This window comes from Xenopus laevis, chromosome 1L, assembly GCF_017654675.1.
Source record: "Xenopus laevis strain J_2021 chromosome 1L, Xenopus_laevis_v10.1, whole genome shotgun sequence".
Lineage (NCBI taxonomy): Eukaryota > Metazoa > Chordata > Amphibia > Anura > Pipidae > Xenopus > Xenopus laevis.
The window spans coordinates 224,448,409-224,671,136 of NC_054371.1; the positions used below are offsets into that span (position 1 = coordinate 224,448,409).

A 222,728-nucleotide genomic window follows, 5' to 3' on the forward strand; every position below is an offset into this window, starting at 1 on the left:
CAGTCCCTAAGTTTGCTCATAGTCTGTACAGAGAGATCCCATAAAACTATACAGCATAGGTATTCCCTGTACTAAGCACAATTCAGCAGGAACAGTCCCTATGTTTGCTCATAGTCTGTACAGGGATCCCATAAAACTGTCAGTATAGTTATTCCCAAGCACATAGTTGTACAGTATAATTGAGGGATACAGTGGGTATTTTACAATTGCTTTACATTTTTGTTAATTACGTTTCTGAATAATAACATGTGCTGAGTACACTGATTACTAATAATTAGATATCTCTAGTATTGACATCAGAATTGTGCCCAGAGGCCTAGTGGACTGTGAGTGGGGTCAGGGGTCGCTCTAGTCTCTGCGGATTCAGCTGATCCAGAGAAGCGACAAGTAAATAAGTATTGGGAGCTCCCAGCTAAGCGGCCCATGTCAGGACTGATCCAGTGCGGGTATTTGAGCTTGTGTCACGTGATCATTCAGTGCCAATAGGAGTTATTATAAACCAGATCTTATTTCTCAGCCTGAGCTGTTGATGTGAAATCTCTCACAGACAAAGTGACAGAATCTCAGCAGGTCGAATAAAAGGAAACGTGCCAGGAATTCACAGCTTCTCTCCTCATTCTCCAATTCTTTAGACTTCTGTTCCCACCCCGTGACCCACCGTGACCCACCGTGACCCAAGCCTTCCTCCCGCCCCAAATCCTCTCACCCCATTGCTTCCCCCCCTCTCTTGTATGGTTTGGTCTCTCCCGCAGCCACTCCTCTCCCCTTCCCCGCTTTCCTTTTCCAGCCAGTACCACTGATTCAAAATAAAAGGGAAAACAAATTGCAGCAGGTCAAGACGTGATGCCTTGAGCCCAACTTCATTACGACATACTCTCTTCCCCCGCCCCCTGTACCGCCCCTCCATCCCAGCACCGCCCCCTCCTCGGCAACCTGCACTGTACGGAGCGTCCCTGGCAACTGTCTGTAGCGAAAGTGCGACTCACGCGTCTCATCTACTTAATTGAGCCCAGACCCCCCGCGTCTGACTGACATTTGTCTTCTATCCTGAGAGTCTGGCACGTAATGAAGTGAGTATTGATACCAACCTCAATGCAGTGGCTGCAATGACTACAGTGGGTGCTGATATATCTAATCTCAGAGTACAGTGGGTGCTGATATCTAACCTCAAAGTACAGTGGGTGCTGATATCTAATCTCAGAGTACAGTGGGTGCTGATATCTAACCTCAGAGTACAGTGGGTGCTGATATCTAACCTCAGAGTACAGTGGGTGCTGATATCTAATCTCAGAGTACAGTGGGTGCTGATATCTAACCTCAAAGTACAGTGGGTGCTGATATCTAACCTCAAAGTACAGTGGGTGCTGATATCTAACCTCAGAGTACAGTGGGTGCTGATATCTAACCTCAAAGTACAGTGGGTGCTGATATCTAATCTCAGAGTACAGTGGGTGCTGATATATCTAATCTCAGAGTACAGTGGGTGCTGATATCTAACCTCAGAGTACAGTGGGTGCTGATATCTAATCTCAGAGTACAGTGGGTGCTGATATCTAATCTCACAGTGCAGTGGGTGCTGATATGTAATCACTAATTGCATGAGGCACTGATACCTCCCATGTTTTTTTGTTTTGTTTTTGAGAAACTCTTGTTCATGCAGATGTTACTGACGGGCCCCTGTTCACAGCTGGCAGGGTATTTACTTATTTGAAACAAAACAATGGTCCAATTTGTCTCGATCCTCTCCTCAGTTGGACTGAGCAGATATCTCAATTTGTTCTTAGAAAGTGTCTGGGAGAGAAGGTTCCTGGGAGTGAAGAGGAGGAAAGGGTTAAGCCAAGCGGCACAGACAAAGGCATTGTAGGCTCCATTGTCTGTATGGAGCACCCAGGAGAAAACTAGTCTCTAAGGATTTAAGCAGTGGCTGATGATAAACACACCCTGTGTATAGTGAGCAGAAAGAGACAAAACTTTTGAACGGCACTGTTGGTTCTGCAAACGGAATAATTGTACCTACAACTGTGTATTAGATTCAGTATTCAGTACTGTATCATTTCTATATATTTCACCCATAAATGAGCAGTAGTTTAGAAGCTTATTTCAGCCATACAAGGCAGCAAAGTCCCATTTACAGACTCTGTTGTTGGCCAGGGGGAGCAGTTTAATCATATTTACGTCATGCTGAATTATTTGGATGTATCATTATCTGGCTGATTGCACCAGTATCACTTTCTGCCTCACTTTCTGCTGTTAAGTGGAGGGATTTTGTGCTGAACTTGGGGCTGCAGATGTTGGAGGTAGAATGTAGACTTTATACTTAGTCCGTCCATTGGCCACCTGTCCTGGTGGTGCCGGTGTATTACCTACAGTATAAAGGAAAAGAGTGATACTATGAATAAAACATGTATCTATTCATTCACCTACTGCACACATACATCATCCAGCCATTAGCAATGAACTGCACTTACCCACCAGCAGGACCGCTATCAAAAATCGCAGGGCCCCATACGACAAAATTTCCTGGGCCCCCTGGGCTGCGCCCACCGCAAGCCCCACCTACAGGTCCACCCCCCCCCACCACATGGTAAAAAAACAAAAAAATATTGGTGGCTAGGGTTCCCACATGTTAATAAAAAATAAAAAGATATTGGTGGTCAGGGCCCCCCATAAAAAAACATTTGTGGCCAGGGGCCCCCCCATTAAAAAATATTGGTGGCTAGGACCACACATGAGAAAAAAATTGGTGGCCAATCTTGGTGGCCAGCCCCCCCCCCACACACACATTATAAGAAAATTGGTGGCCAGAGCCCCTTAAACGTCCATGCCTTCCCGAAGTCAGCAGCTCTCAGAAAGATGGGGGGCCCGGCTAATCAAGTAAGTGTGGCGTGGCTGGGCCCCCCTTACCCTCGGGGCTCCCTACAACTCTCCCCGCTGTCCCCCCCTGATGGCTGCCCTGCCCACCAACATGCTGCTTACAAGGGACTCACCGCTTTATGTTCTACAAAACCCATATAATACATCACTGGGGCCACACACTGGGGCCCTTCTATGATCATTGAGGGTTATGTAATAAAAGGCACAACGTTTGCCCAGGAGCAGCAACACATAGCAACCAATCAGCAGGTAGAATTTACTGGTCACCTGTTTAAAAGCAAGTGAGTAGTGGTTGCTACGGGTTACTGCTCCTGGGCAAACTTAGTGCCTTTTATTACATATGGGGGATTATGTCTCAGAAAGCTAAATACACTTATTGGAGTCTCAGTGGGAATAATACCAGTTAGTGTTATACTGATACATTGTGGGTTGCTGCTTTGTATGTTCTGCCCTGTATATATTCATTGCTGATAAAAGTTTCTGTTTAAAGGAGAACTAAATCTTAACTAAAGAAGTAGGCAAGAGATTGTGTATATCATGTTTTTGGCTTCTGTACCAGCCCAAGGCAACCACAGCCCTTTAGCAGTAAAGATCTGTGTCTCCAAAGATGCCCCAGTAGCTCCCCATCTTCTTTTCTGCTGATTCACTGCACATGCTCTGTGCTGCTGTCACTTACTGAGCTTAGGGACCCACTCACAATATACAGTACACATAGAATAGAAATGTCACAATATAAGGCTGATTAGTAATTAATACACATAATTACTACATGGCAGCACAGAAACCAGTGCAATTAGCATCAGAATTTAATAATCAGCAAACCTGTAGCATCAGCTTATATTACAGCCAGGGAAGCTCATTTTCTGCTGGATAATTAGTGACGAGCCCTAAGCTTAGCTTCTCAACAGCCAATCAGAGCCCACTGAGCATGTGAGTGTCACAGACACTTTCCAAGATGGTGACCCCCTGTGACAAGTTTGAAGTCCTGGATCATTGCTGCTATTGACAAACTGTAGCCTCGTGCAATAAGTTCACTGAATAAAAAAGGACATTTTTAGCCATATCAATTATAGGATTTAGTTCTCCTTTAAAGGGGTGGTTCACCTTTAAATTATCTTTTAGTATGATGTAGAGAGTGATATTCTGAGACAATTTGCATGTGGGTTTTCATTTTTTTTTATTTGTGGTTTTTCAGTGATTTTTATTCAGCAGCTCTCCAGTTTGCAATTTCAGCCATCGGGTTGCTAGGGTCCAAATTCCCCTAGCAACCATGCATTGATTTGTATAAGAGACTGGGATATGAATAGGAGAGGCCTAAATAGAAAGATGAGTAATAAAAAGTAACAATAGCAATACGTTTGTAGCCTTACAGAGAATTTGTTTTTTAGATGGTCAGTGAACCCAATTTGAAAGCTCGAAAGTCAGAAGAAGAAGGCAGATAACTAAAAAGCTATAAAAAAAAAAGGACCATTTGAAAAGTTTCTTAGAATTAGCCATTCTATAACATACTAAAAGTTATCTTTAAAGGTGAACCATCCATTTACGGTAACTTGAGACCCTGCCATAAAGCAAAGCTGAACTGCTGCTTTTTTCCAGGAAGGTTACTAGGGTCCAAACTTACCTAGCAACCATGCATTGATTTGAATGCGAGACTGAAATATGAATAGGAACCGAATAAAAAATGAGTAATACAAAGAAACAATAACAATATATTTGTAGCCTTACCGAGCATTTGTTTTTTAAATGGGGTCAGTGACCCCCATTTGAAAGCTGAAAGGAGTCAGAAGAAAAAGGCAAATAATTCAAAAACTTTAAAACAAAGGCCAATTGAAAAGTTGCTTAGAATTAGACATTCTATAACATACTAAAAATTAACATAAAGTGAACCACCCCTTTAATAGAGCTTTAAAGGGCAGATTTATCAAGGGTCGAATTTGGAATAGATGGGGTTATTTTAAATTCCCATCAACTCGAAATTCAAATAAAAAGAGACCAACCGAAATTTAAAAAAAATGTTTTTTTTTCTTCGAGTGAATGGGCTGTATTCGATCATAATCGAAGTCCACCAAATGACTCCAAATAGGTTCTAGGAGCCCCCATAGGCTAAAACAGCAATTTGGCAGGTTTTAGATGGTCGAATAGTCAAAGTCACATTTTTAAAGAGACAGTACATGATAAATTTCGAGTTTGAATTTGGATTATTTCCTAGTCGAAGTACACTGAGGGGCACATTTACTTAGCTCGAGTGAAGGATTAGAATGAAAAATATTTAGAATTTGGAAGTATTTTTTTGGCTACTTCGTCCATCAGATTGGCTACTTCGACCTTCGACTACGACTTCGACTTCGAATCGAATGATTCGAACTAAAAATCGTTCGACTATTCGACCATTCGATAGTCGAAGTACTGTCTCTTAAACTTCGACTACCTACTTCGCGACCTAAAACCTACCGAGCACCAATGTTAGCCTATGGGGAAGGTCTCCATAGGCTTTCTAAGTAATTTCTGATCGAAGGAAAATCGTTCGATCGATGGATTAAAATCCTTCAAATCATTCGATTCGAAGGATTTAATCGGTCGATCTTACGATTTTTCCTTTGAACGAATTGCGGTAAATCCTTCGACTTTGATATTCGAAGTTGAAGGATTTAACTTCGATGGTCGAATATCGAGGGCTAATTAACCCTCGATATTCGACCTATAGTAAATGTGCCCCTAAAATTAGCTCAAAATTTGAATTTAAAAATTAGATTATTCAATTCGACCGTTACAGTTACATACTGAGTATTTTAAAGTTCTCATGAATGTTTCAGAGATCTCCTGGAAAACTTTAAATAAAAATGAAATTCAACAAAGTATTCATGGAACCTTGTAAAGTTATGTGAATTTCTACCTCTATTGAGGTACTGTGGGATATTCTATGCCCATTCTTCCCAAATCATGAGGCTGGCATGAGAAGGGCAGGAGGTGGGTCACAGTAGAGATACCCAGAAGGAAACTGAGCATAGGACATCACAGCAGCATCTGTCCGGATGTTCAAGTTCTCTGCACTACTGGTTCTGATTCCTGACACAATGTAGCAGATGTAGAATTGATCTCTGCTGATGTGTTGTACCTGGTCACAGAGTGTGAATGCATTTAGCTTTGTGTTACTATGAAGGAATGTATTGTGAATGGCAGTAGTCAGGGTTAGAGAAAGAATCTCACACAAGGTTGGCCCAGAGCACAACAAATAAGGGTCACTGTGGCAACAGGTGATGTTTGGGAGCAGCACATTTCACAGCCGGAGAGAATGAAAACTCTGGGCTTGAGGCTTATGCGTAAGATCTATACCATGTCCAAACTGTGGCCCGCGGGCCAATTGAGGCCAGTTTTTAATTTTAGACTGGCCCGCAGCCTTAAACTAGGATTGGCCCATTCAAGGGCAGACCCGGATAAAAATTGGCAAGCAGCTGTCCAGCCCGAGTCAAGAGTCGGTCGATAAGCAGTGCCGTCTATCTTCTTGCCGTGCCGGCTGCATGCAGTGACGTAATTGCACATTAGCGCATGCACGTGACATCACTGGATTCACTGGATTAGGCGCTAGTTCTCGCCGGAGGCTGTGATTCCACTCATGTGCCTTCAAATTTTTCTTGCAAATACATGGTCACCGACTCATCCCCCCAGTTAAAATGTTTATATAATATGCTTCAACATATCAACTAGAATATATAATCCTTTGTGAATTCATAAAATTCCAATTTCGAGCTATTGTGTACTTCGACTAGGGAATAGTCCAAATCCGATCCGATTTTGAAAAAAATTTGAATATTCAAAATTTATCATGTACTGTCTCTTTAAAAATTCGTCTTCGACCATTCGCCATCTAAAACCTGCCGAATTGCTGTTTAAGCCTTTGAGGGACCTCCTAGAACCTATTTGGAGTCCATCCCAAGTTTTTTTGGGGAAAAACTTTGATTTGAATTTGACCTATTCGGCCAAAATAAAATTAAATTTGGTTGGTCTTTTTGAATTCAAATTTTGACGTTTTTCAAAATCGAAATTCAACCCTTGATAAATATGCCCCTGGGTCTCACCGAGTATCATTCTAAGGTCAGAAAAATAGAATATTAAAATATAGCCTAAATGAGAAAACAATAAAAGTTTTTAACATGTAAATAGAAGAAAAAAACTGAAAAGGAGGAAAAAAAGATGAAAAGGGAAAAAAGAAGAAATGGAAAAAATGGAAAAAAAAAGAAGAGGGGCAAGAAAATGATTTTATAGAGCGGCAAGTTCACTTCACATGACAACATATATGTGCGATCAACGTGCTTAATTTACATTCAGAATACAGGCATGGGACCTGCTATAAAGGATCCTCTGTGACAGGGGGTTTCCAGATAAGGGATCTTTCTGTAAATTGAATCTTCATACCCAATGGTTCAAAGAATGTCAGGCTGAATGTTCGGCCCCCACACATTTTTACCTCACCAAATCTGCAAAAAGTTTGGACATCCCTGATCTATACAGTGCGTTGTGCAAACGGGGAGGCACATTTATCAAGGGTCGAATTTCGAATTCATGTGAATTTTTTAAAACACCCATAAACTCCCATGAACTCGAAGTTTGACCAATCAAAATTTATTATAAAAATCAAATTTTTCAATTCGATTCGAATTTTAAAAACTCGATTTGAGTTTTTTTGTCCAAAAACATTTTCAGATTATTGCACGAAACCCAGCGCAGATCAAAACATTTTTGGAACTTCTCCCATTGACTTATATGCAACCTCGGCAGGTCTGAGATGCCGGATTCTGACTTTTTCCATCCCTGGGGTATAATAAATCCCTAAAAATTTGTTTTGTGTTTTTTTTCACAAAAAATTCAGCTTTTATACTAAAAAATAGGGATGCACTGAATCTAGGATTGGGTTCAGGATTCTGCCAGGATTCTGCCTTTTTCAGCAGGATTCGGATTAGGCCGAATACTTCTGCCCGGATGAACCAAATCCTAATTTGCATATGCAAATTAGGGGCGGGGTAGGGAAATCGCCTGACTTTTTGTCACAAAACAAGGAAGTAAAAACTGCTTTCCACCCCTAATTAGGATTCGGATTCGGTTCGGTATTTGGCCGAATCTTTCACGAAGGATGCAGGGTTCCGCTGAATCCAAAATAGTGGATTTGTTGCGTCCCTACTAAAAAAACAAGAATTTTTTGGTGTTTTGGCATTCGGAGTTTAGTAAATAACCCCCCAATCACAGATATCTCTAAGAACCAGTGTATATAGCATATTTACATTTATTGATTCCTGTGGGAGCTGCTATAGTGCATAATTTGTTTATTTGAACAACAGCGGTGGGCTCCTGATTGGGCATCTCTGTGATATAGAGCTAGTGTGTAACAATATGTATGGCACATTTATGTATATATTGTTACGAGGATGAGTAGTATAGCAGTGCTTTATTAGCAGGTTCATGCAGCCATTACACATCCGCAGTAACTTCAACTCTAATACTTTTAAGCAGTATAGAAATTACTATGTACACAGTATAAGTCTTGTGCACAGTGACACCTACAGGCCATTTGTATAAACACCACATAAATAGTAATGAAATGTGTTATTTATCAGGATACGTCTGAACTCTCACTGACGCAGAAGTACAATGCCTTCCCAGATGCAGTATTACAACTCGTCCCCGTCAGTCACGGGCATCCTCCAGCCTATCACTGCACCCGGTTCTTTTGGGCAGATGAGACCAAGGGACGCCTATCCCAGTACCACTGCCCCCCGGATCCGACCAGTCACTGGTAAGTGCCACATAAAAACCAATCTCTGTCTGTGGGTACCCAGCCAGGTCAATGGGACATATTAAATGCCTATAATTGTATTGACAGTAGTGATGAGCGAATTTGTCCCGTTTTGCTTCGGCAAAAAATTTGCGAAACTCAACGGGCATTTTTACGTGCGACAATTTTTACATGCGCCATAATTTTTCTCGCTCCAAGTACATTAAAGTCAATGGGCGTTTTTTCTTATGGACACTTTTTTTTCTCCAAATACATTAAAGTCAATTGTAATTCTTTCGTATGGCGACTTTTTTTCTCCAAATGCATTAAAGTTAATGGGCGTTTTTTCTTATGGCTACTTTTTTTGTCCTACTGCATTAGGGTAATGGCACACGCTAAGATTTGGGGAGATTTAGTTGACCGGCGACAAATCGCCTCTTCTTCGGGCAACTAATCTCCCTAAAAAAAGCCTTCCCACCTGCTAGAATCTAAATCGCCGGCGGGGTGGCACTCGGATCACTTAGTTTTCCGAAGTCGCCCGAAGTTTCCTTGTGAGGCAACTTAAAAAAAACTAAGTGAGAGTTTTCCACAGTGAATTTTCACAGTTTCGTAGAAATATTCGCACATGGCAAAACTTGGAATTTCGCAGCAAATCCATGGCTGGCGAATAAATTCGCTCATCACAAATTGACAGTGTTTCCCTCCAGCCCAGCAAAGTTTTTTAGGCCTTTTCAGGGACTGAGCAGGTAAATTGTAGCTCACCAATACATAGAATCCTACTGATTTCCCAGACATCACAGATCAATTCTTTCTCATTTAGGGTTTCAGTTCCGAGATGTCTCTCCTCCCCGCGGGAAGCCCGTGTGGAATGATGGATACAAGTCAGAGGGCTGGAAAAACTCCTTGCGCAGATATAAAGTCAGCCTGAACCATAGGCCCGTGGAGTCTGTGCTCAGCAAGCGTGCTCCGTATGCAGGTAGGAATCCTCAGAACCTCTGCCATCTATATGTATTGCACTGCGTTATTGGCAAGAAGAAAAACTGCCATGTACACTTAGGGACAGATTTAAAAAGGTTGAGGTGAATTTTTGAATTAAGAAACTTTGAATTTTGATCTATTTTTTGTGTACTTCGACTAGGGATTAGTACTGTCTCTTTAAAAATTAGACTTCGACCATTCACCATCTAAAACCTGCCGAATTGCAGTTTTAGCCTATGGGGACCTCCTAGAACCTATTTGGAGTCAATTCGTGGACTTTGAAAAATCAAAGTTTTTTTTGGGAAAAACTTCACATCGAATTCGATTGAATGCGCTGTTACTTCGATACTTATGATTCAAATTCGGCCGTATATGGACCTATTCGCTCGAAAACTGACATATTCGACCAAAAAAAAAAACTTAATTTGACTAAATTTGGGTTGTTCTTTTTTAATTCGAAATTCGACATTTTTTTCAATTTGAAATTTGACCCTTGAAAGGGGGTTCACCTTTAAAGGAACAGTTCCGTGTAAAAACTGGGTAAATAGATAGACTGTGCAAAATAAAAAATGTATCTAATATAGTTAGTTAGCCAAAAATGTAATGTATAAAGGCTGGAGTGACTGGATGTGTAACATAATAGCCAGAACACTACTTCCTGCTTTTCGGCTCTCTAACTCTGAGTTAGTCAGTGACTATAAGGGGGGCCACATGGGACATAACTGTTCAGTGAGTTTGGAATTGATCCTCAGCATTCAGCTCAGATTCAAAAGCAACAGTTATGTCCCATGTGACCTCCCCTCAAGTCACTGATTGGTTACTGTCTGGTAACCAATCAGTGGAAAGCAAGAGAGAGTTGAAAAGCAGGAAGTAGTGTTCTGGCTATTATGTTAGACATCCAGTCATTCCAGCCTTTATACATTACATTTTTGGCTAACTAACTATATTAGAAACACTTTTTTTATTTTGCACAGCTTATCTATTTACCCAGTATTTATTTTTACACTGAACAATTCCATTAAGTTATCTTTTAGTATGTTATAGAATTGCCACTGCTAAGCAGCTTTTAATTTCATGTTCATTATTTATTTTGTATAGTTTTTGAATTATTTGCCTTCTTCTTCTGACTCTGTTTTCAATTGGGGGTCACTGACCCCATCTAAAAAACAAAAGCTCTGTAAGGCTACAAATGTATTGTTATTGCTAATTTTTATGACTCAATTTTCTATTCAGGCCTCTCCTATTCATATTCCAGTCTCTTATTCAAATCAATGCATGGTTGCTAGGGTCATCTAGACCCTAGCAACCAGATGGCTGACATTGCCAACTGGAGAGCCGTGGAATAAAAATCCCAACTCAAAAAATGAAAACCAATCGCAAATTGTATCAGAATATCTCTCTCTACATCATACTAAAAGTTAATTCAAAGGTGAACAACCTCTTTAATGAGGTCACATCAGTCAGTTAGTTAGACTGTGGGATAGGAGCCGTCAACACAAAAAGTTGCATAGAGCTAGTGATATACATTTTATATTCCTACATTCCATTCAGAAGGAGATATGACTGCAGCAGGTCCCATGGGCACAACTAATTCAATAGTCAACTACAAGAGTCCTCTGCACTCAACCCATTATCAATATATTTAAGACAGAGACATTTTGTGCATACTGCTACTAAAAAATGCCTTACCCTTTAAACAACACAGGGATTGTTTGTCCATATATTGCAATATATTTAAGCTGAACAACTACGTCACAGTCATCCCATATCTGGCCAGTCCTACGCTTAATTTTCATCTGATTCATTAAGAATTCAATTGCTTAATTATACATTTTACAAAGGGACTAAGTTTTACCTGCAACTTGTTTGTCACAACTAATTCAATCAAACTGGTGGTCATATGGGGCATAGATTATTGGGGCAACCAGTGGCATAACTATTGGGGTACAGAGCATGTGAATGAGCCAGGGCCATAAGTCCCTACTTACAATATTTGCAGAGGTCCCTAGTTATGCCATTGCTTCATTCATTGGCAGAGCCCTCTCTTTTCTAAAAACAAATTTGCACCTGGCAACCAATCAAAAATTTCTTTCATTGCTCAATGTGCAGGTGGCTGAAAAAAGCCTCTCATTGATTGGTTGCTATGGGTGACTGTCAAGGTGCAAATTTGCACCTTTAGGGCAGAGACACACGTGGAGATTCGGGGAGATTAGTCGCCCAGCAGCAAATTGCCTCTTCTTCGATCGACTAATCTCCCTGAACTGCCTTTACGCCGGCTAGAATCTAAACCACCAGCAGGATTTCTTCGTGAGGCAACTTCGGGCTACTTCCGAAAACAAAGCGATCCGAGTGGCATCCTGGCGATTTAGATGCTAGGCAGTTCAGGGAGATTTGTCGCCCGAAGAAGAGCGACTAATCTCCCTGAATCTCCAGGTGTGTGTCTGCCCTTATAAATGAGCCTCGCTGTGCCTTCTACTCCGTAAGAAACAATGCAATCCCATACTGTGTACTGTGGCAAACAGAACAGAACCTTCTTTGGATACAGAATGTGAAGCGTCCCACACTCCAAGATCAAACCCTGCTGAGAGATTGATATATCTTTGTCACTTTTATTTAGGAAGAACACTAAGTGCCAACAGTGGTGGGTATCAGTACAGAAACGGGAACACGGACACTTTGCCAACGTATAACTCTATGAACGACCCTCATTTATATGATTTCTATGCCAAGAAGTTTGGATTGCAGGTGAACCCACAGCCACCCTCCATGGTAAGCAGCTACCTTTTCCTAATGCTCTGTGAGCGGTATTTATATATATATATATATATATATATATATATATATATATATATATATATATATATATATATATATATATATTCCAAGGCTACTGCACACACTTGTAGTTCAGCCACATACCCTGGTGCTCCAAGAAGTTCCAAAATATAGATAATTTGATGCTGGTGCACACAGGGATTTTTTCTTCAGAGTCTGTTTTTATGTAATCAACGTTTTGATCCACCTCTGGGACCTTTATCAAGATGATCTTGATAAAGGTCCCAGAGGTGGATCGAAACGTCAATTAAATAAAAACGGACTATGTGCACCAGCATTTTCTTATCTCTCTCTCTCTCTCTCTCTCTCTCTCTCTCTCTCTCTCTCTCTCTCTCTCTCTCTCTCTCTCTCTCTCTCTCTCTCTCTCTCTCTCTCTCTCTCTCTCTCTCTCTCTCTCTCTCTCTCTCTCTCAGTTCCTTTCATCATTTCAAAACACATCAGTTAATAGTGCTACTCCAGCAAAGTTCTGCACTGAAATCCATTTCTCAAAAGAGCAAACGGATTTTTTTATGTTCAATTTTGAAATCTGACATGGGGCTAGACATTTTGGCAATTTCCCAGCTGCCCCCAGTCATGTGACTTGTGCCTGCACTTTAGGAGAGAAATGCTTTCTGGCAGGCTGCTGTTTTTCCTTCTCAATGTAACTGAATGTGTCTCAGTGGGACATGGGATTTTACTATCGAGTGCTGTTCTTAGATCTACCAGGCAGCTGTTATCTTGTGTTAGGGAGCTGCTATCTGGTTACCTTCCCATTGTGCGTTTGTTTGGCTGCTGGGGGGGGGGGGGTGATACTCCAACTTGCAGTACAGCAGTAAAGAGTGATTGAAGTTTATCAGAGCACAAGTCACATGACTTGGGGCAGCTGGGAAATTGACAATATGTCTAGCCCCATGTCAGATTTCAAAATTGAATATAAAAAAATCTGTTTGCTCTTTTGAGAAATGGATTTCAGGGCAGAATTCTGCTGGAGCAGCACTATTAACTGATTCATTTTGAAAAAAATTTTTTTCCCATGACAGTATCCCTTTAACTGTACCTTCCATTTATTTTTGGGGCAAAGTGGCGAAGCACCTTGTGTTACAAGCCCTGAATAATACTGTATATGTGTTCCATGGTATAACTGAATCAGTGAAGACAAAACCCACTGAAATACAAAATAACAGTTTTTAAAAAAAATTTTATTAAAAGAAACGGACCAAGAGTGCCCCAACCAGGAGATCTGTGCTCCGCTCTGGTTCTCTCTCAGGGAAAAAAGTTCTCTACAAGGTCGTGGTGAAGACTGGAGACAAGAAGCAGGCCGGAACTAATGCCAGAGTAAGTAGGATTTTCCTAGTGACTGTGTAATTCTGTACATTAAAGGGGTGGTTTACCTTTAACCTAACTTTTAGTAGATTGGCTCATTCTAAGCAACTTTTTTATTGGTCAATCTCCAGTGTCACTGCCACAGGACACAGTTAAAAGGTCATAACGGATGGAACTGGAGTCCTGGACTCCTCCGGTTTTCTTCCAGGAATTTAGAAGGGGTCACTGAAATGGAATACTTCTTAAAGTGGTTGATCACCATTGAGTTCATTTTTTTTAATTATGTAGCTTTTTATTCAGAAGCTCTCCAATTTCAGCTATCTGTTGCTAGGATCAAATGACCCCAGAAACCATGCATTGATTTGAATAAGAGACTGGAATATGAATAGGAGAGGCCTGAATAGAATGATCAGTAACCAAAAGTAGCAATAATAATAAATGTGTAGCCTTACGGAGCCATTTGTTTTTTAGATGGGGTCAGTGACCCTGTATTTGAAAGCTGGTAAGATGGCAAATTATAAAAACTATAAAAAAAATAAATAATGAAGACCAATTGAAATGTTGCTTAGAGTTGGCTAGAATGGATCTTATTCTCACTTCCTACGTTATGTTTACTCTCCCCTGACTTCTTCTTAGTTAAACAATGTATTTATACGTGTATCATATCAAGAATGGAAAAGATATAACATGCAAGAAAACTATATCTATATATATAATTATTTATATAAGTAATTTGCTGAAAATTTCTCTTATCTGTAATCTTTTTGAAAAAAAAATAAAGTTGAATTTAGAAAAAAGTTTTGGTTGGTCTTCATTCTTTCTCTTTTATAGTTTTTGCGTTATTTGCCTTCTGACTCTTTCCAGCTTTCACACAGGGGTCACTGACCCCATCAAAAAAACAAAATGAAAATGGTCAGTAAGGCTACAAACGTATTGTTATTGATACTTTTTATTACTCATCTTTCTATTTAGGTCTCGCCTATTCATATTCCAGTCTCTTATTCAAATCAGTGAATAGTTGCTAGGGGAATTTGGACCCTAGTAACCGATTGCAGAAATTTCAAACTGGAGAGCTGCGGAATAAAAAGCTAAATAACTCAAAAACCACAAATAATAAAAAATGAAAACCAACTGCAAATTGTCATAGAATATCACTCTCTACATCATATTAACATTTTATTTATAGATGAACAACTCCTTTAAATTTCCTTATAAGAATGTAAGAACATGTAATGCTCATGAACCATAAAGCAAGTCAGTGTTGATGTTTTTAATCACATCAGTACCAGAGAAATTAATTATAAATTTCACAAAACAAATCTGATTTTTAACCAGACCCTGTTTTATCCAAAATTGCACTAATAAAGCTTTTTCATTTGTTGCCATATCCTGCCCTCTGCAACTACTGATAATGGGATTTTTCTTTTTTAGGTATTTACTTACTTTAAAATATTTTATTTGATTTTCACATTAAACAAATGAAATCAGGATGACAGCAAATGTTATGCAGATGAAGAAAATATGTTGCATTCAATACAATGTCATGATGCTATCAAAACTGTATTGTGATTTTTCTTTTAGGTATTTCTCCAGATGAAGGGATCTAAAGGAAAACTCAGTAAGACCCAACTGTATAAAGCATCCGGAATGGACTCGTCAGACAAATCAGAAGCATTTTCATTCAAAAAGGGCTCTACCCAATCATTCAAAGTGTACGGCCCCGAAATTGGAGACATCAAAACTATCACAATTGAGGTAACTGGACCTATAAAAGGATTATGAATGGGGACTTTTTCTTGGAACTTTGCCTCCTTTGCCTTTATGCTTATGACTTGAAGCTGCCATATTACTTAGCATGATATTTTGTCTATCAACACTATGGCAAGTTCTACTTCCTGTTTGGTATTAGGCTCAGTTCTTCCTGTTGGAATTAATCCCAGTTCTACTTCCTGTCTGGTATTGGGCTCAGTTGTCCTTCCTGTTGGGGACTAAGGCCAGTTCTACTTCCTGTCTGGTATTGGGCTCAGTTGTCCTTCCTGTTGGGGACTAAGCCCAGTTCTACTTCCTGTCTGGTATTGGGCTCAGTTGTCCTTCCTGTTGGGGACTAAGGCCAGTTCTACTTCCTGTCTGTTATTGGGCTCGGTTGTCCTTCCTGTTGGGGACTAAGGCCAGTTCTACCTCCTGTCTGTTATTGGGCTCAGTTGTCCTTCCTGTTGGGGACTAAGGCCGGTTCTACTTCCTGTCTGGTAATTGGGCTCAGTTGTCCTTCCTGTTGGGGACTAAGGCCAGTTCTACTTCCTGTCTGGTATTGGGCTCAGTTGTCCTTCCTGTTGGGGACTAAGGCCGGTTCTACTTATTGTTTGATATTGTGCTCAGTTGTTCTTTCTGACTGGGATTATGCTCATTTCTACTTCCTATTGAGTATTATACTTAATTTTGCTTCTTGTTGGGAATTAAGGCCAGTTCTACTTCCTGTTTGATATTGTGCTCTGTTGTTCTTCCTGTTGGGAATTAAAGGGAGGTTCACCTTTCAGTTAACTTTTAGTATGTTATAGAACGGCCAATTCTAAGCAACTTTTCTATTAGTCTTTATTATTTTTTTTTTTAATTATTTGCATTCTTCTGACTCTTTCCAGATTTTGAATGGGGTCACTGACCCCATCTTAAAACAAATGCTCTGTAAGGCTACACATGTATTGTTATTGCTACTTTTTATTACTCATCTTTCTATTCAGGCCTCTCCTATTCATATTCCAGTCTCTTATTCAAATCAATGCATGGTTGCTAGGGGAATTTGGACTCTAACAACCAGATGGCTGAAATTGCAAACTGTAGAGCTGCTAAATAAAAAGCTAAATAACTAAAAAACCACAAAAAATTAAAACCAATAGCAAATTGTCTCAGTATATCACTCTCTATTTCATACTAAAAGTTAATTTAAAGGCGAACAACCCCTTTGAGACCAATTCTACTTATTGTTTGGTATTGGACTTAATTGTTCTTTGTGTCGGGACATTTCTACTTCCTGTTGAATATTATACTTAGTTCTACTTCTTGTTGGGAATTAAGACCAATTCTACGTATTGTTTTAAATTTGGCTTGATTGTTCTTCCTGTTTGGGGATTATGCAAATCCAGGATTCAGTTCAGGATTCAGTTCAGGATTCAACCTTTTTCAGCAGGATTCTGACAAATTCACGCACCTGGCTGAGCAAATGTGAATCCTTTAAAAAATGTTTACTCTTCGTCACACAAACAAGGAAGTAAAACATTTTTAACCACGTGCTGTATGCGCGGCTCTTTGGTCCTTTATAGGCCTAATTTGGATATTCAAATTAAGGGTCCATTTTTAAGGAAGGATTCGGGATTTGGCGGAATCCCAAAATAGTGGATTCAGTGCATTCTTACTCAATTCTACTTCCTGTTGGAATTATACACAGTTCTACTTCCTGTTGTGGATTAAGACCAGTTTTACTTATTGGTTGGTATTGTGCTCAGTTCTTTTCCTGTTGGGAATTAAACTCATTGTTACTGTTTACTTGGCAGCATGATGGCCTGGAGCAGCAGCACGCATGGTTCTTGGAAGAAGTGTTTGTGACCAATACCAATAGGGACAAATCCTGGTACTTCCCATGCCGCAGATGGTTTTCCCTGTACCACACAGACTGTCAGCTGAGCCGCACTTTGTCCCCCGAGATTAAACCCGTATCTCATGAACTCGATGGCAAAAAAGGGGACCACACTGGTAAGTAAATATATACAATTTCTGCTGCTGACCTTCTGACCATGCAGCTACTAATCCCCCAGAACAACATAATACCCCCAAGGTCTACTTCTAGTAATGCTCTTAATCTTAAAGGGGTTGTTCACCTTTGAGCTAACATTTAGTATTATGTAGAGAGTGATATTCTGAGACAATTTGCAATTGGTTTTAATTTTTTTTTATTATTTGTAGTTTTTGAGTTATTTATCTTTTTATTCAGCAGCTCTCCAATTAACAATATCAGAGATCTGGCTGCTAGGGTCCAAATTACCCTAGCAACCATGCCTTGATTTGGATATAAGACTGGAATATGAATAGGAAAGGTCCTGAATACATAGTAACATAGTCAGTTAGATTGAAAAAAGACACACTTCCATCAAGTTCAACCTTAAAGTGATACTGACACTAAAACATTTCTTTTAAAAATATTAATCTACATTAAAAGTTACCTATAGGTCATGTTGATCGTTTTTCACTGGTAGTTCTGCTTATGTAAGTAATTGTCACTTGAAGTTCCTAAACCTGACTGTTTTGCCGACCTGACTGTCCCTTTTAACCTGTCAATTAGAGTTTCTAATGCTAACGGACTCCTGCTGCACAAATATGGCAGCCCCCGCATAGAGGAACAGGGTATTAAGAAAGGTAATATAAAAGCATCAGACAAATACTTTTATGGCAAAATTATAAATAGCTTTCAAAGACAATTTTATGATAGATAATAAAAAAGGTTATTTTCTGATGTCAGTATCTTTATATACATATAATATAATATATATATATATATATATATATATATATATATATATATATATATATATATATATATATATATATATATATATAGCCTGCCTAACTGCCAGTTGATCCAGAGGAAGGCAAACAACCCATTTGAAGCCTCTTCAATTTGCCTCAGAGGGGGAAAAATTCTTCCTGGATCAGTCCCTGGATCAACTTGTACTATGAGCTATCTCCCATATCCCTGTATTCCCTCACTTGCTAAACACCATCCAACCCCTTCTTATACCTATCTAATGTATCAGCCTGTACCACTGATTCAGGGAGACAATTCCACATCTTCACAGCTCTCACTGTAACAAACCCCTTCCCAATATTTAGCCGGAAACTCTTTTCTTCTAATCGGAATGGGTGATCTTGTGTCAGCTGGAAAGACCTACTGGTAAATAAATCATTAGAGAGATTATTATATGATCCCCTTATATATTTATACATAGTTATCATATCACCCCTTAAGCCTCTTCTCCAGCGTGAACATCCCCAATTTGGCCAGTCTTTCCTCATAGCTAAGATTTTCCCTTTACCAGCTTAGTTGCCCTTCTCTGTACCCTCTCTAATACAATAATGTCCTGTTTGAGTGATGGAGACCAAAACTGTACGGCATATTCTAGATGGGGCCTTACCAGTGCTCTATACAGTGGGACCCCCTCCTCCCGTGACACTCTGCCCCTTTTAATACAACTCAAGACCTTATTTGCCCTTGATGCTGCTGACTGGCATTGCTTGCTACGGACAAGTTTATCATCTACAAGGACTACAAGATCCTTTTCCATAATGGATTTGCCTAGTGCAGTCCCATTAAGGTATAAGTGGATATTGTTACATCCCAGGTCTATGGCTTTACATTTATCAACATTGAATCTCATTTGCCACTTAGCTGCCCAGATTGCCAGTTTGTCAAGATCATGTTGCAAGTGCCACATCCTGGATGGAATTAATTGGGCTGAATAGTTTTGTGTCATCTGCAAACACTGATACATTACTTACAATACCCTCCCCTAAGTCATTAATGAACAAGTTAAATAAAAGTGGACCCAATACTGAGCCCTGGGGGACCCCACTAAGAACCTTACTCCAAGTAGAGAATGTCCCATTAACAACCACCCTCTGTACCCGATCCTGTAGCCAGTTTCCTATCCATGTGCAAACGACTTCATTAAAGGAGAAGGAAACCCTTCAAATTTGATTGCTTTTTATGACGAGGTAAGTAAGATGCTGGACAGTGGGGGGGCAGTAGATGTGATCTATTTGGATTTTGCCAAAGCGTTTGATACCGTGCCACACAAACGACTGCTTCATAAACAAAGGTCTGTTGGGCTTAAAGGAGAAGGAAACCCAGTCGGCGCAAAAACCCTCCCCCCCTCCCCTGTGTTGCTTCCCCTCCCTCCTCCCCCCTGGCCTACCCGTCCCGCTGGGCAAATGCCCCTAACTTGTTACTTACACTTCTGCGCAGGTCCAGTCCACGGAGTTCACAGGCACCATCTTCTTCCACGTAATCTTCTTCCTCCAGGAGAGAGGGGAAGCAACACAGGGGAGGGGGGGGAGGGTTTTTGCGCCGACTGGGTTTCCTTCTCCTTTAAGCCCAACAGACCTTTGTTTATGAAGCAGTCGTTTGTGTGGCACGGTATCAAACGCTTTGGCAAAATCCAAATAGATCACATCTACTGCCCCCCCACTGTCCAGCATCTTACTTACCTCGTCATAAAAAGCAATCAAATTAGTCTGACATGACCTGTCCTTCATAAAGCCATGCTGATTGCTGCTCGTAATGCCATTCACTAGGACAACATTTTGAATGTGATCCCTTAACAAGCCTTCAAATAATTTGCCCACCACAGATGTCAAACTTACTGGCCTATAATTGCCAGGCTGAGATCGTAATCCCTTTTTAAATATTTTGAATGACATTTCTCCAATCCATAGGTACCATACCAGATGAAAGTGAATCTGACAAAATCAGAAATAGGAGCCGGTCTAAAACTGAACAAAGCTCTCTTAGAACCCTGGGGGTGTATGCCATCTGGCCCTGGCGCCTTGTTTACATAGAATAGAAAGATGAGTAATAAAAAGTAGCAATAAATGTGTAGTCTTAAAGAGCATTTGCATTTAGATGGGGTCAGTGACCCCCTATTTTAAAGTTGGAAAAAGTCAGAAGAAGAAGGCAAATAATTCAAAAACAATACAAAATAAATAATGAAGCCCAATTGAGAAATTGTTTAGAATTAGCATTCTATAACACACTAAAAGTTAACTTAAAGGACAAGGAAAGTTAAACTAAAGAAGTAGGCAAGAAATGTGGTACATTATGTTTTGAGCTTCTGTACCAGCCCAAGGCAACCACAGCCTTTTAGCAGTAAAGATCTGTGTCTCCAAAGATGCCCCAGTAGCTCCCCATCTTTTTTCTGCTGATTCACTGCACATGCTCTGTGCTGCTGTCACTTACTGAGCTTAGGGACCCACTCACTAAATACAGCACACATAGAATAGAAATGTCACAATATAAGGCTGATTAGTAATTAATACAGATAATTACTACATGGCAGCACAGAAACCAGTGCAATTAGCATCAGAATTTAATAATCAGCAAACCTGTAGCATCAGCTTATATTACAGCCAGGGAAGCTCATTTTCTGCTGGATAATTAGTGACGAGCCCTAAGCTTAGCTTCTCAACAGCCAATCAGAGCCCACTGAGCATGTGAGTGTCACAGACACTTTCCAAGATGGTGACCCCCTGTGACAAGTTTGAAGTTCTGGATCATTGCTGCTATTGACAAGCTCAAACTTTAGCCTCGTGCAATAAGTTCACTATATAAATTATGCCATTTTTAGCCACATTCATTTTAAGGGTTTAGTTCTCCTTTAAAGATTAACTACACCTTGAAGTCATGGGAAACATGGGTTTGGAGCAGAATTGGTATATATGGGCTGGGTCAGCACTGACACAATGTTAAGCATATTTAAATACATTTAGGGTAATTAAGAACCTGTTTTATTTGTTGCTGTTCTTCTTCCATTAAATGTTGAGGAATTAGTTATATCAAAGGAGAAAGTTCAGTGTAAGTAAAGTATGGAGCCAGGTGACTAATAGCGACGATTATCTCCCCGTGTTTTTGGTGTGTATTCTGTGTCGTAGCTAAACGCCACTGTAATCTTAGGAAAGATGAGGAGAGACTGGCTGCTGAACTGTTTTCCGGGATTCTTTTCTATACTGAGATAAGAAACAGCAGAGCAGTGGCTGCTTTAAGGCCCTGAAGCATCAATGTCTCACTGGGAGTCGTAACTGCTCAGCTACTAAACCTCCCCTGTTTAATTTTAATTTAACTTTTGGTATCTTATAGTATGTCTAATACTGAGCAACTTTTCAAATGGTCCTCATTATTTAAGTTTTTAATTATTTTCCTTCTTCTCCTGACTCTTTCCAGCTTTCAAATGGGGGTCACTGACCCCATCTAAAAAACAAATGCTCTGTAAGGCTACACATGTATTGTTATTGTTACTTTTTATTCCTCATCTTTCTATTCAGGCCTCTCCTATTCATATTCCAGTCTCAATCAATGCATGGTTGCTAGGGACATGTGGGCCCTAGCAACCAGACCGCTGAAATTGCAAACTGGAAAGCTGCTGAATAAGAAGATAAATAACTCAAAAACCACAAATAATAAAAAATGAAAACTAATTGCAAATTGTCTCAGAATATCACTCTCTACATCATACTGAAATTGAACTCAAAGGTGAACAACCCCTTTAAATTAACAGGCAGAGTTATGGGGGGTATCCTGCATTTCTTTGACTTTCTTTCACAAATCTTCATTTCATTCCTCTGTTTGTTTCACTGTTGGTCCTGCACATCACTAAGATATTAATGTATTAAAGGCAATTAGCAGCCTATTGTCAGCGGCCAGGCTCCAGTTTCAGCATTTTTCATTCTGACTTGAAATGAATAGACCCCCTATGTAAAAGTGAGATCATCTTTGGGGGTGGGGTCAGCTTCTTAAAGGCTTTGGGACCTCCTGATTTCTAAATGATTAATAGATAAACCTAGTTCGTTTGCCTGACGAAGGGGAAAGTTATATAAAGTAACTACTCAGGACAGGGCACATGCAAAATTAATTAGGGCATCTGATGACAATGCTAATGGGTGGTACGATCTGTGCCACGCTATTGTACCGCTTGTGATTTACTGATGCACCCGCCTGATAATGCAACTCTTTTCCCATTATCCTCTTCTCTTTTTTTTTAAGCTTATTACATATAGGGTGGGGTGGGGATTCCACTCCATGACATGGAGGCACCTGCAGAATGAGTCCGTTTAGGTTTCCTGCAGTTTGGTTGTTGCTTTACTGTAAATGTCAATAAAGATGCCTACGAATTCTGTTCAGTTTAGGGATTCACCAAACCCACTATTTGGGATTCAGCCGAATCCCCGAATCCTTCATGGAAGATTCGGCCGAACACCGGACAGAATCCGAAGGGGTACAGAAGAAAAAAGGGGGGGGAGGGGTGTGCAATATACATAGCAGTTAGCACAAGATTCATACATCTCTAAATATGCAGTGAATATAAGAGTATAAGATATATAGATAATTAGTGAGGATATCCTGACGCATTCTTGTAAAATATCTTAATATCTAACCTTAATATCTTAATATAACCAACGTACCCATGTGTTCCTAAAATTGGTGTGTTGCTTTTCTGTAGATGAGGAAAGTTCTTCAAATTTTGCTATCTCGTTTACTTTTTCTACCCAATCTTTTAATTTGGGAGCCGTAGGGGACTTCCACATTCTCGGGATAAGTATTTTGGCCGCATTAATTAAGTGCCTTTCTAGAGTCAAGTCTAGAGTCAAGTCGGAGACCTCCTCCATAGGGGCTCTATCCCAGAACAAAAGAACCCGCTCTGGAGTCTTGGGTATCATTCGACCTAATGTCTGCGAGCTGAGCTGGAGAACTCTTGATCAATAGGAATTAAATATTTTTACTTCATTGTTTTGTGACAAAAAGTTATGTGATTTCCCTTCCTGCCCATAATTTGCATATGGAAATGAAGATTCGGTTCGGCCAGGCACAAGGATTCGGCCTTATCCCAATCCTGCTGAAAAAGGAATCCTGTATTCGGGCATCCCTAGTTCAGTTACCTCCAGTTAGGGATGCACCGAATCCACTTTTTTGGATTCGGCCGAACCCCCGAATCCTTCGTGAAAGATTCGGCTGAATACCGAACCGAATCCGAACCCTAATTTGCATATGCAAATTAGGGGCGGGAAGGGGAAAACCTTTTTAATTCCTTGTTTTCTGACAAAAAGTCACGCAATTTCCCTCCCCGCCCCTAATTTGCATTACAAATTAGGATTCGGATTCGGTTCGGCCGGGTAGAAGGATTCGGCCGAATCCTGCTGAAAAAGGCCGAATACTGGCCGAATCCTGAACCGAATCCTGGATTCGGTGCATCCCTACCTCCAGTACCCGTATATAGCAAACACACACATAAATATATACAGATTCGAAATTGAGAATTTACCTTTTTTAAAATGTGTTTAATTCAATATTTACATCCTTTATTGCTATAGCACCAGCATATAGTGCAGCGTTGCCAACAGATGAAACATTATTGGCTGTTTCAGTAGAGCTTACAATCACACACAGGCACATCATTGTATACCTCCCAACTGTCCCGTTTTTCACGGGACAGTCCAGATTTTGACAGCTCAGTCCGCAGTTTGTTACTAAAATGTCCCGACTTTCTTTTTGATATCCTGAACAGCCAGAAAAAGTAAAACATTTTCTAAAACTTAATTAAATAAGATGATTTTTGCCAGAGAGCCAAGAAAGGATAAGTAAACCTTAAAAATAAGTGAATGTAAAATGAATGAGGGTGCTATTCTAAGCACTTTTGCGATGTTCATTTATTAATTATTGTTTTATTTATTCCAAGATATTAAGGGATACATGTACTGTTAATATGAATGAATTTTGTTACAACAGCACCACCTGCTGGTCAGTTTCCCACCAGTCTGACCACCAAGTAGTCAAGGAAGTTGTCAGGAGAAAGAAAGAGGCTGCTCTGATGTTCTTCTGCTTAGGAAACATGTGAGAAAGATTTCTAATTGTTTTCCTAAGAAGAACATCAGAGCAGGCTCTTTCTTACATTCAGTTATTTTTAAGTTTTACTTATATAGAATACCCAGCGCCTGCACTTAGATACATTTGTAACTATTTACGATTAACAGGTCTCTTGGGAGAACTGAGACTTACAGCTTAAAAGGCAATTCACCTTCATTAGCAAAACTGTAATAACACATATAACATGCCCTTAAAACCCCCAGAAATGTATTCAGACATTCAATAACCTGCAAAATTTTGTAAAATGCAAGTGGTATGTAGGGGGTGTGGCCACAAAATGGGTGTGGTTAAAAATGCAGACGTTTTTGTCCCTCTTTCCTGTTTTCAAATGTTGGGTGGTGTGCCAACTGTCAAATTAATTAGAAGCCGGTTAACTTGCTTGAATGTATTTGAGGTGTGGGGTACCCAGAGGAACCTCAAACAGGGAAATGGAGGTCACTGACTTTTACAATAACTTTAATATGATGTAGATGGTGAAATTCTGGGATGGGTGATGATGATGAAGGGGCGGGGCAGTGACATAAGGGACAGAGCCATGGGGTAAAGGGGACAGTTTGGGCAGTGATTTGGTGAGTAGGGCAAGGTTATAGAGGTGCTGGAGGGATAGAGGGAGTAGGGTTGCCACCTTTTCGCCCGATGCAAACCGGGCATGGGGCGGGGCAATGACGTGACAGGGGCAGGACAGTGACATCAGAGGTGGGGCGACCAGCGATTGGCAGGTCGCCACTTCAATCATAGGAAATCCTTCCCGGTTTTCCTAATTTGGAAAACTGGGCAGGCAGTTTTGACCCGGACAGCACGGCTTTTTGAAGGGCAGCCTGGGTCAAAACCGGGCAGGTGTCAACCCTAAGAGGGAGAGCTGGGGGAGGGAACTGGACATAAAAAGACTGGCTCCAATTCCAATGAATATTTAATGTTTAAATCATTTTTTAGTAGACCTAAGGTATGATGAGCCCTGGCTTCTCGTTCTACCACGGGGCAATAAGACGGCATTAGTCATGGGTGATTTTCTCCCGTTTTGCTTCGCTGAAAAATTAGCGAATTTTCAGCGAAATTTGCGAAACGGCGGAAAAAAAATCTTGAAACGAGAATTTTGACCCCGCGTCAATTTGCTGCAATTTTGACGCTCACATCAATGGGCATCTGAATAATGTTGACGCGCAATGGTTTTGACGCGAGCGACTTTTCCAATGTGCATCCAAAATGTTTTGATGCAGGCGAATTTTCCCGACAGTTTCCCAAATTTATTAGACGGCAGCGAAACGCAGAAATTCGCCGTGAATTCATGCTAGACGGCATTAGAGAAAACAGGAGCCTTCTTTCTGTTCTCCAAAGTAGCAGATGTCAGGGCCTCCTCTGATTGCTCAGCTCTCCCAGAAAGAAGACTCCTGCTGCCTATCAAACCTGATCACAACCAGCAAGCATGACAGGAAGTCCCGCCCACTGACACTCCGGAGAACAGAAAATAGGCAGAAGTGTTAGATCTGTATCCAGCAAGCATAAAATTAGGGAAATGAGTATATCAATATACGCATCACTTGTCATTATACTCAGTATGAATAACAGGGCTTTGTCTGTGCTATTTAAAGGGGAAATCCACCCAAAAGCTTTTATTTTTTTGAATAATTAAAATGTCATTTTAAGCAACTTTTCAATACACATTAATTAAACATCATCAATAGTTTTAAGGCCATTAATAAATGTAATTGCTACGGTAAGCTGCATCTGTCTATCTGTCTCTGACTCCTAAAACAATGTAGCAGGTAACAGACAGAGCATTAGGCAACAGGAGTCTTCATGTTCCGAATGGACACGATGTGGGGAAACTGATACGGAGACTACAGTTTTGTAGTCGATTCAGAGATAAAGGAACTGTCAGAATCTCGGTTACACTTGTCCTTATTTATTCTCCTTGGCATGTGGTGATCCCCCCCGGTTCTTCCTCGCGCTCTTTGCTTCCTTGTGAGCTTCATATTTTTTTAAAGAAGCCGTTGAACCTGAGAAGGTGCTCAATTAGCGAGCGTCGGCATGAAAACGACCTTCCTTGGCGCCTTGCTGGACCTGCCCCTGCTTATCTGACTCTCATTGGGGCAAGATATATAACGGGCATGGGTAATATATATATATTGGACCCCCTTACTGTTTCTGATACATGAGCACAGGCAGAGTCACCCGCAATGTGGCTGAAAAAGAGACGCCAAAACCCAACAACCGGTAAGCGCCAACTCCTTTCTTATAATAGAGAATGCGTGTTCCTTTATTTATGTAGCTGTACATATGTCCAGTGGGGGTGGGGTAATAGTTTGGGCCGGCTTAATACTCTGATATTTATAATAATTTTTATTTATTGATACGACTTAGTGGATCAGTTATAAAGCCAAAACATGGCTCTACTCATTTACAGAATTATTAAAGGGGAGCTATTGCGAAAATGAAAATGTTATATAAGCTTCATCACACTGAAATAAGATGTTTTCTAAATATAATCCATTAAAAATTATGGACCGTTTCTGAAATAATCAAGTTTATCTTCACGATTCCTCTCTCAGCATCTGTTTCTCTTCATTCTCTCTTCATGCAGCAGTTGGGTGTCAGATATTCACTGACAGTTAGATCCAATATATCTTATAGGGGGGCTCCTTTTGCCTAGAAGATGTATTAGAGCTCACTCTATTAAACTCACCAGACATCATGTCTCTCTACATGCAGGATTTGTGCAAAAGGCAGTTATTTTGTTAGATTCTGTTTGTACTGGAATCTGAGTGAGCTCTAATACATCTGCTAGGAAAGGAGCCCCCCTATAAGATATATTGGATCATTCATCTGACACCCAACTGCAGCATGAAGAGAGAATGAAGAGAAACAGATGCTGGGAGAGGAATAGTGAAGATAAACTTGATTATTTCAGAAACGATGCAGAATATTTATTTGAACAGGTATGGGACCTATTATCCAGAATGATTGGGACCTGGTGTTTTCCGGATAACAGTAATTTGGATCTTCATACGTTAGGGCTAATAGAAAATCATGTAAACATTAAATAAACACCAATAGGCTGGTTTTGCCTTCAATAAGGATAAATTATATCTTAGTTGGGATCAAGTACAAGCTACTGTTTTATTATTACAGGGAAAAAGGAAACCATTTGGATTATTTGGTTATAATGGAGTCTATGGTAGACAGCCTTTCCATAGTTCAGAGCTTTCTGGATAACAGGTTTCTGGATAACGGATCCCATACCTGTATTGTTCTGGTAATACAGTGGGGGGAGGGCGTCAAAGGTGGCAATAGACCTGTATTTAGAAAGTTTCTTATTTCAGTATGCTGAAGCTTATATTAAATTTTCATTTTTGTGATAGTTCCCCTTTAAATTGTCCAATTTCTCAGTGTTTTTCTCAAAGAATGCAGTTATATCTTCAGACTTTAGCAATAATCGCACTCACTGGGCAAAATTGTAAACATAAAAACTGGGGTTTGAACTGGGCACTGACCATGAGACAATTTAGGGACAGCCTATCAACAGATGAAGGGGGATTTATGATTTATTTCAGACCCAAATCGCCAGGATGCAGTGGTTTCCCCCACAATTCCTGTACCCTTGCAGACATGCACAGAGAATTGCATCTGCGATGCATTAAAACGTGTCAATGTGCATTTTGATGCTCAGAATTGTCAGGGTTGTGTCAGCTCCGAGTCCAAATGACATTTGCACAATATTCTTTAGGTGCCAGTGTGCTGTGCTTATTCATGCAGCCTGCAGTGGGGAGCCTGGAATTACTACCATACAGCGCTGCTTGAAAGTTTGTGAACCCTTTTCTACATTTTTATATGAATGTGATCTGATTTTCAAACAAGTCTTAAAAGTAGATGAAGAAAACTGAGTTAAACAAATAAAACTCAAATTATTATATATATAATAGATACAAAAAGCCGCACTCCTAGGTCTTATTTAGTGAAAAAAAAAAAAAAAAAAAAAAAAATATATATATATATATATATATATATATATCAGTATTCACTTACTTTTCCTCAGTATTTGGTGTGACCCCCTTGTGTAACTGTAGATCAGTCCTGCACAACGGAGGCCATTTAGCCCATTCCTACATACAGAACAGCTTCAGCTCTTGGATGTTGGATTTCTACATATGAACCGCTCGCTTTAGGTCTTTCCACAACATTTCAATTAGCTTAAGGTCATGACTGTGACTTGGCCATTCCAGAACGTTCACTTTATCCTTATTTGACCATTCTTTGGTAGAAAGACTTGTTGTTGTTTAGGCTCGTTGTCTTGCTGCAGGACCCACTGTCTCTTGACATTCAGTTCATGACATCTTCCCTTAGTATTCTCCGGTATAGTTCAGAATTCATTGTTCCCTCAATGATGACAAACCATCCAGGCCGAGATGCAGCAAATAGGCCCAAACCAGAAGACTCAAACATGTTTCACAGAACTGTGTTTTTCTTTCTCCAGATTTAACGCCCCTCATTTAAAGGGGGAGTAAAGTCTAAAATAGAATAATGCTGTATTTTGTATACTAAACATAAACATGAACTTACTGCACCACAAGTCTAATCAAACAAATGATTTATGCTTTAAATGTTGGCCACAGGGGGTCACCATCTTGTAACTCTGTTAAACATCTTTGCAAGACCAAGACTGTGCACATGCTCAGTGTGGTCTGGGCTTCAGTTGGGAGTTTAAACTTAGGGATCGTCATAAATGATCAAAACAGCACAAGTCAAATAATATCTGCCAGAAGCGATACAGCAAGACTGATTAATAATCAGAATATACAGACTGCACTGGATACTGTGTTGTCATGTAATCTTATGTGGATTTTATAGTTTTTGTATTGTTTAATACAAACTTTCTCCAACTCTCGCGAACCAGTGGTTGCAGCAAAATAATCCTCCAAATAGAATCCCAGTTTATCTGTTTAAATCTGGCTCCATGATCTTTGTCCCTGCAGCTGGAGTTGGAAACAGTAAACGGGATGTAAAGGCAAAAATGAAATCCAATAAAAAATCTCTACACAGTCATCCACTGCTCTACAGGGAAACAAACAAAGCCGCTTGAGTTCTACATGGCTGGGAAGTAAGGCGGGGGCTCCTCCTACTGTTCATAATTACGATTGTTTCCCTGCAGTTAGGGACCGTCTGACAATTCCTAACCACAGCAGTAAATGAAGGCAGAATGTCACTGCATACAGTCAGTTTTCTTATAAAAACAGTATATATTTTTTAGTTAAAGTATATTGGAGATGGGTTTCTTTTTCATTAAAGAAAGTAAAAATTGGATTTTATTTTTTGCCTTTACATGCCCTTTAAGCCGAAAAACTGTAGATGGTCATCAATATTTTTTGGAGAGTTCTATTGATGATCTGATGAACATCAACATTCACCAGTGTAAGTCACGCCTTCAGTTGCTTAGAATTTATCCTGGGTTTCTATGTAACCTCTCAGACTATTAGATTCTTTGATGGCCAACCACTTAGGGTTGCCACGTTTCCCCCATTGGGAACTCTGGGCTGGGGACGGCCAATGATGTCATGGGGGAGGGACAGTGATGTTGCGGGCGGGGTGGTGATGTCGAGCAGATGGGTCGGTGGGTGGAGCAATGATGTGACAATTGGCCAATCGCCACGTCAATCTTAGGGAAACCTGACCAGTTTTCCAAATAAGGAAAACCGGGCAGGCAGTTTTGACCTGGACAGCGCTCCATAAAACCAGGCTGTCCGGGTAGAAACCAGACAGGTAGCAACCCTACAAGCACTCCCTACAATCTGTTGATTGTTGGAGTCCAAACTCTTGTCTAGTGATGGGCGAATTTGCGCCGTTTTTTCGACGCCGGCGCCCGTTTTTGACGCCGGCGAATTTTTGCCTCGAATTTTCGCGGGCGTTTTGCGAATTTATTCGCTGGTGGCGAATCACGCAAATTTGCCGCAAATTCGTGCCTGGCGAATAAATTCGCCCATCACTACTCTTGTCTTGTAACCTTTTCCAACTTTATGGGCATCAACTTCACTTTCCTTTGCCACACACAGATATGATATTGGATCATATATATAAATAACCAAATATAATCATTTTTGTTTCATTTTTAAATTAGGTTTTCTTCATCTAATTTTAGGACTTGTTGGAAAATCAGACAATGTTTTAGGTCACATTAATTTCAAAATATAGAAAATTTTAAAGGGTTCACAAATGTTCACGCACTACTGTATTTAGTTTGCTGCTATCTCCATATTTAGGTGCACATACCCAAGGTAGGGTGTCAATATGTACAATGGTTGTGTCCATTTTTGTGCAATTATGGTTGCATAAAAGCGCCAAAAAACATAATAGGGCTCATTTACAAGTGCAGCCAAATGCATCATAGTGGCTTCTAGTAGATTCTATTTGATAGATTTTATTTGATGCCCACTATAAGCAGCAGTCCTGCCCTGCTTTATGGCAGCTGAGATTCTAGCTATCTGTATAACAGAACATTCTGTCCCAGTGACTGCACAGATCCTATCTGATCCCCATTGTAAGCAGCAGTCCTGTCCTGCTTTATGGCAGCTAAGATTCTAGCTATCTGTATAACAGAGCATTCTGTCCCAGTGGCTGCACAGATCCTATCTGATCCCCATTGTAAGCAGCAGTCCTGTCCTGCTTTATAGCAGCTGAGATTCTAGCTATCTGTATAACAGAACATTCTGTCCCAGTATCTGCACAGATCCTATCTGATCCCCATTGTAAGCAGCAGTCCTGTCCTGCTTTATGGCAGCTGAGATTCTAGCTATCTGTATAACAGAACATTCTGTCCCAGTATCTGCACAGATCCTAACTGATCCCCATTGTAAGCAGCAGCCCTGCCCTGCTTTATGGCTGATATTGTTATTATCTGTATAGGATACATAGTTTTACTATGGAATATACGTAATTTAAAAGAAGAGCTCAGACTGGTATTTGCTGTCATGTGTATTTGGTTGAAGCGGAAATTGATTCCAGCTGCCACCTGCAGGTAACATGTGGCTCTGCAATAAAAGATAGCTAATAAAGAAATTATATAAGACAGGGAAGAGCCTTGAGAATAACATCTGAATTATAATGTAACATTGAGTATATACTAAGTGCATCAGAGTTATTAAGGCCATTCAGTCAAGATGCTTACAATGAAACACTGATTTTATATGATAAAGTAACAGTGTATACTGGGCATTGTAAAGACTGTGTTGAGATATAATTAATTACTTTCCCCTCTTTGCCACATTACATTATATTAACACTGTACTGTACGTGCTTTATCTATTTTTAAAGCTGCTCAGATATTTATATACAGAAACATACACATATATATCTGGCAGTGAGACACCTGCATTTCTATCAGTGAGTAAATGACCCCATAGGTCTGTACTTGGCCAAGTTAAGAAATTACGTTTTTCCATTTAAAGGAGAACTAAAGCCTAACTAAAGAAGTAGCTAGAAATGTTGTACATGATGTTTTGGGTTTCTGCACCAGCCCAAGGCAACCACAGCCCTTTATTAGTAAAGATCTGTGTCTCCAAAGATGCCCCAGTAGCTCTCCATCTTCTTTCCCGCCGATTCACTGCACATGTTCTGTTAGGGTTGCCACCTTTTCCCCTGGTGGAGACCGGGCAGGGCAGTGACATCAAGGGGGTGGTCCATGATGCAGAGGGGCGTGTCCATGATGTGATGATCGGTGATTGGGCGATCACTGTGTAAATCATGGGGAATACTGCCTGGTTTTCCTTATTTGGAAAACCGGGCAGGAAGTTTTGACCCGGGCAGCCCTTCAAAATACCGGGCTGTTCGGCTTTCAAACCGTACAGGTGGCAACCCTATGCTCTGTGCTGCTGTCACTTACTGAGCTTAGGGAGCCACTCACAATATACAGTACACATAGAATAGAAATGTCACAATATAAGGCTGATTAGTAATTAATACACATAATTACTACATGGCAGCACAGAAACCAGTGCAATTAGCATCAGAATTGAATAATCAGCAAACCTGTAGCATCAGCTTATATTACAGGGAAGCTCATTTTCTGCTGGATAATTAGTGATTAGGGAATTAGTATTCTCAACAGCCAATCAGAGCCCACTGAGCATGTGAGTGTCACAGACACTTTCCAAGATGGTGACCCCCTGTGACAAGTTTGAAGTCCTGGATCATTGCTGCTATTACATAGTTACATAATTAAATTGGGTTGAAAAAAGACAAAGTCCATCAAGTTCAACCCCTCCAAATGAAAATCCAGCATCCATACATACACCCCTCCCTACACTCACATAAATTCTATATACCCATACATATACTAACTATAGAGTTTAGTATCACAATAGCCTTTGATATTATGTCTGTCCAAGAAATCATCCAAGTCCCTCTTATAGTCATTAACTGAATCAGCATCACAACATCACCCGGCAGTGCATTCCCCAACCTCACTGTCCTGACTGTGAAGAACCCCCTACGTTGCTTCAAATGAAAGTTCTTTTCTTCTAGTCTGAAGGGGAGGCCTCTGGTACGTGATCCACTTTATGGGTAAAAAGGTCCCCTGCCATTTGTCTATAATGTCCTCTAATGTACTTGTAAAGTCTAATCATGTCCCCTCGCAAGCGCCTTTTTTCCAGAGAAAACAACGCCAAGCTTGACAGTCTCAATAATTTAACTCTTCCCTCCCTCTAACCAGTTTAGTTGCACTTTAGTCTCTGCACTCTCTCCAGCTCATTTATATCCCTCTTAAGGACTGGAGTCCAAAACTGCTATTGACAAGCTGAAACTTTAGCCTCGTGCAATAAGTTCACTATATAAAATGTGACATTTTTAGCCACATTCATTTTTAGGGTTTCATTCTTCTTTAAAACGCAGGCAGGTTCAGTAAAAATTAAATAATAGAATTCAACTAAGACATGTTAAGAAAGAAGCAGTTTTAACAAGAAGAGCTTACAATCTATGAGGAAGTGTCGATCTATGAAGCAGTATCTGCCTGACCCTTTCTGCACTGCTTTTTGACTCTTGAACAATGTAGCAGAAGGCAGCTCCCCCCTTGTATTATTTAAAAATTAATGTATAATGGAAATCTGTTTAGAATGATTATAGCAAAAATATTTGTGGGCAAAGTTCCTGTTAAAAAAATTTTAAGTAGAAGCAGCCCCCCCCCTTTTCATAGCATTGAGTGTATCCCCCCCAACAGAATACCTGCCTGATGATAGCCCTGTGTTTAGTCCTAACAAGATCCTCAATCCTTTACAGTAAGAGGGGCTGATATACTAAATAAATGGAAACCTCTTCTCCAAAGGAAACCCAGATCCAGAGGTCCTTGTACAGAGGTGAATTGCATTTTGTATGTTGTTATGTGTAATTTCTAGAAGTTTCTTGTGAAGTGGGAGGTACAAAGGTCAAATGAAAGGGTAAAAAGGGAAAAACATTCCATTCCGTTTACAAAACTATCCCTAGTACAAAGAATGAATATCTCTCATGGTACATGAGTATTTGTGACCATAGACACAGTTAAAAAAAATACAAAAGAGAACAAAATCTGGTTTGTGCACAAAAGGATGTCATTATTTTACAAACTCCATTCTGTACATTTTAACAAGCAATTAACAAATTGCTTGTTAAAATGTACAGAATGGGTTTAGTAATATAATGGTATCCCTTTGTTCATACTGTTTGTTAAAGGGCAATAAGCTTTGTTCTTATTCGTTCAGTAATGTTCACAGAATGGATATTTTATCTGTTTTGTGAAACTGAGCTTTCATTTTGTTGATAGAATGAATCCTGTACTATAAAATCTTTCTTTCTGTCACAAGCATCTATTTTGTCATTAAATCTATCTTGGCATGCACTAGTTAGTTACACCATATAAATGAAAATTATGTAAATTTCTTTACATAATTTATTCTGTAAATTACTTTATACATAATTGTGTATGTTACATGGATGTTATACATTTGTGAGACAGATTGATTGTTAAAATGTATAGAATAGAGTTTGTGATATAATGATATTCTTTTGTTCATCTCGTTTGATACAAGGGCAATAAGCTTTGTTCTTATTGGCTCAGTAATGTGACTAACAGTATTGCTTCACAGAATGGGTTTTTTATCTGTTTTGTGAAACTGAGCTTTCATTTTGTTGATAGAATGAATCCTGTACTATAAAATCTTTCTTTCTGTCACAAGCATCTATTTTGTCATTAAAATCTAGCTTGGCATGCACTAGTTAGTTACACCATTAAATATGCTGTCTAAGTATTTTTCTTTACATAATTTATTCTGTAAATGACTGAGTTTTCATTTTGTTCATAGAATGAATCCTGTACACTTGAATCTTGCTTTCTGTCACAAATATCTATTTTGTCATTAAAATCTAGCTTGCACTAGTAAGTTATACCATTATATATTCTGTCCAATTTCTTTTTTACTTAATTCATTCTGTAAGTAAGCAGCTACAATAGGTGTTATTGTGGGCAGCAGGGCAGAAAATCGTGTAAATGTTAAATAAACCCAATAGGCTGGTTTTGCTTCCAATAAGGATTCATTATATCTTAGTTGGGATCAAGTACAAGGTACTGTTTAAATATTACAGGGAAAAAAAGAAAATAATTTAAAATTTTTTAGATTATATTAATAAAAGGGGGTCTAATGGGAGAAAGTCAGATCTTTCTGTAATTTGGAGCTTTCTGGATAATGGGTTTCCGGATAACAGGTCCCATTGTACTACTACAATGCAAGGCCAGTAACAAGCCCTTTTATTGTGCAGTGTCTTGGTATTAACTCCTTTGTACTGTTACTTTTTACTGTTACTAACTGTGTGTTTGCTTCAGAGGATATTATATATAAATATAATGCTGTGCAACCATGGGGGCCGGCAGGTTAAAACAGGGCAGTAGGGCACCGGTGTACATAGCAGATAAGCTCCGTATAATACAAAGGTTTTAATAGTTAACCAGGGAGCTTAACAGGACTCAAATGGCATTCTTGGATTTCTACAGACCTATAGAACAAAAAAATCTGATGGAAAATAGGACAATTGTTGCCATGCAATTGTTTACTTGGTTGGACAGATACAGTATTTAAATGTACGATTTAATATTTGCTCTTTAAGGTGTTGCTTGAAGTTTCCTTCCTGAACACTAGTGTCTTTGTTGACCAAGTAGACGTGTGCTCTAAATAACATCTATAACATGGGAACAGACATGTACAGACATGTACCAGTGGAACAAGTAGAGTAGCGAAAGGTGAGATCTGTATTGTTTTTGTAAAAAAGGTTCATGTTTTATCACTTGAGAAATAGTTCACTCTCTGCAGAGCAAGTGCAGTGTAACAAATGAAATGGCCACTAGGGGGCTCCCTAGAATTACAAGTGAGTAAAAGGCAGTTTTCCCACTTCCAAGGTTTGTTTCAGCGCTGGGTAATGGGAATAGAGATTGCATGACGTTCTTGGAACTCAATCCATGCTCACGGCAGGTTCATACAGGGGATAAACACTCATTTTTTTTAAAATCCTGTAGTGGTTGTTATTTCTTTACAGTGCATTTGGGTAATTGGATGTAGTCAGAATCTAATCAATACATCATTATAGCAAATGCTTTCATTATTGTATTACCAACAGGTCTGCAAGGTGCAGTCACTCATTGGGAATTCAGGTTTCTTTTAGAGCTGCCCTGTCATTTAATGAGAGCTAAGCTGGGCCAGTAGGTCAGGTCTGCTGGGTTTTTAATAATCTGATACAGTTATATGTGTAAAACTGATGGTATAGCCAGGAACTGATACAGAGCGGTATAGCCAGGAACTGATATAAAGAGGTATACACAGGAACTGATATAAAGAGGTATAGCCAAGAACTGATATAGAAAGGTATAGCCAGGAACTGATATAGAGAGGTATAGCCAGGAACTGATATAAAGAGGTATAGCCAGGAACTGATATAGAGAGGTATAGTCAGGAACTGATATAAAGAGGTATAGCCAGGAACTGATATAGAGAGGTATAGCCAGGAACTGATATAGAGAGGTATAGCCAGGAACTGATATAAAGAGGTATAGCCAGGAACTGATATAGAGAGGTATAGCCAGGAACTGATATAGAGAGGTATAGCCAGGAACTGATATAGAGAGGTATAGCCAGGAACTGATATAGAGAGGTATAGCCAGGAACTGATATAAAGAGGTATAGCCAGGAACTGATATAGAGAGGTATAGCCAGGAACTGATATAGAGAGGTATAGCCAGGAACTGATATAGAGAGGTATAGCCAGGAACTGATATAGAGAGGTATAGCCAGGAACTGATATAAAGAGGTATAGCCAGGAACTGATATAGAGAGGTATAGCCAGGAACTGATATAGAGAGGTATAGCCAGGAACTGATATAGAGAGGTATAGCCAGGAACTGATATAGAGAGGTATAGCCAGGAACTGATATATAGAGAGGTATAGCCAGGAACAGGCCACTGCTGGGTCTGATCTACTCATGGATTTGGCGCTAGTATTTTTGCGCGTGCTCATCATTTTGGCTTGCTGCGTGATGTCATTGTGCTTGTGCACGAAATTTAAATATTTAAAGGCGCCATGTTCTAATTCGCATCGCCCAAAGTATGTCTATTGTGAGATACAGTAGTTCCTGGGTGAGCTTATTGTCTGGTTTCCTGTTCTTGACCCTCACATGTCCCTGACCTCTGCTGATTCGCTGCCTGTTATTGACTTCCGGATCCTGACTTTGAACTGCATTTATTTGATCCCGGCCCATGTCATTGACGACCCTTCTGGTTCCTGATTCTGGACTGCACCAGCTGACCCTGGCCTGTTCTACGACTACGCTTTGCTCTAACCACGTTCCTCCTGTTCTACGTTATGGTTCTCTTGTCTGCCCAGAATGATCACCTTGGTTCTCTCACTGTAAGACCTAGCAGCATCCTAATTGTGGTAGGTCCTCTTGAACTGAAAGGCTACTATTATAGGTGGAATTGTGAGCCGTGACCAAAACCTTGGTGTCTGTTCTGGGTTTTGGGAAACCATACATGGCATTGCATTTGTGTGTATAGAATTCATGAAAACACATCACAGATCAAGCGCATATGGAAATGCCCACATGAACACAGATTTATAAAGGCACATGTGCAAGAATCCTGTGGGTTAGGTACATTGTTATGGGAGGGCGGATCATGAAAATCAAAATATGCCCTGGCATATCAATACAATTATGTTATGTCTCTTTAAAAAAGCAACAGAGTAATTAGATGTAATTTGATGTATGGGCACAGCTGGGCTCTGCGGATCATACCAGTAACATATTGATATGAGATGCGGCCCAGTTTGAAGTCATGTGGGAACCATCCAGCAGTTATCATTGATAACAAGATCGGCAGCTAAATTGCAGCTGTCAGCCTTTACAGCTCTCAGTGGTGTCTTGGTCGTTTTCCCAGTGTTGCTTTATGCACTGATACCTTCTATTGTTATGGCACCATCTGTCATTAAAGTGAATCTCTTCCTTCCAAACACGTTATTTTCCCTTTCGCTTCACCCACAGACTTGTCACATCTGTTCAACTATAGGCAGTGATTGGCTGCCGGCAGAAGTTTCTTTTGATGGTAAAATAGGCGATGTTTGTAAGCAGAGTTCATCTTTTGCTCTTCAGGTGTATTCCACAGGTGGATGTGTTCGTTGTAAATCCAACTATGATTTGGATAGGGATAACAGCAACTTGAGCCAATTAGAGCATTTCAGTTTTAACAGGGTTAGATCAGCCCCTAGCCTAAAAGAACACTTACCAGGCCTAGACCAACCTGTAGCCTACAAGACCACCTGAATGTTGACAGGTCTAGACCAACCTGTAGCCTAAAAAACCACTTGATCGTTCTCAGGGTTAGACCAACCTGTAACACATCAATAACCTCGCTTCTATGCGCTGATCCAATACAGGGGAGACGTTGGTAATATCAAAACTGGCTTCTTTATTTAACCACACATAATCAGATTACAGCAGTGGGGGGCAAACTAACGCGTTTCGTGCCTGTAACTCGGCACTTCCTCAGAGTGCCTGAGTTACAGGCACAAAAGGAAGTGCCGAGTTACAAGCACGAAACGCTTAAGTTTGCACCCCAATGCTGTAATCTGATTATGTGTGGTTAAATAAAGAAGCCAGTTTTGATATTACCAACGTCTCCTCTGTATTGGATCAGCGCATAGAAGCGAGGTTATTGATGTGTTGCAGAAGCCGGTAAGGAAGAGACCGGGATCTCGCGATAGCAGCGACCACAGGGGATACGGCGTTTGGGTGAGCTCCGCCAATACCACGCTAAGATTTTTGTGGTGTTAGACCAACCTGTAGCCTATAAGACCACCTGAATGTTCTCAGGACTTAAACAACCTGTAGCCTTTAAGACCACTTGGATTGTCTCAGGGCTAGGCCAACCTGTAGCCTACAAGACCACTTGAATGTTCTCAGTTCTAAATCAACCTGTAGCCTACACAACCACTCGAATGTTCTCAGTGTTAGACCAGCCTGTAGCCTACAAGAGCACTGGAATGTTCTCAGGGCTTGAACAACCTGTAGCTTACAAGACCACCTGAATTTTGACAGGACTAGACCAACCTGTAGCCTGAATGACCACTTGAATGTTCTCAGGGCTAGACCAACCTGTAACGTACATGACCACTCGAATGTTCTCAGGGCTAAGCCAACCTGAAGCCTGCAGTCTACAAGAGCACTTGTATATTCACAGAGCTAGTACCAGGCTGTAGGCAATGAGAGTTAACAATGCTAGACCAACATGTACAAACTGCATAGAGCTAGACCTGCTTGCAGCCAGAAAAATCATTCAGTGTTCACATGGGTAGACCTCGTTTTTATTCAAATCTAATATCATATTCCAGATATTCTGGTGATCACCTCAAACAGCCATAAAATGTAACGATAAAACACCTTAAGGGAAGAACCCCTTAGATTATGGCTACATCACCCTAAATACCTGCTTTCTGCTGCCTCTCAATGTACCCTTATCTGTCAACATTCCAAGTTCAAGCTTTGGGTGGTCATTCATGCAACTGCACCTATGTTTATTGTAGCCCAGGTCCTATTTCAAGGCTAAAACAGAAATGAGGGGATCAGATTAATGGATGTTGTCTACAGTGGAGTAAAACTCATTAGCCCAACTTTTCCTCTACGTAAAGCCTTAATCAGGGGTGTAACTATAGAGGAAGCAGACCCTGCGGCTGCAGGGGGGCCCAGGAGGTATAGGGGCCCCACGAGGCCCTAATTCATATACAATTTCAATAAATATTGGAGAAACAAGTCAACCTCTAAACATTTTGGGGGTCTGAAAAATAATTTGCTGTGGGGCCCAGTAATATCTTAGTCCCTTTATGATTATGCCATATAGAAAGAAGTTATTTTTACACTTTGTTGTTGATGAGTAGTGGGTTTAGAGCTTGAAAAGGAAGTGACAGAAAATGGGCCATTCGTAGAATAAATCACCTTTTTTAAGCAGTTAAGCATATAATTTTTTGTAAACTTACCATGTTCTCCCCCCCCCATCACTTGCAGTAACCTCCCAGTCACCCACTCCCTGTAATTTTTACTCAAATTAAGGTTAATTACCCTCCATTGAAAACAGTGAAATGCCCCAGAAAATCCTCAGAAACAAGCAGCATCAAGACATTGCAGTCGATCAGGGGTGTGGTTGGGGCATAATGGAGGATGGTCAAGATACATCTGCAATATAGGTTGGCATCTCTGTAGATTAATTTTTTATAGTTTAACCCAACTGGTCTATACTTCCATCATACCAATGTTACTCGCTTACAGATATTTTCAACTAAAAATCTTCCCTCAGCAACCATGCTATTCTGGGATGATTACCCCCTGCATCTGTTGCTAGAATGCCGTAGACTGGCCTCTAGAGCTCACATTTCATAGCCAGTAACTGAAGAGCTATGCAGTTGGGAGGAATTGGGTCAGATGTCTGTCATAGTTCCTGCACACCTATACGGTGACATTTGGCTAAAAAAAATGCTGTTTAGAAATTTATGATTGTTCAGTTAGTCTCAATTAAGTAAATATACAGTATTTCCCAAAAGACTAGGGTTGCCATCTTCTGTAATGGGTAGTACAAGCCAAGGTATAAAACTATATGGTCATTGGGCAGATCACTATGTGGAAGTGCAGGCCCATATCCATCTGGCTCAGCTTCATGTATGTGGGATTATTTTTGGAATTTGTCCAGTTATATAGGTGGATACAGAAGATCTCCAGTGGCCAAAGTGGTTTAAGGAGGACCCCAATCATTTATCTTTGAAACCATCATTAGGTATGGTTTCCCAGCATATGTGTTCTTCCACAGTTTTCAGTTAATGAAAAATAAACAGGCATCACTCAGAAATTAGAGACCTTTTCTCAAATTAAACGGGGTTTCGAAAATGACTTGTTTTTTCTTTGCTCATCGTTTTGTTGGATAAGTAAGAAAAAAACTTCAGCTAAAACGAAGGCATCTCTTATCTGTAAAGCGATCCTGACAGTATGAATAATGGATAGGAAATGTAGGCCGGCGAGATAAGATAGCCTGGCAGATCTCTTTTTTCATTTTGCTTTCTCTCCCAGTCACATGACACACCTAACATTAAGTAATTTTTCATGAGGTAACTGACAGTCGTTGGAAGTAACAGAGACGGATAGATTTTCAAACTGGGAGAGACAAGATCAAAGTTTATCCATGTGCCCTATCTAGCTCTGTTTAATTAAAGTACCTGGGCTCGACTAGATGATGTTTTGATATCACGGGGTCATATCATTACCTGACTCTTCTCCAAGGGGAGTTACATTTTAAAAAAAGCAACTATTTCAATGAATAAGTAATGGCTCCGAAAAAGAAGAAAACCCGGAGCCAAGCCGAAACAGAAGATGGAGAAGAAGAAGAAGAAGTAGAAGATAGACCGATTAAAGAGAAGAGTAAAAAGAAATCAAACAGGCATACTGTGGGACAGGATGAAGACGAAGATGACTTGATAGACCTTCAAAAGGAAAAGCAACATCACAAACCAAAGAAAAAGGGAAAAGAGAAAGAAAAGGAGAACAAAGCCAAAGGAAAAAAAAAGCCAACAATATATGAAGAACCTGAGCTGACTTATGATGAAGTGGACTATGATGAGGGCTTAGTTGAAGAAGAAGAAGATTGTTACACTCCAACCTGGGAGGAATGTCAGCTGGCAAAAAAGCAAAACGACAAAGCTAAGAAGAAAGAAAAGGAAAAAAAAAGGGACAAAGCTACATCAAAAAGCAAAAAAATCAGATATGAAGAGCCTGAGGTGATCTATGATGAAGATGACGATGAAGAAGGCTTTGTAGATGATTCTTTTATTGAAATACATGAGGAGCCAGAAGTGGTAGAAAAGAAGCACCGCAAATCTAAAAAAAAAAAGAGTAAGGAAACAGAAAAGGTGACTAATGGTATACTGAAAAACAAGCATACAAAATACGAAGAGCCTGTGTTGATTGATGACGAAGAGGACTATGAAGAAGACTTTATAGAAGACTACGCAGAGGATGACCTTGAAGAAATAGAGGAGGAAAATAACAATGACATGAAACAAAAGAAGAAAAAGAAGAGAGATGCTGAGGAGGAGGAGGAGGAAGATGAAGAGGAGGAAGAAGAGCTTGAGGAGCCCGAGGTGGTAGACAAGAAAAAGAAGAAGTCCAAGAAGTCAAAAGAGTCAGCTGATGATGGAGATGGGAAAAAGAAGAAGAAGAAAAAGAAGAAAGAGGAGGAGGAAGAAGAAAACTCAGAAGAGGAGGAAGAGAGGAGTTCCAAAAAGAAGAAATCCAAAAGGTCTTCCAAGGAGTCTGCTGATAAAACAGACAAAAAGAAGGGAAAAAATGAAAAAGGGAAGAAACCTAAAAAGCTTAGCTACGTGGAGCAGTATGAGCAAGAGTTGCTTCAGTATCACTCAGAATCATCTAATGAAGAAGAAGATGAATATAACAAGAAAAAAGGTAAGGTTGATTCTGGGCCTCTTGGGTTGTTCTGCTCTTCAGTGCTTTACTGTATTGTATCTAGCTGGATCTTTTTTTCCAATGCATTGCATTTCTACTTTGTTTTCTGAAATACCCTACACCAGGGCTGTCCAACTGGCGGCCCGTGACCCCCCTCGTGTGCCCCCCACATGAAAGTCTGCCTGCTGTGTCTGCTTACCATGTGAAAACTTTAAAAGGTATCAATGCAGAGATTAACTGACCTCTGCATTGTTTAAATCTCAGTCAGACTGCAAACCCCTGTATTGTTCTCACACGTAATTCCCCTGGATTGTTCGCACTTGTAACCTGTGACACCTATTGTTCTCGCCCCAAAGCCCTGTACTGTTCACACCTTTGACCCAGTAGAGTGATCCTTATGGGTTTCCCTGTCGCATGCTCTGTTCTGCCTTCTCTATGCTCCCTGTGTGTGTCATACTTTGCCTGCCCTATGCTCCCTGTGTGTGCCATACTCTGTCTGTCCTTTGCTCCCTGTGTGTGCCATACTCTACCTGTCCTATGCTCCCTGTGTGTGCCATACTCTGCCTGCCCTATGCTCCCTGTGTGTGCCATACTCTACCTGTCCTATGCTCCCTGTGTGTGCCATACTCTGCCTGTCCTATACTCCCTGTGTGTGCCATACTCTGCCTTCCCTATGCTCCCTGTGTGTGCCATACTCTGCCTTCCCTATGCTCCCTGTGTGTGCCATACTCTGCCTGTCCTATGCTCCCTGTGTGTGCCATACTCTGTCTGCCCTATGCTCCCTGTGCGTGTCATAGTTTGCCTGCTCTATGCTCTGTGTGTGTGCCTTGGGTGTGTCATACTTTTCCAGTGTCTGCTGTACTCTGCCTTCCTTGTGCTCCCTGTGTGTGCCCTGCTCTGCCTGTGAAACATAAGCCTAGTATTTGTTCTGGGGGTTTTTTAGCATTTGAAAATTATTGTTAGTGGCCCCTAAGGTGTTTAATCATGTACTGGGGGTGCTGTGTTATCCATAGCGGAGCGGAGGTATATGGATTTAAGGGTATGTCTTAATATGACTTAACTTTTTTCACATTTGAGTGATATCCCTGCAGTGAGCACCAACCATTTGGTTTTTTGGTGTGTTATCAATGTGGACATGTGGTAACATAGATGTGGTTTTAAGTGGGTGTGGACTAAAACAGGAAGTGGCTAACATTGTCTTCCATTATCGGCCCTACACCATGTAGACCAGAAAAATTCTGCCCATAGCTACCAAACTACTTCCTGCTTTTCAGCTCTCTAACTCTGAGTTAGAGAATTGATCCTCAGCATTCAGCTCAGATTCAAAAGCAACAGTTATGACCCATGTGCCCCCCCTCAAGTCACTGATTGGTTACTGCCTGGTAACCAATCAGTGGAAACCAAGAGAGCTGAAAAGCAGGAAGTAGTGTTCTGGCTATTATGTTACACATCTAGTCACTCCAGCCTTTATACATTACATTTTTGCCTAACTAACTATTTTAGATACATTTTTTATTTTGTACAGACTATTTACCCAGTTTTTATTTTTACACTGAACAATTCTTTTAAGGTCCCTCTCCCCGCTGTCTGCACCCCCTCCCCCCACTTTTTACCTGTTACCTGTTGCTGTGATCGTGAAAAGGGAGCGTGGGAGCATTTACAGTGTCCAAGGGAATCGGTTTGGGATGGTGGGGCCCATAAGGTCCAGACATCCCTGTCTGACCCTGGAAGAACATACACGCTACTTGCAGATAGTGTAATTATTATTAGTAGGGCTCATTTATGTCTAATAATTCAGTTATCTTTAGTGTATACATCTGCTGTGTCCAACCTGTCCCCCTCCAGATTTAGTTATACTGCAACTTCCAGCATCCTACCCATGGCCGTCTCTTGGGGGCATTCTAGCAGTGTCAGGACCATACCACTTCCATTGCTGAAGTCTGCCAGTTGAAACTATAACATTGGTCTAAGGGTCTGCATGGAATGCAGACCCTTAAAATTGATTTAAAGGGCAATGGTACAATCCAATGAAATACTGTATGTAATTTGCATATCCTTAACCGCAGGGTTCAAAGATAAGGGTCATTAGCAGTTGATACACCCCAGGAGTAAACAAATTCACTAAGCGCCGAAGCGCCTAACGCTAGCGTGAATTCGCTATCGTTGGACATTTTCGTTACTTCGCCGATTCACTAAGGAACGCTGGCGTAAATTCGCTAGTGTTACTTCGCTTCTTCGGTAGTAACACTCCTGAATTGGAGATCAATAGAATTCTACATTGTTAAACTCCCTTGCAAGGGTTCAGTATATGAGTGGGAGGGAAACCCCCAGCTATTACCATGTGATACAGATTAATTAACACCTATTTGCCTGTAGCAAAGGCTCACTGTATTTATAGGGCTGAGAAAGAGTCCTTTGTTGATGAATCGGCTAAAAGGAAAACCGATCTCACTTATAATATCATCATCATGTCGGGATGTACTGCACTAATGCACAAGGGGCTGATATGATTAGCTGAAATGCTAATTCCCAAGCCCTTTCTCTTTATATAGAATTTATCTCTGTACTTGGTCATTCCTTTTGTACTGTACATGGTTATTGGCAGGTTTATAAGTGACACTTCTTAGAATTCTTCTTATGAAATATCAATGCAGCATACATTCTGGTATCATTGTATAGATTGTGTATAGATTGTGTATAGATTGTGTATAGATTGTATACAGATTGTATATAGATTGTATAGCACCAGCTCAGGGGCCACACATATAATAAATAAGTATTTACATTACTGTCTATGTGTTTACTTGTGTCCCCTGCCCTAACTGCGTATATTCTTGGCACAAAGGAACAACAAGGGAGTGAAAAGAATGGGGTGATTCTGTATGAATAATACAAAGAGCGGCACATTTTGTTCAACTAGAAAATGCATAAAATATTATCCTGATTGCTAGACATGGTTACTGGCTGTGCCCCTGTATCTTTTGTACAGAGCACCTACAAACATCAGAGTACTCACATCAATTCACTTACCCCACTTTATTTTTTTTGCGATGTTTTCTGAATGAAGGGCAGGATATACTAAGGCAGGAGAAATGGTTCCAAAAACGACATAGACCCAACTTAGTCATAAGGTTTATGTTTCAAAGCATTAATCTTAAATGAGAACTAAACCCTAAAAATGAATGTGGCTAAAAATAGCATATTTCATATAGTGAACTTATTGCACGAGGCTAAAGTTTGAGCTTGTCAATAGCAGCAATGATCCAGGACTTCAAACTTGTCACAGGGGGTCACCATCTTGGAAAGTGTCTGTGACACTCACATGCTCAGTGGGCTCTGATTGGCTGTTGAGAAGCTAAGCTTAGGGCTCGTCACTAATTATCCAGCAGAAAATGAGCTTCCCTGGCTGTAATATAAGCTGATGCTACAGGTTTGCTGATTATTAAATTCTGATGCTAATTGCACTGGTTTCTGTGCTGCCATGTAGTAATTATGTGTATTAATTACTAATCAGCCTTATATTGTGACATTTCTATTCTATGTGTACTGTATATTGTGAGTGGCTCCCTAAGCTCAGTAAGTGACAGCAGCACAGAGCATGTGCAGTGAATCAGCAGAAAAGAAGATGGGGAGCTACTGGGGCATCTTTGGAGACACAGATCTTTACTACTAAAGGGCTGTGGTTGCCTTGGGCTGGTACAGAAGCACAAAACATAGTGTACAACATTTCTAGCTACTTCTTTAGTTAGGCTTTAGTTCTCCTTTAAAAGGGCCGGTAAAATATGATGGCATTGCTTACACATTTATCCTGCTTATAAGAAATGTGCATATTTCTTTAAAGGGGTTGTTCACCATTGAGTTTACATTTAGTACGATGTAGAGAGTGATATTCTGAGACAATTTGCAATTGTTTTTCATTTATTATTTGTGGTTTTTGAGGTATTTAGCTTTTTATTCAGCCGCTCTCCAGTTTGCAATTTCAGCAATTGGGTTGCTAGGGTCCAAATTACCATAGCAACCATGCATTGATTTTGAATAAGAGACTGGAATATGAATAGGAGAGGCCTGAATAGAAAGATGAGTAATGAAAAAAATCAAGAACAGGGGCAGATTTATTAAGGGTCGTATTGTAAATTCAAACTCAAAGTTTCGAGTTGGATTTTTGGTCAAAACTCAAAAATTTGAGTTGGGAATAATCCAAACTCAAATTCAAGATTTATCATACCTGGATCCAAAGTTTCAAAGGAAAACCAGTGCTCACAGCACGAGGTCAGATCCACGGAAAAAAGAGAAAGAGAATAAAAGAAAAGAGAGAGATTTCCGCCAATATGGTGTAGTATTTTCCAAATGTGTACACACACCTTTATGTGATTAGCATATACAATAAATAAATAAATAAGTAAAAGTGTCCTTTGTATCCACTCCAGCGTATTATCCTAGACTTTATCTCATACGGATTTGTATAGAGGGGGACTCACGAACGTTTAAGGGATACTGCGCAGTAAAGAGGCGTAGATATCAGCAGCGGATTTTACATGCGGCTCCAAAGCTTCATCCCACTATGGAAATTCACTGACATAATGTAAAACTGTAAACATCTTTAATGAACAATTATTAAAAAAATGCACTCACAATATTCCAGTAATAAAATCGCATAAAATATTTTGTCTCCCACAGTCACCGCTTCACCGTCCCCAAACTGTTGGTATAAGGTGCGAAAAGTCACCGGCGTCTTTTCCCACCACGTGTAGACCTCAGGCGCTTAGCGATGGTGTATTAGTCTTGACGCGTTTCGTCCTTCGACTTTCTCAAAATGCTTTAAATTGTAATTTGCGCATGTATTTTCGCACCTAATACCAACAGTTTGCAGACTCTTGGGGACGCTGAAGCGGTGACTGTGGGTAGGGTTGCCACCTTTTATAAAAAAATTTACCGGCTGCTGGGGGCGGGGCCTCAAAAGGGGCGTGGTGTGACGTCAACAGGGGCGGGCGTGACACAAAGGGGGCGGGGCCACTCGACAGAGACCCGCGGACGCTAGAAGAGGAAAAAAAAAGGTAAGTTGCAGGGGATTGGGGACAGGCCGAGGGCTCCTTTTGATCGTATTACAAATTTACCGGCAGCTACATTGCTGGTAAATTTGTAATACCGGCCCCGGCCTTGGCAGGTATTTTACCGGCTAGGTCGGTAAAATACCGGCCGGGTGGCAACCCTAACTGTGGGAGACAAAATATTTTATACGATTTTATTACTGGAATATTGTGAGTGCATTTTTTAATAATTGTTCATTAAAGATGTTTACAGTTTTACATTATGTCAGTGAATTTCCATAGTGGGATGAAGCTTTGGAGCCGCATGTAAAATCCGCTGTTGATATCTACGCCTCTTTACTGCGCAGTATCCCTTAAACGTTCGTGAGTCCCCCTCTATACAAATCTGTATGTGATAAAGTCTAGGATAATACGCTGGAGTGGATACAAGGGACACTTTTATTTATTTATTTATTAATTTATTGTATATGCTAATCACATAAAGGTGTGTGCACACATTTGGAAAATACTACACCATATTGGTGGAAATCTCTCTCTTTTCTTTTATTCTCTTTTTTCCGTGGATCTGACCTCGTGCTGTGAGCGCTGGTTTTCCTTTGAAACTTTGGATCCTTGCTTTAAGTCTGAGGGAGAACAGACAGACGATATACCGGCAGAGGAAGCGGACAACCAGAACCCTTGATATCCTTTTTACTTTTACTGTTTATCATACCTGGACCCTAGAAACAATTCGATTTCAACTATTCGCCACCTAAAACCTGCCGAGTTCATGTACAAGTCAATGGGAGAGGTCCAGTGACCCATTTGAAGCTGTTCATGGCCTTCCTGACATTCAAGTTTTTTTGGGTGAAAAAACTCTATTCGAGTTTAGCCGAATTTGAATCAAATTCTAAATGAGTTTTCGGGTCGGTAATATTCGTTCGAGTTTTTGAAGTTTGAGTTTTTCCTTAAATAACCTCTCCCATTCGAGCTGTGTGTGTATATTCAGTTTATTACAGTAAAAAAAAAAAAATTCACATAAACTCGACCTTTGATGAATCTGCCCCTAAATGTGTAGCTTTAGGGTAAGGCCACACTGGGCGTTTTGGGGAGATTTGGTTGCCTGGCGACTAATCGCCTCCTTTTTGCGGCGACCAATCTCCCCAAACACCTTCCCTCACTGCGCCGGCTAAAATGAAAAAAAAAAAACGCCAGCGCTAATCACACGCGGCGATTCATTTCCGAAGTCGCCCAGAGTTTCCGAGGCAACTTCGGAAAACAAACTGCCGCGTGTGATTAGCGCCGGCGTTTTTTCATTTTAACCAGCGCAGAGTGAGGGAAGGTGTTTGGGGAGATTGGTCGCCGCAAAGACGAGGCGATTAGTCGCCAGGCGACCAAATCTCCCCAAAACGCCCAGTGTGGCCTTACCCTTACAGAGCATTTGATTTTTAGATGGGGTCAGTGACCCAGCATTTGAAAGCTGTAAAGTGTCCCCCCCTGTAGATTTGCACCCTAACCATAGAAAGTTGCTCCAATATTTATTGGTACACTTGGGTAGCCGTACCCACTGACATTATCCCTACAGCACCATAAATGCCACGTAATATAGAAAAACATTCTTTTCCTTTTGAAAAATGAGATTAAGTGTTTTTGGCCACTAACAAATTGGCACCTCTAGTATTTTTTTTATTTCTTTTGCTTTCCTTGTCCTTTAAAGGGCAAGTCAACCCCGACATAAAAATGTGCCTAATGGGAAAAAACTCATATTTCTAAGTAACTTTCTAATATAGATTTAGTTCAGTGCTTTTAAATGTATTTGTAAAAACATCGACAGTGGAATGACCAGTGCAGAGAATAGAAAGAGACAAACACTGCTTGTAATAGCAATGAATACACAAATAACTGAAAGGGGTTGTTCTCCTTCAAACAACTAGTTGTTTTCAGACAGATCACCAGAAATAATTACTTTTTTCAATGACTTTCTATTTTCTATGTGTCACCATTTTCTAATATTGAAGTGTAAAGTGTCATTTTTCACCTTCTAAAGCAGCTCTAGGAGGTGGGGGTCGCCGACCCTGTAAACTGTTCTAAACTGATACATTTAGTTGATACATTTGTTATCTTTGTCCCTGCTGAGCAGAATCTCTGGGTTTCATTACAGGCAGCTGTTAGAATTGAAACAATAGTTGCTAATACTCCAGAGAGGCTGCTGAGAAATGGATCAACTAAGGGGCATATTTATCAAGGGTCAAATTTCGAATTTAAAAAACTTCGAAATTCGAATTCAAAAAGACCAAACCGAAATTAAGTCAAAGTTTTTTTTGGCCGAATAGGTCAGTTTTCGATCAAATATGTCTGTAGTAGGCTGAATTTGAATTGTACGAATCGAATTAATAGCGCATTCAATCAAATAGAAGTTTTTCCCCCCAAAAAAACTTAGATTTTTCAAAGTTCACCAATTGACTCCAAATGGGTTCTAGGAGGTCCCCCATAGGCTAAAACAGCAATTCGGCAGGTTTTAGATGGAGAATGGTTGAAGTCGAATTTTTAAAGAGACAGTACATGATACACCTCTACACCTTTGATAAATCAAGGTTGCAAAATGTTGCAAAATTTCTGCAAAACAGTTCTGCACCTGGATTACTGAGCTGCCAGACTCAAACACCAGAGACACAAACATTCAACTTTAAACTTAGATTTTGGAAAAACAGTAAAAAAAATAAAAATAATGGAAAGTAATTGAAAAAAGTCTTTATTTCTGGGGAACAATCTGAAAACAACTGAACTGAAAAAAGTGTTTGCAAGGTGAACAACCCCTTTAAGATAATAGAAAATATGTAATGAATAGGGATGCACTGAATCCACTATTTGGGATTCAGCTGAATCCTTGGTGAAAGATTCTGCTGAATACCGAACCGAATCCGAATCCTAATTTGCATATGCAAATTAGGGGCAGAAAAGGAAAAAGTGGAAAAAAATCTTCTTTTGTGACAAAAGTCACGGGATTTCCCTACCCACCACTAATTTACATATGCAAATTAGGATTCAGATTCGGTTCGGCCAGGCACAAGGATTCGGCCAAATCCAAATCCTGCTGAAAAAGTCTGAATCCTGAACCGAATCCTGGATTCCTGGTGCATCCCTAGTAATGAATGTATATTGCAAAATTGCTTCGAACTATGTTTTCTTTAACTACAGTTTACAGTAGCTGCAACTTCCCCTTTAATCTGCCTGTTTAGCAATTCATGGGTCTCTAAATGGATCAAGTTAAAGGCAGCCGCAAGAATAACACTGTCATATTCCCTCTCTGCCAGTATACGAGGTTGTCACGGTTACAGGAGACGTGCGGGGGGCCGGCACCGACGCCAATGTCTTTGTCACTCTTTTCGGAGAATTCGGGATCACTCCCAAGATTCACCTCACCAGCAAGTAAGTTTCCCAAGCAAGTCGTTTCGCTCTTATGTAACAATGAAGTTTTATTGAGGGAAAATTGGACTTATTTTATTTAGACACTGTCGCAGAGATAGAAGTGCCCTTTAATTAAGAGAATGTTGTACAGAAAGTCTATAGAATTAATCTATTCATGGCTTTATTCTTTATATACTGTAAGCAATGGAGATTTTCCTTTGCACACTTCACTTCCTGTTCCCAAGTAGAAAGAGCTGCAGGGAATGCAATACAATCTCAATTCCTTTTTAGCAATATCTATGAAGAATTTCTCTACCAAAGTAGCAGCTTCCAGCACTTAGTATCAGGACCTGTTATCCAGAATGCTCGGGACCTGGGGCTTTCCAGATAAGGGATATTTCCATAATCTGGATCACCCTACCTCATCTGCTTAAAATCATGTAAAGGGGCAGTACACCTTTAAGTTAGCTTTTAGCATGTTATAGAATGCTAAGCATATTTTCAATTGGTCTTCATTATTTATTTTTTATAGCTGTTTAATTATTTGCGTTCTTTCCAGCTTTCAAATTACCCCATCTAAAAACCAAATGTTCTGTAAGGCTACAAATTTATTGTTATTGTTACTTTTTATCTCTTCTTTCTATTCAGTCCTCTCCTATTCATATTTCAGTCTCTTATTCAAATCAATGCATGGTTGCTAGGGGGATTTGGACCCTAGCAACCAGATTGCTAAAATTCCAAAATGGAGAGCTGCTGAATAAAAAGCTAAATAGCTCAAAAAACACAAGTAATATAAAACCAATTGCAAATTGTTTCAGAATATCACTCAAAAAGTGAACAACCCCTTTAAACATTAAGGGGCATATCGATCAAGGGACAGATTTCGAAGTAATGGGAGTTTTTGTTTTTAACTCCCATAAATTCGAAATTCGAAGAAAAAAAGACCAATTGAAATTTATTTTAAAAAAGTTTTTTTTCTGCGGGTGATCAGGCTGTATTCGAATTGTTCAAATCGAAGTAAGATTTTATTCGATCTACTTCGATTCGAAGTTTAAAAAAAAAAAAAAAAAAAGCATATATTTTTTAAAGTCCACCAATTGACTCCAAATAGGTTCTAGGAGGTCTCCCATAGGCTAAAACAGCAATTCAGCAAGTTTTAGATGGCGAATGGTTGAAGTCGAAGTTTTAAAGAGACAGTACATGATAAATTTTGATATTTGACTATTTTTTTTCAAATTCTTATCAAATTTTTGCCTATTCAATTCAATAGTTGAAGTAAACAAAAACAGCTCGAAATTCGTTTTTTTTTTACTTCGACCCTTGATAATTCGGCCCGAAATAAACCCAATACCCAATTGGGGATTAATTATATCTTAGTTGGGATCAGGTACAAGGCACTGTTTTATTATTATTGAGAAAAAGAAAATACTTTTTTAAAATGAATGTTATTTTGGATAAAATGGAATCCATGGGAGACGGCCTTTCCATAATTCTGAGCTTTCTGGATTACAGGTTTCTGGATAACAGATCTCACACCTATACAGGTATGGGATCTGGGGTTTTCTGTATAAGAGATCTTTCCATAATTTGGATCTTCATGCCTTAATTCTACTAGAAAAGCATAATAACAATAGCTCCGCTGGGCTCCCCCACCATTGTGTTACTGCCTTACATTTTATACAATATATATTACTATGTGAATAGAGAGCAGTGTGTGTGTCTATGAATAATGCAAGCGAGTGTGTGTACATTGTTACCTGCTGCCATTGTGCCCAACATGACTTCATTCTTATCCTCGTTACAGCACAGACAAGAGGTACCAGCACTGTTATATGTGTTCAGAGCAGTGACGCTCCCCCTTACGCTCTGTACAGACTGATTTGGGACTGGTAAAGAAAATACATGGGATTTCACACACCTTTTTGCCATACGCTTATTAGTCAGTTCTTACGGTCAGTTTCACTGATGCTCGAGGGGCGTCGGCTGGTTTTGGGTTTGGACAAACAATGGCTTTGGTGGATACAAGTAGCATATGTCTTAAAGGAGAAGGAAAGGCTACGACTAATTAATCTTTATCAGAAAGGTCTATATAAATACAGCAGTAAAGCCTCAAAGTAATGCTGCTCTGAGTCCCGAGTCAAAAGAAAAACTGTATTTCTTTCCTTATATTGTGTACTCATGGGCTTCTGTATCAGACTTCCTGTTTTCATCTAAACCTCCAAGGCTTGGACTTGAGCATGCTCAGTTTGCTCCTCTCCCCCTCCCTCCTCCCCTCCTTGCTGTAATCTGAGCTCAGAGCTATGAGTGAGCAGGGAGATATTCAGGCAGAAAGTGATGTCATAGCAAGCTAATATGGCAGCTGCTATCCTAAACAAACAAAGACAGTGTCTAGAGGTGTTTACTTATGTATGGAAAAGCATTCTAAAGAATAAACATTACGTTCTAGAATGCACTGTTGTGGCTAATCTATTGGCAACAAACTGCCTTGGTAGCTTTCCTTCTCCTTTAACTGCAGTCGTTCAACAATGGGTCGAGGGATTTAATTTCCCCTCCCTTTCCGATGGGGGCCCCAGCCAGCATAGCCAGGAGCCTCTCTTATTGTCGGCCCTAATGGGTACGTGACAAAACTTTGTGCCTGTGTTTTACTGAATGACCTTACCGTGTGATGGAAATTGCCTTACTACTAATATATATTTACCATAAATATCCTGTAAAACATAGGTTAATAAACCGTGCTTAGGGATGTCATCATCACTTATAATAAATGCTCAGTGGCACATGATGCACTGAAACGTATGTCTTTATATGATCACAGAACAACCCCTCAGTGACTTCTAATATCCTTATCATTTACAGTAGGGGGTACATTATCCCTTATAATACATGAGTGATACTCAGAGTTCTCTGTATAACTCAGCCTGCAGCCTTGTGCCTTTATATGGTCACAGAACAACCCCTCAGTGACTTCTAATATCCTTATCATTTACAGTAGGGGGTACATTATCCCTTATAATACATGAGTGATACTCAGAGTTCCCTGTATAACACAGCCTGCAGCCTTGTGCCTTTATATGGTCACAGAACAACCCCTCAGTGACTTCTAATATCCTTATAATTTACAGTAGGGGGTACATTATCCCTTATAATACATGAGTGATACTCAGAGTTCCCTGTATAACACAGCCTGCAGCCTTGTGCCTTTATATGGTCACAGAACAACCCCTCAGTGACTTCTAATATCCTTATCATTTACAGTAGGGGGTACATTTTCCCTTATAATACATGAGTGATACTCAGAGTTCTCTGTATAACTCAGCCTGCAGCCTTGTGCCTTTATATGGTCACAGAACAACCCCTCAGTGACTTCTAATATCCTTATCATTTACAGTAGGGGGTACATTATCCCTTATAATACATGAGTGATACTCAGAGTTCCCTGTATAACTCAGCCTGCAGCCTTGTGCCTTTATATGGTCACAGAACAACCCCTCAGTGACTTCTAATATCCTTATCATTTACAGTAGGGGGTACATTATCCCTTATAATACATGAGTGATACTCAGAGTTCCTTGTATAACTCAGCCTGCAGCCTTGTGCCTTTATATGGTCACAGAACAACCCCTCAGTGACTTCTAATATCCTTATCATTTACAGTAGGGGGTACATTATCCCTTATAATACATGAGTGATACTCAGAGTTCCTTGTATAACTCAGCCTGCAGCCTTGTGCCTTTATATGGTCACAGAACAACCCCTCAGTGACTTCTAATATCTTTATCATTTACAGTAGGGGGTACATTATCCCTTATAATACATGAGTGATACTCAGAGTTCCCTGTATAACTCAGCCTGCAGCCTTGTGCCTTTATATAGTCACAGAACACCTACTCTATAATACAACAGTTTAATATATTAGGGAGTAGAAAGGGCAAGATTTCCGATGCAGGATAAATACTCTCACCATTCAGTGCTATACAGGAACAAGACACACACTGGGTTTATCATTTGCAGCGAATGGCAAAAAGATGGAAGGACATGTATTTTCTCATTGCTGATACCGTGTACTTGGGTGAATCAAGCTCAGCTGCATGCTCATTTACTTTATGTACAAACAGACTGCAATGTACTGTACTCCACTGTGCACCCTATATTGCGCCCCCAGACTACCACAAACTGTACTACCAAACGTAATGTTGCTATTACCCTTCCAGCACACATTCTATTTTAGGGACCTCCAGCTTTTTGGTCTTTTACCAGGGATATTTTGGTCCCCTATATATATTGTAGAAGAAACAGTCTGTATTGAGGCATCTGGTTCACATAGCCACACCCCCTCCCCATGTGCCAGTTGCATCAATAGAGTCTGCTCCATGTGCCGTTCAATAACAGCAGGAGCGACCAGTAGTTGGATATCCCCCTTTTTCTAGCTGCATGCCCCCCAACAAACACATCTCAGAGATGCCGTTCGTTTGTTGGATTCTGTGGTAGTCAGATACATGATATTTTCTGCTTGTCAATGTGTGACATACGGGAAAAAATGTGCAAGGGGTTAAATATCATGTATTTTATATTTCAAGTGTTTGCAGGGTTACAACAGTTTGTTTTTCTTTTTACTTTGCCATAACATACTGGTGGCTTTTTTACAGACAAAGTGGATCATAAGAAGAACTAATCCCTGAGATGGTTTTGGTAGATCTGAAACAGAACGGTGTATTTGCAAACTGTGATTTTAGCTATTATTACTGAATTTTCACTTTTTTAACAATAATTAGCTACTGCATTATAATGAGCTGCCCATGAGGTGTTCTTATCAGACCACTCCTCTGGTCAGTAATTTCATGCCTTACCCCATGAAAGCCGCCATCACATTATTCTAGTCTAGCCCACTGCTTGAGTGACAGATTCCCTGGCTGCCCACCCCTGTAAGCCACCATAACATTATTGTAGTCCAGCCCACTGCTTGAGACACAGATTCCCTGACCCACCCCTATAAGCCACCATGAAAGAGTTGTAGTCCAGCCCTACTGGGTTTCAGCCTCCATGGCCCTCCCTCTGTAGGCTGCCATCAGAGTGCTTAAGTCCTGCCCATTGCTTGAGTTACAGTCTCTTTGTCCCGCCCCCTCTAGGCTGCCATCAGAGATCTTTAGTTCCACCCATTTCTTGAGTTAGTCTCCTTGTCACTTCCCCTGTAGGCTTCAGTCAGAGTGCTTTATTCCCACCCATTGCTTGAGTTAGTCTCCTTGTCCCTCCCCTTGTTGGCTGCCATCATAGTTTTTTAGTCCCACGACCTATTTCTTGAGTTACAGTCTCCTTGTCCCTCCCCCTCTAGGCTCCCATCAGAGTGATTTAGTCCCACCCATTTTTTTGAGTTAGTTTCCTTGTCCCTACCCTTGTAGGCTTCAATCAGAGTGCTTTATTCCCACCCATTGCTTGAGTTTCAGTCTCCTTGTCCCTCCCCCTGTAGGCTGCCATCAGAGTGCTTTAGTCCCACTCATTGCTTGAGTTACAGTCTACCGGTCCCTTCCCCCTGTAGGCTGCCATCAGAGTGCTTTAGTCCCACCCATTTTTTTGTTAGTCTCCTTGTCCCTTCCCCTGTAGGCTTTAATCAGAGTGTTTTAGTCCCACCCATTGCTTGAGTTACAGTCTACCGGTCCCTTCCCCTGTAGGCTTCCATCAGAGTGCTTTAGTCCCACTCATTTCCTGAGTTAGTTTTCTTGTCCCTCCTCCTGTTGGCTGCGATGATAGTGTTTTAGTCCCACCTATTGCTGGAGTTACAGTCTCCTTGTCCCTCCCCCTGGAGACAGCCATATTTTCTTGTCCCTCCCCCTGTTGGCTGCCATCATAGTGTTTTAGTCCCACCCGTTACTTGAGTTACTTACTTGAGTCTCCTTGTCCCTTCCCCTCTAGGCTTCCATCAGAGTGCTTTAGTTCCACCCATTTTTTTGAGTTAGTTTCCTTGTCCCTCCCCCTGTAGGCTTCAATCAGAGTGCTTTAGTCCCACCCATTGTTTGAGTTACAGTCTCCTTGTCCCTCTTCCTGTAGGCTGCCACATAGGGATGCACCGTGACCGAATCCAGGATTCAGTTCGGGATTCGCCCAGGATTCCGCCTTTTTCAGCAGGATTTGGATTCGGCCGAATTCTTCTGCCCGGCCAAACCAAATCCGAATCCATATGCAAACTAGGGGCGGGAGGGAAATCGCATGACTTTTTGTCACAAAACAAGGAAGTAAAAGATGTTTTCCCCTTTTGCATATGCAAATTAGGATTCAGATTTGGTTCGGTATTCAGCTGAATTTCGCAAAGGATTCTGGGGTTCGGCCGAATCCAATATAATGGATTCAGTGCATCCCTACTGTCATCATAGTGTTTTAGTCCCACCCATTGCTTGAATTACAGTCTCCTTGTCCCTCCCCCTGTAGGCTTCCATGAGAGTTTCTAGTTCTGAAGACTGTGTCCCACCCCCTGTAAGCTGCCATCAGAATGTTTTAATTCCGCCCACTGCTTGTATGTTTCTTTCATTAATTCAATTATTTGTAGATAATTAAATATGTTTGTTCTCTTGTTTCTCTTTTTTGAATTCTGAATGTTCAATCTATCTATCTATCATCTATCTATCCCTCTTTTTTCTGCTTGCATGCACTTGCCAGTCATATTTATGTTTGCCATTTGCTGCCCTATTACTGAGACACACCGTATGCAGTACATTTCAGTTATTAAGTATAATTGTTTGTTTAGCAGGCCTGCGAATTTGGAGGTTCTTACATGAAAACAAAAGCTAAAACCATTGCTGTGTGCTTCCTTTAGTGATTCATGTTGTTATCCCTCCTATCCTCCTACTCTATAGTACAGTAAATATTCTGTACATGCACTTGCCCACAGGCCAGGGGATATCTGAAAGCTGAAAGATCCAATAAATATGAGGCATGGAGCAATTAAGTACCCTAGGCCAGTGACTGGGAGGTCAGCAACTAGAATCACTAGAGGGCGCCTCTACAGCAATTTTATGAAACCTACAACCCTAGGCCCCCTCCAAAGGCCTCCCTGTACATTCCCAAACTGCACCACCTGGGAGTCGCAGGACTGCTTCTGTCTATGAACCTGGCTAAAATTAGATTAGGTGACTGGTACCTGTCAACCCCTGATTTTTAGAGCCAACCAGCTCTTAGGCCTCGTCTGTGTGAGATCATGTGCACTTGAAGCTGACCAAGACCTGATTACAACTGCACATTAGTGATGACAGGTTGACAAAAAGTTGACCAGCACCCAACCCTAACCTGCAACCTGCGGCCAACCCAACTCGGCAAGGCATCTGTATTTATAGACCCACTCTTGACCTGCCCCCTCTCTGGCATTACAATGGGGGCTTCCAGAGGCAGGTTGAGGGAGGGTGGAAAGGAGTGCTCAGCCCAAACTCACCTTGTGCAAATGTCAGCCTGAAACCACCCAACCTACGGGTTTGCCCCCAGGTTTCATGTTGGTCTGCACATCTCTACTGCACATGCTCCATGTCAGCGATAATTCAGACGAGGATCCAAAGAGGTAATAGAGAGCCTGGCAATCTCGTTGTTTTACGCAGGGTACATAGATATATGTAGTTCTGCGACTAGTTGGTTTAGGAGGGTGGAGGAGAGGCCAGTGTGGGGACCTAGGATTGTAGGTAGATTAATATTCTCCTTCACTTCATGCATTCTTCAGTACAGTCTACTCCCATATGCACCATCATCTACTGTGCCATCTACTGTGCCATCTACTGTGCATTCGCTGAATAAACAGGCAACACAAAAAAAAAATACTGTTCAGTGGAATTTTTGAAAGATTTTTAGTTCTTTTATGATCCATTAAACCAGTTGGTTTTGGCAAATCCATAGACACAAATGTATTAATAACATGCAAATGTAGAATAACATGCTATATTTCTAATATATCTGTAATGTTATGATAATTACGTATCGTGGATATTTTTTTTACCTGTTACAGAATGTAACATAGTAGCTAAGGTTGAAAAATGATTGGCAAAATGAGCCCAGGAAAACCCCAACCAACCGGCAGCAGATCTAAGAAGCTTAGCACTTGTTATGTATAGACTGCCAGATACAGGGCTGGAGATCTGCAGGTTTTTAATGTAACAAAGTGAATGGGATGTAAACCGAATAATATAATTTCCTCTAATGAAAGAATATATTATTCTAAGCAGCGTTCCAATAAACATTTGTTAAAAATATTGGTTATAAAGTTATTTGTAACTGTATTTTCATTTAAAAAGCAGCCCTGGTGGTTCCAACTTTTGAAATAATGTAGCAGAAGTGATCAGCACAAAAGACTGACTTCTGCTATATTATTTCAAGAGTCGGAACCAGAGAACCAGAGAACCAGAGAAGCAGAAAGGGGCAGGAAGATACTGCTGTTAATAGCAATTACATATGCAAATAACCCCAGTGAAAATGTGCAATGGATGTGTATTGGGAAGTTGCTCACAATTAGGTTTTCTATGATTAGAGAATGTTTGGTTTTTATCAGTTTACATCAGCTGCAAACTTTGACATGGTTAGAAAAGTTGTCTCCAAAATTTTCACTGTTAAAGTGGCCATACACCATAAGATCCGCTCATTTGGCAAGGATGAGATTTGCATAAACTAGCTGATGCGGTCTTCGATCACCAAAGAAAATCAAACTTGCCCAATCGATATCTGCCCGATTTTTGGCCTGATATCAATCTGGAAGACCCATCGGAAAGCCTCTTACAGGAGCAGATAAGCTGCTGCTGATATCCGTGTATGGCCACCTTTAGAGTTGTCTTTAGTGGCCTTTCAGTGGCTGTTGAATAACTGTGCAGAACTCCACAACATGCAGTTGTACTTCAGAAACAACTGAAAGAGCTACAGTCATCAACTTGCCATACTGTCTACATCTTGCTCTACTGTCTCTGTGTTGTCTACTGGCGCTATCTTAACATACCATTTCCATATTGTCCTACTGTCTCTATTTTGTCCTCCTGTCTCTATCTTGCCCTACTGTCTCCATCTTGTCCTGCTGTCTCCATCTTGTCCAGCAGTCTCCATCTTGTCCTACTGTCTATATCTTGCCCTACTGTCTCTATCTTGCACTACTGTCTTCAAATTGTCCTACTGTCTCTATGTTGTCCCCCTGTCTCTATTTCATCCTACTATTTTCCCTTGCCCTAATGTCTGCATCTTACCCTACTGCCTCTATCTTGTCTGCCTTGTACTGTCTTGCCTTGTTGTGTCCCTCTTGTCTTATATTTTCCTACTGTCTCCATCTTGTCCTACTGTCTCTATCTACCCTTCTATCTCCATCTTATCCTACTGTATGCATCTTACCCTACTTACCCTATACTTTCATGGTTACACTGTCTTGCCTTGCTTTATCTCCCTATGTTGTCCTTCTTGTACTATCCGACTCTATGTTGTCCTACTGGTTGTATCTTGTCCTGATTGTTCTGTCTTGTCCTACTGCTTCCATCTTACTCTACTTTCTGCATCTTGTACTACTGTCTTCATCTTGTCCTGCTTGTACTTTCTTGCCCTCTGTCTCCATCTTGCACTACTTGTCCTATCTTGGCCTACTGTCTCCATCTTGCCCTACTGTCTCCATCTGTCATATTATCTTTATCTTCTCCTACTTGTTTTACTTCTGCTATCTTGCCCTTCTGTCTTCATCTTGTCCTACTTTATCTATCTTGCCCTATTCCCTTACTTTCACCATCTACCCTAATAGTACTACCTTACTGTACCCCTGTATCATATCCTACTGTCTCCATCTTGCCCTACTGTCTCCATCTTGCCTTACTGTCTCTATCTTGTCCTACTGTCTCCATCTTGCCTTACTGTTTCCATCTTGCCTTACTGTTTCCATCTTGCCTTATTGTTTCCCTCTTGCCTTACTATTTCCATATTGCCTTACTGTTTCTATCTGGCCTTATTGTTTACATCTTGCCCTACTGTCTCCATCTTGCCTTACTGTTTCTACCTTGCCTTACTGTTTCTACCTTGCCTTACCGTTTCCATCTTGCCTTACTGTTTCTATTTTACTGTTTTTGTACAAATTGTACCTTACTCCCTTCCTACCAGCAACTGCTCGGCCCACAGCAGTCTTTCTGGTTTGTTCCAAACTCTAAAGACAACTTTGTTTTATGTTAAAGAAACTCATTTGAAAGCAACCCATTAAAGCGCCACATATTTTCCTTTGAATTTCACCACCTCTTGGTTTTTATAAAATCTACAACAAAGATTCTTGTATGAAAGCCATTTCTTGCCGGACAAAATTGGCACTTATGGATGCATTTGTAGCATAACATAAATTCATGCTTAGAATGTTTCTGCTGGAAGTAGAATTCCTGACCCTGGCACTTAAACTGGCAATGCATGTGTATTGTAGGAGTAGGACGGCTTTCGAAAGGTCCAAGACTGATGTGTTCCGAATCAAAACCAATAACGTTGGACCACTCAAGAAGATCAGGTAGGTATAGTCTGACACTTGCCAGTCACCCTCTACCATGTGATGGTTCTTTATTGACCAGCTGCACTTTGTATTGCAGAATTGAACACGATAACACAGGACTGAACGCAGGATGGTATCTGGATCGGGTCATCATAACGGATATGAACAGGCCCCATCTTCGCTTCTACTTCCCGTGCAACAACTGGCTGAGCAAAGAAGAAGGAGATGGACTTTATGTCAGGGATCTGCTAGGCAGTCTCAATCCTATGGATGTGCCCAAAAGTAAGCCAGCAGGGGTAACCCAAACACTGTATTCCACTCACCAAAATGGATTGAGGGAGCAAGCGCATCATCAAGAGACCAAATGGATACACAAAATCTACTCCAGGCCAGACTTATGAAAACGTATGAGCCCTTCGTTATTTACACTTAGCTTCTGCTGAGAAGAGCTTGAAACTCATGCTCTTAGTCTGGTGTGGAGTAGGCAATTGAGTGTCCAACTTAAAATACATGTCCACTACGATTGAAGTCTTCATTTACTACCTAATCCCAATGTGGACAAAGTTCTCATGATCATGGAAAAAGCCCAGACTTGGATGCAGCTGATGGTTGTAATCATGGCTTTCCCACTATACTGATCCATATGGGCAATGTAGAAAAATTTAGTAACCCTATGTACCAGATTACCATCAACCTGGTTTACACTGCCAATAAATATCAGTGCGATGGGACTGGCCAACATTCCATGTTGTGACAATGTTTTTGTTATTGTTAATTTTTAAGATTATTTTGTTCAGGCCCTTTGTTATTCATCTTCCAGTCTTTCATTCAAACCACAACCTGGCTGCAAATGTAAATTGGTCCAGTCAGTGGTTTGAATGAGAGAGTTGAGAGAGAGAATTGCTGAACAAAAAGCTAAATAATTAAAAAAAAACACAGCAAATGAATGCCTTAACAAAATGAAAAAAAAGTCTTCCCAGACTACTGCTGAACTGCCCCTTTAAAGTAGTGGTTTACCTTTAAGTTAACTTTTAATTCTTGCAATAGAATGGCCAATTCTAACCAACTTTTTTTATTGTCCTTCATTTTTTTCATTTATTTAATTATTTGCCTTCTTCTTCTCACTCTTTTCAGCTTTCAAATGGGGGTCACTGACCCCATCTAAAAACAAATTCTCTGGTAGGCTACAAATATATAGTTATTGCTACTTTTTTCTTTCGTCAGGACTCTCCTATTCATATTCCAGTCTCTTATTCAAATCGGTGCGTGGTTGCTAGGGGAATTTGGTCCCTAGCAACAAGATTGCTGAAATTACAAACAGGAGAACTAAATCAGTCAAAAACAACAAATAATAAAAAATGAAAACCAATTGCAAATTGTCTCAGAATATCACCCTCTACTAAAAGTTAATTTAAAGGTGAACAACCCCTTATAATCCCAGGGCACGTGTGTATTTTGAGTCATTCAATATTTTGGGGAGAATTCAGGGAGATCCAATCAGCCACAACTTCATTCAAGGTGACTTCTAATTGACTGATATTTAGATTACCAATGTCTCTGGTCTCTCATTGAAGGCCTTTACATGTGTTTGCCGTGTAACTTGGCTGCGGTCAGCTCTTTGTGAGCCAATAACCCACTGCTGCCATCCATCTGCCGGCTTGGCTGTGAATAGCCCCATGCTGATCAGCGTCATACGCTTGGGGATATAAATGTTTCTTTCACATAACAATTGATTTCAGGATTGCGGATTCTGTTGGCGGCCCATGCTACGGGCACAAATTCAGTTCTCAATAAGGACATGAATCAGAAATAAGATTATTCATCCATCTGTATAGAAAATCAGCATAGAAATATCCGTCCTTTCATATTCTTCAAAACAATTTACATATGTTAGAAAAGCTGACAACCACCGTACAATGTAACAGCTTTTCAGTTGGTCTTCATCTTTTTAATACTTTTTTTTTTAAATTGCCTACCCTTTCTGCCTCTTTCTAGCTATTGAATGCCTGCAGCTAGTGATGCACGGGTTGAATATTTTTTGAGCTGTGCCCAACCCGAGCCCACCTGATTGGGCATCACTACCTGCAGCCAAAAATCTCTCTATAGTTCCAGGGGCCATCAGGCTGGACCCCCTAAGATCATAAAAACAAGTATGTTGCTGTGTAATGTCATATTGTGTTAATTATGCCGTTTTCAGGACAAGGGGTCCCTGTTGGGGGCCCTATCTGCCCTGTTCTGAAACTGCCCTTTATTACTCCTTGCCCTGGTGAGGCATTTGCATTGGTTGGACATACAGTCAAAATAGATAGGCCCCTGTTAGAGTGAGGGCTGGCAGTGCCATTAAAGTGGTGGTTCACCTTTAAATTAACTATTAGTATGATGCAGAGAGTGATATTCTGAGACAATTTGCAATTGGTTTTCTTTTTTTATTATTTGTGGTTTTTGAGTTGTTTAGCTTTTTATTCAGCAGCTCTCCAGTTTGCAGTTTCAGCCATCTGGTTGCTTAGTGTCCAAATTCCCCTAGCAACCTTGCACTGATTTGAATAAGAGACTGGAATATGAATAGAAGAGGCCTGAATAGAAAGATGAGTAATAAAAAGTAGCAATAACAATACATTTGTAGCCTTACAGAGTATTTGTTTTTTGATGGGGTCACTGACCCCCATTTGAAAGCTGGAAAGAGTCAGAAGAAGGCGGCACATAATTAAAAAACTATAACAAATAAATAATGAAGACCAATTGAAAAGTTACTTAGAATAAGACATTCTATAACATACTAAAAATTAACTTGAAGGTGAACCACCCCTTTAAGTCTATTTTAGTACATGGCCTGTTTTAAGCAACTTTTCATTTGGCCTTAATTTTTTTCTTTTTATTTATTTATTTGTCTTGGTCTGACTCTTTACAGCGTTCAAATGGGGGGGGGGGGGGTCACTGACCCCATCTAAAAAACGAATTCTCTCTAAGGCTACAAATGAATTGTTATTGCTACTTTTTATTACTCCTCTTTCTATTCAGGCCTCTCCTATTCATATTCCAGTCTCTTATTCAAATCAATGCATGGTTGCTAGGGGAATTTGTAAACTACCAACCAATTTGCTGATTGCAAACTGGAGAGCTGCTGAATAAAAATTTAAAGGTGAACAACCCCTTTAAATACTGTGGGGCAAGAAATCAAATGTAACCACTCACTTCTATTCCGGCCTCTCCTATTCATATTCCAGTCTTGTATTCAAATCAATGCATGGTTGCTAGGGGAATTTGGGCTCTAGCAACCAGATGGCTGAAATTACAAACTGGAGAGCTGTTGAGTAAAAAGCCAAGTAACTCAAAAACCACAAATAATAAAAAATGAAAACCAATTGCAAATTGTCTCAGAATATCACTCTCTACATCAAACTAAACTTTAATTTAAAGGTGAACAACCCCTTTAAGTTTTTAAAGAGGGTACATCACAGCTGAGAGATCCTCTTGTACTCTGATAGGCCAGTCTGAACAATGTAACAACTTGCAGCCTATGTTGCCCTATGTACTAAAGCATTTGTCGTATATAAGCTTTCATTTTGTCTGCAGAATGTTTCCGCAGGTCTGAGATGCCAAAATCAATTATAATTTTTGGACGCAGTCTTTCGTGTGACTGAAAATATTGATACATTCATCATGTGATGCAGTCGCAGACTTTAATAAAGGCTCCGAAACACTCTTTGCTCTTAAACCATGGTTTAGCGCCACCTAGTGCCTTGTTCATTGACATGATAATTTTTTAGGGGCCAGTTTATGCTGGAGAAAAAGCTCAAAAATCTCCATAAAATTAATTTGGTATTTAATCCTTCAATCATAAGTTACATATATAAAACCCCTAGCTATGTCAGGGCCTATAAAGTCTACATCAATATTGATATTTCTGTTAATTGCAAAAGGATTACCACGCTGTAGCAAACACTGCTCATGAATTATTGCCATTGGCCACTTTATAACTTATAAGGACTAAATCATTTTTTATTTTGCTTTGCAGTGAACAAATATGTTGCAAGAGTCTTTACGGGAGCATCCAATGGCAGTGGGACGGATGCAGATGTTTTCCTTAATATTTTTGGGGAGAATGGAGACACGGGTAAAGTTTATTAAAATTCTCTGTATTACAGCTCTGCTCTTGTATGTTAAATTTCTGCTTTAAATTAATGTTCTTTTGAGACATTAACTTATCTGTGGCAAAATACTAGCTGCCAGCTACTGTTTCTTACAATGGGGATCAGATAGGAATTTTTTATTTACATAGATTATAAAAACCCTTTTACAAAATAATGCACACCTTCAAATTACTAGCATAAGGCAAACACTAATTAATGAGAGCCCATTTGTGGCAGCTCATGTAGTATGTGACACCAAACACCCAATCCACCCTCCAGAGGATAGTCAGATTCCATTGTCCAATCTCTGTCCATACTGACATCATCCCCTCCCTATAAGAAAGGACATTCATATTCAAGTCCAGAGTCTGCTTGAAATGTCCTCATAACACACTCCCTCCACCCTAACCCCATTCCCCACCCAAAACAAAGGACCCCCAAGGACAAAACAAAGCAGGCAGTAATTTTCCTCCAAGGTGTACATGTAAAATAATAAACATTGAACAAAACATCAGGCTCAAACTAAACATTAGAATACGAAATCCCTCCATGAAGAAATATTGGATGAGGATTTTGATCTTTCAATCTATCTTTTAAAACATAACTCTCTGAGTATAAAGGACACTATCCTCTCTGCACTCATATCCATCCCAAAAGTGTATTTGCAACGACCCTGCCAAAGATGATATTTGTAGGCAGTAATAATGAGGCACACTGTCTCGGTTTGATATGAATGGTCTCTTGCCAAAACACCATATGCAAGTTCAGCATAGTTAAGGGAACTTAAAGATGGGGCACATATGGCCTGGGAAACTTGATAAAGGACTTTGCTTGCCAATGGACACTGTAAAAGAAAATGCTCCCGGGTCTCCTCCACACCACACCCCCAGGGACAATTTTTATCTACTGCAGACAGGTATTTCACATTCCCCCTAACAAAGAGCCTTCCCTGAAGAGAGAGCCATGCCAGATCAAAAAACTTTGGGGGTAATCTCTTACTGTTTTGGTAACGCAGGCTCTCCACAAGAGTTCCCCCTACACAGTCCTTCAAGGCCATTGGAACAGAAAAATAGACACTCAACACCCTCTTATAAAGATCACGTCTGGAGGCTGTGCCAAGTTCGCCTATCCTTATGTCCCAAACTCTTAAAAGCTTCAGTGCGGCAACAAAGTGCAGTGGGAGTTGACCATGTCGCACCCGCACCAACTTCACCCTATCGCCTTGTAACCATTGCCCTATAAAAGGGGATGCCCAGGCCCTGACACTGTTTTCCCATGGAACATCAGTTCTTTGGCCCAGATTTCCAAAATTAAATTTCAAGAAAATTGTGCCAAAGAAGGCCACAGGACATAACATGCCCAGCCCACCCTCTTTAGTCCGCAGGTAAGTGATCCCTCTTTTGACATGATTCAGCTTGTTCCCCCAAAGGAGCTGAAAGAACAAGCTGTGGATCCTTACATAGAAAGCTTTTGGCAAGGGGTAAACATAAGACACATACAGGAGGATAGGAACCAGGTAAGCTTTGATGAGCTTAACTCTTTCTCTATAGGACAGCTTCCAGTTTTTCCACTGCTGTATCCTTAAGTTGACAGCATCCAGTTTTGACTCCCAATTTAACCTGGCATTATCACCCCTCCCGAATTTGACCCCTAGAATCTTTATCTCACTGGAGGCATGCTGGAAATCAGGGAGCGGAAAATCCGGCTCACCATCCAAGGTCCAGAAAACTTCCGACTTATCAGCGTTGACCAGAGAGCCTGAGGCCTCTGAGTAACTTACGATAACCCCGGCCAACATCCCAACTTCTTCAGGACGGGAGATGACAACCGAGACATCGTCCGCGTAGGCTACCAACTTCAGGGGCAGGTAACAGGGGACCTGGAAGCCCTCTAAATCCAAAGCCTGAACTCCACGAAGAAATGGGTCAATCGCAAAGACATATAGCAGTGGACTAAGAGGGCAACCCTGGCGTACCCCAGCCTCAACCCCGAAGGTTTCACCACACCACCCATTGACAAGTGGGAAGCTTTCCCCCTCCTTATACAAAACAGAAAGCCAATCAACAAATTGGTCCGGGATGCCATACTTACGCAAGGTCGCCCACAGATAATCGTGATCCTCCCTATCAAAAGCCTTAGCTTGGTCAAGACCTACCACATACTTCCCCTTATTTTGGGCTTTACATGTTTCAAGCACTTCTCGTACAGACAAGACTGCTCCAAACATGCTCCGCCCTTTCACCATGCAGAACTGCTCACGGGACAATAATGTGCCTGAAAATAAAACAAGCCTAGAAAAAAAAAACTTTGCCAAAAGCTTCCTATCTGTGTTCAAGAGGGCAATTGGCCTCCAGTTCTTGACATCTGTAGGATCCCTGCCCTTGGATAATAACACCAAAGAGGAGATTCTCATGGAGGGAGGCAAAATGCCTCTTCCCAGGCAGTCTTTAAAGACCTCCACAAGAATTGGGGTCAAAAGGTTCTTAAAAGTTCTATAGAATTCGGCTGTTAGGCCATCTGGACCTGGGGCTTTCTTTAATTTTAGCTGCTCAATTGCCTTTTTGACCTCTTCCTCTGTGATGTCCTCAATCAAGGGTGAAAAATCCACATTTTTCAGGTCTGGACGTGGGGTTCCCTCCAGAAAAGCTTTCATCCTTCCCCTATCCAAAACCTTGCTTCCGAGCAAACTAGCATAGTAGGTTTGAACAACTCGCAGGATCCCACCCTTAGATTTCTGAACTATACCCTGAGAGTCCTTCAAGCCAACAATCAACTTCCTCGTCACAGCTTCCCTGCAATTCCGAAAGGGATCCGAGCAATGGAATCCCCCATAAGCCCTCTCCAGAACTAAGGACCTGTAATGACTATACTGATGCCGTTTGATCTGAAGCTTTAGTCTGGAAACTTTCTCCCCAACCACCCTGTCTGAAATTAAGGATTCATGCTCGTAGGGCAAGGTACTTTTTATACTTGTTTCCCTCCCTTATAACAGATAGTCTGCAGAAGAAGGTGCGGAATGACTTCTTGTCCTCCTCCCACCACTGCGACATTGAGTAGAAAAACACAATCTTTGTCAACTCACACTGAAGGAGTGCCTCAAAGGAGTGCTGCACTGACTCACTCTCCAGGGTATCTGAACTCAAACTCCATAACCCCCTACCTTTTGTTGGAACCGAGGAGACACCCAGCAAAAAAGATAAGGCAAGGTGGTCAGAGTAATCAACCAAGATTTCCTCAGTCTGTGTAAAGATCTCCTCCCTCCGAACAAAAGCCATGTCAATCCTGCTGCTTCGACCTGCACAATGGAAAGTATGCTTTGACATCCGACCACCATGGGTAAAGACATCAACCAAGTCTGCTTGCTCAAGTATGTTTTTAAGAAAATTACTTTCATATTTGTCAAAGGAAAGCCTTGATCTATCTTCTGCTCTAAGGACCTGGTTGAAGTCACCAGCCATGATGACTGAAGTGGAGGTATGGAGATATGGCTGAATTTCCCTCAAAAGGTTTTTTCTCCCATGCCCAGACTGAGGCCCATAAACATTAATAAGTCTCAGTCTGCATCCTGCAACAGAGACGTCTAATAGAAGACACCTGCCTACTTCCACCTCTATAAGGCGGTGCACAAATATTCCAGAAAAGCCTTTAAACAAAATACCAACACCGCCCCCAGGTTCTGCAGCAATTGAAAAAAAAGATGGACCCCAAAGCCAATCTTTTGATGCTTTCTTGATATCTGCAGTGTTGGTCAGTCTGGTCTCTTGCAAGAAGATGATGTCAGCTGAGGTATGGCTTAAGGCTTCAAAGGCTTGATATCTTGTACTGGCCACTTTAATGCTTGCAACATTTGTTGAAATAAACCTGAGGGGGCAAGAAGCCATAGTTAACTGTTATTAATTTTCTTGTGCCTCCTCCTCCTTCTACTCCTTCTCTCATCCTGACTATCATCTTGATCACCAAATCGTTTAATCTGTGTACCAGATGGGATTGGATCATCATCTCCTAACGATATCATCTCACTTGCATCATCAGATAAAGCCTTATCACCTTCCCTGAATTCAACTGAGACAATTTTCCTGCGGACTTGCAATTTGTTACATTCCATTTCAGACCCTAAAACAACTTCCTCCTTTCCCTTACTGTCAGTATCGCCTTCAGCACCACTATCTGTACCCACATAAGCCTGACCATGACACTGTTTCACACTTTGTTTGTCTTCCATATCTATCCTTTCCAATTCATCTTGCTCTTCCATAGCATCTGCCCAAGATTTTTTCTCTTGCCATAGCTGACTGATCTTTTACAGTATCATGAGGCTGAGAAGGGGGAATGACCGATGGTTGTGAATCAGATTGGAAATAATCCATCTCATCCCTTATCTCTTCCAACATATCCTTTGCCATCTCTTCCTCTAACTGAGGGCAACTCTCCATTATGTTATGAAGAGCCTCTGGACAAGCCCTATGTGAGTGGCCATAGCTTCCACACAAGTTACACTTTACATCATTGCAATCTTTCCCGGTGTGTCCTACATCACCACATAGTGAACACCTGACCACTGCACAAGCATTTGCCCAATGACGGTAAGAACCACATTTGAAACAGACCCTTGGCTGACCCGGATAAAAAACCACCCCACGCTCACTACCAATGAAAACAGAGTTTGGAAGATGCTGCGGAACATTATACCTCATGTACAATTCCACATTAGTACACCACCCACCTGCCCAATATCCATTATTATCAATGTCCATCTTCAAAGGGGTAAGCACCTTACAATGACGTCTAAGCCATATTAGAATATCCTCGGATGGGACACAATCATTCTTAAACAAAATGGTGACTTTCTTTGTCTCAGGCTTAGTTATTGAGATGACTCTAAAGCTTTCCCACAGGCCTGAATGTTTAAAGCTGTCATAATCCTGCCAAAAGAATTCCAGGGCTTGTGATGTTTTGAACACAATGTCATATTCGGTGTCAGAAAACTTTATATAAGCCCTGACGCCTGCAGGTGTTAAAGTACTTTGCTTAAGCAGCATCTCCTTGGCTATCTCATCTCTAGAAGGCATTTGTTCCTTATCATCCTGCCACCTGAATCTAATCACATTCTTCTGCTTGAAAACCGGCCCAGTGATATTGTTTTGCACCCCAGGCACCCTCACCCTATTCAGTGGCCTATTCCAAGCGTTTGGTGGAGGTGGTGGAGCACATTTCTGCTGCCTGCACTTTCTGAAGGAATTGACTGCTGACCATTTGGTCTCCTTACAGAGGAAGAAACAGGTGCAAAGACAGAACTTGGCTGTGCGGAGGGCACTGTAGGCAGAGGATTCTGAGAAACAGCTGGAGTAGTTAAAGGGGAAGTTTTTATTGGAGAAACTGTAAGGGCTGGGGAAAAGGTTGAGGCCATAGAAGAAGTGGTTAGTACAGCAGAAGAAGATGAAATAGAAATTAAAGGGGCAGTACTTGAAGGGATGGTACAAGGAACAGGTTGTATCACATTGGCCAAAGAATTAGCATCTTTGTTGACTTCATTAACATTACCAAGCACAGATTCCACACACTGCCTTGCAACACTTTCACTGATGTCTCCACCTCCACACTCCATAACATCACTTGCATTCACACAGTCTGCTCCAGCCTCCACTCCATCCACTCCATCCTTCCCAGACTCTCCTACACCAGCAGCTGCCGTCAATTCCTGCTCACTCAGCTTCCCATGCCCCAGTGCCAAGGACATTGGGGCACTCTGCACAACTGCAGAAGTCTCTGTATTATTGGCTGATGGTTGAGTGAAGGTCTCGTTGGATGCTGAGGGTTGATGGACACAGTCAATCTGGGAAGTAGATGGAAGGGAGGGAAAATCCTGTTCTGAGAAAACAAAGCTTTCCTCTTCCTTATGGCAGATTGGCTTCTCTTTCCCATTTTATCTTCTATATTATTTGCCTCATCCAAGCTGAAGATAAAATTGGGTGCATGTATCTGAGCAACAACTGATTTCTTTGGTTTCAGTTGGCCAATCCTTCTAGTCTCCTTGTCACTATCAGAAGTAGATGAAGCAGATGCAATTTGCCTCATGGACCTGTATTTAGCCGGCTGTTTAAGAGCATGCCGAGAGTCCTCAAACCTTCTCCTGTTTGTATAGACTTCAGAAAGGGGACCAATTTTTTTTATAATTCTGCAAAATCTGTTTTTCTAAGGTTCTGAACTCATTTATTCTGTTGATTTTTGCTAAATAAAAGTCTTGCTTTTTCACATCAGCAGTTGAATAGTTATAAAATGCTTTTTTGCAACTCAACTTTAAATTTTTTCCGTTGCATCTCCTGTTCATTTGCCAGTTTTATTAATTCAACCAGTTCATTAGTGGTAGGTGTTTGATCCTGGTTGTGATTTGAATCAGCATATTGTCCCTTTAAGAGGCTTTCTGCTTGAGGTTGTTCATTTACATCAGAACAATAGTTTCACTCTGATGTGAGAGTACCAAGATGGCTGTTCCCTGTGAGACTCTTATACATCTCTACAGAGGGAGTAGCAATATGGCATCTGGAGTTTGTTCCCACTGCCTCCCCTGACTCCACACACCACCTGCACATGAGGCAGTTTTTGTTACCAGAGCATGGGGTGCTTGATGCCTCTCAGGGGAAGTTTTAGAAGCAGCCATTCCTCCCCCACAATCAGCCACTGGAGACTGCATGTCGGCCGCATGGTGCAAAGCAGCTGCTGCATATTCAACCCCTGATTGTTTGCTGGGTTTGCTCTGTGCTGCCTCTCCACCCGCAAACTCACAGTCTTCCCCTGACACAGATTTCATAGAGGCAAAGAGATCAGGAGAAATCAAATGCTGACTGGTTTCCATTTTATCTTTATGTTTAACAACACATGTCTCAGAGCTGTTACTCTGCACACAACCCTCCATATTTGCAACAGATACAGTTTCTGCTTTACTTTCCATTTGTCTTTCTTTTCCAACAATCTCCTTCCTTCCCTCCCTCATCACACACTTTACTTCCCTGTCAGGCGTTTTCACAGCGCTGGCAGCTGCCTTTTCCAAATCCTCCATGTCTGTGGAAGAAATCCTTCCCAAGGAAACCGATCTCGACCTTCTTGCTGCTCCTTTCCTTTCACTCCCTGCTGCTTTACTCCTTGTCTGCACCGTCCTGGTGGATCTCACACCATCTAGTGTAGGCCCCAAGGCCTGGGCCTCACGCTGGGGGTTTGCCCGCCCAGGCCTTGCATGGCCTGGGCTGACACTCTCCATTCCTCTGGTTCTCTAAGAGCTCACTGATGTACCTCTGCTTTCACTGGGGATCAGATAGGATCTGTGCAGCCACTGGGACAGAACGCTCTGTTATACAGATCACTAGAATCTCAGCTGCCATAAAGCAGGGCAGGACTGCTGCTTACAATGGGGATCAGATAGGAATTTTTTTATTTACATAGATTATAAAAACCTTTTTACAAAATAATGCACACCTTCAAATTACTAGCATGATGCAAACTCTAATTAATGAGAGTCCATTTGTGGCAGTTCATGTAGTATGTGACACCAAACCACCCAATCCACCCTCCAGAGGATAGTCAGAATCCATTGTCCAAACTCTGTCCATACTGACATCCTCCCCTCCCTATAATAAAGGACATTCATATTCAAGTCCAGAGTCTGCTTGAAATGTCCACGTAACACACTCCCTCCACCCTAACCCCGTCCCCCACCCAAAACAAAGGACCCCCAAGGACAAAACAAAGCAGGCAGTAATTCTCCTCCAAGGTGTACATAATAAAATAATAAACATTGAACAAAACGGCAGGTTTAAACTAAACATTAGAATATGAAATCCCTCCATGAAGAAATATTGGATGAGGATTTCGATCTTTCCATCTGTCTTATAAAACATAACTCTCTGAGTATAAAGGACACTATCCTCTCTGCACTCATATCCATCCCAAAAGTGTATTTGCAACGACCCTGCCAAAGGTGATATTTGTAGGCAGTAATAATGAGGTACACTGTCTCCCTTTGATATGAAAGGTCTCTTGCCAAAACACCATATGCAAGTTCAGCATAGTTAAGGGAACTTAAAGATGGGGCAGATATGGCCTGGGAAACTTGATGAAGGACGTTGCTTGCCATGGGACACTGCAAAAGAAAATGCTCCTGGGTCTCCTCCACACCACACCCCCAGGGACAATTTTTATCTACTGCAGACAGGTATTTCACATTCCCCCTAACAAAGAGCCTTCCTTGAAGAGAGAGCCATGCCAGATCAAAAAACTTTGGGGGTAATCTCTTACTGTTTAGGTAACGCAGGCTCTCCACAAGAGTTCCCCCTACACAGTCCTTTAAGGCCATTGGAACAGCAAAATAGACACTCAACACCCTCTTATAAAGATCACGTCTGGAGGCTGTGCCAAGTTCGCCTATCCTAATGTCCCAAACTCTTAAAAGCTTCAGTGCGGCAACAAAGTGCAGTGGGAGTTGACCATGTCGCACCCGCACCAACTTCACCCTATCGCCTTGTAACCATTGCCCTATAAAAGGGGATGCCCAGGCCCTGACACTGTTTTCCCACGGAACATCAGTTCTTTGGCCCAGATTCCCAAAATTAAATTTCAAGAAAATTGTGCCAAAGAAGGCCACAGGACATAACATGCCCAGCCCACCCTCTTTAGTCCGCAGGTAAGTGATCCCTCTTTTGACATGATTCAGCTTGTTCCCCCAAAGGAGCCGAAAGAACAAGCTGTGGATCCTTACATAGAAAGCTTTTGGCAAGGGGTAAACATAAGACACATACAGGAGGATAGGAACCAGGTAAGCTTTGATGAGCTTCACTCTTTCTCTATAGGACAGCTTCCAGTTTTTCCATCGCTGTATCCTTAAGTCGACAGCATCCAGTTTTGACTCCCAATTTAACCTGGCATTATCACCCCTCCCGAATTTGACCCCTAGAATCTTTATTTCACCGGAGGCATGCTGGAAATCAGGGAGCGGAAAATCCGGCTCACCATCCAAGGTCCAGAAAGCTTCCGACTTATCAGCGTTGACCAGAGAGCCTGAGGCCTCTGAGTAACTTTCGATAACCCCGGCCAACATCCCAACTTCTTCAGGACGGGAGATGACAACCGAGACATCGTCCGCGTAGGCTACCGACTTCAGGGGCAGGTAACAGGGGACCTGGAAGCCCTCCAAATCCAAAGCCTGAACTCCACGAAGAAATGGGTCAATCGCAAAGACATATAGCAGTGGACTAAGAGGGCAACCCTGGCGTACCCCAGCCTCAACCCCGAAGGTTTCACCACACCACCCATTGACAAGTGGGAAGCTTTCCCCCTCCTTATACAAAACAGAAAGCCAATCAACAAATTGGTCCGGGATGCCATACTTACGCAAGGTCGCCCACAGATAATCATGATCCACCCTATCAAAAGCCTTAGCTTGGTCAAGACCTACCACATACTTCCCCTTATTTTGGGCTTTACATGTTTCGAGCACTTCTCGTACAGACAAGACTGCCCCAAAGATGTTCCGCCCTTTCACCGTGCAGAACTGCTCACGGGACAATAAGGTGCCTGAAAATAAAACAAGCCTAGAAAAAAAAACCTTTGCCAAAAGCTTCCTATCGGTGTTCAAGAGGGCAATTGGCCTCCAGTTCTTGACATCTGTAGGATCCTTGCCCTTGGATAATAACACCAAAGAGGAGATTCTCATGGAGGGAGGCAAAATGCCTCTTCCCAGGCAGTCTTTAAAGACCTCCACAAGAATCGGGGTCAAAAGGTTCTTAAAAGTTCTATAGAATTCAGCTGTTAGGCCATCTGGACCTGGGGCTTTCTTTAATTTTAGCTGCTCAATTGCCTTTTTGACCTCTTCCTCTGTGATGTCCTCAATCAAGGGTGAAAAGTCCAAATTTTTCAGGTCTGGACCTGGGGTTCCCTCCAGAAAAGCTTTCATCCTTCCCCTATCCAAAACCTTACTTCCGAACAAACTAGCATAGTAGGTTTGAACAACTCGCAGGATCCCACCCTTAGATTTCTGAACTATACCCCGAGAGTCCTTCAAACCAACAATCAACTTCCTCGTCACAGCTTCCCTGCAATTCCGAAAGGGATCCGGGCAATGAAATCCCCCATAATCCCTCTCCAGAACCAAGGACCTGTAACGACTATACTGATGCCGTTTGATCTGAAGCTTTAGTCTGGAAACTTTCTCCCCAACCACCCTGTCCGAAATTAAGGATTCAAGCTTTCTTCGTAGGGCAAGGTACTTTTTATACTTGTTTCCCTCCCTTATAACAGATAGTCTGCGGAAGAAGGTGCGGAATGACTTCTTGTCCTCCTCCCACCACTGCGACATTGAGTCGAAAAACACAATCTTTGTTAACTCACACTGAAGGAGTGCCTCAAAGGAGTGCTGCACTGACTCGCTCTCCAGGGTATCTGAACTCAATCTCCATAACCCCCTACCTTTGGTTGGAACTGAGGAGACACCCAGCAAAAAAGATAAGGCAAGGTGGTCAGAGTAATCAACCAAGATTTCCTCAGTCTGAGTAAAGATCTCCTCCTTTCGAACAAAAGCCATGTCAATCCTGCTGCTTCGACCTGCACAATGGTAAGTATGCTTTGACATCCGGCCACCATGGGTAAAGACATCAACCAAGTCTGCTTGCTCAAGTATGTTTTTAAGAAAATTACTTTCATATTTGTCAAAGGAAAGCCTTGATCTATCTTCTGCTCTAAGGACCTGGTTGAAGTCACCAGCCATGATGACTGAAGTGGAGGTATGGAGATATGGCTGAATTTCCCTCAAAAGGTTTTTTCTCCCATGCCCAGACTGAGGCCCATAAACATTAATAAGTCTCAGTCTGCGTCCTGCAACAGAGACGTCTAATAGAAGACACCTGCCTACTTCCACCTCTATAAGGCGGTGCACAAATATTCCAGAAAAGCCTTTAAACAAAATACCAACACCACCCCCAGGTTCTGCAGCAATTGAAAAAAAAGCTGGACCCCAAAGCCAATCTTTTGATGCTTTCTTGATATCTGCAGTGGTGGTCAGTCTGGTCTCTTGCAAGAAGATGATGTCAGCTGAGGTGTGGCTTAAGGCTTCAAAGGCTTGATATCTTGTACTGGCCACTTTAATGCTTGCAACATTTGTTGAAATAAACCTGAGGGGGCAAGAAGCCATAGTTAAGTGTTATTAATTTTTTGTGCCTCCTCCTCCTTCTACTCCTTCTCTCATCCTGACTATCATCTTGATCACCAAATCTTTTAATCTGTGTACCAGATGGGATTGGATCATCATCTCCTAACGATATCATCTCACTTGCATCATCAGATAAAGCCTTATCATCTTCCCTGAACTCAACCGAGACAATTTTCCTGCAGACTTGCAATTTGTCACATTCCATTTCAGACCCTGAAACAACTTCCTCCTTTCCCTTACTGTCAGTATCGCCTTCAGCACCACTATCTGTACCCACATCAGCCTGACCATGACACTGTTTCACACTTTGTTTGTCTTCCATATCTATCCTTTCCAGTTCATCTTGCTCTTCCATAGCATCTGCCCAAGATTTTTTCTCTGCCAAAAGCTCAAATTTGTTTTCTAGGCTGATTTGCATAGGTGGAATGTATTTTGGAGGGGACTGCTTTCCTGAAAGGTCTTTGTTCTTTATTACTGTCCAATCTTGTGAGAAAGGGGACTTACTTAGTCTTACTGGTGGAATTGCCTTATCTGCTGGTTCACTATTTCCCTTTCCAGACTGTGCAAGAGGTTTCTGCCTCTGGGGAAGAGGCTGTATTCCCAAAGGCTGAATGATGGGGGCCTCTGTTATAGAAACTGGCAACTCATTTTTTGCTCCCTGAGACAAAGAGGAAACAGTCAGGGGAACAGAATCTCCTGCATCTCTTGCCACAGCTGACTGATCTTTTACCGTATCATGAGGCTGAGAAGGGGGAATGACCGATGGTTGTGAATCAGACTGGAAATAATCCATCTCATCCCTTATCTCTTCCAACAAATCCTTTGCCATCTCTTCCTCTAACTGAGGGCAACTCTCCATTATGTTATGAAGAGCCTCTGGACAAGCCCTATGTGAGTGGCCATAGCTTCCACACAAGTTACATTTCACATCATTGCAATCTTTCCCGGTGTGTCCTACATCACCACATAGTGAACACTTGACCACTGCACAGGCACTTGCCCGATGTCGGTAAGAACCACATTTGAAACAGGCCCTTGGCTGACCCGGATAAAAAAAATCACCCCTCGCTCACTACCAATGAAGACAGAGTTTGGAAGATGCTGCGGCACATTATACCTCATGTACAATTCCACATTAGTACACCACCCACCTGACCAATATCCATTATTATCAATGTCTTTCTTCAAAGGGGTAAGCACCTTACAATGACGTCTAAGCCATATTAGAATATCCTCAGGTGGGACACAATCATTCTTAAACAAAATGGTGACTTTCTTTGTCTCAGGTTTAGTGATTGAGATGACTCTAAAGCTTTCCCACAGGCCTGAATGTTTAAAGCTGTCATAATCCTGCCAAAAAAATTCCAGGGCTTGTGATGTTTTGAACACAATGTCATATTCGGTGTCAGAAAACTTTATATAAGCCCTGACGCCTACAGGTGTTAAAGTACTTTGCTTAAGCAGCATCTCCTTGGCTATCACATCTCTAGAAGGCATTTGTTCCTTATCACCCTGCCACCTGAGTCTAATCACATTCTTCTGCTTGAAAACCGGCCCAGTGATATTGTTTTGCACCCCAAGTGGTGAGTACAGCAGAAGAAGATGAAATAGAAATTAAAGCGGCAGTACTTAAAGGGGTGGTACAAGGAACAGGTTGTATCACATCGGCCAATGAATTAGCATCTTTGTTTACTTTATTAACATCACTCAGCACAGATTCCACACACTGCCTTGCAACACTTTCACTGATGTCTCCACCTCCACACTCCATAACATCACTTGCATTCACACAGTCTGCTCCAGCCTCCACTCCATCCACTCCATCCACTCCATCCTTCCCAGACTCTCCCAAACCAGCAGCTGCCGTCAATTCCTGCTCACTCAGCTTCCCATGCCCCAGTGCCAAGGACATTGGGGCACTCTGCACAACTGCAGAAGTCTCTGTATTATTGGCTGATGGTTGAGTGAAGGTCTCGTTGGATGCTGAGGGTTGATGGGCACAGTCATTCTGGGAAGTAGAGGGAAGGGAGGGAAAATCCTGTTCTGAGAAAACAAAGCTTTCCTCTTCCTTATGAGCAGATTGGCTTCTCTTTCCCATTTTATCTTCTATATTATTTGCCTCATCCAAGCTGAAGATAAAATTGGGTGCATGTATCTGAGCAACAACTGATTTCTTTGGTTTCAGTTGGCCAATCCTTCTAGTCTCCTTGTCACTATCAGAAGTAGATGAAGCAGATGCAATTTGCCTCATGGACCTGTATTTAGCCGGCTGTTTAAGAGCTTGCCGAGAGTCCTCAAACCTTCTCCTGTTTGTATAGACTTCAGAAAGGGGACCAATTTTTTTATAATTCTGCAAAATCTGTTTTTCCAAGGTTCTGAACTCTTCATTTATTTTGTTGACTTTTGCTAAATAAAAGTCTTGCTTCTCCACTTCAGCAGTGGAATAGTTATAAAATGCTTTTTGCAACTCAACTTTAAATTTTTTTCGCTGCAGCTCCTGCTCATTTGCCAGTTTTATTAATTCAACCAGTTCATCAGTGGTAGGTGTTTGATCCTGGTTGTGACTTGAACCAGCATACTGTCCCTTTAAGAGGCTTTCTGCTTGGGGTTGTTCATTTATATCAGAACAATTGTTTCCCTCTGATGTGGGAGTACCAAGATGGCTGTTCCCTGTGAGACTCTTATACATCTCTACAGAGGGAGTAGCAATATGGCTGCTGGAGTTTGTTCCTACTGCCTCCCCTGACTCCACACCAGCTCCAGACACCACCCGCACCCCCGCACATGAGGCAGTTTTTGTTACCAGAGCATGGGGTGCTTGATGCCTCTCAGGGGAAGTTTTAGAAGCAGCCATTCCTCCCCCACAATCAGCCACTGGAGACTGCATGTCGGCCGCATGGTGCAAAGCAGCTGCTGCATATTCAGCCCCTGATTGTTTGCTGGGTTTGCTCTGTGCTGCCTCTCCACCCGCAAACTCACAGTCTTCCCCTGACACAGATTTCATAGAGGCAAAGAGATCAGGAGAAATAAAATGCTGACTGGTTTCCATTTTATGTTTTAAGACACAAATATCAGAACTGACATTTTGCACACAACCCTCCATGTTTGTCACAGATACAATTTCTGCTTTACTTTCCATTTGTCTTTCTTTACCAACAATCTCCTTCCTTCCCTCCCTCTCCCTCATCACACACTTTACTTCCCTGTCAGGCGTTTTCACAGCGCTGGCAGCTGCCTTTCCCAAATCCTCCATGTCTGTGGAAGAAATCCTTCCCAAGGAAACCGATCTCGACCTTCTTGCTGCTCCTTTCCTTTCACTCCCTGCTGCTTTACTCCTTGTCTGCACCGTCCTGGTGGATCTCACACCTTCCAGTGTAGGCCCCAAGGCCTGGGCCTCACGCTGGGGGTTTGCCCGCCCAGGCCTTGCATGGCCTGGGCTGACACTCTCCATTCCTCTGGTTCTCTGAGAGCTCTCTGATGCACGACTGCTTTCACTGGGGATCAGAGAGGATCTGTGCAGCCACTGGGACAGAACGCTCTGTTATACAGATCACTAGAATCTCAGCTGCCATAAAGCAGGACAGGACTGCTGCTTACAATGGGGATCAGATAGGATCTGTGCAGCCACTGGGACAGAATGCTCTGTTATACAGATAGCTAGAATCTCAGCTGCCATAAAGCAGGACAGGACTGCTGCTTACAATGGGGATCCGATAGGATCTGTGCTATGATGTTCATACACCCAAACTAATCTTTTGCCTCCTTAATTAGGGGAACGGAGACTTGACAATGATAAAAACAACTTTGAGAAGGGCACAGAAGACAAATTTACTATCGATGCACCAAATCTGGGGAAAATAAGGAAAATCACTATTGGTCACAATAACAAAGGAGGCTCGGCTGGCTGGTTTCTGGAGAAGGTTTGTGAAAAGGGTGGAGGATTTGGGGATTATTTAATCAGTACTTGTATCAAGCGTCTAATTGAACCCTTCACCTCCAGAGCTACATGTGTATTAGTATTCATGGTGGGGCTCATGGGTTCAGTTAGGAAGAGGAGTGCAGCTGAAATTGCTGGAGCTGGGCCCATCTGTAGTCGTACCATGTGCCGCCCTATAGTGGAGAGCAGGTGTATTCCATAATGATGTGAAAAGTTTCCTTAAGAGAACAGATTTATAAAAAGTAGGAAAAGTCCTGCAGCTTCCAGAATATAGCCTGGAAGCTGGCCTTCAGGCTGGGCCCCCTTAGCTCATAACAAGGTTACAGATATATAGAAACATTGGGGTAACAGTCACCCTGCTATAGTTCCAGGGGTACCCAGGGCACAAATAAGCACTCACAGCCTTCAGGGTGGGCCTCCATCCACAGCTTTGGAGCAACACATGGGGGCAGCCGTGATTTTTGGGAACCTCTGTCCTATCTGTTCTGAATGGTAAAGATCTACCTTTTATTGGGGTCCCTTGGCACCCACAGCTACACACAGAGCCCAACCCTCGCAGGACCAGCTTGAAGTGCTTCGTTTATGTGGCTCTAAGCACTAATATATAACTTTTATAAATTACCTTTAAGTTCCCCATAATTAACAGCCTTTAGCTTATTTGTGCAAAGAGAAAATAGTGACTTTTTTGAAGACCCTAATATCTCATGTTTGTAACGTTTCTATATAATGATATATATTTTATGATTTAATTACATATGCAGTGGGTGTTGCTCATCAGAGTAGCTGCCTTTAGTGCCTGTTACTGAATATATCTTGCTTAGTTTCCAGGCATGGGATATATAATAATGTACATGAGGTTACGGGTTCAGCATTTAATTGTGTGCTCCGCAGTCACAGGTCAGCGTCATTTGCAAGTCAATGAAGGGAACGTATTTCTGCTTTTTCAGGTTATTATTGAAGATCTCGGAAACAAAACAGTGTATGACTTCCCTTGCTCTCGCTGGTTCGCTATAGATGAAGATGATGGAAAGATTCAGCGAGATCTGCTCGTGGGAGGGAGTGAAGCAACAGGTAGTCATCATTCTGTGTCTTTTGGAGGGGGGTCGGTGCACAACTGTCTCCCTTGGGTGTCCAAACTCAAAGTAAAGTGTTACCCAATCCTTAGAGCAAGATGGCAGTAGTAGAGCAAGTTCAACAACAAATTAAGGACAATAAATTGGGCCACCCTAATTGTAGCAAAAGAGGAACCCCACAAAGTCCAGCACCAGTTAAGCTATTATGATAGCCCAGATGGGGCTGTGGATATGTTTCCCAGCTGCAGATGTTATACAGTATATTATAGGCCATACATCTTCTCAGTACCTACCACTGCATCTTCTCAGTGCCTACCACTGCATCTTCTCAGTATCTACCTCTGCTTCTTCTCAGTACCTACCACTGCATCTTGTTTGTACCTACGTCTGCTTCTTCTCAGGACCTACCACTGGATCTTCTCAGTGCCTACCATTGCTTCTTGTCAGTATCTACCACTGCATCTTCTCAGTACCTGCCACTGCATCTTCTCAGTACCTACCTCTGCATCTTCTCAGTACCTACCTCTGCTTCTTCTCAGTACCTACCACTGGATATTCTCGGTACCTACCATTGCTTCTTTTCATTACCTACCATTGCTTCTTCTCAGTACCTACCTCTGCTTCTTCTCGGTACCTACCACTGCATCTTCTCAGTACCGACCTCTGCTTCTTCTCAGTACCTACCACTGGATCTTCTCGGTACCTACTGTTGCTTCTTCTCAGTACCTACCACTGCATCTTCTCAGTACCTACCACTGCATCTTCTCAGTACCTACCTCTACTTCTTTTCAGTACCTACCACTGCATCTTCTCAGTACCTACCACTGCATCTTCTCAGTACCTACCTCTGCTTCTCAGTACCTACCACTGCATCTTGCTTGTGCCTACCTCTGCTTCTTCTCAGGACCTACCACTGGATCCTCTCAGTACCTACAATAGCTTCTTCTCAGTACCTACCATTGCTTCTTCTTAGTGGCCTACCATTGCTTCTTGTCAGTATCTACCACTGCATCTTCTCAGTACCTGCCACTGCATCTTCTCAGTACCTACCTCTGCATCTTCTCAGTACCTACCTCTGCTTCTTCTCAGTACCTACCACTGGATCTTCTCACTGCCTACCATTGCTTCTTCTCAGTACTTACCACTGCATCTTCTCAGTACCTACCACTGCATCTTCTCAGTACCTACCTCTGCTTCTTCTCAGTACCTACCACTGGATATTCTCGGTACCTACCATTGCTTCTTTTCATTACCTACCATTGCTTCTTCTCAGTACCTACCACTGCATCTTCTCAGTACCTACCTCTGCTTCTTCTCGGTACCTACCACTGCATCTTCTCAGTACCGACCTCTGCTTCTTCTCAGTACCTACCACTGGATCTTCTCGGTACCTACTGTTGCTTCTTCTCAGTACCTACCACTGCATCTTCTCAGTACCTACCTCTACTTCTTTTCAGTACCTACCACTGCATCTTCTCAGTACCTACCACTGCATCTTCTCAGTACCTACCTCTGCTTCTTCTCAGTACCTACCACTGCATCTTGCTTGTGCCTACCTCTGCTTCTTCTCAGGACCTACCACTGGATCCTCTCAGTACCTACAATAGCTTCTTCTCAGTACCTACCATTGCTTCTTCTCAGTGCCTACCATTGCTCCTTCTCAGTACCTACCACTGCATCTTCTCAGCATCTACCACTGCATCTTCTCAGAACCTACCACTGCTTCTTCTCAGTATCTACTACTGCATCTTCTCAGTATATACCACTGCATCTTCTCAGTACCTACCTCTACTTCTTTTCAGTACCTACCACTATATCTTCTCAGTACCTACCTCTGCTTCGTTTCAGTACCTACCACTGGATCTTCTCAGAACCTACCACTGCATCTTCTCAGTATCTACTACTGCATCTTCTCAGTATATACCACTGCATCTTCTCAGTACCTACCTCTACTTCTTTTCAGTACCTACCACTATATCTTCTCAGTACCTACCTCTGCTTCGTTTCAGTACCTACCACTGGATCCTCTCAGTACCTACCACTGCATCTTCTCAGTACCTACCACTGCATCTTCTCAGTATCTACCACTGCATCTTCTCATTATCTACCACTGCATCTTCTCATTATCTACCACTGCATCTTCTCATTATCTACCACTGCATCTTCTCATTACCTACTACTGGATCTTCTCAGTACCTTCCAACATCCACAACCTGTGCATTTATTTATTTTTAGATACAGTTGCTTTCAGTTCTCTAGTTGTTTCTAACCTACTGCAAACAGTAGGGCAAGATAGCGATAGTACAGCAAGATGGTCACAAAGGGGCAGATGGAGACTGTAAGTCAAGATGGGGGCAGTAAACCAAGATAGAGACAGTAGGAAAATACGTGTATAATAGAGCAAGATGGAGATAACAGGGCAAGATGTTGACAGTAGCACTTTATATCCAACCGTGGCCCTTGAGTTGCTGTTAGTGGATGGTAGGAGTACTACTGCTGAAGCCCCCAGTCTGGTTCTGCTTTATATAAAGAAGTGACCCTGCTAGTTTTTGTCCCAGGCCAGGGAAAAACTAAAGACAGCTCTGCTTCATTCCCTAGGCATTGTGTACAATGTTGCAATTATGACTGGAGATATCCGAGGTGCCGGAACAGACTCCAAGATCCACATCATCCTACATGGAGAGAAAGGTATGAAGAACAGCGGCAAGATCTTCTTGGAAGGAGGGGAGTTCGAGAGAGGCAGGATAGACATTTTCAACATTGAAATCGCAGCCTTACTGAGCCCGCTTAGCAGAGTGACAATTGGGCACGATGGACATGGCGTGGGGGCTGGATGGTACTGTGAGAAGGTAAAGGGGGTCTTTTCATTAAAACAAAAAGATAATGCAATTCATGCTTATGAGAAGGTCACCATAAAATAACCTGGTAGTATAATGTGGACATCTTCATTAATGCGAATGTTGAGACCAGTATTAAATATGTGGTATATTATTTAGTCAAACGTATTAAATATATGTTATATTTAGTCAAACCCTTTGTTATGCCCTTGGCTTACCAAGTTACCCATCTTATTTAGGCCAGTCCACACCAGCTTTCATCTATCAAGTTATGCCCTGTTCCGCCCTTTTCCCTAACTTCTTCATGTCATCTTTCCCCCCCTTGCCTCACCACTGATATTATATAGAGATAGGGTGGCATCCCTTGCTGCCCATAACTTCAGCTCCATTGCTATTTTACAGGTTATAGTTTACTGCCCATTCACTGGCATTGAGCAGACGTTTCCATGTGGCTACTGGTTGGACGAAGATGAAGGAGATGGCCTAATAGAGAGAGAACTCTATGAAATGTTGTCCTTGCGCCAGAAGAGGCAGAAGAGTAAGTATGAATGGAGCAGACTCATAAGATTTGCGAATGACAGGGAATACAGCATAGTATCAGGATGTAAACATGGTGACTATAAGGCAAGATGGTACCAGTAGGGTTCAAGTACCATTCCAAGTTTAATGGATTCTGGCTTTCCAGAATTTGCGTGTCCTTTCTGCACATATTTCCCATGGCCCAACATGCCATAGGCTTGGGGAGAAAAAAAACACTACTAGAACTTTGTATCTCCATGCAGAACATCCGTGGTCACTTTGGATATGGACAAGTGATATTAAAAATGCCGGAACCGATGCCAACATCCTTCTTCAGGTCTATGGAGAGAAAGGAAAGTCTGATGAAATGAAGCTGGACAATAACTCTGACAACTTTGAAGCCGGACAGGTTGACAGGTTCATGGTAAGACTGAACAGCCTTGTTTCTGATTGGTCGACATGCCCAAGGCAAACGTTTAACAGTTATGTCACATTATCAAAATATAGACTTTTTGTTTCATGGAAATTTGTGGCCAATTGACCCCATACTTGAAGCATACTTGAACTGAAATAAATGTGTGGAGATTAGGGAGTGTGTGAGTGTAACTGGGCTTGGCCTGGAAAGATCTACTGTATCTAAAATGTCCCAGTTTTGGGGTTTTAAAGTTGGGGATGGGCACTGGTATGATTGGAGGTAGGATTTATGGTTTGTTCACCTTTAATATAATTTTTGGTATGATGTAGAGATTGATATTCTGAGACAATTTGCAATTAGTTTTCATGTTTTTATTATTTGTGGTTTTTGAGTTATTTCGTTTTTTATTCAGCAGCTTTCTGCCAATCTGTTTGCTAGGGTCCAAATTACCCCTATTTGAAAGCCAGAAACAGACAGAAGAAGAAGAAGGCAAATAATTAAAAAACCGTAACAAATTAAAAATGAAGGCCAGTTGAAAAGTTACTTCGAACTAGCCATTCTATAACATATTAAGAGTTAACTGAAAGGTGAACCACCCCTTTACCCACTAATATCTCTGTTAATGGTCAGGCCTGAATCATCGATGTAGATAAATATTGTTGTAGATATTTTGCCATTAAAACACCTTTTCTGCTGTTATTTTAGATTGAACTTCCTGATCTGGGAGCTCTGTACAAAATCCGAATTTGGCATGAGAAGAGAACGGCCTTTTCTGGCTGGCATTTAAATAAGGTAGGGGCAGAGACGTGCATTTGGCTATTAACCCGGCAGTCTACCCTTTATTTAATTTCAAACGCCGCTTAGGCATCTTCTGCATGTTATCTGCCCAATATGGCTCCAATGGAAAAGAAAAGGAGAACTCCACCAAATGATGAAAAAAAGAAAGAAGGTGAAAGAAAATGCCAGTGGTTTGTTTTACTCCCATGCCATAAGCTCTCTGCTTCTCTACTACTGTATTTACAGCTACTGTACATTTCAATCAAAAAACTGTCTTTATAAATATCTTTATCTACGAACTTGGTGCTGCATTTTTTAACTATGTTGTGAATTCTTAAAGGTAACCCTGCTGAAAACACTCACCAAAGAGAAATATACCTTTAAATGTGGGCGCTGGTTGGACCTGAATGAAGACGATCGTGAAATTGTAAGAGAGCTTGCAGCAGAGGGGCCGCTCGTAGACTCTGTCCTGCCCGGTGAGACCCCCAAAGTTGGGATTATTTGAGTAATTTATCACTGAGATGGGATAGTCACTTTAGTTAATACATTTGGCCCAATTAGTTGACTTGAATTTAAATTTTGAATTTAAAGACTTGTATGTGGAAAGTTTACCTTCCTGTGTCTGCCTTTCACTCTGTACAACTCTGTGCTGCCAGAGAAAGTTGATATCAGCATGAATTATCTATGGGAGGCCCACAAGCTGTTCTGTCTGAATATTGGATTCTCAGGGACATGAGGGGAGAACCTTGGAGAGTGCACAGATAAACCTAAAGGAGTTCAGGGCCCCTGAATGATTTTAATTACAATTGTTTTGCCTCCCCAGTGGTAAAGTATCGTGTGACGGTTTACACTGGTACAGTGAGCGGCAGTGGCACTGATGCCAATGTATTTATCTGCCTCTTCGGTGATTTTGGCGACACAGGAGAGCGTTTTCTCATTGACTGCAAAAACAACATGAATAAGTTTGAGAAAGGCAATGTGAGTATATTCCTTCCACCAGAAGTGCACTGACCAGTTAATTCATCCGGGTACAACGTATAACCAGGGAAGACTGACCTACCTAAATGGTGCCTATAGTAACAGTGGGATAATAGTCTCTGGGAAGGGAGTGTGACTGTGGGATAGCAGGTATAGTAGGGAGAGATGGTGCCTATAGTAACAGTGGGATAATAGTCTCTGGGAAGGGAGTGTGACTGTGGGATAGCAGGTATAGTAGGGAGAGATGGTGTCTATAGTAACAGTGGGATAATAGTCTCTGGGAAGGGAGTGTGACTGTGGGATAGCAGGTATCGTAGGGAGAGATGGTGCCTATAGTAACAGTGGGATAATAGTCTCTGGGAAGGGAATGTGACTGTGGGATAGCAGGTATAGTAGGGAGAGATGGTGTCTATAGTAACAGTGTATAATAGTCTCTGGGAAGGGAATGTGACTGTGGGATAGCAGGTATAGTAGGGAGAGATGGTGCCTATAGTAACAGTGTATAATAGTCTCTGGGAAGGGAGTGAGACTGTGGGATAGCAGGTATAGTAGGGAGAGATGGTGCCTATAGTAACAGTGGATAATAGTCTCTGGGAAGGGAGTGTGACTGTGAGATAGCAGGTATCGTAGGGAGAGATGGTGTCTATAGTAACAGTGGATAATAGTCTCTGGGAAGGGAGTGTGACTGTGGGATAGTAGGGAGAGATGGTGCCTATAGTAACAGTGGATAATAGTCTCTGGGAAGGAAGTGTGACTGTGGGATAGCAGGTATAGTAGGGAGAGATGTTGCCTATAGTAACAGTGGGATAATAGTCTCTGGGAAGGGAGTGTGGCTGTGGGATAGCAGGTATAGTAGGGAGAGATGGTGCCTATAGTAACAGTGAATAATAGTCTCTGGGAAGGGAGTGTGGCTGTGGGATAGCAGGTATAGTAGGGAGAGATGGTGCCTATAGTAACAGTGGATAATAGTCTCTGGGAAGGGTGTGTGACTGTGGGATAGCAGGTATAGTAGGGAGAGATGGTGCCTATAGTAACAGTGAATAATAGTCTCTGGGAAGGGAGTGTGGCTGTGGGATAGCAGGTATAGTAGGGAGAGATGGTGCCTATAGTAACAGTGGATAATAGTCTCTGGGAAGGGAGTGTGACTGTGGGATAGCAGGTATAGTAGGGAGAGATGGTGTCTATAGTAACAGTGGGATAATAGTCTCTGGGAAGGGAGTGTGACTGTGGGATAGCAGGTATAGTAGGGAGAGATGGTGCCTATAGTAACAGTGGATAATAGTCTCTGGGAAGGGAGTGAGACTGTGGGATAGCAGGTATAGTAGGGAGAGATGGTGCCTATAGTAACAGTGGGATAATAGTCTCTGGGAAGGGACTGTGGCGGTAGAGGTATGCATATTTCAAGGGGCTTATTATCATTTTATAATGATTGCAGGCTGATGACTTCATTATTGAGGCGGTGACTCTGAAGCAGGTGAAAAGAGTGCGGATCGGACATGATGGGAAAGGAGGAGGCTGTGGGTGGTATTTGGACAAAGTTGTAGTGAGAGAAGATGGGAAACCAGAGACGGACGCTGTCGAATTTCCATGCAACAGGTACAGGAACCAGGACATTATTCTGCTAATTGTTAATGGGTTGTTCAGTAAATCCATGCACTGTACCTGTTCTGAAACATATTTAAAGAATTAAAGACCATTGTCTTTGTTTTCTATAAAGGTGGTTTGACAGAAACGAGGATGATGGGCACATCATTAGGGAGTTGGTTCCTGCTGGAGACTCACAGAATCTGAGGAGTAAGTTGTGTCTGAAATCCTTTGTGTCATTATTGGCTTCAGTCTCTGCCTTGATATACTGATATAATGTTACACTGGAGATGGTAGCACTGTGCTTAGATCCAGACAAACTGTATGAGTAGCGAAATCAGTATCTTAAAGAACTAACCCTAAAAATGAATGTGGCTAAAAATGGCATATTTTATATAGTGAACTTATTGCACGAGGCTAAAGTTTGAGCTTGTCAATAGCAGCAATGATCCAGGACTTCAAACTTGTCACAGGGGGTCACCATCTTGGAAAGTGTCTGTGACACTCACATGCTCAGTGGGCTCTGATTGGCTGTTGAGAAGCTAAGCTTAGGGCTCGTCACTAATTATCCAGCAGAAAATGAGCTTCCCTGGCTGTAATATAAGCTGATGCTACAGGTTTGCTGATTATTAAATTCTGATGCTAATTGCACTGGTTTCTGTGCTGCCATGTAGTAATTATCTGTATTAATTACTAATCAGCCTTATATTGTGACATTTCTATTCTATGTGTACTGTATATTGTGAGTGGCTCCCTAAGCTCAGTAAGTGACAGCAGCACAGAGCATGTGCAGTGAATCAGCAGAAAAGAAGATGGGGAGCTACTGGGGCATCTTTGGAGACACAGATCTTTACTGCTGAAGGGCTGGGGTTGCCTTGGGCTGGTACAGAAGCACAAAACATAATGTACAACATTTCTAGCTACTTCTTTAGTTAAGCTTTAGTTCTCCTTTTAGGACCATAGTCTCCAGTTTTTACTTAATGCCCTACCAACGTTCCCTTGATGTGCAGACAGTGCCCCCTCCCTGTGGTCCACTGAGACTGGAGGAGAGAAGATTTCACCATAAGCATGGGAAGGGGTTCTTTACTGTACAATAACTCCCACTTTAGCAGTCCAACTATGCTCCCTTTATTTCTCCCCACAACTCTCCAAAATGCCATTATTTAATGGGGATCCAAAGGGGATGACTATAAATGGTGCCATGCCAGTGGTTTTGTACCCAAACAATGCCCATCTCTTTTCCCTTTCTCCCTGCAGGTATCAGCTATCACTTTCAGATTAAAACAGGCGACGTCAGTGGGGCCAGCTCGGATTCCCGGGTCTTTGTCAAACTGTACGGAGAGAAGGGGGACACCAACAAACAGTTCCTTCTGGTTTCTGATAACAACTTGGGGGATAACTTTGAAAGGGGCCGAGTGGATAATTTCACCATAAATACCATTGATATAGGCAAGGTGAGAAAAAGATGGGTAACTCCACTAACCTGTTCTGTTTAATGATACATGCACGCACAAATACACTTCTACCGGTGCATTTCATTGTATATAATGGGACAACATATCGAAGCCTTGTGGTCAGTTGGTATTTAGTTATGTCTATGTGTTTTTTTTGACAGATCAATAAGCTGTTGATTGGGCACGACAATGTGGGGATTCGAGCGGGTTGGTTCTTGGCCAATGTGGTGGTTCAGGTCCCCTCCCATGGGAAGCAGTACATGTTTCCTGTGAACCGCTGGCTGTGCAAGGACGAGTGTGACGGGAAGGTGGAGGTGGAAGTGTACGCTAGCGAGGTGAAAATGATAGAGAAATGTAAGTATAATGAGCAAAGTAGTTCCCTATTGTTTCCCCTTCCCATTATCCCCTGTATTCCATGTCATGAAAACCAAGTTATTTCACCCTCTTTTGTTTTGCCCTAGTGGTAAATTATGAAGTTATAATAACCACCGGCAATGTGCGGGGAGCTGGAACCAACGCCAACGTCTTCATGCAACTCTATGGGGAACAGGGGAAGACTGAAGAGATGTTTTTGAGGAGTCGTTCTAATGACTTTGAAAGAGGAGCTGTCGAAATATTTAAGGTTAGTGGTCCTAAGATGGTTGTTAGATGGGTGTTCTGGGTAACAGCATGTTCATAATTCTTCTCAATACCATTTCCTTAGATTGAGGCCGTGGAAGTGGGGAAGATCCGCAAGCTCAGGATTGGCCACGATGGCAAGGGGTTTGGAGACGGCTGGTATTTGGAGAGTGTTGAGATCAAGCGAGTTGGAATGCAAATGATGTCTGGGGAGAAGACGGACAAGAAGAAGAAAACCAACAAGAAGAAGAAATCCAGTAAAGAGGATGAGGAGGAGCTTCAGCCTCAAGAAGTGGTGGAGTCCTACAAGTTTGAGTGCCAGCGCTGGTTGGCCAGAGGGGAAGAAGATGGAGAGCTGGTGGTGGAGCTTCTGCCTCTGGAAACTTCAGAACTAGAAGGTACAGTCTCACCAGGAGAGGGGCAGACTCTGAGCCTTTTGCATACAGTCATTTTAAAAAGTTTGGGAACCCCTCTTAATATTTTGGAGTTTTTGGAGTTTTTCTTAATATCATTGGCTGAGCTTTCAAAGTAGCAACTTCCTTTTAATATATATAACATGCCTTATGGAAACAGTAGTATTTCAGCAGTGACATAAAGTTTATTGGATTAACAGAAAATATACAATATGCATCATGACAAAATTAGACAGGTGCATAAATTTGGGCACCCCAACTGAGATATTATATCAATACTTAGTTGAGCCTACTTTTGCAAATGTAACAGCCTCTAGATGCCTCCTATAGCCTTTGATGAGTGTCTGGATGGCCGAATTTTTGACGATTCATCCATACAAAATCTCTCCAGTTCAGTTAAATTTGATGGCTACCGAGCATGGACAGCCTGCTTTAAATTATCCCATAAATTTTTGATGGTATTCAAGTCGGGGGACTGTGTCGACTATTTCAGGATATTGTACTTCTTCCTCTGCATAGATGCCTTTGTGTGTTTAGGGCCTCAAAAACTCCACAGGCTGACAGCACTTCTGGATAAGTTTATTGGAAAAAACTGCTGTAAACCCGCTAACGCGTTTCGGGATTGTATCCCTTAATCATAGGCATAGGTTTAGGGCCATTGTCTTCTTGGAATATCCAACCCATGCAGCGTAACTTCAACTTTGTGACTGATGCTTGAACATTATCCTGAAGAATATGTTGATATTGGGTTGAATTCATCCGACCCTCAACTTTAACAAGGGCCCCAATCCCTGAACTAGCCACACAGCCCCACAGCATGATGGGACCAGTAGGTAGCAGGTGTGTTCTTCTTCCGCCATGCATATCGCTTTTTCTTATGATCGAAAAACACAATTTTTGTCTTATCAGTCCAAAGCATTTTGTTCCAAAAATGTTTGCGAGTGCAGAAAGGGCTTCTTTCTCATCCCCCTGCCATACACATGTTCTTTGTGCAAATTGCACTGAATTGTAGAACGATGTACAGATACACCATCTGCAGCAAGATGTTCTTGCAGGTCTTTGGAGATGATCTTTGGGTTGTCTGTAACCATTCTCACAATCCTCCACATATGCCGGTCCTGTATTTTTCTTGACCTGCCAGACCTGGGTCTTACAGCAACTGTGCCTGTGGCCTTCCATTTCCTGATTACATTCCTTACAGTTGAAACTGACAGTTTAAACCTCTGAGAAGCTTTTTGTGGCCTTCCCCTAAACCCTGATACTGAACAATCTTTGTTTTCAGATCTTTTGAGAGTTGCTTTGAGGATCCCATACTGTCACTCTTCAGATGAAAGTCAAACAGAAGCACAACTTGCAATTGGTCACCTTAAATACCTTTTCTCATGATTGGACACACCTGCCTATGAAGTTCAAGGCTTAACGAGCTAATCCAACAATTTGGTGTTGCCAGTAATCAGTATTGAGCAGTTACATGCATTCAAATTAGCAAAATTACAAGGGTTTGATTTAATTTCATACAACTGAATACTGCTTCACTAAAAATCACTAAAAAAACACCCTAGTACTCCGATGTTCCTGGGAAATGAAAGACATACCACTGTTATCTTTTGTGTTGAAAGTGGAGTAAATTATAATGCAGGCTGAGAGGGGTTCCCAAACTTTTTCATTTGACTGTATGTCATTGTGCTATCTGGGTCCCTCCCCTTTAAGCATAATTGGCTGATTGGTTAGCCTACGTTCCTCTTTCTATTTCCTTCAGAGAACAGCTATGAGATCCATGTATTTACTGGCACCGTTTGGGGAGCCGGAACAGATGCAAATGTTTATGTCACCATGTACGGAGAATTAGGAGACACGGGAGAACGTCAGTTAAAGAAAGCCAACCATCTGAACAAATTTGAGAGAGGACAGGTATGCCCAGCTTCATAAATGATCTTTTTCATTACTGTTTTTATTTACTTTTATACTAAATTTAATATTTTGTTATTGAGCTTCCTTAACCTGCCTTTTTCCCCTGCTCCAAATGGCTCATTGAAAGTGTGAGTTCCAGATGTATTGGTTGTACTTGGGGAGTATTGTTAGGCTAAGAGGGCTCATTGGTGAGACATTGGTCATAGTGCAAAAACCATCGTGTATTGTGCACCCTGCCCCACTTATAGCACCCTAAACGCAGGTCTTTGAGGATTCATATATGACTGCAAATACAACCATGTTTTCTAGCCATAATGCAGTGTTTTCCCTATAATTCCATCTGCACAGGGAGTTGTGCCCCCTGCAGTTTCATCTACTGTATGTGTATGGCATCAGATGCAAGTTGTGACCAACATTATCAGGAGTCTTTAAGGTGCTCGGTATTAACATGACATTTAGGCATGATTTTTTTTTGCACATATCTGCTTTGCCTATTGATGCTGCCCACAGTGCCCAGTAGGCACACTTGTGCACGATTTAGTATTAGAGGCAGGCAGACACAACAGTACTTAGTCCAGTTATACGGAAGTGGAAGGAGCTTTTAATGAACGGAGTAAGTGCAACCTTTACTTTGATTTGAGCGAGACTGCAATCAGTGGCAGAACTAGAGCTAACAGTGCCCGTCCCAAGCTGCTCCCCTCCTGTCCCCACGACACCAGCATCCTCCCCAGCCCATGCAAACATCCTCCTCCTGCATGTGCATGCACCTTACTCATTACTACTACACTTCTTATTCAAGCAGAGACCTGGAGATTTCTGGCTAGGTTAAGGCAGACGGCAGAGGTACCTGTCCGGCACCCCCACACCATTCTGCCCTAGGCATGTGCCTCTTCTGCCTACCCCTATTTCCGGCTATGACCGCAATTGCAGCGCATTTGTAAATAAGCCCTTTAAAGGAGAAGGAAAGGGTAAAATTAAGTAAGCTTTATCAGAAAGGTCTATATAAATACACCAGTAAACCCTTAAAGTAATGCTGCTCTGAGTCCTCTGTCAAAACAAACACCATATTTCTTTCTGTCTATTGTGTAGTCATGGGCTTCTGTATCAGACTTCCTGTTTCAGCTTAAACCTCCAGGGCTAGGGCTTGAGCATGCTCAGTTTGCTCCTCTTTCCCTTTTCCCTCCTCCCCTCCCTCCTGTAATCTGAGTCAAGAGCTATGAGTGAGCAGGGAGAGACTCAGGCAGGAAGTGATGTCACACCAAGCTAATATGGCACCTGCGGCTGCTGGGGGGGAAAAGGGAGGGGGTGATATCACTCCAACTTGCAGTACAGCAGTAAAGAGTGATTGAAGTTTATCAGAGCACAAGTCACATGACTTGGGGCAGCTGGGAAATTGACAATATGTCTAGCCCCATGTCAGATTTCAAAATTGAATATAAAAGAATCTGTTTGCTCTTTTGAGAAATGGATTTCAGTGCAGAATTCTGCTGGAGCAGCACTATTAACTGATTCATTATGAAAAAAAATTTTTTCCCATGACAGTATCAAGTACAGGACTATCTTGTGCCAAATGACTTGATGCTTTGTACCTTGCTACAGATTTGTACCCAGCACAATGCATTCATCACAGCAATGCACCAGGCGCATTTAAATAGGAAGAATTTTACTTGGTTGTAATCCAATAACACTGCGATGTCGTTTTGGCGGCTTTTGGCACTGTTTAACTATTTAAAGCTTATTTGCACAATGCACAATATCCTTGATAGAGGTTACAAAGAGGACCGAAACGTTGGAGTCTTTGAATACTGTATGTGTGTTTAATCTGGGCTTCTCACCCTACTCCTTAACTCCATCTTCTTACAGGAGGATATATTCACTATAAAAGCTGTTGATTTGGGAGAGCTTAAGAAACTGAGAATCCGCCATGACAACAAGGGAGCCAACGCGGGCTGGTTCCTTGACAGAGTGGAAATTGTGGATGAGAAGGATGACACAAAGTAAGTGCCACAAATACCCTGGAATGTTGCCAGTGTCGTTCCATAAATACTATGGCTGCTTAAAGCTTCTAATTTATGCGATAACTGACAGTTCTTTTCAGTGGTGTCTTTATATTACAGGTATTTCTTCCCATGCCAACGGTGGCTCGCTGTCGATGAAGACGATGGACAGATTGCCAGGCAGCTGGTACCTGTGAATGAGGCCTTTATGAAGAAAGAAGACGAAGGGCAAGACCAATCACTTGCCACACTGGGTTTGGAACAGAAAGGTCGGTGCCCTCTTACTTACCATGACTTGTCAGTCATTCAGCACAGAGCTGATTGGATGCATATATGCATTCATTTCCTATATATGGCAGCTATTGGTCTTATTATTGTGGTGCCATTACTTTGTAAATGTTCTAGGATACAAGTTGGTGCAAACCTTTGTTCATTTAAGTACAGGTTGGCGTAACCCTGTGGGCTTTCGAATGTTCTTATTAGCTACATGTTGGTCTAAAACTTTCTTTGTAATTTTTCTAATGTCTGATTGGCTACTAATTGCACCAATAGATATAGATCTCAATAGCTATAAGTTGGTGTAGCCCTGTAAACATTCAAATGTCCTTCTTTGGTCTAGCTTTATGAATGTATGGCTACTTGCTGGCTCCTACTGAGAATTTCAAGGACAATGACTTCTCTTCAGAACCATCGCACCAATCATTGTCCTATTCAGATGCACATTAAAGGGAGACTGTCATGGGAAAAAATGTTAAATTTCAAAAGGCATCAGTTACTAGTGCTGCTCCAGCAGAATTCTGCACTGAAATCCATTTTTCAAAAGAGCAAACAGATTGTTTAATATTTCATTTTGAAATCTGACATGGGGCTAGACATATTGTCAGTTTCCCAGCTGCCCCAGTCATGTGACTTACTGCTGTACTGCAAGTTGGAGTGACATCACCCCCCTCCTTTTCCCCCCAGCAGCCTAACAACAGAACATTGGGAAGGTAACTAGATAACATCTCCCTAAAACAAGATAACAGCTGCCTCAATAGTAAAAACCAGTTCCCACTGAGACACATTCAGTTACATTGAGTAGGAGAAACAACAGCCTGCCAGAAAGCAGTTCCATCCTAAAGTGCTGGCTCTTTCTGAAAGCACATGGTCAGGCAAAATGACCTGAGATGCACCTACACACCAATATTACAACTAAAAAAAATACACTTGTTGGCTCAGGAATGAAATTTTATATTGTAGAGTGAATTATTTGCAGTGTAAACAGTGTAATTAAGAAATAAAAACAACATCATGACAGAATCCCTTTATCAACCAATGCAAGGGCAAAATTAGGAGCTTTCCCAGGTAAGTCTGTCCTATCTGGGGTTTAACCTGGACACCTCTAGAGGTAGGACAATAGAACAAAGATCTGTAACCTCTCCTTCCCCCTATCTTCAGACCTCTTCCTCCTACTGGCTGTATCTTTTGTCCTGCAACAGGAGTTAGGGCTCTGGGGATTATTCCTATGAAATTGCATATTTCCATTAATTGCATGCAAGTCGGGGCACATGCTCTTTTACAGGCACCTGCTGGAAATCTGTGACATTGCAGTGCATTGTGGGTAAATAAAAAAACGGCATTTTGCAGATATTTGGGAGCTCTGAGCATTGCACTTGGTTTCGGATATGAGCCACATTGCAGCAGATTTTGTCATTTGGATCTAAACACAGGGCCAGCTTGCTCAAGAAAACTGCCAAGACTATCTTCATGTACCCAAATTAATGCCATAGACAAATACAAGATTCCTCTGCACTCAACCCATTATCAATATATTTAAGACAGAGACATTTTGTGCATACTGCTACTGAAAAATGCCTTACCCTTTAAACAACACAGGGATTGTTTGTCCATATATTGCAATATATTTAAGCTGAACAACTACGTCACAGTCATCCCATATCTGGCCAGTCCTATACTCTATTTTCATCTGATTCATTAAGAATTCTATTGCTTCATTAGGGACTAAGTTTTACCTGCAACTTACTTGCTGCTTTCAAAGTAAAACTCCCAAACTTGGCTGCCCTTTTATTAGACACCAGTGGGATCACCTGACTATAGCTGGGAGGGGTGGGAGCTACAACATGGAGCTGGTCACTGCTCCTGTATAACTATAACAAACAAGGGAAAGTTGTGCTCACCACTAATTTTTAAAACCATTAGGCGGGGGTGCAATGAGGGTGTGACCACAAGATACATATAGTCAACTACAAGAGTCCTCTGCACTCAACCCATTATCAATATATTTAAGACATATGTATAATGAAGCAATAGAATTCTTAATGAATCAGATGAAAATTGAGCGTAGGACTGGCCAGATATGGGATGACTTTGACGTACTTGGCCAGCTTAAATATATTGCAATATATGAACAAACAATCCCTGTGTTGTTTAAAGGGTAAGGCATTTTTCAGAAGCAGTAGCACAAAATGTCTCTGTCTTAAATATATTGATAAAGTTGGAATGTCCAGTGATTTCCACCCTGAGAAAGGGAAACCAACTTCAGATTGCTTTCCATAGTGGTCCAAGAGAGGTCACATGTCTCACTGAGAGGTGCAAATATTATATATAAAAGTAATTATTCCCCTACAAATACTCCCATAAGCCTCAGTCAAACTCATGGCAATCTAATAGCCCTGAGTGCCACTATAAAAACCCGTGAGTTTTTCGAAGAGAGGGAAACTTGATCAAGATAAGATTTAAATGCTAATGATCTATTTAGCAGTTGCCACAGAAGCTCCTCAGAAGCACTGGTTATTGCAATAATAGGTTTCATTAAGACATTAAGAGATTCCCGAGATAAAGAGCCGGCTAATTTCCTAAGCACGACAGAAATAGCTCCATCAATTAGGTGACGGCACATGTAATTTATGTCTGATGCCTGGAGGTAAACAAAGTTCTCAGCATAGAAAAGCCACTTATTTTGCTTATAGAACTGATATATCAGTTATAGGCTGAGGTTTATCAGTTTTTTAGGTTATAGGATAAAAAAGATCATGAAGATTAAACTTGCAGTTTGGTAGTAAAGAGTGACTGAGGTGTATCATCACACAAGTCACATGGCTGGGGCACCTGGGAAACTAAGAACAAGTCTAGCCACGTGTCGGATTTCAAAATTAAATATTGGGATCTATTGAAAACTATTAATTGATACCTTTTGTAATAGAATCAATACTATTAATTGATACATTTTGTAACAGAATGAGTTTCATGACCCAAAGATTGATTTAGAGCCAAGAATATAATATACTATTTGTTGGAAGAAACTTCATATTCCTGAAAGGGATCATTGGCACCCACTGTAAACTGCATGGGGTCCCAACTCATAGGTGAAGAATCCCTGGTTTAGGCTGTGAAATAAATGAGGAGCCACACGCTCAAAATGTTATATATATATATATATATATATATTGTAAGAGCAACTTGCTTTTTTATTTCAGCTAAATCGACAACTTACACAGTAAGCATTAAGACCGGAGACAAGAAGAATTCTGGGACAGATGCCAACGTGTTCTTAATCCTGTATGGAGAGAAAGATGATACAGGTGCGGGAATAGAAACTGTCACATTTTCACATGGTTAGAATTTGATAAATGACAGACGGATATTGAATCGCGTGTCCAACACTGAATACATCATGTTCTATTGTAGGCATCCTTAGAAAGATCTCTTAAAGGGGAACGTTATAGATGTTCACCAGATTTTAAGTGATGTCCTATATACTTTTTTCTTGTAGTTTTTTTTTTTTCAAAGAAAATGTTATTCTATTCAATATTTATACAGTATAATGTATTTTCATTATTATCACCTTTATTGTTGTATTAGTAAGCTTTTTGTACATAACAATTTTCTCATACTAGCTGTAAAGGATATAATGCAAGATAGGTAGCATGTATTGGATGACATGCAATACTGAGAATGACTGAACAATATATGAGTAGCACTGGTGGAGTAGTTATTGGCATATTAATAGAGTCTGATGACCAATGTATAACTAATTATGAGTGCCTGAGCAGTTTGTGAGTGACATGAGCATATGAAGAGCATCTGAGCAGTGTGTAAGTAGTTATGGTTATATGAGCAGTCCTGTGTGGCGTATGAGCAGTTATAGTAGCAATAAGGGTGTTTGAGCAGTATATGAGTAACTATGGGTATATGGATGTGCCTTTGACATGTTTGAGTATTTATAAGTCAAGATGAGGGACTGAGTAAAGTATGAGAAGTTATTGATACATGAGGAGTGTTTAGGCAATGTAAATGTATGTGCACAGGAATAGTGCCAAGTTTATGTGTAATGTAATTTTGGATACATGAACAGTGTCGAACAGAGTGGTAAATAGGTAGTTATGGGCACAAGAAACATGTCAAAGTAGTAGTTATATCAGGCAGAAGGCCTGAGTGGTGTATGAGTAGTTATGGGGGAGGAAGAGGACCTGACTGGTGTATGAGTAGTTATTGGGGAGGAAGAGGACCTAAATAGTGTATGAGTAGTTCTGTGTGTGAGGAAGAGGACCTGACTGGTGTATGAGTAGTTATGGGTGACGAAGAGGGCCTGAGTAGTGTAGGAGTAGTTATGGGTGAGGAAGAGGACATGATTGGTGTATGAGCAGTTATGGGTGAGGAAGAGGCCCTAACTGGTGTATGAGTAGTTATGGGTGAGGAATAGGATCTGACTGGTGTATGAGTAGTTATGGGTGAGGAAGAGGGTCTGAGTAGTGTATGAGTAGTTATGGGCGAGAAAGAGGACCTGACTAGTGTATGAGTAGTTATGGGAGAGGAAGATGACCTGATTGGTGTATGAATAGTTATGGGAGAGGAAGAGGACCTGATTGGTGTATGAGTAGTTATGGGAGAGGAAGAGGACCTGATTGGTGTATGAGTAGTTATGGGTGAGGAAGAGTGTCTGTGTATCGTATGAGTAGATATGAGCAGGAGAAAAGTGCCAAGTCAATTTAAATGTAATTATGAACATATGAAGTGTCAGAGCAGTGAATGTTTTGGGCACATTAAAAGTGCAAAAGTGGTGTATGAACAGGTATAGACACATGAATAGTGTTTCAGCAGTGTATGAGTAGATATGGTGATATAAAGAGGGCCTCAGTGATGTAATCAAGAGGGCCTTAGTAAAGTCTGAGCATCTATGGCCTATGCAGTGTATTAGTAGATATGTGCACATGAATAGTGCCTGGGCAGTATATATACATGTATAGTATATACAGTCATGGGTAAATGAAGAGGGCCTGAGTAGTTACATAGTTACATAGTTAGTTACATAGTTAAATTGGGTTGAAAAAAGACAAAGTCCATCAAGTTCAACCCCTCCAAATGAAAACCCAGCATCCATACACATACCCCTCCCTACTTTTAATTAAATTCTATATACCCATACCTATATTAACTATAGAGTTTAGTATCACAATAGCCTTTGATATTATGTCTGTCCAAAAAATCATCCAAGCCATTCTTATAGTCATTAACTGAATCAGCATCACAACATCACCCGGCAGTGCATTCCACAACCTCACTGTCCTGACTGTGAAGAACCCTCTACGTTGCTTCAAATGAAAGTTCTTTTCTTCTAGTCTAAAGGGGAGGCCTCTGGTACGGTGATCCACTTTATGGGTAAAAAGGTCCCCTGCTATTTGTCTATAATGTCCTCTAATGTACTTGTAAAGTCTAATCATGTCCCCTCGCAAGCGCCTTTTTTCCAGAGAAAACAACCCCAACCTTGACAGTCTACCCTCATAATTTAACTCTTCCATCCCTCTAACCAGTTTAGTTGCACTTAGTCTCTGCACTCTCTCCAGCTCATTTATATCCCTCTTAAGGACTGGAGTCCAAAACTGCCCCCATACTCCAGATGAGGCCTCACCAGGGACCTATAAAGAGGCAGAATTATGTTTTCATCCCTTGAGTTAATGCCCTTTTTTATACAAGACAGAACTTTATTTGCTTTAGTAGTCACAGAATGACACTGCCCAGAATTAGACAACGTGTTATCTACAAAGACCCCATAGATCCTTCTCATTTAAGGAAACTCCCAACACACTGCCATTTAGTGTATAACTTGCATTTATATTATTTTTGCCAAAGTGCATAACCTGCATTTATCAACATTGAACCTCATTTTCCAGTTTGCTGCCCAGTTTTCCAACTTAGACAAATCACTTTGCAAAGTGGCAGCATCCTGCATGGAACCTATAGTTCTGCACAATTTAGTCTCATCTGCAAAAATAGAAACAGTACTTTCAATGCCCACCTCCAGGTCATTAATAAACAAGTTGAAAAGCAAGGGACCTAGTACAGAGCCCTGCGGTACTCAACTAACAACACTGGTTCAATTAGAAAATGTTCCATTTACCACCACTCTTTGTAGTCTATCTTTTAGCCAGTTCTCTATCCAGGTACAAATACTATGTTCCAGTCCAACATTCCTTAATTTAACCAGTAACCTTTTGTGTGGCACTGTATCAAATGCTTTAGCAAAGTCTAAGTAAATCACATCCACTACCATCCCAGAATCGAGGTCTCTACTTACATTCTCGTAAAAAGAAATTAAGTTAGTCTGGCAAGATCTATTACGCATAAAACCATGCTGGCACAAACTCATAGTATTATGATTTGCTATGAAGTCCAGTATCTTATCCTTTATTAACCCTTCGAAAAGCTTTCCTAATACTGACGTCAGACTAACTGGCCTATAGTTTTGAGGCTGAGAACGGGATCCTTTTTTGAATAGAGGCACCACATTAGCAATTCGCCAGTCTCTCGGCACTATGCCAGATCTCAATGAATCCTGAAAAATTAAGTAAAGAAGTTTGGCAATCACAGAGCTAAGCTCGCTAATTACCCTGGGATGAATACCATCTGGCCCTGGACCTTTGTTAATCTTAACATGTTCAAGTCTCTTTTGAATTTCTTCATGTGTGAACCATGCATAGTGTATGAGTAGTTATAGGCACATGGAAAGTGGGTGAGCAGTAAACGAGTAAGTATGGACACATGAATGGTGCCTGAGCAGTGTATGAGTAGATATGAGCACATGATGTGTAGCTGAGATGGGGAGAGATCAATCCAAACACAGAGGATAGAATTTTGCCACCTGTTGCCAAATTGCTTCCAACAGCAACAAAGACCAACAAAGAACCCAATTCAGATGAAGAGAAGCTTGTGCATTGGTCTCCCTGTACTGTGTGTGGTCCTAGTTCATCCCACCCATTATACACAGTGGTACAGGCCATCCCAAGACTGGATATAGCTGCCCATACAAGGAAATACTGTGTGTGGTCCTAGTTCATCCCACCAATGTATATGTAGTATTGGCTCTTAATATGAACATGAGCTATATAGGCATATTAAGGGGGTCTGAAGAATGCAAAGAGTACCTGAACAATGTAGGAATAGCTATGGGTACAAGAAGAGTGTATGAGTATTAAAGGGCTGGTTCACCTTTAAGTTGACTTTTAGTATGTTATAGAATGCCCATCCATTCATCCAAAGGATCTTTTCATTTGGTATTCAATGTTTATTTTTTACAGTTTTTTTAATTATTTGCCTTCTTCTCTTTCCAGCTTTCATTAAGGGGGTCACTGACCCCATCTGAAAAACAAATGCTCTGAAAGGCTACACATTTATTGTTATTGCTAGTCTTTATTACTCATTTTTCTATTCAGGCCTCTTCTATTCATATTCCAGTCTCTTTTTCAAATCAATGTATGGTTGCTAGGGGAATTTGGACCCTAGCAACCAAATTGCTGAAATTGCAAACCGGAGAGCTGCTGAATAAAAAGCTAAATAACTCAAAAACCACAAGTAATAAAGAATGAAAACCAATTGCAAATTGTCTCAGATTATCACTCATACTAAAAGTTAATTTAAAGGCCTTTTAATTAGGGCAGGGTTTCAGCAGACATGGGCACTTTCCTGGCACAGTGGTTGCTGCTCTGTGTGCAAAACTTTGTCATTGAAACTGCATTTGTTTTCTTGTTCTGACTGAAGTGAATAAATGTAAGGCATGTAGGAGATTGCCCAATACGCACCTTCATGTCACACATATTGCACCCTGAATGCAATTTACAAAAAGGCACTTATGCTGGTCCATCACTTGCACCATGGGAATACATTAAGGGGCAGATTTATCAAAGGTTGAGCTAATTTTTGTGTACTTCGACTAGGGAATAGTCCAAATTCGATTCAAATTTGAATATAATTGGAAAATTTGAATTTTGAAATTTATCATGTACTGTCTCTTTAAATATTCAACTTCGACCATTCACCATCTAAAACCTGCCAAATTGCTGTTTTAGCCTATGGGAGAAAACTTTGAATCGAACTTCTATTAGTAAGTGTTGAATTTGATCGAAAACGGGCCTATTCGATCGAAAATTTACCTATTCGGCCATATAAAACCCTATGATTTAATTTCGGTTGCTCTTTTTGAATTTGAATTTCAAAGTTTTTCAAATTCGAAATTCGACCCTTGATAAATCTGCCCCTAATTGTGTCAATTTGCACAGATGTTTGCCCTATGCAATATATATGGACCGTTCCTTAATGGTGCCAAGGGAGTTTGGTACAGGTACAGGACCTGTTATGCAGAATGCTTGGGACCTTTATCTACTAAAAAAAGTAATTTAAACATTAAATAAACCCAATAGACTGGTTTTGCTTCCAATAAGGATTAATTATATTTTAGTTGGGATCAAGTACAAGGTACAGGTATGGGACCTGTTATATAGAATGCTCAGGACCTGGGGATTTCCAGATAACAGATATTTCCATAATTTGGATCTGCATACTTAAGTCTACTAGAAAATCATGTAAACATTAATGGGGAACTATTGCAAAAATGAAAATTTAATATAAGATCCACCATACTGAAATGAGAAACTTTCTAAATACAATCAATAAAATATTCTATGCCTTTTCTGAAATAATCAAGTTTATCTTCACTATTCCTCTCTCAGCATCTGTTTCTCTTCATTCTGTCTTCATGCAGCAGTTGGGTGTCAGATATTCATTGACAGTTAGATCCAATATATCTTATAGGGGGGCTCCTTTTGCCTAGAAGATGTATTAGAGCTCACTCTATTAAACTCGCCAGACATTATGTCTCTCTACATGCAGGATTTGTGCAAAAGGCAGTTATTTTGTTAGATTTTGTTTCTACTGGAATCAGTTATTTGAGTGAGCTCTAATTCATCTGCTAGGAAAGGAGCCCCCCTATAAGATATATTGGATCTAACTGTCAATGAATATCTGACACCCAACTGCTGCATGAAGAGAGAATGAAGAGAAACAGATGTTGAGAGAGGAATAGTGAAGATAAACTGTTTTTTTTTTTAAATGGTACAGAATATTTAATTGATTGTATTTATAAAGTTTCATATTTCAGTATGAGAAAGCTTAAATTAAATTATTCATTTTCGCAATAGTTCCCCTTTAAATAAACCCAATAGGCTTGTTTTGCCTCCAATAAGGATTAATTATATCTTAGTTGGGATCAAGTACAAGGTACAGGTATGGGACCTGTTATCCAGAATGCTCAGGACCTGGGGATTTCCAGATAACAGATATTTCCATAATTTGGATCTTCATACTTAAGTCTACTAGAAAATCATGTAAACATTAATGGGGAACTATGGCAAAAATGAAAATATATATATAAGCTCCATCATACTGAAATGAGAAACTTTCTCATTTCTTATAGGGGGGCTCCTTTTGCCTAGAAGATGTATTAGAGCTCACTCTATTAAACTCACCAGACATCATGTCTCTCTACATGCAGGATTTGTGCGAATTTGTACTGGAATCAGTTATTTGAGTGAGCTCTAATACATCTGCTAGGAAAGGAGCCCCCTATAATATATATTGGATCTAACTGTCAATGAATATCTGACACCCAACTGCTGCATGAAGAGAGAATGAAGAGAAACAGATCCTGAGATCTATTATTTATTTTTGAAATGGTAAAGAATATTTAATTGATTGTATTTAGAAAGTTTCATACTTCAGTATGAGAAAGCTTAAATTAAATTTTCATTTTCGCAATAGTTCCCCTTTAAATAAACCCAATAGGCTGGTTTTGCCTCCAATAAGGATTAATTATATCTTAGTTGGGATCAAGTACAAGCGACTGTTTTATTATTACACAGAAAAAGGAAATCATTTTTAAAAATTGGAATATTTAGATAAAATGGAGTCTATGGGAGATGGGCTTCCTATAATTTGGAGCTTTCTGGATCACAGGTTTCCAGGTAACGGATCCTATACATGTACATCAAACTTGACACACACCAGACAACTCCTGGTCTGCTGTGCTGGCAGTCGGAGCTCACAGTCTAGTAATACCAGTTGGACATTACCAAGATGATTAGCCTTGAGTTCTAATATACAGTGTGTGTTTTTATTTCAGGGTTCATGAACCTCAAAGCTTCCAAGACCAACAAGAATAAGTTTGAGCGAGGCCAAATTGATGTGTTTACAGTGGAGGCCGTGGATATCGGGACTCTGACCAAACTAAAAATTGGGCACGATAACAAAGGTAATGGGTTACCTGGAATCCCAGCAGCTCGCTCTCATTGTTCCTTTAATGTGCCAAACCCAATACTCATGTTACTCACAAAAACTTAATGAGTAATGGCCTTTGAGGTGTTGTTAAACTACAGTTCCCAGCATCCCCTGACAGCTGTTCTGCTGATGGTGGTTTGGATTTGAATTTTAGACCACTTACTGATTAGCCCTGCCCCCTTTTTAATGTATGAATCTAGGCTATCTGTTGGTTAGATGGGAGACAGGATCTGACTCCGCTAAACGGCAAGACCACTCAGGTTGTCAATATAAATTTAAAGGGGTAGTTCACCTTTCAGTTAACATTTAGGGGCAGATTTATCAAGGGTCAAATTTCGAATTCAAAAAACTTCGAATTCAAAAAGACCAACCAAAAGTCAAAGTTTTTTCTTGGTCGAATAGGTCCGTATTCGGCTGAATTCGAATCGTACGAATCAAAGGAATAGCGCATTCGATCAAATTCGATTCACAGTTTTTCCCCCAAAAAAACTTTGATTTTTCAAAGTCCATCAATTGACTCCAAATGGGTTCTAGGAGGTCCCCCATAGGGTAAAACAGCAATTCGTCAGGTTATAAAATGGCAAATGGTTGAAGTCGACAGTACATAATAAATTTCCGATTTTTTTCAAATTCGAATCGAATTTGGACTATTCCCTAGTCATAGTACACAAAAATAACTCGAAATTCGATTTTTTTTTCAAAAATTCACCTCAACCGTTGATAAATCTGCCCCTTAGTAAGTTATAGAATGGTCAGTTCTAAGCAACTTTTCAGTTGGACTTCATATATTTCTTTTTATAGTTTTTGAATTATTTGCTTATACAGCTTTCAAATGCCTGTACCCCATCTAAAAAACAAATGTTCTGTAAGGCTACAAATGTTTTGCTATTGCTATTTTTTATTACTCATCTTACTATTCAGGCCTCATATTACTAATACTATTCATATTCCAGTCTCTTATTCAAATCAATGCATGGTTGCTAGGGGAATTCGGACCCTAGCAACCCAGACTGCTGAAATTACAAACTGGAGAGCTGCTGAATAAAAAGCTAATTACCTCAAAAATCACAAATAATAAAAAATGAAAACCAATTGCAAATTGTCTATGAATATAACTCTCTACAAACATCATACAAAAAGTTAACTCAATAGTGCACAACCCATCCCAATCATTCTGGTTTCTAGGCATCATTAAGCATAGCAACTAGATGGTACTTTGAAAATTTTACTTTGGAGACAAGGAAAGTAGCAAAGTGAATTTTTAAAAAAAAAGTATAACAAAGCACCCACCTGCAACATATTTAGAATGAATTTATGTAAATGTAACTTTCCCCTTTAAATGTAAAATATTGTTTTTTTACTATCTTTAATAAAAACATTACTTCATTTTGACTTACGATAATGTTAGTACACTGCCAAGCGCTGATAGGGTTTGGCTTTATGCTATGGGTTATGCAAGGTAAGGAAAACATTTTCTGAGCAACATCGGACTGCGGTGAGATACTGTAAGGATTAGCTGTCGTCATAAATCTCATACTTGGGCTGAAGCTCTGGTTTAATTATGGGTCAGGTGCACTCTCAGCTCTTCTGCTGCTTCCATTACTTAAACGTGGGGGGCAATTTTATCAATGGTTTGCTCTGTGGAGGTATCGGCTTGTGGTATATCAGGCTATGAGCAAACTTAGGGGGCTGCTCCTGCAGAATTGTGCTTAGTACAGGGGAATACCTATGCTGTCATAGTTTTATGGGATCTCTCTGTACAGACTATGAGCAAACATAGGGGACTGTTCCTCCTGAATTGTGCTTAGTACAGGGAATACCTATGCTGCTATAGTTTTATGGGATCTCTCTGTACAGACTATGAGCAAACTTAGGGACTGTTCCTGCTGAATTGTGCTTAGTACAGGGAATACCTATGCTGCTATAGTTTTATGGGATCTCTCTGTACAGACTATGAGCAAACTTAGGGACTGTTCCTGCTGAATTGTGCTTAGTACAGGGGAATACCTATGTTGCCATAGTTTTATGGGATCTCTCTGTACAGACTATGAGTAAACTTAGGGACTGTTCCTGCTGAATTGTGCTTAGTACAGGGAATACCTATGTTGCCATAGTTTTATGGGATCTCTCTGTACAGACTATGAGCAAACTTAGGGACTGTTCCTGCTGAATTGTGCTTAGTACAGGGAATACCTATGTTGCCATAGTTTTATGGGATCTCTCTGTACAGACTATGAGCAAACTTAGGGGGCTGTTCCTGCTAAATTGTGCTTAGTACAGGGAATACCTATGCTGTCATAGTTTTATGGGATCTCTCTGTACAGACTATGAGCAAACTTAGGGGGCTGTTCCTGCTAAATTGTGCTTAGTACAGGGAATACCTATGCAGCCATAGTTTTATGGGATCCCTGTACAGGCTTTGAGCAAACTTAGGGACTGTTCCTGCTGAATTGTGCTTAGTACAGGGGAATACATATGCTGCCATAGATTTATGGGATCTCTCTGTACAGACTATGAGCAAACTTAGGGGCTGTTCCTGCTGAACTATTCTTAGTAGTGGGAATATCTCTGCTGGTGTAGTTACATAGATAGATAGTATATAACTCTGTTTGCTGATCATTATGTGAATCATGTCTTTAGGTACCTCCGCTGGTTGGTTCCTGGACTGGGTAGAGATTGATGCCCCATCACTTGGTCAGCGGGTTAAGTTCCCATGTGGTCGCTGGTTGGATAAAAGTGAGGATGACGGAACCATTGAAAGATATCTGTTTCCTTCCGAACTGCAAACGGAGCAGTATGTTCCATGTAGGTAACTGTGCTGGTTACTAGAATCACAGGCAAAGCATCCAATGTCATATAGCGAATAAAGACAATCAGAATAAACAGATAACCCAAGTGCCCCAACCCAGTGCTCCCACTGGTCAGCATGGGGTACATGCATGGACAATAGGCCATCTCAAGGTGGTACAGCACAATATGGGTAACATTAGACATTCCGAGTGGGACCTCACAATGTTAACATTGGAGATGTTCATTTTGGTATAAGAACATATACCTCCCAGCACTTAAATTCCCACCAGTTGGACAAGTAAGGCCACAAATAAGTGTCACACCAGGTGCAGTCTCTGCCAGTGCCACAGTGGAGACATTTAAAGGAGAACTCAACCCTAAAAATGAATGTTGCCAAAACCTACCTACTTCTTTAGTTAAGCTTTAGTTCTCCTTTAAACCTTTCATGCCACCGGCTGGACAGTGAGTCTACCTGGTGTGACATCAAACCAAACCAAAACATTGGGAAAGTCCACACGGCACAGCAAATGAGGATGATAGTCAATTTAAGAAACAACAGGTTTCCTTTTATTTAACTTTTTAATGTTGTCTCCTCTGATGCTTAGTTGTGCCATACGAGATCACAGCCTACACCAGTGATATATTTGGGGCTGGGACGGACGCAGATGTCTTCATTGTTCTGTACGGCAGAGACGGGGTCTGTACTCAGCAGAAATCCCTGTGTGTGAACAAGAGAGAGCGGAGGTTGTACTTTGAGAGGAACTCGGTGGATCAGTTCATTGTAGAGGTATTGTTAACCTTCTGTACTCTATGCCCATTGCTTACTCTTTGACTTGATCTGTCTCACTGAGATTCTTTCCCTGGTCGTTTTCCAGTCTTCCTGTATATTCTATATAATATTGTCAAATTTTACTAATATTATCACACCATTTAGCCATGAATATCTTGGACAACAATAACATCTCATCCTGAATAACCTTCAGGTTGACTTGTATTTTCTAGTAGAGCACATTCGACCTATAGTTTTAGTGCTTGGTTCCAGTCCAATGAGGGAATGTAAATAATGCAGGGTATTTTGTGCTAAATGTCTCCAGTCTGGAGCCTCTGCTTCTTGCACAACATGATAATTTGTTGCCGACTGAATAATTCAGCGTCGCGCAGACAGCAAATACTGACAAACCACATCAAGGACTATCAGACTTGAAAATTAAGGACTGTTCTATAAGGCTTCGGAAACACTGCTGAGCTCTCGGAACCTTCTGCTGGAAGTCAGAACTTCTTACAAGTTTTGTGTCAGCATCTGGCAACATCTGGCAGGGATAATCGGGGCCTTAATTTGGTTGGAGGGGCACAGGAGGCAGATCTGTGGCCTGTGATGTTGAAATGTGGTTTCTTTATTCTCACAGTTAGAAGACGTTGGGGATATCATTGAAAAGATTCGCATTGGGCACACTGGTAAAGGTCTCAACTCAGGATGGCATTTAGACAGAGTGGAAATTCGAAGACTGCTACCAAATGGAAAGGTGGGTAATGTTATCCCATCTGATATATGGTGTGATACATGGGAAAGTGTCCCATAAGGAAGTGTGCTCCATCGCTGCTTATGGACCAGGCTTCTGCCCCGACCTGGACCAGGACCTTCCACTTTGATCAAGGCTGGAACCAACCTGCTCATAGCTAGCCCTAGACCAACCTAGAGAATCAGTGCATTAGTTCATATTGATACATCAATCTCCAGCTAATCAGAGCATCACAACATTCATGGCAAGAGCAGTTAGCCAACCAGTTGATTACAATGTTAGAATGCATAGAATTAGAACATGATTGGAGCAACCTGTAGCCAATCATAGAATAAGAACATTCTCATGGCTGAAGCAACCTGTAGCCAATCATAGAATTAGAACATGCACAGTCCTAGAACCAACCTGTAGCTAATCAAAGCACTAGTACATTTTTAAGACTAGAACCAACCTGCAGCCAATAAGCAAATTGGTCACAGAGCTACAACCAACCTATATCTGATCACGGAGTTAGAACATTAATATGGACATGAGAACTGTTGGCCATCATAGCATTAAAAAGCAAAAGTGTTGCATAGGAGAGCATTAGAATGCCAACAACATAAGACATTGTCTCCATATTACATTGCATTTGCACATGGTCTTGTTCTCTTGGGTCATTCAGACTTTCTGTGATCCAGAGGTGCTGGTCTAACTTGGTGCTGTTGCTCTTGTGTTTGTGATTTTTGTTACCATCCAAGGTGAACTTTGGATACATCTTGCATATTAGGAGATGTATTTCTGCCAACTGCAGTTACTAGGCAAAATAAGAGGTTTAAAACCTGTCGCGCCTAACATTAAACCAGACCCACATTTTGGGAATCTCTTGCTTAATAGTAGTAAGCACAAGTAAGACCTAATATAAAGTTTAATCTTCCCTTTGAACAGTAAAAAAGTTTTATAGAGAAGACAAACATTAGGTAAAAGACTGATGTCTTCCCTAGAGGACTGTAATAGTCTTACATAAAGATTATTCAAAATGTATCTTCTCAAATGTGAACAGGGCTCCCAGACCATAACCTTTCCATGTGAGCGGTGGCTTGCCAAATCCGAGGACGACGGAGAGACAGTGAGAGAACTAGTGCCATCAGATATCTTCACAGAGAAACTCATGAAAGATGGAACCTTGAAACAGATTGAGATGGAAGTAGAAGACCCTCTGGAAAGTAAGATAAGGGCATTATCAGCATTTTAACCTTAATCCTTGAAAGGGTCAGCTAAGGGGGAACGTTGAAGTTATTAAAAAGAGCAGTCAAGAGGTGGATAGATGGAGAGCACAGGTATACAGTGAAGAATATAAATAGACAGTTGCAAAAGACAAAGAAAACTAATTTGATTTCAGAGCGAGCCAAGTCCATGGAAGTCCAAGAAATTGGAAAGGAGGACATTTTCACCATTCACTCAAGGTTATACAACTAGGGTTAAATTTACCAAGTATTGTGTTGATGATGAAGGCTTGAAAAGCCATTGAAGGAAGTCTTGGTCACTTAGAGATTGTTAAAGCTTTTTTTGCATTGCATTACATATTACAGTGCATCAGTCTCCCCTTGCTCATCATTAGCTTGCCAAACTCAATATAAACATTCTCTATGTCCCAAAGTATCTCAATGCAGCTGTAGGACCTTTAGCATTATTGTGCAGAGCTGATGTTGGGGGCACTAAATGAGAACCACAATACATGCAGGAGGAAGAGCAGGTGAATGCAGATACAGTAGGACAGGATGATAACAGTAGGGTAATATAGAAGCAGAATATGACAGTAAAAATTGCCACCTTGACAACCAAAGGCTATAGGGGGTAGAACTGGGGCTACTGGGAGTGTAGAGCAGCAATTACTAATGGGTCATAGGTCAGATATTCCAATAGGGATGAAAGGTAGCTCTGGTTTTGGAAAATATCTGTTTCTTATGCAACATAGAATAATACTAGTTACTTGTCCTCTGCCTGTGAATAACAACCAGCCATTTCTATTAAGTGGTGGCAAATAACTACCTCCCTCCCACCGGAATATCATTATAGAAGATGAAGCAGAAAATTGTCTCGTTTCAGAAGTACATTTTCCCTTCCAAATGAGAGCGCTCTATAGATTTTTCCAGTCTAACTCACAGTGCTACTGGACAGGAGCTCCCTTTTTCATAGCTGAGATATAAGGATTGGAATTTTCAATTATTTTACAGTCATTTTCTTGAGAAGCAGGAAGAAGATTGCAAGGGGCATTTAAACATATTCTGCGCTATCTCCCCTTTAAATCAATATTCTATTAGCTTTACTCTGAGAATGTACTGCGTGTGCTTAACTCTGGTCTCCTCAGTGCACATGGCCCCTCACAAGCCTCTTCAGTAGCTCAAATAGGGAATTTTTGAAAGGAGAAAAATAACTTTATTATCTGCCACATTTCTCGTCAGAGGTGGCCTGTTGTGTTGTCATGGTTTCACCTGGTCGATTATGCCAAACAGCTGATATATCTGATAAAAGGTTGATATAGAATCTTTTGGATTCTTTAGTCTTTTTTTTACCAATGAGCCACATATTAATGTAAAATAAGTTAGGGAGCAACATAAGGGCTGTGATTGGCTATTCGGTAGCCTGCTTTGAAGCCAACGAAAGAAACATCCAAGGGTTTGGTGAGCAACATGTTGCTCATGAGCCACTGGTTGGAGACCACTATTTTAGATGTTTGTTGAGGTGGGAGATAGAATAGGTCTAAATTCAGCATCCAAAAGTATTTGATTCTATTTATACTTATATTTATTAAAAGAGAAATAATGTGGAGGCGGAGTCAAGATGGCGTACTGATCACACGTGTTGCTGCAGAGCTCCGTCACTATAAGCTGATCCTGCTCATCATCCTGCCGTTCCAGCCTTAAAACTGCCCAGGGGGAACCCTAAAACCCTGTGTGACCAGATGGGAAAGCACGGTCCAAAAGCTCCTGCCACAAGTATGGATAAATACTTATCTCCGGCACCACCGCCGACTGGGCCTGGCACTCCTGCAGACCAGGCCGCTGATACGCAGCAGGCAGCCAAGGGCGCTGTGGGGCCGCTATCGCCAGAACCCTCCAATACCGACTTACTCGCAGCGATCACCAAAGCACATGCTAGCATGTCGTCCCAGCTGGAGTCCATTACAATCGACATCTCCCACCTCAGGCAAGATGCTCAAAATTTGCGGGAGCGAACTACGGAGGTGGAACAGAGGGTCTCGACGCTAGAGGATTCCACTAGGCCCATTCCGGCTGAACTGGCGAGATTGGCTAAGCAGTTATCGGAGGTATCCACGAAGGCGGAGGATCTGGAGAATCGCCTCCGCCGCAACAACGTGCGGCTCGTGGGCCTCCCTGAAAAGACGGAAGGGAACAACCCTGAGAAGTTTGCAGAGGAATGGCTGAAACTTACCTTTGGCGCAGATACCTTCTCCTCTCTACTAACCATCGAGCGAGCGCATCGCGTGCCAACCCGTCCCCTGCCCCCGGGAGCAAACCCGAGATCCTTCATCATGAGGTTTCTTAATTATCGGGACAGGGACGCGGCGTTGATGGCAGCCAGGCGGAAGGGCCAGATTCTGCATAATGGCGCCCCAATCTCCATTTTTCCTGACTACTCTGCACTTGTCCAGAAGCAGCGGGCATCCTTCATGGGAGTTAAACGAAGACTCAAGGAGGCAGGCTACACCTACTCGGTTCTCTTCCCTGCAAAGCTACGTGTAGTGGATGATGATCAGACCAGATTCTTTGCTTCGCCAGAGGAAGCCGGGAAGTGGCTAGATGCCTGTAAACGACGCACCAGGTCACAGAGCTGTTCGAGTCGACGCTGAATGGGGAAGATCGTCGCAAGTTTTCCTGTCGGTTGATATGTTGGTCGCCCTCGGTTGAGACTTTACATTGTTGGTGAGGATCCTCTCCAGGCTCCTGGTCTCCCAGTTTGAAGGCGACTAGTTGTTTTTCTTGCTTCACGGCTTGGACGTCCAGTCTGATAGCGGTGGAGTGGCCCTGTCTTGTTATTGTTTCTCGGTGGTGACTGTAAGTACGCTTTAACCCCCTTAATGACTATATGCCACTCTTGGGACCCCCCATCTCTGCCATCACCCACGGATTCTACTTTTGTGAATCGCAATCCCAATACCCCCCCCCCTTTTTTTTTTTTTTTTTTTTTTTTTTGCCTCCTCTCCCCCCATGTCTTGGATATCCTTACCTGCGCAACTCTGGAATTGGAACTCTATAATGTGGCGGAGACCCCGCGATGACACGGGACTGACCGCAGTACTACAACACCACAACTTCTCTTCAAGTTAAACTGTTTGTTTGGGGATTCAGGCCCACCTTAGTTTCTAGGTGGACAAGGGCGGGGTAGTGGGACTTTCGGGACTGTCACTGCTTACTTCTATTTTTTCCTTTTCCTCCCATTTTTATCTCTCTCTCTCACTCTTGTGAGTGCTACTTCTCCACTTCTCTTCTTTGTTTCTCTTGAACCGTCATGACTATGCATATTACTATATTGTTGCATATGATGTTTTTTGGCATATGTGTTGCTTTGAAATGTGTTCTGGCTCAGTGGGTGGGTTCCCTGTATTTGGCTTCCCCCCTTCAATACTTCTACTGCCTCAGTGATGCAGTCTCTCACAATTGTCTCCTGGAACGTTAGGGGCTTGAATTCAAAGTTTAAGAGGGCCTTACTATTTAATTATCTTAAACAATACCGCCCTTCCTTGCTACTCCTGCAGGAAACACACCTTACGGGTCAGAAACTATTATCACTCAAGAAGCCCTGGGTGGCCCATGCCTATCACGCTCCATTCTCCACCCATTCAAGAGGAGTCTCTATTTTGGTCCGGAAGGGCATCTCGTTTGAATTGCAGATGATTCGGACAGATCATTACGGTAGATTCATCATTCTCCAATGCAAACTGAACAATACTCTTCTCACCCTGGTGAACATTTACCTCCCACCACCCTTCAAGACAACCATATTAGATCTTATTACGACGGGATTAGCCTCCTTCCCACCGGCACCAGTGTGCATCCTTGGAGACTTCAATGCCACCTTGGACCCAGTGCTCGATAGATTGCACCAGGGGGGTCCCCCTAACCAACAATTAGCTCATTGGGTGGAGGCCCTGGCCCTTAGAGAGATATGGAGGTGGAAACATCCGTTGGATCGGCAATACTCGTGCCACTCTGTGGCGTATGGTTCCCTATCTAGGATAGACTTGGCATTGGCCTCAGCAGATTTCTGCCAGTTGGTGGAAGATGTCACGTACCTCCCCAGGGCCTTCTCTGATCATTCGCCTCTCATGCTTCGGATTCTGCCCCTCACTGCCTCCAATCGCACTACCTGGAGACTCTCCCCACTGTGGTTGACGGTACCCTTGATCGCGGAACAAGCCCAGACGAACTATCAAAATTATTGGGAGATTAACCAGACATCGGCTCCACAGGAAATGCTATGGGAAGCATCCAAGGCGGTAGCCCGTGGTGAACTTATATCGCTAATAGCAGCCGCCAGGCGGGACACTAAAGACAAAGTCACGGAAGCAGAGCATCGCCTGTCACAAGCTGAAGAACAACACAGGTCTGGCCCTACCTTGGAGACTAATGCCACTTTGTCCAATGCCCAGAGAGACTTGGAACTTGTCCACACTCAGTTGACTAAAAAGAACTTACTTTATGCGGACTATCGCATCTTCGACCAGGGAGATCGAGCTGGTAGACTCTTGGCCTGGCTAGCAAAAACTAATGACTCACGAACTTGCATTCCTAGGGTTCGGAACGCAGCAGGGCAGTTAATCACTGTACCCCGAGAGATCCAGGAAGTGTTCCGCACTTACTACTCTCAGCTCTATGACTCTAAAGCTACATATACCCAACAACAATTGAGTGACTACCTAGACAATGTCGTGTTCCCTAGACTCCCGCAACATGAAGCGGCCGCCTTGGACGCGCCAATTACTCTCCAGGAGGTCCGAGAGGCAATAGCTGCTCTTCCGCAGGGAAAAACTCCGGGACCAGACGGATTTCCAGCGGCGTGGTATAAATTCCACACTGAACATATACCTGGGCACTTACACCGCACTTTCCTGGCTGCAATAGAACATGGGGCCCTACCACCCTCATTCTACGAAGCAGTGATAGTTCTGATACACAAAGAAGGTAAAGACCCTGAAATCTGTGAGTCTTACCGGCCCATATCTTTGATTAACACCGACACCAAAATATTTGCCAAAATCCTGGCTACTAGGTTGGCTGCAGTAATAGAATCAATGATCCACCCTGACCAGTCTGGGTTCATCCCTAGCAAATCAACAACTATTAACTTACGGAGAGTATACACCCACCTACAGATTGAGCACGACAACCCAGGATCCAGAGTGTTGGTCTCCCTTGATGCCACCAAGGCTTTCGACTCTGTGGAGTGGCAATACTTGTGGGAAATTATGCGAAGATTTGGGTTTGGCCCCGGTTTCATCGACTGGGTTAAGCTTCTATACTTACAACCGACAGCCAGAATCAAGACCGGTGGGTCCGTCTCGGATTCTTTTCCGCTTGCCAGAGGGACTAGGCAGGGCTGCCCCTTGTCTCCTCTCCTTTTCGCATTGGCCATAGAGCCTGTAGCAATTCTTCTTCGGCAGTCGGCTCGGGTGATGGGCCTGAGACGGGGGCCGTTGGAGGACAAGCTGGCTCTCTACGCTGATGACCTCCTACTATTCTTGGCGGACCCGTACGACTCCCTACAAACTGCACTTGATATCCTAGATCGCTTCGGTACCTACTCAGGCCTCACAATCAACAAGTCGAAGTCAGTCCTCCTGCCGATTGATCCGATCCCGGCTCCATCTCCCGAAGGGAATGTGATTCCTTGGGTCACGAGTTTCAAATACCTGGGCATAGTGATCTCCCTCCAGACTTCACGCTACTTGGCTGATAATTTAGAGCCCCTTCAACAACAACTCAAGTTGTCCCTAGCCAGATGGACCCCTCTACCAATCACTCTTTGGGGGAGAGTGAATCTCTACAAAATGATCTTCCTGCCGAAATTGCTGTACCGCTTGCATAATTCGCCAGTATGGGTTCCCCAAAAAATCTTTGTTCAGATTGTGTCCATGCTCTCGTCCTTCATCTGGGCAAATAGGGCGCCCCGTTTGTCTTGGAAAAGTCTGACGGCTACTGTGGAACACGGTGGCCTGGCTCTCCCACATCTGCAACTCTACTTTCTGGCTGGCCAGCTCTACCATATCCATACATGGTTCCATTTGCAGGAGGAGGACCCGGGTGCAGTCCTACTGGCGCAGCTGGTGGGCTCTTGGGCTGGACTCCGCAATCTTCCTTATAGACGCCTGACTGACTACAACAAGCTGCCAACTACGATCACGACTCCCGTTAAGGCTTGGAGGGCTGCATCCAAGATACTGCAGTGTGACCCCCCAATCCTCTCCCCCTATCTGCCACTTTGGTTAAACAGCAACCTTGCCCACCTCAGAGACTTACAAGACTTTAGCTACTGGCCTCTACGGGGCGTTAAGCTGCTGGGGGAGCTGTTGGTGGACATGCAGTTCCCCACCCTCTCTCAAATTAAAGACCAAACCGGGCATCGGGATGTTCAATTATACCGCTACATGCAACTTCGACACGCATTCCGATCCCAGTTTTCGGGGTTGACTATACAATATGTCACTCCCTCCTTCGAACTTGTCCTCCGAAACCCGCAGCGCAAGGGGCTGATCTCCAGGCTCTATAAAGCCCTGCTCAAAACAGGCACTACTCCCTTTGACAGGGCTTTGCCCAAATGGCAAACTATGCTTCCAGCACTAACAGACGAAACATGGGAGGAGGCCAAGGACTCGATCTACTCTGGCCTGATTGCTCTGAAAGATAAACTTGTCCAACTTAAATTTCTGCATCAAATATATATCACGCCAAGCAAATTGGAGAAAATGGGCAGGAACCCGGGAGCCATTTGCCCTAAATGTGGTGGGAGAGGAGCGGACTTTGCCCATATGACCTGGTCATGCCCTAGGATCAGATCCTTTTGGAACTCCATTATACTATACCTGTCTGAAGAACTGGCCTTCCCAGGACCATGTACGCCGGAAGTATGCCTCCTTGGGCTGATAGACGAAATTATTCCTCTCAATAGGTTCAGACTCTTGTTTCGTGCTCTGTTATTTTATGCGAAGAAACTGCTGATGACCAAATGGATGGCCCCCCAGCCACCTACGAAGCAGGCATGGATCCAGCAGACCAACAAAGCACTGCCCCTGATCAAGTTAACATACGAAGCCAGAGGGTGCCCGGGGAAGTTTACTCAGATATGGTTGCCCTGGCTGGAGGCAAACCCGGATCATGACCTGGTGCTTCCCCCCCTCCTGCAGGGACCCGAATAGGCCGTTAAGCCCCTGACTGTTTCCTGTCCCACCCACTGAGCTACACTTGTTAAATGCCACTACTGATTTTATGATATATGTACTTCTGTATTACTGAGCGATGCAATGTGTGATGGTTCACTACTGCTGTTCTTACTCTCTGTTGTAAGTTAAAATGTATAAATAAACACTTTAAAAAAAAAAAAAAGAGAAATAATGTACTTACTGTAACAGGCCTTCAAAGTTGCCCCTTAGCAGCTCCCCATCTTGGACCTTGTTAGGCCATCGTTTTAGTGTCAGTGGCACTGCACATGCTCATTGTGCTCCAGGTTTCTGTTGAAAAGCTAAGCTTAGGGGGTCATCAAAAGCTACTAAAGGCATCTTTGGGGGCACAGATAGTCACTGGCAAAGGGTTGTGGGTGCCTTAGGCTGGTACAGAAGCCTTAAATATATTGTGAAACACATTGTTGAGCTTCGGCTCTTCTTTAAGCATTCTAATAGGTAGTTTATAATTTTTCATTAAAGTTCTTCTTCCCTCAACTGGAGGTACAGACTTCCCTTCCTACTCCAACTTTCTACACCAACTTACTAACTAGGCGCTCATTTTTCATTTCTGATCATTCAGCCAATCACTGGTTAGCTTTTACTTGCCTAAGTTCTGTTTTTGAGCATTGAGCACCCCTTTAAGGAAGCCACGTGTCTTTCAGCCCACACGTACAGCATATCTGTCTTCACTGGCGACATCTATGGATCGGGAACGGACGCCAACGTTTTCATCACAGTTTATGGAGATTTGGGAGACACGGGGGAGAGGAAACTGAGCAAGTCAGAGACCAACTCCAACAAGTTCGAGAGGGGGCAGGTACATGAAACAACTTTATACAGGATTTCTGAGCCTCATAATGTTGGTTGGGGGCAGTGGGTTGGATATACTGAAATCCAGAGTAATTATTGGGCTGATTTTCCAGGGATTTAGTATTATGAATAGAGTCATTAGTGTGCAGATAATTTATAGAAGTTGGTTGGTGGACTTTCTCTTAGTGACCCTCCTGGTGGTCACTAAGAGAAGCTATCTGTGCTATTTTCAACTGTGATAAGTTCCTGCATGTCCCAGAAATATTAGCAGGGCAGGTGGCAGGAACAGGACTGTATTTAGGTCCGTGATACTGAAGGCATTAGATCTCATCCCATCCCCTTCTGTACTGCACATGCACCAATCATGGAGGCTTCAGGTAACCCACCCTTTGGCTCCACCAGATGTAGCCCCAAATATCTGATGGTGGGCTAGGGAGATTTTTTCCTCCATAACCCCACGGTCGTCCCCCTAATGCTACGGTCTTGCACAGACCCTTGAGTGCCTATATGGTATATATGGCCCTGAGCAGCAAGATTTTTTTGAAACCTCTGCCCAAAGGTAAAGAGTTCCCCACCATGCATGAAGATTTGACTGGCACATCCACTGCTCTTAGAACCACATATTTAAGCATGCTAGAGTTACGGAGCTACAAATTTGTCAAGGAATTTTCTATTTAATGAAAAATAAATATTATTAAGCATATTTGTTGGATTTATCTCACCTTTGTATTGATATTATATTATGGATTTTTGCTGCATGTCCATAATGCTCAGTCAAATAATCTTACAATGTCCCTTGTTCTATATCATGTGTCCTTAGGTGGATAAATTCAATATAGAAGCAGTGGATCTTGGCACCATCTATAAGATTAAGATTCGGCACGATAACTCTATGTTGAACCCTGACTGGTACCTGGAGAGGGTAGAGATCCTTAATGAAGTCACAGAAGAGACGTATATGTTCATCTGTGAGCGATGGCTCTCCACCAAGAAAGAAGACAAGAAGATTGAACGAGTGTTGTATGAGAAGGTAGGAAATGAGCAGGTTTCTTGGACATTCAATCAGTCTCTGTATAATCTCCTCAACCAAGTGCAGAAAATTGGTGTAAAGCCCACAGTTAAATGCCATGAGGTGCACAGCTAGAATGGTAGGACAAGAAAGGTGGTGCATTCAGTGGGGATAACACATGGATGCCCCCCGGAACATCCCTGGCTTGTGTATTATTCTAACGCATTGCTTAGTGCCAGTGGCACTTACCGCCTGCCTAAAGGGGGCAGTTGCTGTAGCTAGACAATGTCTCAGTTGACAATAGTCTGGACCAAGAAAATTTTAAGCATAAAGCAAGTGCAGACTAGTGGAGTCACTCACCAAAGTAGAAATGTGGCCCACGTGCTCCAGCCCCAGGCCCTCAGCTCAGGGGAGCGGACAATCCGTATATAAAGCTTAAATGTTGGTGCAGGGCACACTGGTAGGCTCACGTATTGATCATATAAAGTAGTAGATAGAAAATGAAAAATTTATTTTATATAGTCATCTCTCGTCTGATGCGTTTCGTGTCACTGGGACACTTAATCATAGGCTCCAACCAATACTGAAGAAAAAACCAGCGCTCACTAGCATGAGGTTAGACAAAAAAGACAAGAAAAATGATACCAATATAGTGCAGTATTTTGTAATTATGTTGACACACCACTTAGTGCTTAAGCGAAAAAGTGAACATAAGTGCCCTTATTGTTGTGCTTATCCAAACTGCGCACCCCTTGTAACGCCACTCCAAAGCATGCGATGTGATGTATTCAAATGGTGGGGTTCTTACAAACGTATAAAAGGAAATATGCATTGAGGGAATTATTAAGCTGAAGATTCACCAACCTGCTCCAAATTCTGCAGCTCTATAAGAATGCACTGACATAGTGTAAAACCATAAATTCTTTAATCGCCAATAAGTTCAAATTGCATTCACAATGGTCTTTGTAAAAATGCGCATATAACAATTAGGAGTCACCATCTTGCCGCTTTCTGGGTTCTCCAAGCAGTCTGTGCAGTAATTGCCGGCGTCTCAACCGCCTTGTGTAACCCTGGGCGCCTGTGGATGACGTCAGTGATGACATATCTATTTTGTGACTTAATCATAGGCTGTCTCAGTTGACCATCACCTTCATGCTTGGTCCTATGGAGGGGTTATTATTACATTTTGGGGACTCCAAGCAGTCATTTAATCTTGCCATTGCTTATGCTACTCTAGGGGTCCCATCTCAGATGTACTTTATTCAAAAGGTATTTGTAATGACTTGACTTTGCTTTTATAAACCTTTGAAATTGCTTCTCTATTAGGAGTATGATGGGGAGCGTCTTAGCTTGGGAAGCTCATCCAAAAGCTTCTGGGGATCATCCATCAGTCTGAGAAGTCAGGATAACAATGCCAATGTAAAGGGCAAGAACAGCCTAGATGGTTCTCACCAAGACGCAACATGTAAGCGTTTCTTCTTGCTGCTCTTAGATGGCAAAAACAAGACCTACATGTTTTATGTACATAGCACATCCTTTAAGTAGTTCTCAGTCTAATTCATTGGTTTAATTTTAATTCGTGGGAATTACAAAAATTACAAAAACATAATTTGCTTTCATTGTATGGGAGACTTGTATGCTCTGTGTCTGTTCCAGTGATCCCATATCATATCACTATCACCACTGGCCTTGACCGAGTTGGAGGGACAGAAAGTCGCGCTTATGTCATCATCATGGGGCCTCAGAAGATAAGGACAGAACGACTTTGGCTGGACCTGCCCAAAGAGAAGAAAGGTTTTGCGCCAGGGTCAGTGGAGAAGTTCTCTGTCGTGGGACTGGATGTTGGAGAGATTAAAAAGATGGAGGTAAGATCTGGAGGGATTGTAGCATTAGATACTGCCAAACAATGTAGTATTTGCACTTGTGTGTATATTTTCATGTACTTGGACTTTGGTCCTATTGGAATAGCTCACATAAAGCTGACCATGACTATGGTGGAAGGGTGAGACGGGTTTTGTTAAGGGGGACCTCAAGACATTCCAGTTGACATCCAGACTAGACTCCATTTTATAGGCCCACAAATGGATACCTTGTTCTGCTATGCCTTTTTCTTTCACTTTTTCCCAGTTGGGCCACGATGGGGTTACCCCAGAAAGCTGCTGGCTTGTGGATGAGATCCAACTAACAGTGCCTAACAAAGGACTCATGTATACCTTTGTCTGTAAATGCTGGTTTGCCAAAGATAGAGGAGATGGTCTAACTGCACGGGTCTTCGATATGCTGGATGCAACTGCCATCACTATTGGCCATAAGGTAATGTTGCTTCTCTGTGGTACATTTAGCTTGCACATTCTTGCTTTCTTGTGGACATTAACATGCTTCAAATGATTCTCGTTTCCTATGAGTTTTATGGATTAGAGTGGTGCACATTTTATGATGAAGTCAACATACTGATCCATTTATCCTTCGAAATATTGATGTTTAGACTACATTAAATTATTCTGGAAAACCCTTCCCTTCTTCTATGTTCCTTCAGATTCTCTATGAGGTTACTGTTGTCACGGGAGATGTACCAAACGGGGGTACTGATGCCAATATTTATATAACCTGCTTTGGAGAAAGTGGGAGCTCAGAGGAAATGCAGCTGCCAAAAGGAGATGACAGGTATATGTCACATTCTGTGATGAGTTTTTTAATATTTGTGATAATGAGCATTGTAATAAGTATGGTAAGTATGGAGCTGTCTTGCCCCAGATTGGGTCAAATTGGAGTCTTAGCCTAACGCAGTGATCCCCAACCACTAGCTCGTGAGCAACATGTTGCTCTCCAACCCCTTGGATGTTGCTCTCAGTGTCTTCAAAGTAGGTGCTTATTTTTATTATTTCCAAGCTTGAAAGCAAGTTTTAATTGCATAAAAACTAAGTATAGTGCTAAGTAGAGCCTCTTGTAGGCTGCCAGTCCACATAGGGGGTTCCAAATAGCGAATAGCCCTTATTTGGAACCCCAAGGGACTTTTTCATGCTTGTGTTGCTCCCCAACTCTTTTTACATTTGTGGCTCACGGGTTTAAAAGGTTGGGGACCCCTGGCCTAACGAGAGTATATTTTTCAGACCAGGACGTTTTAGCTCCTTTTAGCACATACCCCAAATCTTATTGATTTCTCTGAAACCTATCTCTACCCATTTTCAGGTTTGAGAGAGGCCAGCGTGACACTTTTGTCATGGAGATCGCTGATATCGCCCCACTGAAGAAGATGAGAATGCGTATAGATGGGAAGGGCAGCCGTCCTGAGTGGTATTTCGAACAGGTAACGCTCACTTTAGAGAAAGATTTGTAGTGATTTTTATATACGTCGGTTCATTGCTGGTCCTCTGGGCAGTAGAGGTTTCCAGGTAAAGGTGGCCATAGACGCACCAATAATATCGTATGAAACAAATTGTCGTACGATATTCGGTGTGTGTATGGCAGGAGATGAGCCAACCAATATCGGCAGAAGACTTGGATATTGGTCGGCTCGTCGATCGGCCCAGGCGGAAAATTTTGATTGGCGCCTTTGAAGGCAACTGAACATCGTCCATTGTTAGTGCTGAATCGTCAGATAGAGGTAGAATTCTATTGTTTCTACACAGGTGTATTGAAACTAATGATTTTTTTTGATAACATCTTTTTTAAGAAAGATCATAATTGTTACGTCTATGGCCACCTTAAGGCCTTCTGAGCTTATGGTCTAATGATGATGTAGTGAATAGGGAGTTAATTATTGGATCACATGGGTCAGTTGATAGAAGTGCCAGTTCAAGTTTAGAAGAGTCAAACAAGTGATTGATTTGTATAGGATTGATATCAGAGAGAAATGCTCATCAAGTGGTTCAATCCAGGGGCTCAGTTGTATTAGTGGTGAGAAGACATTGTGGACCCTGAGTTGTTTGGAGGAAGGCTAGCATCTAGACCCATGTTATCATTTTTCCCCCTAAGCTAAAGGTCACAAAGAGTTGACACTGAAAACTAGATTAACCTAGTCTTGATAAATAAATGGCTGTTTATAAGTATACTGCTATCTATAAAAGAGTTAATGTAATGAGTAAGGAATGATGGATTTTATGACTCCTTTCTAAAGTTAGACATTAAATTGGCTACAAAGACCTTGTACATAGACACATAGGGGCAGATTTATTAAGGGTTGAATTGAAAATTCAATTTTTTTATGGTCAAAACTCTCAAATTCGACTAGGGAATTATCCAAACTCAATTAGAGTTTTTAAAAAAAAATAAGAATTGGATTTTCGAGATTTATCATACTGTGGTCCTTTAAGAATTAAAATTCAACTATTCGCCACCTAAAACCTGCCGAATTACTGTTTAAATCAATGGGGGAGGTACAGGGATCAATTTGGAGATGTTTGCAGACTTCCTGAAATTCGAGTTTTTTTCAGAGAATGAATTTGAATCGAATTCGATTCGAGTTTTCCAGCAGTTTCAATTAGTCTGGCAAATCGAATTTCAAATTCATTCGAATTTTAGGGAGTTTAAAAAAACTCACATGAATTCGAAATTCGACCCTTGATAAATGTGCCTCATAATGTCCACTTAATTATTGTCAGATCACCTTGAAGAACCTGACCACCGAAGAGGAGACAGTGTTCATGTATGGGGACTGGTTGTCCAAGACCAATGGCGAGAGGAAGACTCTGTCCTGTGAAATGGCAGCCACAATCGATGGTGAAGAAATGGTAGACACTACGACGTACATTATACAAGTCAAAACCAGCGACGTGTCAGGTGTGTGATACAAAATCTGCCGTGAGTTTTTCATATCTTGGTAGTTTTACTAAGCACTGATTGGCTTGTCCTTATGCAGGAGCCGGTACTGATGCCAACGTGTTCCTGATAATCTTCGGAGAGAACGGAGACACCGGCACTCTGGCATTGAAGCAGTCCAACAATTCCAACAAGTTTGAAAGGAGCCAGAGCGATGTTTTCAGATTCCCAGATATGTTGAGCCTCGGAGATCTGTGCAAAGTGCGGGTCTGGCACGATAACTCAGGTAGGAGGAATTATTACTGGGAACCCAACTTGGGGGCAAATTCACTAGAGGGCGAAATTTAGCCAGCGAACACTTTGCGCCTCTTCGCCAGGCCTAAATTCATTACCACTACGCTAATTCATTAAAATGCGAAGTTGCGCATACAGGATATGATGTCACTGACATAAGATTGAGGAGGATGTGGCTTCATCTTATCAGTTCACCAGGTCTAAGGTGGCTAAGGAAACTCTGGCAAAAGTTACGTTCTGTAAAATTCGCTCTTTAGTCAATTGGCGGAGTTACGACTGTTCACCTGAACAAAAATTTGCCTGCCGATAGGGCGCGAAACTGCGCTAGCCACGGTCTCTTTCGCTAGTGAATTGTCCTCTACACTTGTTGTAAATTGGCAACGTCCCTGCGGATTTCTGGCGAATTTTCAATAGTGACGGCCACTAGGAACACAATGCCTGGCAATAGGGCACGAAACTGAGCTAGCCACGATCTCTTTCGCTAGAGAATTGTCCTCTACACCTGTTAGTAAATTGGCAATGTCCCTGCTGATTTCTGGCAAATTTTCAATAGTGACGGCCACTTCTGCCCCTTGGTGTTTTTTCCATTCATCCTCAGAATGCTTCTTTTTCTCATATACTAAAGCCTTCCTAGAGCATTAGCAGGGGCACCAAAAAGTCTACAAGGTGCAAGAATATGTTCTTTAGTATGAAAGTGGCCTCATGAACTTGGCTGGAACCATACGATTGATGTCATAATAAACATCATCCCTCTTCTTTCACAGTGACACATGTGGTGTTTCATCCCCTTTAAATATCTAGTAAAGGTAAATCTAAAAAAAAAAAAAAGTTGTGCCATTGTGATTGGATTAGTGGAAGAGTTTATATGCCGAGAACTTCCCACACCAGTCAGTTGAACTGAAGAAGCTGCTCGGATGAGTAGTGAAACGTCTTCAATGATTACTCAGCAAGTCCAGTTGTTTTTAGATTGACCTATACTAGATATACCATGACCTGGATGGATGAAAATCTTCATAGTCATCCCCTTTAAATAAAAATCACACTAACTAGGGCTTTATGCCCCAAATACCCATGGATACCATCATTGAGACTATTGTGGTGTAGATCCTATACTACCTAGGGGGAGGAGAACATTGGCCTGTTGAAAGGCCAATGTAACATTTAAATAGCAGAAATATTTTGGGATAAGCTAAGGTTTGCCCTGCTGTATCCTGAGTATTTTTGTTGTTTAATTTAGCTTTACCTCTCCTTTATTCTCCTGTGTTACCAGTGAGACATGACAGATGCCTGATTTGCTTCAGTTACTCTTCCGTCTTCCCCGGGAGAGACCTTTCCATGCAAGTAATTCCATGAATTTAATCAGCTTGTGCTGAGGCTGGTTAGTATTCCTCCAGCCCTTCACTGGAATGCAAGAAAATACATTTGTGTTCCTAGAGGTTCAATTCAGGTGAATAAATACTTTGTTGCCTCCTGTAGGAACCAGAAGCCAAGCAGATGGCCTGAAAAGAGTATGGACTTATGGCTAATGCAAAGCGCAATACCATTGAGGTTCATGTTGGTTTCTTCAGCACTGAAGAACATTGTGCCCGTAGAAAATCTATGGGTTGGGACCCAAAATTGATGTTTAGAATGGGTTGCCATGATCCCCTTTCATCTTTTTGCAGTAGACAGTAGTAATTAAAGGGGTGGTTCACCTTTAAGTTAACTTTTATGATATTATTAAATGGTTAATTCTAAGCAATGGAAAGCAACTTTTTAATTGGCCTTTAGTTTTTATAGTTTTTGAATTATTTGCCTCCTGGTTATTTCGAACTTTCAAATGGGGGTCACTGACCCCATCTAAAAAACAAATGCTCTGTAAGGCTACTAATGTGTTTTTATTGCTACTTTTTATTACTCATCTTTCTATTCAGGCCTCTCCTATTCATATTCCAGTCTCTTATTCAAATCAGTGCATGGTTGCTAGGGGAATTTGGACCTCAGCACCAGATAGCTGAGATGACAAACTGAAGAGCTGCTAAATAAAAAGCTAAATAGCTCAAGAACCAAAAGAAAATAAAACCCAATTGCAAATTGTCTCAGAATATCACTCTCTACATCATACTAAATGTTAATTTAAAGGTGAACAACGCCTTTAAAAGGAGATTTAGTGCATTAAATCTATTGTGAATTATGGGTCCCGAACCCCAGACTTACTTTGGGTCAAAAAATCAAGGGAAACTGATTCGCTGAGGTCAACAGTCAATGCCTCTTTATATTGTGCCAATATGATCTGCTTTGTCACTAGCAAAGTTACTATAGCAGAAAGCTACATACCCACAGTGCCACAAAGCAATATGGTTTATGCCAGTCACTTACCTGCCAACCCTGCATACTTTGTCCTATTTCGGATTCAGATTCTGTCCAAGGGTCTATTTTTCTTGTGAGTGCTCTTGTTGAAATGCAGCATCTGCTAGAGAGTCCAGGGTTCAGGATCTCTGCACCCAATCAACTAAGCCCTGTAAGAGGTTACATTTTAAATGGGTTGTTCACCTTTTGATTAACATTGAGTATGATGTAGAGAGTGATATTCAGAGTCGATTTGCAATTGTTTTTCATTTTTTATTTGTGGTTTTTGTAGTTATTTAGCTTTTTATTCTGCAGGTCTCCAGTTTGCCATTTTAGCCACATGGTTGCTAGGGCCCAAACTTTCATAGCAACCATGAATTGATTTGAGTAAGAGGCTGGAATATGGATAGGAGAGGCCTGAATAGAGAGTAATAAAAAGTAGCAATACCAGTATATTTGTAGCCTTACAGAGCATTTGTTTTTAAAATGGGGTCAGTGACCCCCATTTGAAAGTTAGAAATAGCCAGGAGGCAAATAATTAAAAAAAAAAAAAAAGAAGAAGGCCAATTAAAGAGTTGCTTTCCATTGCTTAGAATAAACCATTTAATACCATAATAAAAGTTCACTTAAAGGTGAACCACCCCTTTAATTACTACTGTCTACTGCAGAAAGAAATTTCAGTGATGAAAGGGGATCACGGCAACCCAATCTAAATAGGTTAACTATGGGCACAATGTGCTTTCGGTGCTGAAGAAACTGACATGTATCTGATACCATATATATTCCCCATGCATTGATTTGAATAAGAGACTGGAATATAAATAGGAGAGGCCTGAACAGAGAGAGGAGTAATAAAAAGTAGCAATGACAATACATTTGTAGCCTTACAGAGCATTTGTTTTTTTAGATGGGGTCAGTGACCCCCATTTGAAAGCTGAAAAGAGTCAGAAGAAGAAGGCAAATAATTAAACAACCATAAAAAAAAGAAAAAATGAAGTCCAATTGAGAAGTTGCTTAGGATTGGCCATTCTATAACATTCTAAAAGTTTTCACTAGGGTATATTTCCCCTTTATATAACTGTTCTTATGTCCAATATAATGTGGCCTGGCACTGAATGGGTCAGTATAGTTAGTCGGACGCTGGAGCTCAGCATGTGCAGCAGATGAAGGAGCAATTTGGATCATTGAAGCCATATAACATAATCAGCAGCCCAGCGTGTTAGCCCAGACTAATTGCCCGGCTTTCTAGGGACTCATGGCCTAGGAAACTCCCCTGTCTTCTGAAACATTGCTTTTTGCTTTCATTAAAATTCCCAGAAGCCTCTCGCCGAGCCCCAGTCTCATGAAATTAATTTGTAAGCGAGAGACGTCTTTGTAGCTGAACGGGAACTCTCAGGTCTGGGTCCTCTTAATGATGCTAATGAAGTTCTACAGCTGCTCCCCCTCCAACACCAGTAAATGTGGCACAATTAGGCTCCGCCAGTCCATGGTGCACCGCAGAGCTGACTGTACTAATAAGGAACATAGGGGCTTATTAGGAACTGAAGGCTCTCGTATGGGGCCGGGATGTGGATATTTAATTAGCCAACACAAGGAGTATATGATGGGGGCACTTAATAAAGTTTGCTTTCAGGAAAGTTGAATTGCGAAGACACAAATTGACTTGGAAGCTCTCTATTTGTTTAGGGGCAATATAGAAAATAAATAGGGGTTGTAAGGGACATGCCTGCAGCTCTAATTAAAATGATAATTTGCTGTAAAGAAAGAGGCAAATTCATAAACATTTATTATACCCTTATTCACCCCTGTCAGAGAATTATTAAAACAAAAAAGGTATAAAGACCTCTTCCTCCTCCTTAGAGTGTCTTAAAGGGGTAGATCACCTTTAAATTAAGCATGTTATAGAATTACCAATTTCAAGCAACTTTTCAATTGTCTTCCTTATTTATTTATTTTTTATAGTTTTTGAATTATTTTCCTTCTTCTTCTGACTCTTTCCAGCTTTCAAATGGGGGTCATTGGCCCCATCTAAAAAAACAAATGGCACTTTTTATAACTCCCCTTTCTATTTGGACCCTCTCCTATTCATATTCCAGTCTCTTATTCAAATCAATCGGTGGTTGCTAGGGTAATTTGGACCCTAGCAACCAGGTGGCTGAAACTGGAGAGCTGCTGAATAAAAAGCTAAATAACTAAAAAAACACAAATAATAAAAAATTAAAACCAATTGCAAATCAGAATTTTACTCTCTACGTAATACTAAAAGTTCATTTAAAGGTGAACAGCCCCCTTAAATATGAAGTCACTTCCTGGGATCTGGATAATTCTGGATATAAATACCTCTATACCTTTGAAGAAGCATTGTGCATAGCTGCTGTGTGTTCCTTCTTATTTCCACTCTCTGCCTATGACTTTTTCAGCCCTGGTTACATCCCTAATTTTTAAAAGTGACTAACTGCATCAACTTCATAGATCTTATCTAAGATCAAATATTTTGATCCACTCGCCGTGGTTCTCACATGATCTTGTCCGCCCAATTGTATTTGTCAGGGTTGACTTAACACTCATACAGGAATAGATTGTTATCTCCAGAGGCCAATGCCATGTCTAGTAACAACTGAATAAAGAATTATGGGGACCATGATGACCCCACTTTTTTGCTGGAACCCAATGAGGAAGTGTTGGATGAAGGGATATCTGGTTAACTTTGGATGTGGGCATCTGGAAGCAGGTTTCAAGTTTGCTTGAGATCTAGTAACCCATAGCAACCATATTGGACTGCTGTTTGAAAGCAAAACTGCGGTTGGCTGTTATGAGTTACTTGACCTTGAACAAACATTGTACGTGTTATTACACTTGCCCTTTGTTTATAGGATCGTTCAATAGTTCACTGGCCAGTGCCAAGGTTCCTGCATTTGTTAAAGTCCAGTACTTCCAATCATTGTGTGTGTATCTCTTTGCAAGGTATTGGCCCCGGCTGGCACCTGGAATTTATAGATATAAAGGACGAGACCATGAACAAGAGTTTCCGCTTCCAGTGTGACCGATGGCTCGCCAAGAACGCGGACGATCACCAGATCATAAGGGAGCTCGCCTGTGCCAACAACGATATCTTGGATCTGAAAGAGCGCACATGTATGTACAGCGCCAGCTCCCATTCTCTACAGTATTCATTTGGCCAAACATTTGGTTTATTTCCATTGACACTGTGGCATAGTACCCAGTACCTACACCCACCTTCCTTCTTGTCTTACATTCTATGCAAACACCTTTCTACATCATCCCTGTCAACATCTCATTGGTATGGCCCATGTGGTGTATTGACCCCTAAAAACCAAGGCATTTCCCATTACTTCAGTAGAATGAGAAACACTCTATCAAAGAAGGTGGTGGTAATAACTCTACTGCCCTTAGGCCTTAAACAATAGACAAAAGACTTTCCAGGGGTGGAGGGTAACATTTTTTTTTTGGGGAGGCTACCAGTAAAAGACTTTCCACTGGGTAACTATGTATGAATATATAGCAGTTGAACTCTTTTTCGGGAGTCTCGGCCTTCCTGTCTCTTCATCATTCTTCATCTGTGGCTCTTTTATACTAAAGATGTACCTGTATGAAGCTTCTTTCAAGCAGTTGAGAGTCAACCAGAAAGGAGACTATTTTATATCTAATCCTTAGGTAGCACCAATTCTAGGGTTGTAGGTGTTCAGTACAAAGTAGCTGATCAGAAGAAAGAATAGACCAGGCAAAAAGGGGGACACAATTTTCAGTAACATCTTGAAGGCCCATTGTACATAAAGATATTAACAGGGCTGCCTTCAAAAATCAAATGGACCTCATATTCCCACTTGCCCATTCCTGGGTCACTCCCTATTCAACTCTGCCTGTTAGAACAGTCCTGGTCTAACTCAGTTATGGAATTTATCTCTCCCGGCTCCAGCTTATGAGATTGTGACGGTGACGAGCGACAGGGACGATGCAGAGACCAAAGACAATGTCTGGATCGTCTTGGAGGGCAAAAAAGGGAGGTCAAAAGAATTTCTATTGGAGAACTCTTCCAAAAAGCGGAGGTTTGCACGGTAAGTACTGGGAACCCTACTGGGAGGCACATGCTGATCACAATGTGCTTTTATTTAGGGTCATCTTTATTCATGGTCCTGGGCAGAGAAGATAATATACTGGGGAGCAATGACCATTCTTTACTATTATACTTTTATTATTTACATTCCCCCATATACAGTATATAATATTTGCCTAGTGGGGCCCTATAAAGTTTAAGACCTTTGCTCTAAAGACACATACATGTATTGCCATGCATGACTGATACATCTATTAGTATCCTGTAAGTCTGGACTGTAAATAGAGATCTACATTAAAAGTGAGGGTGCTCATATAAATGACCTATATCTTCTCCCTCTCAGGGATGCAACGGATAAATTTAAGTTTTCCTCCAAGAACGTGGGTGACATTGCTGCCATCTGCGTTGGCCATTGCCCCAAGGATGGAAGGAAGTTTTCTCCAAAGCCAGATTTACACTGGCACGTCAAGGAGATCATCGTGACCGAGACTGAACTTGGAAACAAGTAAGTGCCCAGAGCGGTTCCTATTTAAGATAGATTATGTTAAACGGATTCTGTCATGATTTTTATGGAGTACTTTTTATTTCTAAATTACAAATCTAATTAACTCTTCCATGTAAAATTTCATTCCTAATTCAACAAGTGTATTTTTTTTAGTTGTAATATTGGTGTGTAGGCAGCCATCTTTTTTTAATCCATTTATCAGAGCACAAGTCACATGACTGGGGGCAGCTAGGAAACGGACAATATGTCTAGCCCCATGTTAGCCTTCAAAATTAAATATAAAAAAAAACTGTTTGCTCTTTTGAGAAATGGATTTCAGTGCAGAATTCTGCTGGAGCAGCACTATTAACTGATGTGTTTTGGAAAAACAATTACAGTATCCCTCATCACAGCGGGACATGGATTTTTACTATTAAGTATTTGGAGCTGTTTTCTCGTTACCTTCCCATTGTTCTGTTGTTAGGCTGCTGGGGGGAAAGGGAGGGGGTGATATCACTCCAACTGCAGTACAGCAGTAAAGAGTGACTGAAGTTTATCAGAGCACAAGTCACATGACTGGAGGGACCTGGGAAGCTGACTATGTCTAGCCCCATGGCAGATTTCAAAAGTAAATATAAAAAAATCAGTTTGCTCTTTTGAAAAATGGATTTCAGTGCAGAATTCTGCTGGAGCAGCACTATTAAAGGGGACCCGTCACCCAAAAAAAATATTCAAAATCCTAATTTATCACATTAATCAAACAAAATTAACTTTGATTACACTATATAAATTATTTGAATCTTGTTTCCTTCAGTCTGGGAATTCATAGTTATAGCAAGCAGGCAGGAGCCATATTGTGGACACTGTTATTAAGACAAGACTTGTATCATCTCAGAATCTTGTTTGTGCACCAGAATGGGGGCCCTGATGTCCATCCCCATGTCCTGGCTACACAATTAAATGGTGAAGAGAACAGGGGAATGTGTGGAGAGCAGTGACATGTAGGAAGTGCTGAATGGAAAGTGAAAGTAATTGTCTAAGGCATAGAGGAGGGGCAGACAATATTTGATTGACAGCTGAGATGTTTAAACGAGCTTACAACAGCTATGAATGCTTTAATAAAAAATAGAAATTGGATTTCATGTTTAATTTGAAAAGGACTTTTATTATACAGCTTTTTGTGTCTGGGTGACAGGTCCACTTTAACTGTACGAGGCTCTAAGGAAGGCCCATTGTGATTTTCAGTCTCACTTTCTGGTGACTAGTTTCTAATGTATTAGTGGGTTGTATTTCTTGTGGCTTCTTGCTGGCTGGAGTTTCAGTAGAAGGCCATAATTCAATTTAAAAAAAAAGGGCAATGTGAAATGTGGCGCCTCTGTCTTCCAGGTATATATTTAACTGCAATGCCAAGGTGCCACTCCGCAGCAAGAGGGACGATTACAAAGTGTTTGAGTGTGCCAAGGCAGTCGAGAGCTTTGCCAGCCGGGCCCGCAGTTTGGTACCAGTCAAATACGAAGTCATCGTGGTCACCGGTTTTGAAAAGGGGGCGGGAACAGATGCCAATGTGGTCATCACTATGTACGGCTCCAATGGAGATTCCGGGCGGCATACCTTAAAGCAGAAGATGCGGAACCTCTTTGAGCGCGGGAAAACCAACCGCTTCTTCATAGAGACCCTGGACCTTGGGGAAATGAAGAAAGTCCGCATGGAGCACGATAACAGCGGTATCAACCCCGGGTGGCTGCTGGAGAGGGTGGAGATCACCAACACTGCAACGGGGGTCACCACCATATTCCCATGTGGAAAATGGCTCGACAAGAAGAGGGGAGGAGGGGAGACCTGGAGGGATCTGTTCCCAAAATACTAAGGATCATTTGTATCACAGAGACACCAGGGCAGGGTGCTTCAGTCAACCCCTCACGTGCCTCATACCGTATCACTGCATTTATACAGATATTATTCTTTTTATATGCTGTTTTTGTACAGGTTGCATGTATAGAGATTCAGGAATTGACTTCAAATCCAGGTATCCAGGTATCCAGGGCTGTTCTTGATGGTTAGTGTGGCAAAATATCATCCTGTGCTGGAGACCTCGTTATTTATAATTTATATCCCCTTCAACCCTGTATATACCCCTCCAGCCTCCCCTGCTAAAGACACGCCTACCTCTAGCTTTTTTAAAAAGGATCTGAACCCAAATCCAAATAAAGGTATTCAGGGTGCTCCCACGTGCGCTTTTGCAATTTACAGAAATGTTCTAGTTGTAGTGGTTTCTAAGACTTTTGCAGTTTTAGACTGCTAATATCAGGCTCTCTTTTAGAGCTGCTGTGCCAGAGATGCTAGGGTTAACTGACTATGCAGGGATCATCTCTGAAAGAGACGCTGGGCCATAAGCCTGGTATTAGTCTAAAGCCACCGTTATCTCAGAAACCACTAAAAATAGAAAATGAAGGAAAAGTGCTCAGAAGGGCATCATGAGTAAGTTTAAAGGATAAGTAAACCTTTAAAATAACAATGTAAAATTGATGAGGCTGCTATTCTAAGAAATATGGTAATATACATTCATTATTTATTTTGTATTAATTCCAAGATATTAAGGGATACATGTGCTGTTAATATGAATTTTGTTACAACAGCGCCACCTGCTGGTCAGTTTCCCACCAGTCTGACCAGCAAGTAGTCAAGGAAGTTGTCAGGAGAAAGAAAGAGGCTGCTCTGATGTTCTTCTGCTTAGTAATAAAATTAGAAACCTTTCTCACATCTTTCCTAAGCAGAAGAACATCAGAGCAGCCGCTTTCTTTCTCGTGACAACTTCCTTGACTACTTGCTGGTCAGACTTAGAATAGCCCCCTCATCAGTTTTACATTCACTTGTTTTAAAGGTTTACTTATCCTTTAAATTCATTTTCTCTAGGGGTTTATATCCCCTTAGAGCCAGTGGATGTCTTTGTGCAAGAGCTGGAGGTTCACAGACATTTTCACAGTGGCACACGTCCCTTTTGCACACAGATAAAAGGGCGTATGGGGAACAGCGGGGGTATTTTATTAACTTTTTTTTAATTACTCGGTTTCTAGGAAATTCCAGAAATAGCTGAAATGTGATATTCTATTGGCTCAAGGAATAAAAAGGTAACTGGGATCATTTTGTGCCCTTATGTTTTTAGCACTAGCCAAATCAGTGAGATCAAAACCGCCTTGATAAGAGCAACTTCCAGTGGGGTAACTATAGAGGAAGCAGACCCTGTAGTTGCAGGGGGCCCAGACTGTGGACTCTATCGCTAATTAAAAAAACCCTGCTACCCAGCCGATCTCTTACCTGCGGCAAGGAAGGGGGGCGCTAGTCGGATGGGAGTGGGTGGAGTCGGGGCTCAGAGTGGGTGGGTTGAGGCAGGATGTGGGCGGGGCAGAGGTGGGATGGTAAGTGGGCGGGAGGATGGGGATCAGAGTGTTCTGCTCCCCTCTGAAGATTTTATAGCAGTTACACCACTGGCAACTTCTACTTATTAAAGAAGAACTAAACCCTAAAAATTAATGTTGCTACAAACGCCATGTTTTATATAGTGAACTTATTGCACGAGGCTAAAGTCTCAGCTTGTCAATAGCAGCAATGATCCAGGACTTCATACTTGTCACAGGGGGTCACCATCTTGGAAAGTGTCTGTGACACTCACATGCTCAGTGGGCTCTGATTGGCTGTTGAGAAGCTAAGCTTAGGGCTCGTCACTAATTATCCAGCAGAAAATGAGCTTCCCTGGCTGTAATATAAGCTGATGCTACAGGTTTACTGATTATTCAATTCTGATGCTAATTGCACTGGTTTCTGTGCTGCCATGTAGTAATTATCTGTATTAATTACTAATCAGCCTTATATTGTGACATTTCTATTCTATGTGTACTGTATATTGTGAGTGGCTCCCTAAGCTCAGTAAGTGACAGCAGCACAGAGCATGTGCAGTGAATCAGCAGAAAAGAAGATGGGGAGCTACTGGGGCATCTTTGGAGACACAGATCTTTACTGCTAAAGGGCTGTGGTTGCCTTGGGCTGGTACAGAAGCACAAAACATCATGTACAACAATTCTAGCTATTTCTTTAGTTTAACTTTCCTTGTCCTTTAACTGGAGATATTTTCTCTTTCTGATGAGAGACGTCATTTCATTCTGTTTGCCTCCAGGGTCAGACTGGACTGGTGTGATGCTGGGAGGGCAGTAGGTATGTGGTAGATGCCAAGGGAGAGGGATCGTAACTGGGTTGGTGATTGGGCTTGTGGGCCTCAAACAACCCATTCTGACACTGTTTGACTCATCCTTGTGTAGATATGAGCAGACACCCTCATATTTTCCTGGGAATACAATATGGCAGCTTCCACAAACAGGGATAAGTACAGCTATACAGAGATGCCCTGGGCATACAATAAACTATAGGAAAACTCCTAACTGAATATACAGATATTGAACCTGTTATCCAGAATGCTCGGGACCTGGGCTTTTCTGATAACGGATTTTTTATGTAATTTGGATCTTCATACCTTAAATCAACTAGAAAATCATGTAAACATTAAATAAACCCAATAGGCTGGTTTTGCCTCCAATAAGGATTAATTATATCTTAGTTGGGATCAAGTACAAGCGACTGTTTTATTATTACACAGAAAAAGGAAATTATTTTTTAAAATGTGGATTATTTGGATAAAATTGAGTCTATGGGAGACGGCCTTCCTGAAATTTGGAGCTTTCTGGATAACGGATTTCCGGATAACAGATCCCATGCCTGTGTATGGATATACAGTAAATAATTATCCTACGCACACAATATGCAGCATACTAGTTGTCATTTATTATAATGGGCCACATACAAAGGTTGAGAATTACTGCACGACTGTCAAACAATATGGCAGCTCCAGCCCATACAGAAAGAAGGAATGTTCTGGGCTCACAGTTGCCTGTAGGAGAAGGGTTGCATTGCACTGGGCTAATTACACCTTTTCCTAACGAGGAATCACCACCAGGCAGTACAATGGAGCGATGGGGGATCTCGCTTCTCGTCTCAGGGCATTTTTACTGCATTGCGGAAATATCCGACACCTTGTGAATAAATTATACTAATCTCTCCCAGAACCAGGGATAGAGGTTCCCTTACTGTGTGTATGGGCCCATCCGGCTGCTCCCTCCTCTCCAGCCCCAGCGCTGCCTCTTTACTGAGCAGTATCGATCTTCCCTGCAAATTGGCCCAAATGTGCTTCTGCCGACACTGCAAGTTCCCTGCTGCAGAGACATACAGATAATAGTCTGTGCCCCCTGGGCCCTGGATTGCTGAATCCGACCAAATAGCCTGAAATGAACAGAAAGTTCCAGCCAAATTCCAAGGGGCTCAGGGGGCCATTCCCTTTAGCTGCATCATTTCTCCTTCTGTGTGTTATTATCCTCCTTTATTTCTATAGCAGCAAAATATTCCACATGTTCTACCTATATTATCTTTAACAGAGCAGTCTGTCCCAGTGGCTGCACAGATCCTATCTGATCCCTATTGTAAGCAGCAGTCCTGTCCTGCTTTATGGCAGCTGAGATTCTAGCTATCTGTATAACAGAGCATTCTGTCCCAGTGGCTGCACAGATCCTATCTGATCCCCATTGTAAGCAGCAGTTCTGTCCTGCTTTATGGCAGCTGAGATTCTAGCTATCTGTATAATAGAGCATTCTGTCCCAGTGGCTGCACAGATCCTATCTGATCCCCATTGGAAGCAGCAGTCCTGTCCTGCTTTATGGCAGCTGAGATTCTAGCTATCTAGAGCCAAAGACAGACACATATAAGACACAGGAAAAGAGGCCATTAGCAATGCAATTCAATTTATTAGTTATAAATAAAGTACAAAAAAAATCCACGAAATGTGAATCTAAGCAGTTACACAATTTCTAATGTCGCATCCCATTTCAATGCACTATTGCTTTAATATTGATAATAAATATTCTAGCTTTTTCTCTATAAAATAGTCTATATGTAGCAAAATGTTGCACAGCACAACAGAACAGCAGTAGGATTACAAAACCGAGAGTGACCCTTTCATTTTCACTCGCTATTAAACAACATGGACCCCTCCTCCGCCCCAGCAAATTCCCTTTTCCTGTAACTATTTGGCATTTGTGCACAAAACCCTCGAATAATAACAAAGTGCCCTTTAATGATACAGAAGCTTTCGGCACAAATCATTCTATCAGTGGCATTTGTGCTGTTATACCTGTTGCTGGAGCTTCCATGTTACTTGCCTTAGAGGTGACAAGTAACATGTATTAAAGCAAATATGGAGTATAAACCTGAAAAGGAAACGCTGTCTCTGGTTTGGGTAAACTTTCCCTGAAGTGGGTCATCCCCTCTGAATTATATGCTAAGAATATATATGTAACGTGTAATGAGAGTTTCCGAAGGACATTCCATAGCCACACCCAGAAAGGGAGGAGACTATTTTACTTTACGCTCAGTCCTCTTAAATATAGTAAAGGGAAAATATACCATTGGTATTAGGTTACTGGGTTCTTCTGTATTGGGACTAAAAGAAGGGCTTACGTCCCCCTTTAATATATGTTATATATATGTATTTGCAGATAAAATGTATCTTTAATAACCATGTTCTACAACTGCAGATTTACAGAACTGCCTTGGGCACATGTTCCCAATGGGACAGCACTAAAGCACCCAATACAACCAGTCTTGCAAGGCCATTTCCAACAAGACAATAGGGAACAGCTATGGGCACTTTAAGTGCACCATTTTAAGTAGCCCATAAAACAGGATTAAAGGGGTTGTTCACCATTGAGTCAACTTTTACTATGATGTAGAGAGTGATATTCTGAGACAATTTGCAATTGGTTTTTATTTTTTATTATTTGTGGTTTTTGAGTTATTTAGCTTTAAAGTTAGCAGCTCTCCAGTTTGCAATGTCAGCCATCTGGTTGCTAGGGTCCAAATTATCCTAGCAACCATGCATTGATTGAAACACGAGACTGGAATATGAATAGGAGAGGCCTGAATAGAAAGATGAGTAATAAAAAGTAGCAATAATATATATATATATATATATATGTGTAGCCTTACAGAGCATTTGTTTTTTAGATGGGGTCGGTGATGCTCATTTGTAAGCTGGAAAGTGTCAGTATAAAAAGATGAATAATTATAAAACTATACAAAATAAATCATGAAAACCAATTTAAAAGTTGTTTGGAATTGGCTGTACTTTAACATACTAAAAGTTTACTTGAAAATGAACCTCCCCTTTAAACGCCCCTGAAAAAGCTCCGCCTGCCAAACGTTTTATAGGTAATACTTATCACTTCCATTTCCATATATATGGGACCAAGTGTTTATAAATAATTGAAGTATCGCCCCCTCCCCCATTTTTTTCCATTTTTTTTTTGGCTCCGGCGCTTCTCATTTAATAGGCGTTGTGGCAAATGAAAGGGTCACCTCGCTTTAAATATGAGTGCAAATAATATTTATATGTGCTAAACACATCCACTATTGCAGTTTTCCACTAGGTCACAGCATACAGAATCAAGAAGGTTTTGCATTTGTATGGAATGTATCCAAGATAACAGCACCACATTAATACACTTCCCAACCACACACCCTGAATCGATTATTATTATTATTATTTTTAATTCATAAACAAGATAACAAGACTTTTTTGTTTCGCCCGTAAAATCCCCCCCCCCGCCGACACATGCAGAGCATTCCATTCCAAGAGACAATGCAAAAATGAGGTAATCGGAGTTATTCCAAAAAAAAAATTAGTATCGCTTCTAAATAAATAAATTATAATTAAAAAGGCCAAAAACAACTATAAAAAAATAATTAAATTAAAAATGCACCGAAAAGATCCTACAAGTTAGTCATAAATTATGATTGTTAAATATATATATATATAGAGAGAGATAAGGCATTTCAACTCACGAACAAAAGAAAGAAACCCTGTAAACTAGCCACGTTGGATTCCTACAGAGGTGAGGGCACGGCCAGGATTTAAAGAGAAAGCCCTGGAACTAGAGGAGTCCCCAGTTTTCCTGCATTCACAGGACCCCCTTAACCCTGGCCCCGCCTTCACACACAAGATATTTAACACGCCATCGACACAAACATTGTGATGTTGCACCATCACCACTGAAGGGTTTTCGTACACACAAAGCGAGAGTTTTTATTAATTTTATTTTATTTTTTTTTGCATTTTTTAATTTTTTTTATATAAAATCATGGTGCTTCCTCCCCTTCACCATTGTAAGAAAAAAAATGTGCTTGTTCGTTAGGCAATAATTTAATTAATACTTTGCATTCCAACACTCTTAAATGATTCCTCGCCGACTTGCACGAACGATGTTTGTGCAAAGCTTTAAGGGTGTAATATAGAGAGAGAATAAATATGGCCGACCCCGGGGCAAGATTTTTGGGGAGGGTTTTTTTGCACAGGTTCTGTCGGCTGATGCTACAAGATGCAGGTCGCCAATGGTCAACAACAACAAGCATTGCTGGGGATAGGCCGATTTTATACACTTGGCTGAAGGGCCGAGCTCTCCTTAAAATTTGGCGGATTTAGTAAAAAAAATTTATAATTTTAAAAAAAATTAACTCAAAAGCAGTTTTTCCCCCTCAGTTGCCATCCTGTTAACAAAAAACTCAAATCAGAAAAACTCTTTTTATATAGAGTTTTTATAGAGAACAAAACAGGGAACGGCTATGGGCACCTTTTAATTAGACCAAAAAAAAAAAACAATACTAAACCTCATTTGCCAATAAACCTAAAAAGATGGTGAAATGGGTCATAAACTTTTAAAGGGCGATTTGATAAAATTAGTTTTTTTAACTTTCAAAAATGCAAATGCACTTTTTTCTCAATTGTCAGAAATTTTTTTAAAATTGGCATTCTACTGTTTATGTTCAAATGCCAGCATTTTTTGGAAAAGTAGTATCTTAAAATAGTTTGAATTTTGAAAATGCAACTCCCATAAATAGCACGCAAAGACAATGTCAGGAGTCTGACAGATGTAAAAAAAAAAGGTTATATAATGAATAAAGTACCTCCTCTTGTAAAATATAAGGATATTATAAGTTACCGAGGAGTTTCATGACAATATAAAAACACGAGGCCGATGGCCGAGTGTTTATATACAGGTCGAGGTAACTTCTAATATCCTCATAGTTTGCAACTGGGGGTACTTTATTTATTATAATACACAAATTTCAGTGAGTCATGTGACAGAAATGACATCACCGTATATAAGGATATAATTCACAAGATATTCATGGCTTTTGTGTATTATATATATATATATATATATATATATATATATATATATATATATATATATATATATATATATATATATATATATATATATATAAACCTTTTGGTTTGAATACATTTTTAACCAACCCATAAATTAAAAATATTAATATGTATTACTATATTTTGCCACTAGGTGGAGCATGCAATGAAAATCAACAACAAAAGAAACCATGTGCTAAAATCCTTGGAATATGCCTTTGCTGCAAATGCATGGGGCATCACTGGAACCAGGCCTGAGTGGTCTGTCCACACTTTTTAAGATCAGAAATTGGACCTAAAGGACCCTATGGCACTAACGGCTATATACAGTCATACTATTGCCAAAGCCCACAAGCTCTATTTTAGGGATAAGTAAACCTTTAAATAAGTGAATGTAAAACTGAAGAGGGTGCAATTCTCAGCACTTCTGCAATGTACGTTCATTTTTTTAATTCCAAGATATTAAGGGATACATGTACTATTAATATGATCGAATTTTGTTACAACAGCGCCACCTGCTTGTCTTTTTCTGAAAACGACCAGCAGGTGGCGCTATTATAACAAAATTCATTCATATTAACAGTACATGTATCCCTTAATATCTTGGAATTAAAACGAAATACATAATGAATGTACATTGCAAAAGTGCTTAGAATAGCTCCCTCATCAATTTTACATTCACTTATTTTCAAGGTTTACTTATCCTTTAAAGGTAGATTTGGCCTTTTAATGATTCCCTTGTCTCTCATTGGTTAAGCAACCAGGAGTATTTAATTTCAAGTGCATGTGGGAACTGGGTCCCAGGATTAATGGTGACCGGCTAATCGGAATAGCTTTTTATAATATAAGCACCATTTCGGACATCCCCAATGATCTTCCCAAAGTACCGCCCCCTTTTTTTTTAACTTCGACTGCCATGACAAGCAAAGAATCACATGACTAACCTTCGCTCCTTCCCATTTTTTGGCACATTTTGGTATAAAGCTCAATGCCTGGAACCTAACCCTAATGCGGTAATACTGATGGGTCCAATTCTAGAGGCAAGACTGAGAATTCTATTGTGCTATCAGATTACTGGGGCTGCACCAGATCCAGGTTTCCAAATACTCGAAGTCAGGGGACTTTAGAATGAAAGTCCATTTTTTTTTGCCAATTAGTCTGTTCATATTTGAATATGTAAATAAGGGTTTGGATTTGGTGCATCCCTAAAAATTACCCCTTGCTGTTGGCCTAGGGCAAGATGGCGGCACTCTGGTTCTGTTGGGTGTGGGAGTACCAAGAGGACAGTTATGGCAGTACAAAGTGCTCCCTTTTTGGTGTTTCTATCACAATTTTGGGGAGGCTTGTGTTGACCAAAGACGACAGGTTCCTGCATCTGTTTGCGTCCATAGCGGGCGCTCTCGCGAGACACTACGGCCTGAGACATTTGAGGACAAATATGGCAGAATGTTTTGTGCTTATTTAAGTGGAATCCAGCATCAGCGGGCAGAACCCAGCGACTCCTTCATTATAGACAGAAAGGTTTTGTTCATTTGAGGCCCCCCCCACCTTAGTAACGCCCCCACTGTAAACATAAACCGAAGCAAATAAATAAACGCAGACCCCAGCGAGGCTCCCAATCCTTTTCTTTTCTTACTGTAAACAGGATTGGGGCCTCCTCTTACGGTGGAAGTTGAGGAGTCCGGATGTTTTTGCTTTGACCGTAACGGCTCATTCAGGCACCAAAATCATAATTCAACATAAAAAAAATAACAGATCCACAGGAAAATGATTATTTGGTGCAAAATGAGGGCAAGAGCAAGAAGAAGTCCACCACCACGGGGCGACTAGTGCACCAAACACCGAACATTAGGGTTAATCAGTAAGAACATGCTCCAGTTGCCATCCACAGAAATAGCTAAGGACCCCTAGGGGGCGCTAATGATTTGAGAGGTATATACAAGCAATCCCTTCAAGGACAGGATTGGCCACAACAGGATACCTTCACCATCACGGCTTCTTGTCCTCTTCACCACTCGGACCCTTTGGCTTGGGGAAGACCAGCTTCCAATCTCATCATCGGGGCTTTATGGCTGTTAAGATCCTCTAGAATGACTATGGGCCCACAAACTCATCGTCAGGATACGGTGCTCGCAGGCATTGCTCTATATCAAATGGCTCAGAAGGCAAATGTTTGCTGCAGGCGATGGCCACATGACCTGATAAGTAAAATGGTGCGTCAACATAGAGGAAAGAGGCGGTCTCAGCTGTCGGCGCCAAGCTGTGTCTCAATGTCCACTCTACAGATTGGGCACTTCTTGCTCGTCGCTAGCCATTGGTCTACGCACACTTGATGGAACAGATGCATACAGGGTAACCTCCTGCGGACAAGAACAGCAATGAACATGGCGCCATTCCTACTCAACTCTCTACCCATAGTCCATTGGGACTGAGAGAAGACTACATCTAACAAATCTTTTTAATCACAAGCAATAATAACACAACTCATTCATTTATCTGCCCCCCTACCCCATGCCAAATGATTAGGGTTAGGGAGAGATTTGGGGGTGAGTGCTTATTTGTGCCCTGGGTACCCCTGGAACTATAGCAGGATGACTGTTACCCCAATGTTTCTATATATCTGTAACCTTGTTATGGGCTAAGGGGGCCCAGACTGAAGGCCAGTTAGGGGGAGATTTGGGGTGAGTGCTTATTTGTGCCCTGGGTACCCCTGGAACTATAGCAGGGTGACTGTTACCCCAATGTTTCTATATATCTGTAACCTTGTTATGGGCTAAGGGGGCCCAGACTGAAGGCCAGTTAGGGGGAGATTTGGGGTGAGTGCTTATTTGTACCCTGGGTACCCCTGGAACTATAGCAGGGTGACACCCCAATGTTTCTATATATCTGTAACCTTGTTATGAGCTAAGGGGGCCCAGTCTGAAGGTCAGTTAGGGGGAGATTTGGGGTGAGTGCTTATTTGTGCCCTGGGTACCCCTGGAACTATAGCAGGGTGACTGGACTTTAATTTATTTAAAGGGAAGTTATTATTTACAATTACAGTGTACCCACACTATGTTATACCCTTATATTTCCCTGGGTACAGTCTCCCACCTTTGGGTATAAATAGAAATACCCAGAGAAGCACAGTACAGTGGAATCTCAGACTGCACCCATACCAAGTACAAGTTGTATACATGGAGCTTACAGAAGAATTAGCACCAAAGGATTGAAATTACCTGACGTCCTCCCCATCCTCCAGCATGGACAGACATATTGTGCATTTCTCATCTGTATCCGACTCTTCCTCGTCTTCTTTTGCATCTTTCCAATCATGTGGAATCCTCTGTGTAACCAAGAGGGGAAAATACCAGATTTAATATGGCACTGAATGCAACAATCATGCAATGGTACTGAGCACCTCCTGCCGGCTGTCCTGCAAGATCCACTCTGAAAAACCTCATGGGTTCAATACTAAATTATACTATCTCCTAGCAACCAGATGTTTCCTTTTATTAGTTGAAAGGGTCAATATACAGTTGCATGTTTCCTATGCATCTCAGGACAAGGAAATCCATCTCTCTCAGGCTATAAAGGGGGCTGTTCCTGCTGAACTATGCTTAGTACAAGGGGAATACCTATGCTGAAATAATTGTATGGTCTTTCTATATAGCATTACTAACTCAGTAGTTATGATGGGGGGAGAAGGTTCAGCCATTTGTCTGTGTAGGTTAGGAGTCTTACCTTCTTGTACTTGTGTGGAAAGGTGCACCTCTCGATGATGTTCTGCACTGCTCCTCGACTCACACTCCCCAGTCTGTCCTCCAACTGTAGCAGCTCCTTCAATAACAAAGGGAGGCAATCATTAATTTTCCATCCAAGAACTAAGAGACTTAGTATGATTTTAACCAGAGACAGTGGTACATCTGCCCATGGTGGAGTGAAGCTGGAGCACCCATAGAAATAGCATTCCTACCCTTTATTCAACATTTATTAAATATGCTACATGTACTACTACTACACATGTAAAGTGGCGACACATGGGCCCATAATGCCAGTCAACACCGCCATTCTTGACTAAGTCAGCAGCTTACTAGGCCATGTATAAGTCCAATGCAATGGCCTCTACAACCAATATCTGGCCAGGGCTCTGCTGTTTGGAATATCCATTGGAGCACTGGGACTTATCCCTAAGGAGGGAAGATCATTGAATGGTTTCTAAAAAGAAATATGATTGGGCAATACAATGAAATAGGGTAAGGTGCTTCTGCAGACCAACTCTTCATGCCCCACTTGAGGCTACACATTGCAGGAGTCATATCAAGGGAGCAATTTACAAACAGAAGCGCAAACTAACACCCAAGATTGGAGTTGGTGGGGGGGGGGATTCTGGCAGCAGAAACCCAAAGACAACCAGAGATTCAGTATTGAGTCATGGTCATTGGGTTAAAGGCTAAACCCATCATCAAGTTGTGGATCGAATTGTTCCCGTAGAAGTTCCCTGGGCAAAATATTCTCTTCCCCTTCTACACTGATCTTTATCCCCATTCCAGACTAACACCAAGGCTGGAGTTGGTGGTGATGGTGGTGATTCTGGCTGCAGAAATTCCAAGACAACCAGAGATTCAATTATGAGTTATGGTCATTGGGTTAAATGTTCAACCCATCATCAGGTTGTGGATCTGATTATTATTATATACATATACATGAGCATATCCTTTAGAGGAGGTTCAAGTATTAAAAGCATCAGGTTATTACACATGCCTATAATGACCCCTATGCCAACAACTAAACTGTTCTTTTTGATTATCACTATCACTGCAATACCATATCCAACCAGCTGATGGCAATGTATAGCTGTTCTTCTTGGAACACTGAATGGGGGACAGTGTTAGAGGAAGGGACCCCTTGCTTTCTTTTTATGCAACATAGAGCCCTCCTATCTCTGGGCAGACAAAGCAGTATCTGGGTCCCTCCGGTGCTTACAAAGGGCCTAACCCTGAAAGAATGAAGTACCAACATTTCCCCATTTATGAGCTTTGGAAATGAATGTTACCCACTTCATAGCTTTCCCTCACTGCAGACGTGTGCCGCGTCGGGCTGAGACCTTGGAGCGCCAGCAGGTGGAGCTGTGGGTAGGGGTAATTTCTGATCTCATGGACGACCTTTAAAAACAAACCACAGAACCAGAATATTAAAGGGGAAATTTGTTTAAATAAATGTGGTTTTTTTTTGTTATAGATGGAACTAGTGATGGGCGAATTAATTCGCCTGGCACAAATTCACTGCAAATTTCCGTGTTTTGCCACCGGCAAATAAATTCACGAATCTCCTGCGAAAATTCACCGGTGAAAATTCGCCACTGTCAATTTTTTCGATTTTCACGATTTTTTTGTGAAAACGTTCGAACTTCACGATTTTTTATGAAAACAGCCAAATGTCACGATTTTTTTGTGAAAACGTTCGAATTTCACAAATTTTTCGTGAACTTTCCGATTTCATGATTTTTCGGGGAAGCAAAATGGGAGAAATTCGCCCATCACTAGATGGAACTGTTCTAACTTTTGAGTTGGTCTGCATTTTTCGTTTCTGCTGCTTTGAGCACCTGCCCTAACTGCCAACTCCCTAAAATCCCAGCAAGTAACTACTTATTTATGTCCTGGTATTTATAGAGTACCAACACATTTCCACAGCGCCTTACATAGATTATACATCATTCCTCATCAGTCCCTGCACCAGAGGAGCTTACAGTCTAAGATCCCTATCACCTGCCAATATAGTTTTGGAGTGGGGAGAAACTGGAGTACCCAGAGGCCCAGCAATACAAGGCAGAAGTGCTACCCCCTAAGCCTCTGTGCTGTCCCTGTGACCAATGAATGCAACTGGACACCATGATGACAAGATAATTATCTATGCTGTTATCTAAGTCATTCTGTAAAGCCTGGTTCAAAGAGCTTACCATCTGAGTTGAAGAAGTGCTCCTAGGGAAGTGGTGCAATCGTGGAGTTGTCAGGTAATGCTGATAATGCTGTGGGACCGGCCTAACCTGGAACTGGGCGTGAGTCAAACCTGCATCCACGCTGAGGTCCCTGGGGGCCAAGAAAGGAACCAGAGAAGAACAATGGTGAGACAAGGACCATCAACTTTGCAGTCATGAATGTTACGAGCACTCTCAAATACGTACATGTTGCCCCTATCATTGATTAAAGAGCTTGTTCAATGACCATCCCACCAGCAGGGGCTTCAGAGACTGCTGTAAGTGGTTTTTGTTCCTCCTTTTATTCACCTTCCTTTCTGTTACATTCATCTCCCTTTCTAACTCCCCAAATGTGTCTCATCTTTCCCCTTATATCTTTCTGCCTGAGGGCCTCAAAACAGGTCAAGTAGACCTTCTAGTGTCCTGCAATACCAGTCTGACCCTGCCTGTTGAGACCTTACCTATGCCATTAAAGTGCCAGTAATAACTCCATCCCTTGGGGTAATATACTTGGCATTGTGCCAGGCTACTTATGGGGGAGCTCTTGGTTTTCCGTCCATGAAAATTATGAATATAAAATTAGTTGCTAATTATAATAAAGACTTTGAGGTGCCCAGAACTCCAGGGAAATGAGGATTCCAAAGCCCCTGGGTTATAGATGTGTCTCCCATGCTGGGAGTAGACCCACCAAAAGGGAATTCAGATCCATTGTGCCTGGCTGTACTGTCCAGGAAGGGACCCTGTGCGTTATCGGACTAAGGTCCAATGAATCAGCAGGGCGCCCATGTCATGACACAAGACTCAAGTCTTAACCCACCACTGATTAACTGAGTTTTCTTTGCACATTATTCAGGAGGGAGATGTGTTTATAGTGTAGCACAAAGCAGTGAGGCTGGTATGTGCATTGCTACAGATCATTTCCATCGATATAAAGTATGTGGAATTGTTCCAGTGTCTGCAGATTGGATCATTGCTCTTCCTTGGAGTTGGGGGGAAATTAATTATTTGTTCCTTTATGCATCTCAGGAAGCCAACTGTCAGGAACAGGGACATGGACTTCAAACATGGAGGTTCTAATGTCTGGAGACCAGAAGTATAACTTGGCAGCATTAACCCTATTCCAGGAAAGCCTGATTTTATTTCATTTATTTTATCATGGGTCAAATCTTTAAAACTTCCCCTCCCAGGCCAGGAAGTTAGTGATTTAACCCCCACCCTACCCTTTATTTCTCTTTTATAAAGCACAGTAAGTAGATGAGAAGTCTAAGCTACCTTGTCTTTCTAGCACCCCCAGAATTCCCAACAGAAAAAGGGTCTGGCTTTGTGAAAAGTGGGAGAAGATAGAGGAAGGTCTGGGTGTGATTCGGTTAGTTTGAGGTGCATTTGTGGTTTACCAAAATTGTCCTAAATTTTGGACCTGGACCTTCTGAAATATGATGTTGTGAGCATGAAGCCAAACATGAGCTGCACACTTACCAGTCTGTGCCTTCAGCCAAGTATCGAGGCCCCAATGGTTGAGAAATTTGTAGTTGGTGGCTGAAGTCAAAGCCTGGGCGTAACCGGTGAGGATGGACAGACATGCGCTCTTGAGTACGCCTGCAGAAGAACACAAACTCACTGGTTAGGCACACATGTCCCTTTCTCGGATAAGGGAATAGTTGTGTAGGGTTGGCCTTGTCTAGGATGTTGCTTGTTTGTAAGCGCAGCAGTTGGGTCTCTCTTAGCATCTATAATGATCCTTTCCAATCAGTACCAGCATCTTCCATAGTCAATACAAGTCCCCAATCCTATGAGAGGCAATTGCCCCGGGTGGGAATCGCCATTTTAACCACGGCCTGAGAGTCAAGATGTTGGGTGTGCTATAGGCCCAAATTGTTTCCAGAGGCAGGCTGGATAGAATGGGGCCAGTCAATTGTAGCCCAGTGGGCCTTTAAAGGGTGAAAGAGACATTCCCATTGGATAAATGGGTTAAAGGGGATTCACTATATAAGTGATGTAGTAGTAGTTATCTAACAATGTCATATGGGAAATCCTTGTACCAACAGGCTAATGAATCAAAGAGATTTGGTGGGTGAGACCTACCTTGGGTGAGGGACGAGTCTGCGGTGCTGGGCCTCTAGAAGTTGCTGCTGGAGGAGGTATTGCTGGTGCAGGGCCTGAGGTAGGAAGGAGGGTCCCGCCACCTCCTGGAATTGCAGGCCTGGAAGGGGTGGCAGGGGCTGGTGCAGTGGCCCATTATGCTGGTGGGCCGTGGCCATGTGCGTGGTCATTCCTGGTTGTGGCTGGACAGGGTGGTGATGTAGAGAGAAGTCTGGGAGCTGAGGCTGGGGGCCCAGGTGGAAATGACGGCAGGAGGTAGCATGAGCATGCTGGGAACGCTGAAATGGGGCACCTGGAACACAGAACCACTTATTCATTTACAAATCTCCATAGCAACAAAATATCAAGGGATGCACTAATACATTTTACAAGTTCATATGTCATTCAATTGATTCAACCAACCATTCTATGTCATTGTGCTGTTATAATCCCCATACAATTCAATACAATACCCTGCAGTGTTATAACTGTGCACCTTTTTGGGGTGTCTCATGGGATCCCTGGGGGCACAGACACCCAAAACATAACTGCAGCCAGAAACAACTGCCTACGTGTGCCCACAACGATGTATACAGAGGGGCACCCCCTACTAATCACAAGTTGGTATGTCCCTTATAAGCATCAGTACAGCCAATGACTTGTTCAGAGTAACTAATCCAGATCTGTTGCTTATTGTTACATTAATCACTTCCCCAGCTGAACTGATATTTTCCCTTTGTGACATTTCACGTAAATCATTATCCAAATCTTTCCCGTGATTAAAGGGCAACACGTGGAACTACTGGAGTCACCATGGCAGCACCAATAGACTGGGTCCCCCCCATATGGCGAGTGGGACTGGCCTGCTGGGAGACCAGGGAATGTCCCGGTGGGCATCATTGTTGCACAATTAATTCTCTTATATTAATCATAGAGTCATGTGACACCAATTTTTATATCTAATTATTTTTCCATTGGGCCCTGGATGATTATCAACTTGCCTGTTGGGTCCTGCGAGTCCCAGTCCGACTGTCTGTACAGTAGAGACATAAGGGGGTAACTACAGAGGCAGTAAGGGGTGCAGAGAGAGAGGTGCCCTGGTAAGAACGCTGGAATTCCCCCCAAGCCCCTCTATCTCACTGCACCCATATACCCCAACCACCATGGGTGCGTGTCAGCCCTTGTAGCAGCCAATAGAAAAGCAGGAAACTGCCGATGTATAAATGAGAGAGTCAGTACAGAGACTTAGCATTTGACTAGTTTCAGCCTCAGTTTACAGCCCCTCTCACATGTACAGAAGGGGGAGATTGGGCAACGTCAAACACAGAGAGTGATATGGAGCAGAAAGCCCCGCACCTGTCGTGCAGCATGGCAGTTGGTGTATGAGGAATGTCTCAGCAACTGCCTGTTGGCCTGATCTCTACATATAGGCTCTGCAGCATGTGTCTCACTCCCTGACAAACAGGGGCTCCTTTTATAATGGTTCTTAATATCCCCAAATAGTTACATGGTTTTTTTTTTTACTTAAAGGAATAGTTCACCTTTAAGTTAACTTTTAGGGTCGGCACACAGGCAGATTCAGGGAGATTAGTGGCCCGGCAACAAATCTCCTCTTCTTCGGGCGACTAATCTCCCCAAACTGCCTGGCTAAAATGAAAATTGCCGGCAGGATGGCCCTTGGAGCAATTCGTTTTCTGAAGTGGCCCAAAGTTGCCTCACAAGGAAACTTCGGAGCGACTTCGGAAAATAAATCGCGTTGTAGCCGGCAGTTTGCGGAGATTAGTCGCCCCAAAGAAGAGGAGATTTGTTGTCAAGCGACTAATCTCCCCGAATCTGCCTGAGTGCCCTGACCCTCAGGGGCAGATTCACTAAAGGGCGAAGTGGCTAACGCTAGCGACTTTTCACCAGCATTGCCACCCACAGGGACTTCGCCAATTCACTAACAGGAGCAGGTGCCAATTCGTTAGCAAATGGGTCAGTCGCTAGCGTTCATTCGCACTCTATCACCAGGCGACTTTTCACTCTGTTGAACGATCGTTACTCTGCAAATTCGGTTTTTACTAACGTTACCTCTTCAGCCAAAGTTGACTTTGCCACCATAGACCAGGTGAAGTGCTATAAATCAGCCAGATCTTCCTCAATCTTCTGTCACTTACATCATATCCTGTGTTTCCTTTTCTTACGCGGGATTGGCTGCAAAAGTCCTGACTTTTTTTGGGGAACCGGTTTTCTCCAGACATTTCGTAACATATGGAACATTCATTTTACACTGGGCTCATGTGTAGGGCATTATATTAACTCTCTTTATTAAGGTTCCCTGGATGTGTCATAAAAAGTGGTAACTTCAAGTGTTTGCAGCAACATTCATAATAAAGATGTCCATAGAAATTTAAATTACCCGCCATATGCAAATTGACCTAAGCGCAAGATCACTAGCGAATTTTCAGTGAAATGCATATGAAATGCTCGCACAGCCAAAGTAACGCTAGCGAAAAGTCGCCAGCATTTGACGCCCGGGCCGAAACTTCACATTTTAGTGAATTAGCATATTCGTAGTGCCTGGCGAAATGGTACGAGGGGTGCGAAGCAAAAATGGCTGGCAAAAATTCACCCGTTAGTGCATATGCCCCTTAGTATGTTATAGCATGGCTAATTCTAAGCAACTTTTTATTTGGTCATCAATATTTATTTTTTTTGTAGTATTTAAATGATTTGCCCTCTTCTTCTGACACTTTCTGCTTTCAATTGGGAGTTACTGACCCCATCTAAAAAACAAATTTTCTTTAAAAATATTTCCAAAATCCCTTTCCCTCCCTGGTGCCCCATGTATGCCTTTCCTCATCAGGGTGCAGCCATCATTGTAGATTATGGGGAAGTGCAAAGATGTGATTGGCTGTTCTAACATTGGTGCTTCAGCCAATGGGGTCTTTGCTTTGCCACCCAAGGCCAGTGTGGCCAAGAAGGTCAGAATTTAGCAAGGACGGGTATAAGGGGCTGGGCGGAGTTTTCTCCCTAACTGCCAAATAATTCTTGCATGGTAAAAATGTCACCCGCATTATTTGCTTTTTGGGGTGCTTTGCTATAGTAAATACACCCACAGGGCCTCCAGTTATCACAGTATTAAGACATCTGTCCCCCTATACATGTTACAGACAGCAAATGCCTGACAGACACAAGCCCCTCTTATTGCCCCCCACTGTAGCTGCAGGGTCTCAGGAGTAACAGCAGGAGCCGTAAGAAGGGGCGACAGTTGGAATGGTGTAATCTTATCTGGACGCTTCGCCTGACACTTTGCTGCCTGAGATCAGAAAAAATGCTCTGAGCCCATATTTGCTTGGACAGTGAGGAGTAACCGTGTGGGTGCTGGTGTAGAGCATTTGTATGGGGGGAGAACAGGGAATATCATATTGTATTTACCCTTTAATACTGCAGAGCTGACATATTACTCACTACTTTCAGGAGATTTTCCAACATCCAGATTGCATTGCTTATTAACTGGAGATATTTAATTTGACTAATCAGAGTTGCTGGTTAATTAGCCACTACCAGGGCAAATCAGAGCTCTCTGCCAATTGGCTGCAGGCATGTGAAACTCTCACCAATCATCACAGCGGAGAAACGGCAGGTTAGTGACAGGGAATGAATATTAAATGGGAAATTTCTGTTTTATGATTGTTGCTGCCAACAGGGAGCCCTGAACCTGAATTACCCCCCACTTGTGTTGCTTGCTGAGCTGTTTTACCCAGGCTCCATTGTATGGTATGGGCCCTGAACATAGTAGGGGCCAACAGAGGAGCAGCTGTAGCTAGTAAGAACATGGAATAACACAAAAAATTCACACAGGGCTTATACACTAACACTAAATGCAGGAACTGAATTCACATTCGTGTTTATTTAACTTTTATCTACCCAGTGACTGTGCATGTTTGTATGATCATCATACTAGCACCATGCCCCATCACTATTAAGTAACAGCAGGTATAGTAGGGAGAGATGGTGCCTATAGTAACAGTGGATAATAGTCTCTGGGAAGGGAGTGTGACTGTGGGATAGCAGGTATAGTAGGGAGAGATGGTGTCTATAGTAACAGTGGATAATAGTCTCTGGGAAGGGAGTGTGACTGTGGGATAGCAGGTATAGTAGGGAGAGATGGTGTCTATAGTAACAGTGGATAATAGTCTCTGGGAAGGGAGTGTGACTGTGGGATAGCAGGTATAGTAGGGAGAGATGGTGCCTATAGTAACAGTGGATAATAGTCTCTGGGAAGGGAGTGTGACTGTGGGATAGCAGGTATAGTAGGGAGAGATGGTGTCTATAGTAACAGTGGATAATAGTCTCTGGGAAGGGAGTGTGACTGTGGGATAGCAGGTATAGTAGGGAGAGATGGTCCCTATAGTAACAGTGGATAATAGTCTCTGGGAAGGGAGTGTGACTGTGGGATAGCAGGTATAGTAGGGAGAGATGGTGCCTATAGTAACAGTGGATAATAGTCTCTGGGAAGGGAGTGTGACTGTGGGATAGCAGGTATAGTAGGGAGAGATGGTGCCTATAGTAACAGTGGATAATAGTCTCTGGGAAGGGAGTGTGACTGTGGGATAGCAGGTATAGTAGGGAGAGATGGTGCGTATAGTAACAGTGGATAATAGTCTCTGGGAAGGGAGTGTGACTGTGGGATAGCAGGTATAGTAGGGAGAGATGGTGCCTATAGTAACAGTGGATAATAGTCTCTGGGAAGGGAGTGTGACTGTGGGATAGCAGGTATAGTAGGGAGAGATGGTGTCTATAGTAACAGTGGATAATAGTCTCTGGGAAGGGAGTGTGACTGTGGGATAGCAGGTATAGTAGGGAGAGATGGTCCCTATAGTAACAGTGGATAATAGTCTCTGGGAAGGGAGTGTGACTGTGGGATAGCAGGTATAGTAGGGAGAGATGGTGCCTATAGTAACAGTGGATAATAGTCTCTGGGAAGGGAGTGTGACTGTGGGATAGCAGGTATAGTAAGAAGAGATGGTGCCTATAGTAACAGTGGATAATAGTCTCTGGGAAGGGAGTGTGACTGTGGGATAGCAGGTATAGTAGGGAGAGATGGTGCCTATAGTAACAGTGGGACAATAGTCTCTGGGAAGGGAGTGTGACTGTGGGATAGCAGATATAGTAGGGAGAGATGGTCCCTATAGTAACAGTGGATAATAGTCTCTGGGAAGGGAGTGTGACTGTGGGATAGCAGGTATAGTAGGGAGAGATGGTGCCTATAGTAACAGTGGGATAATAGTCTCTGGGAAGGGAGTGTGACTGTGGGATAGCAGGTATAGTAGGGAGAGATGGTGCCTATAGTAACAGTGGATAATAGTCTCTGGGAAGGGAGTGTGACTGTGGGATAGCAAGTATAGTAGGGAGAGATGGTGCCTATAGTAACAGTGGGATAATAGTCTCTGGGAAGGGAGTGTGACTGTGGGATAGCAAGTATAGTAGGGAGAGATGGTCCCTATAGTAACAGTGGATAATAGTCTCTGGGAAGGGAGTGTGACTGTGGGATAGCAGGTATAGTAGGGAGAGATGGTGCCTATAGTAACAGTGGGATAATAGTCTCTGGGAAGGGAGTGTGACTGTGGGATAGCAAGTATAGTAGGGAGAGATGGTGCCTATAGTAACAGTGGATAATAGTCTCTGGGAAGGGAGTGTGACTGTGGGATAGCAGGTATAGTAGGGAGAGATGGTGCCTATAGTAACAGTGGGATTATAGTCTCTGGGAAGGGAGTGTGACTGTGGGATAGCAGGTATAGTAGGGAGAGATGGTCCCTATAGTAACAGTGGATAATAGTCTCTGGGAAGGGAGTGTGACTGTGGGATAGCAGGTATAGTAGGGAGAGATGGTGCCTATAGTAACAGTGGATAATAGTCTCTGGGAAGGGAGTGTGACTGTGGGATAGCAGGTATAGTAGGGAGAGATGGTGCCTATAGTAACAGTGGATAATAGTCTCTGGGAAGGGAGTGTGACTGTGGGACAGCAGATATAGTAGGGAGAGATGGTGCCTATAGTAACAGTGGATAATAGTCTCTGGGAAGGGAGAGTGACTGTAGGATAGCAGGTATAGTAGGGAGAGATGGTCCCTATAGTAACAGTGGATAATAGTCTCTGGGAAGGGAGTGTGACTGTGGGATAGCAGGTATAGTAGGGAGAGATGGTGCCTATAGTAACAGTGGATAATAGTCTCTGGGAAGGGAGTGTGACTGTGGGATAGCAGGTATAGTAGGGAGAGATGGTGCCTATAGTAACAGTGGATAATAGTCTCTGGGAAGGGAGTGTGACTGTGGGACAGCAGATATAGTAGGGAGAGATGGTGCCTATAGTAACAGTGGATAATAGTCTCTGGGAAGGGAGAGTGACTGTAGGATAGCAGGTATAGTAGGGAGAGATGGTGTCTATAGTAACAGTGGATAATAGTCTCTGGGAAGGGAGAGTGACTGTAGGATAGCAGGTATAGTAGGGAGAGATGGTGCCTATAGTAGCAGTGGGATAATAGTCTCTGGGAAGGGAATGTGACTGTGGGATAGCAGGTATAGTAGGGAGAGATGGTGCCTATAGTAACAGTGGGATAATAGTCTCTGGGAAGGGAGTGTGACTGTGGGATAGCAGGTATAGTAGGGAGAGATGGTGCCTATAGTAACAGTGGATAATAGTCTCTGGGAAGGGAGTGTGACTGTGGGATAGCAGGTATAGTAGGGAGAGATGGTGCCTATAGTAACAGTGGATAATAGTCTGTGAGAAGGGAGTGTGACTGTGGGATAGCAGGTATAGTAGGGAGAGATGGTGCCTATAGTAACAGTGGATAATAGTCTGTGAGAAGGGAGTGTAGCTGTGGGATAGCAGGTGTTTTCCATTTTTACCTTACTAAGAGAGATTTTACATTAGCTCTGTGGTCAACTGCCTGTTATGTACAAATGCCACCTCCCTACTCTTTGAGAACCTTAATGAAATCTTCCTGTGACATGTCCTTAGTGCTGCGAGGTAATGTATGTTGATGCAGAGAATATATTGCCGGCAGTAGAATAAAGACCCATTAAGAAGTGGCTGGAGCAGGGAGGAGAGAAGAGCGATTGGCTGGTTCATATGGGATTCAGCAAACATGGAAGACTGTAGCAAGAGAAACAAATCAAACCATATGTTCTGCAGCCCAAGACAAGAATTTATTAATCATTGCCAACAATTGCCCCAGGCAGGGAAAGCCATTCGGTTGCTAAGCTGATTGCGAGTGCGGCCTGTCCCATAGGTAATACTGGTAGCAATGTCAGGAGAGTTGTATATAGCAAACATACAAGAGGTTCATCTGAACAAGATACTGACTGCCAGTAACAGCTTCCAGCAAGATTGGATATACATGGTAAATATTGAATTATAGACCAATAACCCCCCAGAGCTGCCTGGATACAAATTGGACTGAGTACCCTGGGCCCTGCAGAGTAGTATCTGTAGACTGTTGAGTTGATATACAGCAGTTCACTGTCAGCCCTAGTTGAGGCCCATCTCATCATTTGCATGTCAGGGTTGCTAGCTAATACTACCTTCCAGCAAACCCCAAAATAAAGCTGTCCACACTCTGGACCAGATATGGCCTTCCACACACTGGGCCAAATCTGTCAGATACAGTTGTTGGCCTGGAGACAACCATCATATCAGACATAGGGTACCCTAGGACAAGGGCCGCATCAACGAGCCAATGCTTGTTGGAAAATCAAATCAGTCCAATTGATATCAGTCTGGAAGGTCTGTCCATGGGCCCCATACACTGGCCAACATGCTGCTACCTTGATTTGGAAGGACCAATTCAGTAGCTAGACTCGCATTGGGCAAAATCTATGTGGGCCTAACTGGGCTCATCCAATAGTTTTGCTCCTGGAACAATATTGCCCTGGTTCTTTGAGCACATGACACAGTGCAGTGCACATCCAATAGGATTTTCAAGCCTTCTTGATTGATATCTTAACAAGTCCCAGATCAACACGATGACCGGTGGATCAAGGGAGGCCAAGCACGGATTGAAGTTTATCCAACTTAGGTTGAACCTCCTACTAATTTTAGACAAGGGTAACCCACCTGTGATCAAAAAGTTGTTAGCTGGATTTGACCATCATTGTCATGGGCCTAATTGGACTGACCATGTTGTCTGGCCAACGATTACTTTCATTAGCATTATAAATATTTTATATATTGCCTGTATGTTTTTGGCGTTTGGGAGGAAACCACAACAGTCACTGGGAGAAGATACTTATTTCTTGCAGATAGTGCCCTGACCCTGGAATTGAACCTAGAACCACAGCTCTACCATTGGGCTATCTGATTCTTGGATACCTCTGTCTGGCCCCATGGCTCTTATTGTACCTGACATTATTTACCTTATGGCCCCATGGCTCTTATTGTACCTGACAGACAGGAGTTGAGTGAGAACCTCTAATAGTTGCCTAAAAGTGGAGTCAGGTGGGAAGGGAAAACAACTGCCGTAACTTCACTCAAGGGCATCATTGTTAAATCGTGCCAGGAATTTGTAATGAACCATCAGCAGCCGTTCTGGTTGCTCCGATTCATCTCGGCACAGAGGAGGCAGCAGGGAATCCTCACAGGAGACGTCTGTGTCTGCCCAAATCTCTAGCCCAGACGCAAACCCGAAAAAAGCAATTTCCCTCCCAAGGAGAGATACAACATCAAGGTGATTGTGAGACTGAGAGTAATTCATGGGCTGAAGTCCACGCAATACCCCAGGACTAAGGGGCTATTTCTATGTCTGACTAGGGTACAGGCCTGGACTGGCAATCTGTGGGTTCTGGCAAATGCCAGAGGGGCTGCTATAAGGTCCCATAGAAGGTCAGTATTTAGTGGGCTGGTGGGGGCTGTTTGGGCCTCTGTGTGGGCTGATTGGGCCTCTGTGTACCTGAAATGGCAGGGCCTATTTTAATTCTCAGTCCGGACCTGCTAGGGTACCGTAATACCCTGGGGTGTAACTACAGAAGAAGCAGACCCTGCGGCTGCAGGGGGGTCCAGGAGGTATGGGGCCCCACGAGTCCCTAATTCAGGGGTCCCCAACCTTTTTTGCCTGTGAACCACATTCAAATGTAAAAAGAGTTGGGGAGCAACACAAGCATAAAAAAGTCCCTTGGGGTGCCAAATAAGGACTATGATTGGCTATTTGGTAGCCCCTATGTGCACTGGCAGCCTACAAGAAGCTCTACTTAGCACTATACTTTGTTTTTATGCAATTAAAACTTGCTTTCAAGCTAGTAAATCAAAAATAATCACCTGCTTTGAGGCCACTGGGAGCAACATCCAAGGGGTTGGAGAGCAACATGTTGCTCACGAGTTACTGGTTGGGGAACACTGCCCTAATTCATAAGCAATTTCAATAAATATTGGTAAAACAGGTCAACCTGTAGACATTTTTGGGGCCTGAAAAATAATTTGCTGTGGGGCCCCGTAATATCTAGTTACGCCACTGCTAATACCCCAATAACCAAGCGGTGCCCTATAACAAAGATAAATGCAGTGTCCGTGATCAGCCAATCACCAGTTAGCCCCGCCCACTCTAGTACAGTCTGAATAATCAGAGTCGGACCGGCCTGCAGGGATCCCGGGGAAGATCCTGGTGGGCTCCAGTCTTGCTCTGCCTGCTGTGCTTTAATTACTGTGTCATTATACTGAATATCTAACAATTTAATATATTCTTTGTCCTTTCATTGCCCCTCAGGTGCCCCTGTGATTCTGGATCCCCCGGGGCAAATAATCTTCTGGACAATAAATGTTAAAGAACTGGAAAAAGCGCTGGGACTTATTTTATTTCCCACTCACGTTCCTATCGACGCATTGAGCCGACGCACGGATTAAGAGCAGTCTGTGCGCTAAATACCAATGCAGTTTACTGAGAATCTTTCAAGGCCAAGTACAAAAGTTTTGTTGTCCTTGTGAGGCTGCCGTGTGCTGTGGGGCTACTTAATATTGATGGAAATGGTATCAGATCCACTTGGAGAAAAATTGGGGGCGGGGAGCTCGTTCCAGTTATTTAGAGCTTGGCCCTAGAGGCAATAGAATGGAAAACAATGTTTATTAGCAGGATTTAACATTTATGTTGGCATTTTAAAGTAGGGATGCACCGTAAACAGGATTCGATTCAGGATTCGGCCTTTTTCAGCAAGATTCAGATTCGGCCGAATCCTTCTGCTCAGCCAAACTGAATCCGAATGCTAATTTGCATATGCAAATTAGGGATGGGGAGGGAAATCGTGGGACTTTTTGTCACAAAGTAAAAACAGTTTTCCCCTTCCAACCCTAATTTGCATACGCAAATTAGGATTTAGTTCGGTAATCGGCCGAATCTTTCGCGAACGATTCGGGGGTTCAGCCAAACCCAAAATAGTGGATTTGGTGCATCCCGATAAAGACTCAATAACATCCTGGGAATGTCCTGGGCACACTATTGTACAGTACTGCTTAAAGGAGAACTAACGCTTAACTAAAGAAGTAGGTAGAAATGTTGTACATGATGTTTTGTGCTTCTGTACCAGCCCAAGGCAACCACAGCCCTTTAGCAGTAAAGACCTGTGTCTCCAAAGATGCCCCAGTAGCTCCCCATCTTCTTTTCTGCTGATTCACTGCACATGCTCTGTGCTGCTGTCACTTACTGAGCTTAGGGAGCCACTCACAATATACAGTACACATAGAATAGAAATGTCACAATATAAGGCTGATTAGTAATTAATACACATAATTACTACATGGCAGCACAGAAACCAGTGCAATTAGCATCAGAATTTAATAATCAGCAAACCTGTAGCATCAGCTTATATTACAGCCAGGGAAGCTCATTTTCTGCTGGATAATTAGTGACGAGCCCTAAGCTTAGCTTCTCAACAGCCAATCAGAGCCCACTGAGCATGTGAGTGTCACAGACACTTTCCAAGATGGTGACCCCCTGTGACAAGTTTGAAGTCCTGGATCATTGCTGCTATTGACAAGCTCAAACTTTAGCCTTGTGCAACAAGTTCACTATATAAAATATGCCATTTTTAGCCACATTAATTTTTAGGGTTTAGTTCTCCTTAAAGATAAATGACATGGCATCTCCTACATGCAGAGAGGGAATGTTCTGGGCTCCCTCATAGACTTCTAAGGGAAATAGGGCCATATATTATGGAGGGTTCTCAGATCCGAATAGTAGGGAGGCACTGAATACACTATTTTGGATTCGGCCGAAGACTGAACTAATATGCATATGCAAATTAGGGGTAAGAAAACATTTTTTACTTCCTTCACATGATTTCCCTCCCTGCCCCTAATTTGCATATGCAAATTAGGTTTCTATTCGGCAGGGCAGAAGGATTCGGCCGAATCCTGCTGAAAAAGACCGAATCCTGGCCGAGTCCCGAACCGAATCCTGGATTTGGTGCATCCCTACCAAATAATGAATTGTTTGGTCGCTACCTGTTTATTCATCAGGTAACAAATAAAGCGCTTTTGTTCATGAGATTTGCTGCCGTCTGGGGGACAATGAGTCTGATTTACAAAGCCCTGGGACGTTTCCCCTTATTTACAGCTGTGTGGCTTCCATAATAGGAATCATTCATTGGATTTAAATGGGGGTTTCAAAGGCAATTTGTCTCCCCGCAGCTGTTGCTGCTGCTCTCGTCTCCAGGGTTAACTCCTCGCTCACTTCATTTTAAAAAAAAAAAAGTCCCCCCACCCCGTCTGCGCAGAGATCATGTGTCACAGTAAAGGGGAAGTTACACATTTTTTCTGGAAAATATCAATGGCTATTAAAATTAGAACTTGGAGCAACTAGCAATTAAGCAGGTTATATATAGACATAAAAGGTTGAACTTGATGGATGTGTCTTTTTTCAACATAACTTTGCCTTTAAGTTAAAATTTAGTTATTGAATGGCTAAGTCAAAGCAACTTTTCAATTGACCTCCAATTTTTCTTTTTTCTAGTTTTGGAATTATTTGCCTTCTTCTTCTGACTTCAGCTTTCAAACGGGGTCACTGACCCCACCTAAAAAACAAATGCTCTGTAAGGCTACATATGTATTGTTATTGTTACTTTTTATTACTCATCTTTCTATTCAGTCCCTCCCCTATTCATATTCCAGTCTCTCATTCAAAATTCATGGTTGCTAGGGTGAGTTGGACCCTAGCAACCAGATGGCTGCAATTACAAACTGGAGAGCTGATGAATAAAAAGATAAATAAGTCAAAAACCACAAATAATAAAAAATGAAAATCAATTGCAAGTTGTCTCAGAATATCGCTCTCTACATCATACTAAAAGTTGAACAGCCCCTTTAAGGAAGCAGGTCAGGCTGGGGGTCAAGAGGTTTAATTTGAAACTGGTTCAAGTTCAGGGTGGAATTGGGGGAATTAGAAAGCGTATACAGGCCAGAATTCATGCTTCACTACACCCCATACAGCAGTGTATTCAGTGTGAGTGAGCCTTTCAGGTAAAGGTCTGTATGACAGATGCTATGACTCCAGGTGTATATCTAGATTCTCTGCCATAAAGCAAGGCAGGATTGCTGTGATGATCTCTGCTGAGCATTGCAGAGTAAGTACAACCCCAGATCAGCAGCAGCAGAACCAAGGAACCCTCACACCTTATTATGTCTCTGTATCTATAACTTTAGCCCCTGTGGGCACATGACTAACAAGATGGAGAACACAGGAATAATTGTATTTCATCCGCAGCCCAAGTGAAGCAGTACAAGCCTCCTGTTTAATAATGAGACTCTGTGGTCAGATTCCCATCATGAAACACGACTTGTCTCCTTGTTTCTGTCCTTCAGCATCACCTCAAGTCTTTCCAGCCGACAGCTAGAGCCGGCCGCCCCACCGTGCCCAAACACTGTTATTTCTAAACAATCTCAATCTTACCTTGTCTGCCTGTCTGTGCTCTGAATGCAATGCAATTCCCTCCTGTGATACCAAAGATAATTAAGGCCCTTGTTCCCTAAATGTCACTTTATAAATCCCATTAACTGTTTCCTGCAATGATGCCACAGCTTAGCTGACAATTGCTTCTTATTCACTTCTGTAACTATAACCTCACTGCTATATGGACTAAAGTAGACCAATAATGTTGGTCAGTAGCATGAAACCCCTTACTGATAACTGAAAGCAGAGATGAGCTGACCCGGCTGAGAATAATTGGTCTATAGGATTCGCAACATGACAGTTTAGTCTCTGGGAATGGAGTGTGACTGTGGGATAGCAGGTATAGTAGGGAGAGATGGTGCCTATAGTAACAGTGGGATAATAGTCTCTGGGAAGGGAGTGTGACTGTGGGATAGCAGGTATAGTAGGGAGAGATGGTGTCTATAGTAACAGTGGATAATAGTCTCTGGGAAGGGAGTGTGACTGTGGGATAGCAGGTATAGTAGGGAGAGATGGTGTCTATAGTAACAGTGGATAATAGTCTCTGGGAAGGGAGTGTGACTGTGAGATAGCAGGTATAGTAGGGAGAGATGGTGCCTATAGTAACAGTGGATAATAGTCTCTGGGAAGGGAGTGTGACTGTGGGATAGCAGGTATAGTAGGGAGAGATGGTGTCTATAGTAACAGTGGATAATAGTCTCTGGGAAGGGAGTGTGACTGTGGGATAGCAGGTATAGTAGGGAGAGATGGTGCCTATAGTAACAGTGGATAATAGTCTCTGGGAAGGGAGTGTGACTGTGGGATAGCAGGTATAGTAGGGAGAGATGGTGCCTATAGTAACAGTGGATAATAATCTCTGGGAAGGGAGTGTGACTGTGGGATAGCAGGTATAGTAGGGAGAGATGGTGCCTATAGTAACAGTGGATAATAATCTCTGGGAAGGGAGTGTGACTGTGGGATAGCAGGTATAGTAGGGAGAGATGGTGCCTATAGTAACAGTGGATAATAGTCTCTGGAAGGGAGTGTGACTGTGGGATAGCAGGTATAGTAGGGAGAGATGGTGCCTATAGTAACAGTGGATAATAGTCTCTGGGAAGGGAGTGTGACTGTGGGATAGCAGGTATAGTAGGGAGAGATGGTGCCTATAGTAACAGTGGATAATAGTCTCTGGGAAGGGAGTGTGACTGTGGGATAGCAGGTATAGTAGGGAGAGATGGTGTCTATAGTAACAGTGGATAATAGTCTCTGGGAAGGGAGTGTGACTGTGGGATAGCAGGTATAGTAGGGAGAGATGGTGTCTATAGTAACAGTGGGGATATGGGGGGGAGTCAGGTCTATTTATGTCACTAGACTGTAGAGCTTTATTCCAGAGATACATATTTTTGATTCTCTGTACAAATGAGGTTTTCTGTGTTGCTGTTGGCATTTCCCAGCTTTGCTCCAGTAATAACCTATAAAACTGTGTGTGAGGTACAGATGGCGCAGTATCAGGGATCACACGTTGGAGGCTCAGTGTTCCTTTCAGTTAAATTCAACAAGAAAGTGAAGATTAAATGTGATTTTATCAGAAGTCATTTGGAGAGAAGAGAACACTGTGTCCCGGCTTAAATTTGACTTCCATTTCCCCCTAGCGTGGTGCCCGCCCTGCCCAATAGCTACAGAATTCTGCCAGCTCTGCGGGGCACTGGCCCTATTCAGCATTTGCAGTTTAATTCTGTGTATTTATTGTGCAACAATGGGCCTAATAATAAATTCCCGTGCATTTGCCGAGATGGAAGTGTGTGGGATTAATGGGGCACAGTCGGGAGGACTTTGTGTGCCGGTGACTAATGTAAAAGCTTTGTTCCAACCATTTAAAGCCGACGTTGATGGGGAAAGAGGGGTTTTAGGAAGTTTTTGTCGGTGCCCATGAAGGTAGGGCTGGTTTTATAGAAGGTGCAGAGAGTAGTGTCCCTTAGTCGCTGGCCTTAGAGGGGCATCATCGGAGGAAAATATTCTGTATAGTGCTTTCGACAATGCAGTCCTTGCCCTAAAGAATTTTTCAACCTGCCCCATATATATCTGGCTGACAGTTGGGCAGTTATCTATTATATAGGCTGTTGGATCCACAGGCAGATATGGTGCCAACTCATGTACAGCTTTAAAACTGGGGCAGATAAGGGTTTAAATGGACTGGTGAAACATTGGCCAAGTGATAACCCTATTTATAGCCATGCCCTTCCAGCTGGGTCAGTGATACAAAGGCAACTGCCAGCCGGTAGGTATCTTACCCCTTCTCCTCTGGGATCAGCTGGCAGTCAGTCATTTCCCTGCTGGAACAAACTGATTCCAGTACAAATCACGACTTTGGACGTTTGAGTGGAGGCCACTGTGCCGGGCCGGCCCTAAAGTCTGGGTCAGGGTTGCAAGGTTGGCAGTTTTCCAGCCAATTTGGGCTACTAATTTAAAGTCCAGGCGGGTTTTGAAAGTACAAACTAGCCAAGGTACGGATTTGGGCTACTTTTTGGGCCCTCTGCTGGTTTGTACGTTGGAAACCAGGCAAAGTTCTTTCTTGCCCTAATGTGCCAAGCTTGCGTCTCCCAATGCATGTTGGGTAATGTTGTTTTTTGCCGAATACACTACCCATCATGCAATGGGACTGACTTGTGAAGAAATTGTCAGTTACCAGATTTTGTGCTCGGTACCCCAGCAGGGTCGGACTGGGGGGCCCGGGGCCCACCGGGACTGCTGGTCCAGGGCCCCCCGCCCCCCTACTGCGACGCGCCAAACTGTGCGTATGCGCCGCTCGAATGCCGCCATGCGCATGCGCGAGCGGCGCTTCTCGGTGCGCATGCTCAAACGGCGATGCGATGCGCATCGCCGTAAACTTTTCTCAACATTTTTATACTGGTAGATAGGGTCTGGCCCGGCGGGGGCCCACGAGGGTCGGGGCCCACCGGGTTTTTTCCCGGTGTCCCGCCGGGCCAGTCCGACACTGTACCCCAGTCTCCCCTCACTCTTAAACATTCTCACATTTTCCAGTGACTTTCCTCAATTTTTGGACAATTTAAAAAATCTGCTGGCCACCAAAATGTCTAGAGGTTTAACCAGTTTTACCAATATTTATTGAACTTGTATATGTATTAGGCCCTATACCTCCTGGGCCTCCCTCTGTAGTTAGGCCCCTGGTGACGGGTGAATATTTTCCATTTTTCTTCATGGAAAAATATGCAAAAGAGTAAAAATTTGAATAAAGGCGTATTTTCACATATATTCATTTATTTTTTTAGACTTTTTTTCACGGCACATATTGTGCTATTTTTTGGCTACTTTTGAAGTGCCTCTTGGCTAGTTTCGGCCTGGTTTTGTAACTGACTTTTGAAAATGAAACCCAGGTTTGGGTGTTTGTTATAGTTATGCCATTCCATGTGTGTCAGTGATGTGACGGTATCAGTGCCGGCAGGGAGTGGAGACACAATAAGTAATAATGCGATGGAGTGAGTTAAATAGTGACATGCCGGCTCTGGGTGGAGGCAGAAAGTAGCCACGTAGCCGGCAGTGCAGTTGATGAATGAATTCAGTGCAGCCGCTCGGCTGAATGTTAATGGCTCGGCACAGACAGGCCTTGAGAGCCCCTTCATTCTCACCACTCAATCCCTTTCATTAATGCACCTGTACAACTAGTCCTGATTGCCTCATCTGCATGTAAGTGGGGAGTCGTGCTGTAAAGATGGCAGCGGGAGCCCCACTTCTCCAATATTGTAAAGTACTTTGTGCCTCCGCCCCTCTCCTCTCCCTCATTTCATGCTCCTTCTACAGGGAGAGATTATGCTCCTGTGCCAGATCTTTCCCTATTTATATTGCCATTTATATCAGACATATGCTCCTTCTGACTGTGCTAAAGGGCAACTTTCTTACCTATAAACATCCACTGGAGCTGCCATATAGTTTTCCTTAAAGGGAGTTGGAAAGTTGTTTAGAATCAGCCATTCTATAACATAACTAAATGTTAACTTAAAGGTGAGCCATCCCCTAAAATAAGAAGGAAAGAAACAGCACATTTCTTTCCTTCTATTGTGTACTCATGGGCTTCTGTATCAGACTTCCTGTTTTCAGCATAAACCTCCAGGGCTAGGGCTTGAGCATGCTCAGTTTGCTTCTCTCTCCCTTTCCCTGCTGCAATCTGAGCCCAGAGCTATGAGTGAACAGGGAGAGACTCAGCCAGGAAGTGATGTCACACCAAGCTAATATGGCAGCTGCTATCCTAAACAAACAGAGAGCTTCTAGAGCTTTTTACTCAGGTATGGTAAAGCATTCTGCAGAATAAATATAGTCTTATAGCTTGTACTATTGTGGCTATTCTACTGGCAATAAACTGCTTCGGTAGCTTTCCTTCTCCTTTAAAGAAGGTATAAAACCAAAAATGAACTAATAGAAATATACTGCTTCTCAGAGCACTTCTGCAAGTGACATTCCATTTCTGGTTTTAGTGGTCCCTCCAGGGCCACCATCCGTGGGTGTTACAGTCAGTGACCACATGCCAGAGACTGAGGCACAGGTTGTGGCTTATAAAAGACGTGGGGCTTGCATTGTGGGCGAAGTAACACAATGAATTGTGGCCAACAGGGCCACCATCAGGGAGGGACAGCTGTACCAGGCCCTGTCGTTTTTAAGCTTTAAGGGGGGCCTGGTCATGCTGCATTTCCCAAATTAGCCGGACCCCCTTGAGTCGCCGAAGCCTGCCTGTCCAACATTGTTTTTAAAAACTTTCAACAGGGACCCTGGCCACCAATGTTTTTTTTTTACTTACAGGGGGACCCTGGCCACCAATATTTTCTTTTTTAAATTTATAGGGAGCCCATAGCCATAGCCTCCATTTTTTTTTAAATTATAAGGGGCCGTGCCCACCAATGTTTTTTTTAAACTTGAAGGGGGTTACCTGGTTACCAATGGCTTTTTATAACTTGTGGGAGAGTGTTTTTACTATTTTAGCAGTGATGTCTGTGTGGCCTTTTTATTGTGTGTGGGGTGGGGCTGGGGTAACCAGGGGGCCCAGAAAATGTTTTCATATGGGGCCCCTTGGATCACAGCATGAACATGTGTGCCAGAAGAATTTTTTCATTTGGGCCCCATTCTACTTGGCAGAGCTCATCCCCAAACGAGAAGGGCACCTGCAAACTTATTAGCATAGGGCCCATTATTACTGACCAATAATATGATAATAACACTGCCTAGACTACTAATAATTAACTTTGGCTTCTGAAGCCTTAGGGTTAACAGGAAGTGCACAGAAAGTGCAGAGACCTTCAAAGAGAGTCTTGAGTCAGTCTAAAACTGCTAATGTCCCAGAAACCATTACAATTAATGTGAACTGCAAAAGTGCAAAAGGAGCAAACTGAATATATGTAAATTAAAGGGGGTTCGCCTTTCAGTTGACTTTTAATATGTTATAGAATGGCTAATTCTAAACAACTTTTCAATTGGTTTTCGTTATTTATTTTTAATAGTTTTTTTAATTATTTGCCTTTTTCTCCTAACTCTTTCCGGCTTTCAAACAGGGGTCACACCAAAATCAAATGCTCTGTAAATCTACAAATGTATTTTTTGTTTTTAGTTGTTATTGCTCATACTTTTTATTCTGGTCTTCTCCCATTTATATTCTGGTATCTTGTTCAAATCAGGGCATGGTTGCTAGGTTAATTTGGATCATAGCAACCAGATCGCTTGAGTAGCAATTTGGAGAGCTGTTAAATAAAAAGCTAAATAACACGAAAACCACAAATAATAAAAAATGAAAACCAATTGCAAATTGTCTCAGAATATCCCTCTCTACATCATACTAAAAGTTATCTCATAGGTGAACAACCCCTTTAATGCTTTTTTGGGGTTTAGATCCCCTTTAAGTTGCCCTTGCCCTGACCAACTCTCTATAGTATCATATTGTACCCGTGTAAGGACACAATTTAGGACAGAGACACACGGTCACATTTGGGGACACTAGTCGCCCGGCGACAAACCTCCTCTTCTTCGGGGCGACTAATCTCCCCAAACGAAAATCGCCGGTGGGATGACACCCTGAGCGCATTGCTTTCCGAAGTCGCCCAAACTTCTGGCGACTTCAGAAAAGAAATTTCTCTGAGTGCCATCCAGCTGGTGATTTTCGTTCTAGCTGGCGGTAAGGCAGTTTGGGGAGATTAGTTCCCCCGAAGAAGAGGAAATTTGTCACCGGGCGACTAGTGTCCCCAAATCTGACCGTGTGTCTCTGCTCTTCTAGCCCCATGTGTATCTTTGTGTTGTTTCCTATAATTGTTTCCGACTAATCTTTCTATTGGGAGAGACAGTGACTTCCTTTTATACAGAGTTGAGACTCCGGGATGAGCCCTCAGGTTTCTGCTGAATGGAGTATTTACACTACAGACAAGCGAGAGATAAAGAACTGTTTGCACTGAGCTTTACTTACAGACTGCTGAGCAAGCAGGAGGGAAAGGAAAGGGTAAATATTAGGGCACAAATGAATTTCATTAGCCAGTGTTTGTGTTATCAGTTATATATATGGGATTTCCTCTCAGGCCACTCAGGAAACATTGTATCAATAATTCAAGTTGCTTTCACAACTCCACAACAGCACCAAAATAAATCATTTAAAGGATATATCCTGACTATCCCTTTGTGTGATGTATCCAATATACACAGCATTGTGTCTCAGTGGCTGCACAGATCCTATCTGATCCCCATTGTAAGCAGCAGTCCTGTCCTGCTTTATGGCAGCTGAGATTCTAGCTATCTGTATAACAGAGCATTCTGTCCCAGTGGCTGCACAGATCCTATCTGATCCCCATTGTAAGCAGCAGTCCTGCCCTGCTTTATGGCAGCTGAGATTCTAGCTATCTGTATAACAGAGCATTCTGTCCCAGTGACTGCACAGATCCTATCTGATCCTCATTGTAAGCAGCAGTCCTGTCCTGCTTTATGGCAGCTGAGATTCTAGCTATCTGTATAACAGAACATTCTGTCCCAGTGGCTGCACATATCCTATCTGATCCCCATTGGAAGCAACAGTCCTGTCCTGCTTTATGGCAGCTGAGATTCTAGCTATCTGTATAACAGAACATTCTGTCCCAGTGGCTGCACAGATCCTATCTGATCCCCATTGTAAGCAGCAGTCCTGTCCTGCTTTATGGCAGCTGAGATTCTAGCTATCTGTATAACAGAACATTCTGTCCCAGTGGCTGCACAGATCCTATCTGATCCCCATTGTAAGCAGCAGTCCTGTCCTGCTTTATGGCAGCTGAGATTCTAGCTATCTGTATAACAGAACATTCTGTCCCAGTGGCTGCACAGATCCTATCTGATCCCCATTGTAAGCAGCAGTCCTGTCCTGCTTTATGGCAGCTGAGATTCTAGCTATCTGTATAACAGAGCATTCTGTCACAATATTGCTTTAAGAATACATCCCTGATGTTGCTGAACTACAGCTCTCAGCATGCTCTAACCCTCCAGAATACGCTAAATGCATTATGGCATTTGTAGTCCAGCAACATGTGAGTGTATATATATATATATATATATATATATATATATATATATATATATATATATATATATATATATATATATATATATAAATATAAATATGGCAATTCCCACCTATACCTTTACGTACATATATGTTCTGGGCACACTATAAGCTATACCCTCATACTGTACTGCCTAAAATAACTAATATGGCAACTTCCTCCCAGCTCTCTGATTTCTCAGTATTTTATCTTTCTGAACTACTGGAGCTGACGATGCTCATTCCTCAGTTACTCACAGCTGCCCCACAACTGTACTTACCCACAGGCTTATCTTCCCCTTACTCTAACTTATTCCTGTGTAGCCGCTGCCTGGGAGTTGCCAACGTGTTTCCAATTTCCTATGGAATGCAGAGTTCTCTAGGCAGAGTATTCCATACAGTAATGAGTGTGAGAGATTCAGTGAAAGGACAAACTGAATTATATCTCAGAAGCAGCCTGGGTGGCCATGGAGTCAGTCGTTTCACTACTATAGGGGTGTCCCTGGAAAGGGCTGTCATACTGACCCATTGGGGATTAAGAGAATAACAGGGAAATGAGAGATTATTTCTAGTGACCTATATATGACATCACTAAGCACCGATTCTAACCTCTGACATCACTGGGGCACTTTTATATGAATGTATTTATCAAACTTACCCTTTGATTGAACAGACAAAACTAATAATCTCTTGAGGGATGATTCCAGCTGAATCCCGCAGTCTTGTCTCAAACACTGGGCGTTGCAGGGGGTACGGGGAGTTGTAAATCTGGGACAGTGAGAGCTCTGACGGTTTCATGTGGTGCCTTGTCCATCTTTGGATCCCTCTAATGTGACTTGTGGTGTAAGAAAGCAAACTAACTTGTATCCTACTCTAGGTTGTAACATAGTGATATAGTAACTGAGGTTGAAAAAAGACACAAATGAAACTGCCGGTTGTTCCAGTGGGTATTCACCATCCACTATATTACTATTACTATATTACTATTACTATATTACTATATTACTCCAATAAACGATGTAATTGGTTCTCACACTCGAGAAATTAATTTCAAAGGCAAGAGTGGTATATGGAAAAAGCTTTTTACATTTTTCTTGAATGTGCGAACCAATTGCATAGATTGTACTGTATTCTGCACCTCATTTTTTGCTCAACCTAACATTTTGTATTACTCCAATAAACGTCAGTGAAGCTCTGCCCTTGGAAAGGGGAGTAGAGTCCTACTGGGTCAGTGATTGTAATACCAGTGTTATCCAGTAGGTGTCTCTGTGTTATTGTTCCATATACTTTGGTAACCGTGGCTGTTGGTTGGCTGAGAATGCTGGGAAAGGCAGCTGGTTGGCATGGAGTCTGACATCTGCCATTGCACCACACAGTGTTCAACTGGGGGGTTCAGGACCCACTGGGGCTGCCGCATCAGGAGCCTTCACACCCCTCCCCCCTGCTCCAGCCGCAACTCCCCTCCATCCTGGGCCCCTCCAGTTGCCACCCCCCTTGGACAAGGTTTCCATTGCCATTTTGCCATTTCCTCTGCATATGAGGGACCAGAAACATTTGCAGGACCAGTGGGATAGAAATTTATGGGTTATAACTCCCAGCACCCCACAACTGATTAATTAATGGTTGAGTTCCACGTGCTGGGCCCTCAGAACCTGCAGAGCCACAAACTTTGCTAAGAACAGTCCTGCTGCCTGAACACAAGAAGCTGCTTGGGGCGACTGCTGACTAAATGTAGATATTTAGCTTCTCAGAACACAACAAAAGCAGAATCTCTGCACCCCCCCCATCAGATCTTCCATGAGTCTAAGCAAATCCCAACTCTCGGAATGTCTAATCCTGGACCTGACACCAGCTGACAATTCCCAGGCCTGGAGTTCCCCCATTCCCAGCCCAAATTCCATGCATTTCCAGCATGTGGGCCCCTGGGGTTTCAGCCTTGACTTATACACAAGCCCATCTGGCACTGTCCTTACTGGTATATCTGCTCAGTATTTATGCCCAAAACAACCCTATAGATGACTAACCCTATAGATGACAGTTCTGTTGCTGGTAAACTACAACTCCCAGCAACCAGACAAAACCAATGAGAATGTGTAATGAATGTATATTGAGAAGTGACTTTGAATGACCTTTCCTTTCATTTGGCTCAGTTCCCCTTTAATCTGCGCGTGAGTAGGGTGGCTGGCTCGAGTCTTATTTGGCGACAAGAAAAGAAGTGACCATCTGTCCTGTCTCCACAATGAACGTTAGGGCTAAGACGTCAGACAAAGGGCCCCAGTGTTGGGGAGTCGCAATTAGCCATCTGCCCGTGTGTGGAACGTGTGAAACAGATACAGGGCCATTCAGTTCACATTTAACAAGCCAGGGGCCCCAGCGCTGGGCAGGACAATAGGGAGAGCAAAGCCTTTATGAGGAAACCAAAGGCAATGTGTTTATAGGGCCCCAGATTAGCCGGGGCCTCAGCAACCCACCACCATCTGCTCTGGGGCTGAATAGCAGAACAGCAGGAGGGAACTGACTACTCACAATAGCTGCACCTACTACTCACCCAGTGAGCACAGACACCAAGGCTTCTCATAGGGGCCACACTGTATACAGACTGCTAAAAACTGTATACAAACAACATTACCTGGCTCCCCAGATCTGATGAGACCTAATACCATGGCAAGCCTGCAGGTGGAGCTGTTTCATTGGCTGCAGTCAATAGGCCAGTCCTTAGAGGGTTGTTTTTAGGTTCCCTGCTGTGTCGTCTGTTTTACCATCTGTTGTTGAACTACAAGGCACCTACAAGTCATGTCCTTCAATTTATCAGTGTCTATAATGATGAAGTCTGTTTCATTCAAGCTGTGACTTTGCCCTGGCCGGGGGTCTGTTTCCCAGTACTCTCATTACTTTCCCATAAGATCCATTTACTGAGGTCACTGGGCGCAATAGTAAATTAGGCAAGTGTCCGACTGCTGAGATTGCCCAAGGGCACAGGGAAGGTCAGTAGGGCTATCAAGGGTACAAGCCTCGGGCCAGGATTGTGCAAATGGAGCTCATGGGACCCTCCTCTCCGGCCTGGGCCCTTTCAGTTCATTGTCTTACACTGGGGGCTGGGAGTGTTCCAGACTGTGAGGATTGTATGGACTGATGCACATTAATGAGATTCCACCATATGTTATTCCCTGTGCAGTGATCCCAGCCATTCATTCCAACTGATACATATATGTGTGTCTGTACCTTATATCCTTATAACCTCTTTGTGATGTCACAGGTCAGTTTTAATTGGTGCTTAGTGATGTTACTTATTAGACTGTTGTACCCCCTGCTTCAAATTGTAAGTATAGTCACTGTAACGCCTCGGTGACTCCTAAATATCCTTATAATTTACAGTAGGGGGTACATTATCCCTTATAATACATGAGTGATGCTCAGAGTTCCCTGTATAACTCAGCCTGCAGCCTTGTGCCTTTATATGGTCACAGAACAACCCCTCAGTGACTTCTAATATCCTTATCATTTACAGTAGGGGGTACATTATCCCTTATAATACATGAGTGATACTCAGAGTTCCCTGTATAACTCAGCCTGCAGCCTTGTGTCTTGATATGGTCACAGACCCCCTCAGTGACTTCTAATATCCTTATCATTTACAGTAGGGGGTACATTATCCCTTATAATACATGAGTGATACTCAGAGTTCCCTGTATAACTCAGCCTGCAGCCTTGTGTCTTTATATGGTCACAGAACAACCCCTCAGTGACTTCTAATATCCTTATCATTTACAGTAGGGGGTACATTATCCCTTATAATACATGAGTGATACTCAGAGTTCCCTGTATAACTCAGCCTGCAGCCTTGTGCCTTTATATGGTCACAGAACAACCCCTCAGTGACTTCTAATATCCTTATCATTTACAGTAGGGGGTACATTATCCCTTATAACACATGAGTGATACTCAGAGTTCCCTGTATAACTCAGCCTGCAGCCTTGTGTCTTTATATGGTCACAGAACAACCCCTCAGTGACTTCTAATATCCTTATCAGTTACAGTAGGGGGTACATTATCCCTTATAATACATGAGTGATACTCAGAGTTCCCTGTATAACTCAGCCTGCAGCCTTGTGCCTTTATATGGTCACAGAACCCCTCATTGACTTCTAATATCCTTGACATTTATAGTAGGGGGTATGTTTCCCATTATAATAGATGAATTGAAAATCAGGTGAATTTAAAGGTATAGAAAATATTACAGTCCCACCTACTATGAAATGCACTGGTTTGGCACTGAACGAATGGATCAGTGTTATTTGGCCAACCCTATAGATGACTAACCCTATAGATGACCATTGGATAAATTGGATAATACCTCTCTCCTTTTGGCCCAGGTTCCGCCAATCAGCCAATCTATTTACACCTTTATTTGGAGCAGAGGCATCAGCAGGAACCTTCTTCTGCCCCTGCAGATCTCAGATTTGGAATTCATACTTTTATGTGGTTACTAGGGTCCCACTTTTCCCAGCAACCATGCATTAAAAATTGCCACCTAGCCGGTATTTTACAGGCCTGGCTGGTAAAAATGATGGTTGATCCCAATGTTATTAATAGGGAATAAAGATAAATATATAGGAAGGTCAGTGATATGATCTCAATGTTATTAATAGGGAATAAAGATAAATATATAGGAAGGTCAGTGATCCCAATGTTATTAATAGGGAATAAAGATAAATATATAGGAAGGTCAGTGATCCCAATGTTATTAATAGGGAATAAAGATAAATATATAGGAAGGCCAGTGATCCCAATGTTATTAATAGGGAATAAATATAAATATACAGGAAGGCCAGTGATCCCAATGTTATTAATAGGGAATAAAGATAAATATATAGGAAGGTCAGTGATATGATCCCAATGTTATTAATAGGGAATAAAGATAAATATATAGGAAGGTCAGTGATATGATCCCAATGTTATTAATAGGGAATAAAGATAAATATATAGGAAGGTCAGTGATATGATCCCAATGTTATTAATAGGGAATAAAGATAAATATATAGGAAGGTCAGTGATCCCAATGTTATTAATAGGGAATAAAGATAAATATATAGGAAGGTCAGTGATCCCAATGTTATTAATAGGGAATAAAGATAAATATATAGGAAGGTCAGTGATCCCAATGTTATTAATAGGGAATAAAGATAAATATATAGGAAGGTCAGTGATCCCAATGTTATTAATAGGGAATAAAGATAAATATATAGGAAGGTCAGTGATCCCAATGTTATTAATAGGGAATAAAGATAAATATATAGGAAGGTCAGTGATCCCAATGTTATTAATAGGGAATAAAGATAAATATATAGGAAGGTCAGTGATCTCAATGTTATTAATAGGGAATAAAGATAAATATATAGGAAGGTCAGTGATCCCAATGTTATTAATAGGGAATAAAGATAAATATATAGGAAGGTCGGTGATCCCAATGTTATTAATAGGGAATAAAGATAAATATACAGGAAGGTCAGTGATCTCAATGTTATTAATAGGGAATAAAGATAAATATATAGGAAGGTCAGTGATATGATCCCAATGTTATTAATAGGTTAAAAAGATAAATATATAGGAAGGCCGGTATTGTTTTCTTGTATGTGTTTAAAGAGTTAAATCTTTTAAAAATTGCCTGGTCTGCAGCCGCTGAGATGTATAGCTGAGGGGGGAGGGTATTACTGGATTAGCTCAGATTTAAAGGCCAAGAAAACCCCTCTTTTGTGTGTGTGTGTTGAAGTGGCGCATGTTTAAATGCAGCTTCTTGGGAACAAAACAAAAAAAAAACCACAGACAGCTCCAATCATTTCCGGAAACGTGCGTTTGCACTGATCTCGGATTTCTTCGTGTATCAGAACAGCACAAAGAAATCCTTTTCCCTTGCCCTGATTGGTCGGCCGGCAGGTGGCTGGCTGAACAAAGACAGAATGAAAGGGAGAGAGACATAGTTGTGCTGCTCCTGATACAAAGGAAAATGGGATCGTTCCTTAATGCACCACGCTGGCTCCACAAACACAGAGACATCTGCTGTCCTATTACCCATGACCTTGTGTGTGTGCCATGCTCTGGGCACATAGTGATCAAGGCTGCTGATACATTGTAGCTGAAGCTGCAAAATGACATTTTGTTTTAGTAAATCTTCCCTCGTAACTGCTGGGCATTCGGCTGGACAGACTGCGGCCCTCTGTCTGTCACTGAACTACAACTACCAACATACAGAGAACAGGGGGCCCCTAGCAAAGCAAGAATAATGGAGAGGGGGCAGGGAAACATAAAAAATCAGGTGCATGCGACCCCCCAGCCCTTTGGCTGCACATATGGTGTGTGCCTGGACATATATCCCTCACTATCCATATGTAGGAGTTGGACAGATGTTCTACAGGCAGATGCCTTTTATGATGGACATTAAAGGGCAAATTAAACCAGCAATAATTTAGTAGGATAAAAAGGAGCAGTTCTCCACCAAGTACCAGGGCAAATTAGGCTGAGCTGACTGTTGGCCCTAGGGCTAACGATCCGATCATACAGGGGCCTAAGGGCTCTTACACACGGCCATTTTACCAGCGCTCCCCTGCATGGGGGGTCGCAGGAATAGACGCAGCCAATTATTTTGAAGGGGGCTGTACTTACACAGACGCATGTAAGCGCCATGGAACGCAGCATGTTGCATTTCACCTGCGTCCATCGCATATATGCGTCTGTGTGAGTACAGCCCCCTTCAAAATAATTGGCTGCGTCTACTCCTGCGATCCCCTGCGGCTGAATGGAAGAAATTGCAATGCAGGGGATCACAGGCAAAAACGCCGTGTATAAGAGCCCTTAATAATGAATGAAGATGACATCAATGCGATGGTCCGGAGGGACTCAGATAGCAGTTTTTATGCAGGTTGAACTAAAACTGTCCTTTGGTTGCTAGGCACACTGACCCTAGCACCCAGGCATTATTATTTTCAGAAGACTGAGTAGGAGAAGGCCAAGTAAAGAGGGAACATTGAGGGCAATAAGGACAGTGATTTGTCGGCCAGATAATTTCCAGCTCTTGGGCCCTTTTTCTTTATGCGGCTGGTCCTAACAGGATTAACCTATTATCTTCCTTCCCAACACATAAACACATTGAAGTCAGTTTATAGGGAATTGGATGTATATAGAAAAATGATATAAGGATGTATATAATGATATTTAGAAGTCACCTTGGAATCCGAGAACTGTACAGTGGCACTTAGTGCTGCAGGCTTCTTATTCTTACGGCTGTTAGGGAAAAGAAGAGAATCCTTGCCCCTCCCCCTTACCCCAAATAACCTCTAACCTCCAAACAAATTGGATTAGAATGGGAAACTGGATGATAGTAAACTGAATACATTTTGGGCTGACTTCTACCAACACCAAGGTGGCAATTGATTTCCTGAGATGACGGCTAATCAGGAGCAGTTTTACCTTTTCCTACAGTGAAGATTAACGAAGGTGCTGCCATACTGATAAACACACGGTTGGAGATGAATGACTGCCAAACAACATCAGTTGTGTCCTCCTCTGAACCCACTTGGCCGGAACAAGCATTTGCAATCACCCATTGAAGAACTTCTCTTGGACGATGGGGGCCCGCTCCACATGCTTGGAACATGTTTGGGGGCCAGTTTTTATTTTGCATGATTAACGGGACACACTGCAAGCTTGTGGGTGAGGAATGTCACTCTCTGGAAGTACAGTAGCCTTTGCCCATTAAAGGAAAACTGGACCCCCATTTGGGGGCAGAGGAAAAAAATTAAACCGTTTGAAGGGTGCAGTTTAACCCACCTTTTAGTGTTTCGGTCCGGGGTCTATGATTTTCCATGCGAGTAGAGAGACTTACCCATATATGCAATAAAAGGCACTAAGTTTGCCTAGGAGCAGTAACCAATCTGATCTTTGCTTTTAAACAGTTGATCAGTACATTCTACCTTCTGATTGGTTGCTATGGGTTACTGCTCCTGGGCAAACTTAATGCCTTTTAATACATAACCCCCTTATTGCTTCACCCCCACCCCCTTAGGCTCACAGTGTAATGCAACACATAAAAATATCAACATTTTGCCCAATATGAATGTTTGTTAATATTGGTTCCACCCCCCCTCAGCAAGTGCTAGGATCCCATGTAAAATGCACTCCCCTGGCACCCTAAAACCAGCCCTGGGAGGGCACCCTAAATCCCATAGTGCAAGAATGACAATGAGGATGGTAGAGAGTGTGATTATCCAGCGTGACTTTCACTCGTCCTTGAGAGGGTCACTAGACATTCAGAACAAGGAAGTAGAACCCTGACCTACTGCTCTTCACTGAGGCTTCTCCATTTTGAACATGTTTTGGGTGCTTTTGGGTGCGATGGAAGAATACTGTGACAAATCAAACCACATTCTGAAATGAGCAGCCCTGGCATGCATGCAAGTGGAGTCTCATGCGAGCGGAAGCGCATCCCTCCTGCCTGTGCTGTCTGCAGGCCCCGGCTCTGCTTTTCTGCAGACCCCGGCTCTGACGCTCTCACAGCCAAGAGCTTAGTTTTCCAATCCAGATTAGACCAGAAGGAGCTCGCCCAGGGAGGGGGGGGGGCAAGGAGGGTGTTGATGATACAAGAGGTTACAGGGTGGGTGGCATTTAAACAACAAGGTGTCTGATAATCTGTGTTTCTGTCGTATCATTCACAAATCTAAATAGAAACGTTCACTTGCCAGTAAATAGGTAGGGATAGTATTCCATTCTATGTATAGGGTAGAAGCTGCCATAGTGTTTCCCTTAGACATGATAGTGTCAGCATAGAGCTTATGGTGTGCATGAGATATTCCTTCCTCTACATAGGTATGGGATCCATTATCTGGAAACCTGTTATCCAGATAGCACCAAATAACATTAGCATCTCCCATTTTAATCAAATAATTCAAAATTTTTAAAACAGATTTCCTTTTTCGGTGTAGTAATGAAACAGTCGTTTGTACTTGATCCCAACTAAGATATAATTCATCCTCATTGGAAGACAAACCAGCCTATTGGGTTTATTAAATTTTTACATGATTTTCTAGTAGACTTCAGGTATAAAGATCCAAATTAAGGAAAGATCCGTTATCTGGAAAACCCTAGGTCCAGAGCATTTCGGATAACAGGTCCCATTCCTGTATATTGGAACACAGGGGGCAATCTGCTATGTTTTTACACCTTTATGTCCCCCCACTGCTTGGGAAATGCTTTTTAATGAGCACTTTAAAGCCCGTTGAAGTCAGTGACTGTCGACAGTGTGTAACAGAATACATGACATCACCAGCATAACTGATGACATCACAGCAAATTCTGTTGCTGTAGCGCTTCCTACTCGGATGCTACAAAGTCAGAGGAAATCATACCTGGCTAGTGATTGGCTGCTTGGGACTGATAAGGCAGCAGTTGATCTTTCTTCTCGTGGGAGCTGCCATATGCATTTACAGCACTGATTTATATTTTAAGATCTCAGGTTAAGAATTTACACTTTGTCTGGTTTGTGGGGTTTCACTTTCCCATATCAACTTGTGTGCATGTAACAGGTTAAATCCCTTCAATCCTAACCTTATACTTATAATTGTCTGGTCTCCAGCTGCTGAGATTGTTATCAGGTGTTATTATTGGATTAACTCAGATTTAAAGGCCAAGAAATCCTCTCTTCCATGTGTGTTGAAACTGTTCAGTTAGGAACTGCTTTTTGAAAGAGCTCTACGGGCAAGCTTTTCATCCCCTTAGTTCTTTTAGGGTGTTATGTAATAAATGCACTAAGTTTGCCCAGGAGCAGTAACACTCTACACTATAAAATGTCATTCCTGAACCAGCAAGTGTATTTAGTTGTAATATTGGTGTGTAGGTGCATCTCAGGTCATTTTGCCTGGTCATGTGCTTTCAAAAAGAGCCAGCACTTTAGGATGGAACTGCTTTCTGGCAGGCTGTTGTTTCTCCTACTCAATGTAACTGAATGTGTCTCAGTGGGACCTGGATTTTACTATTGAGTGTTGTTCTTAGATCTACCAGGCAGCTGTTATCTTCTGTTAGGGAGCTGCTATCTGGTTACCTTCCCATTGTTCTGTTGTTTGGCTGCTGGGGGGGAAGGGAGGGGGTGATATCACTTGAAGTACAGCAGTAAAGAGTGAAGACTGAAGTTTATCAGAGCAAAAGTCACATGACTGGAGTAGCTGGGAGACTGACAATATGTCTAGCCCCATGTCAGATTTCAAAATTAAATATAAAAAAAACCTGTTTGCTCTTTTGAGAAACGGATTTCAGTGCAGAATTCTCCTGGAACAGGAGAAATACATTTTTTTCCCATGACAGTATCCCTTTAATGAGAGGCCGATATCTGCGCTCTAAATATTCCCCATCTGCTTTACTGGGTGAGCTGAGCCTTATCCTTACTGCGCTTTCCACCGGCCGTTTCAAGGAAAGCAGATGCTAAAATACCAGTTGGAGGTATAACCAGCAGGCCAGGCAATTAAAGTCAGTGTGAATTAAAGACAACGATTATATTTGTTTGGGGGGGGGGTTGTACTAATTCCTAGGAAGATACCACTGATTCTGCTGACACAAGGAGGCCGTAAAAACACTGGGTTCTGATTCCCTACACTAATTACCACTACACATAACAGGGATGATATTTTAGTAGCTGTTCTCACTGACGTGAATAGTAACATTCCTATAGGGAAATTGTTTATGAAGATCTGGGCATAAAAGGCTCCTCGAATCATCTGTCCCATCACCTCTTTATTTTTCTGCACATGGAAACTTCCATGGGCACAACATTGGCTCTGATATATAGGACTTGCCAGTCTGGCCACATTATCATTGGCTCATAGCAACCTCTGCCTGCGGTAGGTCAGTATTTTCTGCTCTGTGGGGACATATTATTACATATTATACTGTATATTATACTGTATGGCAGCTTCACTAGAATGTAAGTGCATGTGCTGTGTTTCTGGGGGGGTGGAACTGGCACACACAGATGCTCCTGTGAGAAGTAGTGATGGGCAAATAAATTTGAGAGGCGAGAATTTGTGAATTCCACGTTTCCCCCGCTGGCGAATAAATTTGCGAAAATTTTGAATGCGTGTCGGAAAAGTTGCTCGCAGCAAAACTGTTGCGCATCAACATTATTTGGACCCCTATTGACTTTAACTCCAACATCAAAAGTGACGTGAGCATCAGAAATTACGCGGGTGTCAAAATTCGTGTTTCGCTTATTTTTCGACATTTCCCTGGAATTTTCAGCGAAACACCGGAAAATTTGCAAAGTTTTCGGTGAAGCGAAATGGGACAAATTCTCCCATCACTAGTGAGCATCAATGGCAGGGAAGTAGAGGGGGACAGGTTAACAGTAGGACAGGAAGGTCGAGTTAAAGGCCAACTTCCACCACCCCTTTACAATCAAAGGCTGCATAGTGGAGGGGGTTCTGGGAGGTGTAACTTAAACAAGAGAGTTGGACAGTCCTACTTTATATAATGTCCCTGCATCACCTACTTCCTGGTTAGAGAACGGTCATGTCAGCGGCAAGAATTAGCAGGAAGTGAGGTGCAAAGAATATGTCTTCCCCCCGTATAATGTTTTAGTTCTTCCATCTATTACATTACAACCATAATTGCTCCTTACAGAGGCTGCTGGTGTCACAGAACCCCTTGCTACCGTTGGCTGAGCATTATGGGAAAAGTACAATTTACTTCCTGCTGTACAGTTTCCAAACCAGGATGTAAGCAGTGCAAAGAGTAATGGCTTCCCCCGGACACCATCTATTCCTTTGCATTGTGTACAAACAGCGGTGTAGCGCTTTCCAGGTGTAGTTTAACACTTTTTTTTAAGCAATCCCTACAAAATAGAAATATGAACAGACAGGAAGATGGGCGCCCCCGTTGCTTATGAACCGGTTGGAAATGGACTGACAGCATAAAGCCGTCACAGCTAAAGGTTGCCATGAAATCATTCACTCCGAACCCACAAAATAAAGAAGAAAAAAAAAAGGTAGTGGAGGAAAGGGGAGGAAAGATCTAAAATAAGAGCAGGAATACGACAAGATAATGGGGGAAACAGCAATAGAAAAGGCACACTAGGTTAATATAGGAAAACTAGTTTCTTTATTGAAAAGATTGTTGAATTAGTATTAGCGGATATCGAGTGTAACAATGTCATGCACACGATACATAGGCCAAGAGCCACCATGCTGGAGAGGGAGAAACATTACAGAAAGCAGCATACAATGAGAAGATGTAAAGGCTACAGCACAATATATAGATATATATTCCAGCAGGGCACGTCTCTACAGAGACATTTACATCAGAAATAAAATAACTAGGTAATGTAGAAATAAATACACAACATGCTATCAGTCTCAGGTGGTGGAAAATCCACGGAAAAGAAAAGGAAAATAAGAATTCAGATACAGAAAATTTACCCAAAAATGAAATAAAGAGAACAGGAAGGTCGTTTTAGCAACAGCAGAATAAGTGTTTGATCCCTGTTTAATGGAAACACATTCTGTTGCCCAATTTTTAGACTTCAAAATCATAGAAATCACATCTACGTCCATTGACAGAAATTTAGGAAGCTTTGAAATCTTAGGGTGTTAATATCATCCCGAAGGAATGAAGCAGCACAGGAGCCAATGTTCCCCTTTAATTTAATGGTCTTTGTAAATAAGGCAGCCGCCTTGACCCCTGAACCCATATATTTGTTTTTTAAATTTTTCTTTAAAATCTTGGGTGTTAATATCATCCCATAGGCATGAAGCAGCACAGGAGCCAATGTCCCCCTAATTTAATTGAATTACTTTTGTAAATGAGGCAGCCACCTTGGCCTGTGCACCAACATGTATTTTTATTTATTTTTTACATTTTTCTTTAAAATCTTAGGGTGTTAATATTATACCATAGAAATAAAGCAGCACAGGGGCCAATGTATGTTCCCCTTTAATTTAATGGCCTTTGTAAATAAGGCAGCCACCTTGGCCTGTGCACCCACGTGTATTTTTTTTTTAATTTTTCTTTAAAATCTTAGGGTGTTAATATCATCCTGAAGGAATGAGCAGCACAGTTGCCAATGTCCCCTTATTTAATTAAATTGTCTTTGCAAATGAGGCAGCCACATTGGCCCCTGCACCCACATATTTTTTTTAATTTTTCTTTAAAATCTTAAGTGTTAATATCATCCAGTAGGAAGCAGCACAGCAGCCAATGTTCCCCTTTAATTGAATGGCCTTTGTAAATGAGGCAGCCGCCTGGCCCCTGCACCCGCATGTATTTTTTTTTTTTTTTCAAAATAAATTTTAATTAAAAATAAATGTTGATTTCCAGGCAAGCAAAATGAATCCACTAAACAGGAATTTACAGTGTGCAATGTATTTAGCTGAACAAGATGAAGAAAATAAATGGTTGTTAAACTCTCTACGGCTCTACAGAAAGGAACTACATTCTGTTACTACAATGAGAATAAAGGGTTACATTTGCTACAATTTTTTGTTTTTTTTTTTAACAAGAAAATTATGATTTGTTTGTTGTATTTTTAAGCATTTGTATCCCCTGTCGCAAGGCTATTTCATCAATGTAATGGGGCATCAATAGGACCCCACAATAGATTAAGTAGGAATTTATTTTAATTTTTTTGCTCTGGTTTTAATGACATCACAAGGGGGGGGGAGGAGGGCGTTTGTTATCATCAGACGTCCCATCGTAATCATGTGCAGTTATGGAATCATGAACCAGATGGTATAATAGAAGCGTTATAACCAAAAAAAATTAATTGCATTTGCATGCAAACGTAAAGAATAAAAATCCCCCATCTACCAAAACCATAATGATAATAATAAAAGAAAAGGACAAAGCAGCCATGAGATAAGGGGATACGGTTGCTTAAATAAATAACAATGCCTTCTCCAGATGGGAAACAGGAAAATGGTTAAGAAGGGGATCACAAAACAGCTAAATGCAGAGGCAGAGGCACCACATCACACAGCAGCATGTTGAGCTACACAATGAAGAGAAACAAAAAAAAAAAAGAGTTGATAAATGTAAAATGTCATCTTCTCATAGTCAAAATAGAGATAGACACAGAACAAGCTGGGGACCGTGTGTGACTCACCAGCTGCCACTAGGGGTCGCTCTTATACACAGCAGAGGAGCTGCTCCACCTAGTGGCAGCTTGAGGCAAACACTCAAATACCTGCTTTTTTTTAATTTTTTTTTTTTTAATGTTTTTAGTATTGTTTTCTCATGTCAGGGGGGAGAATCACACACCACGGCTGGGTAGGGGTGTCCATTCTGTCGGTCTGCTGATTGTCTCCAGCTGATGAGGCCGAGAGATGATTGAGATCAAATCACTGACCTCACCAGCTGTTTAACATGTAGTGTTTGCAGAAGAAGAGCTGCTCTCAGCATTTCTTGCATTATACCCCCAGAATACTGATACCAACCCCCCTCACCTCTCCCAAACCTTATCTGAGTGTCTATTGGGCCACAACACTGAATTCTCTCTGATATTACTGATTCCTGAATTGTTATCCACAATGAACCCCCAAGCAGTATATATATATATACACACACACACACACATATATATATATAAACATATACATAAATTAGACATAGAATATTGTGCAGTGGGTCAGACCATAAACAGCTCTTGAAGGGGGGGGGCTCATCCTGTGATTGTGCCACTAAAGCCCTTATTATCCTACAGATGGGAAGGGAACACCATCTGCTGACTCTTCCAGCCCCTGTAAATTAGGGTTGCCGTCTGGCCGGTATTTTACTGACCTGGCCGGTAAAAATAATGGTTGATCCCAATGTTATTAATAGGGAAAAAAGATAAATATATAGGAAGGCCGGTCATTTTTTCCAGAAAAGATGGCAAACCCTGCTGTAAATAGATGAACCCTCTGAATTAGCCCCTAGATCAGATATAAATATATTGTCGGATTTGTTTTCTAGTCATGAAGCAAATAATTATGAGGATGGGGGGGGGCGGTAGAAAAAATCACAAAGGGTTAATATATCCCCCTTCTCTTCCCTTCCAGGCAATTTGAAAAAATCAATACAGGAGAGAGAGGAACAGAATGGAATTCAAATGGGAATCCGTCAGGAAAGAGAGAAATCCTGATTTAGATTCAGCAGAGTCAAAACAAAGGAGCCCTTAACCCTTTAAGCGCTGCAGGTAAAGCTTTGTACATACAGATTCCCCCCTCCAGAGCCTCAGGGACTTGCCCCCCAATATAAAGAGCAGCCCCTGCCCCCCCCCCTCAATCAGCACCAGATCCCCCCTCCCTCCCAGGTGAATAATAAATTGTGAATAATAAATATTGAAGAATAAATAGTGAAGAATAAATAGAGAAGAATAAAATACCTCGGTTCCGCACGGAGCCAAAGACTGGAAGAACTAAATATCCAACGTGCACCAGAACCATCCTGGGTCGGACGTGCTGGGAGGTCGCTGAGAGTCGGGTCCTAGTGAAGAAGAAGAAGAAGCTGCTCGTTGCTGCCAGACAGTCGCTCCATGGAAATGATCCGGTTGCTGCTGCGGCTTCAGATCCCCCCACTGTACATTCAAATACCTTCCAGCTGCCCTGACACAAAGGGAGGGGCTCTCCCCTAAGCCCAGCGAGCTTAGCCAATGAGAGGCGGCCTGGGGGGAGGGCAAGCAGCTCCCAATCGCTCGGCCGCACTGACAAAACGCTTTTCCCTCCGCCGCTTCCTTTATGGGTTTGTTCATGAATGGGAGAAACCTGGGGGTCAGGGTTTGCCAGGTTTGCTGTTTTCCAGCTAAATTGGGCTACTAATTTAAAGCCCATGTGGGTTTTGAAAGTAAAAACTAGCCAAGGATTGGATTTGGGCTTCTTTTTGGACCCTTGGCTGGTTTGTACTTTGTGCCATGCCTGCGTCTCCAGATTAGGGTTGCCACCAGGGTCGGCCTTAAGATGGTCATAGACATAGAGATCCATCTCTCCCCATATGCCCACATTGAAGTGGGTGGGCCCTAGGGCCCAACGATCGGATCATAATGGAGCCAATACTCTCTAACTCTGAGTTAGTCAGTGACTATAAGGGGGGCCACATGGGACATAACTGTTCAGTGAGTTTGTAATTGATCCTCAGCATTCAGCTCAGATTCAAAAGCAACAGTTATGTCCCATATGACCCCCCCCCCTCAAGTCTCTGATTGGTTACTGCCTGGTAACCAATCAGTGGAAAGCAAGAGGGCTGAAAAGCAGGAAGTAGTGTTCTGGCTATTATGTTACACATCCAGTCACTCCAGCCTTTATACATTACATTTTTGCCTAACTAACTATATTAGATACATTTTTTATTTTGCACATCCTATCTATTTACCATGTTTTTATTTTTACACTGAACAATTCATTTAAGCATTCTCACATTTTCCTCAATTTTAGGCAAAAATCTGCTGGCTGCCAAATTATCTAGAGGTTGAGCTGTTTTACCAATATTTATTGAAATTGTATATGAATTAGGCCTTATGGGGCCCCTTATACCTCCTGGGGCCCCTCTGTAGTTAAGTCCCCTAATGATGGGCGAATCTGTCCCATTTTACTTCATGGAAAAATTTGCGAAACACTGAAAATGTGAAGAAGACGTATTCTCACATATATTCGTTTCTTTTTTAGACTGTTTTCACGGCACATATTGCGCTGCTTTTGGGTTATTTTTGAAGTGCCTCTTGGCTAGTTCTGGGCTGGTTTTGTCGATTATTTTGTCTGTTTTTGAAAATGAGCCCTGGCACCTGTTTTATGGTTTGTTCATGAATGAGAGAAGCCTGGGGTCTGTGTCTTGTCTCCCCTCTCACTGGGGACCGGAGGTGCAATGGAGAGAACTCGCTGCCAGTCTTTATATAGGAGAGACACAGGCTATAGCACAGCCAGGGGCCCCATCAGGACACACAGACATATATTCTATATTATATCAGACCCGGAGCTCCTAAGTGTTGTTCAACTACAACTCCCAGAATCCCCCGGGAACCTTTACCTGTTCTGGAAGTTGTAGTTAAACCACAGTTGAAGGCACAGGGTGGGCCTGGGACCGCTGTCCAGGGCCCCCTACGGCCTCCTGGCCCAATTCAATGTGACATCACCAAACAGCCAGATCTCTACGTCTATGGCCACCTTAAGAGTGGGCCCTGGGCATCAGGTAACATTGGGGGCTTTAGGAGGAAGCAGACCCTGTGGCTGCAGGGGGCTCAGGAGCTATAGGGGCCCCACAATTCCCGAATTCATATACAGTTTAAAGGTAAAACAAGTCAACTTTTAGAAATTTTGGGGGCTGAAAAATCATTTGCTGTGGCACCCAGTAATATCTAGTTACTCCACTGTCCCCGTTGCCTCAGGGCAGAACTACAACTCCCAGAACCGCCCCAGGGTGCTTGTTGTGACTGACATGAAGTTTGGGGAGTTCTAGGGAACCCCACCTCCTGTCTGTGCTGCCCAAATCTTTGCACCAGGTTTTTTTTTTTTACAATTTTCAGTGTAAAAAGTGTTTTTTTACAGTTTTTATGCTCCACATTTCATGCCCAAACCCCAAATTGTCTTTACCCTGTAGCACCTCTAGGGAGAGGGAGTCAGACATGGAGCTGCAGCTGAAGCTTCTCTCCTGGTTACTCACAGTGAGTGGGAGGCAACTCACACAGACACAACAGCCTCCCAGTGGGAAGAGAAGTGAGAGGGTTTCTCCCACAGAGTCTGCTGATCCACATACAGTTACTTTCCCACAAACAAACTGTATCCTCATATCTGCCCCCCAATATCTCCCTCAAATACAGCGTCATTCCTCCTGTTCCCTTCAGTCTCGTGTGTTTAACTAATGCAGGTTACAGGGCAAATAACCTTTAATATCTTGTAGTTCAAACTAATATAACACATGTTTATAATCTTTCTGCCTTTCTCTATCTTTGACCACTGAAACAACTTGTAAGCAGCAGTCCTGCCCTGCTTTATGGCAGCAGAGATTCTAGCTATCTGTATAACAGAGCATTCTGTCCCAGTGGCTGCACAGATTCTATCTGATCCCCATTGTAAGCAGCAGTCCTGTCCTGCTTTATGGCAGCTGAGATTCTAGCTATCTGTATAACAGAGCATTCTGTCCCAGTGGCTGCACAGATCCTATCTGATCCCCATTGTAAGCAGCAGTCCTGCCCTGCTTTATGGCAGCTGAGATTCTAGCTATCTGTATAACAGAGCATTCTGTCCCAGTAGCACATGTATCTAATATCCCAAATAACATACAGAGCCCTGACTACACCCTACTAGAGACAGTTGCAGACTTCACCTATTTAACCTTTTCTTCTCTCTGCTCCCTGCCTTGACCTCTGGCCAGTCCACTGTTTGTTTTTATCTGACTCGCCTCTCACTGACCCCAGTCTGCTCTGGCCTTGACTCACTCAGTGACCAGTCTGGGTGAGTGGTTTTGGTTATTTAGTTGTAGCCTATGGGACATACTCCTGGCCATTCTATAGTCTGTGACATTTCTGTGGCCAGGGACGGTGTTGGAGCTGCCATAGTGCTGATCTTACAAAGCTGTCTGGAAGGATAAATCTGACCCAAAATGTCCCAGTTTTGAGAGAACAGAGTCCTGGCTTTGTCACTCTCCTATTGATCGGCTGTTGTTATGGTACAAGACATAATCGTTATGGCACTTCTAGGCATTGTTGCCTTTAATTAATTGTTTTCTTTTGCTAGGAAAACATTTCTTAAGCAGAGTTTGTTTATGATATTCATCAGGGGCTGCAGAGAAGAGGGGGACAAGGGATTCAGCTATGTGATTGGATTATTGGGCCTTGCAGGCTACAGTACTTTTTAAGGGGTTTACTTTGTCCAGCCCAATAATATATAAAATAGAAAAGTCTTTAATGTCTTATCTGCAGCCCAAATCGGATTCGGGCACTGTTCTATTGCAGCCCTATTGGAGAACCTGGGTATTAACTACTGCTGGTGAGAGGCGGTACTGCAATGAATAATCTAGTTAATAAGTTGTTGTTCACCTTTTAAATTAATTTTTAGTATAATGCAGAGGTTGCTTTTCTGAGACAATTTGTAAATTGTTTTAATTTTTTATTACTTGTGGTTTGTGAGTTATTTAGCATTATATTCAGCAGCTCTCTGGTTTGCAATTTCAGCAGTCTGGTTGCTATGGTCCAAATTCTCCTAGCAACCTTGCACTGATTTGAATAAGAGACTGGAACATGAATAGGAGAGGCCTGAATAGAAAGATGAGTAATAAAAAGTAGCAATATCAATAAATGTGTAGCCTCACAGAGCATTTGTTTTTTAAATGGGGTCAGTGACCCCCATCTGAAAGCTGGAAAGTAAGAAGAAAAAGGCAAATAATTTAAAAAAAAACTATAAAAAAAATGAAGGCAATTGAAATGTTGCTTAGCATTAACCATTCTATAACAATATAAAACAATAGCTTTATATTCAGCAGCTCTCTAGTTTGCAATTTCAGAAATCTGGTTGCTAGGGTTCAAATGACCCCCATTTGCAAGTCTGTAAAAGTCAGCAAAAGGAGGCAGATAATTAAAAAATGATAAAAAAAGAAAAAATGAAGATCAGTTGAAAAGTTGCTTAGAATTGGGCATTCTATAACATACTAATAGTTGACTTAAGGACAAACTACCCCTTTAACTGTAAAAATACAATGGAGGACCCATATCAGCAGGAAGGAGGTTCTGCATTTAAGATTTATATTTTAACACCCGCTTTACCTTAACACCAACGAGATTACCCTCCCTCTTTCCTAGGACTTGGCCAACTACCATTCATTCCATAATGAGCCTTTGTCCTCATGGAGGGATTTCGGGGCAGTTTTATTGTCCTCATGGCCTGAGATTGGGGGAAAGATTAATGTCACTCACTGGGGATTGCACAGAATTAGCACAAATGCACCTGGTTGTGCAATTAATGTCTGAAAAGGATTTCGGGGGTTTCGGTGTGTAGCGCTATAGTAAATTGTGTGTTCTGTTACACTACTATTGAGCTCCACTCCCAATAAATGTGCTCCGGATGAGACCTATAATCTTAGGGAGTAAGCCCTCGCAGCGGTGTGGAGGCAGGGTGTAGTTCAACTGTAACTGGATACAGGGTATGATAATTGGGTGCCAGTGGTTCTTATAAATTAACCAAGAACATATTTATTTACAGGAACAATCATCAATGGAGTATGCAGTATAGCAGACAGGATTTCACATCACAATGGATAGGCACATATTTACAACACTTTTGTTGAGTATTAGTCCCCACAGGTAAAAGGACGGGCTCAGCAGCAATAAAGGTACACCCAGCTTTCAGCCTTTTCCCTAAGTGGAACCTGAGGGGAATCTATCTACCCTGTTTCTATACACTTAGTGCCTACTTCTAGGCTATTAGTACCCAGAATCTTAATCCCTCTGACTCTCCTCGTCGGAGCCATGAGCTGCTCAGCTAAATAAACTGTCTATCACTCCTAGAGTGACCTCTTAAGGGTGAGTAGCCTATCCTATCCTATACTAGACCTGACCTGTCTAGGTTCCACAGGGCTCTACCTGCCTGTTCAGATTAGAGCCAGCACAAAATGGACCCTGAAAGCATGGCTTCAGAGCCTTTTATACTGTAGCACAGTGCCATCTATGGGTCACTGTGAGAAACAACAAGGGGCATAGTTTAAAGCAGGAATAGGAAACAGTTACCCCTCCCAACTTTATTTTAGGACCCAATTAGGTGTCTATAATATAACACTGAGGGGCCGATTCACTAAGGGTCGAATATCGAGGTTTAATTAACCCTCGATATTCGACTAGGAACTAAAATCCTTCGACTTCGAATATCGAAGTCGAAGGATTTAGCGCAGATAGTTCGATCGAACAATCGAAGGATAATTCCTTCGATCGAACGATTAAATCCTTCGAATCGAACAATTCGAAGGATTTAAATCCAACGATCGAAGGAATATCCTTCGATCAAAAAAAGTTAGCCAAGCCTATGGGGACCTTCCCCATAGGCTAACATTGACTTCGGTAGCTTTTAGATGGCGAACTAGGGGGTCGAAGTTTCGAAATTCGAAGTTTTTTAACTTCGAATCCTTCACTCGAAGTTAGTGAATCGGCCCCTAGGGGACTGCCTGCTAAATAATACTGGGGATGGCTATTTTACATTCTCCCCCTGGTGAAATGTCCTGGAAAGGAACATACTCCAGGCCACCATTGGGGGGGACAGGGGGGACAAGTGTGTCGGGCCCGGACCTGAAGGGGGGCCCGGCAGTGCTGCATTTTTGAAAGAGCCGGGCACCACTTACGGGCGCCGGAGCCGCGCGGCCATTTCTCAGGATGCCCAATGCGGAAGTGCCGAAAAGCCGAAGCCGAAGTCCCGAAGCGGCGAATAGACCCGAAGTCACAAAAACAGCCAAAGCCGAAGTCCCGAAGCGGCGAAAAGACCCAAAGTCACGAAAACAGCCGAAATTTAAGTCCTGAAGTGGCAAAAAAGACCCGAAGTCACGAAAGGAGCCAAAATTGAAGTCCTGAAGCAGCGAAAAGACCCGAAAAAAGGAGGCGAAGTTGAAGATCTGAAGCCTTGATTTCAATTCTACTGAACACCAGTTTGTGGGTTTTTTTTTAATCCCCTGGCCAACAATGTATTATTTTAATATTCTATAGGCCCCTGCCACCAATGTTTTTAAAAAAAAAAGTTTTGGGGGCCAAAATTATTTTTAACTTGTAAGGGGGCCCCTGCCACCACTGTTTTTTTAAAAAAAAAAAAATTTCTTACATTTTTTTGGGGCCCTGACCATCAATAGCTTTTTATAACTTGTGTGTGGGGGGGTTACTTTTTTAGGCGCTGATGTCTATGTGGTCTTTTAACTGTGATGTGGAGTGGGCGGGATATGGGGTGGGGCTTGGTTGTGGGGGTGGGCGGGGCAAAAAAAACAACATTTTGTTGTACGGGGCCCCGTGATTTCTAATGGCGGCCCTGATTACATTCACTGTACGGTTAGCAGCCTCTTCAGTAGCCTCTCATAGGCCTACTAGGGAACAATGGTTTACCTGAAAAACAAGCAGTTAAGGCATATCATGATAGGAACCCTTGAAAAATCTCTCTCTTTATCATAGAACATTGGTCTAAGCCTTCTCACAACTGGAGACTTAGTATCTTTATATCAAACACTTCACCAAAAGGTGATACTTAGCCATTACCTTATAACCTCTTCGGGGTCACTCTCCTGAGTAACCCAGATACAATGGCATATCTGAAAGACACAGCAGCATAGAAAAACAGTTTATTTTACTGTCACTTAAACTGTGCCTTTACTAGCTCCACATTGCTTACTAATAGTGCAATATCATAACATTCATCACATTGTATAACCACTTCTTGGGTACTGTCCAGGTACCCTGAGCAATGGAAATCTGCAAAAGAAGACACAGGTTACACATACTGCATTGCAGATACTTTAACATTCCAGTCCATTTAGATTCAAACACACAATCCTTTAAAGGAAACATTTCTTGCACAGGTTGTATAAAAGGTGTAGCACTGTTACTTGTAGCATAAACCAGTCATAGTCCACAACCTGTTTCTTTTTTTATGTTGGCCATTGTACTTTGCAGTTGAGCTGAAATCACAGAGACGTATTGTATCATCAGTTCTTGCCAATTTACTCTGGCATTTACCTTTACACTTAACTCCCACTGGGAATCATCAGCAAAACACATCATCCCACCAGGATCAAACACAAGTAGCTGATGCACAAGCGGTATCCTTGTTACTGGGGATACAGATTGAATATTAGGATTGGCCCATCCAGGTGAGATCTAAGTACCTTTTCCTCCCTCTGTAGCAATCCTTGAAGGGTCAATGAGGCTATGAGGTACAGTTAGCAAAGAAGTAGATGTACCTGACTGACTCCTGAAATCCCTTCCACTGAAAAGCTGTTTTAGACACAGCATTCTTACTGATGTTAGGCATAGCAACTGGTGATCCTTTCTTCCTTTCTGGGGAAGCTATCCCCAAATTAAGGCCATACACGGGTGCCACCATCACATCCTCCCTGGACTTACTGGGATGAGATAGTTCCACTAATAAACCTGGTTTGCAAACCATAGTGATATGGTACTTACATTTCACCACTGGAGGGGACTCATCAATTGGACTCACCGCTGTGGGCTCAGGCAAGTCTCTTTCTCACTTTTGGCTAGGAAAGAAACTAATGTAGTTTCTTACTAATGTAATACCAGGAGTCACTTTGTTGGTTACCTCATCATTACCTGTAGGGTCTCAAATATTTTATCCCGCTCATTCTCAGGGAACATCTCTTCACAATCAATCCTACAGGCAGTCACATTAAACACATCTTTCCCAGATACACTGGGGGAAAAGGGGGTAGTGCTACCCGGGTCCCTGGATACAACCGGGTCACTTACCATGGTGCTTGGGCACACAGGACCCTCCTCATGAGGTATTTCGGAATTGGGACTTGGAGTCGCAGAGGCCCCTGAAACCTTTTCTTTCTCTCTCTCTGAACAGGAGATAAAGGCAATTTAAGCTCACCAATGGCCTTGGTGGGAGGTGGATCTCTGAAATTTGGAGCAACAGTCATCAAATTCTCCATCCTCCCTAAGTGACACTTTTCCCCTTCAATATCCTGGCTCAGCTCGGAGCCCTCCTTCGGACCACTAGGGATTAACTCACATAAAGAGTCCATCTTTACTGGTGCATCTGGGATCTTACCCTGGGTGACCTTTCCCTCAGTTGGGGAAAGGTCTGTCTTGAGAACGGGGGTCACTGCCATCGTTTCTGTATCGGGGCTTCTCCCCCTGGTGAACTGTGTAGCCATAATCACATGCACAGGAGCCACAGCCATGGATATACCTTCTTGGCTGGCATCACTCCCTGGAAGAATTTGGATTAATTCACTTGTAGAGGCCGCAGACTCAGACACTTCTGGTATACTCTCAAGTTTACTCTCCTCCTCTATGGGGGAGTCGGGGACGGTTCCACTCTGGGGCTAAAGCCACTGACACCCCTGGAACGTCCTCAGGCCTAAGCTCCACCCACAATTTTGGTGGCGATATAACAAACTCCACTGGCTCTTCCTGATGGCTGACCACTTCACTATCAGGGGAAAGCGGGGTGTGTAACAACTGCGAAGCTACAGTCACTGGCACAAGTCCCTCCTTCTAGGGGAAACAGATCGTCCAGCGATAAAGGCACATTGATATGGCCAAGTTTTGCTGCCAAACCCAGCGGTAACAATTCGATCAGCCGCAGTGAACAGGGTATCACCCTTGGGTGAAATAACAGAAAGCACAGGGGTCTCCTCTAATTCAATTGTGCCCTCACAGTGCAGGATAGCCGGGGTAAACAATGGTGCTGACACCCCGGGGCTCTTTCTATCTCCCGGTACACTAGGGCTCGCGTTCCACTCACCACACCTCCGACAGTCTTTCTCTTTAAGGGGAGCTGATCGGCATGGTGAAAGAGCCCAATCCACAGTTAGGCTCTGCATGGCGAACAAGCTTGATCTGGATCCTCCAAGACCTCAGGTGTCTCCATCTCGAGCCCCGCGGTACTGTATGGTGCAAGGTTTGCGCTAGCAGCCACTCCTTCTTGGACTCCCCCTGGTGGAACACTTTCAACAGGAGAATGTTCATACATCGTGTTAACACTGGGGGCATAAACAACAGGAGGGTTAATCACAGACAATGTACACATCTCAGCCTCCATTGGGAAGGCACTCGAATCCACAGCTGCACATGGGAGCACATCAGCACTTTGCCCAGGCTTTTCCTGGGGCGGATTCATTACACAACCCTCATCTCCCTTGTTAGCTAAGGAGAGGGAAATTGCTGTTGTAGGAGTGCTCTCCTCCTCTAGTAACTCTACCGGGCTCTCAAGCGGTAGCTCAGCGCCATGAACCTCGGATTCCCCCGAGCAGTCCATATTGTCAATAGTCTCTTTTAACCCTGTACTCTCAAATCCTGTAGTACAGGCAATCATAACATCAGCGCTCTCCTCCTTTATGGGGGGGGGCTGTTCAGGCTCAACCAGGGCAGGAGCAGGAAGCACAGGTTCTCTTCTGGAATCCTAGGTTCCACAACAGGCTCCCCAATAACTCTTGAGGCAGCTCCTCTAATTGTCCGGGCACGCTCCCTCCTTCTTTTTCGCGTGCTCACCTTTTTAACCCCTTCAGTACGGGTCTGTGTGGACAGGCTGGCATAAACACCTGGGATGATTGAGGGGGGGTTGACTGACGACTTCACTGTCGGCAGTCTGACACTTTTCCTCTGTTTGTGGGGGTACTTCCATCATAGGGTAAATGAGGGGACAGCCCTCTGGTGACAGGCCCATGGGATAAATTCTACATAGTTTGGAATTGTCCCTTAGTTCTTTTGGCACCCTATAAAGTATACTGGAATACCCCTTCTCTCCGGAGGGTCTCCTAGCGGCTTGCAGAAAATTGTGCACTCCTAGCCCCATCCACTTACAATTAATGGACACAGCATTGTACGCTATTGGTACCCAGACCACGAAGACAGCATGGTGAGGGTTAATCTGCTCCCTGATAGCCCACGCAAATGCCTCTGTGGGAGTTATTGTGCCAGTCAGGGCAGCAGGGTCATAGCTCATCACCTTTTCCCCCTCTCTTTTGCTCTGGGCTCTTAATCTCGACCATATCCAAGGGTTGGTGAAAACAATGGAGCATCCATAATGGTGAACTCTCACAGGACACATAACCTCAGTGTCCCAGAATTCGTTTATTTCCTTAGGAGCCTGATAGAATTATATGGAATAACCCGGAGTTCCGGAGGATACCCTATCAAACAATTTACAACCCTTTAACTTGGGGTAACGATGTAGCTCCTCGGTCACCGCCTGCTCATTACAATCCTCGGGCTCATAGTCCACTGCCAATGTTCGCTTCAGGTCGATGCCTTTGGCAGCAACCTAGGCGGACAATTCCTCAGGCAGTATTTTAGTCATGTTCAATATCACTGCTATAATACTCGTGGCGTCAGAATACTTTACGCGGGAGGAAAGAACCACAGAATTCTTCCGCTGTTTATCCTGGCCTTTTTCCTATTGAGTCTGCCCCCGAAGCGCCTGTCACACTAGGCTGCGGTGCGATATTACAGTTTTACCCTGTAAAGGCCCCGCGTTGGGCGCCAAAATGTAGCGCTATAGTAAATTGTGTGTTCTGTTACACTACTATTGAGTTCCACTCCCAATAAATGTGGTCCGGATGAGACCTATAATCTTAGGGAGTAAGCCCTCGCAGCAGTGTGGAGGCAGGGTGTAGTGCAACTGTAACTGAATACAGGGTATAATAATTTGACAAGTGTATTTTTTAGTTATAATATTGGTGTGTAGGTGCATCTCAGGTCATTTTGCCTGGTCATGTGCTTTCAGAAAGAGCCAGCACTTTAGGATGGAACTGCTTTCTGGCAGGCTGTTGTTTCTCCTACTCAATGTAACTGAATGTGTCTCAGTGGGACCTGGATTTTACTATTGAGTGCTGTTCTTAGATCTACCAGGCATCTGTTATCTTGTGTTAGGGAGCTGCTATCTGGTTACCTTCCCATTGTTCTGTTGTTAGGCTGCTGGGGGGAGGGAGGGGAGGGGTGATATCACTCCAACTTGCAGTACAGCAGTAAAGAGTGACTGAAGTTTATCAGAGCACAAGTCACATGACTGGGGGGCAGCTGGGAAACTGACAATATGTCTAGCCCCATGTCAGATTTCAAAATAAAAAAAAATCTGTTTGCTCTTTTGAGAAATGGATTTCAGTGCAGAATTCTGCTGGAGCAGCACTATTAACTGATGTGTTTTGGAAAAAAAAATTTCCCATGACAGTATCCCTTCAAATTAATGGTTTGCTGAAACCCTAAAGGGGAACTCTCTACCCTAAAGCATTTTTTTGCCTAAAAAAGTTTTTCCCATTGGAAACTGTTAATGGGCACGTCTTCTGCAGGGGATTTTATTTGCCTTTCTCTGAATCACCTAATGGACTTTTCTCCAGCCAACTATTTTTATTGCTCTAATAGTGGATTTATGTGGCCTTTAACACCACTTTCATCAATAAAGTGTCACCTCTTGTGAACTATGCTATGTATTAAGTTTGCTGGGTAAGATTAGCACTCGCTCAGGGGAGGGAATGTAAGTGCATTACAGATACTTATGTCTCTCACATGTTCCTACAGTGAATGGGGCTGTATATATATTGCCAGTAATAGTGTATTTATTTGGTACAAGAGTGACACACACTGTAATTATGTTATTGCAACCTGTAGGCTCAGACACTTACTGCGTGTCAGTTACATAACAGGCTCGAGAGTTATTTCCTAAGCAGAAACAAGAGCCGGCTTTCCCCATAGCAGAAAATAACAGGTGTGATTCTTTTATATTTTATATCGAGGGCATACATTGATGTTCCTGGGATCTCCAGCAGACAAAATATTTTGTAACCCCCTACATCAGGGGTCCCCAACCTTTTTCACCCGTGAGCAACATTCAGATGTAAAAAGTGTTGGGGAGCAACACAAGCATGAAAAATGTTCCTGGGTGCTGCCAAATAAGGGCTGTGATTGGCTATTGGTAGCCACTATGTGGACTGACAGCCTACATGAGGTTCTGGTTGGCAGTACATCTGGTTTTCATGCAACCAAAACTTGCTTCCAAGCCAGGAATTAAAAAATATGCACCTGCTTTGAGGCCACTGAGAGCAACATCCAAGGGGTTGGGGAGCAACATGTTGCTCGCGAGCTACTGGTTGGGGATCACTGCCCTACATTATGTGTAAATGTCCTTACTGCCCCCTCTGGGTTGGTATGGGGCCACTAGAAAATCAGAAGATCAAGGAAAGGGGCCACCTCTAGCACACAGACTGGCAATCTGTGGGTTTTGGTAAATGCCAGAGGGACTACTGTAAATTGCCATAGACAGTCACTATTTATTGGGCTGGTGGGGGCTCATACCTCCCAACTGTCTTGATTTTAACAGCTCCTTGATTGTTACTGAAATGTCCCGACTTTCTCTTTGATCTCCTGCACTGAACAGCCAGAAAAAGATACCATGTTTCTAACTTAATCGGCTTTGGGCAGAGAGCCCAAATTTGTGGCAGGTGCATTTAGATACTTTTGTAACAATTTAAGATAAGCAATAAAAACAATTGTAACAATTTAAGATAAACAGGTCTTTTGGGGAAACTGTGACTTGCAGCTTAAAGGGCAATTGACCTTCATTAAAACTGTAATAACACATAAAAACCACAGAAAAGTGTTCAAACTTCATAACCTACCAGATTTTGTAAAATAAGTAATTAGGGGGTGTGGCCACAAAATGGCATGATCAAAAAATTGCCATGCTCACGTGGCAAATCTTTGCTATCGCACCTCCCCGCCCCCCACTTCTCAGCTGCTGCCCACCAATGAGTAATTCTGCTGCCAATGATGTTCCTGGGCTCCACAGCATAGTAAATATTTTATAGACCCCCTACATTACATGTGCTGGTTCGTTACTGTCCCCCCAATGTCGGAATGGGTAAACCAGGGCCTACCGGGAAAATTATAGAAAAGGGCCCACCACCCACTTTGCTGTTGCTGCCCAATGATGAGTAATGCTTATTCATTCTATCTGACACAATCCGGCCTCCATTGAGCTCCACTGCTGCATTGCTCCTCACAGTGATGGGCCTGGGACCGTGGTTGCCGGCCCGGATTCACAAGCTCTGCAGTCTCTATTGTTACATCACTGTTTTCAGTCAAGGCTGAACAGAATGGGAAAGTGTCTACAAGGTGTAATTACATAAAGGCTCAGGCATAACATGGCCACAAGATCAAATACCTTCCCCCCCCCCAAACACAGGGCAGCAGGGCCCTTGATAAGCATCACAGTGGTCCAGATATTGTCTTTTTATATCTCTCAATAAAAAAAGGTGTTGCTCTCAGGATAGTCCCAGGCTTAATATTTCCTAGGTTCCTCAAGTTCAAGTGATTCTCTTTATGATGTTGACTTCAAGTAACCTTTGTACAGTCTATGGCTGAAAATATCTGGCCAGACAGGGTGGCCAGAAGATAAGAGTTGAGGCTCTTGAGTCATGACTTTCTCTTGTCTTGGTGGAGAAGACATACAATGATGAGATCAGTTTTTACTTTTGAGGAGATGACAATGCATAGGATGGGATGATGGGTAGAATCATGGAGGCATGGATTGGCAGAAGTTGGGATATGCCAGGGGTGTAAAAGTGGACATTATGAGTTTAGAGGTGAAACTTATATTGGCTGGAGGACATGAGTTGACCAAGAATGGGCGGAAGTAGGGGTGGGCAGCAGAGACACCTGTCTAGGACACAGTCAATATGAGATTCCAGAAAAAGGGGGTTTTGTATTGTATTTTAGTACCATATAATGTGTACTACTGCAACTATGGAATTTGTGCTGCACCCATGGATTTATCAACTTTTAATAATACACTACCTGGCCAGCAAGGTGCTAATTGGCTGACAGTGGTGTTGTGATATCATAAAGTGACGTGACTGGGTTAAGAACCCAGAGAAGAAGTGGAGTGCAGCACACTGAATGAGAAGCTAGCCTATGTCTCTGTAAATACTGTGTCTAGAAGGTAATGGTGAGTGTGTGGGTGGGTTAGGGGTTGCCACCCATGTGAAAGCTCCTTGGCCCAACTCTGTGGCCAAAAGAAGAGCGGTAGAGATATGGAGATCATAGTCCCAAACATGCTGAGCTGCCCTGTAGGATGATGGGGTGGGTGGCCTAAAGGACATAAGGGTTGAATGCTTGCTTACTACTTATTTATCCTTGAAAAGTTCTCCTTTTATACCCCAGCACATAAGGAAGATGAAGACAATGTTAAAACAAAAGAGTTGGAGATGTAAGATGAAGACCATGATAGAGCTGAGTCACCCGGGGATCATGGAGTGTAGACTGAAGTGGAGAGCTAAGGTATAGTCGTTTGAAGAAACTCACTGATCGGTATTTAAGAAGACCAAGACATTTTTTTTTCCAGCATCAAGAAATTGATCCCTTCATTATTGATTCAAATGAAGCAGATTACATTAGACCACTCCCACCAACTGCAGTGGAAAAACATCCTCATTTGGGAGGAGACCAGTTACAGGGAGGAGCTTGAAGCCACTGGGAGGAGCTTTCATTCATTAAGAGACCCCAAGCTGTGCAATGAGGGAGTGACCGACAAATAGCAGAAATGTGAAGCTCTTATCTCAACAAATCGATGGTAGAGAAGATGTGATTAATAATCCAGTCTCCTTGCAGGAATCATGTTTATTTTCGTTCATTGTATTTAAAGGGCACATCAGCATGCCTTGAGCAAATGTGTATTCATGTGTGTATTACACTTTAATCTTGATCTTAATGCGATGCCCTTCTGCAGTCTTAATTCTTCTCTTATTGATTTAGTCATCTCCTAATCCAGCCACAGACCTTCTATCGTCCTAATAATAAAGGTCCTAATTAATCCCTCAACTATCCTAATGAGGGTCCCAGGCACGGCTAAATCCTCCACAATATTAGTAGGAGATTGAAATATTTACAAGGCGCTCCCCTTCACTCCAGTGATCTTTGAGCAATTTCACACTCGGCTGCTGTTTAATCAGAATGTGACAAGAGGAAAGAGATCGGAGGAGCTGCAGGGGGGCCTGTAAAAATCACTCGGGAGCCTTTGATGCTAAACATTGTGACCTTTGCTGCACTGGAATCATCTAGAAATGTATCACTTTACATCCATCCAATATTCTGATCGGTTCAGTCCATCGCATTCGCACAAATGGAGGAGACGTGATTTTCTCAAAGGAATCGTACGTGAAAGAGTTGATTCTTGTTGTGTATTTTGTCCATGTTCTAAACAGTCATGTGGTTGGCGGGGATGGTACTTTTTTGCAAACATGAATTAGTTGATTGAAACATAATGTAGATGGATGGATAGTGTAGATTATCAGAGAGAAAACATTTCCATACACTTATACATGGAGGCCAAATGGAAGATGAAGTTGAAATCAAAAGAAGGATGATGGTGGAATACAATATAGAGATGGATTAAAGGATGGTGGCATGTCTAGCTATGGTAAAGAGGTACAGCTGAGTATAATTGCAGTTGGCCCCTGATAATGTGCACCAAACTTCCCCTTTGTTATTGAGCCGGTGCTACTCAAGGTACTCCTCAAGCTCCACCTAAAGTTACTGCTCAAGCTTATTCTCAAGGTACTCTTCACGCTCCTCCTCAATATACTCCTTAAAGTACTATTCAAGCTCCTCCTAAAAATGCACTGCTCAAGCTTTTTCTTAATGTACTCCTCAAGCTCCTCCTCAAAGTACCGTTCAAGCTTCTTCTCAAGGTACTACTTAAATTCCTCTTCAAAGTACTCCTCAAGCTCCTCCTCAAGGTATTGTTTAGGCTCTTCTCAAGGTACTCCTCAAGTTACTCCTCGATCTCCTCCTCAAGGTTCTTCTCAAGCTCCTCAACAAGGTACTACTCAAGCGCTTCCTAAAGGTACTGCTCAAGCTCCTTTTCAAGGTACTGCTCAATGTATTGCTCAAACTCCTTCTCAAGGTACTTCTCAAGCTCCTCCTAAAGGTACTGCTCAAGCTTATTCTAAATGTACACCTCAAGCTCCTCCTCAAGGTAATGGTCATGCTTATTCTCAAGGTACTCCTTAAGCTCCTCCACAAGGTACTACTCAAGCTTCTCTTAAAGGTACTCCTCAAGGTATTGCTGAAGCTCTTCTTAAGGTACTCCTCAAGTTACTCCTCAATCTCCTCCTCAAGGTCCTCCTCAAGCTCCTCTACAAGGTACTCCACAAGGTTCTTCTCAAGGTACTACTCAAGTAGTATCTCTACTTATTATAATGAAATAAACAGCAGGTAATTCTCTGGGTGCAACCATCTGACAATGCCAGCCTACGTCTGCCATAGAGCTATTGTAGCTGCCCCCCGCCCCGGCTTCTGGACAGGCTGTTCTTTATATTGAAGGGGCCCCAGGAAAAATCCAAAGTGTCCCCAGAGTGGGGGAGGTAAGAGAATAATCAAAGGTGTATCATTAAATTGCTCTTTATTTCTCTTTTTCCCAGAATGTAAAGCAATCACTGGTAATTACTTCTTTTTAGCCAGACATAGTATAACTGCAATACACACATTCGGTTCTATGCCGTATACATTTGATAATTAGCTAATTTAATTAGAGTCTGATATGAAAGAGGTGAGATCAGAACCCCCCGTGTTGTTTAGAACTTTGGTCGGCTAGAGAAGCGCATGAGACCATGCTGCCGACCGCATTGATTCTTAAACTGCCATGCAGAATAAATTAAATTACTGCCATTTAGCCATTCAGCATGGGAATTTTTATGCGCAGTTTTACTTGGATGAGCTGTACGTGTGCAGCAGTCTCGGCTGTGTGTACCCCCCGCAGTCAGCTCATCCTACTGATATTTAGCTACTGAGCATTGGCACGTTCCTTCCTCATCAGGTGAATGAGCAGAGGGAGGCCCCTGTGGCTACTTACTGTGGCTACTTACTGATCAGCCTGCAACCAGCTGGAGGGAAGGATTTCAAATTCAGCCACCGCTTTATGGGCTTTCACAGACAAACAGGGGCAGCTGCAGTGTATAATGGCTCTGTGCAATGTATAACTCTACTGACAACCCATAAACACCTTCCTAATAGCTGCATAGGGAGGGATGAAACCTTACGTGTATATATATATATATTTATAGAGAAAAATATTTCCTTAAATATAACCCCAACTCTGCACTCATCTGCTCTTGTCTCTTAGGAATTCCAATGTCTGGAGCATTAAAAAATACAATTCCCTTTTAAGTAAAATTTTAGTATTATTTAAAGGATAAGTAAACCTTGAAAATAAGTGAATGTAAAATGGATGAGGGTGCTATTTTAAGTACTTTTGCAATGTACATTCATTATTTTATTTTATTTTTCAAATTCCAAGATATTAAGGGATACATGTACTGTTAATATGAATGAATTTTGTAACAACAGCGCCACCTGCTGGTCATTTTCCCACCAGTCTGACCACCAAGTAGTCAAGGAAGTTGTCAGGAGAAAGAAAGAGGCTGCTCTGATGTTCTTCTGTGTAGGAATAAAATTAGAAACCTTTCAAATATTTCCTAAGCAGAATAACATCAGAGCAGCCTCTTTCTTTCTCCTGACAACTTCCTTGATCAACTTGTACTATGAGCTATCTCCCATATCCCTGTATTCCCTCACTTGCTAAACACCATCCAACCCCTTCTTATACCTATCTAATGTATCAGCCTGTACCACTGATTCAGGGAGACAATTCCACATCTTCACAGCTCTCACTGTAACAAACCCCTTCCCAATATTTAGCTGGAACCTCTTTTCTTCTATTCGGAATGGGTGACCTTGTGTCAGCTGGAAAGACCTACTGGTAAATAAAGCATTAGAGAGATTATTATATGATCCCCTTATATATTTATACATAGTTATCATATCTCCCCTTAAGCGCCTCTTCTCCAGCGTGAACATCCCCAATTTGGCCAGTCTTTCCTCATAGCTAAGATTTTCCCTTTACCAGCTTAGTTGCCCTTCTCTGTACCCTCTCTAATACAATAATGTCTTGTTTGAGTGATGGAGACCAAAACTGTACGGCATATTCTAGATGGGGCCTTACCAGTGCTCTATACAGTGGAAGAATGACCCCCTCCTCCTGTGACTCTATGTCCCATTTAATACAACTCAAGACCTTATTTGCCCTTGATGCTGCTGACTGGCATTACTTGCTACAGCCAAGTTTATCATCTACAAGGACTCCAAGGTCCTTTTCCATAATGGATTTGCCTAGTGCAGTCCCATTAAGTGGTATAAGTGGATATTTTTACATCCCAGGTGCATGACTTTACATTTATCAACATTGAATCTCATTTGCCACTTAGTTGCCCAGATTGCCAGTTAGTCAAGATCCTGTTGCAAGTGCCACATCCTGGATGGAATTAATTGGGCTGATAGTTTTGTGTCATCTGCAAACACTGATACATTACTTACAATACCCTCCCCTAAGTCATTAATGAACAAGTTAAATAAAAGTGGACCCAATACTGAGCCCTGAGGGACCCCACTAAGAACCTTACTCCAAGTAGAGAATGTCCCATTAACAACCACCCTCTGTACCCGATCCTGTAGCCAGTTTCCTATCCATGTGCAAACTACTTCATTAAGCCCAACAGACCTTAGTTTAGAAAGCAGTCGTTTGTGGGGCACAGTATCAAACGCTTTGGCAAAATCCAAATAGATCACATCTACTGCCCCCCTACTGTCCAGCATCTTACTTACCTCATCATAAAAAGCAATCAGATTTGTCTGACATGACCTGTCCTTCATAAAGCCATGCTGATTGCTGCTCATAATGACATTCATTAGGACAACATTTTGAATGTGATCCCTTAACAAGCCTTCAAATAATTTGCCCACCACAGATGTCAAGCTTACTGGCCTTTAATTGCCAGGCTAAGATCGTAATCCCTTTTTAAATATTGGAATAACATCAGCTTTTCTCCAATCCATAGGCACCATACCAGATGACAGTGAATCTGAGAAAATCAGAAATAACGGCTGGTCTAAAACAGAACTAAGCTCTCTTAGAACCCGGGGGTGTATGCCATCAGGCCCTGGAGCCTTGTTTACATTAATTTGTATTAAAGCTTTTTGAATCATATCCTGAGTCAGCCACTGACTAGATTGAGCTGAGCCATTCGTGCAGTTATAAAGTGAGCCTGTGAACCCAGACTCCTCTATAGTATACACTGAAGAAAAGATCTGATTTAACACATTTGCCTTATCTGTATCTGTTACAACCAGACTGGTACCATTATTTTATTTTCATTCAATTATTTTAAAGGTTTACTTATCCTTTAAAGGGGTAGTCCACCTTTGAGTTAACTTTTAGGGGTATATTTATCAAAGAGTGAAGTTAGAGATCACCACAGAGTCCACAAAAGTGAAATTCCGCCACTCTCCATTCATTTATATGGGATTTTTAAAAGAGTATTTATCAATGGGTGAAAGTTCATCCTTTGATAAAAAACGCCTTTAAAAAACGAATAGAAATGAATGGAGAGGACTGTGGTGATTAGTGAGGGGAGAGTTTGTCGCGTTTTGCTCCTCCGAAAAATTTTCGAATTTCCTGCAAAATCCACAAAATGGCTAAAAATATTCGAAATGTGAATTTTGATGCCAGTGTTAAAGTCAATGAGCGTCCGAGAAATGTTGATGCACGACAGATTTGGCGCAGCAGTTTCACGAATTTATTTGTCTGTGGCGAAACACAGAAATTCGCCGCAAATTTGAGCCTGCTGAATTTATTCGCCCACCACTAGTGATCTCTAACCTCACTCTTTGATAAATATGCCCCCTAGTATGACATTCAGAGTGATATTCTGAGTAGGGATGCAATGAATCCAGGATTCGTTCTGGATTCGGTTCTGGATTCGGCCTTTTTCAGCAGGATTCAAATTCGGCAGAATCCTCGTGCCCGGCTGAACGGAATTGTAATTTGAATATGCAAATTAGGGGCAGGAAGGAAAATCACAACTGTCACAAAACAAGGAAGTAAAAAAGTTTTTTCCACTTTTTCATTTCCCTCCCTTATTTACATATGCAAATTATGATTTGGATTTGGTTCGGTCTTTCAGGTATTGGGTTAAATCCCAAATAGTGGATCCCAAGCATCCCTAATTTGCAATTTTCATTTCTTATTATTTGTGGTTTTTGAGTTATTTAGCTTTTTATTCAGCAGCTCTCCAGTTTGCAATTTCAGCCATCTGGTTGCTAGGATCCAAATTACTCTAGTAACCATGCACTGATTTGAATAAGAGACTGGAATATGAATAGGAGAGGCCTGAATAGAAAGATGAGTAGAAGTAGCAATAACAATACATTTGTAGCCTTACAGAGCATTTGTTTTTTAAATGGGGTCAGTGACCCCCATCTGAAAGTTGGAAAGTCAGAAGAAATAGGCAAATAATTTTAAAAAACTATAACAAAAATTTAAAAATGAAGACCAATTGAAACGTTGCTTAGAATTAACCATACTATAAATTACTTATAGTTAACTTGAATGTAAACCACCCCTTTAATTTAACCCAATTGGTAAATGAAATTGATGTGAGCCAGTCGGTAGTTGTTGGAATTCTGGACTGAACGATGGATAGTTGGAAGAAGTCAAAAGTCATAATAATCATAAGAGTCTAGTTTTAGAATCAGTTCATGTTGTGGTAGTTAGGGTCAGTTACCATAGCAACCATGCTGCAGAAAGGGCAGAACAGGAAAGCGAAATGCCATGCAGCGTATTGGTTTTATATGTCTTTAATAAATGATTTACACTCGCCCACCAGCAATTCCTTTTCTTCATATTCTCTTATGTTGTTTTTTTATCGTTATGTGGGGTTTGATATGAATATGCCGAGGGTTAGTTGTAATGTGTAGAGGGGTACAATAAAGGTTTTGGGGGCTTAGCCAGTTAGCAGCCCCACCAGACGTCAGCAAATAAAATGTGTGAAGCCTCCCAAAAAGAGGGGGAGCAGTTGAAAAGGTCCATGGCTTTTCCTTGTGGGTGCTAAGGAGAAAGACTAGGTGCATGTGCGGGTGCTAAGAAGAAAGACTAGGTGCATGTGTGGATGATTAGGAGAATGACTGGGTGCATGTGTGGGTGCAGGGGGCTGTGTGGGATCTAGAGCTACAGAAGATGAGTTGCTAGTTGATATCTACTTCAGTGAATAAGGGCAGAGAAGAAGATAGTGGGTGGCCCAAGGGAGGATATAAATATTCCTAGACTTAACCAGTGGGCAGTCTTAACTAGTGGTAACTCTTTCCTGGAATGAACCAATGGTAGCGCTGCCTCTGAGCTGGAGTAATGACAGCCTTGCCCTTCGTCTCAACTAATGGTAACTCTTTTATTGAGGGCTGCTCTGCCCCTGGACTGAACTAATCACAGAAGAGCCCCTGGACTAAACCACTGATAGCTCTGCCCCTAGACTGAACTAATCACAGAAGAGCCCCTGGACTAAACCACTGATAGCTCTGCCCCTAGACTGAACTAATCACTGAGTAACCGTTGGACTAAACCAGTGGTAGACCTGCCCCTAGACCAGGGGTCCCCAACCTTTTTTACTTGTGAGCCACATTCAAATGTAAAAAGAGTTGGGGAGCAACGCAAGCATGAAAAAATCCATTGGGGTGTTAAATAAAGTCTATGATTGGCTATTTGGTAGCCCCTTTGTGGACTGGCAGCCTACAAGAGGCTCAACTTGGCAGTATACTTAGTTTTTATGCAATTAAAACTTGCTTTCAAGCTTGGAATTCAAAAATAAACACCTGCTTTGAGGATCCCGAGAGCAACATCCAAGGGGTTGGAGAGCAACATGTTGCTCGCGAGCTACTAGTTGGGGATCACTGCCCTAGACTGAACTAAGCACTTAGGAACCCCCAGGCTAAACCACTGGTAGCTCTGCCCCTAGACTGAACTAATCACTAAGGAACCCATGGGCTAAACCACTGGTAGCTCTGCCCCTAGACTGAACTAATCACTAAGGAACCCACGGGCTAAACCACTGGTAGCTCTGTCCTTGGCCTGAACTAGCAGTTACTTGATCCCTAGACTGTGTCACTAGTACTGTAGTTCTGTCCTTGCTCAACTAGTGGTTGCACTGAACTGAAGCCTTGGTAGCTCTGATATTGGACTGAAGGGATTGTAGCTATGCATGGATTTGACGAGACTACATTTACATGGATGTCTTCAGGTAGCAGCACCCTCGCAGTGTCCACCTTGATGTCCTTCTTCAAAAATGTTGGACTAGGCTGAAGTACTGGACTAAAATCACTGACTAACCCAACAGTAGCTTTGCCAATGGCCTTTCTTTCCCAGTAGCCCCCTCCCTCTGCAGATATGTGACAGCCAAGAAGGTAAATACAGGACCTTATCGAGACCCCCTACATTTGCTGTACTACTGAATTTCCCACTGTTCTCTCAGAACAGGCAGTTGCTCTCTCCACAAGCTCTGCATGGACTGGACTGAACTACTGGAAACGTGGCCCTTGGACTAAACTAAGGAGAACCAAAAATAGTTCTTTGCCCAGAGGTGACCCAGACATAGTTCTGCCAACCATGTTAGGTCTATCTCTGGACTGAACCATTGTTATCTGTAGCGTGAACTGTACCATTATACTGCTTATTATTGGGCTGTCCCGTGGATGGTATTGAATCAGATGGTGAGCAGTGGGAGTCGGCTGTAGAAGTATTTATTTAAAGGAGAAGGAAAGCTACGGAGGCATTTTATTGCCAATAGATTAGCTGCAATAGTGCAAGCTAGAATGCTATATTTATTCTGTAGAATGTTTTACCATACCTGAGTAAAAAGATCTAGAAACTCTCTGTTTGTTTAGAATAGGAGCTGCAGTATTAATGTGGTGTGACATCACTTCCTGCCTGAGTCTCTCCCTGCTCTGGGCTCAGATTACAGTAGAGAAAGGGGGTGGGGGGAGAGGAGCAAACTGAGCATGCTCTTGCCCAGGGCAATGACGTTTAAGCTGAAGGCAGGAAGTCTGATACAGAAGCCCATGTGTACACAATAGAAGGAAAGAAATGCTGTGTTTCTTTTGACAGAGGACTCAGAGCAACATTACTTTGGGGGTTTACTGGTATATTTAGATGGACCTTTCTGATAAGGCTTACTTAGTTTTAACCTTTCCTTCTCCTTTAAAGGTACAGTAGTAGGATGTAGAAGACAGGATTTCAGGAGAGCAATAACAAAATGATCAGTGACCTACATATAATGTGATATACACAACCCCAGCCTACGGCTAAAGGAGACATTATACACGGGGAATGTTTCACAAACTGCAGCTGCTGACACTTCCTATTCACACTCAGCCCACAATCCTTGTGGGCAAAACTCTGGTCCCATATTAATGTTTGTTAACCCTTTGTGTGCAGCACTTAACTGTAGGGGCCAGGGAAAAGAATATTACGGGGCTTAATTATATAAATAGGAGCTGCCAGCCTAAGACCATGTTTGTTGGTGCTGGGATTTGGCTGCCAGGACTAAAAAGTATTACTAATGCCACCTTCTCCCACTAGTACCATTTGTCTTGTTGCCATGTCCACTTACTGTCATCTTAACTTGTCTCCATCTTGTCTTACTGTTGCCATCTTGTCCTACTATCTCTGTCATACTGTCTTCAACTTTCCTTAATCTTATCATCTTGTGCTACTGTCTCCATCTTGCCTTAAAGTTGCCCTGTTGGCCTTCTGCTTCATCTTGCCTACTTCCTCCATCTGGCCCTACTGCAGGGATCAACAACCTTTATCCTGGCACCCCCACATCCTGGGGGTGCCAAATAAGGGCTGTGATTGGCTATTCGATAGCCTCTATGTGGACTAGCAGCCTACAGGAGACTCTGTTTGGCAGTACAACTGGTTTTTATACAACCAAAACTTGCCTCCAAGCCTGGAATTCAAAAATAATCACCTGCTTTGAGGCCACTGGGAGCAACAGCCAATGGATTGGAGAGTAACATGTTCCTCATGAGCCACTGGTTGGGGACCACTGCCCTACTGTCTCTATCTTACTGCTGGCATCTTGCCCTACTGTTGTCCAACTGTCGTCACCTTGTCTTACTGTTGCCATGTTGTCCTACTGCCTTCATCTTACCTAAGTTTTGTTGTATATTCCTACTGCCTTCTTATTACCTTACTGCTGCCATCAGTAATTTGTCCTATTTACACCATAAGGTTAAAAACAGATGAATGATATATCTTTTTTTTAACTTAATTACTATCCTACAATGTTATTATGTCCGCACCTTGTCTTACTGTCTCCATCTTGCCCTACTGTCTCGGTCTTGCCCTATTGTTTCCATCATGTCCTACTGTCTCCATCATGCCCTACTGTCTCCATCTTGTCCTACTGTCTCCATCTTGTCCTACTGTCTCCATCATGTTCTACTGTCTCCATCTTGTCCTACTGTCTCCATCATGTTCTACTGTCTCCATCTTGCCCTACTGTCTCCATCTTGTCCTTTTGTCTCCATCTTGTCCAACTGTCTCCATCATGTCCTACTGTCTCCATCTTATCCTACTGTCTCATTTCTAGTCCTATTGTCTTCTTCTTGTCCTACTGTGTCCATCTTGCCCTACTCTTCCCATCATGTTCTACTGTCTCCATCTTGCCCTACTGTCTCCATCTTGTCCTACTGTCTCCATCTTGTCCTCCTGTCTCCATCTTGTCCTACTGTCTCCATCTTGTCCTACTGTCTCCATAATGTCCTACTTTCTCCATCTTGTCCTACTGTCTCCATCTTGTCCTACTGTCTCCATAATGTCCTACTGTCTCCATCTTGTCCTACTGTCTCCATCTTGTCCTACTGTCTCCATAATGTCCTACTTTCTCCATCTTGTCCTACTGTCTCCATCTTATCCCACTGTCTCATTTTTAGTCCTATTGTCTTCTTATTGTCCTACTGTGTCCACCTTGCCCTACTCTATCCATCATGTTCTACTGTCTCCATTTTTCCTAATATCTGCATCTTGTCCCATTTTTCCCTCCAACTCCCTTTTTAAACATCTGATCCAAGGGACCAAGAGTGACCACCTGTACAAAGCTTTTTGCTTGTCTTTAGGAATCACATATATTTGTTTCCCTGTTTCCATCCTGACTTTGCCAGTAGCATTTGAATGAAGCTGAGAATTATGGCTGATTTTATTGTAAGTGCTGCTCTTGAAGGAAACTCACGTCAATGGCCCTTGTCTGTCTCTGGTAATCCATTTTAAGGATAATCCAATAACAAACTGCTAAGTACAGAGGAAAAATGGCTGCTCAGGTCAATTTCCATCTTGTTGACATGATAGCAATGGTGACAGTGTGTCTGACTGGTACATTTGTACTTAGTGCTGTAGTGCAGGAATCACACACACTCGCTGTTCCTACTGCTGCTTTTTTGCTCAGCTCAGACTATAGTCACTATTCCTAGGGGTATAGGACTCTCACCATTCTAAGGCTGTTGCCATAAAGGAGACCCCAGGGAATGATTGTCATGCACAATAACCAGGAACATGCCTGCCCTGAAATCTGCTCACTGTGACCTGTAATGCTTTCTAATTGATTTCCTAATCTCCATACTCAGCATTTACTGCTGGTGACAATAAATAGATGGATAGACAGGTAGAGATAGAGAAAGAGAGAGAGAGAGAGAGAGAGAGAGAGATGATAGATAGATATAGATAGATAGATAGATAGATAGATAGATGATAGATAGATATCATGGATAGATTTATCTATTCCCTCCTAGTTGTATTGGGTCAGTTTAATTACTTGACCCTACTGTTGTACTAACATTGACTCACTTTATACTTCTCCTCCCTATTCCATTTTCCCACCCTCTTCTTTCCTCTTCATAATGACACCCTCTGCCTGTCAATCCATTATCTCACCTTCCTCCAATTCCCCCATTATATCATCTTTCAACTCTCCGTCCCTATTACTAAACCTTTACTATCCGACCTATTAAACCTTTATTCTTTTCCTTTAATCTACCCCATTATTTACCCTACTCCTTTCCCCAATATCCAAACTCCTCCTCCCTACTCCATTATCCTACCCTCAATTTACCCGAATATCCCACCCCCTCCTTTCACCATTACGAAACCTTCATCCCTCCTTCTTATTACACCACCCTCTTCCTCCTCTTCCCTACCCCATTACCCAACCCCCATCTTCCCTACCCCATTACCCAACCCCCATCTTCCCTACCCCATTACTCCACTCCCTCATTCCTCCTACCTTATAACCCCCACCCTCCCTACCTCATTACCCCACTCCCTCAGGAGTCAGATCCAGCAGTGCAGACAAAATAAACAGTCAGACAGATATTTCAATAGCAATTACATTTGCAGATAAAAATTCCTCCTTAGATATCACTTATTTTAGTGCCATCTTCCAATGAGGAAACCTTCATTTCTAGGCCTCTTGGAATCTCAATGATATTGGTGACTGGGCCCAGTGTTGATCCCTGTGCTACTCCCCGTGTAGCTGTGGCCCAGTTACAATACGTTCCATTAATAACCACATTCCCCTCTCTGTCCTTCAGCCATTCTTCTACCCAAGCACAAACCTCCTGGTCCTCATTATATCGTTATATTATTCAATATTCACTGATTTGCTATGAAAGCACTTTCATTTTACAATTGATCCCCGACCCCTTGGAATCTTTAGAATAATTGTTCTAGAAGTATGAAGCAGCTGATCAAACTGGCAGTGTAATAAGCTCCTCCTTATCAGTAAGCCTAAAAAACAGGCAGCAACTGCTGGAAGGGAGGGGCTTGTTTATATCAAGCTTGTGATATAAATTAAAATTCTTCTGGTTAAGAATAAAAACAATACAATAAGCCGTTAGTGCTTTCTAATGAAAGGAATAAGCCAGTGTTGCTCCTAGGGGTATATTGCTCTCTGTTCTTTACTGTATTAATATTCAGGGATAGGAGGATGAGCAGCAACATTCTCACAATTAATGTATAAAACAGACGCAGCAAGTGATGATGATGATGATGATGATGATAACAGTGCAACTGTGCATTAAAGGGATACTCTGCCTTCCCTATGGATTTGCCTAATGGAAGTAAGAGCTGAATGTGTATTTATTTCCCATTTATTTTCCACCGAGCTCCTGGAAAGGAATTACCAGCTGAGCTTGCAGTTTTACCCTCGTGTAAGCAGTCCCTGTCTCATTAGCAGGCCGGCCACAAGATCCTTGTAACCCCATCTCAGGAATCCAGAAAGCACTGTTTGTATAGAGAGATACAGTACTTAGATATTCCCCTGTACTAAGCACAATTCAGCAGGAACAGACCCCAAGTTTGCTCATAGTCTGTACAGAGAGATCCCATAAAACTATAACAGCGTAGGTATTCCTATGTACTAAGCACAATACAGCAGGAACAGCCCCACAAGTTTGCTCATAGTCTGTACAGAGAGATCCCATAAATATATGGCAGTATAGGTATCCCCTGTACTAAGCACAATTCAGTAGGAACAGTCCCCTAAGTTTGCTCATAGTCTGTACAGAGAGATCCCATAAAACTATGTCAGTATAGGTATTCCCTGTACTAAGCACAATTCAGCAGGAACAGTCCCCTAAGTTTGCTCATAGTCTGTACAGAGAGATCCCATAAAACTATGGCAGCATAGGTATTCCTCTGTACTAAGCACAATTCAGCAGGAACAGTCCCTAAGTTTGCTCATAGTCTGTACAGAGAGATCCCATAAAACTATGGCAGTATAGATATTCCCCTGTACTAAGCACAATTCAGCAGGAACAGCCCACTAAGTTTGCTCATAGTCTGTACAGAGAGATCCCATAAAACTAAAAAAATGTCAGTATAGGTAATCGCTGATTTATCAGTAATATTGATATTATTTCCCTATCCCCCTGTCAATTCATAGCCGGCACAATATAATACACTGCTCTTTACTTCGCCTTATGTATCTCATTAACTGCTGACACAACTGACACAAGAGTAATGCACATAATAATATGGGTAATGCACATACATTTACAGCACCTATATACCACTGTCATAAATGCCGTACATTTCATTTTACTTTCAATAACCTGATCTCCACGGGCTTGTCACTTTAATCCTTATATAAATGAAGGTGCATTAAATGTCTGGCTGTTATTTACAAAGGCGGATAAAGCGCGGGGATTGACTGCTATGCTCTCCACTTTATATAGACAGCGATAAACGAGCCATAAATCTGATTCTATCCCGCCGCAAGGAAACTCCTTGGGAGAAATCCACTAGAAGATTCCCCCATATTAATATCTCTCCTTATCACTTGTGGCTGCGGCACTGGAGTGAAACGATCATTTATAGGAACATATGAGTGCACTGATGTATTTCCAGTAGGTATAATTTCATGCTTCTAGTCGTACTTAATCAGCTCCTCCACATATTGTGCAAATTTAATCATAGAGATCAGTCATGGAGACAAGCAGCTCTGGGCATGGGCTGCCACTAACATGCTGTGGGCTTGCTTACTACTAGCTGCACAAATGATATGGATATTATACAGGGCCGCCATAAGAAATCAAGGGGCCCGTACTACATGTTCTGGGTTCTCACCAGGGATGTAACTACAGAGGAAGCAGACCCTGCGGCTGCAGGGGGGCCCAGGAGGTACAGGGGGCCCCATGAGGCCCTCATTGATGAGCAATTTCAACATATATTGGTAAAACAGGACAAACACTGGATATGTTGGGGGCCCTAAAATTAATTTGCTGTGGGGCCCAGTAACATCTAGTTACGCCACTGGTTCCCACTCACACCCCAGTAAAAAGGCCACACAGACATACACATATATGGCTTACTTGCCCAAACCATTATCAATTTTGGAAAGGGGCGTTAGAAAGGATTAACCTATTAACAAGCAGCAATATAGCTTTGGACAATAAACCATTCATGTTGTTAAACTTTCTCCATGAAACAGGCGATACAATTACCGACCCACTTACTTTGCATTTTCTCCATTCTGCAAAGTCTTTAATTCCCCCCGAAAATTGGAAATCCCCAACAGTGCCTACGATAAAAGACTGGATGTTGAATACGGAGAATAATAGACAAACGGAAGAAAGTTTGCATGTCGTTCACATTCACAAGTATTGGAAAAAGTGGTGGCATTGGATGGAATGTTTAATACAAACAGAAATAAATGCACAGTTAATTAGAGTGGGTACAGGGCTAGATGGGCACTAAGTTGATCGTTGGCATTTATACCAAGCGATAGAACAAAGTGAAATGTTTATATAGAAAGGACTTGTTGTCAGTTCTTGCCTATTTGAAACAAGATATTGTATGTACGATGTGAAACTGCTGACCCTTCCTTCCTCCCTCTTCTCTTTTCTCTACCCCCTTCTTGCTAAAATTAAATAAATAAAGAATTTTAAAAATGGTAAACCCCTTCTCACACACACACAGGTTATAAAAAGCCATTGGTGGTCAGGACCCCATTATAAGAACATTGTTGAGTCCCAACATAAAAAATGTAAAAAATACATTGGTGGTCAGGGGTCTTAGGCTCTACAGATCTTCAGCGATTCAGTCAAGGGGGGGCGCCTAATTTGAAAAGTCCAGCACAGCCAGGCCCCCCTTTATGCCCGGTCCTGGTACAAATGTACCCTCTGTGCCCCCCCCAATGGCGGCCCTGATATTATATCATACCTTCCAACATTTTGGAAACAGAAAGAGGGACATAAATATTTGTGGCACAGGCCACACCCACTCATTACCATGTCCATTTTCCAAATTTGGCAGGTTATGAAAGTTTGAACAGATTTCTGTGGTTTTTATATGTTATTACAGTTTTGCTAATGAAGGTGAATTGCCCTTTAAGCTGTGAGTCTTCGTTCTTATCTTATCTAAAACGGTTACAAAAGTATCTTAAGTATGTATTCTGGGCTTTCTGCCAAGAGCCAATTAAGTTAGAAGCGTTGTATCTTTTTCTGACTGTTCAGTGCAGGAGATCAAAGAGAAACTCAGGAAATGTCAGTACAAATCCGGGACTGTGGGTTGAGCTGTCAAAAGCGGGACTGTCCCACTCAAAACGGGACAGTTGGGAGGTATGTTATATCAGTGGTGGAACTAACGGGGGAGCAGGGGGTGTGATTGGACCAGGGTCCGCACCCCATCAGGACCCCCTTGCAGATCACGAGCCGATGTAGCGGGTAAGAAAATCTCGTACAGAGGGGGGTGAGGGGGCCAGCACCCGGGCATGCCCCCAGCTAGTTACGTTACTGTAATTTATGTTATAATACAATCCTTATTATACATGCTGTGCCATGCTGTAACAGTGACACCTAGTGGCCAGGGCTGTTTCTGCTAATGTTGGGGATCACAGTATAACAGACTTTTGGGGATGATGCATTTTTTTATTCTTTGAACCTTTCTGCCTCTTCTCCAAGATTGGAGGAGTACTGGTGGGTCAGGCACCACATGGGCATCCCCTGGCATGTATTAAGCTTGCACATCATGTGATAAATATGTTTTACTACCAGTCATTTGCGATACATGATAATGAGAACTTTCCAGTTAGTACCTGTAGCTATAAACTGTATAACAGCCATACGCAACTTAAAGTGGAAGTCCATCTACTCAAAACGTACCGTTTTCAGGTTATATGGCACAAATAAGGCCATTGCTTTCTATTGTTTACTTAAATATGTTTATTTCTATTTCCCTCTCCCTCATGTTTCTGAGTAGACGCTCAATAAGCCATTCTTTGACTTTTAAAACTGCTACAGTTCGATACATTAGTTGATATATTTTCTGGCGGAAGCAGCAGGAGCTTCATTCATACAATTGATACAGTCATTGTTCCTGAAGCTGCTGAGAAATGTAGAGGTCAGGAAGGAGCTGGGTTGACAGTGAATACGACCCACAACCCAACAGCCACCCTCTTAGTTGGCCCAAACCCATCTGGTTTATCAGCAGGTTTTGGGTCTATCTGTGCTCCGCTACATGCCTCAGTGGTAAGATCACCTGGAATAAATAAACTGGTGGAGAAGACACATTAAATGTGTGACATAGTCCTTAAAAGGAGATTACTACTTGATTGACCTCCTCACTCTCTTCTATCAAGAGCTAGCCCACCCCAGATCCTTGATTCAACTTACTGATTAAGGAGATCTAAGAAACCGAATTAAACCACTCACTAGACACTATGGGGGGAATTCACAAAAGTGTCTGTAAAATAAGTAACCCAGAAGTGGCAGTCGACAAATTCGTCATACAAACGGCAAATCCACAAATGCAGATGTTACCGTCTCGTAATGTCTCGTAAGTCCGTCAATTTTCTAAAATGTCGTATAGCTTTTCGTCGAACAGGCAACATTTTACCAAGCGTTTTAAAAAGATATTTTTTTCATTTTGGAGAGCCTGTGTCTGAAAAATTGTCGGCAAAACAAATGAGTTAACGAGCAATTCATTAAAAAATGTCAGGAAAAGTGGCGCTGAAAAAACACGCCCACTTTTAAAAAAACTATTTCAAAAGTGTCGTACATGTCGGAAAATTGGCGGGTATATGCTCTGTGAATTTGTCGGCTGCGACACTTTCTACGACATTTAAAAGACCTTTTTTCATTCCCGACACTTTTGTGAATTCCCCCCTAAGAGAGGGCATCTTATCCTTATTCACATTCCCACACTGTAGTGCCCTGATGGATTCAGAACTTCGTAATCAAGAGGCCACCTCTACAGGAGACTTTGGTAGAGAGAGGTCAATAGAGGCTTTCTGGAAAGGTCACTTGACACATAAAGGGAAAGTCTACCTTAGACTTTCTAGACCAGAAATGTTCAAACCTTTTAGGCTGAGGCTTCCCTTGATGGTTCAGAATTTGCTTAGGAACCTCCTTAGTTCACAACAAGGTTGGAGATATCAGAAACTGGATTGTTCCCTATTCAATGACTGGAAGGATATCTGAGACAGCAAATATACACTTCCAAATTTCAACCTCACTGGCTCTGAGGCTGAACCTCCAGGAGACCTTCTAGGGAAGCCATCCTCCCAGTTAGGGGACCACTGCTCTAGACCTTTTTTTTACCCATGAGCAACATTAAGATGTAAAAAGAGTTGAGGGGGGGAAGTAATGCAAGCATGAAAAATGTTCCTGAGTGGTGCAAAATATGGAATGTAATTGGCTATTTAGTAGCCCCTGTCTGAACGGGCAGCCTACAGGAGGCTCTGTTTGGTTTTTATACAACCAAAACTTGTCTCCAATCCTGGAATTCAAAAATAAGCACCTGCTTTGAGGCCACTGGGAACAGCATCTAATAGGTTGGTGAGGGAGCTACTGGTTGAGGACCATTGCTCTCTAGACAATACTTCTTAAATGCAGTGTCTGTAGAGTCTGTAACTAGTTTGTCTATAAAGAGATTGTATTATGTCCTGTACTTCACCGGTGAAGCGTTTTATAGAGGCACTAATGGTGGCTGAAATGTCATATATCAAACGTTTGATTCAATGAGACAATCTCATGTCTGGATCAGCTCTTAAAAGTTGTAACTGAACGGAAGGTAGAGAATATGGCGTATAATGCAGATAACATGGGTTTTGGGTTGGAGCCAGATGGTCACTCAAACCTCATATTAAACGCGGGTGCAATTGATGAGGTAAATTACAGCCCCAGTTAGATCTTTTCTCACTCGTGGGATTTCTAGGAACTGAGCCAAATGTTCATTATTAATATTGGCATTTGTCAAAAATGAAACAGCGAGATGAAAGGAAAAGAGAAATGATTATTCATGAGGCCGGCTTAGCATAGTTATCTGTATTAGCATGCTACTCAGCAGGGTGCCCTCTCCAGAACCAGAACAAATACATTAACAAGTAAACACTTGTCAACACAAAGCACAAGGTTTGGAGGCTAAAGAAGAACCTGCAAATCAGCCATCGTTGTGTTCCTCAAGAATCTGCTTGGTGCATTGGTATGAGACTGCACATTTCAACACCAAGGAAGGGTAAAAAGACAATTGGCAAGATAATGCTCTAAGTGGTCTCCAACTGAAGAACAGGGACTTTATTTGGGGCGATGATTGGTCCAAAGATGTAAGTAGACTAGGGCAAAACAGATTGGGCGATCGGGGAGCGTGGCATGGAACTCTACTCTCTATTACTCATGGAAAAGACCTCATAACCAAAAAAGGAGGCTATTAATGTGGGCTTATCTTCAATCTGACCAACGAAGAAAACTCCTATTGACCCCAGGCTTCAGTTAGTTCTCCTGTTCAACTGTTAGTTCACTATTTTTTTTACTTTCTATGTTTTAGTCTGGCCATTCAAGACTGAAGATGAGAGAGCTGAGGGAGGAGAAGAGAAATGCAGAATGGGAGGCAAGAGAAGGAAGGAAAGAAAAAGGAAAGGTGTAAAGAAAGAAGTTGAGAGTCCAGAGATGTTGAAAAAGAATATTTTGGAGAGCAGGACCTGGTTGGTTTGAACTCTTGTACAATCTGGTCTTATCAGTTGTCTTCCTAAGTCCTGCTCATCAACGAAAGGCAAGCTGGTGGGCACAGGCTTCAAAGGGTGGTAAGAACAGGGTTGCTTTGTGCCCATCACAGCACCTTAACACAATGGGTGCAGAGTGAAGCAAAGATCCAGACACAAGTGCTTGGAGAATGAGCACTAAGGGGCTATCTAGTACTTTTATCCAGGTCATTAATAAACGACCCCTAAAGTATCCTAGAGACATCAGTACTCCCTAGTGATTGTGTAATCATCACTCTTCTCCTTCAAGATCCCTTTTACGTTACAATGATATGGAAAGTCCAACTTGGAGGTGGAAGTGCAAGTGGCAACGTAAAACCTTCCTAGAATTTCTAACCTTCCAGATAAAAATGTATATTATATATTTCTATAGTGCCTGATATTTATGGATGCACCAAATCCACTATTCTAGGATTCGGCAGAATGCCCAATCCTTGGTGAAAGGTTTGGCCGAATACCGTACCGAATCCAAACCCTAATTTGCATATGTAAGTTAAGGAAAATAAGAGGGAAAGAGAACCAAACATGTGGCACATGGTCAGGAAATTTTTGAATTTCTTGTAAGTGTGACAAAAAGTCCCATAATTTTTTCCATTTAGATTTAGTTCAGGCAGGCAGTTTTCCGCCGAATCCAAATCTTGCTGAAAAAGGACGAATTTTGTCTGAATCCAGAACTGAATTCAGGATTAGGTGCATACCTATTTGATACCTGCTGATATTTAATGCCTAGGGTTCCATCCAAGCCCTTGAACCCATGGGTGTTCAAACATGGTTCTGCAGTGAGCTCCACCCCAATTTATTAACTGATTTCATTCTGCACTGTGGGGGCTGTTGCCGTGGCAGCAGACACCAAGGATGAATGCAGAATAACATTAACAGATGTTGATCAACCATGTTCTCTGCTTTACCTACTTTCTAGGATTTAGGGTGCGGTTTCATATTTTTTACTGGCAGCAGGTAATGAGAGTGAAAATTGTGACAATGGGTGACTGGTCTTTAATGCAGGTGACAGGGTAAGAGGCTGAAAATTAGGGTAAATCCCTAAAAATTCAAGTGAGTTGAGAAGTCTGGTAAAGGTTTGTTCCTTCTGCTACTGTCCCTGTATTTCTCCATTACTATCTGTTTTTATTGATCAGGAATTAGGCCACATTCCACTGGTTGGCACGTTATATCCACTGCTGATTATGACACTATGGGGATATGTAATAAAAGGCATTATATTTGCCAGGTGCAGTAACTCATAGCAACCTATCAGCAAGTAGAATTCACTTGTCACCAGGGTGATTCCACTTGAAATTAACTGTTAGTGTGATGTAGAGAGGGATATTCTCAGACAATTTGCTATTGGTTTTCATTTTTTATTATTTGTGGTTTTTGAGTTATTTAGCTTTTTATTCAGCAGCTCTGCAGATTATAATTTCAGCAATCTGGTTGCTAGGGTCCAAATTACCCTAGCAACCATGCATTGATTTGAAAAAGAGACTGGAGTAATACAAAAAAAATAGCAATAACAATACATTTGTAGCCTTACAGAGCATTTGTTTTGAAGATAGGGTCAGTGACCCCCATCTGAAAGCTGGGAAGAGTCAGAAGAAGAAGGTAAATAATTTAAAAACTATAGAAAAGAAAAAATGAAGGCCAGTTGAAAAGTTTATAAGAATTAGCTATAACTGGTAAGGCCCCATCTAGAATATGCCGTACAGTTTTGGTCTCCATCACTCAAACAGGACATTATTGTATTAGAGAGGGTACAGAGAAGGGCAACTAAGCTGGTAAAGGGAAAATCTTAGCTATGAGGAAAGACTGGCCAAATTGGGGATGTTCACGCTGGAGAAGAGGCGCTTAAGGGGTGATATGATAACTATGTATAAATATATAAGGGGATCATATAATAATCTCTCTAATGCTTTATTTACCAGTAGGTCTTTCCAGCTGACACAAGGTCACCCATTCTGATTAGAAGAAAAGAGGTTCTGGCTAAATATTGGGAAGGGGTTTGTTACAGTGAGAGCTGTGAAGATGTGGAATTGTCTCCCTGAATCAGTGGTACAGGCTGATACATTAGATAGGTATAAGGAAGGGTCGGATGCTTTGTTCACCAGTAGCTCCTCCCAGCAGACAGGAGGGAGCCAATGAGATTAGAGGAGGGAAAGGGGTGTTACAGGGAGAGCTGGGAAGTGAATCAGTGGTACAGGCTGATACATTAGATAGGTATAAGAAGGGGTTGGATGGTGTTTAGCAAGTGAGGGAATACAGGGATATGGGAGATAGCTCATAGTACAAGTTGATCCAGGGACTGGTCCCATTGCCATTTTGGAGTCAGGAAGGAATTTTTCCCCCTCTGAGGCAAATTGGAGAGGCTTCAGATGGGGTTTTTGCTTCCTCTGGATCAACTGGCAGTTAGGCAGGTTAAAATAGAGTTAAAAGGTTGAACTTGATGGACGTGTGTCTTTTTTCAACCTAACTTACTATGTTACTATATTATTATGTTACTCTGTTATTGCGTTACTATGTTACTAAGTTATGTTACTCTATTACTGCGTTACTATGTTACTAAGTTATTATGTTACGGCGTTACTATGTTACTAAGTTATTATGTTACTCTGTTACCGCGTTACTATGTTACTAAGTTATTATGTTTCTAAGTTATTATGTTACTATGTTATTATGTTACTATGTTATTATATTATGTTACTATGTTACTATGTTATTATGTTAATATGTTACTGCGTTATTAAGTTATTATGTTACTGCGTAACTATGTTACTAAGTTATTATGTTACTATGTTACTAAGTTATTATGTTACTAAGTTATTATGTTACTAAGTTATTATGTTACTATGTTACTGCGTTACTAAGTTATTATGCTACTATGTTACTATGTTACTGCGTTACTCTGTTGCTGCATTGCTATGTTACTAAGTTATTATGTTACTATGTTACTGCGTTACTGCGTTACTCTGTTGCTGCGTTACTATGTTACTAAGTTATATTGTTACTGTGTATAACATACTAAAAGTTAACCTAAAGGCAAGTTCACCCCTCTAATATTCTCAAACACAAAATGGGATAAAAAGGTGAGAGTGTCCTATAAGGGTGGGTGCTGGACAGAGCTTGGTGCCGCACACCTATTTCCCATGATGCTTTGCCCCTGTATTTCTGTTAAACGTAATTGCGCCTTTGTTCACCCGTGCGTCCACCAGGCAACAATTTCTCGGCAGTTCATCTTCATTTTCATGAGTCAGAAAGTAAATGTAAGGTAAATGGAGCAGATTATGTGGAGCAGCAGGAGAGAGAAGAGCTTGGTGATGTGATTCTCTGAAATGACAGGTTTGTTCCCAGTCGTTCTGAACAACAAAAGCCAAACGTCTGTCTCAGTAACAAGGCCGGGTGTTGTACTCCGAGGGGCCACTCGTCAATTACATTCTGTTTTATCTCCCCGGCATCATTATCTGTCATATAAAACTGTCAGTCTGTGTTTATGCCAAAGGTAAAAGTCGCCAATATGTCCCTCATCGACATTGCTGAACTACAGCCTTCAGCATC

At 42.1% G+C, this 222,728-nt stretch overlaps 2 protein-coding genes across 4 annotated transcripts; one reads left to right on the top strand and one right to left on the bottom strand.

The window, feature by feature from the left end:
- The first annotated feature begins 365 nt into the window (after positions 1-365).
- On the top strand, positions 366-134,882 carry loxhd1.L (llipoxygenase homology PLAT domains 1 L homeolog). The gene is made up of 47 exons (XM_018267115.2): positions 366-1,070; positions 8,484-8,662; positions 9,462-9,617; positions 12,237-12,388; positions 13,643-13,768; positions 15,338-15,511; positions 17,302-17,500; positions 50,774-50,888; positions 61,264-61,344; positions 61,424-61,608; positions 65,342-65,440; positions 80,422-80,570; positions 81,535-81,658; positions 84,259-84,509; positions 84,900-85,035; positions 85,280-85,440; positions 86,137-86,223; positions 86,549-86,684; positions 87,032-87,186; positions 88,622-88,782; positions 88,904-88,980; positions 90,028-90,224; positions 90,386-90,578; positions 90,686-90,846; positions 90,928-91,240; positions 93,015-93,166; positions 95,030-95,163; positions 95,284-95,432; positions 98,640-98,744; positions 105,614-105,742; positions 108,409-108,573; positions 109,164-109,345; positions 109,965-110,081; positions 111,121-111,283; positions 119,181-119,335; positions 120,149-120,358; positions 121,664-121,802; positions 121,994-122,202; positions 122,465-122,650; positions 122,874-123,001; positions 123,527-123,644; positions 124,939-125,116; positions 125,196-125,381; positions 130,682-130,852; positions 131,655-131,793; positions 132,136-132,297; positions 133,663-134,882. The coding sequence occupies exons 2-47, from the start codon at positions 8,518-8,520 to the stop codon at positions 134,141-134,143; spliced, it is 7,491 nt and encodes a 2,496-aa protein (XP_018122604.1). The 5' UTR covers positions 366-1,070; positions 8,484-8,517; the 3' UTR covers positions 134,144-134,882.
- A 7,289-nt stretch (positions 134,883-142,171) lies between these two features.
- rnf165.L (ring finger protein 165 L homeolog) lies at positions 142,172-185,981 on the bottom strand. 3 transcript variants are annotated; one of them, XM_018267133.2, is made up of 8 exons: positions 185,461-185,981; positions 149,622-149,931; positions 149,016-149,135; positions 147,522-147,651; positions 146,623-146,727; positions 145,307-145,402; positions 144,802-144,908; positions 142,172-143,943 (listed from the first exon to the last, which is right to left on the bottom strand). In XM_018267133.2, exons 1-8 carry the CDS (start codon positions 185,903-185,905, stop codon positions 143,826-143,828), a joined length of 1,431 nt encoding a protein of 476 aa, XP_018122622.1. In that variant the 5' UTR covers positions 185,906-185,981; the 3' UTR covers positions 142,172-143,825. The 3 variants fall into 3 exon arrangements, with proteins under 3 accessions (XP_018122622.1, XP_018122639.1, XP_018122630.1); XM_018267150.2 differs by lacking the exon at positions 149,016-149,135; XM_018267141.2 differs by lacking the exon at positions 146,623-146,727 and having other exon boundaries at positions 185,461-185,979.
- Between the last annotated feature and the right edge of the window lie 36,747 nt (positions 185,982-222,728).

Excerpts from the sequence above, each read along its gene's own strand:
- loxhd1.L (XM_018267115.2), top strand. The coding sequence starts at position 8,518 with ATGCCTTCCCAGATGCAGTATTACAACTCGTCCCCGTCAGTCACGGGC. Across the intron at positions 9,618-12,236 it reads CAAGCGTGCTCCGTATGCAG|GAAGAACACTAAGTGCCAAC; the intron begins GTAGGAATCCTC and ends ACTTTTATTTAG. Across the intron at positions 90,847-90,927 it reads GAGCTGTCGAAATATTTAAG|ATTGAGGCCGTGGAAGTGGG; the intron begins GTTAGTGGTCCT and ends CCATTTCCTTAG.
- rnf165.L (XM_018267133.2), bottom strand. The coding sequence starts at position 185,905 with ATGGGCTTTAAATTAGTAGCCCAATTTAGCTGGAAAACAGCAAACCTG. Across the intron at positions 147,652-149,015 it reads TTGGCTGAAGGCACAGACTG|GGACCTCAGCGTGGATGCAG; the intron begins GTAAGTGTGCAG and ends CTTGGCCCCCAG. Across the intron at positions 144,909-145,306 it reads TTCCACACAAGTACAAGAAG|AGGATTCCACATGATTGGAA; the intron begins GTAAGACTCCTA and ends TTGGTTACACAG.